The sequence below is a fragment of the Muscardinus avellanarius genome (genome assembly GCF_963383645.1).
Source record: "Muscardinus avellanarius genome assembly, chromosome: 17".
NCBI lineage: Eukaryota > Metazoa > Chordata > Mammalia > Rodentia > Gliridae > Muscardinus > Muscardinus avellanarius.
This window is the reverse complement of record NC_137803.1, coordinates 57,057,062-57,345,419: the sequence shown is the minus strand read 5'-3', so window position 1 is coordinate 57,345,419 and position 288,358 is coordinate 57,057,062. Positions and strand designations below refer to the sequence as shown.

At 48.1% G+C, this 288,358-nt stretch overlaps 2 protein-coding genes across 2 annotated transcripts; both read right to left on the bottom strand.

Annotated features, from left to right (window-relative positions):
• Positions 1–2,618: 2,618 nt before the first annotated feature.
• Positions 2,619–12,121, bottom strand: LOC308275912 (myosin regulatory light polypeptide 9). Its single transcript, XM_080714311.1, has 4 exons — positions 12,115–12,121; positions 4,858–5,056; positions 4,376–4,537; positions 2,619–2,846 (listed from the first exon to the last, which is right to left on the bottom strand). Exons 2-4 carry the CDS (start codon positions 5,039–5,041, stop codon positions 2,674–2,676), a joined length of 519 nt encoding a protein of 172 aa, XP_080570437.1. The 5' UTR covers positions 5,042–5,056; positions 12,115–12,121; the 3' UTR covers positions 2,619–2,673.
• Positions 12,122–60,843: 48,722 nt separating this feature from the next.
• Positions 60,844–260,096, bottom strand: COLEC12 (collectin subfamily member 12; the record flags this gene model as incomplete). The annotated part of the gene is made up of 14 exons (XM_080714723.1): positions 60,844–60,983; positions 61,054–61,167; positions 88,357–88,465; positions 91,345–91,402; positions 91,565–91,664; positions 94,244–94,389; positions 104,192–104,301; positions 105,754–105,890; positions 106,577–107,065; positions 117,571–118,617; positions 119,413–119,511; positions 128,136–128,258; positions 259,896–259,946; positions 260,069–260,096. 14 exons carry the CDS (start codon positions 260,094–260,096, stop codon positions 60,844–60,846), a joined length of 2,751 nt encoding a protein of 916 aa, XP_080570849.1.
• Between the last annotated feature and the right edge of the window lie 28,262 nt (positions 260,097–288,358).

Sequence of the window (288,358 nt, the reverse complement as noted above, 5' to 3'; positions counted from 1 at the left end):
AAACAGGGTCTCACTGAGTTGTAAAGGCCCTAAGTAGCCTAAGCTGGCTCCGAGCCACGATCCTCCAGTCTCAGCCTCCCGAATGCTGGGATTACGATTGTGTGCCACCACGCCCAGCTTCACTGTAACTTTAAAATGTGTGCAGATAAATACTGGAGAAAAAGAAGCCAGGCATGGTGGGCCACACTTGTAATCTCAGTACTTGGGAGGCTGAGATAGGAGGAGCTCAGGTTCGCAGCCAGCCTCAGCTACTTAGTGAGGGCCCCCACAATTTAGTGAGACCCTGTTTCAAAATAAAGACTAAAAATAGGACTGGGGGTACAGCTCGGAGGTAGAATGCTTCGGGGTGCTATCCCCAGTACCACAATAAATAAATAAATATTTTAAAAACCTGAAGAAAAGGCTTGGCTCCTGCTGTTTGAGCAGTCATGGAGCTATCTAGATTAAAATAGATCACTGGAAGCTGGAAGAGCTAGAAAAAAGAGCACTGGAAACACTGGGCATTTCGTCAATGTGGGATTAGCTCCACCAACCCCATACAGGATGGGTCATGGAAAAGCTAGGTTTTGGGAACATCGAGAACTTGTACAAGCCGCTGTACCTAACGCTACGCCCAAGGGCTTGGGCCACTCCACGCTCTCACCAGTGGTGGGAAGCTGTGTACCTGATTCTTACAGTCTAGGTGTGACACCTCTTGCTGGCCTTCCTCTCCTCATACTTTATGGAAAATGGTTCCCTTCTCAGAATTTGCTTCTACTTGTCCCCAGTCTGCCCTCCCTCCTTTATCCCAGTAGCATCCCATTCCTGCTCTCCCGTCTCAGGTTTCTTGATCGAGTCTTAATGGCAATACAATCGTAGGCTCATAGCTGGTGGGCTTTGCTGCTGTCCCTGCTGGGTTGGTTTCACCAGAACTTTTGCAATGGTTTGTTTCAAGATAATTTTCACCATGGAAACTTTAGTATTTAGAGTTCTGGCTTTGCAGTCAAACCCACTGTTAAGAGAAGGCACTTTCAACTTTTTATTTGCAATCATCGGTGCTTAAACAAAGCCCAGTTGCTAAGCGGAGAATGCTATTACTAAACTGGAAGGCATTTCATTTCATAGAGGGCAGCCGACCACTGTCCCACGAGGGGCGGGTCTGTCAGCAGCTCTCCAATGGGCATACCGTAAGGCACACTTTGAGTTGCATGCTTTTTTCTGTAGTGGAAACGTTACCCTTCACTGGAGACGTGTGAACAAAGCAGACGTGCTCATCTTTTCACGATTTCCACTACTGAGTGAAATTCAGGCAGTTCCAGGGTTCTAATCTTGAAGGGAGCAAAGCCTAGTTGTTACTAGACCTTGCCACGGTCTCTAGAGCTGGCCTTACCAGGGTAAAAGGTCGACCTGTCCTGCCCTGCTGAGAGGAAAGGCCGCTGCCCAAAGACACTGCGAATTGTTTATTTATGAGGTAATGGTTTTCTCCATGGATAGTTGGTTAGTAGCCACATAAAACTTGAAGTCATTAGAGTAATTGTCCACTGCTCATCCTGGGAGGCTAACTATCACTTTCCAGCCAACCATCCCTGCCCTCGCTTCACATCTTTTTAAGCGTGAATCTTTGAGAGTCAGATTTGTAAAGCTTAAAGAGAATGAGTTAAACTGTCTTCCAACTCCCTGATTAACTCTGAAACATGCTTGTATTTCTACAAAGAAAAGTTATTTTTAGGGCTGAAGTAATGACCTCACTTTCCCAGGCATTTAGCTTCAGCTGTTTTGATTGTGGGCAGGTCAGGAATGTCAAAAATCCACAAATGGACTCTTGATGACTCTCTGCATAAACAAACATGGTCTTTCAATAGGAGCTGCTGCTGTATTAAAGAAAACCACATACAATAAAAAATCCTGTACTGTATTTCTAACAGTTTGAAACACAACACAGAAACCTTATCTTTTTGGTAGAAGTATTCCAGAGAACCTTTGGAGTTCAAACAGTTTTAAAAATAGGACAAATGAAATTAATACTCAGTGGCCCAGTCTAATTGTAAGTTACATAAGATGGTGTACAAAAGAGCTTTAACAGATAAATGGGCAGAGAGAGAGCAGGGAAGTCAGACTTCAGGACTTAAAGCTACTCGAATGGTCACACAGACAAGCCATTAGAGGAAATTATTTTAAGAACTGGGAGACAAAGAGCAGGAAACCTAACTAAAAGCTAAAACTCTATTTCCTTGGGCGGCGGGAACGAATAGGCAGGATGGTTAGAAATGCCGCAGGGAGGTGGGAGAGGGCCGCCAAGCACCATTTTCTAGGGTTTCCCTCATCTGCCTTTACTTGAAAGGTGCCACTAAAACAAAGTCCATTTGGGGAAATAAGAAATTTAAACAGGTAAGTTTTATCATAAAGTTTAATTATGGTTCAGAAAAAATTGAGTGAATAACTTTCTCTGAAAAAATATATTGACTCTGTGTAGGCTGCGGTTATCTTGGGGTGAAGGAACGCTGGTAAGTTAAATTACCTTATTTTCTATTCTGAAAATGACAAAAAGTCCCATTTCCAGTCTGATTATAAAGATACACGTGCCCCAAAATGGCTGAGAATAAATACAAAACATGAAAGGCAAAGGCTGTAGCGGGAAGGCATGCAGGGAGTCTCAGGGCGACCAAAGTGCAGCGAGGCGGGGCGTGCGGAAGCTCAGTCGTCCTTGTCCTTGGCCCCGTGTTTGAGGATGCGCGTGAACTCGATGTAGTTGAAGTTGCCCTTCTTGTCGATGGGGGCTTCTCTGTACAGCTCGTCCACCTCCTCGTCGGTGAAGCGGTCGCCCATGGTGGTCAGCAGCTCTCGCAGGTACTCCTCCTGGATGGTGCCTGGAGGCGAGAACACGGATCCGAATGCAGAGCGCTCCAGAGTGAACCAGAGCCCTAACCGCACACGTCCATGCGCAGCACAGGTGTCCCCCTGGCAGGCCACCCTGGCAGGCAGGAGTCTAGAGCTCGCCCGCCCGCTGCTCAGCAGCGCCGCCTGACACTCGGCCTCCGTAGCCTCTTGATCTCGTGAGAAGAGGGCCTAAGCCTCCCTCCCGGTGCCTCAGAGAAGCCCGAGTGGCCACACCTATTCCCCAGACGAACAGCGAACAGCGGCTCCTGCCACATCAAAATCAACCCCAGGCCGTCGACACAGGGTGTGGCTCAGCTGGAAGAATGCTGGAGTCCAGGCCGGTTCTGACGAGGTCTGCTCCTCCAGGCACTTTACACCTCACTCTGGTTTTCTCATACATAAAATGCGATGTTTCATGCTTCTAAACCTAACTCGTATATGTAACAACAAACACGTCCAGGCCTACACAGGCAGAAAGGTGGGGCGGCTGAGTACCTGCTCAATCCCCCGTACCACAAAAATAAATTAAGAAAACAAAACAGAGGCTTAGAGGAATTAGGTAAGTTTCCCCAAATGACATAGTTATTTGTAGCAGAAAAGGAATCTGAACCAGGTAGTCTGAATCCTAAGCCTACACTTTGTTTGGATTATTTAAAAGGGAAATTAAGCTGGGCTTGGTGGCGCACGCTTGTAATACCAGTGCCTGGGAGGCTGAGACAGGAGGATCGCGCAGGTTCAAAGCCAGCCTCAGCTACTTAGTGAGGCTCTCAGCAACTTAGTGAGACCCTGTTTCCAAATAAAGTATAAAATAGGTCTGGAGTATAGCCCAGAGGTAGAAAGCCCCTGAGTCCCCCCCACCCCCCACCCAGGACCACAAAAAGTAAAAAAATAAAAATAAAAAAATTTAAAAAATTAAAAGGGAAATTAGATGGCTATTTGAAAAAATTCTGGAATTGAGAAATACCTGAGTAGCAAACAGAAAACTGCGTGGAGCCACAGGCTCGCGACCTGCACTTCCCCCACAGCCGCTCTGGCACACGCCACTCACCCAACACGTATTCACTGAGAACCTGACCCTGTGGAGTTAATCTTCTAGTAAAAATGTTAAAACCGTGTTAACACTTCCAAAGAGAGTTCAAATACAATCCATGAAAGTCTGTCAAGTGCTCGGGAGGGAGCTCTCAGGCATGTACTTTTGTGCTACACCTCCAGCCCTGTTTTTTAAAAAATTTAAAACAGTCTCAGTAATTGCTGAGGCTGGCCTCGAACCCAGGATTCTCCTGTCTCGGCCTCCTAGCACTAGGATTACAGGCGTGGGCCAGTGTGCCCAGCTTGTAAACTACCCATGCTTACGGGCCTCGGCAACGAAGCCAGTGCAGGGAAAACGCTGGCCAAAAAAAAACAGGTGCTGTTTAAAACTGAGGGTGCTACGTCATCGTATTTTAAGTTATTTTACCTTTTAGTTACCATAACTAAAATCTAAAAAGCACGTTGTCATTTAACGTTCCCTCCGACTCACCCGTCGCCTCCTCGTCAAAGCACGCGAAGGCGTTCCTGATGACGTCCTCGGGGTCCGTGCCATTCAGCTTCTCGCCGAACATGGTGAGGAACATGGTGAAGTTGATGGGCCCCGGCGCCTCATTCATCATGGCGTCCAGGTACTCGTCGGTTGGGTTTTTCCCTAAATAAAGAGAGGGTCGTAATTTCAATTACATTACAAAACAAATCAACTGGGAATCATAGTAGACACCTTTGCAGGAAAGACGATCACCTGTACAGTGTGACATTGGGGGCAAAAGTCTTTTCAATGAATACAGCCTATATTAAGAGTCCGGATGTTAAAAAGGAATAGCACTGCTTCCATAATCAAGAGCAGTGCGCATCCGTGGTGTGTGTGTGTGTGTGTGTCTCAGCTGGCTACACTGAGCTTTACAACTCATGAAATACATGAAAGGCATTATGGAGCCCTAGGCCACGTATCCCTACTAGAGCGGGCCTCACCGAGCGAGGCGAGCATGTCGTGCAGGTCCTCCTTGTCGATGAAGCCGTCCCTGTTCTGGTCAATCATGTTGAAGGCCTCTTTGAACTCCTGGATCTGCGACTGGTCAAACATGGCGAACACGTTGGACGTGGCGCGCTGAGGGCGCTTCTTGGTGGTCTTGGTCTTTGCCCTTTTGCTCGACATGGTGATGGTTAAATCCTAATTAAGAAAGGGAAACAAAATCAATCAGTTATTAACAAAAGTCAACTAAATCCACCTTCCTGACACACTAGAGCTACTCAAGAGAGCGATGTGTCCGCTGCAGGATCAGAACACTCCGTAAAAACCTCTGAACTAACAGAAACCATCACTCAGACAACCAAACAGAAAAGAACCCACCCACCCTGACAAGTGTGAATTTTTATAAAAGGCCTGTTGCTAGTTTCAAGTTTCAAACTACCACATTAATTCACAACTCACAGCCTCTCAACAAGATCATACCCTTAGTACTGCCGTGTAACTTAATAATAACCAAATCGAGTGGCTTAATAACAGTTAAAAATTAAACATCACAATAAACAAACAAGGAACAAAAAACGCAGGCCTGGGAAGCAGTGCCAGTTCCACACTTCAGTCTACGAAGTGTGCTGGGAGACACCGACGGCTCCTCAGGAGGTCCACCTGCCGCAGGCCTCAGCGGATGGATGCACACCAGCTGCAGGAAGGCGGGCGCAGGCGACCAACGCCTGGACGGCGGTCTCTCATCACCCGCTCGCGCTGGTCTCCACATTCAACCAGCGTTTCTGCTGCCCCCCACTCCTGGCTCTAAAGTACTTCAAGGAACATTCTGTCCGAAGAATAACGAAAAAGGACTAAAAACTGAAGTAAATTTGCCTAAAATAATTTTCATAGACACTGACTTCTATCCACACTAGTTTCTTGCAGTAGAACCACACGTGATCACGTGATGTAACTAAGACCTCTGAACAGAAACCAGAGGACAAATTTGTAAAGCTATTTAGTTTAAAAAGTTTTAGAGACCATCTTAAGAGTTATAAAACTACCTTTGGTCTCTAACAACCTAAATGTCTGTAAAATTTAAGCTAAAAAAAAAAAAATCAAAAGAATGTCTAATACCTAAAAAGTAAAGGCAATTTTCCTTCCAACACTCAATTTTTAAGACTCTAAAGTTCATCTGGAGTTAGAATCCCATAGTCATCAGATAATATTCTACCGTACCATCCTTCAGAGCTGAGATGGAGCTGGCGGTGGGAAACCTCCAACCAGCAAGAGCAACGCTGTATTGAGTTATATTCTTCCACGCAGGTCTAAAACAGGCACGGCTGACTTCACTCCCTGACCAGGTTAACAATTTTAAAGCTTACGGGAAAACAACATTTAGCTGTGATGTGGCAAAACACCATGCCCTTGCTCTAAAAATAGGTCTGTGGACTGCAGAGAGTGACTGCCACCTAGACCTCGGCACTCGGCGAGCTTACAGTATGACGTCTCCTATGCATCGAAACGTCGCTCCTTACATCCACCGTGGCAATTCCTCATCACCGGAACTAAGTTCAATCCCGGGAATCCGTCACACGATTTTTAACTAAATCTATTTCAGATTTTTAGAAGGAAATTCCAGAAAAGGCCATCATAAATTCCAGGCAATCCAATAGAGTTCTCCTTGGGGACACACTGGAATGTTTTTCTGGAAAGACAGGCCACACGCAGCGCAGGGATTATCCACGCCTCCCGAATCCCGCTTCCTTTATCCCACAGGAGGCAACTCTCGTGACCATCGAAGCCGTCCGTGAACACGGACTTTCATTCTATGAGACCTTTTCGGGGCTTTAAGTCTCATTAAACTACACAGAGCTGTATTTCTCGTCTCTGTTCTAAATGTCCCTTAAAAAACTCTGAGGAGGTAAGGAGATTGTTAAGGAGCACGCATCTTAATGTCAAGGACTTGGGGGACCCTACGAGTGGCACATTTTTTCCACTGCCTGTCTCTTTAATATATTAGGCATGTCATGCCCTTACAAGCCAAAGCACATTTTAAAAATAGTTTGTTTTGTATGACAACATCGTCTTCCCCTAAGGATGCAGAAATGCCGGTTATTTTAAGAACAAAGAAAGTGGTAAGAATTACAGATAAAATGGCTGACACAACTGATCTTTGAATCTACAAAATCTGTAAACTAGCCGGGCGTGGTGGGCACGCTTGTCATCCCCGCGCTTGGGAGGCGGAGACAGGAGGATCGCGCAGGTTCGAAGCCAGCCGCGCTGGCGTAAGAGACCCTGTTTCAAAAATATAAAATAGGTCTGGGAGTGGAGCCCAGAGGAAGAAGGGCTTCCAGGAACCCTAGTACCACCCAAAAAAAAAAAAAAAAAAAAAAAAAAAATCTGTAAACTAAATTTGTGGGTGGGGTCTGCTAGATACCTTTTAAAAATGCTTAGCTTGGGTTATAAGGTATTATTATTATTACTTTTTGTGGGTCTGGAGATGGAACCCCAGGGGCATTTGACCTCTGAGCTAAACCCCCTGCCCTATTTTTTATTCTTTATTTTGAAACAGGGTCCCACTGAGTTGCGGAGGGTCTCACGGAGTAGCTGAGGCTGTCCTTGAACTCTGATCCTCCAGTCTCAGCCTCCTGAAAGCTGGGATTACAATCGTGCACCACCACGCCCAGCTATAAAGTATTATTTTTAAAAATTTTTTGCGTATATGTGGAAATAGGAAATTGAACTTAGAGGCATTCTACCTCTAAGTTTGGCTTTTATCTAGAAATAAGACCTCACTAAATTGCTGAGGCTGGCCTCCCACTTATAATCCTCCTGTCTCAGCCTCCCAAGAACCAGAATTACCGGTATGTGCCATTTCACCCAACCAGTTTTTAAATTTTAGATATATTATTCTTTTAATCATGCTTTTTATCGTGTGTGTGGTACTGGGGATAGAACCCAGGGCATTCTACCTCCGAGTACACTCCCAGCCCTATTTTTCATTCTTTATTTTGAAACAGGGTCTCACTGAGCTACAAAGGGCCTCACTAAGTAGCTGAGGCTGGCTGCAAACCACAATCCTCCAGTCTCAGCCTCCCGGATGCTGGGATGACAAGCGTGCGCCACCACGACTGGCTGAAATCACACATTTTTATATTTGTAAGTGCATCATAAAACAGTTGACAATTTTTGGTTTAGTTTTCAGTCAGCACAGACAAGTCTCACATAGAACTTTAGATCATTCAACACTAAATTTTCTCAACATTATGATCACTTAATAATTAACACGCACCAAATATCGTCAGTGTTGCATACAGTGTTAAAAATTCAGAAACGTAAGGCATGTATTTTCCTACCTTCAAGGAGCTTAAAATGTAAGTGGGGAGGCAACTCTACAGAGACGCAGAGATTGGTTCAACCTGTCAAACGGGCCGCATAGCTCTCGTTCCAGTGGGATGACGCTCCAGTTAAAAGTGTGACAATGATAAAAAGTAACTCAAGGTGGCACAAGATCGTCAATACGGCAAGCTCCCAAGGATTCCGTGTATTTCTAAAATACTTAGCTCAGTCATAGAGAATAAGGTCTTAATGTGTGCATCGCTCAGAGCTACAAAGTATCCTCAAAAGGCGTTCAGCCTTTAGTCTTACTGTCAGCGATTACCCGAGTTCATTCTGCCCCAAAGTTACTACAGGGGCTTTTCCCAGGAGTCTGGCTTCTGATCTATGAGTTTATCTCCCACCATAAACCTGGAGCCCTGCGGCAACATGGAGCCCAGCTTCATTGTCCTTATTTCAAAACAAGGAAACTGTGGTTTATTTATTTATTTTGTTTTACCAAACTGAAAGCATCAGTGGAATAAACCTGGGTAGAGGGAATCAAATCAGGACCAGGGCTGCGAGCAAGGAGTCTGTCAAGTTTCCTCTTTGCTGTGATTCTACTTTGCAGTCCATTTTACTATCCCACAGATAAGCTCCCACTCTGCCCAGAACACGCCTTTTGCAAACGCACAACCCTCCTATCAGTTTAAAGAGTTAGAGGGTAAAGCTGTGCCTAGTGGCACACACCTGCAATCCCAGTACTTCGAAGGCCGAGACAGAGGATCACAAGTAAGCCGGGCGTGGTGGCGCACACAAAGGCTGACCAGAGGATCGTAGTTTGCGAACAGCCTCAGCTACTTAGTGAGGCCCTCTGCAACTTAGTGAGACCCTGTCTCAAAATAAAGAATAAGGCTGGGCGTGGTGGCGCACGCTTGTAATCCCCATGCTTGGGAGGCTGAGACTGGAGGATCACAGGAGTTCGAAGCCAGCCTCAGCTACTTAGTGAGACCCTGTTTCCAAATAAAATATTAAAAAAAAAAGGTCTGGGAGTATAGCCTGGAGGTAGAAAGCCTCTGGGTTCCACCCCCAGTACCACCAAAAATAAATAAATAAATAAAAATAAAAAATAGGGCAGGGGGTGTAGCTTGGAGGTTGAATGCCCCTGGGTTCCATCCCAGACTCACGGGGGGGGGGGGGGGGGAGATCACAGGATCACAGGCTTGAGGCCAGCCTCAGTGAGACCCTGTTTCCCAAAAAAAAAAAAAGGCCTGGGGGTGTAACTCAGAGGTATAATGTCCCTGGGTTCAATCCCCAGTGCGTGCTCACGCGCGTGCGCGCACACACACGCACACACATTAGGGTGAACTGAGATTTCCAGAATCTGAGGGTCCACACCTGTAAAGTGAAATCATTGCTGACACACCCAGGATGTGAAGGGGCTTTTGTTATGTGAAACTCGGAAAGCATTTGCAGAGCAGTCTTGTAAAAATCTATGAGGACTTCAGATGCACAAGGGTGAATGAAGGGCAGGCAAGAGCGGCCAAGAGCCCGCAGGGGACCCACGCCTGTCACCTCAGTGTTTGGAAGGCTGAGACAGGAGGGTCGCAGGTTCCAGGACAGCCTCAGCAAAGAAACGACACTCTCAGGAAGCAATCCAGCGAGACATTACTTTAAAACCAAGACCAAGACAATAAAAAGGGCCAGGGAGTAGCTCAGAGGCAGAATGCCCCTGGGTTCAACACACACACACACACACACACACACACGCACGCACGCACGCACGCACGCACGCACACACACACACACACACACACACACGGTCAAGATGATTCAGTCTACAGATAGGAGTATAACAGTCACTGACAAGAGGTTTGCAGGTCAGAGAATAGCCTCAGCAGAGGAGTACTCTACCAAGCAAGACAGTTTCAAAGCCAAAAATAAAAAGGGCTGGGGGTGTGTGGCTTGGAGGTAGAATGCTCCTGGGTTCAATCCCCAGCACCCCACACACAAACTAAAAAAAAAAAAAAAATATATATATATATATATATGGAGAGAGAGAGAGGGGGGGGGAGGGAGAGGACTTGTTTTAAGTCAGGGAGGGGCATGCTGGTGGCAATGAGTTTGTGACTGTGTTTTCTAATAGCTCTATGGGAAGGAGACTCATTTAGGGCTAAGACAAAAGGGGGGATACAAAAATACTTATGGAAGGGGGAGGGCTACATGAGTGATGGATGCTTCTACCATCTTGTACCCCTTTAAGATACATGATTACAACCCACCAATTAAAAAAAATACTTATAGCCAGGCGTGGTGGCGCACGCTTGTAATCCCCACGCTGTGCGCTTGGGAGGCTGAGACAGGAGGATCGCACAGGTTCGAAGCCAGCCTCAGCTACTTAGTGAGGCTCTCGGCAACTCAGTGAGACCCTGTTTCCAAATTAAATATAAAACAGGTTTGGGAGTATAGCCCAGAGGTAGAAAGCCTCTGGGTTCCACCCCCAGTACCACCAAAAAAACCCCAAAACACTCTTTATAAAAAATAACACTTGTGGGAGATCTTAGACTAGACTACGAAGTAGGAAACACAAGGCAGTGATCTCCAAAGAGGCTTTCCTCAACACAAAGGGCAGCCAGAAAATCTTTCAGAACTTCTAGAAACTATGGTATCTAGAGATTTTGGTAAAATCTATAAAGCGGGGCCAAATTATACTATTATGCATATTAGGGTGCTTTAGTTAAAACCCTCGAGTCCAGGATTTATAAAATGGTAATAAATATAAAATAATCTAGAAGCTTTTTGTACAGAACACTACTCGGAAATGATATATCCTTTAAAGAAAAACTCTCAGACAACATAAACAGCACAGTTATTTGGTCAGCTTTTCAAATCCCTATCAAATCTCGTCTGATTTAACAACTTTAACACTTTTCCAAATAAAAAATTATTTCTGGTGGTAACCCAATTTTTAAAAATTATACTTCCAAGTTGGTGCTTCCCTTCCGACTAAACCAAGTTTTCATTTCTTATGCAAACTTCCGGTAGTCAAATTCTTCTCCTAGACTACTGCCACACCCAAAAGTTCATACGACTTGACAATTGTCCGTGTTTACTTGCTAGGAAAGCCTCGCTTTTGAAAATAAAATGCTTTTCTGGTTAACTTCTATCAAAGGCCTCCCAGAACACAGAACAAACACCAACAAATTTAACCAAAATTTAATTTTTTCACCTTTACATATAAAACTCCGCACTTAAAAAACCTTAACTGAACCCACGTTTCTGTTCCACGGGCTTCTGATATACTTTGTCATACCTATTAAACGAAAAAGAAACTTTTCTTTGGCGAACTGACTTAGCCCAAAGTCTCCACCCAAAAAGAAAATTTGAAAAAAAAAATTTTTTTTGCAGTACTGGTGATGCAACCCAGGGGCATTCTACCTCCGGATAACACTCCCAGCCCTCTATTATTTTATTCTTTATTTTGAAACAGGGTCTCACTGAGTTGCAAAGGGCCTCACTAAATAGCTGAGGCTGTCTGGGAACAGCGATCCTCCTGTCTTAGCCCCCCGAATGCTGGGATTACAAGCGTGCGCCCCACGCCCGGCTCCAAGTTATCACTTTAAATAAAGTTCCAATGACAGAAGCGAACACGGAGCTCCAATCTGATTTGGTCATTACTACTAAACACAGCGGCACCGGCTGCAACAACAGCTGCCACAGGGGTGGGGTTCAGTTTTGGCTCAAACTCCCTCGAATCGGACAAGTTTACGTTAGACACTAAACACAGCCCCAGAGTCAGCTCGGGGGGCTCGGGACGCCCAAACTCGAGGCACACTTTCCGAGCTCCGCGTCTGAGCACCCAGGGCGAGTCCGGCGTCTGGGCCACCGACCGCAGGCGGCCCTGGACACCTGGCCGCCCCCCCGAGTCCCGGCCGCGCGCCGACCGCGAGCACACTCACCCCGCACAGCCCGAGAACCCAGGACCTCAGCGAGCCCGCAGAAGACGCGCCGCCGCCGCTCCCGAGCGCTGGAGACGAGCACTTCCGGTCTCCGCGGCGCACCGGAAGGAAGCGGACGCCCCGCCCCGAGAGCGGGCTGGCTTCCTGCAAGGGCGGGGGGGGTCGCCGGCGTGCTCAGGGGCGCGATGTGCGCCGCGGGCACGGACGGGAGTGTGAAGCGGGCACTGGGCAGATAATGGCGTACTGAGCGGTTCCGAGGTCGAGATTGTTGAGTTCCCGTCTCCTCTGTGCCTCTTTCTGCCCCGAAAGCCTTCCTCCCCCCCTTTCCGTCGCAGATGGTAGCGTCCGCCCTGCGGCTCTGCCCGCCGCACATTCCAGCGCACCGGAGGGGCGGGGCCGCCGAGCCCAAGTCCTTGTAAGGAAGCCGCGGAGAGGCCGCGCGAGCCACGTGACCGCTGGCCCCGCCCCCGAGGCCGGCGGCCCTAGTGCGCCTGCGCCCCGGGCTGGCGGCGGAGGGGCCTGGCCTGAGGTGCGCTGTGCAGGGTTATGAAGAGTCCCGCCCCTCTCGGGGGGAAGAAGCCTTGTGAAGTCCCAAGGACCCTCAGCCAGCCCCACTTTCTTTTTTTTTTTTCCCGTGGTAATGGGGATGGAACCAGGGGCTTTCTACCTCCCCCAGACCTATTTTTTTTTAATTTAATTTTTTTTTGTTTTTTGTTTTGTCTTTTTTTTTGGTGGTACTGGGGTTCCTGGAAGCCCGTCTATCTCCGGGCTACACTCCCAGACCTATTTTATTTTTTGGAAACAGGATCTCCTAAGCCAGCGCGGCTGGCTTCGAGCCTGCTTGATCCTCCTGTCTCCGCCTCCCAAGCGCGGGGATTACAAGCGTGCGCCACCACGCCCGGCCCCAAGACCTATTTTATATTTGATTTGGAAACAGGGTCTCACTGGGTTGCTGAGAGCCTCACTAAGTAGCTGACTGTTATGAGTCTTATTGACAGGGCGGCGAGAATGACGGGTCACACTTAATGTCTTTCACAAATACTCGGTTTATTTTACAATGCCCATAACACTTCCATCATTGTCTAACTAAGCCACTGGGCTCCACAGGTAATCTAGGTTCAGGATGGCAGTCACAGCCGTCGTCGATGGTCCAGGTGCAGATGCTCGAGGTCCGGGGAGTCAGACGGGGATGAGCCCGACTGTCATTTAGAGGAATTGTCCAGCAGCTACCAGAGGAATGTCTCCTTCTGGCCGGGCTAACTTTTAGCCCCTTAGACAGTTGGGTTGGAGCCGCCGATCTGGCCATTTGCTAGGTCCTATATACCTTAAACTGATGTCACTAATTGCGTAGGCTCGTTGCCTAGGTCATATTGCTTTCCCAGCTGTTTCATCCTATGGACGTATGTCCGGGGTGTGTGTCCGTTACTTCGTCCTTACCTTGTCTTCCAGTCGTCTCATCCTACAGATGTGTGCTGGGGACTGTGTCCACTCATTTGTCTTGGGCATGTCAGTTACCTCCTTCTTCTGCCCCATCTTCTTTGCATAGCTGGCCAGTCCACCTGTCCCTCTATTATACCTATATCCTGACATATATTTCATATGCTCACAACATTTTTGACATATATTTTGTATGCTCACAACACTGAGGCTGGCTGCAAACCTGTGATCCTCTTGTCTCAGCCTCCCAAGTTCTGGGATTACAAGCTTGTGCCACCACCTCCGTGTGAGCCCCACTATCTTTTTGGCTCAGACTTCCTAAGTGGTTGAGGACTTCCTCTTTGTGTGTGTGTGTGTGTGTGTGTGTGTGTGTGTGTGTGTGTGTGTGGCACTGGGAACCCAGAGACCTTTTACCTTCCAGCTACACCTAGCCCTATTTCATTTATATTTTGAAATAGGATCTCGTTAGGTAGATGAGACTAAGTATTTGCTAAAGTTGTCTTCAAACCTATTATCCTCCTATCTCAGCCTTCCAAGTGCTGGACTTACAGGTATGCACCACCACACCAGGCTTTTTTTTTTTTTTTTTTTTCCCTACCAGAGCCCTTTGGCCCTGATTAACAAGGGGAACCAACTTCATAAGTGCCGTGTGTGTGTGTGTGGGGGGGTACTGGGGGTGCAGCCTAGGGGATGTTCTACCTCCGGGCTACACTCCCAGACCTCTTTTTTTTTTAATACTTTATTTGGAAACAGGGTCTCAGTAAGTAGCTGAGGCTGGCTTTGAACTTGTGCGATCCTCCAGTCTCAGCCTCCCAAGTGCTGGGATTACAAGCATGCGCCACCACGCCCGGCTGACTTCCTCCTCCTTAAAAGTGTTTGCTGTAGTTTTCCATACAGAGCCCCTTGGACCCTGATTAACCAGGAGAGAAGACCCGTGACTCCTACCCCACCAGCTACTCCGATGGGGACTTAGGCTTGGCGAAAATAGGAATACAAAGTTAGTCTTATTTTCCCTCAGTCCTCCAAGCCTAGGATGGCTTCTAACAGTTGCTCTTATTAGAGGAAAAGAGGAATTCCTTCTCCATTCAATATCTTCTAGTCCAAAGCCTGGCGAGGAGTGCTGTCCAGGTCACCTCATCAGTGACCTCCTCCATGCACCCTGGGAGTTGGATCTGGTTACACTGAGACTGACAGTTCTTTTTTTGTGTGTGTGTATGGTACTGGGATGGAACTCAGAGGCTTTCTACCTCTGGGCTATACTCCCAGCCCTATTTTATATTTTATTTTGAAACAGGGTCACTAAGTTGCTGAGAGCCTCACTAAGTAGCTGAGGCTGGCTTCGAACCTGCGCGATCCTCCTGTCTCAGCCTCCTAAGCGTGGGGATTACAAGCATGCACCACCACGCCCGGCTGAGACCGACAGTTCTAATGAGCAGCACAGTTCTGAAGCTTGGGGTTGCACTGAGGTCTACATCTTTAAGCCAGCTCTCTTGTGAATCATCCACCTGAAAAGGGAGTTAGGATTCTAGTGCTGAGGAGTAACATAGTCTGTATATTCCTGCAATTAATCTGCTTTCTTCAATAAACTCAGGGGGTATTCAGTGTATTAACCAGTAATATAGTCCAAGGTTAACTCGGGTACAGTCACTGCAGGAGGGGGGAGGTATTGCCTCAACTTGATAGATCACTGAAACAAAGATGATTCGTTTCCCCAGACTTCAGGCTCGCGCGTCAGGGTGGTGGCCCCCACACACCTGTAATCCTCCACGTACTTGGGAGGCTGAGACAGAAGAATCCCAGGTTCAAGAGTAGTCTCAGCAACTTAGGGAGACCTTGTTTCAAAATAAATAAAATAGGGATGGGGATGTAGCTCAGAGATAGAACGCACCTGGGTGCAATCTCCAGTACCACATGCACAAAATCGTTGGGGGAACCAGTTTATAATAAAAATAAGTGAGTATTCCTCCATCCAAATTACTGGATCAGAATCTTTAAGAGCATATTCTGGGAAGGTACCGCTTTACCAGGGACCCAAGTAAAGGTGGAGACACACGACGTGGTGAGCAGGTGGGAGAGGGCGGCCTTGTTTTGGGGATTGGGCAGCTGCAGTACTTAACACTTCCACACGGCAGTGGCCTGCCACCACAGAGAGCAGGAGCTCACCGCGTGTGTGTCCTCTCCCTCAAAACACAACTTCCCTCTGCTCCCCCACCAAAAAAATAAAATAAAATAATAATAATAATAATAATAATAATAATAATAATAGTACCATAGTGGACTACCTCCAGGCTACACTCCCAGTACTTTTATACTTTTTTTTATGTGGAAACAAGGTCTCTTAAACCAGCGCGGCTGGCGTGATCCTCCTGTCTCCGCCTCCCAAGCTCGGGGATTACAAGCTTGCGCCACCATGCCCAGCTCAATCTAATGTTTTGATATTACATTTTGATAACTGGACTCAACCCCAAAGGCCTCTGACTCATCCTGATATCTCTTTTGGGACCCTGCAGGAGCTCTTTGCAAAAACTCAGGTGAGAAGCCGGGCGTGGTGGCGCATGCTTGTAAGCCCAGCATTCGGGAGGCTAAGACAGGAGGATCACGGTTTGCGGACAGCCTCAGCTACTCAGTGAGGCCCTCTGCAACTTAGTGAGACCCGGTTTCAAAATAAAGAATAAAAAAATAGGTCAGGGGGTATAGCTCGGAGGTAGAATGCCCCTGGGTTCCATCCCTAGACCCGCAAAAAACAAAAAACAAAAACAAAAAACTCAGGTGAGAATCTGCTTTCTACCTTTCACTAAAAATTTGGAAACAGGTTTTGTTTCAAAGACTTCCTTTAAGGCAAGTCACTCACTTGACCTGAGAACCAATTTTCTGTTGAAAAATGGAAATACCATCTCTCTAGCCTGCCTTACAAGGAGTTTTAATTAAATGAGATTGTTTATTTTTATAATTATAGAAGAATATCTTTCAAACTTTTGACTAAAACTTGCAAGGAATTTATATCACCAACTAATTTCTGACTGTGATGCTTTTCAAGATTTTCTGTTGTGTAGAAAGTATTTTCTAAGTCAGGCCTGGTGGCACATGCTTGTAATCCCAGCATTTGGGAGTCTGAGACAGGAGGATGGCGGTTTGTGGACAGCTTCAGCCATTACTTAATGAGGCCTCTTGCAACTCAGCGAGACCTTGTTTCAAAATAAAGAATAAAAAATAGGGTTGGGGTGTATCTCGGAAGTAAAATGGCCCTGGGTTCCTACCACGTGCGTAGGGGTACCCCAGGAAGAAAATGAGACTGCCTTTATCTATCCTTTATGTAATGCAGGTATATTGGAGGCTGAGACAGAAGGATCTTAAGATGGCGGCCAGCCACAGCTACTACTAAGTGAGGCTCTCTTAGCCGGGCGTGGTGGCGCACGCTTGTAATCCCCACGCTTGGGAGGCGGAGACAGGAGGAACGCGCAGGTTCAAAGCCAGCCGCACACGCTGGCTTAGGAGACCCTGTTTCCAAATAAAAATGTAAAAATAGGTCCGGGAGTGTAGCCCGGAGGTAGAAGGGCTTCCAGGAACCCCAGTACCACCCAAAAAAAAGAAAACTAAGTGAGACTCTTTGCATCTTAGTCAGATCCTTTTTTTTTTTAAATAATAAAGAACAGAAAATAAAGCTTGAGGTGGAGCCTAGATATAGAATGCCACAAGATTCTATCCCTAGTACCGCAAAAAAAAAAAAAAAAAAAAAAAAAGTATCAAGCTGACCTAGCCCAGGGTGGGGGGAATTGCCCAGTGTTCCCACCACTCGTTCAGGGGTACGGCAAGAAGAAGAATGAGAGTTTATTTGTTCCTTTTTTTTTTTCTTTTTTAGTACTGGGTTTGGATCCCAGGGGCATTCTAACTCCTTTCCTCGCTACACCCCCACACCTATTTTTTATTTTTTTATTTTGAAACAGTATCTCACTGATTTCTAAGGGCCTCTCTCACTAACAAAGGCTGGCCTTGAAATACTAGTGTTGCAGGGGATAAGTGGGGGGGGGGGAAGGTGTGTGGTGTGAAATAATCCCCCCCCACCACCAGACACACAGAGACAAACAGAAAAACCGTGGATTATTGTCCTAAGCTAAGAATAAGTATTCATCGCTTGGACAGCTGCTGCAGATTTAAAGAAGTTTATTAAAAGGATAGAAATATAGAGGTAGTTACAGCCCTGTGCCGGAGCAGACACAGGGGGGCAATTCGAACGAAAATGCCAAAGACCTCCAGTTTACTTGAGTTTTTATCCTGTCTAAGTCCGAGGAAGGTCCTTTGATCTGTAGATATGCTAGCCCTATCTCTAGTGTGAAATTGTTTCTCTGGTATCTGGGATTTCTTCAGATTTCCCTTAGGCCATTTGTTTCTCTTTCAGAAATGTAAAGGAGCCTCTCAGGCTTCCTTTCCTTCCCTTTAGAAATGTAAATTACAAGTCCCTCCTTTCTGCTAGCCCTGGCCTTCTTAGTATAAAGGATATATTTTTAAAATTGGAACTCTTTTCCCAATACTTATACCTTAATACATTTCAAACCCTCTTCCCAATACTAGTACACTAGCATTCGGGAGACTGAAACAGGAGGACCGCAGAGTCAAAGGCAGCCTCGACAAGTTAGCAAGGCCCTCCTCCCACGAAATTTATGGTGGTACAGGTCTGCAATTCCAGCGAGTAGAAAGGTTGAGACAAAAAGACAGCAGGTTCAAGGCCAGCCTGGGCAACCTAGTCTCAAAATAAAAAATTAAGAAGTTCTGGGGAATCTAGACATGGTGGAACATGTTTGTTATGCCAGTACTTGGGAAGCTGAGACAGGAGGATCTTAACCGAGTGGCCAGCCTCAGCTATGACTTAGTGAGGCCCTCTGCAACTTAGTGAGACACTGTTTCAAATTAAAGAACAAAAATACAGCTTGAAATGAAACTGGGATGTAGAATGCTTCTTGAAGCTCAAAGGGGGACTCCCTTCCCCAAGAGCTCTGGATGCCAGTGGGTGGACGGGGAGGAGAACCTTCTCAAAGGGCAAAATACAGGATTCCATGCAGGCAACAGCTAAGAGCCTCTCTTTAAGATCGGACTGGACTTCATTCTGGATGTAGAGAGATTACTAAGATGCATTTTAATTGATTAATTTGTTAATTTTGTTTGTGGTACTGGGGAATGCAATCCCGTGGCATTCTACCTCTGAGCTACACCCCCAATTCCAATTTATTTATTTATTAATTTATTTACTCATTTGTACCACCACAGCCTTTGTGTGAGGAGGGCCTTGCTGACTTGTTGAGGCTGCCTTTGAGTCTGCAGTCCTCCTGTTTCAGTAGGAGAATTTCGTTTCATGGCCAGTTTCAGCCTCCTTAGTGAGGCCCTTCTCAATTCAGTGAGGCCATGTTTTAAAATTAAAAAAATAAAAAATAGGGCTGGGGGTGAAGCTTGAAGGTAGAATGCCCCTGGGCTCCATTCCCAGGAGCACAAAAATAAATAAATAAATAAATAAATAGGATTGGGGATTTAGCTCAGAGGTAGACTGCCACTGGGTCCTATGCCTAGTACCATAAAAAATTAGCTAATTAATTAAAATGCACCTTAGCTGCCTCTCTATGTCCAGAATGAAGTCCAGTCCAGTATTAGAGAGAGGCTGCGAGAGCCGTTTCCTGTACCACATCCTGTATTTAGCCCTTGAGAAGGTTCTCGTTACTGCCACCCGCTGGCACTCCATTTTGCACCACTTTGCTGCCGTGACTTCGCCTGTGTACCCTGGAGCGGCCCCTCCCTCAGCGAGCGCTGCCAGTGGCCATGCGTCTCGACCTCTGTCTGCAGAGTGGCCTCCTCTTTTGCCAAAGCAGGGTGCCCCAGGCCAGGGCCTCCTGCTCTGCCCCGTGAGAGCCACAGTGGGCAGAGGTGGGGGACTCCAGAGCTCCCAGGTAAGGGAGTCCCCTCTCTGTGTTTCAGGGTGGGGAGAAGAGGGGCTCTTTATTTATTTATTTTTTTTCATATAACTGCTGACCCCAGAGAGCCTCCCAGAAGCGGGGTGCCCTGTTGAGTCCTTGGTTCTCTGGCCTTATAGGACTTGGGGGGGAAGGAAACTTTCATTGGGCAAATATGGACAGTTCAAAAGGACATGCAGAGCCGGGCGTGGTGGGCACGCTTGTAATCCCAGCATTCAGGAGGCTGAGACCAGAGGATCGCGGCTCATGGACAGCCTCAGCTACTTAGTGAGGCCCTCTGCAACTCAGTGAGACCCGGTTTCAAAATAAAGAATAAAAAAAAAAAATAGTGCAGGAGGTGTAGCTCGGAGGTCAAATCCCCTTGGGTTCCACCCTCAGACTTGCAAAAAAAAAAAAAAAAAAAAAAAAAGGACAAGCAGAAGCCGGGCATGGTAGCGCACACTTGTAATACCAGCATTTGGCAGGCGGAGACAGGAGGACTGGGTTCTTGGCCAGCCTCAGCTATTTAGTGAGGCTCTTCCCAACTTAGTGAGACCCTGTTTCAAAATAAAGAATAAAAAATCAGACTGGAGATATAGCTTGGAGGTAGAATGCCCTTGGGTTTCATTCCTAGCACCACAAAAAAGAAAAGAAAAAGAAAAAAAAAAAAAAAAAAGGACTTGCAGAGCTGGGTGTGCTGGTCCACGCCTGTGGTCCTAGTACTTGGGAGGCTGAGGTGGTTTGCAGCCGGGTGTGGTGGCGCACGCTTGTAATCCCAGTACTTGGGAGGCTGAGACGGGAGGATCCAGGTTCGCAGACAGCCTCAGCTACTCAGTGAGGCCCTTTGCAACTTAGTGAGACCCTGTTTCAAAATAAAGAATAAAAAATAGGGTTGGGCATAGCTTGGAGATAGAATGTCCCTGGGATCCAGCCCCAGTACAGAGAGAGAGAGAGAGAGAGAGAGAGAGAGAGAGAGAGAGAAAGAAGGGAAGTCTCATTCTTCTTCCTAGGTACCCCTACACAAGAATTGGGGGAATGTATTGCCAATGTTCTTCTCACCCTGGTCTCCTTGGTACTTTTTTTTTTTTGGTAATGGAACCCAGGGGCATTCTACCTCCAAAGCCCCACCTCAAGCCCTATTTTTTGTTCTTTATTTTGAAACAGGGTCTCACTTAGTAGTAGCTGAGGCTGGCCACACAGTTAAGATCCTCCTGTCTCGGCCTCCCAAGTGCTGGGATTACAAGCGCATGCCACCACACCTGGCTTCCCCAGACCTTTTTATTTTATTTTTTTTTATTTTGAGACAAAGTTTCCCAGGCTGCCCTTGAACCTGTCATCTTTCTGTCTCGACCTCTCTACTCGTTGGGAATGCCAGCAAGTGCCACCACAGCTTTTGTATGAGGAGGGCCTCACTAAGTTTTTGAGGCTGGCTTTGAATCTGCAAACCTCCCAGCATTTGGGAGGCTGAAACAGGAAGATTGCATTTCACAGCCAGCCTCAGCCTACTTAGTGAGTCCCTTCACAATTCAGGGAGACCCTTTTTTAAAATAAAGAATTAAAAAAGAGGTAGAATGCCCCTGGGTTTCATCCTCAGTAGTGTGAAAATAAATAAATAAGTAAGTAAATAAATAAATAAATAAATAAATAAATAAAAAGTGTTCCTGCTGGGCCTTCGGCAGTGTTGTTCCTTCCCCGCTGGTATTCAGCGGCAGGCTGGCCCTGCTTGGCTCCAGCTGACTTAGTTGCATGCTCCTAGCTGTGTCTCTCTAGATGCCCTGCAGGCTCCTCTTCTCCACAGAGGCTGTCACTCCCAAAGGCCTTGTGACCTCGAGCTAGAAAAGTCTTGTGTGCTAAGCTTTATTCCTCCCACCTGTATTGGTCAGTTCCTCATTGCTGTGTCTGAAATGCCTGACAAGACCAACTTAAAGGAGGAAAGGTTTATGTGGCTCATGGTTTCAGCAGTCAGTGCACAGCGGGCTGGTCCATTGCTCTGGCCCTGAGCGAGGCAGAATATCATGGCAGAAGGACATGGTGGGGAGAGATGCTCGGCTCGTGAGCCTTGAAAGCAGAGAGAGGGAGAGAAGGAGAGGGGCAGAGAGGGAGAGGGAGAGGGAGAGAGAGAGAGGGAGAGAGGAAGCGAGGGAGAGGGGGATGAGAGAGAGAGGCAGGGGAAAGATAAACTCTTTTAGGGCACCCCGCCAGTGACCTACTTGCTTTAGTGAGGTCCCACCTTCCAGTAGCCCGTCTGCTATCAGTGGATTATTCTACCAGATGGATGAGCCACTGATGAGGTCCCAGCCCTCACAATCTGCCATTTCCCCAAAGCCCCACCTCTAGACCTTGCTGCACTGGGGACTGTGCTTTCAACACATGAAATCTGGAGGGTGTACCCGATCTAAGCCGTAACACCACCTGAAGGTACGACTGGAGAAGGTCTTCACAAAACCGTCCTCTGCAGGCTGGCCGCGCGCCCACACAGAGCAGGCAAGACCTGCCCTCCAGGAGCCTTTAGCTGACATGTTGAGAGAAAGACAGTCACCAGGCAGGTGACCTATATGACTGTGGGAGATGCTGCAGGGTTTTCTGGGGTCTGGGCAGGGCGAGTGGGTCTCTCCAGGGGGAGAGGCAGGGACTGGTGGAGTCAGTTGAGCAGGGAGGAGCCCAGTGCAGTGGAGCACTGAGGGCTCCCCCTGCAGGTTGGGCAGCGATCTCAGCCAGCACTTGGCAAGCCCTGACCGGTGCTGGCCACTTCTTTTCCACTCACACAGGGAGGGAGAGAGGGTAAAATGACTTTTAAAGTTTTTCACCGGCCTGCAGGCTTCAGGACAGAGTCCTTCCTCTTCAGGGCCGTGCCCACAGCATCACTACCCCCACCAGGTGCGGCAACCTCTATACTGGCGGGTGTCTCCTGGTGACAGCACAGGGCCCCCATCTCAGGCGACTTCTGACCACCCATCCCAACCCCTCCTCCCGCTCTTCCTTTCAAACAGGGGTGACAAGCAATCTTGGGGTTGTGGAATCTGTCACATGTACTTGAAGACACCAAAGCATAGGGGTATCTTTGGAAAACCATCAAATCTGTGCCTTGCTTTCAGAGGCCAGATTGGGTTCCCTGCTCCCTTATGCTGCAGACATTCTCTGGAATAATTGACCCAACACCAATTAGGGTAGGAAAAGAGGCAGTTTGGATAGGCTGAAGTGAGGATAGCTCTTGGGAAACTCTGGCCCCAGGCTCCACATGAGATCTCATTTTATAGAACAAAGAGAGGAAGCAGGCAGGCAGGTTTACAGAAGTTCAAATGTGGCCATTAGTAATCGCAGGAAATTCCCGAGCCAGCTATGACACACGACCTCCACCTACGTGACTTACAGCCTATGTGGCTTAGGGCCTTTTCTTTGGGCAGTCGCCTGGATACATGGCCCTCCATTTGAGTAACTTTGCTACCACCTTATTTCTAGAGGACTCCGTGTTTCTTGCCTCCAACCTTCCTTCCACCTTACCCTGAACTCCTGGAGATCCTCGGGGATCCTCACCTGGCATCCCCTGGTGACCAGTCCAGACACCACTAAGCTTGCAGGGTCCCCACCTGCGGAATGGGATGACGCTCTTTACCTTATTGGCTCTAGAGGCTCAGAGGTCACCGCTCCTGGCCGGGGCCTGCAGCCGAACTGCTCCACCAACAGCCTCAGTCTGCAGCCCACCTGGGGTCAGATCTGCTTGGCTCTGTCTCGGCATGGTTCCTGTCGCTTCTTTGGGGCCTCACCGAGTCCCAGCTCCAGGTACTTGATTCCCACCCCACACCTACCTGCCAGCCCCATTTTCTCTCTTCCTGGATCTGGTGTACATCAAGCAGAAAGGGGGAAGAAAATGAACTCCCAACCCTGCAAAGACATCCTTTGCTCTTTGATGGTTTCAAAGCACAAGTCCTAGATTTCAATGAGCAAATGTGTGTGTGTGTGTGTGTGTGTGTGTGTGTGTGTGTGTGTTACTGGGGGGGAGCCCAGGGACATTTTATCTCTAAGCTACATTCTAAGCCCTATTATTAAAATTTATTTACTAAATTGCTGAGGGCCTAAGTTGCTGAGGCTGACCTTGAACCCGTAATCCTCCTGTCTCAGTCTCCCAAGTACTGTGATTACAGGTGTGCACCACCACACCCAGCTGAATTAGCAATCTTTAATTAAAAAAAAAGTTTGAAAGGACAGACTACAAAATGGATGAAATGGAAACCCAGAAGCTACAATTTTCAGATCCTCATTCCAAACACAGACCACATAAAATAAAATAGAGAGGAAGGATGTGTTTAAACAGTGAAATTTTTGAACCTCTGTTCCTGAGGGGTTTACCAGATTCGCTGCACCCCGCCCTTTCCATACAGGTGGTGTGTGGTCCTCTGCACCCCAAGCCCCTCTTACTCCATGAATAAGCCTCATGGAAACTCAGCTCCACTCTGCTTTACCAGCCCAAACCCACGAAGTCCCCTGGAGCCCCACTACCACAGTGCCAGGGAGCACTCCTGCCCCTCCTGCGCTCTGGTGGCGTGGTGAGATCTGCTCCAAAGAGAAAGGACAAGTCTATCCAACCGCTTAGACTAGCCACATCCAGCACTGGGTGCAGGGAAACAACCCCAGCAGAGCCGCCTCCACAGCACAAATCTGTGGTCCTCACTTCTTTCTGCAGAACAGGGATGCTCGAGTTTCCCTGGCTGAGATCATCAGAGGACCATATGAGCGACAAAGGGAAAGGGGTCAGCACCCTGCCTGGCAGCATGCCATGTTTGATTATGACGTGGCTGCTGATGAAACATGGGTGGCACCTGTTGCCGGAGGGTCTCAGTACAGCCGAGGGTGAGGCTGGGTCATTTGCGGCGACTTGGAGACATGTTGTGACTATGGGCCTTGTGTTTGGAAGGGTTCGTGTGTTCCCCAGGTGGAACAGCTGGAGCGATATCACTGGGGGGAAGCAGTGCCGCCTGCCAAAGGCGGGCGACCCAGGCACTACCCCTTGGTGGGCTGGCATGGACGGGGGTGACCAGAGGAACATCCATGGGAAAGTCTGGTGGAGTTGGGATCCGAGGAAGGTAGGATGGGACCAGAAGGGCAGGTCCCTCTCTCCACTCCATCATGCCTGTTTCTATCCCCTCCCTTCCTCCTTTCTACTCTTACAGCTTTTGTTGGCAACTATTCTTGTCAACTTTGCCTCTATGTTAGCTTTTTTGTTGCTAAGACCCAAACACCTGACAAAAACAACTTACAGGAAAAAAGGCTTGTTTGGGATTATGGGTCCAGAGGTACAGTCCATGGATGGCCGGCTCCAAGGTAGAAACATCACAGTAGCAGCAGCTGGGTGTGGCCGAGGACAGCTACTCGGCTTTTGGTGGTGTGAAACAGGGAGATCCAGAGGAGGGGAGCAGTCTCCAAGGCCACACCCCCAGTGACCCACCTCCAGCCCTGAGCACCTGCCGGAAGTTACCACCTAGCGAGCTCCGCAGTAGCACCATCCTGGCTTCACAGGGGAGCCTTTGTCGTTTGCCTAAATGGCGCCTGCCTCCCACATCCTTCTCCTCTGGCTCAGCTGAGGCATGTCCAGCCAGCCCTGCCCCTCCTTGTCCCACTGCCTGATTACCTGAGCGTTCCTCAGGAAGTGGCCCCCTGCCTGCCCTGGGGCAGAGGAGCAGTTCTGGGTGTGTGGGCTCAATGACTTAATCGCCACAGGGCTGTTGGTGGCCAGCCTGCCTTTTGTTTTTCCACAGCACTTAGAGTTGGGGCCATTCACTCGACAGCACTCCACCCTGTCCCCTCCTATTCTCCAGGGTTTGCAAAGTCCCTGGGAGAAAGGGCCACCTACGTTCAGAAGTTACCGTTTTGTGTCCTCGCCCTTCTCCCTTGGGGCTCTCTGTTTCTCCTATCAGCATGTTGGACTGACTGGAGATGCCAGGTTTTTACCTTTTCTACTGTACATGTTTTCAATTGAGTGACAGTATTTAATCGGTCAAATATCCATGGTGTCAGGTTCTGGACAGAAATAATTTTTTTTTATTTTGGTGGTACTGGGGTTCTTGGAAACCCTTCTACTTCGGGGCTACACTCCCAGACCTATTTTATACTTTTTATTTGGAAACAGGGTCTCTTAAGGCAGCATGGCTGGCTTCGAACCTACACTATCCTCCTGTCTCCGCCTCCCAAGCGCAGGGATTACAAGCGTGCGCCACCACGCCCAGCGAACAGAAATCATTTCTGATGTAATGATCATGTGTGTGTGTGTTATTTTAAAATTTTAAGGAGCCTTGCCTTAGCCACAAAGGCTCATCATGTGTATGTGTGGATGTATGCATACATTTACACACATATATACAAATATATATACTGGCTGGTGGTGTGTTGCAGATGGGTTGGATGCCTGGTTTCCATTTCAGTGGGCTAATAAATGGTAGATGGTCCAGAGTAAAAAGTTGTAAAAAGTTCATTATGACAAGCTATCTAGGTTATTGTACAATGTACTAACATGCCAGATTTTCATGTAGATACCAACTTCAACCGTGATACCACAGAGAAACAGAAGAATGACTGTGTTAGCCAGCAAACCAAGACACCCAGGCTTGTAGACAACCAGGCTTGTAGACAACCAGGCTCGTAGACATTGACCCTACAAATCTGACAACTTTAGCCCAATGAGCAACCGAAAGGGGATTTGTAGGAGAAAAAGCTGCCTACAGATCGTCATGTTCCTGGGTCTATGTCCTTCAGTGATGTTTACTTGTGACCTGACTGTAATGATAACTTATATTTAGTACTTGAAAGTGATGTTGCTATTAGCCATTGACAGTAAAATAAATGGCTTGCTTGTTTGATAGCTAAAACTCTTAATAACACTGCTTTAACTTTAGCTTTTACTAAGTACAAAATTAAGAAGTGCACACCATTAGGGCACAGAACTAGCCTAACAGCCGATTTACAGCAGCAGTATTCAGTATTCGCAAAATAGTTTTAGTAAAACGTGGTTTGCTTGACTTCAGTGGTTCTGGATCCCTTTGTTGCGATCTTGATCCTTCTTCTTTTGGGCCTTTTCTTCCTCAATCTTCTAATGAGATTTATTTCCTCTCAGCTCCAGGCTATCAAGTAACAGTTAGGAAAATGGAACCTCATATGAACAACTCCATCCTCCATGACCCTCTAGATTGTACCCCTTGATGGGACCCTGCCTGCAGTGACTCCAACAGTGACCCCCCCAGCTCAGAGAAGCCAGAGTGAACGCTGTCCCTTTCTCTAACAGCGGCTAGGGACGCCTCATCAGAGTGGCAACATGGACTTAGAAACTGTGAGACAGAGAGGGATTGAGGGCCCCAAACCACAGACAATGTGATGTCTTTCCAAACACATAGATTAGATTAGCAACTGCATATGCAGCGGGACCCTCAGACCCAGTGGACCGGCCCCTACAGGGCCCTCCTCACAACACCCACGGTGGCCAGATTAAGGGGCTTCCCTTCCTGGTTTCACTCCTCTGGATTCAAGTGGGCCTCTGGTCAGCCGATGGCACAGCTCCAGCTCTGACCTCGCTCGCCTCCTCAAAGAAGAGCAACAACGAACAGACCTGTAAGATCCTCCACCAGAGCGTAAATGGGCACTTTCTATTCAGGAGCCCCTTGGCCCGCAAAACAGGCCCACACTCTCTCTACGCTCTCATTTTCAATATGAGAAATGTGCTTCCTCCTCCAAAATTTCCTCCCACAAAAAACAGCTGCCATCATTCCTGTGGGGTGTATTTTTGTAGGGGATTTGGTTATCTATTCTGGAAGCCAATCAATTGCCTGTGATTGACCAGGAACCCCTGGCCTCCTCCTTATTCTGGATTCTTGTTAGGCTCTGGATCGTTTTCCTTGTGCTACATCAACGGGTGTGAACTTGTTTTATGTCTTCTGGTTGGAATTATTCTGGTGCCATTGGGGTTTTTATACCTTACCAAACTCCAAGATGATTGTCTTTCTAGTTTTTTCTTTTTAGCTTTATGACTCTGACCTGCAGGAAGTTGTTACAAAAGATATCAACACCCTCTATAACAAGGGGTAGGGGGAGAAGGCTGGAATGTTAGTATAGAATCCCATCACAATAACGGTCCACTTAATCTGTTTTGGGAAGTTGCCCTTGGCGGTTTCTCTGATAGGTCGCTGATTCTGTGCTGCCCTAGGATTACTCCTCCCCATCTGAGTCCTGAGAAGCCAGCTCCTTGCCATTTTGCTTCATGAATTGCTAAAAGACTATGGTCTCTTGTTTCACGATGTGCTGATGATAACTGCCTCCAGTTTTGGACTGGAGAAGCCAGAACCCTTCCATTTCTGACTGCTTAAAAAAAAAAGTCCACAAGCTTCCAGATGTCTGAGTGGCTTGCAGACCCCTCCCCTATACATATTCCATTTTCCCTGTATTTTGTTGCCAATGCCACTCTTGGTACCAGCCACTCTGCTTGCAGATGTTGAAATAAAACTGTCCCCTGCCCACTCCAATTCTTGTCGGCTGGTTCCTTTCAACTTTCAGCTAAGAGAGGTGTTTCCAGATGCCTTGGTGCCTCCATGCTGATGTAATCAGAGCCTTAGGCTGAGTAATCTTTTTACAAAGAGTGGTTCCTCATATTCCTGGAGGTTGGAGCCAGGAGCCAGTGTGTGGAGAGGGCTGCCTTCTCCATCCAGCATGGGGGCTTGCTGCTATATCTGCACGTGGTAGAAGGTGCTGAAGAGTTAAACTCACTATCTCAAGCCTTTTTTGGCTTTTAAAATTTTTATTTAATTTGCAATTTTATTTTTTGTGGTACTGGGAATTGAATTGAGATGCATTTTCTACCTTTGTTATCCTTTCAGTCCTATTTAAAAAATTCCAGCCAGGCATGGTGGTGCACATCATGTAAGTAAATAAATTAATAAACATAATCCAGGCAAGGTGGTACATGCTTGTAATCCCTGCACTTGGGAGGCTGAGACAGAGGATTGCACAAATTCGAAGCCAGCCTCAGCTACTTAGTGAGGCTCTCAGTGACTTAGTGAGACCCTGTTTCCAAATAAAGTATAAGATAGGTCTGGGAGTATAGCCCAGAGGTAGAGAAGCACCTGGGTTCCACCCCTAGTAACACACAGACACACACACACACACACACACACACACACACACACACAAGTTAAAATTCTAAACAGGGTCTCATTAGGTTATGGAGGCTGGCCTTGAGCCTGCGATCCTCCTGTCATCCTATATCTTTTTTATTGATTTCCTACATGATTGCTTTCTTTTCTATTTGGATGATTTTGAAGTGAAGCATTTTAATCCCCCACCCTTTGCCTGTGGGTATGATGTATAAACCATTTCTTTGTGGTTGCCATGTGAGTTCTCTTGCACATGTGAGAGTGATACCGCTCTGATGTGAATCTACAGTGATGTAACTTCAATTGCATGGCAAACGCTGCTCCATACAGCCCCAACCCCAGCCTCCCTCAGTTCCTGATGTCAGTTACAGGTGATGCGCTGTGCACTAAACAGACTCAAGAGTAATACAGAAAACCAAGGAGCACGAGCTGTTTTACTTGTCATGAATGTGCCATTCCTGGAGGTACCGTTCCTCCCTATGGCCAAGTCAGTCTTCCCTGTGACCAAAGACACTCCTCCCTATGATCAAAGACAGTCCTTCCCATTCAGGAATTACCCGAAAAGACACTGAACACACCCAGGAAGGCAGAGCATGGCAGAATGAACAGAGAAGGGGATCCCAGCTGCCTTCTAAAGCACTCACCTAGAAGAAGCACCAGCTGGCAGGGGCTGGGGAAGTATGCTCCAGCAGAAGGACCAGCAAGAACCAAGGCCAGTGAGCAAGAGGGAGGGAGCTGCCAGAATCCTGAGTGTGAGGAGCCCAGTGACGGAGCGGGCCAGTGAAAGCCAGAGGTCAGGTCTAGGACACACCGGGGAGCCCAGTGATGGGGCGGGCCAGTGAAAGCCAGAGGTCAGGTCAAGGACACCTGGCGTTCTTGTTTCCACTTTCCAGAGAAGGAAACTGAGGCTCAGGGAAGATGAGGCATTCTGCCAAGGTGCCTCTCTTACACCCTGCAAGTCCTTACTCCCCAGACCTTGTGCCTGGGTCAGACTTGCCAGTGTTGTAGTAACTATTTGAGACATGGTTGCAACAGTCATAGATATTCAGACAAGCTGATTCAGTGTATCTAGAGATTAGTCTAACCTCAAGAGGTACATCGATTGGCTCTCAGATCCCAAATGTCACAGCCCATCTTCAAAACAGTCCCCAGAAAACTTTTCTAATCCCTAATCAGGTGGGTGTCTTAACTTGTGTCGGAATCCTATAAAATCTCTCAATCCTGGGTGAGAAAAGGACCATCAGGGTTTTCAATACCAGCCTAAAAATATACAGAGCCCATCCAAAGCCGCCGAGGCCCCAGTGTGTGGGGCGCACGGCAGGAGGACATAGCAGAAACGATCCCTAGTGGACAGGAAGGCTGTGCTAAGGAAGTTGCTGAGGGTGCAGCACAGAGCAGCAAGAATATGGAAAAGAAAAAGAGAGGCTCTGAGAGTCACTCTCACCTCCTGGGCACAGACGCCGCTCCCTTCCCGCGCGTGGCTCCTGCAGCTGCAGGCCTGATCTCAGCAGCTTGTCCCCAAACCCTGCCCTACAACTGATCAGTGTGCCAGGCTCAGAGATCTTGATGTAGGGAGATGCCCAGCCTGAACAGCCGTAGTGGGAAAGGGCAGATGTTTCGTGGAGAATGTGGGATAACCCCGGGCCCCAGGCCCACTGAGCTCTGCCCACAGGACAGGCTCTCCCTGGATCCCCATGGGAAGTCCCTGGATAGACTCTGCTCATGCAGTGGGAGAGTGGGCTCCAGGGCCCTGTGGCTGACAGGCCAGGGCTCCCTGGGCCCAGATGGCGACGCGCTCTCTCTCTTCTTTTACCTACCTTGTCTGATCTGGGCAGGAAGGATCCACCAGGAACTCTAGAGTCCTCAGGTCCTCAACATGCATCACGCTGACTGGGCACCGAGTAATCATTCTAAGACTGTGTAGCCGTGTCTCCCGCGGAGAGCCACTGGGGTGGGCCAGCTGCCCGCTGACCCCACGCCCAAAGGACGTGCCTCGGCATGCATGTCTGCAGTCGGCAGCGTGACCCTTTTGTTACAGGTGTGGGGAAGACGGAAGCGCATCAGGCCCGCCTCCTGAGGAATTGAGGGTCGAGGCAGCTTTAAAAGAGAGGACTGGCGGGCCGCACACTCCCAGCAGCCTGGGGAGCCACATGCCTGCGGGGTGGACTGGCACGGAGGCCAGCTAGCAACCCTTCCTCAGCAGCCTGGCGATGTCGGCGCATCCCACAAGGGCCTGCTTCCCAGCAACCTCCTGCCTGCACCTGGACCAATGCAGCCACCTTCCTGTTGCTCCAGAAGAGATGCAGCTGGAATTCCTCAGGTCAATTCTGATTGAGAAATTAAGCACACCTGGCCTGCGCTGTGCACCCTGTGGTCAGCGCTCCTCACTCTCTGGTTAGCGCTCCTCTCTCTCTGGTTAGTGCTCCTCACCCTCTCCCCAGTGCTCCTCACTCTGGCCAGTGCTCCTCACTCTCTGGTTAGTGCTCCTCACCCTCTCCCCAGTGCTCCTCACTCTGGCCAGTGCTCCTCACTCTCTGGTTAGTGCTCCTCACCCTCTCCCCAGTGCTCCTCACTCTGGCCAGTGCTCCTCACTCTCTGGTTAGTGCTCCTCACCCTCTCCCCAGTGCTCCTCACTCTGGCCAGTGCTCCTCACTCTCTGGTTAGTGCTCCTCACCTTCTCCCCAGTGCTCCTCACTCTGGCCAGTGCTCCTCACTCTCTGGTTAGTGCTCCTCACCCTCTCCCCAGTACTCCTCACTCTGGCCAGTGCTCCTCACTCTCTGGTTAGTGCTCCTCACCCTCTCCCCAGTGCTCCTCACCCCTCAACCTCCAATCCTCCCCCAGCACTGTGGCCTCCTCTCCCAGTCCCCACAGTTCCTCTCTTATGGTTCCCGTGGTCATGTTGCCCTCCAGTCATGAGTTCTCCCCCCGGGAGGTTAAATAATTAATCACTGGAGGCTCCGTTCATTATACCCGATACTGAAGATGTCCGTGTGAAAACTGGAGTAATTTTGAAGGAAATGGTAAGTGAATTCTGGTAAAGGTAGCTCATGCAAAAGGCAAACATTGTGCTGGTGGCATGAAGTGACTGCAGCTGGGGAATCGCGAGGCCCAGTGAGGAGAAGAGGGAGCAAGGCCCCGACAGCAGCTGGCCCTCCTGCTGGGGCCCAGTGTGTTCCAAGGTGCCATATTCAATGTTTCTGCCCACACGAGGGTAGCCCAACCTCAGTGCTGACACTGGAAGGTTCCAGAAGCAAGCCAGCGCTGACCTGGGTGGGTGGGAGCCCTGGAGGAGCGGAGGCCAGCGTGATGCTAGGACCTGGTCCCTGCAGACTGGCCACCCCGGCTCCACACAGCAGCACATCTGTGCTATAAGGCGCCAGGGATGCAGGGCTCAGAGACACACAGGCATTAGCTGGGCGGAGGAGGCAGTCCCCGCGTACAGGGGGCTGGCTGAGGGGCCAGCACCGTCACCTGCCTCCCACAGAAGACAATCTGCCTCCTGCAGGGCTGGATGCATCTGGATAGGTGTCACATCCTGCCAGAGAAACGGAGCCTAAAACTTCTCTACCCAGAATCCTCCTTCCACTGCGCCTGTCCTCCTCAAATAAATTTACTTCCTTTAAAAAATGGCTCTGGTTTTTTTTTTTTTTCTTTTTTTTTCAAAATGGCGACCGAGGGACACAGCACTTCTCAGTAGCTGAAGCAAATAAAGTTTAAATACTTAGAAAGCAGTGTCTTAATCAACAAAATAAATACATACCAGGAACCAAAACACATCCAGGTACCTCGGCAGAACCCTGAACTTGAAGAAGAAGAGCAAAGATCGGACACGGGACCTGCTGCAGATACAATCGGAACGCTGATCGGAAGGCCGATCGGCGGGCTGCCTTTGCAGCTGCCCAAGGAACTGCCTGCCTGATATTACCGCGGCAAGATAATCCGGGACTAAAAACGGACTTAGGACTGCATCTTAAGCAGCAAGCAGCACCACATCAGAATTCTGTGTGCCCACCAGCGACCGGATCACAACTGCATAGAGACTCCCACGGACTCCTGCACCAAGTCAGGTACCTGAGGGCGCCCTGGTAAGTTGGGGTCCTAGCGTGTGCGCAGCCTCAACCCCCCAGCACGGGCACAAGCCTCAGAACCGAGCACTCTCCTCGCGCACCTTGCTTTCGCCACGGTCACCTGCTAGTAGTCAGTGCCGGTACCACTGCCACCCCTAAATTGGAGCCTGCTTGTGTGTCTAACCCCTGACACCTTGCCAGAGCCTGCCTTCCAGGCTGCGAAAGCCCTGTGTGACCCAGTAATCTCCTTGGGGCACCCCCAGCTTCTACGTCCCGCGGGAGGCAGAGACCATTGCTGGACACCGCGCACTGGACCCTTGAGCACCTACCCTGCACCCCTGGCCCACCGCTGGGTGTTCCCACCCTCCTGGTAGCCAGATGCTTAGTTCTAAGCGAGAACACAGCTAAATACACCTTGGAAGAGCATACCAGCAGCAATAGACAGCTGCATCCACTCTCACTTGGGTCCAGTATTAGCAGCGCATCCAGCCTGCACTCTCGGAATAGGCAGAGCTCTGGCAGTAAGTGTGGGCATCCAGGAACCAGTATCCATTTGCCCAGGGTACATCTTGGGACCATACCGGCTAGCACAGCTGGAATTTCCAGAGAAAATCCATCGGGCCACAATATCTGCACAGGACCTCAGGGGGAGGTTCCAATTATACTTTGGTCATTCTCCACCCCTGCTGTAGGGAAGCACAGGCTGGAGGCTAGGGTGGTGAGTGCAGTGGTGCTGACCACAGGTTAGAATTTCGCAGAACCTGTGAATTATACAGAATCAAATAACAGTGAAGCCAGACATCCGGACACATAAACCTAAAGCAGCTAAAGGAGAGAAAGTTGTCCAAACACCCAGAGTGACCTAAGAAGATAAAAATAGAGTACAAAGAAAACTAAGAGACATTGGAAGGTATTCTGAAAACTACCAAAGCAATCAGATACACACATATTATATGGACCTGACCCCATATGCGTAAATAAGGAGGACTGTTTTTTTACTTTTAATGTGGATGTTTTGTTTTATTTTGCTGTTACAGTGCTTTTGTTTTGGTATGGTTATTGCTGTTTTATTATTTTTTTTTCTTTTAACCCACACTTCTTTTACTCTAACTTGTTGGATATATATATATATATATATATATATATATATATATATATATATATATACACACACACACACACACACACACACACACACACACACACACACATTGGATAGTTTGCCTTATTTTTTTTATTTCACACAGCTGCTAGTTCCTTTTATTTTATTCTTGTTCTTTTTTCCTCTTTCTTCCTCTTTCCTTCCTTTTTTCATTCTCCTCCTTTGACTGATTTTCCTTCCTTTTTCTTGGATTACATAATAGTCTTGGTATCTTGTGTGGATTCTTTTTTTTTATGTCTGTCTGCTCCTTCCATCATCCTTATTTACAAACCTTCCCACACTAACCTACATACTTTTCTCCCCCAAAACTTTTCCCCATAATATACCTCCTGGTTTAATACTCAAAGTATTTCTTATATCCATAATTACTCTACTAACGACAAGAGTCCTAGTAGTTAACTCTCTCTCATTCCTAGCAAGTTATTACCTTATCATACTTAAAGTCTTTCGCAACCTAACATATCCTCTACCTAATCCGACTCCTTTACCAATCACCCCAGCTCCTCACACATCACCCGCCCTCAACACTGGAAAGGCTCTGCTGACTAGCCAATACCCCTAAACTCCTAATATTAAGATTTGACTAAGCACATTACTCACGAACGATGGGTAGAAATCAGAAAAACAGGACAGAGAACGCTATAAATATGAGAACCAGGAATTATGAAGAGACAGCAGAAATCACGAATACTGACCTACTAGAAATGCAAGAAGGGGAGTTCAGAATCTTGATGTTCAATATGATGAAAGGATTTAAAACAAGTATAGAGGAGGTTAAAGGTGAACTAGAAACACTAAAAAAGAATCAGAAAGAGGTCTGGAATGAAATGAAAGAGGCAATAAGTGAATTGAAGACAGCAATAGAAAGAAATTCTGGAAGATTAGATGAAATGGAAAACAGAATATCAATATTAGAAGACAGTACATCCCAAACCGAAAACACAGTCAGCGATATACAGAAATCTTAACAGCAACAAAACCTAAACATCCAGCAATTATGGGATAATATGAAGCGCCCTAATTTATGGATAATAGGCATTGAGGAAGGGATAGAGGTACAGACCAAGGGCATCTGTAATATCTTCAAGGAAATAATCTCAGAGAATTTTCCAAATATGGAAAGAGACTTGAATCTTCAAGTCCAGGAGGCATACAGAACTCCACTGAGACAGGACCAAAGAAAAACCACTCCACGCCACATAATAACCAAATTGACCAGCATAGAGGCCAAGGAAGGAATCTTAAGAGCAGTGAGAACAAAAGGACAGGTGACATATAGAGGCAAAACAATAAGAATCACCCCAGACTATACTACCCAGGTCAGGAATGCTAGGAGAGACTGGTACGACGTGATTCAGACCCTGGAAGAAAATAACTTCCAGCCAAGGCTCATCTATCCAGCAAAACTACTATTCAAGATCAATGGGGAAGTCAAAGTCTTCCAGGATAAACAGAATCTCAAAAAATTCATGAATTCAAAGCCAACACTAGAGAAAATTCTTAAAGAAATAAACCATAAGGAAGAAAAAAGAAGCAGACTCCAGAATCAGAGAAGAGAGGAAGTTAATAAGTGGGCCATTTAAGTAAAGAAGAAAGATCACACCACCCAAGAGTAGACAGAACACAAAATGGCAGAAAACAAAAATCATATTTCAATAATATCTCTTAATGGTAAAGGACTTAACTCACCAATCAAAAGACATAGACTGGCAATGTGGATTAGGAAACATAATCCAAATATATGCTGTCTGCAAGAAACTCACCTCACAGCCAAAGACATTCACAGGCTGAACGTGAAAGGATGGAAAAAGATATACCATGCCACCAGTGACCGAAAAAGAGCAGGGGTAGCAACCCTGATATCCAACAAAACAGACTTTAAACTAAAACACATCAAAAGAGACAAATCAGGGCACTTCCTTTTATTAAAAGGAACAATACACCAAGAAGATATAATGATAGTAAATATTTATGCCCCAAATATGGGTGCAACCACATTTGTAAAACAAACCCTTCTGGACATAAGATCCCAAGTAGACCCAAATACAATAATTCTGGGAGACTTTAATACGCCTCTCACACCACTGGATCGATCTTCAAGGCAAAAGATGAGTAAAGACGCTTTAGAACTAAAGGAAACCATAAACCAAATGGACCTAATAGACATTTTCAGAGTATTTCAACCAGGAACTACAGAATACACTTTCTTCTCAGCAGCCCATGGAACCTTCTCCAAAATAGATCACATCCTGGGACTCAAAGAAAATACCAGTAAATTAAAAAAATGCAATATAATTCCATGCATCTTTTCAGACCACAATGGAATAAAAGTAGAAATCAACAACAGGAAACTCGAAAGAAAGTATTCAAATTCATGGAGAATGAATGATACACTATTGAATGACGAATGGGTAAGAGCAGAAATTAGGGAAGAAATAAAGAAATTTATGGAAACAAACGAAAACAGAGACACAACCTACCAAAACCTATGGGACACCATGAAGGCAGTACTAAGAGGAAAGTTTATTGCATTGAGTGCCCACATAAAAAGGACGGAGAACCACCAAGTAAAGAACCTAATGACACAACTCAAGGATCTAGAAATTCTGCAACAGTCTATTCCCAAAGCCAGCAGAAGACAAGAAATCATCAAAATTAGAGCAGAAATAAATGAAATAGAGAACAAAAAAACAATTCAAAGAATCAATAAAACAAAAAGTTGGTTCTTTGAAAAGATTAATAGAATTGATAAACCCCTGGCTAACCTAACCAAAAGAAAAAGAGAATCAACTCAAATTATCAAAATTAGAAATGAAAAAGGAGATATCACCACAGATAGGGAAGAAATTCAAAAGATTATCAGAAACTACTTTAAAAATGTATACTCCAATAGATTTGAAAACCTGGATGAAATTGACAGATTTCTAAGCACAGTTAACCTTCCTACACTCAACCAAGAGGACATAGCAAGCCTAAACCAACCAATAACAACCAAAGAAATAGAAACGGCAATAAAAATTCTTCCATCAAAGAAAAGCCCAGGCCCAGATGGGTTCCCAGCTGAATTCTACAAAACCTTCAGTGAACAACTAATACCAATACTTCATAACATGTTCCGGGAAATTGAAAGAGATGGAACTCTTCCAAACTCCTTCTATGAGGCCAGTATCACATTAATCCCCAAACCAAATAAAGATACCTCAAGAAAGGAAAACTACAGACCAATATCCTTAATGAACATAGATGCAAAAATTCTAAACAAAATACTAGCTATACGCATTCAAAACTATATCAAGAGAATAATACATCATGACCAAGTCGGTTTCATCCCAGAAAAACAAGGCTGGTTCAACATATGCAAATCAATACATGTTATTCACCACATAAATAGAACCAAGAACAAAAACCACATCATCATAGCAATAGATGCTGAAAAAGCATTCGACAAAATCCAACACCCATTTATGTTAAAAACACTGCAAAAAATTGGGATAGAAGGAAAGTACTTCAACATCATCAAGGCAATATACTGCAAACCCAAAGCCAACATTATATTGAATGGGGAAAAACTGCAAGAATTTCCGCTACAGTCAGGAACAAGACAAGGATGCCCACTATCACCACTCCTTTTCAATATAGTCCTTGAGACTCTTGCTGCAGCAATCAGACAAGAGAAGGAAATCAAAGGAATCCACATAGGAAGAGAGGAAGTAAAATTATCCTTATTCGCAGATGACATGATCCTTTATCTGGAAGACCCAAAGAACTCAACCAAAAGACTTCTGGAGCTGACTGACAAATTCAGCAAAGTCGCAGGTTACAAAATCAACCTAAAGAAATCAGTGGCCTTTCTTTATGCCAACAACGAATCCACAATGAAAGAAACAAGAACAACAATTCCATTCACTATAACCTCAAAACCAATAAAATACCTAGGAATAAATCTACCCCAAGATGTAAAAGACCTCTACAACAAAAACTATAAAACATTAAAGAAAGAAATAGAAGAAGACCTTGGAAGATGGAAAGATCTCCCATGCTCATGGATAGGCAGAATAAATATCATCAAAATGGCCATTCTGCCCAAACTGATCTATAGGTTCAATGCAATTCCCATTAAAATACCAGTGGCATTCTTCAGAGACCTAGAAAAATCAATCATGAACTTCATATGGAGAAAGAAAAGACCTAGAATAGCCAAAGCAATTCTCAATAACAAGAAACACGCAGGAGGCATTACAATCCCAGACTTCAAACTATACTATAGAGCAATAGTAGTAAAAACAGCATGGTACTGGCACAAAAACAGATATACTGACCAGTGGATTAGAATAGAAGATACAGAAACAAACCCACACATCTTTAGTCAATTAATCTTTGACAAAGGGGCCAAACACATACGCTGGAGAAAAGACAGCCTTTTCAACAAGTGGTGCTGGGAGAACTGGCTAACCATTTGTAAAAAGATGAATCTAAACCCCTATATCTCACCTAACACAGGAATCAACTCAAGATGGATCAAAGATTTAGAAATTAGACCTGAGACTGTGAAGCTAGTAGAGAAAAGCATAGGTTCAACACTACAACATATTGGCACAGGCAGTAACTTTCTCAACAAAACCTCCAAAGCTCAGGAAATTAAAGCAAGAATAAACAAGTGGGATAGCATCAAACTAAAAAGTTTCTTGTCGAGAAAATTGACTGCGAACCGAGAAAAGCGGGGCTTAAGAGCCCCGCTAACAACAAACCTCCATTACCACAAAATCAGCGCCTTTCATAGCCAGAAAACACCATCACCAGTGAAACAAAAAATCACCAGGCTCCAGAGAGAAAGCGGACTGAGAACAGAGCTCAAGCCACAGAGGAGATAACCGGCCTATCGTCCGAGGACGCGGCAGACGCGGCGGCAGCAGCGCCATACTGCCGGCGAATTCACGGGACGGCTAGAGCAAGCCGAGGTGAGCCACTGCGGAACAGCCAGGCGGGATTTCTCCGCGCAGAGAGCATCTAAAGTTCCCAGTGGCCGAGCTCAGCACACGCTGCAGGGATTCAGAGTGGAAACCAAAACCAAGAAGAAAAACACCAGCCCCACAGCCGAGGGCGTAGCAGCGGCGCCATATTGCCACCGGCGGCAGCAGCACCGAATCCAGCGAGGCCAGTACAGCTACATCTGCGTACTCAAGAACAGTGAGTCAAATTGCGGGCCACAGAGGAGAAATCCCAGTACTGTACTCCCTGGGACTTGACCCAGTGGGGGAGGGGCGGTGGCAGAGATATCACACCATAGGAGAACGTGTAACCTGGCACCCCCCACAGTCTAAAGCAGCCTCTATCGACTCTGTGGGTCGGAGACTCTGTGATACAACCCAGTAAAGGAGTAGTGGGGTCTGAGATACTACTGACTCGAGATCCAGAACACCTTAAGTGAAGTTATAGTGACCCAAGGGAAGAACCCAGAGAAGGCACAAACATCCAAAATCATGGGAAAGAGGAATAATACTGGAGCAATAAATGCCCACAACCCCACAACATCAGAACCCGATAAAACAGAAAATCAGAGATTTCTAGAAGATCAAATCAGGAAAATAACTGTAGAAATAATAGAGGTGCTTCGAAAAGAACTCAGAGAGAGCCAAAAAGAGATAAAGGATGCAATTAATGAAGTAAAGGCCTCAATTCAAAGCACAAACAACCGATTAGAACACATGGAGAACAGAATCTCGCTCTTAGAAGATGAGCAATCCAAAAATGAACGCATAGTTTCTAATCTAGAAAAAAATATCCGACAGCAGGAATCTGATATTGAAGAAATATGGGCCCATTTTAAGAGAGCTAACCTAAGAATAATTGGAATAGAGGAGGGAAAAGAAAGTGAAACCAAAGGGATCAACAATCTCTTCAAGGAAGTAATAGCAGAAAATTTTCCAGACATAGAGCAAGAGGTCGATACACAGGTCCAGGAAACTTATAGAACTCCCTTTAGACAGGATCGGAGAAGAGGATCCCCACGCCACATAATTGTCAAAATGACCAATGTGGAAGCCAAGCAGAGAATCTTAAAGGCAACAAAAGCAAAGGGCCAAGTGACATTCAGAGGCAAACCAATTAGAATCACTCCAGACTTCCCAAACCAAGTTATGAGAGCCAGAAGGGCTTGGAGTAACATATTCCAAACTCTGAAAGAAAACAACTTCCAGCCAAAAATTTCCTACCCAGCAAAACTTTCTATCAAATTAGATAGAGAAATAAGAAGCTTCCATGACAAACAGAAACTGAAGGAATTTATGTCTTCAAAACCAGCACTAGAGAAAATACTCAAAGAGATTAACTACAAAGAAGAAATAGGTAACACACTCCAGAACTAGAGAAACAAGATTTTCCATCCAACAAACAACTAAGATTGGTTATCTGTGGAGATTCATTATTTATGTTAGTCTTTTACCTATCTGTAAAGGGTATTGTTTGCCTTTATTGTTGTTAATTTCTAGGATTCCTAGTTGGAATATTAATACACCTTCAGATATAGCATTTGGAAATATTTTATCCCATTCTATTAGTAACTGTTAACTCTGTTTACATTGTCTTTGGATATACAATTTTTTTTTTTAGGGAGTTTGTATACTCCTCTGTTGCCTGTGCCTTTGAAATCATAACCAAGAAATCACTGGCAATTTCAATGTTGTGAGGTTTTATGACCCAGATTTTCTCCTAAAAGTTTATAGTCTTAAGATTTATATTTAGGTCTATTATCTATTTTGAGTTAATATTTGTATATGGGATTAGGTAAGGGTCCAATTTTATTCTTTTCCATGTAATTATTATTTTTTAACAATATTTAGTTAAAAGATTAATATTTCCACCACCAAATGTTCGTGGAAACCTTGTCAAAAATAACTTGACAATATAGGGAAGAATTTAGCTCTAGGCTTTTATTTAACTCCAATGGTTTATATATCTGCCTTTAGAATAGTACTACACTGTTTCAATTATTGTAGCTTTATATGGTTTGAAATCAGAAAATATATATCTTCTAGCTTTGTTCTTTTTCAAGATCGTTTTGGGTACCTAGAGTCCATATTCCATATTAGGATAGATTTTTTTCTGAAAAATAAATATATAAATATATGATAGTTTCACCTAAAAATAGAAAAAAAAATATTCTCTGGTAAGAAAGAAAGCAAAAAGAAATATTGAAATGTTATCTTTAAGTCATCAAAAGCTTGGTATCAGACAAATGAAACTGTTATGTGAGATTATCATTTTTAATTTTAGATAAATTGCCATAATACTAGATGTCAACTACTAAGCCAAGCATGGGAGGGAGGGATAGGGAGAGAATGGGGTGGGGATTGGGTGGGGGCTGACTGGGAAAAGTGTGCATGTATGTCTACAAAAGTATGTATCCTACTATGATGTATGAATACAGTGCACCAATAAAAATAAATAAATTAAAAAAAATCAAAATAAAAAAAAAAAAAAGAAAAAAAAAAAAGTTTCTTGTCATCAAAGGAAACTATCAATAACCTAAAGAGGAAGCCTACAGAATGGGAAAGAATCTTTACCATCCGCCATTCTGATAGGGGGCTAATATCCAGAATATACAAAGAGCTCAAAAGACTCTACACTAGCAAAACAAACAACCCAATCAAGAAATGGGCAAATGAACTAAATAGACACTTCACAAAAGAAGAGATACAAAGGGCCAATAGATACATGAAAAGATGTTCTTCATCACTGGCCATCAGGGAGATGCAAATCAAAACTACACTGAGATTCCATCTAACCCCAGTCAGAGTAGCAAGCATAAAGAAATCAAATAACAACAAATGCTGGCGAGGATGTGGGGAAAGAGGAACTCTTTTACACTGTTGGTGGGAGTGCAAACTAATTCAGCCACTATGGAGATCTGTGTGGAGATTCCTGAGAAAGGTGGGAATAGATCCACCATACCATCCAGCTATACCACTCCTGGGTATCTTTCCAAAGGGGTTGAATTCAGAGAAATACAGCAACATATGCATACCTATGTTCATAGCAGCACAATTTGTAATAGCCAAAATATGGAACCAACCCAGATCACCATCAACAGATGAATGGATAGCAAAACTGTGGGAAATACACACAATGGAATTCTATTCAGCCATAAAGAAGAACAAAATTATATCATTTGCAAGAAGATGGAAAGCCCTGGAGAGCATCATGTTAAGTGAGATCAGCCAAGCACAGAAGGAGAAGATACACATGTTTCCTCTAATATGCCCAAACTAGAAAACACAAAGGATACCAGTGGGACTCCAGATATTAGAAGGGAAATACTAGCTAAGTTTTAATGGAAAGATAGGAGAGGAGAAAGGACGATCTTGATTAATGAGGGTCTACACCTGAACATGTGTAAAATTATGAATAAGACATGGTTAACCTGGACAACCATTGGTGGGAGGGGGGAAGAGAAAACGGGGGTGGGGGGGAGAGGGCACCAAATATAGTGTAAATGTATACTATCTATGTTCAATTAAAAAAATTGTTAAAAAAATAAAAATAAATAAAAAATAAATAAAAAATAAATAAATAAAAAATAAATAAAAAATAAATAAAAAATAAAAATGGCTCTGCCCTCTGAAATATCATGAAAAAAGGGGGGCCTCCCAGATGAGGGGCTGTGGCTATGCAGAGTTGGCCCCAGTTCTGAATATGTATGTGACTCTGTGTGTGTGTGTGTGTGTGTGAGAGAGAGAGAGATACAGGGGTTGAAACTAGAGGGATACTACTTCTAGGCTACTCCTCCAGCCCGATTTTATTATTTTAAAACATGGCCTCATTAATTTGCTGAGGCTTGCCTTGAACCTGTGATCTGTCAGTCTCAGTCCCCCCATGATTTGGACTGCAGACTTGTACCTGTGATGGGCCCCAGCCCCTGGCATCAGGAGCCTCCTCTTGGCTTACTCTTAACCCAGCTACATCACCTGAGCCTCTAGCAGCTTCTGGCCCAAGACAAGACTAAGGGCGCAGGTCACACCCATGGCAGGAGCCTGAGCCGTCTACATCCAGTGTGGCCGCTGCCTAGAGCCTTCCTCCTTCCCAGCTCTCCCTCCTCCCTGTCTGGCTTATACTGTACTCTCCACTCCACCTGCTTCTTCCTGGGACTTACCCCCCCACCCCCAACTTCATGGCACATGGCACCTTTGCAAGGACCTAGCCCATGCTTCCCACCCCAGCAGAGGCACGAGGCCAATGGGTCACCCATCAGGAAGGTGCAGAGTGGGAGCCAGCGTCCCCAGCCCCGCACCTCTGTGGGATGGATGCTGTGAGTCTGGGATGTCTATTAAGGGACCGTGTAATTATCATGGCTTCAAGAGCTTGCCTGGGGAGAAGAGGGCGGTGTAGCCAGCACTGCTGGAACCTGGGGGCTATTCCTGCAAACAGCTGTCGCCCTGTAAGGGGAGAGCATGATGGCCTTGGAGGAACTCAAGAGTGAGGGCCCAGCAGGAAGAGGAGGTTGTGCCAGGGCCTCCACACGTTCACAGCCTGACATGGAGACACCTGGATGTAGGAACCGGGACTTACCGTGGGAAATTGCCCCTTCCTGCCACATTCCAGCCCGGCAGGATCCTCCCCTCTGACCTCAGGGTCATCTGTTCCCCTGCTCAGCTCCCCAGGGACACTTGGAAGCTCTGCAGGGCCAGTACCTGTGTCCAGCCTGTCAGAGGGACTGCCCGTGCCATTTCTCTACAAAGCAGAAACTGACAACACGGTGAGAGACCTGAGCAGCAGCAGCATCCCCTGAGCCACGGTGGGGACTGCACCCCACCGCTTCCCAGACCCCAGACTTCCCTGCGCCCTTGTGGCTGTGCCTTATGACACTGGTATGGCTACAGTGGTAGCCGCTAACGCTGCCGTTGCAGCTTGTGAAATGGTAACCAGGGAGCAGCAGCGATGCTGTCACCGCAGGGTCTGCATCCTGCCCCACGGCAGCTCAGAGCCCTGTCCCTGCAGATGCACTCTGACTCATGTTTGCTATTCAGTGCCTCCATCCATCTTCAGGTCTCTGAAGCACAGTTTCCCTAAGGTTCATGGGTGAACTTCCAGAGCTCCAGTACTGCCCCCCACCGAAACAGAAATGTGCCCGGCTCCGCTTCTGTGCAAGGAGGATGCAAGACAGACACGGAGCCATGATTATCATTCGGCGGCAGCACCAATTTATCATGAGGTGGATGACAGCCGGGAAGGGGAAGCATCCCTGGAGAAACCATCACTGAGCTTTCTCCAGGTGAGAGCAGGGGGGGCCTCTCGTGCCCAGGCGACTCCAGGAGCCCTGGGGACAGGAGCCCCACACGGAGACCTCGGAGGCAGCTTGAGCACCCCCTGTCCACGTGCAGCTGTTCAGTCCAGGTCTGGCCGATGTCCACACTCTGAGGGCAGAACCCACCGAGCTGAGAGAGACGTGAATTAGCAAGATTTAAATAGCACATTGTGTCTAGATCGATCTACTCATCGCCCAGCACCTGTAAACGCACACAGGTGACTTAACAATTGGAGAGAACATAATAAAAGCCTATGGGAAAGAAAATGCCAGCCAGCCCCACCTACTTGGCATGGATGGCCTCAGCTGTCGGAAGAATTCTGGGCACCCCTGGGCTGTGTTTCCCAGGGACACTTTATTATGGAAGCCTGGGGTGTGTGAGCTGGGGGTGGCCACAGAGCGGCACCTGAGCAGCCAGGTCCCAAAGGCCTGGTGACCTTCCTCCAGCCCTGCCGTTGGCAGGTGCGCAGGCTGCTGTGCCGCACTTGGGTGGCCCTCCAGAGGGCGAGGTGTGTCCTGGGAGGACCTGCTGGTCTCTGGCTCACCCACATGGCTGCTGATGCAGGAGCTGGGTGTGGGGGCTCAGGGTCATGCTGGGGGGAATCACAGGGAGCAGTGGGGGGGCGTCCTTTTCATGCTGCACAGGGTGAAGGCAGACAGGCTGGCTCCTCTGACCCTTTTCTTCCCTGACCCCTGATCCTCCTCGGCCAGATTAGGGGCTAAGGGCAGGATAACTGGCTCTTGTCTTAGGTGGGGGACGTGTGGGGCACAGAAGAGGCCTAAGCTTCAGGTGAGCGGCCTGAGCCCTGGGTCAGCTGGTACTGCAGGAGGAGGCAGGTCTCCACGCCCTCATCAAACCTCCTTTGCCTTAGAGACACCCAGGGGTCACTGAGATTGAACCCCATCTCAAACATTGTCCCAAATATAGCAGGGCTCGGGAGGGTGGGAAGTGGCTGCCTGGGATGTCGGGGAGACTCCTCCTCCCCTTGGCTGCACCATGGCGCTCCGAGCAGGATGCAAAGGTAACAAGAGGTACAGGAGGCTTTGGGCTTCAGTGGACACATGGGCTGAGATTTCATACCTCAGGTCCAGAATCGGCTCCGCCAGCTCAGACATGGTTTTCCCATGAAATGAGAGACGCCCTGCGAGCATGAAGTAGAGAGTGACCCAGGCTCCAGGCGTCCACGGCTGGGCTGTCGAGCTCTTCCCCTCTTAGAGCTCTGGAGTGTGATACTCCGGGGCGTGGCAGGCCTTGCTCAGCTTCCGCCGAGCCTTGAACCTGTCCCCCAGCCCGAAGTCGCACACCTTGACGTTGCCAGCCGAGTCCAGAAGGATGTTCTACAGCTTCAGGTTCCTGTGCACGATGCCTCAGCCATGAAGTAATGCACGGCGCACACCACCTGCCTGAACACTCTGTGGGGCTCCACCTCTTGCGTGCCACGGTCCCTGGGGACGCGCCACAGGGTCCCTCCCCCGTGGCAGCCTCTATAAAAAGGGACGTGTGCAGCCTGGTCTCTATCACCGGAAGCAGCTGCGCCACGTTGGAGTGCTGCACGGACTTCATGAAGTCCACCTCGGACTCAATCAAATGCAAGGGCCCTGTGACCTGCCCCAAGACCTTCACGGCTGCCACGATGCCCACGAGGCGATGGAAGGCCAGCTTCACCTGCGCAAGGTGCCCGGGCCGGTGACCCCGGGACCTCGTACTGATCTGTGAATGTCTCCTCAGAGCAAGTGCTGGCCATGATGCCTCGCTGCCCTCGCCTGATCTCACTACACTCTCTGTCTGTACCAGACACCACAAGAACACCAACTAACAATGCTAGGTTAAAAAAAAAAACTAAAATAACAAATAAAACAAAAAACAAGAACAAAAAAGGAACTAACAAACAAAAACAAACAGGAAAACACCCAAACCAAGGAACCAAAATGAAATCCCCAAACTGCCAAACCACCAAAATGTGCTAACTAGTTGTGAGTCCCACGGGGCACCACTAAGAGCTTTCTGTGCTGTGGACAAGAAATCAGCGCGGTCAGGGCTTTCTATAGCTTTCACAATAGCTCCTGTGAGGTCACCGCTGGGCATCACCGCGGTGAGCAGCTTGCATGGGCCTTCAGGACCTTTTCAGCTTAAGAATAAGAATGAGAAAGGACTTCAGAAGCCTTTGGCTTCACTGGGTTTTCGAGGCAGATATTTCCTGGAATAGAAAACATATGAGATGTTTTATGGCCTTTTCATTTTGAACATAAAAAGTTGCAATCAATTTTAGTTTTAAACACATTTAACATGACGACATCAAGCTGTGCAACCCCCTTTCCATCCATTTGGAATTTTGATGTCACAGGGGTGGTAGCACTTCACTCGGGCCAAGATCCTATAACCTCAGGCCCTGTTTCCTCAGACACTGCGTCTCATGACTAACACCTACGGCCTGGAAAGGGAGCCTTCCCCCATGGCCCATAAGGTCCTTCTCAGATTGCTCTTCAGAAACCCCGGACCAAGGAGGCAGTGGGTAGAGATGTTAAAAATGATGATGGACAGAGCTGGTTTTGTTAGCCAGGAATCCGTATTTCTAAGTCTAGGTTTTCAAATCAGAAAAATGAAACTAATGCTTAACTTACCTTCATTACAAGGCTATGGTGAAACTAGTATGTGATGGTCTAAGGGTCTTGGGAGAAAGTATAAAGGTCTATACAAACATACGGAAATGCTCCTATTGAACCACACCAGAAAGTGTATTCATAGGAATTTATATCATCTTCTATTTTTTGTTGTGGTCACTGTTTTTTTTTTTTAAACCAGTGAATGAGATGTTCACATGGTCATTTAGGTTCTAATCCAAGAGGTGATTGGGTGATTGTTTTGCCTGCCTGATTATCTATGGCTACGTATAAGTTGGCCTTTTGTATTTCTCTCCAGAAATACAAAGTCATGTGGCATCCTGGCTTTTTCTCCGACCTCAGCCCCTGGACCTACCGGCAGCTATCTGCACAGGGTCCCGTCATCACCCTGTGCCTTCACTCCTGATGGGTCCTAGCCTGGCCAGCTCCTCTCACCTGCACCTTTCCACCTTTTCTTGTCTGGATGACTCTTGCGTTAGAAATCCGCTCAGTACAGACAGTGGGCATCCTTGACTTGTTCCTGCAGTTTCCCTCCATCCAATAGGATGTTGGCCTTGGGATTCTTGTATATTGCTTTTATGATTTTGACTTAAGTTCCTTGTACATGCTAGGCAAACCGCCGAGCCACCCACCCCCCACTGCAGAGGGTGTCACTCAATCGTCGCACCTCCAACTTGTGATTTTCTTGCTTTGTCTCTCATGGCACAACACCATGTATACATGCTCGAGTGCATTCCATAAGGTCCAGCGGTCACGACAGTCCCTTTACATCACAAGCACTCCGTGTCATGTGTGTACCTTGGAGTGTCATAGTAAACTGTCACTTCTCTCAGATCTTCTCTGCTGCTTAGTCCATGTATTAATTAGTTAATTAATTTTCAATTTGTGCGACTGAGCATTGAAACCTGGACATGTCATCTTTGAGCTACAACCCCCGCTCTATTTTATATTTTATTTTGAAACAGAGCCTCACTATGTTGTCGGAGGCTGATCAACAATTAGGGGTCATTCTGTCTCGTGTTCTCCAGCACTGGGATTACAGACATTGCCACAGCACCCAGCTCCTCTTCGATTTTAAAAATCTGCATTAAAAGTCATAGTTTACAAAGTTCAGTTAGCTGGTCGTGGTGGCGCACGCTTGTAATCCCAACATTCGGGAGGCTGAGACAGGAGGATCGCGGTTCGCGGTCAGTCTCATCTACTTAGTGAGGCCCTCTGCAACTCAGTGAGACCCGGTTTCAAAATAAAGAATAAAAAATAGGGCAGGGGGTGTAGCTCGGAGGTCAAGTGCCCCTGGGTTTCATCCCCAGACCCACCAAAAACAAACAAAGTTCAGTTCTCAAAGGATGGTGGCCAGGGTTCCAACTGCTTGGAGACTAGGGCGGGAGGCTCAGTTCAGTCTAGGAATTCAAAAGCAGCCTGGAGAACATAGTGTGACTCAGGCTCACAAGAATAAAAAAGCGAACAGGGTTAAAGTGAATAGGTTTCTGGTGGTCTGTGAGGTAGACAGGAAATAGCAGGTATGGGTTTTGGTGGGTCCTGTTCAGGTATGTAGAAGCACAGGTGTATGTATAACAGGTTAGTTCCAATCCTGCGTGCTGTTTAACCCCACAGTTCACTAGCCACGATTCTGCAGTGTGGGGCTGGGCGCTAAGTGCTCACAGGCAGACATCTTAGTCCTTTGGTTTGCGGGTACAGAGTTTTCTAGAGGGGACTTCTGAGCCGCAGACATGGTTCCCTCACAGCTGTGGGGCTGGAAGTCCAAGACCAGATTGTTACCTTGGGTGGACGAAGGGCGGAGGAGCTCTCTGTGGCTACTTGTCAGGGCACGGACTCAAATCAGGATGAGCACCCTAGTGGCCTGGTCTCTCCCAAGGCCCCAGTCCCCAAGCCATATCCTTGGTGATTGAGATGGAAGATTGGGGCAGGGGCAGGCACCCGGACCACATGGGCCTGGCCTCCCTGGGGCTGAAACTACATAGACAAACGCTTCCCATTCACTGGGGTCCCCATGGATGGAATCAGTCCCACAACAGGACACTGCTTTGAGGGGGGCTGAGTCCCCTAACGATCTTGCTAATAAAGTCTCTCCTCTTGGCACTTGGAGTGGTCAAACTGCACATTTTTCAACTTGTGGTTAAAAGGGATTCTCACCTCCTCTCTGGAGAAGGAGCTGGGGCTGGCATCCAGTCAAGCCCTGTGTAGCAGGAGACCCTCCTCCACAGGAAGGGCAGGACTCTAGGGCCTTTGAGGAAAGTGGAAAATCACCGAGACCAGCTGGCCCGGGACTCAGCAGCCAGCCAGGACCCACTCGGGACTGAGCAACACCCCTCCCCACAGCGCAGCCCATCTCCTGGGCTCTCCCCTCTCTGCTAGGACCCCTCCTCTGAGGGGAACCCCCTTCCCAAGCATCTATCCAGGGGCTGTGGTGGTTTAGGCTGGATTTCCTGTGACCTGCATGAGAATTCTTTTCAGTTAACTGGCTTCTTCCGTGGACATTCGGAGGCACCTTGGTTTGGGGTGAGAGGCTCAAGAGAGACACGGAGCCCAATAATTGTGTGTCCTTGGCTTTCAGTACCATCACGTACAAGACAGGGCAAGCCACCCACCTGCTTCCCCAGAAGAGTGTGGGACACTGAGCATAGAAAACAAGCACTTGGGGCTGAGGGCTCGGCTGTGGCTTGGCCGTAGAGTACTTACCTCATTTGTTCAAAGGCCTTGGCTTTCATCCCTAGCACTGCAAACATAAAAATACATATACATACATACATATATATATATATATATATATATGTGTGTGTGTGTGTGTGTGTGTGTGTGTGTGTGTGATATATATATATGTGTGTGTGTGTGTGATATATATATATGTGTGTGTGTGTGTGTGATATATATATATGTGTGTGTGTGTGTGTGTGTGTGTGTGTGTGTATACACAGAAGATATACTGTATATATGCAGTTTTACAGGTATTTATTTTATTTTTTTGGTGGTACTGGGGGTGGAACCCAGAGGCTTTCTACCTCCGGGCTATAGTCCCAGACCTATTTTATATTTTATTCGGAAACAGGGTCTCACTAAATTGCCGAGAGCCTCACTAAGTAGCTGAGGCTGGCTTCGAACCCGTGCGATCCTCCTGTCTCAGCCTCCCAAGCGCAGGGATTACAAGCGTGCGCCACCACGCCCGGCTTACAGGTATTTATATATTACTTTTTTCCATGGTATTACTAAGCTGCTTGTGGTTTTTCCAGTTGCAGAGGCTGTGGTTTTTTGTTTTTGTTTTGTTTTGTTTTGTTTTTTTACCAACCTGTAGTGCTACTGTCTCTGCCTCCCAAATATTGATGTTACAGGCATGCACAGGCAAACACACCTTTTATTTATTTATTTATTTATTTATTTATTTATTTATTTATTTATTTGCAGGTCTGGGGATGGAACCCAGGGGCATTTGACCTCCCAGCTACACCCCCAGCCCTATTTTTTATTCTTTATTTTGAAACAGGGTCTCACTAAGTTGCGGAGGGCCTCAGTAAGTAGCAGAGGCTGTCTGCAAACCGTGATCCTCCTGTCTCAGCCTCCTGAATGCTGGGATGACAAGCGTGCGCCACCACGCCTGGCTCAAACACACCTTTTATAAGACATTACTCCATTACACATAAACAGGCATCACACACATGGCCACATGTTTGTGAGAGAGATTCACACTCTTTAACATATATGAGTTATATACTTATAGTAAATTAAATGTATCAAAAGTAAAACAGCACAGTCTTGTATCTCAGTACTTGGAAGGTTAAGGAGAATCGCAAGTTTGCATCCAGCCTCAGAACTTAGTGAGTTCCTCTGCAACTAAGTGACACCCCGTTTCAAACTAAATAATAAAAAATAGGGCTGAGGGTGTTGCTCTGAGGTAGAATGCCCCTGGGTTCAATCACCAGTTCCCTTAAAAAATAAAAAGTATCAAAAGTAGACAAGATGGTGTGCCAACCCATATCATTTTAGACCTTGGGAGGCTTAGACAGAAGATTGAAGAATTAAAGCCAGCATTGGGAATTCAGTGAGTTTCGTTATAAAATAAAAATTAAATTATGTTTAGGAGTGTACCACAGAAGTAGTATATCCCTACGTTGATACCCAGTAACACACACACAGAAAATTAAGTATTACAGAAAATGTATTTTGTAGACTTTACCTCGCAGACACCATAGGTCAGCTTCACCTATCTTTAATTCTTCAGATCATTTTTACCAGCCGACAGTTGGGCCGAATCATCTCTACAAAGCCCAATGTTACTAAAAATGCTCGCCTCTTGTAATTATTGACTATTCTACTGAAAGGGAGAAGGCAAATGACTGCCAAGTGCGCTTTTGTACCATTGTAACCTAGAAAAACCCTAGTCAGTCTTGACCCAGGAAGCGTCTGCAGGTGAGGCAGATCTGAAAGCGAAACTGGAAGCAAGATAGCGCTGACCTGGCTGGGTGGGAGCCCTGGAGGAGCAGGGTCCTGCTCTGACCCCAGCTGGTGGGCACAATGTCTGTCTCACCTTCCCAATTCACAGCACCCCAAGGCACACAGGACAGACTTAGGAATGGCACACCTGGCAGTCCAGGGATCCTGGTACAGGGCAGGAACTGTCACCTGCGATGGTAACAATTCCTCCCCATTGCTCTCACCTGGTACCCACAGGAAGGTGGATTCCATGCAGAGGGGCGCCACTCACCCCCTGTGCGAGCTTGATTGAGTAACTTAATTGACGTCTCTGGTCCTCCTTTTCCTCATTCATACAGTGGAAGGAACAGAGTGTCTAACTGCAGAGGATGGAGGTGGATTCCATGAGACAGTAAACATAGAGCTCTGTCCAGGTGGCAGCATCATGAAAAAGAAGAGATTCCCCAGGTGAGAGGGCTGTGGCTCTGCAGAGTATGGCCAAATTCAAATTCTGAGCAAAGAGTGTGTGTGTGTGTGTGTGTGTGTGTGTGTGTGTGTGTGTTTCATACTAGGGGTTGGACCCAGGAGCATTATAATTTAGGCTACTGCCCCATCCCTACTGTATCTATTATCTTGAAATCGAGCCTCACTAAGTTTCTAAGTCATGCCTTTAAACCTCTGCTCCTTCAGCCCCTCAGCCTTCTACTCTTTAGTATCACAATCGACCCCTCTAAGTTCCCCAGCCTCTGGCATCAGGAGCCTCCTACTGGCCCCCTCAACCCAGCCCCATCGCCTGAGTCTCGAGCAGATTCTCACTGGTAGCACCAGTAACAGAAGACTGAGCCATCGCTGTCCTGCCCCCCCACCCCCACTTGGAGCCTCCTCCCTCCCAGTTCTCCTTCCTCCCTGCTTGGAGCCTCCTCCCTCCCAGCTCTCCATCCTCCCTGGCCAGCTCATCCTGTGCTCTCCACCCTACCTGCTCCTTCCTGGGCCTCACACCCTCACCTTCATGGCGCATGGCACCTGGCACCTCTTCAAGGACCTACCCCATGCTCCTCACCCACAGCTGATACAAAGCCAAGGGTCACCACTTAGAAAGGTGCAGAGTGGAAGCCAGCGTCCCCAGCCGTACCTCTGTGGGATGGATGCTGGGCCCCACCTGTTATGGGCTGGAGAGCGACAGTGGCAGCGTCTAGGATGTCTATTAAGGGACAGTGTAATTACCATGACATAAAGAGCTTGCCCGGGGACACAGGGACACGCTGGAGCCTGGGGCTCCTCCTGCAAACAGCTAGTGTCCTGTAGGGAAAAGCATGGTGGCCTTGGAAGAACTCAAGAATGAGAGCCAATGGGCAGGGGAGGTGGCGCCAGGGCCGCTGTCAGTGGCAGGGTGTGGGGAGGTTCTCAGGAACCAGGACAACATTCCCTGATGTGTTTCTCTGACCACACGTTCACAGCCTGACAGAGACACCTGGACCTGGGGACTGGAACTGCCTTTGGAGACTGCCCCTCCTGCCCCCTCCAGCCTGGCAGCCACCGCCTCCTGTCAGAATCCTCCCCTCTGACCATCTGCTCGCCGGCTCAGCTCGCCACGGGTCCAGAGCTGAGTCCAGCCTCTCAGAGGCCTGGCTGTTGCTCTAACAAGGAGGGATCATGACCGCAGAGAACCTGAGCACAGCAAAGTCCACCCCACCACGGCGCCCACCACCTCCCCGACCCCGCAACTCAGCTCCGCAGGTTTTCCCGTGCGATCGTGGGCGTCTCCGCAGGACGAAGATGCAGGGATTTCACTAATGTCCCCTTGGCTCCGTTGAAAGCGGTGACCGCGCAGCGGCAGTGTCACCTTCTCTCCTGCTCCACCGCAGCGCACAGCCCTGCCCTTGAGCCGCACTTTTCATTGTTTTTGCTCCTGGGTGATGACTTCAGGACGATGGGGTCCCCTCTCCCTTCAGGTCTAACAATGAGCAGGAGTGTGCGCAGCCCAGATTCTGTGCAAGCAGGACACAAAACCAGCAGACTTCTGTGAACGTCGTTCAGCACATCAATTTGACTGTAAGGTGGTCTCGTGCCCAGGCGACTCGAGGAGCCTGGGGACAGGAGCCCCAGGTGGAGACCCTGAGGCAGCTTGAGCACCCCCCGTCCACGTGCAGCTGTTTCAGCCCAGGTCTGGCCGATGTCCACACTCTGAAGGCAGAGCCCACCGAGCTGAGACGTGAATTAGTGAATTAGCAAGAGTTCGGCAGCACATTGTGTCTAGATTGATCTAGTCGTCGCCCAGCACCCATAAATGCATACAGTTGACTTCTGATTTGGAGATGGCCAACAGAAACCTATGAAAAAGAAAATTCTTTTCTTTTTCATGGGCATGGGCGGCCTCAGGTGTCCGGTGTCCTCATCAGCAAGCACGGCTCTCCTTCGGAAGAATCCCAGACATCTCTGGACTGTGTTTCCCTGGGACACTTTGTTATGGAAGGCCAGAGGCCCCGTGCTGGGGGCTGCCACACACAGCAGCACCTCAACATCAGTTCCCAAAGGCCCTGGAGACCTTCCTCCAGCCCCCTCGGTTGGCAGGTGCGCAGGCTGCAGTCCCGCAATGGGGTGGCCCCCCAGAGAACAAGTTGGCTTTGGCAGGTGTGTCCTGGCAGGACTTGTTGGTCTCTGGCTCACCCACGTGGCTGCTGATGCAGGGGCTGGGCGTGGGGAGCTCAGGGTCATGCTGGGGAGCATTGCAGAGAGCAGGGAGCATCCTCTTCCGGCTGCAAAGGGTAATGGTAGGCAGGCTGGCCCCTCTGACCCTCTTCTGCCCTGACCCCTGGTCCTCCTCGGCCAGCTGAGGCAGAGAGGGTGGGAAGGGGCAGGGACGAGGGCAGGAGGACATTGGCTCTTCCCTTAGGTGGGGGAGGTACAGGGCACAGGTGGGGTCTAAGCTCCAGATGAGCGGCCTGAGCCCTGGGTCAGCTGGTACTGCAAAAGGAGGTAGGTCCTCACGCTTTCATCAAACTTCCTTTGTCTTAGAGAAACCCGAGTGTTGCTGAGATCAAACCCCATCTCAACCATTGTCCTCAGTATAGTGGGATTCAGGAGAGTGGGAACTGTCTTCTGAGGATGTCCAGGAGAATCCTTCTCCCCTGGCTCAGCCAAGGATGACCCAAGATTCGCAGCACTGTGTCCCTCTGGGCGGGGTCCGAGGTTAACAATGGTGGGTGAGGCTTTGGGCTTCGGTTGACAATGAGCTGGCATTTCATACCTCAGGTCCAAGATCTGCTCAACCAGCTCAGACACAGTTTTTCCGTCAAATGGGAGGTGTCCTGCGAGCATATAGTAGAGAGTGGCCCCAGGCTCCAGGCGTCCACCGCAGGCGGGGCCGTCGTAACCTTCCCCCTCGTAGAGCTCCGGGGCTCAGTATTCCAGGCTGCCACAGGCTTTGCTCAGCTTCTGCCCCACCCTGAGCCTGCCCCTGCCCAGCCCCAAGTTGCACACCTTGACAATGCCAGCCGCCTCCAGCAGGATGTTCCCCGGCCGCAGGTCCCTGCGCACAACGCCTCGGCCATGACAGGAGCTCACGGCTCACAGCACCTGCCTGAACACTCTGCAGGCCTCCTCCTCCTGTATGCCGCAGTCCCGATGGCAGCCTCCATGACAAGGTACACGTGGTCTCGATTACCTGAAACAGCTGTACCACATTGCAATATTGCACGGACTTCAGGAAATCCACCTCGGAATCAATCAACTGTACAGTCCCTGCGACCTTGCACAGGACCTTCACCACCACCACAGTGCCCGTGAGGCGACGGAAGGCCAGCTTCACCTGGGCAGGTTGCCCTGGCCAGTGACCCCGTGACCTCATACTGGTCTGTGAATGTCTCCTCAGAGCAAGTGCTGACCATGAGGCCTCTCTGCCCTCGCCGGATCTCACTACACTCTCTGTCTGTACTAGACACGACAAAAATACGATGCTAACTAAAAATAACTATGCTAGCTAAAAAATAAGAAACAAACTATGACAACTAATAATATAAAAAGATTTTTAAAAAAGATAAAACAATGAAAACAAAACACCAAACCAAAGAACCAAATAGAAATCCCCAAATCACCAAACCACAAGAACGCGCTAACTAGCTGGAGTCCCACAGGTCGCCACTGAGAGCTTCCTGGGCTTATGCACAAGAAAGCAGAAGCCCCAGGGCTTATCGCGCCAGCCTCAGCGCTGCTTCCTTCACAATGGCTCCTGGGAGGTCACCGCTGGACGTCACCATAGCCAAGCAGCTCACCTCTGACCCCTCACGACACTTTTAGTTTAATCATCAGAATCAGAATGGACTCCGGGAGCTTTGGCTTCAGTGGGTTTTGGAGGCTGACATTTCCTTGTACAGAAATTAAAACACGTGGGATCCTTTCATGGCCTTTTTATTTTGAACCTTTAACGTTGCTGTCAAGTTTAGATCTGAACACCTTAACATGATGACATCAAGGCGTTAACCTTTTTCACCCACTGGGAGTGGTCAGAGTCACAGGGGTGCTAGCTCTTCGTTGTGTTGGGATTCTATGACCACAGGATCTGTTTCCGCAGACACAAGGCCTCATGACTAACACCTACGTTGCTGAGAGGACGGAGACTTTCCATCATGGCCTCTATGGTCCTCCTCAGATTGCTCTTCAGAATCCCTGGGCCCAGGAGACAGTGGTGCAGATGTTCAAATAATGAGGGACATGGCCATGTGGTTAGCCAGAATCCAGGGCCAAGAAAACTGTCCTTCTTTATAAAAGCAGAAGGTCAGGGTATTCTCAGATGCCCTTGTCCCTGCACGCTGCAATGACGGCAACCTTAGGCTGGGGAATTGTTATCAGCAGAAATGAATTTGCCATAGTCCTGGATCTGGATGTCCAGGTGGAGGCACCAGGAGATGCTCTGTGAGAAGGCTGCTTTCCTTTTTAACACGGTCCTGTGGTGCTGTGACCCCACCTGCCGGAAGGTGCTGACTACAGAGTGTTGCACACGCTGTGCAAGCCTGTTTGCCTGATTCTGATTTGATTAGATGTGACAGGTTTATTTTTGGTGCTGTGGATTAAACCGAGGACCATCCTACCTCTGAACAAGATCCCTAGACCTGATTTTGATTTCTTTTCTTTTCTTTTCCCTTTTCTTCTTTTTCTTTGTGTGGTACTGGGAGTTGAACCCAGGGGCTTCCTACCTCCAGCCACATTCCCAGCCCCTTTTTCAGTTTTTATTTTGAAACAGGGTCTCACTAGGTGGCCGAGTCTGGTCTTGAACTGGAACTGGTGATCCTTGTTGCGGGATAGGTTGGGGGGAAAATGTGCGTGGTATGTGTGTGTGTGTTGAGAAGTAATCCCCCACCACCACCACCACACAGACAGACAAACAGAAAAACCGTGGATTCTTGTCCTAAGCTAAGAATAAGTATTCATCGCTTGGACAGCTGCTGAGGATTTAAAGAAGTTTATTAAAAAGATAGAAATATAGAGATAGTTACAGCCCTGTGCCACAGAGGGGCACAGGGGGGCAATTCGAATGAAAATGCCAAAGAACTCCAGTTTACTGAGTTTTTATCCTGTCTAAGTCCAGCAGGTCCCTGTGATTTTGGAGGTAATGTTAACCCCTTATCTCCAGCCCCAGCTCTGCTTCTGTTATCTCTCCAGCCAAATTTATGGCCTAAAGGGGGAGGCATCTCTGTCTCCAGATACAGGCTCAGATTTATGGCCTGAGGGGGAGGCATCTCTGTCTCCAGATACAGGCTTTTACCTTTCGGCTTATCCCCCAAAATATGTGAAATTGTTCTCAGGAATGCAAGGAAACACATTTTTCCTGGCTCTAGCCTTCCTTTCTTTACAAATGAAATTACAAGTCTCTTCTTCTTGTTAGCTAACCCTGGCTTTCTTAGTAAAGAAGATATATTTTAAAATTGGAAATCTTTCCCAATACTGACACATCAATACATTTTAAACCCTCTTCCCAATATGACTACAATCCTCTTGTCTCAGTCTTCCAAGTGCTAGAATTATAGTCATGCAGCCAGCTCTTGAAGGCCTTCAATAGGCACAAGCTGGGGCAGGAGGGCTGAACAGCAAAGATGTTCCAAGTCGAGAAAATGGCAAGAGCAGAGATATAGAAGGACACGTTTGAAGCCGGGCGTGGTGGGCACGCTTGTAATCCCAGCATTCGGGAGGCTGAGACCGGAGGATCGCGGTTCGCGGACAGCCTCAGCTACTAAGTGAGGCCCTCTGCAACTCAGTGAGACCCGGTTTCAAAAAAAAAGAACAAAACCAAAAAAACAGGGCAGGGGGTGTAGCTCGGAGGTCGAATGCCCCTGGGTTCCATCCCCAGACCCGCAAAAAAAAAAAAAAAAGAAGGACACGTTTGACAGCCAGTTACTTTTTTTTCCCTTAGTGTTCTAAAAGAAATAGGGCTCAAAAAAGTCACATGAACAATATGTTACTATATAAAGAATGTTAGGGGTTTAAAAATGGTTTCTCATGCCGGGCGTGGTGGCGCACGCTTGTAATCCCCGCGCTTGGGAGGCGGAGACAGGAGGATCGCGCAGGTTCAAAGCCAGCCGCGCGCGCTGGCTTAGGAGACCCTGTTTCCAAAAATGAAAATGTAAAAATAGGTCTGGGAGTGTAGCCCGGAGGTAGAAGGGCTTCCAGGAACCCCAGTACCACCAAAAAAAAAAAAAAAAAAAAAAAAAAAATGGTTTCTCAGGTTCCAGTAAGCTAAAGCTAATGGTATATTTGGGGGGAAGAAAGGAAATGAGCTTTATTTTGCTGCTAAAGAGACTGGAGCCACGAAAGTTAGAGAAGAAACAGGAAAGACTATAATGGGTAGCAGAGAGTTAGTTTGAAGGGTGCAGAGTTTGAGTTAAGGGTCATGAAGGCGTTCTAGAGCTGGACGGGGTGATGGTTGCACTACACTGCAAACGTACCCAAGGCCATCGGATTGGATGCTTCACATGGTTAAAACGTTAACTTTTGTGTATATTTTACCACAGTCAAAAATAGTTATTTTTAAAAATACAATGGGGCTAGATAACTGAAAAAAAAAAAAGGGTAAATATAATCACAGACACAAGTATGATCTTGAGCCCTCAAGAATAGTTATATTCGCCAGGTGTGGTGGCCCACACTTGTAATCCCAGCATTTGAGAGGCTGAGACCGGAGGATCGTGGTTTGCGGACAGCCTCAGCTACTTAATGAGGCCCTCTACAACTTAGTGAGGCCCTGTCTCAAAATAAAGAATAAAAAATAGGGCTGGGGTTGTAGCTCGGAGGTCAAATATCCCTGGGTTCCATCCCCAGACCCGCAAAAAAAAAAAAAAAAAAAAAAAAATAGTTATATTAAATGAGGTAGAAAGATGGTAATGTATTTTTAAAAAGATGTCCATAAAAGTCGCTACAGTAAGCCAGGCATGGTGGCACACGCTGGTAATCCCAGCATTCGGGAGGCTGAGACCAGAGGATCGTGGTTCGCGGACAGCCTCAGCTACTTAGTGAGGCCCTCTGCAACTCAGTGAGACCCTGTTTCAAAATAAAGCATAAAAAATTGGGCAGGGGGTGTGGCTCGGAGGTTGAATGACTCTGGGTTCCATCCCCAGACCTGCAAAAAAAAAAAAAAAAAAGTCACTACAGTAAAATACATTAGTGTTTATTTTATTTTATTATTTTCAGGGTTCGGTGGGGGACTTAACTGTAGAGTTGTTTCTGTTGTAAAACAGGTAATATATATTGCTTTTCCCATAAGTGTGTGGTTCAGTGGCGCTAAGTAAATTCCATTGACAATGTTATGTCAGAATCACCACTATCTGTAACCCAAAACTTTTTTTTATCACTCTCAACAAGAACTCTGTACCCATTAAACAGCAGCCTCCGCTGTCATTCCCCTTGCAGCTGGTAACCTCCACTTTCTGTCTCTGAACGGAGAGGCTTTCACATTCCAGGGTTTTTGTCTGTTACTTGTTCGTTTTCCAAGGCGTGACACTGAGGCAAGTAGTGGCCATTTTCTTTTCACCTGGAATCTTCCAGGCGGGTGGCATCTCCCCACTCTGGGATGCAGCCGGGGCTCATTGAAATGCTTTATGTTTGCAGAGGGCTGCAGCCCCCAGCGGGAGCAGGAAGAGGTCAGTGGGTCTGGGTCTGCGTTACAAACTCAGGAATGACAGGAATTTTCTGACTTCAATAGTCTGAGGAAGAGGAACCGGAGGACGGAGCTGAGCTGAGCTGAGCGGTGACTGTGGTGGAGTCCGAAGCTACATGTGGCCTTGCTTAGGTGCAGAGTTTTACACCTGAGGTCAGGCAGGGCTCAGGGATAGGAATGCAGTAAGACCCCCCTCCCTGGCTCCTTTGGGCACCCTCAAATTCCAGGCTATGAAGTTTCTTATTGAAGAACACGGGCTAATAAAGAAGAACAAAATTAAGCCAGCTGTGATGGCACAGCCCTGCAATCCCAGTACTTAGGATTTTCCGGTTGAGGCCGGAAAATCGCCTGTTGGAGGATGGCCTCAGCATCTGGTGGGACCCTCAGGAACTCGGGATTGGCTGGGCCCTTGGCTTCTTTGGCTGAAAAGAATTTCAGCACGTCCCAGTCAGTCAGAGGCAAAGACAGAGGCTAATCAAAGAAAAGTGAGCTAAGCCGGGCGCGGTGGGCACGCTGGTCATCCCAGCATTCGGGAGCTGAGACCGGAGGATCGCGGTTCGCCGACAGCCTCAGTTACTTAGTGAGGCCTGCTGCAACTCAGTGAGACCCAGTTTCAAAATAAAGAATAAAAAATAGGGCAGGAGGTGTAGCTCAGAGGTTGAATGCCCCTGGGTTCCACCCCCAGACCTGCAAAAAAAAAAAAAAAAAAAAAGAAAAGTGAGCGAGAATACCATAACACCAGCCATCTCCAGAGGGAGAGAGTGCCTCGGGTCTTTACAGTTCTTTTCATAGGAGACCCCGTGAGAGGGTGGGTAGGGGTGCACGGCAGTGATGAGGGTCTGGGTCCCCTTTTTTAGATCCTCAAGTTCCTGCCATTTCATTAGTAGGTGCTGAGTGATGCCTGGGCTCGACTAGTGGATATATATATAATGTATATTTACTGAATCCAGGGGCATTCTACTTCCAAGCTACACCCCGAGCCCTATTTTTTACTCTTTATTTTGAAACAGGGTCTCACTAAATTGTGGAGGGCCTCACTAAGTAGCTGATGCTGGCTTTGAACCTGCAATCGTCCTGTCTTAGCCTCCAAAGTACGGGGATTTCAAGCCTGTGCCGCCAGCCTGGCTGATGGTCAGGCTTTTGGGGGATCCTTTGTTTACCAAGCATCTCAGGAGTTTCAGGTTGGAAGATAGACCATTATGATGAAAAAGTGGGGGCCTACTGAGGATCATTACCTAAGAAAGGACAGGCCGGACAGGCCATATAACTAAAAGTGTGGCCTGTTAAGGGCTTTTGCCTAAAAAAAAAAAAAAAAAAAAAAAAAAAAAAAAAAAAGCAGATCCTATAAAGTGAAGTTAAGGATTTTGAAGTTTCTAGATTTTAAAACTATATTTTCCCTTTCTTTCCCAGTTCATCTCCTTTATACCTAACATTTTATTTCTCCTATTTTACCTCACTTCCCACTACCCACCCCTCAGACTTCAATCCCTTAATCTTAGGCTTTATGAAGGACAAAAGCCCACCTTGTATACCTTCTTCGCTGCTGACAAAGGACAAAGGCCATGCGCGCTCAGGGGCTGGAAGTCTCTGCTAACTGACCCAAAGAGGAGACACTGGCCGCAGTTACTGAGCTGCTGCTTTGCTGTCAGGTCAGAAGCCGACATCACTGAAGGGCGCAGCCCCACAGCAGGAGCATCTGTAGGTGTCCCTACGCGTCCACTGTGCCACGCCTGCCATCAGCGCTTCTGAGTCGATATTCATGAGCCTGGTTATTTGGTCAAAGCCACTCATCTGCTTTTCAATGGTATTGCAATTATAGTGCACATCTGCATGAAAAATTGGCATGTTAGTGCACTGTATAAAAACCCAGCTCTACCTTTGTCCCGGACCATCCACTGGTTAGCATTTTAAGCTGGAAGTCAGGTAGCTGACCTATTTGGTTATATTGGCACAAAGCCTAAGACACGGCCTACAGTTTATCATATTGGCTCTTATGACCCTGTTCATTACTAATAATTTGCTTACTATAAAGATTATAAGCCACTGCTGTTTATCTTTTTACATATTTGGCAAAGTCATCTCTAAACCAAACATATTATCTTTAGGTTTAAGGGTGTAGTATCCTATTTTCCACTTTATGGGAGATCTCATTAGCTTTCAAGTTTTTTTTTTGTTTTTTTTTTTTTTTTTTTTTTTTTTTTGCGGGTCTGGGAATGGGACCCAGGGGTATTTGACCTCCGAGCTACATCTCCTGCCCTATTTTTTATTCTTTATTTTGAAACAGGGTCTCACTGAGTTGCAGAGAGCCTCACTAAGTAGCCGAGGCTGTCCGCGAACCATGATCCTCCAGGTCTCAGCCTCCCGAATGCTGGGATGACAAGCGTGCGCACCACATCCGGCCTCAAGTTTTTTTTTTTTTTTTTTAAGGTTCCTGGTTTAGCAGAGAAATTTTCATAATCAAAATGAAAAGGTTCCACAAAAGTATAAAGAAGCAAGATTCCTGATTTATAGTAAGCAGGGGAACTTGAACAGGTGTTAGTATTTTTAGCTATGAGCAGGACTCTTAGACTCTCCCGTACCTTACAGAAATAGCAATTTCTTTTATGGTGTCCAGTGATCCTGGATCCGCAAAACCTCAAGAGGGTCACATTCCGTTTCATTGCATTTTATAGAGACTTAGAAGCGTGGAGCATCATCGCCATATTATGTTTCTTTTGTGAGCCTAAAAGCAAAAAGAGCCATTAGAAATTATAATGTAAAATATAAGGAACAGCCAACGTCAGACAATAGCTGGTTAAATTACGTGGGTGGTCTTTTAAATGGCTCTATGAATATGACTCTATTTTTTCACTCCAGAATAGCACACTTGTTTCTGGTTATACTTTCCTTCTGGGTGTTCACAAGCAAGTAGAGAGCCCAATGTTGGGCAAACATAAATGATAAAATTTTTGCCGTTAAGGTCAGTCAAGGCTGCTCAGGGTCCCGCCTAGGATCTGCGAGGCCCTTTCTCTACCAGCCGTGCCATCTGCTGGAGGCTCCCTGTCCCTGGGACCTTTGTGATCTGGTTTGGGGAGGTCAGATGACTCATTAGAGTCGCAGGGGCCTTAGTGAAGTCTTCCTCTAGGTCCTATTTGACCTTGGAGGACTAGGACCAAAACATTGGCTGTTCTCTTCTTAGTAAACAGGGGAACTCTTTTATTTTCTGACTGTTCTCCAAGTTTCAGTTGTTGAGCCACCAGAAGGTCAGTTTCACCCATCCTTTTTAACAAATAGGAGCCAGTATTATAGCCTATTTTCCAGGTAATGGCTCTCAGAACATTGTTTAGAAGTCGGGAATAGTGACACACGCTTGTAATCCTAGTACCTGGAAGGCTGAGACAGGAGGGTCACAGGTTTGAGGCCAGCCTCAGCAACTTCTGAGGCTCTCCGTAACTTAGTGAGTCCCTGTGTCAAAATAAAAAATAAAAATTCAGACTGGGAATGGACCTCCGAGGTTGAATTCCCTGGATTCTATTCCTGGTACCACACACACACACACACACACACACACACACACACACACACAATCATTGTTTAGGTTAATCTGTTAAAATTGTACCTCTGTAATGTTAACAGACAACGATTACAAAGATATACAAGTAAAATACAAAACAAAATTACTAGAGACAAACAAATCTAGTTTGTATAATAGCTCTGATAATATTTATGACGTAAAATCCCCATTTAAGTTTGACTTTATTTTTTATTTTTTATTTTTTTATTTTTTGGTGGTACTGGGGTTCCTGGAAGCCCTTCTACCTCCGGGCTACACTCCCAGACCTATTTTATATTTTTATTTGGAAACAGGGCCTCCTAAGCCAGCGCGCGCAGCTGGCTTCGAACCTGCACGATCCTCCTGTCTCTGCCTCCCAAGCGCGGGGATTACAAGCGTGCGCCACCACGCCCGGCGTTTGACTTTATATATATATATTATTAATATTCAATTTTTAATCAGAGAGGCATGTTTTGAAATGTAATACAATTTAGAAATACATGCTCAGAGTCAGGCATGGTGATGCACACTTGTAATCCCAGCATTCGGGAGGCTGAGACCGGAGGATCGCAGTTCGGGGACAGCCTCAGCTACTTAGTGAGATCCCTCCCCCGGCAACTTAGTGAGACCCTGTTTCCAAATAAAGAATAAAAAATAGGGCAGGGGTGTAGCTTTGAGGTCCAATGCTCCTGAGTTCCATCCCCAGACCCAAAGAAAGAAAGAAAGAAAGAGAGAAAGAGAGAAAGAAAGAAAGAAAGAAAGAAAGAAAGAAAGAAAGGAAGGAAGGCTGAGGCTGTCCTCAAATCTGTGTTTATCCTATTTTAGCCTCTTAAATACTGGGGTTATAAACATATGCCACTATACTTGGCTATAATCCAAACATTTATTTTATTTTTATTCATTTATGTATTTATTTATTTATTTATTGAGATACTGAGGATGGAACTCGGGTGCATTCTACCCCCAAGCTACACCCCTAGCTCTATTTTATTTTTTATTTTGAAAAAAAGTCTCACTAAATTGCTGAGGCTGGCCTTGAATCTGTGATCCTCCTGTCTTAGCCTCTCAAGTACTGGGATTACAGGTGTGAGCCACCACGCCCAGCTATAATTATGCATTTAAAATATAGGAAGGAGTGTGTCCGGCAGTGAAAATGGAAGAATTAGATGAGTTTGTATCCTGAAGAAGAAAACCATTTTATTGTTGCAATGATCGCGTTTTGCTCTAATCATTTTCAACAGGAACAGAACCGATTGTTCTGGGGATTGGCAAGGAAAGGTCATTTGTGGCTGAAGATTGTTTTTTTTTCCTTGACGGGACGATCACAGGTTTGAGGCCAACTTGGGCAATTTAGTGAAGCCCCGTTGCAAAATACTAAATAAAATAGGGCTGGGGTATGGCTTGAAGGTAGAATTCCCCTGGGCCTAAGGTTCAATCCTTAGTACCAAATAAATAAATAAATAAATGATAAACAAATGCATTCTTGTCCCTTGCTTGGTCTCCCTGCACACTGTGACACATGCTACCTTCTATTGGAATATTTCTTTGAAGTGACTGATTCTGACCACAAGAGGGCAGCATTTTTCCACAGTAGTATAGTAAATGAACAGACCAAGCCCCAAGCCCCACAAACAAGACAAAAAAACCCTCACCTTCCTTGTATTTAGGTATATTCCTATCTGAAATGGATTCCAGTACTGACCTTTGCCTGCCTCTGTCAATGCAAATGTAAATGCAAATGTGAATGTAAATGCAAATGAAAATGCAAATTTTATGTAAATTATTATTATAGGAAAATGGCGTAGCGCTGTGCTAGAACGCTCTGTGTCTCTGGTTTTGAGCAGCTGAGCTGCCGGTAGCCGCCGGTCAAGAGGGCTTCTCTTGCCTCTAGTGCTGGGGCTTTTTTCAAGGTGTTCCTCTAATGGCTGTTAATGTCGATTTAGAAGTGATACATATCCACACTGCAGGAAATGCTAATTTTTTATTATTTCAAGAGATTTTCTGACCTTCACTCTAGCACTATTAATTTATTAGTACCTGTAAGGAAAACGAGGTACTTTGTCTTCAGGGCCAAAAGAGATCCCTGCTCTTGGTTCTGTTTCTACTTCACTATTTCATATTTTTCTCTCTCTCCCTCCCTCCCTCCCTCCCTCCCTCCCTTTCTTTCCTTCCTTCCTTCCATACTGGGAATTGAACCCAGGGACATTTTACCTCCAAACTTCACCCCAGTCATGCGCACATGTGTGTGTGTGTGTGTCAGTGTGTGTGTGTGTGTGTGTGTGTGTGTGTGTGTGTGTGTGTGTGTGTGTGTGTGTGTTACTGGGACCTCTGAGCTACACTCCCTACCCTATTTTATTTTTTATTTGGAAACGGTTTCTCACTAAGTTGCTGGGGCTGCCGAAAACCTGCGATCCTCCTATCTCAGCCTCTCAAGAACTGGAATTCCAAGTGTGCTCTGTGGTGCCAGAGATACATCACTGTTTCTTGAGTCAACTTCAGCTTTTATCTGCTTTGGAGGGAGGGAGTGGAAAGTCACAGAGTTTCCTGTTTTGCAGTTAGCATCAGACCTAGTTAGTATCTTAACTTATCAGCTTTGATGTCCACAAAGTAGACAAGGACAACCTAAGATCGCATTTTTTTTTTTTTCTGGTGGTACTGGGGTTCCTGGAAGCCCTTCTACCTCCGGGCTACACTCCCAGACCCATTTTTACATTTTTATTTGGAAACAGAGTCTCCTAAGCCAGCGCGCACTTCTGGCTTCGAACCTGCGCGATCCTCCTGTCTCTGCCTCCCAAGCGCGGGGATTACAAGCATGCGCCAGCCACCACGCCCGGCTCTAAGATCACATTTTGACACCGACATCTTCCCTACTCTAGATAGACCCCCTGCCCGGAACTTTAATGTCTTAATGAAGATTGAGCTGACCGATCAGTTCCCCAGCTAAAGCTTTTAGCCATGACAGAACAATGGGAAGGGTAGATTCTTTGGAGTCAAATATACTTTCTCTTTGGGTTCATATTTTCGGGAGGATAAGAGTGAGGAAGAAGCTATAAAAATGGAATGTGTTTACATCTTGTCCTTGTACAGGCAGACCTGTTTCAGACCCCTCTGTTCTTACCATTCTGGCCAGGGCTTCCCCAACCTCTCCCCAGTCATTTTCTCTGTTCTTAAGGCCCCCAGTCAGCCATGAGTGGCGTCTCCTAACAGTACTGACCCCTTCTGATACCCAGGCCATGTTTTGTGTGTCTTTCTGAATTGGCGTGACACACAGCCCTCCCGGACCTTCTGTTCCTATCCCAACTGGATAGCTGGTGGGTTGTGCTGTGAAGGACTGGTCTTCTGATAGTCCATAAGTAACATACCTTATTCATCAAAGGAATCTCATAGCACACAAGGCACGCAAGCTGTTTCTTTTAAAATAAAGCTAGTTGTTATTTTTGGAAAATGTTTTTAAATGCCAGGTTAACTGAGCATCGACTTCTTAAGACAAAATACCTTACTGTCAATCAGCCCACACCTCCACGAATTGTCAAGAACGATTAGGTTCCCATAACGTTTAATCCTCGTCCTGCAGCCCAAATTATGGGTTCTACCAAGACACTCATGCCAGGCACAAGTGCCCATTGAGCAAATCTGCATGTGCACCTAGACAGCCCCGTGCAGAGGAAGTGCCCACAAAGACTGGTTCTGAGGGTGCCACTCTAATTTGGAGGCCTGGCACGAGTCTGTTCCAGCACGGGCCCTGCTCCAGGCCGTCGGAGGCGGCCCTAAAGAGGAGTGTGTGTGTGTAGGACGGGGGTGCACATCGCTCCTTTCCCCCGGACACGGCTGGTCTGCAACCTTGGCACGAGAGGTGTAATAACAACTAAAAACAAATCATAGGCGCATGTTTACCCGGACCTGCCAACTGTCCTGGATTGACCATTCTCATCCAATAAGCAAGCCAGAGTCTCGAGAAAAATAAGCACTTGAGAAACATCTGGAAGCTTGCAGACACTTGCCTGTTCTCCTTCTCCCCCACCCCGACCAACTCCGAAGCCCCTAATACTTCTTAAGTTGCTATGTTGATAACATTTTCTATCAGGGCTTCATTTTCATTTTAGAAGAATGCTCCAATTCCGGAAAAAAAAAATTACTCTTCTGGCAAGTTTTCAGGAAATAAATGCTTACCATGTGGGACTTCAGAAAAAAAAAAAAAAAAAAAGAAGGGAAATTAGTCACTCGGTACTTTGAGGCATCTAGAAACTTCTAAATCCCTGGAAAAATCAACACGGGGCAGACCTCTTACAGATTTCTTAACGTTTTTATTCTCCTAGGAATGCCAGTCTCTCTCTCCGCTGGCTGCAGCTCATTTTGTAAGCCAGAATGGGCTCCAATCAAATTGTGATGTTATATTTTTCTGTAGTAAATAAGTGCTTTCAAATTGGCAATAACAGCTCTAGCCTAAAATGTGCCCAAACACTGGGCGGTCTGGCACCGCAGACCTTCCTCTGCTCTGGGGAGGTGTCGTGTTCTGGCTGAGGGCTGCTAGCCGAGCAGCAACCGCCACCGGACAAGGCACCTGCAGGAGGAACGCTGCGCTCCCTCTCGGGGTGGCTTGCCAGGGAAAGCACAGGCCTACGCACCAACTCACATCAGAAGTCTGCCCTGAACCCACCGTGGCAGGAAGTTCGTGATTCGCCTACCGTGCACAGTGGAGAAGATCCCAGCATCCTGGTGCTTGCTGACAGTGGACTCCCACTATATATAGCACCAGTGAGGGCGACCCTAAAGAAAAGCCACGAGGGGTAGTTTTGCCTGCCCGTGAGCAGACGCGCAAGCAGCACACTTGGTGGTTTGCTTGATAACAGGGGAGAAGCAGCCTGAAGTCAACTGGCAGGGGCTCTGGGCCATGGACAAGGGCTCGGCTGCTTGGTCAGGACCTGGAGGGAACCAGATTGGAAGGTTTGAGACAAGGGGAGAGGGATGAGGGGCACCTATGGCTGAGGGCAGAAAGCGTGTGAGGCCCTGAGGTTTGGATTACAATAATGCCCACCAGACAGCATCCAGGTGGGATGTGATGGCCGGGCGTGATGACGCACACTTGAAATCTCAGCACCTGAATGCTGAGATAGGAGGATCGCAGGTTCACAGCCCACCTATTACTTAGTGAGGCCCTCCACAACTTAGCGAGACCCTGTTTCAAAATAAAGAGTCAAAGATAGGGCTGGAGAGCCGGGCGTGGTGGCGCACACTTGTAATTTCAGCATTCGGGAGGCTGAGACAGGAGGATCACGATTTGCAGAGAGCCTCAGCTACTTAGTGAGGCCCTTTGCAGGTCAGTGAGACCCTGTTTCAAAATAAAAAATAAAAAATCGGGCTGGGGTGCAGCTTGGAGGTAGAATGCCCCTGGGTTCCATCCCCAGTACCACAAAAAAAAAAAAAAAAAAACAAAGCAAAACAAACAAACAAACAAAAAACAGTGAGGGCAACAGGGTGTCTCACTTTGCTAAATCAGACAACAAATAACTCAGTGTTTAATACAACACCATTCTTCGCAAAGACTAGGCCAACCATGGGTGGCAAATCGGTTTCAACTTAAATTTCGTCCTTACCAGGATTGACACCTGTCTACCATGTGTCTCTGCCATCCAAGGGCTCAGAATACCTGACCTCCTGTCACGGAGTCCTGGACCACTTTGTGGAAATGAGACCACAACCGTGAGGTTCCCTGGTCTTCGCTGTGCGATGAGTGGGAGGTAGCCCGTCTACTGTGGAGGGAGAAGGCTGGAAGGCTGAGCGAGGGCGCTAGCCTCGGAGCACTGACTTGTAGGGTTAGGGTGCTGCCCACCAATGTGCTAAGTCAGTGACGAGGGTGCTGAATTTCTGGTAACTAGAAGCTCCGGGAAGCCCAGAGTAGAGATAGACGTGGACGTTCTCGCAGTCCCCGTAAGCTCGCGACTTTGAGTTCCACCATAGGAGGAGTTCCGGTTGCCCCCGGGAAAACCAGGTAGTCACGGAACTTGAAGCTGTGAACCCCGTCAGGCCATTTGACTTTATGTGAGTGGGTGAACTCCCCAAGGAAAAAATTGCTCTCCTAATTGGCAAAATCGACCCTGCTAGCAAGCAGCGCTGGGGGTGCTGCCCCACGATGGAGTATGCGTGGGCATCCCGTGGGGTGCTGACGGGAGCATCCGTGCTCCCGGGGTCACAGCCAATGAGCAACAGCTAGGGCTGGGGGCGGGGAGGGGCAAGCTGGTGACAAACCTGGGCTGCAGTTCTTGTTCTTTCCATTAGGTGAGTGGACTGACGCACCCGAGGACCCACGGAGGACGAGGAACCACAGCCTTTGCCTTGGATGTGTTTTTGGGGGTATCCAAGAATGATTCCAGCAGCAACCACTGGACCTAGAACTCAAGAGGGAGGCCCTCTGTTGTCTACTGTGTACATTTTTTCCCTTCTCATACCAGCAATTGAACCCCGGGGTGCATGCATTCTAGGAAACGGCCCTACTCAGCCCTTTATATTTTTATTTTGGGGCAGGGTCTCTCTGAGTTGCCCAGGCTGGCCTCAAATTCGCAATCCTCCTGCCTCAACCTCCTGAGTCCCTGGGATTACAGATGTGCGCCACCATGCCCGGCTTTATATAAATCTTTGATGAAAATGTGAATGGATACTCAAGCACATGTTTTCAAAGACGTTTGGGGCATGCTTAGGGATCTCAGGGGAGTCTGTTCCCACGTGGCACTCCCGGCCCCTGTTTTGGAGAGGTTTCCCACGTGTCCCTCCTGCAGACCCAGCTCTTGTAGTGAAGGCTCGCATACAGCTTTGGAAAGGCACCAAACCCCCTCCTGCGGCCTCCGCAAGCCACTGGGCCACCAGCAGGAACTCATTATCCCGTCAAGTCGGAGCGTTGGAGCAAAACACGGTCCTCAAGGCTTAACCATTCCCCCACCCCCAAAAAAGCCAAGTCACACATGGCTGCAATTTGGACAGTGTCGCTTTCACACTTACTGCTCCACACAAGCCCAGTTGACTGTTTTCCTAAGTGACTTAGTGAGTTTCATTTTAAAATTATCCCATGTACCTTACTCCGATAAATTACCCAAACACCCAGCAAGCACAATACAATTGCAGTGTTGACAGTGGTCTAAGGTTCAGCTAGATGGAAATTGCTTTCCCTCCGCCTCGCCACTGCGCTCTGCTAAGATCAGCTGGTGGGAGATGAGTCCCCAACAGATGAGCTGTCTGCTCGAAATGGAGTCACGGGCCAGCACGGGCCCAGAAGTGTCCTGCCCAGGGCCGAGGTGTGAAATCCGAAGCTCTGTAGGATGGACAGAAAGCCCGGCGCTTCCTCTTCTCCTCCTGCCCTTCTCCACTTTCCATTCTCTCTCTCTCTCTCTCTCTCTCTCTCTCTCTCTCTCTCTCTCTCTCTCCCCTCTCTCTCTCTCTCTCTCTCTTGCTTCCTCTTAGTCTTGGCCATTTATTTATGAATGTATGTATGCATTGGCACTGGGGATTGAACCCAGGGGCATTATATCCCCAAGATATACTCCCAGCCCTATTTTTATTTTATTTTATTTATTTATTTTATTTATTTATTTTTTTTTTGCGGGTCTGGGGATGGAACCCAGGGGCATTCTACCTCCGAGCTACACCCCCTGCCCTATTTTTTATTCTTTATTTTGAAACTGGGTCTCACTGAGTTGCAGAGGGCCTCACTAAGTAGCTGAGGCTGTCCGCGAACCGTGATCCTCCAGGTCCCAAATGCTGGGATTACAAGTGTTCGCCACCACGCCCGGCCCAGCCCTATTTTTAATTCTCTCTCTCTCTCTTTTTTTTTTTTTTTGGTGGTACTGGGGTTCCTGGAAACCCTTCTACCTCTGAGCAACACTCCCAGACCTATTTTTTATATTTTTATTTGGAAACAGGGTCTCTTAAACCAGCGTGGCTACCTTCAAACCTGCGCGATCCTCCTGTCTCCACCTCCCAAGCACGTGGATTACAAGCGTGTGCCACCACGCCCAGCCCTTTAACTCTTTTGTGAAACAGGGTATCAACTAAGTTGCGTTGGGCCTCACTAAGTAGCTGAGGCTGGCCGCGAACCTGCGCTCCTCCTGTCTCAACTTCCCAAGTACTGGGATTGCAAGCGTGGCCACCATGCCCGGCTCCTTATCACTTGTCAAAACTTTCTTATCTCTGTTTCATCTTTCTGAGCACATCTGTAACAGTATTCCAGTTGTGCCAGAAAGAAAATTTACACCTGGATCCACAGTTGACTGCCTGATAGCGATGGGTTAGTGAGATGCAGCCCTGCTGTACATGACACCCAGTCCAGAATTTCCCTGGATCTAGATAGCGATTATTTTTTGGGGGAGAAGAAGTGTAAGGGTTATGAGTTATAATCAATAAAATGATTAAGCTGGACATGGTGGCACATGCTTGTAATACCAGCACTTGGGAGGCTGAGAGAGGCAGGAACGCAGGATGGCGTCGCCCTGTCCCAGCCTTGTGGAGCTCAAGATGGCGCCTCCAGTCCCAGCCATGCGGAGGCTAATACAGGAAATCAAGCTCAGGAAATGAAACCTGACCCAAGCCCCCATATTGGCATCCCTGTCTGTTATTGAGCCAATCAAAACTTGCCCCACTGGGCTATAGAACCTGCATAATAAGGCCATTGGGGGCTCAGACTTTGAGCTTTGTGTACTGAGCATCACTGGTGAATAAAGAGGCCTGCCACATCCTAATCCAGCCTCTGTCTCTTGTTCTCTGTGGACCAGAGCCTCCTGCAACAAGACAGGAGGGTCACAGGTTCAAGGCCAGCCTCAGCAACTTAGCAAGGCCCCGCTTTAAATTAAAAAATAAAATAAGGCTGGGCATATAGCTTGGAAGTAGAATGTCTTTGGGTTCAACCTCCAGTACTCTCCACCCAAATGATTCTAAATTTAGGTAATAGGATGACCATACATCCACGCCAACGTCATCCTGCAGTGTTGACCGGCAAGCCCACTTGAGGTCCACCAGAGCTCCCAGGTGAATGTCACTTTGACAACTATAGCTCAAACTCTGTAAGGTGAGGGGTTTTGTTTTGTTTTGTTTTTGTGGTACTGGGGATGGAACCCAGGGGCATTCTACCTCCGAGGCCCCCCCCCCCAGCCCTTTTTACCTGTTTTTTTTTTTTGGAAACGGGGTCTCACTAGGTTGCTGAGAGTGTTGCTCTGTTGGCTGAGGCTGTCCTCAAATCTGCGATTCTTTAGTCTCAGCCTCCCAAGTACTGGGATTACAGACACACGGCGCCATGTAAGGACCAGTAATAACGGTCTTACTGAGTAGCAAGGCCCTCAAACTCAGCCCTCAATCCGTCCCATTACCTTATCAAAATCTCTTTACAAGCCGGGCCAGTGTCAGCAATTTAGCAAGACCCTTAGCTTGGAGATTGAAAGCCCCTGGGTTTTAAGAAAAACCTTCCTTACAATAATAACACCTCTTTACAGTAATAATTGAGAGTCTTAATATGACCTGATAATTCTTCAGGGCGTGCAAAATCAACCTAAGAAGCTTTAAAAACAAAGTCGCCCTCTCAACACCACTCTTACAAGAGACCACAAATCAGCACCACTCATTGGAAATGTCGTCTGGCTCTCTCAGTTCTCCCCTAGCCTGGGGCCACACGCCTGTGGAAGCGAGGTCAAGAGCCAGGCGACACACCGCCAAAGGAGTATTCCATCATCCCAGAGGTATTTTATAAAAACAGCATGTCGACATGCGATAGCCAAAGGTTAAAAACATAATCTCACACAGTATGTAAGGGGCTCCTATCGCTAGTGAAGGAGCTAACCTCCTGGAAAACTGTTTCGAACTACACAGAACACAGATACCCATGTCTTACGAGCTCAGGATATATAGTTAAAAAAAAAAAAAGCTTTGCTGATATGAACATTTACAGAAGTAATGCCAAAAACCTGGAAGCAACCAAAATGTTCTTCAAGAAGAGAATGAGTAGTCAGGCATGGTGGTGCACAACTGTAATCCCAGTACTCAGGAGACAGAAGGATCGCAGGTTTGAAACCACCTTCAGCTACTTAGTGAGACCCTGTTTCAAAACAAAAAAAAAAAATAAAAAGGGCTGGGGGTGTAGGTCAAAGGTAGACCGCCCCTGGGTTCAACCCACAGTAAACAAACAAACAAACAAACAAACACAGCTATGTTCCAGTAAAGTTTTATTGATAAAAACAGAAGCTGAGTGTGGTGGCACACGCTTGCAATCCAGTACTTGGGAGGCTGAGACAAGAGGATCACTGGTTCTCTGCCAGCCTCTACTTAGTGAGACCCTGTTTCAAAATAAAGAATGGTGGTGCACACTTGTAATCCCAGGATTTGGGAGGCAGAGACAGAGGATCACAGTTTGCAGACAGCCTCAGCTACTTAGTAAGGCCCTCTGCAACTCAGTGACATACTGGTTCAAAATAAAGAATAAAATTTAGGGCAGGGGGGTGTAGCTTGGAGGTTGAATACCCCTGGGTTTCATCCCCAGACCTGCAAAAATAAAATAAAATAAATAAATAAAAAATAGGTCTGGGGATATAGCTTGGAGGTAGAATCCCCCTGGGTTCAATTCCCAATACCACAAAAAAAAAAAAAAGAAAGAAAGAAAGAAAAAGAAAAAAAGAAAAAACAGACTGTGAGCTCAGCATGGTGGCACAGGCTTATAAATCCCAGTACTCAGGAGGCTGAGACAGGAGGATCACAGGTTCACAGTAGCCTCAACTACTTAGTGAAGCTCTCTGCAACTTACTAAGATCCTGTTACAAAAAAAGATTAAATAAAAAAATAAGGTGTAGCTCAGAGGTAGAATGCCTCTGGGATTAATACCCAGTACCTAAAAAATAAAAAAGAGAGAAAAAAAAAAACCCAGACTGTGAACTGTAATTGCTGACTCTTGCTCTAGTATAGGCTGGGAAATCATTCCCCGTGTTCTGTCTCTTGAAAACTCTTCCAAATACAATACCTGTGAGGACATTTAGTAATTTACTCAGAGCATTCATTTACAAACTAAAAAGTCCCTAGCTGGGCTTCAAGATGCTCTTTACAGAACACAGCTGCCGTCTCGCTTTCTACGGGGGGTCCCGGCCCCTCTGGGGGCCCAGCTTGCTCCTTGGGGAACTGTCACCCCTGAGACTGGGCGCGCTCACCGGGCCATATTGTTAGGTGTCTGGGGTTACTAAAACACTGTTATTTCCTGAGCGGTACCTGGGACTTGAAAGATCAACAAAGAAGGAAAAGGAGTAAGATCACAGGCTGCGTCCTAGGAGCCAGACGCTGCTAGGAGTTTTCTCCAGATCAGCTCATTGAAGTTGCAAGAACTGGGTGAGCTGGGTATTGGGACACCCCGTATGCATTTGGCAAGTTCGGATTTTGTAGTGAGCGTATTCAGTTTTCACTCTATGTATATTTCTTCCTAAGACATGACATCCCAGTATTCACAGACAGCAGAAAATTTACTTTTGTTAACTCGGTGTAGTTTAAATAGAGTTGTATAGTTTTAAACATGACTAAGGGACAATTCCTTTTCTCCATTGCCCCCGGGGTGGACTCTTTCTGGGGTGGGGTCGTATGGATCTTGGAGGAAGAGGTGTTCGGCTCTTGGCTGAACCCTCTTCTGCTAAGAAGTCTTCCTCTCCTAGTCCTCCAGCCCTCTTGGTCTCCTGTCAAGCTGTGAGGGTCCTGTGCGCCCCCCCTCTCTCCTTGTCGGAAGCCCCAGGTCCTTTATGACTGCGACTCCTGCTCCATCTCCTGCCTCTCCCTCTAGGACTCATGGGAACCTTTTCTGGGCACTTGGGATTGAAGCCTAGGTATTCTACCTCCAAGCTATACCCCCAGCTCGCTTATTTATTTATTTATTTATTTGTTTGTTTGTTTGTTTGTCTGTTTGAAACAGGGTCTTGCTAGATCGCTGAGGGTTTCTCTAAATTGCTGAGGCTGGTCTTGAACCCATGATCCTCCTGTCTCAGCTTCCCAGGTATCATGGGAACCTTCTGCTTGTGGTTCTGTGAGGCCAACCTGAAGTTCTTCTGAGAAAGCTTAGCTACTTGTAGGTGTTTTAATCTGTTTGGGATGCCATAACAAGATACCATGACTTATTTAAAAAAGAGATCCATTTTTTTTTTTTACATTTTGGCAGGTAGGAATCTAAAATCAAGATTCTGGCAGATTTGTCTGGTTGGTGGCACATGCCTGCCGTCCCAGGACCCGAGAGGCAGGAACTTGACCAGGACCGACACTTGACAGGAGGATGGCGGGTTTGAGGCCAGCTTCTTAGTAACATAGGGAGATCCTGTTTCAAAATAAAAAATAAAATAAAATAAAAAATAGCTGGGGGTGTAGCTCGGAGATAGAATGCTCCTGGGTTCAATTCCCAGTTTTTAAAAAAAAAAAAAGATTCTGGCACATTCGATGTCTGTGAAGGCTCACTTGCTGGGCCACAGATGGCACCCACTAGCTGTGTCCTGAGAAGGGAGGTGAGGCGGAGTAGTGTGTGTGTGTGTGTGTGTGTGTGTGTGTGTGTGTGTGTGTGTGTGTGCGCGCGCCTTTCTGTGTCTCTATAAGGTCACTAATCTCACTCATGAGAGCCCATGATCAAGCCCTGTCCCAAAGCCCCTCCGCTCACACCAGCTTGGAGTCTTAATACAGTTTGCATCTGCGGCGCCCCCCAAAGCCCATATGTAGGTAGTGCAGCGATGTTGGGGGGCTGTAACCTTGTCAGGGGACTCACCCACTTGATGGGATGATTCTCTGAATGGGCTACAAGGTAGCCTTAAGCGGGTGGCTGTGGCTGGAGAGGGCAGTCCTCAGGGGTGTGGCCTGGAGCCGACACTGCGCGTCGACCCTCCTGCTCGCCTTCTGCTCCCCGGCTGCCGAGAGCTCAGTGACTTCCCTCCACGGCGCCCTTCGGCCATGAAGTTCCGTCTCATCTCAGGCCCAAAGAAATGGAGGCTGCTGGCCATGGACTCCGGCCTCTGAAACAGTGCCCCGAATAAACATTCCTCCTCTAAGCTCTTCTTGTCAGGCTTTCTGGTCATAGCTGGCTAACACAGGTCTACAGTTTCACCCTCTGAGTGGGGAGGAGGTCATAAACATTCAGTCCACAGCCCAGGGCTGCAGCCCCGCGGCCATGTTGGGTGTGACCCCTCAAGAGGGGCCAGGCCACGGCCCCTGGGCCCGGAGAGCCTGCAGGGTTATCTGGGCTCTTTTCTCTCCTTCTGCCCAAGGTTTTCGATCCATGGAGGGGGTCACTGTTCAGGGCACTCCTTAGCAACCTAACCGTTGGCTCTAGCCATGCCAACCCTCTACCACAGTCACTAAACTGAGGTATCCACCCCCCCAGTGAAGAAACAATGTTTTTATATCATTTTGCAACCCTCCTCAACCCCCCTCTGTGTATACAGAGTACTGGGGATTGAGTCCAGGGTTGTTCTACCTCTGAGCTGTACCCCCAGCCCTTTTTATTTTGAAAGAAGGTCTCATTAAGCTGCTAAAAGCCTCATTAAGTTCCTGAGGCTGGCCTCAAACCTGAGATCTTCCTGTCTTGGCCTCCCAAGTACTAGAATTACAGGTGTGCCCACCATGTACAACTCACCCAGTTTTTTAGTTCACCGTGTACACTATGCGGAGTCCTATAGAATCCTAGTCTCTTAGGACTTCAGTCCTTTCTCCAACATTTTTTTTTTCTTCAACCTCTTTCTGCTGCAGCAAAAAGGCTTTGTTCTCCAGATACTGTGTCCACTCCAGACTCTGAAGAATCTAATATGGAACTCTTAGGTGAACGGTGATTTCTTGCCTCTGAGAACAGCATGGATGGAAAACTGCCTTTGTTTTGCTTGTTCACTTTTTTTCTAAAAAACAACGTTATGCAAAGTTTAAGATCAGACTGCGTGCAGGTCAGTTTGGAATTCTATTTTTTTGTTTTTTGTTTTTCTAAGCGATGCGGGAAAGGGAGAGGGCCTGTGGAAGCAGCAGGAGCAGTCCTGGCCGCCCTCTCAGAACATTCTCCTGCTCCCCGTGTGGAGACCCAGGCCCCGCAGGCCCAGGACCATGCCGAGGAGCTCGGCGGACTCGGGCTCCCGCGGGCTCTGCCAGACCCCCGGGCAGACCCTGGCACCGGGTTGGGGAGTTTTGGGTTTCAGAAGTTCCAAGTGGAATAGAGAGATAAGAGTGAGACAGAGGTTTTTCTGGGCAGGGATCCTCCTCGCCTCTGCCAGGACTGTGTTTCCACTCCTGCCAGGACTGTGCAGGACTTCCTTCCACCAGCTCAAGTTTATAGGCTTAGGATCCTGACCCCGAAGCCAGATGCACCCCTGGGGTAATGCTGATGTGAGACCCCAACACAGGCTGCAGCCTCAGCTGATCTAATCTGGGGTGTCCGAGAAGAAGAGGAGGTTCTAGAGATCATAACTTCCACAGGATGTCTAGTACTTGAATTTTCTATTAGATCTGAGGGTAGGAGAGGTGCCAATTTGAAGGAAATACCGAGGGGGGGACTGAGAGATGAAGCAGACATGAGAGTGTTTTAAAAGTTATTTCTAGCCGGGCGTGGTGGCGCGCGCTTGTAATTTCTGTGTTTGGGAGGCTGAGACAGGAGGATTGCACAGTTTCGAAGCCAACCTCAGCTACTTAGCCTCTCAGCAACTCAGTGAGAACCTGTTTTCAAATAAAATATTAAAAAAATACGTCTGGGAGTATAGCCCAGAGGTAGAAAGCCCCTGGGTTCCACCCCCAGTACCACCAAAAAAAAAAAAAAAAAAAAAAGAAAAAAGAAAAAGAAAAAGTTTTTTCTAGTTGGTCATAGACTTTGTAGAGAAGATCAGATTTCATTGGGTGGAGGTGTGGAGAGGGCGGTCCACCCTGTGAAATTAGCAAAGCGTACAAACATTCTGCACTCCTTTTTTTTTTTTTTTTGTACTAGGACTGCATCCAGAGGCACTTTACCTCCATGATACACTCCCAGCCCTTTTTATTTTTATTTTGAAACAGGGTCTTGCTAAATTGCCGAGGGTGGTTCTGAACTTGCAATCCTCCTGTCTCATGCTTCCAAGTGCTGGGATTACAGGCACACACCACAGGTCACCCGACATTGAAAGTGGATTCCAGTTTGTTCCCGGTCATATGAGTATATATGTATGTATATATAAATATATATTTAACATAAAGATTGCCTGAGACTTCAGTTACTGTATGATGTTTCCAGGTTCCTTGAATTGGAGATAACCAAAAAATACTTTTCTAGGAAGACAAAGAAAAGTTGGCCTTGGAGAAAAAGGATAACAAATAGATCCTAGGGCCAGATGTGATGGCACATGCCTGTAATTCAGTGACTTGGAAGGCTGAGGAAGGAGGGTTGCAGGTTTAAGACCAGGCTGGACAACTTAGCCCTGTCTCAAAATAAAACAATTAAAAAGGGTTGGGGTAGCTGGGCGTGGTGGCACACTTCTGTAATCCTCCAGTCCTTTCAAAGTCATCTTGGGTGCCGAGACAGCAGGCTCACTAGTTGAGGCCAGCCTTAGCAATTTAGTGAGAACCTATTTGGGCGGGGGCGCGCCTCCACTTTTCTGTCATGCTATGAAGCAGATGCCAGCACCAGGCTCTTGGACATGTCAGCTTCCAGATCCAAGATAAATAAACATCTTTCCTTTGTAAATGGCCCAGTGTGTTAATGAGCTTTGTGTAACTGTAACAGATACCTAAAGTGGTCAACTTATAAAGAGAAAAGGCTTATTTTGGTTCACAGTTCTGGAGGTTTCAGTCTGTGATGAATTGGTCCCATTGCATTTGGGCAACACATCATGAGATTCATATAGGAAAGGCCATTTTGCACAAAACCACTCACATGACCAGGAAACGAGAGAGAAAGAGGAAGAGACGGCAGTCCCAGAATCCCCCTCCCTCCCCCCTCCCCCCCTCCCCCCTTCTCTCTCTCTCGTACTACTGGGGATGGAACCCAGGGGCATTCTACCTCCAAGCTACACCCCCAGTCCAGTTTTTTATTCTTTATTTTGAAACCGTCTCACCAAGTTGCAGAGCCTCACTAAGTAGCTGAGGCTGTCTGCGAACCACGATCCTCCTGTCTCAGCCTCCCGAATGCTGGGATGACAAGCCCAGCTGGCCTCAATGTTTTTAATAAAATGAGAGTGAGAGAAACATCGTTAACTGAGGTAAGGAGTGCTATGGGCTGAATTATCTCACTTCAGATTTGTACGTTGAAACCTGAACTCCCAAGCCCTCGGAGTGTGACTTTATTTGGACATATGGCCTCTGAAAAGGTAATTAAGTTCGAATGAGGTCATATAGGTGAGCCCTAACCAAACATGACACGCACCTGGGCATGGTGCTGCATGCCTGCTGTGATCCCAGAATTTGGGAGCCTGAGACAGGATTGCAGGTTCGAGGCTACCCTTGGTATCTTAGAAGGACTCTTAGCATCTTAGCACCTTGTTCAAAGTAAAATAGGGCTGGAGGTGTAGGTCAGAGGTAGAATGCCCCCTGGGTTCAATCTCCAGTACAAGCGAGAGAGGAAGAGAGAGAGAGAGTAGAGAAGAAAAGAGAAGAAAGAAGAGGGAAGGACAGGATATGGAAAAAGGCCATGAAAGGACATGGCGAGAAGGCGGCCGTCCACAAATCAAAGATGGATGCCCAGGTGGAACCAGCCTTGCGACGCCTGGACTTCAAGCTTCAATTCCTGGTTTTGAAGCAGCCTGCCCATGGCGCTAGGTTACGGCTCGGCTCCCCTAGGAAACCAGTACAGAGAGGACTAGAAGGCGTGAGAAGTTGAGGAGAATTTCCAACCTCAGGACTGCGGTGGGGAGCGACGGGAGGGGGCGGACTGCAGAAAGGCATTGTGGGCACTGATGGGTTGAGCCCGTGACAGTGCGGGGCCCACTCACTGTGGCTCCTGCTCACTTCAGTATGTGTGCATGGGTGTAACAGAAACACACCGGCATGAAGAGAGGCTTCAATCACTTGGAGAGATGGAACATGAGGTGTGTGACTGAAGAACTTGGGCGGGGTTAATGATGTGGTGGTGCACGGGTGTAATCCCAGGACTTGGGAGGCCAAGACAAAAGGATGCAAGATTGAAGCCAGACTCAGAAACCTAGCAGGACCCTCAGCAACTTAGCGAGACCCTGTTTCAAAATAAAATATGAAATAGGGCTGAGAGTGTGGCTCAGAGGCAGAATACACCTCGGTTCAATTTCTAGGACCACAAAAAAAAAAAAAAAGAAAGAAAAAGAAAAAAGAAAAGAAAAGGAAGAAATCTAAAGCCTCCCACCCCGTGTCACCTTCTCTAGGTGAGATGGGTGGGGCTGGATTTTACTGAGGTTTGATTATCCCCATGGAGGTCTCTAGAGGGAGCGGCTGGAAACTTGCCTGAAGGCTGAGCTCGGTTTTCCTGTTAATAACCCGAGACAGGTGCATTCTCAGAGTGGACACGTGAGTCTAAACAGGTAGGAAAGGGGCACTTCCGGGGTGCTCCTGGGTGCGGGCTTTTATCGGTGGCATCTGCAGACCATGCTGTGCTAGGAAGGGGGCGTCAGGTTCGGTCCCTTTCCCCAGCATCCTCAAAAGATGGGAAGTATCAGCTGTCTAGGAATTGGATGCTCTTTGTGTCTCTTCTCCTCTAACCGTGGGCAGAAAGCTTTAGATCCGCCATGCCTTAGACTGAAAGGAAGGGACTGATTTGGTCTGCACTTGGGTGTGTGGAAGGGACAGGCCTCTCCTTCTCACCCGGGATGACAGCAGCAGGACTCCACCAGCAAGAGCCCTGTGAGGTGGTGTCCTCATCCATGCCAGACTGGTATGGAGCTGTACCTATCCTCTGTATTTCTATCTTTTAATAAACTTCTTTAAATCTTAAAAAAAAAAAAAGAGCCCTGTGAGAATGAGCCTCTGAGGCTTAGATGACAGGTCAAATGGTGAGAACCAGCCTTTACTGTTTTTGTGAGACGTAGGACTTTCTTACTAAGGAATAGCACAGAGCCCCAAGCATGAGGTCACTTCTCAGATGCTTCAAAGGAGAAGACTCCTGGGCTCACTCCAGACTTCCATGGAGGTGGCAACAGCAGGTTGACCTTGCCCAAGTTCCACTGGGGACAAGCGCTTTCCATGGGTTCAGGTCATCAGCTCTCTCCCCTGCCCTCCTGATGAGTCCTTTACAACTGGTATTTGGATACCATGTTGGGTCCTGGCTTCCCTGGATCTGCTCCCACTAGGTACCTGCTGTTCTAGGGTGCGCACCAGTGAGCTGAATTATAGGGAGAGAAAAATTTTCCCCTCGGGAGGAGGAAAACAGGTCACACTTCTCGTTAGGTGCCAGGAAAAGACGTCTTTGTTGTTTGGGCTTCATTTCAGCAGCCAAGCCTGTAACTAACGCAAATTGATAGCAACCTCGACTCTGATACCTAAAGGAAAGGAAGTCAGAGAAATAGGGACGGCGTAATTTTTCTTCAGCATCTACCAGTCTAAGGGAGCTCATACACCTTAGGTGTTTTGTTTAGTTTTTTCATGTCTTCCCTCTTGAATATTTGAAAGGGAAATCCTCAGTGAGACCACCGTCAGAGCAAAGTCTCCTCATAATTGCAGGACAAACAAGGCTAGGGATTGTTTTTTAGATTTTTTTTTTTTTGTGGTACTGGGAATGGAACCCAGGGGCCTTCTACCTCCAGGCTGCACTTCCAGACCTATTTTATTTTTTATCTGGAAACAGGGTCTCTTAACCAGCTGAGGCTGGCTTTGAACATGCGTGATCCTCCTGTCTCGGCCTCCCAAGCGCGGGGATTACAAGCGTGCGCCACCACACCCGGCTCTTAACATTTTTTTTCATTATTTTTTATTGTAATAATGGGGATAGAACCTATGGACATTCTACCTCCAAGTTACATCTCCAGCCCTACTTCCTATTTCTTCTTCTTTGAAATGGGATCTTATTAGGTTGCCGAGAACCTTGCTACTTGCTGAGGCTGTCCTTGAGCCTGCAATCCTCCAGGGTCGGCCTCCTAGGTGCCAGGGTTACGGGGATGCACAACCATCCTGTCCAGATCTTATTCTTTATGTGAGTTAGGGCGCTTGAGAGGAAAGGAGAAAGGCGCTTGAGAGGAAAGGAAAGGAAAGGAGAGAGCTGCTTGTCACTTGTCTGAATCTATCCAACAGCAAGAAATAAGACAAGAGGATTCAAACGTGGGCCCGTTGGGCTCCAAAGCCCACGCTCTCTTTATTCAGCCAACACCACTTAGACTAGAGGACGCTGAGAGGTGTCTAAGGCAAGTTCTCTCTGGACATCCATGACCGTGGAAACCAAATTGACCTTTGCCTCTTTGCTCATTGACAGCAAAGGGATTTGGCTAGTATTTTTATTTACAGTCTGCAAATCAGGACTCCCACATCAGATCTTGGTTCTGTTACAAAGAAAGGGTACTTTGGGTGCCTCCGCTGATTTCTTTTCTTTTTCTTTTTTTTTTTTTTTTGGTGGTACTGGGGGTGGAACCCAGAGGCTTTCTACCTCCAGGCTATACTCCCAGACCTATTTTATATTTTATTTGGAAACAGGGTCTCACTAAGTTGCTGAGAGCCTCACTAAGTAGCTGAGGCTGGCTTCGAACCTGTGCGATCCTCCTGTCTCAGCCTCTCGAGCGTGGGGATTACAAGCGTGCGCCACCACGCCCAGCTCTCTGCTGCAAAACACAATGCAAAAAGCCCTGGTGGTCGGTAAGGTCACTGTCAAGGCATAAGAGATGGCATAACAGAATAGAGATTAGGTAGAGACCCTGGCTCTTGAGGTAATTAAATACTTAAGCCAGCTGGGCGTGGCGGAGCAAGCCTGTAATCCCAGCATTCAGGAGGCTGAGACCAGGGGATCGCGGTTCTCACACCGCCTTAGCTACTTAGTGAGGCCCTCCGCAATTAGTGAGACCCTGTTTCAAAATAAAGAGTAAGCCAGGCGTGGTGGCGCACACTTGTAATCCCAGCATTTGGGAGGCAGAGACCTGGAGGATCGTGGTTCGCGGACAGCCTCAGCTACTTAGTGAGGCCCTCTGCAACTCAGGGAGACCCAGTTTCAAAATAAAGAATAAAAAATAGGGCAGGGGGTGTAGCTCAGAGGTCGAATGCCCCTGGGTTTCACCCCCAGACCCACACACAAAAAAAAAAAGTGAAAAACAAGGGCAATGGGTGCAGCTCGGTGGTCGAATGCCCTTGGTCTCCATCTTCAGACTTGCAAAACAAAAACAAAAACAAAACAAAAAAAACTTAAGCCATCTGGTCCTTGGTTTCCTTGAGCAGAGGCTGGATAATATACCCATCAAATTTCTAACCCACAGTGGCTGCTGTCGTAGCTCCTCTAGAACCAGCACTTTATACCTTTTATGACATGTCTGATGAAGTTCCTTTACTCCATGGCAAAGGAATTGACTTTTAAGAATCTTGTCAGTCCCTGAAGCTTCCAGCAGTGATTTAGTGGGGCCCTGTGGATGATGATTAAAGAATATAGTGAGCGCTGGAGCACACTGCAGACAGCTGGCTAAAGACAGTCCTCCCTTCCTGGCCCAGGAGGTGCAATCAGGACCCTTTGGTGAAGCCCACTAAATGGCCGTCTGGATGAACTGTTGGAAGGAGCCCCAGCCCTGGCAGCTGGCTCTACCCAAATTGCACAGTGATTCCTGTTTTGCAACTCAAGGCTATTAAGTCCTTGGAGGAGGCTGAAGCCTGGGATACAATCCCAGCTATGGCGGGCAGGGCTGGCCTGGAAGAGCTCACATACTCATTGACTGAAAAATGCAAAGTCCAGGGGAACCTGTGAGGAATAAAAATGCACGTCCTTAAGCCTGCTTTCCTCTGGCCTTGGGCAGGCTGCATCCTCCTCCTCCTCCTCCTCCTCCTCCTCCTCCTCCTCCTCCTCCTCCGGATTGAACTCACAGGCATTCTACCTTGGAGCTATACTCCCAGTCCTGTTTTTTATTCTGATTTTTGAAACAGTGTCTCACTTGGTTGTGGAGGGCCTGGCTAAGTAGCTGAGGCTGTCTGCAAACCGCAATCCTCCTGTCTCAGCCTCCCAAGTACTGGGATTATAAGTGTGCGCCACCACTCCCGGCTCGGCATTCTTCTTTGAACAAGGGAATATAGTAAAGAGAAAGGAGGATGGATAGGTGGGGCAAAATGTCAACATCTGTTTTGTGATTCAGAAAATAAATATAAGCTGGGCATGGTGGTGCATACCTGCAGTCCAAGTACTTGGGAGGCTGAGAGAGGAGGACCGCAGGTTTGAGGACAGCTTCAGCAACTTAGGCCTTTAGCAACTTAGTGAGATCCTGTTTCAAAATAAAAAGTAAAATAGGGCTTGGGGTGCAACACAAAGGTAGAGTGTCCCTGGATTTCCATTCCCAGTAACGCGCGCACACACACAAAGAAGAAAGGAAGAAAGGAAAGAAAGAAAGAAAGGGGGGGGGAGAGAGAGAGAGAGAGAGAGGCAGGCATGCCATTAAGGGATTCTTCCAAGGAAAAATAGAATAATGTATGGAGAAACAGCTTCTTTTTTTTGTGTGTGAGGGTCTGGGGATGGAACCCAGGGGCATTCTACCTCCAAGCTACACCCCCTGCCTTATCTTTTATTCTTTATTTTGAAACAGGGTCTCACTAAGTTGCAGAGGGCCTCACTAAGTAGCTGAAGTTGTCCTCGAACCATAATCCTCCAGTCTCAGCCTTCTGAATGATGGGGATTACAAGCGTGCACCACCACGCCCAGCTCTTCTTCTTCTTCTTCTTCTTCTTCTTCTTCTTCTTCTTCTTCTTCTTCTTCTTCTTCTTCTTCTCCTCCTCCTCCTCCTCCTCCTCCTCCTCCTCCTCCTCCTCCTCCTCCTTCTCCTCCTCCTCCTCCTTGTGGTACTGAGAATTAAACCCAGGGGCATTCTACCTCCGAGCACATCCCCAACCCTATTTTTATTTTTTATTTTGAAAAACAGGGTCTCACTAAGTTGCAGAGGGCCTCACTAAGTAGCTGAGGATGGCTGTGAACCTGCAACCCTCCTGTCTCAGCCTCCAAGTACAGGGATTACAAGGGTGCACCACCATGCCTGGCTCAAGAGAAACAGCTTCGTAGAAAGACTGAAAATCTGCCTGAATTTGTAAGACTGTTGATATGACAGTAAGAAATGAGATACCCCATCACACTGCTGCTGCCAACATAATTATAGGGCTTATCTCTGACTTCAGGCTGTATTTAGGTTAAAAAAATAGAATCAGATTCATCACCTGAGTCTTTTCACTCAGTGTCCTATTCATTCTGCTATTGATGGTGAGTGTACCTTTGGCATCAGAGGGTCCATATCTGTGGATTCAACCAACTGACTGAATTGAAATATTCAATAGAAAAGTTGCATCTATACTGAACATGTACAGACATATTTCTTATCATTCCCTAAATAACACAGTATAACAACTATTTTCATTGTACGAGGTATTGAAATAATTTAAAGATAATGTGGGAGTACCAGGCATGGCAGTGCATGCTGATAACCCCAGCTAGTCTTTAAGGATTTTAATTAATTAGTCTTTTAGCTAAAGGATGCTAAAGAGAGGGGACGTGAGATGGACGTTAAAAGTGGAGATGAGTTTGGCCCTGTGCAGAGAAGGGGAACACCGTTTTTGGAAGGTGGAGATCAGAGATAAAAAGAGCAGACGCCCTGGGACCGTGATGGTGGGTACAAGTGGGGGAGGTGTTGGTCAAGGTTCAACCAGAACAAGATGGCATGTTCAGGCTGGGAGGTTCAAAGCCTCCTGGCTTTCATGGCTCGGTTTGGGAAGTCTGGAGTGATTCTAATTGGTTTGCCTCTGAATGTCACTTGGTCTTTTGTTTTTGTTGCCTTTAAGATTCTCTCCAGGAACAAGATCTGGATGATAAACATCTTGGAATGAATCCAAACTACACACCCCCAGCCCCTGGACAACTTTCTTATCACACAAGACCTGCCCTGACCGATCCTGAGATGATGGTGGAAGAGACCACACCTGATCGAGATCTCCTGTGTTGGCAGCTGTGCAAACCCCCAGCCTTGCTCCTGCTCCCCTTTCTATAAAGCCTCAAAGTCAGTGTCAGCCCCTCAAAGACAGGGCTGAGCATGTCCGTCCCCTTGTCTTCCCTGTGTAGCTACACTGATTAAAGTTCCTTTTCTGCTTTTCAAAAAAAAAAAAAAAGATTCTCTCCTTGGCTCCTTCATTGGTCAGTTTGACTATTAGGTGGTGCTGTGAACTTTTTCTCTGATCTTGTCTAAAGTGCAATCTAGAGGTTTCCTGTAACTGTGTACTGACTTCTTTTTCTATGTTTGAAAAATTTTGACATTACTTCTTTGAAAAGATTGTTGATTACTTTGGTTTCACTCTATATTCCCTTTTCTATGCCTATTATTCTTAGGTTAGCCCTTTTAAGATGGGTCCATATGTTTTCGATGTCCAGTTCATGCTGTCAAATTGTTTTTTCTAAATTTTTTTGGTGGTACTGGGGTTCCTGGAAACCCTTCTACCTCCGGACTATTTTATACTTTGTATTTGGAAACAGGGTCTCTTACGCCAGCGCGGCTGGCTTCGAACCTGCGCGATCCTCCTGTCTCCGCCTCCCAAGCACGGGGATTACAAGCATGTGCCACCACATCCGGCTCTGAGTTTTAAAATATATATATATATATATATATATATATATATATATATTTTTTTTTTTTTTTTTTTGGTACTGAGGATGGAACCCATGGGCATTCTACCTTCAAGGTACACCCCCAGCCCTATTTTTTATTTTTTATTTTGAAACAGGGTTTCACTGAGTTGCAAAGGGCCTCGCTTAGTAGCTGAGGCTGTCTGCAAACTGCAATCCTCCTGTCTCAGTCTCACAAATGCTATGATTACAAGCGTGCGCCACCACGCCTGGCTTATTATATACTCCAGGTGGTCTCATCTATTGTTTATAGTTTGTATTAATGCCTTCACTTCAGTGATTGTATCCATATTATTTATTTATTTATTTATTTATTTATTTATTTTTGCGGTACTGGGAATGGAACCCAGGGGCATTCTACCTCCAAGCTACATTACCAGCCCTATTTTTTATTCTTTACTTGGAAACAGAGTCTCACTGAGTTGCAAAGGGCCTCACTAAGTAGCCGAGACTGTCCGCAAACTGAGATTCTCCTGTCTCAGCCTCCCACATGCTGGGATTACAAGCGTGCACCACTACACCTGGCTTGCATTCTTTATTTCTTTCAGTGTCTCTCTAAATTCTTTTAGGAAATTCGGTATCATTTCCACCTGTTAAATTTCTGTGTTGTCAGGATTTGTAATTGTGGGGTTGTGGGAGCTCAATGCTTCCTTGTTATTCCTTTTTCTCATGATTTCAGAAGTTTCTATCTGTTGCTTTTGATAGATTTCTCTCAGTCTGTAGGCGTCAGCTGGTAGATACAAGGGCAGGGTGTGTTATTTTCAGTGGTGAGGGTTGAGTAAGGAGGAAAGTAATGCAAGAATATGGTAAAGTCACAAATAGGATTGGAAGAGAATGAGAGTATGAATTTGGTAAGGTGGTATATAGTAGAGATTAGAGGTAGTGGATATGTTGTAGGATTCTAGTAACCAATGTATTTAGTATAGCGATATGAAGTGCAGTTAACACAAGCTAAAAAAGAGAAAAAAGAAAAAGAAAACAGACAGAGTAGGTATATACAAGGAAAGAGGCTCGTGAAAGGGAGGGGGAAGAAAGCAAATAAACAAGCAAATGCACACACAAAAAAACAACAAAAAGCCGGGCGTGGTGGCGCATGCTTGTAATCCCTGCGCTCAGGAGGCTGAGACAGGAGGATCACGCAGGTTCGAAGCCAGCCTCAGCTACTTAGTGAGGCTCTCAGCAACTTAGTGAGACCCTGTTTCCAAATAAAATATAAAAATAGGTCTGGGAGTGTAGCCCGGAGGTAGAAGGCCCCTGGGTTCCATCCCCAGTACCACACAAAACATAAACACACACACGCAAAAAAAAAAACAACAAAATAATGCAACCCTACAAATATATGAATACCAAAAAGATGTGGCCTCTGCAGACTCTCTGTGCAGGTGCTGAGCGCTACCAGCACCTTTCCTGCTGCGACCTGGGTCTCTGAACTCTCAGAATGCACCTGACTCTGAGACTCAGTCTAGGCAGGCAGCCAGTATCAATGGGGCTGGACCTAGTGTTAAGGGCAAATCCCCCTCCATGATGCTGAGCCCGTCTCTCCCTGCCTGCGTAGGCAGCAAGTGCCACTGGGACCAGACCCAGTGTATACATGGGTGTACCTGTTTTCCAGAGCTTGGGCTGGGTTGGTCTGACTTCTCAGTCACCATGATTGGGTGGTCGGTGGTGATCTCCGAAGGTCCTTCCAGGGCTCTGAGCCCTGGGGACTGTTGGGCCGTTTTGCCTGATTGGCCCTGGGGGCCGTCTTCTAATCCGCACCTCTGCTATGTCCAACAGCAGACTCCATCTCCACCTTCGCCGGGCTGAACCGCAGTCTCAGAGCATGCAGTCTATGGCAAGAGTCCTTACGGCTGCGCTGGGTGACCTCCTGCGGGGACAGTGGTTCACTTACAGTGTTGTTAAGCGACACTCTGGATGTCTGGAGAGCGGTGAGCTTGGCCGCCACTGCTGCAAGTTATACCTTGGGTCTGCACAGGAGGAGCAGATAGCTTATAATTCCGACGAGCTGCAGCTGCTTACTTCGTTTCAAATCATTGGCTTTTTTTGTTGTTGTTTTTTTGGGCTGGGGATCCCTGGCAGTCCCAGCATGGTGAGGCAAGATGGCGCTGCTGGCCGCAGCTGTTGGAGGTGGATGGGGTATTTTTCTGCTCTCTGCTCTGCCTTCTAGTTTATTTTCTGCCGCCTTTCGCTTGTTGGTGCTTTGTTCACATTTATGCTGGTTTCTCTCTTTGGTCAGGACGCTGTTCTCACAACCGTAGAGATCGAGTATCAGCAGGACCGATGTGTGTTGCTTTCCTAGGTCGCCATCTTCCCGGAAGTCAACATTTTAGTTGACTTGAGTTTGGGGTGTACAGGGGCCTAAGGACCAGCCCTCCACAGATACTAAGGGATGACTGTGTATATATGCAAAGCCAATTATTAGCAACATGAATTTCTTTATTTTTCTCACTTGGCTTCTTTCACTCTTAAGATTTCATAACTGATCAGCTCTTTTTAGTTTAGTTTTTTTTTTTTTTTTTGGTACTAGAGATTGAACTCAGGGACATTCTACTCTGAGCTATACCTCCAGTCCTTTTTATTTTTAATTTTGCAACAGGGTCTCATTAAATTGCTGAGGGCCTTACTAAATTGCTGAGGCTAGCCTCCAATCTGCGATCCTTTCAGCGTCAACCTTCTAAGTACTGGGATCACAGACATGGGCCACCACACCTGGCTTCAATTTAGTTAACTTTTAAGGCTTCCAACTAGTCTGTAGGTCATGTACTGCAGTGGAGAAGTTTCCTTCTGTATCACCCAGAGCACTTGATGCAAGCCTTTGGAATGGAAGGAGGGAGAGAGGAATCAGCCCTACCTTCAGGGCAGGCCGGTAGGGAGAAGACTGTCACAGGAAGAGATGCCTGAACTGTTTTGCAGGTGATACTTTCCGTGGGTAAAAGGGCGAAGAAGGAGAAGCCAGGCAGAGTGCAGAGATAATACAGGGAGCGGGAGCCTTCAGTGTGTGGAGCGGGTGGGGGGCTGCAGCTGGAGCAGGCTGCCCATGGAGTTTGGTACCAGGCACCAGTGGCCTCTCTGTGTTCTGCAGGCAAATGAAGTCCCTGGGAAGATTTTAAGCCGGGGGCAAGGGGTAGGATGGACTTGCACTGGGGACATAAGAGTGGAGAACTAAGATGGGCACGGTGGTGCAAATGGCATGGCTCCCTGAAGTGTTACTACATGCCCTTGGGTCGTGAATGAGTTAATAAGCATATAGCCTCACATCTCCTAAAGCAAACTAGCATGCTTTAATCCCAGCGTTTGGGAGGCAGATACTGGAGGATCATGGTTCACAGCCTCAGCTACTTAGTGAGGCCCTTCACAACTCAGTGAGACCCTGTTTCAAAATAAAAAGACTAAATAATAGGGCCGGGGGTGGAGTTCGGAGGTAGCATGGCCCTGGGTTCCATCTCTGGTTCTGCAAAACAAAAACAAAAACAAAACAAAACAAAACCCCGCATGCTCGGTATCATTAGCTGATTTCTACGGCTGCTCACCCCTTAGCCTTCTGCCGCTTTTGTCATGGGAGCTGCTATTTCTATTTGCTTTAGCCTAATCTCTGGCTGCTGGTGGTGTGGACAGGAGAGAGCCGCCAACCGCCAACCACTGAAGAGGAAAAGGAAGTTGGGCATTTTCCTTTTATTTTGTTGTACATGCATTATCCGCCCCCCTTTTTGTGGTACTGGGGATTAAACCCAGGAGCATTCTACCTCTGAGCTGCACCCCTAGCCCTGTTTTAACCATGTACTTGTGTGTGTGTGTGTGTGTGTGTGTGTGTGGTACTAAGGATTGGACTCTGGGGCATTCTACTTCTGAGCTACACCCCCAGACCTTTAAAAAATATTTAAAAAAAATTTGAAAGAGTCCCACTAGGTTGCTGAGAGTCTAGTTAAGTTGCCAAGACTGTCCTTGAACCTGTGATCCCCCTTTCTCAGCCTCCCAAGTACTGGGATCACAGACATGCACCACCAGGCCTGGGTCTACTTTTTTATTTTGGAAGAGGGTCTTGATAAGTTACCGTGAGCTGACCTTAAGCACCACATCTGGCTTACATGCATTCTTCCAAAACCGCTCAGGAGAAAAACTTCTTCTACCTTCCCGACAGCAAGTCAGGTGCTTGAAAACCTCATTGTATTTTACTAAAACGCATTTGCAAAAGAGGCTCGTTGTAGTTTAGTGCACAAAGACTTGCTGTATATAACAGCAAGTCCAGAGAGATGGACAAGAGGCATCTGACGGTGGCATCCATCTAACTTTATTCAGAACGATCAAGACAGGCTCTGGTTCTCAAAGCGTGGGTCTGGACCCAGTCTTCACTTTGCTGGGATGGTGGGATCCAGGGAAGCGCATCCCCCGGGGCCCACTGCCTGCCATGTGGGGAAGGCCCCTTCACAGGGCTGTTAGGTTAGGTGAGACAGTCTGACAGACACTCTCAGCCCAGCAACTGACAAATAATAGGCCCTGAAATGTCATCGCGGGGCTGGGAGAGGGGCTGGCGACACAAGCCTACAGCGCTCTGTTCTGATGACGCCATCACAAAGCTAACTCCAGATTTCTTGTTTTCTTTTCATTCTTGTGGTTCTGGAGATCAAATCCACATGTTGGCAAGTGCTCTACCGCTGAGCGGTGTCCCCAGCCCCCTTCTGAAGACACATCTTAACTGACACTTGAGAAAAGGAAGAGCAGAAAAGAGGGGGCCAAGCTCAGACTCACGCCTGAGCCGGAAGCAGCCGGCCTGGTGTCGCAAGACTCTGCAATGGAGGAGCGGGTCCTGCCAGCCCGCCGAGGCCGCGAGGTGTAAAGGCCTTCCACACGGCTGGGGTGCGAGGGTCTGACTGTCTTGCTTCCTTTTCCATTTTACTTGGGTCAGTAGCAGCGCTGCAGGGAAGACCCTTGGAGGGGCCGGGGGCTGTTACCTCTGACCATCAGTCACCTCGGCGCCTTGTCTCGGCGATTTCGTGGTGGACTTCTCGAAGGCAAGTCAAAGAGTGAAGGAAGGGACTTTCCCTCGTACTTCGCCCAGTGGCCCGATACTGTAAAAGGTCAGTACAGGATCCAGGAGTTTTCGGGTGTCACTGTGCACGTGCCTTGGAGTTAAGCTTTGGGAACCCGACTCAAGAAAAACAAACTCTCCAGGAGTCTGTCACTGGCTGCCCATCTTCCCAGCGTCTCTGCCTCCGGCGGATGTGAGGCCATCGGCTCTAGACGGTGCGTGTCAGCTCTGGTGTGTACACATCAGGCACAGACAGGGCCAGCCAGCCCCCATCACCATGCCTGCTCCGCCGACAAAAGGCAAAATCCTGAACCAAGCGCTTCCCCGGGGCCCGCGGGGCACACGGCCAGGACAGGGGCAGGTGAGAGCCCTGTATGTGCTCAGGCTTGATTTGTACCAGCAAAGCCTGTCAGGGCGCTTCTAGACACCTGCAGTGATTCACTTCTTGGAGGAAACAATACATTAAAAACGCGCATGTGTGTGTGTGTGTGTGTGTGTGTGTGTGTGTGCGTGCATGTGTGTGTTTAATGATTTCTTAAACCACAACTCAAAACATTACTTGTCACTGGGTAGAATTAAATCTGACAAGAACCCTGTGCGATTTTATTAGTACCATTATTGTTTTCTTTGGCTCCATGTATTAAATTGGTAAAAATGACAAGAAAGGAAAATAATTGTAAAAGGCAAATATTTTGTACAAAAATACAAAGTTTAACAGCTCTTTAAGTGTATTTCATATTATTACTAAGAGTTGGCCTATATATCTGAATGTGTGCATATTTTTCTACATTTGGGACTTTGGAAATATAAGGCACTGTTTACACAGTATATATTTAAATTCTTCCTGTAGCTCCACAACCGATAGTCTTTCTCTGATTGGAGCATTCCATACTTTGGAAGAGATCATTTGCATAATTGTACGGTATCAGGTGGGAAAACTATAGGCGACCCAGTCCATCTGCACGCTGAGAACCAACATATCACACGGGGAAACGGTTCGGTTCCCGAGTTCTCGGGCGATGGCAGACACTGGCTGTCGATTTCTTCTGCGACCGGCTTTCAGTGCTTCCCCCATCTGCTGAGGAGGGGACGCAGTCAGGAGGAGGATCCTCTGCCTGTGAGAATCAGTCTGAAAATCTGCTCAAGTCCTTCCACCAAAGACCATTACAACACAGACGATAGTACTAGGGAGAGAATAAGGAGAGGCGTTAGCTTTCTTCAAAGAATAAAGTTTATGTGCAACTCAAAAAAGAGGAAATCTTTAGAAAAGGTATTCAAATACATCAACCAGTGTTTGCTTTTTAAACAAAATGTCTAGACGTTCTTATTCAGTAAAAGCTAAATTTCCCTCTCTCCCTTCTTCCTTCCTACCTACGTACCTGGGGCATTCTGCCTCTGAGCTATAATCCCAATGCTATTTTATTATTATTTTTAATTCTGAAATAGGGTCTTATTAAGTTGCAGAGGGCTTCATTAAGTTGCTGAGTCTGGCCTTGAACCTGTGATCCCTTTGTCTCAGGCTCCCAAAGTTCTGGGATTACAAGTATGTGCCACCACATCTGGTCTAAATTTCATTTTGAAATTGGGGAAGCCTAATCTCTGCTGACATCCCAAATGGCCAAAAAAGGCCCACAAATGACAAATCCGTGTTGTCAGCATCGACTGTAGTCTCTTATTTAGATATTCACGTTTATCTCTCTAACTAACCAGGCCATGGGTTCTTTATGTGTTTTGAGGTTTCTCACGCTTGAAATATCAAAAGAACTAATTGTCTTCTAAATGGTTATATAGCTATTTTGTGCCCCAGATACTTCCAAAATAATTCAAGCAAAATATACATAAGGGCTTTACTTGCCACTTAAAAATGACACCTTTATTTTGAAATATAATTCACAAGTCACCTGTTTAAAGTATTTAACTCAGTATTTTTTTTTAAAATGATATTCACAAAGTTGTGCCAGTTAGAACTAATCTAATCTTAGAAAAATGTCATCATCCCCAAAGAAATGTAAGGCTGTTTATACAACTTAAGATCTTTCATTTTCTCTCTCTCTCCCAAACTTTAAAATGTAGTTCTGACGAAAAAAACTAAGATACCCCATTCTGAAGAGTGTCATATATCAAATGGAATCTTAGATAAGTACCTTTTGAAGTCAAGATTTCCCAAAGCCTCTTTGGCTTATGAGCATATAAGAGAAGCAGACTGAACCCTGCACTATCTAGTATAACATTTGGCCTAAGGTAGATGCTCAATAAATCTGCGTGCTCCTGACTGCGCGGCCCCGGCGTGTGAATGGCTCCACGGACCAGACATGATGCTGGGGACATACCTTAAAGAACATTTAACTGACAACATTACAAGCTACAGACCTGAACCAGTTAATATGATATTATGAAGTAGTACCGATATATGTGGTATATTTATTCACTCAACAACCTCTCAAGAACCCTATGAGAAAAGACACAATTCTTATGCCCTTGAGGTCGATCACCTGCCATGTTAACAGCAAGACCAGGACGGGAGCCTAATCGCAGAGGCTGCACTAGGTTCCCTCCCCACGATTCCCTTCAACAGAACGGAGCTGCCCAGCACCCTCTGAAATCTCGTCCACTGCTTACCTGTCTCCCTGTCCTTTTCACAAATGAAGTTATTGACGTCTTCACACTGGAAATCGTTCCACTGTCCGGCATAAATCAACCCAGCACAATCTTCTCCCGGCCCGTGGCCATGGCCCCAGTTATCTGGCTGTCCGGCTTTCCAATTTCTTTTAATTGAACAGAAATTATTATTTGTACAGTGAAAGAGGTTTTCTTTACTCGTAAGCAGCAGAGGAATACAAACAAACAAATGAAAATGCATTGTTTACAGAGCTGTGCATTGCCTCGCGTGGCGGCGCAGGTCTATAAATCGAGTACTCTGGAGGCTGAGACAGAAGGATTGCAGGTTAGAGACCATTCTTAGCCACTTAGCAAGACCACCGGCAACCTAGTGAGATTCTGTTTCAAAACAAACCCCCCTGCACATACACAGCAGTGGACGCTCGCTTGCAGATCGGGAAGCTGGTTTTGCAGAGTAATGCATCCTGCAGCATCTCCCTGCAGGCTTATCTTTGTTATGATGAAAGCAACTCACTGGGCTTTCCCATCACTGTACTGAGAGAGCGAATACTTTTTCCGCGCGATTAGATGGATGCCATTCTAATGGTTGCTGGGAAGCTGACTTCTGCACCTGTGTGTACATAGATCTGTGTGAATACAACTGCACCACAAGGCTATCGCATACACCTCTGTGCAGACGCTTTTGACAGTAAGACCAGCAAAAACAGAGGGCAGTTGGCAAAGAAGATGAAGTTTACTGTCAAAAGGGCGTGGTGGTGCACACCTGTAGTCCTAGCACCTAGGAAACTAAGACAGGAGGATCGTAGGTTCAAAGCTAGCCTCGGTAACTTAGTGAGACCCTGTTGCAAAATAAAATGGAGCTGGGGGTGTAGCCTGGAGGTAGAATGGCCCTGGGTTTGATCCAACACCCCCCAAAAATAGAGGTGGGAAGCAAGGTAGAATTGACACCTCCAGCCGGGCGTGGTGGCGCACGCTTGTAATCCCGGCAATTGGGAGGCCGAGACTGGAGGATCACGGTTCACGGACAGCCTCAGCTACTTAGTGAGTCACTCCGTAACTTAATGAGACCCTGTTTCAAAATAAAGAAAAGAGGGTGGAGGGTGTAGCTCGGAGGTCGAATGCCCCTGAGTTTCATCCCCAGACGCATGCAAAAAAAAAAACAAAAAAAAAAAAACAAAAAAACAAAAAAACAAAAAAACGAATTGACACCCCTCCAGTTCCCAAGTATGTCTTGGGATTTGACCCTCAATTATGTAAATATAATTGAGAGGAAACCCATCACCTGCAGAGAGTAACAGTGAGATGCTACTTAGCAGGGAAAATGAGAAAACAGTCACTCTCTCACCCACTCACCAGCTACCCACAGAGCGCCCACCCGTGCGGGCAGTGTTGGCGCCGCAGACACGGGCACCAAGTCCCAGCCCTCAAGGAACTGGAATAACAGCTCAGAATCTCCGGTTGCCACCGTGATGCCAGGCAAAGGTGGAGTTAGAATGAAAAAGCAGGTTATTTTCATGTACACCTTTTTGTGTATTTCCGTCCACCCTACAGGACACAGATGCCCACGTGGATTCCGTTCATCTCCGCCAGTATTTCTGCCAGGAGGATTGATTCCAATTTTGTTTACAGAATCTGGGATCTGAGATGCCTGAATGTGTAATACACTGGTACATTTGATATTCTTGATCCCTGCACTAAATGGCAAACTGTATAAATATGCCTTGTTTGGCTTTAGCAGGCCTGTTTAATATCACTGCCTTGCCATTCCTTGCAAGTAATTGTATGCTCAGTAGATAAGAAGAACTTCCTGGCGACCCAGAAAGGTCACCAGTGATAAGGAGATTCTCACCTTCCTCCATCTGGCTTTCTTGGCTACAGAATTTCTTTGTGTAATGCTTACTTCAAAGCTTTCCTTGGGATGAAAATAGCAGAATATGGTCCTGCGGGGACACGGAATTCTGCTTTTCGTCCAAAGGTGCCCTCAGAGCTGGGCAGGCGCAGGTAGGAGCTGGGTGGCCTGAGGCCAGCTGCAGGGGCAGTCCCTCCTGCAGAGTGAACACCCAGCGTCTCAAAGCGTTTCTCTGGAGAAGCTAAAATTCCCTGAAGTGGGTGGTGGCAAAACTCTAGACTGTGCAAGCTTATATATATCTGGGGGGAGAGTGCCAGCTTACCGGGCCTTAACCTCATTTACAGGTAGATTCTGGAAAGAAGAAAGGCTATAGGCTGCGTTGAAAATCCCCAGGTCCCACATTATTGTATGTAACTGGGCGGTAACGCACGTATACCCAAGTACACCAAGTACCTTGGGAACACCTGTACCGACAAGCTCGGGTGAGCCGGAAAAGCACGAGCAGAGCAGCGGGTGCGCGTGGGACACCCGCACCCCGGGGACTGGGTCATTCTAATGGATTCCGCACATACTCTTGCCTTGGGAAGAGCTCCTTGCAACCTGTCAATTTAAGCAGTGTCTCAATCAACCATGAGATGGAGGTCTCATGGACAAGAAACTTCTGCTGCTAAGGGCCTGGCCTCAGAACCGGAAAAGAGTGGTAGGAAAGGTTTCTCTGCTGCAGGAGGTCTTGCAACACACGGTCTGTGTTGTGGAAGAGTTGTCTCTTGTGGCCCGAGTCAGTGCCACTCGGGGGGGAACAGGAAGTGTGGACCAGTGTGGATCATTACTGCATCAGAGGAAGCTATGGTTCTACATTGTAAAAACACGAGCAAGATGGTACAGGGCAGTCCTCACGGGCAGAGGGGCAAGCATGTGTTATCACTGTGATGACAGCAGGTACTTGAACTGTAATGGCACCTCCCCACCACTGGAATGTCCCCCGGAGAGCATGCAGGAGACGGAGGAAATCTGAGTGTGTTTTGGGACAGTCTTAGGAAGACTCTCCTATCCCCGGTGATTCACCACGGGCAACTACAAGCGGAGTGGGCAGAGAGAGCCCAGGTCCTCTGCATCTCCACGTGCCCGGTGCGGGCGGCTTCCGTGAACAGCGACAGTCTGCCGAATGAGACACCTTCACCCACAATCCCAGCACACGGGAGGCCGAGGCAGGGGGAGCACAGGCTCGAGGGCAGCCCTGGCAAGTAGCGAGACTTTCAGGAGTCTAGTGAAACCCCGCTTCCAAATAAAAAAATAAAGGGGCCTGGGGGTGTCGCTGGGAGGAGAAGGCCCCGGGCTCTATTTCACTGCTTTCTGGTCAGCACTATTGCTTTTCTTCTACTTATCTTGGGGAGGGGTGCTGAGGGCCTCGAGCTCCTTATCTAGGGATTAATTTGCTCTTTTTCTACCCTTTGGAAGGGGAAGCTTAGATCACTGTTTTTCAACCCTTAGAAATATGTCTAATTTATATATTTTGAAGCTATAAATGTCTCTCTATACCCTGCTTCAGTTCCATTCCACGAACTCTGATATATCATGTACTCATGTTTTTGGAAACATTTTTTGATTTCCTCTTTGATCTGTGGTTTACTTCGAAGTATTCCATTTAATTTCCAAACGTGGGATTTTATAGGTATCTTTCTGTTATTCGTTTATAATTTATTTTGGCCAGAAAACATACTGTGTCTAATTCCCGTTCTCTTAAATCTTCTGAGAGTTGTTTTATGGCCCTGCATATAGTTTATCTTGGCAAACGTACCACATGCATTTGAAAACAATGCATTTTCAGTTGTTGGGAGAAATGGCTCATAAACATTAGTAAATCGCATCTGCTACGTCCTATTGACTTTCCTATCTATTTGTTCTTTAGTTATTAAAGGAGATATTGAAATTTAGCTATAGTGACATTTAAGGTCACTGTGCCCCCTTCCTTGTGAGATAGTCCTGAAGCTGTCTCTCATGTTGAGAACAGGGGTAGCACCTGTCACTCAGACGCGGCCCCCACACTCCTGAGAAGACCCCTCGGGCCAGCTCACAGGCTGGTTCACAAGGTGCCGCCCTGCGCCTGTGAATGGGCCCCAGGCTCCCATTGGGAAGCTGGTGCTGACCAGAAATCAAGTTTCCACCGGTCTGTGGTAAGATGAAATGAGAGAGAGAGAGAGAGAGAGAGAGAGAGAGAGAGAGAGAGAGAGGGAGAGAGAGAGAGAGAGAGAGAGAGAGAGAGAGAGAGAGAGAGAAGAAGAAGAAGAAGAAGAAGAAGAAGAAGAAGAAGAAGAAGGAGGAGGAGGAGGAGGAGGAGGAGGAGGAGGAGGAGGAGAGGGAGGAGGAGGGGAAAGAGAGAGAAAGAAAGGGAGAGGGAGAGAGAGAGGGAGGGAGAGAAATAGAGAGAAGAAGAAGAAGAAGAAGAAGAAGAAGAAGAAGAAGAAGAAGAAGAGGAGGAGAAGAAGAGGGAGGAGGAGGAGAAAGAGAGAGAAAGAAAGGGAGAGGGAGGGAGAGAGAGACAGAGAGAGGGAAAGAGGGGGGGGGGAGAGAGATGTGGGTGTACATGTGTATGAATGTACGATGGCCAGCTATCTTTTTCTTGGAAAGGACCTTACTATTTATTCATTTTTATGCTATGATTTACTGATAGGTTAAAAAAAAAACATGCCCTTCATCGGCAAATAAAACCCTGTCGCTCTCCACTGCCCTGCAGCATTTGTTGACATTGCACTGACGTGCCTGGGAACCCGGCCTGGCACAGGCCCTAGCTATCGGAGCCCAACTCACGCAGGCTGCTCCCTGCTGGGCCTGCGCCAGCGCAGAGCGTGAGGTTCAGTGATGGCGGAGAGTAAGTCTGAGGCCCGTGAGCCGAAGCCACGAGCAGTATCGTGTCTGTTTACTGCAGCATAAAGAACAGTGAGGCCTCAGGCCAGAGAGAGCCACAGAAGCCCCGATTTCAGAAGGACCGCGGGTGCTGGAGAAAGGGCAAGAGGAAGGCTCTGGCACAATTCTCCTGTGGCTTGGGCAAGGCCCGGGCTGTCTGCTGCTGGGTTGTGGAGGAGCTGAACAGGGCTGGTGGTCCTCCTCCTCTGAATGCTTGGGAGGACCGAGCAGCGGCGCGCTCTGGTTCTGCATTCTTTGGGAGGTTGTGGTTACTACTTGAACCTCTGTTACTGACTTGTTCAGGATTTCCATTTCTTCTTGATTCGCTCTCGGAAGGTTGTGTGTGGGGATGCAGCCATCCCTCTGGGTTATCCAATAGTTGGCATGCTATTTCACAATAATTCTTCATAACTGTTTCGTCTGATCACTAAACCCACAGATCACTGGTGGTGGCAGGAGAGGGAGGTGGACGGGTCAGCGCTTGATCCCTCCAAACAAAGAGGGAGGTAAACGCGGTGCTGGGGCCTAGAGAGGGGCTGGGGGAGATTTGTACTGGTGGAGACCCAGAAGGCCGGTCTCTCCTCCTAGGGCATAACAGGGAAAGTTCTTGTCTTCTTTACAAATCTGCTGTGTGACTTGAGTGTGAAACGGTGCAGCATCTCAGTCAGGATACTGAACAACATATCAGTTCTAAAGCTGGGTGTGGTGGCGCTCCCTTGTCGTCCCAGCATTTGGGAGGCCGAGACAGGTGGATCACAGGTTCGCGGACAGCCTCAGCTACTTAGTGAGACCCTCTGCAACTCAGTGAGACCCTGTTTCAAGATAAAGAATAAAAAATAGGCTGGGGGTATAGTTCAGAGGTAGAATAACCGAGTTCCATCCCCCGTACTGAAAAAAGAAAACACGGAAAAGAAAAACAATATAACAATTCTAGGTGGTAGCATTCTGTGATTCAGTATTGTTCTACCATGATAATTATTTTTATTTTTTATTTTGAAACAGGGTCTTGCTAGACCTTGAGAATCTCAGTAAGTTGGCTGGGGTTGTCCTCAAACCTGTGATCTCCCTGTCTCAGCCTCTCAAGTGATGGGATTTACAGGTGCGTACCACTATGCCCAGCTGATAATTAATGATTATGACAATAATAGTAATAATACTGATACAAGCAATCTTGACCTAAAGCTCTCTCCACACTGTATTAAATTATGTATACACATAAAACTATATATATAAATAACCCCATGCATGTGTATCTATGTTCATAGCTGCACAATTCACAATAGCCAAACTATGGAACCAGCCAAGATGTCCATCAACAGATGAATGGATTACAAAATTGCGGGATGTGTATACAATGGAATTTTACTCGGCCATAAAGAAGAAAAAGATGCCATTTGCAGGGAAATGGATGGAAGTGGAGGACATTATGTTAAATGAGATTAGTCAGTCACAAAAATAAAAAAAAAGGATATTCGCTCTAATGGGCAGAATCTAGGGAGAAAATGGGTCATAGGAGGAACTCTAGACGAGGAAGGAGAAACCATAGATGAGCAAATAAGGCGACCTAACGGGGGCATGGGGGAGGGGAGAAGAAAATTCCCTACTGTACATGATGTACATTCATTCACAGCATATCAAAATCAGCCACTAAGCAAACATGAGAAGGATGGAGGGGTTGGGGATGGGGAAGGGCTAATTGGGTGACGTGTGCATGTGTGCCTCTACCATCTTGTATCCCACTAAGATGTATGACTACAATGCACCAGTAAAAGAATGAAAAAGACAAACGAGCCGTTCGTGGTGGCGCACGCTTGTAATCCCCGTGCTTGGGAGGCTGAGACAGGAGGATCGCGCAGGTTCGAAGCCAGCCTCAGCTACTGAGTGAGGCTCTCAGCAACTTAGGCCCTGTTTCCCAATAAAAGTATAAAATAAGTGTGGGAGTATAGCCCGGAGGTAGAAAATCTCCTTGAGTTCCACCTCCAGTACCACACACACACACACACACACACACACACACACACACACACACACAAATAACAAAACTCCAATCATACATATATAAATTGGGTGTTGGCAGCTAAAACAGGAGGCCATGGCCAGGCATAGTGCTGTATGCCTGTAATTCCAGGTACTTAGGAGGCTGAGACACGAGGATTGCAGGTTCAAGGGCCAGCCTTAGCAACTTAGCAAGATTCTGTTTCAAAATAAAAAATAACAAAGTCTGAAGTGTAGCTAAGAGGTAGAATTCTCCTGAGTTCAGTCCCCAGTTCAAACAAAAACAAAAACAAAACCCAGGAGTCATGGAGGTTTGCAAATGGGACTGGGAAGTACAGATTAAAGAAAAGGATAAATTTATGTCTTTGTAAGCCAAGGAAGTCATGATCCTTTTTAAAATAAATCGAAAGGAGCTAAGTTAAGAAAAAATACCATCTCCTCCACTTTTCTCCACTCCATAAATGCAATTTAAAGGTCCGGGTTAGACTCACTGAGAAATTCAATCTTAAGCCTTTCTCCAAAAAACCCCACCATATGACATATACAGTATATATAATCTCATTTACTTTTCAAAATGCTGGCACAGCTACTTTTGTCGAGCTCGTTTTGTGCACGGGGACGCTGAGATCTCGCCTGGTTGGGGAGCTCACAGGGGTCTCGTTGTTCCGACCACCGGGGACCCAGATCTCGCCTGGCTCCAGAGCACATGCGCCTGCACCCTCTTCTTGACTGCGCTGGCCCTCGCCCTGGTCTGCGCAGTGTTTATTATGAAATGTCAAATTAAATTAGCCTTCGGTTATTGAGACCTCATAGTATGTCTGCTTAATTCATTCTTGCTTTTAGAATTTGATCCCGGGGATTTATACATGCGTCTGTATTCCTTTGGGTGGAAACTGAGACCCTCGTCTGCACTGCGGCTGGGGCACAGGGCCTGAGCGCCGAGGCTGCAGGGTGGCCGTGGCTGGGGTGTGTGGAGACGGCAGTCCTCGGGGCCCGGGACCAACGCTGGTGCTCTCTCCCCACCTCACATCCTTCTTGCTGGGTCCCAGGGAAAGGAGGAAGTCTCACCTTGGGAGAGAGGGCCCGTTCCAGCTCAATCCATTCCATATGGGCCAATCCGCTTTTTTTTCCCCCTTAGAGGGAGGCTTAAGATTGAATTTCTTAGTGAGTCTAACCCAGACCTTTTTTGCATTTATGGAGTGGAGAATAGTGGAGGAGATGGCTTATTTCCTTTCCTTAGCTCCCTTCGGCTCCCTTAAAAAAAGGCCCTGGCTCTCTTGACTGTCAAAGAAATAGATCTGTCTTTTCCTTTAATGACCTCTGCCTCCCGTCCCTTCCTCCGCCCCCGGGGCTCCCGCTTCAGTGCCAACACCCCACCTGTTCGCTCCTGCAGCACCTCCCAGCGGGGCTGGATGCTGCGTTCAGTTCCAGGGTGGGTCCAGGAATTCCCCAATGCCAGTGCACCCAGGATGGCTGCCTCTCCCCAGGACAGGTGTGGAGGAGCAGGCAGGCAGCCGCTGGCCCCGCGGGCCGCCTGGGCTGGCCTTCGGGACGCTGAAGCTTTCCCAGTGATCCACCTCAATGCGAGGCCTCCCTCCCTCCCTGCCTTGCTCTGGCTTCTTTCTACGTCCTCTAGACATATTCGTCCACGTGGAGGATTTGAAACTACAAAGACGGCTGGGCTGGCGGTGTGCGCCCATGATCCCAGTATTTGGAGGCTGAGACGGTAGGTCATAGGTTCGTGGCCAGCCTCGACAACTTGGGGGACCCTCACCAACTCAGTGAGACCCTATTTCAAAGCAAATAAAATAAAAGAGGGCTGGGGATGTAGCTCAGAGGTAGTGAAAGGCTCCATTTAGAAAAAAAAAATCATAAGCCCCTGGCAGCCAGCTAATAGTTAAAAAGAAAAGTATATTTTACTGCAGCTTACAGCTTAGGAATGTAAAATGTGCGATAAGCCCGCCCCATCTTATCTATACTGTCTGGGCCAGAGCGCCTTGACCCGGGAGCTTACTGACTACACCTGGTATTTTATCTAACACTTGACTACAGAATGTACTTTTCAAATGATTCTGTAATTTTCTGTAAACGCATGCAATCTAGCCCAAACCCCCCCTAACTAGTGGTCTTCTCCCTATAAATACCCCCAGTTTCAGTGGCTCGGGGCCGAACTCCTATACGAGTCGGCCCCAGTGCACTGGCTCCTTAATAAACCTTTATCTTTTGCTATTGCATCAAGGACGTAGTCTCTCGTGCTACTTGACGTCGCTTATCCCGAGGTTGATTGAGGGTCTCCCCTCGGCGGGGGGTCTTACAGTAGGACACCTCTGGGTTCAATCCCTAGTACCACACATACACACAGATATAAAACTACCACGCGAACGCTCACCTGCATGCAAAGGCTTTCAGTACTAGAGATGGAACCCAGGGGCATCTACCTCCGAGCTACGCCGCCAGCCCTATTTCTTATTCTTTATTTATTTTTATTTTATTTTATTTTATTTTGGTGGTACTGGGGTTCCTGGAAACCCTTCTACCTCTGGGCTACACACCCAGACCTATTTTATATTTTATTTGGAAACAGGGTCTCTTAAGCCAGAGAGGCTGGCTTGGAACCTGCGCGATCCTCCTGTCTCCGCCTCCCAAGCGCGGGGATGACAAGCGTGCGCCACCACGCCTGGTCTCTTCAAAATTTTAGCAGATGGTTATTCTGTAATGCAGCTGCATGGTGCATGAACTTCCCACGGGTAGGGAGTCAAAGCCTTATAGTTTATCATCTCATTCTGGCCAGAAGCCTGATGAAGCCCAGGAGCCCCAAGAGTGTTATCCTTAAGGATCCCCAGACCTCAGAAACACACGTGGAGCAAGCAGTGACTGTGCCTGAGGCCGCCGGGCCTTCCTTATCCTTCCTTGTAGCATTTAAAGAAAATCCTTGGCCAGCAGGACCACACTGTGTGGTTTTATCGCGTTTGTGATCCTTTTTTCTTTGAAATGAAAAAAATTCAGTCCATTGCAAGAAAAGAGAAAAACCCTAAATGACACCGTAGCACGTGTCAATCACAGTTTCCCTAGTGAAAGTACGCGCCTGGTGCCACAGGCCTGTGTTGGGGAACAGGGTCTAGGGTTGGGGGCACTGAGGAGGGCGGCGTAGGAAGCGGGGCCAGGGGCCAAGGCCCCCGGCTGGGAGGGTGGGGACTCACGTGTAGTCCGCAGGCGTCCCGTCCAACCACCTCCATTCGTTCTCCTGTGCCGAGTCTGTGAGGCCGATCCAGTGGCTGTCTCTCCCTACTATCTGCCTTTTTATCCATTGCTGAAAAACAAATCAGCGTAGAGGCGTTACTATTTTCTGGAACAGAAACAGTCTGTCAATGATGTCTGGAGGACTTTTTAAAAACATTTGCCAGAAAAGACAGTTTAAAAAGGATGTTTGAGCTGGGTGTGGTGGTGCACGCTTGTAATCCCAGTACTTGGGAGGCCGAGACCGGAGGATCACAGATTCAAGGATGGCCCCAGCAAACTTAGTGAGACCCTTGGCAACATAGCAAGACCCTGTTTCAAAATAAAATGGGCTGGGTGGTGGGTAGCTCAGTGGCAGAACACCCCTGGGTTCAATCCCCAGTGCCACACACATAAGAAGTTCATCAGAATGGCTTTCACAGTTCTCCTGTTTATTGCACTGTTTGTGGGGCTTTGACTTTTTCCTCTTACAGGGTTACAAGTGATGTTAACCTGACGCTCTTCCTCCATATCGCCCAGAGAGCCCGAGTCGCCTGGGCCCGGTTCCCGCCTGTACGTATGTGGTAGGGATGGCGGGACAGCACTGGGAGGTCCTCCCCTGGCCTCCCCTGCTCTCTCTGCTGTGTTGCAGGCAGTGTCTGCAAGCTTGTACCATGGCCTACGTCCCAAAGGTGGCGCGTGGCTGGGCTGGGAATGGGCCCAGGCCTGCACACGCTAGCGCCCACACTCCTGGCTTCTCCTTGTCGACTTGTCAGTTACTACCAGACACCTTGACATAGGGTGATGCTGCTGCAGGTACTGAGGGAAAGAAGGAAGGTCCCTGGGACGGGTGGGGACCAAGAGCCTCGGCACGGCCGCTCACCGGACCGCAGGCTCGGCGCTGTATTTATGTGTTACCCTGTGAATAAATGCCTGTCCATTTACTTCTTTATTTATTCATCCATTCATTCTTCGTACCGGGGATTGAACCCAGGGGCATCCTACCTCCCAGGCTTTTTATTTTAAAACAGGATCTTGTACCTTCAATTTTCCTGTCTCAGCCTCCCAAGAACGAATCATTTAAACCTTTCTGGGCCTCGGTTTCCTTCTCCATCAAATGAGGACCGTAAGACCTGCGCTCAGGGTTGTAAAGGACTGAAAGAGGAAGCGACCTTCCTAGCGCCTGGTGCACACGCAGGCTTCCCTGCTCTTCCTGGGCTCCGGGCCACCCACCCCATCCCCACAGCTGCTGCAGCCCCTGGTTTCCAGGGCCCTCGGGTCTCTGCCCGGCTGTTCCCCTGGTGGCCACCGGGAGGCGCCCCACTCCTCCGTGACTGAGGAGTGCCATCTCCCAGGTGGGAGCGGGAGGACAGGCCGCCAGTGCCCTCGAAGCTCCAGCCAGACCAAGCGCACATTCCTGCACGGCAGCCTCCGTGTTTACGTGGCCACGAATTCCCGGTGCCTCGGTCTGGCCGGCAAGCATGCGATTTGCAGATGTAAGCCACCCCTCCATTATAGTTTCCCCACCAAGCAGCCACCGACGTACCTGCTCCTCTCTTGTGTTGATGAAAACGAGATGTGAAGACCTGTCTTCGCAGAAAAGCTTCGCGTCTTCAAAGATCTCTTTCTCCGCCGAAAAGTAGTAGCACTTGTCTGTGAAGTTCTTCCAGCGCGGCGGACAGCCTAGGAACGCACCGGGTTGAAGGACTGATGAGAAACGCAGAGACGCGGCCTTCTCTGAGCGATGCCCCGAGGCCGCAGCTACAGCCCGGGTGGGCAGGAGCGGCCCGCGGGGCCCTGCAGAGCCCGGGGCTGCCGCCCGTCCACAGCCACAGGAGCGAAAACCACGCAGGCTGGGACAGCCCAGAATGTTCCAGAGTCATCTGGAAGCCTTGGACAGGACCCGAGAACCCAGGACCCACCCTGGGCGCATGGAAAGGCAAAGGCTAATCGCTTGGGTGCCACGGAAGGAAATGAGGTGGGATCTGGGCTGGGCACAGCTTGCCTGCCACCCACTCAGAGTTTTGCCACAGGCTTCATTGTCAAGGAGCCTAAAGGACCCAAGACGACACTTTCTCAAAAAGAAATGGAATCCGGGCGTCACCACAGAGATACCATCTGCATGGCAGTGGGGTACACCCAGCGGGAAGAGAATACAACGGGGGTGCGGGCAGGGGTGGCAGCCCCGGCTGTCGGTCGTGAGGAAGTGCTCGGGGTCGAGGCCTGGTAGCGCTCGAGAGAAACATGGGGCCTGCCTGAGCTGCAGGGCCGAGTGCAGCCTCTGTGGATTAGGGGGTGCAGGCAGGGGCTCGTCCAGGTGGCACTTGCCCCTCACCCCAACCCCACTGGAAAGGCGCGCTCAGACTCACCGTTGGGCTCCGGTGCCAGGGTGGGCTCGCTCTGCAGAGCCATGGGTGCCACTGCTCCTGAGGGGCCGGGGGGCCCCGGGGGGCCCTTGGGTCCCGGCATGCCTGGCACCCCCGGCAAGCCTGGCAGCCCTCGCGGCCCAGGTACCCCAGGCTCCCCCACGGTGCCCTGCAGTCCCTGGAAGCCGGGGGGGCCCTGAGGGCCGGGGAGCCCGTCTTTGCCTGGTGGGCCCTGGGGGCCTGGGTCCCCACTGGGACCCTGGGGGCCAGGCTTCCCAGGGGACCCTCGCGAGCCTTTGGGGCCCTGCGAGCCCTTGGAGCCCTTGCTGCCGCGCTCTCCGGGGGGGCCGGCAGGGCCGACGGGGCCCCTCTCGCCGGCGGGCCCTGGGGGGCCAGGCTCCCCCTTCTCTCCTTTCTGTCCTTTGCTGCCAGTTGGACCAGGGGGCCCCTGAGATCCTCGGTCGCCTTTCGGACCCCTGGGGCCAGGAGGACCTAAAACAAAGCAAAAAACAATGAGTGAATGACATAAATATCAAGCCTGTCGTGATGGCGTGCAAAGAATTTACCTTCTTATAACATCTTCAGTTCTAAAATGTCCAGCATATAAAATGTACACACACACACACACACACACACACACAAGAATTCTTACTTATTTATCATACTACTGTTGGCTCTTGTTTTGAGCTGAATGGTTTCCCCCAAAATTTGTATGTACAAGTCCTAACCCCCAGGACTTAAGAATGTGACTGTATTTGGAGGTAAAAGTCTTTAAAATGGAAATTAAGTTAAAATTCGGACACACACCAGGAGGAGTGGGTGGAGACGGGGAAGATGGCCACCTGCAAGCCGAGACCTCCCAGGCCTGCAAGACGTCATCTTCAGACTTCTGGTCTCTAGAATTATGAGGACATAAGTTGATACCGTTTAAACCCACCTGGTCTGTGGCATTTGATTACAGCAACCTGAGCAAACAGATATAATTGAGTTGTCCTTCTGTGGTGCTGAGGGTCGAACTCAGGGTCTTCCTATCTCTGAGCTATACCCCCATCCCTTTCTATTTTTCACTTTGAAACAGGGTCTTCGTAGGTTGCGGAGAGTCTTGTTACGTTGCCGAGGCTGGCCTAGAACCCGTGACCCCCTGCTTCACCTCCCAAGGACTGGGATTACAGGCGTGCACTTCTTACTCAAGGCTAGCCCATGGGGCTGCTCAGATTTACTGGCAGGACTGGGGCTGTAAGAGCTTGTACTAGTGGCCAGGCCCAGGACTCTTGTAAACAGGCACCTTCTGGGATATCTGGGGGCTGTGGGAGACCGGGACGGCGTGCCTGTTCCCTGAACCCCTCTTCCTGACCTCGCCTGCTGTTTCTGCTGAGTCCTTCTATCTGCTAATCAGATGGTCCACTTTCTCTGGAATGTTCTCCCAGTGCCTCCAGCCTGATGTGCCCACAATTGACCTTCTCGTCTCTGTTGTTTACGTCTCTGTTGTTCTGTTTACGTTCTCCTCCCAGGACCCCTCCTCCCCCTCTCATCCTCACAGCCTTCCCTGGGACTCCAGTTGCAATTCCAGTGTGAGGTATTCTCTGTCTCTATGGTAGATTGTGTGTGTGTGTGTGTGTGTGTGTGTGTGTGTGTGTGTGTGTGGTCCTGGGGGTGGGACCCAGGAGCATTCTGCTCCAAGCTACACCCCAGCCCTATTATTTTACTCTTCATTTGGAAACAAGGTCTCACTAAGTTGCCGAGGGCCTCACTAATCCGTGATCCTCCTGTCCCAGACTCCCAAGTACTGGGATTACAAACGCGGGCCAACATGCCCAGCTTTATGGTAGATTTTTCCAGTAATCACATTTTTTCCTTTTTCAGTACTGGGGATTGAACCCAGGGGCACTCTACCACTGAGCTACACCCTCAGCTGGATGTATGTATGTATGTATGTAGGCAGTAGTGACAGTAGAACTCAGGGGAATTCTACCTCTAAGCTACATTCTCATCCCTTTTCATTTTTTGCTTTGAAAAAGGGTCTTTCTAGGTTGCCAAGACTCTGGCTAAGTTGCCAAGGCTAGTCTTGAACCTGTTATCTTCCTGTCTCAGTTTAACAAATACTGGGATTACAGGTGGGCACGACCATACACAGCCCTTTTTATATTTTTTTTTTGGTGCTAGGAATTGAACCCAGTGGCATTCTACCACTGAGCTACACCCCAAACCCTATTTTATTTTTTTATTTTGAAACAGGGTCTCACTAAATTCCTGAGTCTACTAGCATCAAATCTGTGCTGATCCTGTCTCAGCCTACCACACGCTGAAATTACAGACATATGACACCAAGCTAGACACCATTATTTCTATTATCAACTGATAACTCATTGAAGAGTTTTACATCCATAGAGATAACGATGTTGCTTTCTTGATTGGACACAAGTCACCAGTGGCTGCTATGTGGCAGGTTCCCGTGAGCGCGCCAGCGTGCCTGGCTACGGCAACCTCTCACTGATCCCGGCACCTGTGATTTCTCCCCTTCATTCCACTCTGCCTTCGTCCTCCGTAAGCTCAGTCCTGATCTCTACGTGCTCAGGAACACCGAGCCTGTGCGGGCGCCGTCTGACATCAAGCCTCTTCCTGACCAGGACTCCTGCACACCTCTGCACTTCTCTTGGCATTCCCCTGTTCTAGAGCCAGGCATGGTGCACACCCACCAGAAAGAGGGTACGCTACTTTCAGATACGGGTTACATGAAAATGTATTCTGTGTCCCATACAGAAAGCAATCCACATAATGTACTTTGGTCACTTATACAGGGTTGAAATTTGAAATTTTTTCTTTTAAACAGCTATTGAGTAGAAGAGCTAAAACTATTTTAAAAGTCAGCACAAGCTGAGCATGGTGGTGCACACCTGCTCTCCCAGTACTTGGGGGGCAGAGACAAGAGAACCATAGGTCCCAGGATAGCCTCGGCAAGAAGTGAGACTCTCGGCAACCTAGTGAGACATTGTTTCAAGAATAAAAAAAAATTTAAAAAGGGCTGAGAGCTGGGTATGGTGGCACATGCTTGAAATCCCAGTGCTTGGAAGGCTAAGATAAGAGGACTGCAGGTTTGCGGCCAGCCTCTGCTACTTGGTGAGGCCCTCTGCAACTTAATGAGACCCTGTTTCAAAATAAAGAAAAAAAAAAAATAGGGCTGGAGGTGTAGCTCAGAGGTAGAACGCCCCTGAGTTCCATCCCCAGGACTGCCAAAAATAAGGGGGGGGGTGAGCTGAGGGTGTAGCTCAGAGGCTCCTGAGTCAATCCCCAGTACTAAATAAATAAATAAATAAATAAATAAATAAATAAATGGTCGGCACTCCTCCTCATAAGAAGTTGCCTGTTCATGCTAGGAATCATTTTCCTCTAGGATCTGGGATGTGGGTACCACTTATTAGCATCTGGATGAGCTTGAGTGTTTAAAGGTCTGAACTTTTATTGGGCAGCAGTTAAAGTGAAAATCAGAGGAAGTGAAATAGAAGCCACTGTTAGCACCTGGTGCCCTGATATGGAATGACAGAGCGTTTATGACCTATATAGTAACGGGCTGAATGCAGAGTGGAGAAGAGCGAGGCCACACGGAGAGGCACTCGTGAGGACCCGCGCAGAAGCACATCTGGAATTTGCTCCCAAACTGGTTTAAATCTTAACTTCACGTCAAGGCCAGGCGGGCGGCTCCCTGGCTTGGGATTCTGAACTCCCAGGGTGCCCCTGTGGCTGGTAAAGCGGCTACAGAGCCAGAGGTTCCCCAGCAAGCGGCACCAGCCCTCCACGCAGCCTGTGGTTGCACCTAGCAAAACCTCGTGTCCACAGACACCAGGGCGCTGGGAGTGTGAATCCTCAGGCAGACAAACCGAGCTTTTCTCAGGCAGACAATTACTGAGGCTTTTCTGCTTTGGTGAGGAAATACCCAGCCCTGTATCCCACCCGTGCTTCCCAACAAAACCGTTGGTGCTTAGCGGAAAGTCGAGAAACCGCCTGAACTACTGATATCTCAAATCTTGGTGGCTTGATGCTAAGAACCTCTAGAGTTAAGGTTGGGGCACGCACAGGGCAGAAAAAGGTAATATATATATATATTTTTTGCAATACCTGGGATGGAACTCGGGGGCATTCTTCCACAGGTAACCCACACCCTCGCTCACGCTTCCCAAAGCACAGAGGCCGTCACAGGCATCGCAGCCAACTGCGCCCTTGGTGAGAAATGGTGGTTTAAGTATACCCTCCTGGGGCTGGGGGTGTAGCTCAGTGGTAGAGCTCTTGCCTAGCATGTGTGAGGCCCTGGGTTCGATCCACAGTGCTTAAAACAAAGAACGCAACACTGTCCTTTAAGATCAAAAAGTTCTTATGACCTTCCAGAAGCTGACTCTCTTCACCTCGGGGTCAAGAATCAAATTATTCTTCAGAGGGCTTGCCAAATAATATCTGAATTTTTTTTTAAGAAGTTGTGCATCCTTTTTTACTTCAGTGGAGCAGAATGACTTTTTATATTACAGGATGCTGTAGCTGGGATGTGAAGTCTCCCCAGAGGTTCCGCGTTGCTTCCCGGCCTTCAGCCTTCGCATGCATCTTTCAAAGTCTAGCTCCAGTGTCAAACTTACTGACGCCTTCACTGACTGCATCCCTGAAAGTAAGTTTTCTGAAGCTTTATTTAACATCCACAAACACGTTCTCTATTCTCTGCGGTCGGCACAGGGCACCGGGGTGACGTGGTGGACGTGTCGGTTTGGGAACCGGCAGCAGCCGCCACATCCCAGCTGTTTGACCTGGGATGAAGGACATGGGAGGTGCGGATCACCCCACCTCAGTGACGTCACAACGAGGCAGGCCACTGATGAAGCAGGTGACGGGCACATGGCAGACCTCCCTGAACATGGACAGAACAGAGACTGATTTATTAAGGGCACCCGAGTCTAATTTATTCCTAGCGCTGGGTACCAGAAGCCAGCAGAAGCTACTCTGAGACCCAGTGAACCTTAACCCCAAGCGTACGATTTTACTCTTAGTGTACTTTGCAAAGTGCTTCTTTTTGTTTGTTTTGTGGTACCGGGGATTGAGCCCAGGGGGCTTCTACCTCTGAGCTATATCCCCAGCCTACTTATTTTTCTATTTTGCTAGGGTCTTGCTAAGTTTGGGAGGCTGGCCCTGAACCTGGGATTGTCCTGTCGTAGCCTCCCAAGTGCGGGGGTTACAGGTGTGTGCCGCCGTGCCCAGGAGATTCTGCTCCTTAAGGAGGCAAGCTGTCTTGGGGACTGGCTTGGAGGAACAGGCCTCATTCAGTGTGAGCCAGTAAGAATGTTCTGGAAAGCATCAGGCTGCTCTGAGTATTGCAGATGGAAGGCCCATGAGCCAGCAGCAGTCTGCCCAGCTTTATCCCTCGCTTCCTCGCCCTCAGTGACCAGCTCTGCGGTGCAGGATGGGTGCGGTGCTGGGGCGGGGCATGCAGGGGCGCTTGTGCTCAGAGCAGGTCCCCCTCACTGCGCTCTCTGGGGAACCTGTGGTGGCGCTGGTAGCTGAAGGGACTGGACAAAAGGGCTGGCTGGACGAGTTCCTCAGGTCGACTCGCAGCGAGGGCCATGAACAATGAGAGCGGAGACAGATGGAATAGGAAAGCCCGGGTGAGGAGAACCCGCGCTCTGAGCACTGCAGAGACCCAGCTGTGTCCACTGGGCGCCTCCAAACGGCGCCCTCCTCCCAGGGCTCACACTAATCCTGCCGCTCATCTCCCTGCTCCCCGCAGCCCATCCACGGGGCCGGCTCAGCAGCCTCACCCAGCCTGCTGGTCGCCCCCACTGAGTCCCATCTCTGGACTTTCTAGTTCAAGGCCCACCTGAGCAATTTCACAAGACGCTGTGTCAAAGTAAAACAAAATATAAAAGGGCTGCCATGTGCCGGGGCGCTGGCTGGCCTCGCATCGTGAGGCTCTGGGTTTAATCTGCAGTAAGGAGTAGGGTAAGTTGTTGTTGGCTCTGGATGCCCACAGCACACTGAGCTGGTGGACCTCTCACCGTGGCGAGGCCGTGGCCGGCCAGGCCGGCCTAAAACAGAGCCTGAGAAGTCTTGTGGGTAAGGGCAGGGCCGCTCTCGACTCCCCTGCTAAACTCTAGAAAGAGCAGCCCCACTTCTCCCTGCCACTGCCCCCACTCCACGCCACGCCACCCCTCTGCTCCACAACCTGTCTGAATCCTGTCTCCGGGATAATCTGCTTCACCCCCAGCATGCAAAATCATCTCTGAAAAATATCAATCAGGTCGTGTCATCGCCTTGCTTGAATTCTCCCCCTACTTACAATAAAATCCACATCCTTACAGCCTCCTTCCTGTGTGGCGGGGGATAAGAAAGAGCCCCACACGCTTTCAGTGACTATCCTTGCAGGTAATAGCTCAGGCTTTGGCATCAGGCAGCTACGTTCAAATCCTGTTTAGCTGCCTATCATTTGTATACACTTGGATAATTATTGAAACTTCTGCAAGCCTTGGCTCCCTCTCCCATAAACGGGCAATACTATAAGTATTCACAGAATTGTAGTCAGGGCTCACTGGCATGGCTTGGGAGAAACCCTGCCACTCACACAAGATTAGCTGACAGAAAGAAACAGAAACAACAGAAACATTAGCCAACTTAAATACCCAGGGTCCCCTCTCCACCCACGAGCTCTCCATACACTTAGCTGACCAGCCACGAGGTCAATTAACTAGGTATGTCAGAAATTTCCTTGCAGAAGATGAGCTAGCAATTAAGTTAATGAAATCATAAAGCTATGAAATTAATGCTAGGAAACATCAAAAGTACTCTAGTATGCCAGTCTAAGATGTCACACGTCCAACAGGCACTTAGAACACGCTCATTTTATGAGCGTGCACATTGAATCTGCAATCCGCCCTCATTCTGAAGTTAGGGTGAGAAATTATTAACATAACAAGTATTGCTGGTCATGGGGGTGCCTGCTTGTAATTCCAGTACTTGGGAGGCTGAGACAGGAGAATCACAGGTTCAAGACCAGCCTGGGCAATGTAGTGAGCCTCTCAGCAACCCATCAAGACCTTCTTACAAAATAAAAAGCAAAAAGGGTTATGAGTGTAGTTCAGAGGAAGAATACCCCTCAGTTCAATCCCTAGTACACACACACACACACACACACACACACACACACACACGCACGCGCACGCGAACAAGCATCGAAGACGGAAGAACTTCCTCACCATCGGAAGGCCTGCCCTTTTACTCAACAGTATGACTTGCACCTATGATTTATGATTGTTGTTCTGGAGTTGGGGTACCCACGTTGCTGAAGAAAGAAAGCCATTATATTTTCAGGTAACAACACTTTTTTTTTTTGTGGTACTGGGGATGGAGCCCTTCTACCTCCAGGCTACACTCCCAGACCTATTTAATATTTTATTTGGAAACAGGGTCTCTTAAGCCAGCTGAGGCTGGCTTCGAACCTGCGTGATCCTCCTGTCTCAGCCTCCCAAGTGCGGGGATTGCAAGCATGCATCACCATGCCCGGCTAACAACACTTTTTTATAAAGAACATTCTATCTAACCAAAAATTGATCTTTTAACAACTACCCATTGGTCTTTGTTTCCCCCTCTGGACCTCTTCAGATACCCTTTAAATAGGTACAGATGGCTTCCCCGTCCCCACTAAGAAGGTTCTTTTAGGTTAAAGTTCCTAGGTCCTCGATCTCTCACAGAACATTATTTCCAGACCCCATTATCCTTATCCTATTTTTCTGAGCATGCTAGCTGGAGACAATCCCCTTGTCAGGGCCCCCAAGTAAAAACTATCCTCTAGGACTCCTAAAGAGAGTAACAGGTCATCTCCTTCATTTTTTATGTCCCATTTTTATTAATGCAATGATCACATTCATTTCTCTGCAAGACACCTTTAATTGCTTCCCGTCAAGCAACCCCCCCACGGCTCTTCATGCCCACTCCTCATCAGCGCTGGTCTGCACGCCCCACGGCTCTGCACGCGCGCTCCCTCTCATCAGCGCTGGTCAGCTTGTCTTACCTCTGAGCAAGCTTTTCCATGGGTTCCCTATCTATGGGTCCCTTCATTTTACCTGGTTACCATGTCAGCTTCCCAGATCATTGTGGATATAATTCTATCACACATTCACCGGCATCTATAGTTCTGTGTCACCTAAGCCTTGGGTTATCAGATCATCTACCTCCTCGTGCCGGCCACTGACCAGGCTGTCGAACAGGGTCCTGCCACTTGCCATCTGGACCTGCCTCTGGGCTCACGGGGGCTCTTTAACTGCCACTCCGTATGACAGGTCATTCAACCCATGTAGCAGATACTCCCGAGAGTGACTCTCAGTGCAATGCCCTGTGCAGTCCTTGAACTTAGGACCTGTGACTTGCTTTTGACCAGTAAAATACGGCAAAGGTGGTGGGGTGTCACTTCCCCGACGGGGCTACGTTATTGAAGGTGCCATCATAGCAGGAGTGAGGGATTCCCTTGCAGGCTCAGAAGACGATGTGATATGGTGAGATGGCCACGTGGCAAGAAACGGTTAGCCTTTAAGAGCTCAGGGCATCTCCAGATAAAATCAGAAAGAGGTTGAGAAGCTCACCGTGGGCTGTGACTTGTGCCAAGAACTCGTGGGATCATGGAAACAGATTTCTCCCCAGTCTAGCTTCTGACAGAGCCACCCTCGAGGGGCCTGCAGCCCGGTGAGACCTTAGCGGAGAACCCACCCATCCTGCGCCTGGGCTACTGACCCACAGCAACCGTGGGACTGTATCTGGGTGTTGTTATAAGCTGTATGCTTTGTTACGCAGCACAGAAAACTACTATAACCAATAAATCCACCCAATTGTGCGGTACCCTAGTACTTATTCTCTACCGTGTTCTTAAGAGTGCCACCACCAAAAGCCTCGGTCGAATCCAAACAGGCTGTTTTCCATTCTCCCAGTTGACCCATCTAAGAACTCAGTTAATGTAAGGAAATAAAATCAGGTTCACTTGCCTTGTTCTTAGTGAACTCATTCTAATGACTGAAGATTTGCTGAAAACTCACAAAATATCTCTTTGTATGTGTGTGGGGTACTGGAGATGGAGCCCAGGGGTATTCTACCTTTGAGCTACATCCCCAGCCCTATCTTTTTAATTTTCTTTTAATTTTGAAACAGAGTCTCGCTAGGTTAATGAAAATCTCATTACTTACTGAGGCTGTCCTCGAACCTGTGATCCTCTTGTTTCAGCCTCCTAAATACTAGGATTATAGGCATGTGCTACCATGCCCAACTCACAAATTATCTCTTTGTAATATCTTCTCCAAAAATTCTTGAGCTTGATGACAAATTCCCATTAAGTGTTATTAAATTTAGAATTAATTTCTATCTTGTTTTTGAAAATCAAGACTATATTCACTTGTAGCCCGTCTTTCTAATGCACTAAGATTCTCTTGATTTTAAGCTCCCTATGGATAAAGACCATATGGTTTTCTTTGTACACCCCAGATAGCTACTAACAGTATCTTTCATATTGGACCTCACCTTAAAACCTGTGAAAATATTTTTAACTGGAAAATATTCTTCAAATATGGTTACTACAAATATTCAAGTCGACTTAAGCTGAGTCGAGGACTTTCAGTTTGCCTGGGTAACAGTAAAACTCAGGTTTTATATGCAAGTCACACTGTTTCCACCCTCCAGGGCCTTGAGCTGCAATGGCCAACCATCCATCTGCTTGTGACATTGGAAATAGGAAACCTTTAATGTTAACTTTGTGACCTCCAAGAACTAATCTTGCTCTCCAAGATGCCCAATTCATACTGGCATTGAGAGAGCTCAAGTAGTGAGAAAACTCAAATTAACTAGTCTTTCATTCCACAAACAATTAATAGATATTATTATTATTATTATTATTATTATTATTTTGCAGTACTGGAGATGGAACTCAGGGGCATTGTGCCTCTGAGTTACACCCCAACCCTATTTTTTTTAGACTTTTTATTTTTGAAACAGGGTGTCACTGAGTTGCCAAGGGCCTCGTTAAGCAGCTGAGGCTGTCCGTGAACTGCGATCCTCCGGTCGGTCTCAGCCTCCCGAATGCTGGGATAACAAGCGTGCCCCACCACATCTGGCTTAATGGATCATCTTTAATGACCTCTTTTCAAGTTGTAGAATTTAATTTGCCTTCCTTTGAATGTGGGCTGAACTTGATGACATATCTTTTCTTTTTTTGTACTAGGGATTGAACCCAAAGACATTCTACTTTTGGGCTACACCCCAAGCCCTTTTCATTTTGAAACAGGTTTCACTGAGTTGCTGAGGCTGTCTGTGAATCTGCGATCCTTCTGTCTCAATCTCCCAAGTGCTGAAATTACAGGTATGCATCAATGCCCAGCTTACTAGTGACCTATTTCTAAGGAACAGAATATGATGGGCGTGATAGCGTGTGATTTCTGAGGCTTGGTCACAAAAGGCATCGTGGCTGGGTGTGGTGGCACACACCTGTAATCCCAGCACTTGGGAGGCTAAGACAGGGGAATCACAGGTCTGAGGACAGCCTCAGAAAGCAGTTAGACTCTCATCAACCTAGTAAAACCCTGTTTCAAAATTAAAGTTAAGAAAATAGGGCTGGGGGTCTAGCTTAGAGGTAGAATGCCCCTGGGTTCCATCCCCAGTAACACACACACACAGACACAGCATTGTGCTTCCATCTTACCCTCTCTTGCATCCCTTGTCCTGGAGGCAGGCAGCTGCTCTGTGATGGCAAGGAATGAGGTTCTCTGCAAGAGCCAAGCCATGCTGGAATCAGATGCTCCAGCTCCGGGCAAGCCCTTAGATGACTAGAGCCCTGGCTAATAGACAGCGAGTCAGGACCAGCCTGCTAGGCCATTCCTGAATTCCTGAACCATAGAAACGACGACATAATAAACACGGATGATCTTAGTTTTCCTGAGCTTTGGGGCCATTTGTTATGCAGCAGCTAGTAGCGAATACAAATGTGCTCTTACCTTGTAGTATTGTGAAATTCTTGATGAGCTGACCGTGCTTGGAGTCCACCAGCTTCATTTCTTCCATGATCACCGATAAGTTGGCCACTTCGGTGTCTAACCTCGACCTCATCATATCTTGTTGCATCCTGAGAGAAACAGAATCCAAACGAATATTGGCCAGTGTGTTATTCAAGGAGGTGAGGTCGTCTGTGTGTTTGGTTAGGGTATCTGTGCAAGTGGTCCTGACTTCATTCAGATTGCTGCTCAGCGTCCGCAGGTGGTGGGCCGTGTAGCTGATGTTGCTGATGATGTTCACAATATCTGTCTCAAAGAGCTGGAAGCGGTCCTCCAGTTGGCTGAACTTGATGGCCGTTCTGTTCTCTGCATCCTTGTGCAGGTCCTGGAGGTCTTTGAGACTCTGCTCGTTGGCTTGGGAGATAGTGGTGATGTTGTCCATCTGACCGGTGAAGGAGCTGAGCTGGCTGTTCATATCCTCCAGGGTGTCATTGTTGGCTTTGGCCAGGGCAGAGTTGTTGGCAGCGAGCGTCTGCAAGCTCTGCACCTTCTCCTTCAGCCAGTCAGTGTCCTTCTTGGCTTGGAGGAAGACCTGCTGGAGATTCTGGAAGTCGTTCTTAATTCGCTGGATAGCCTGGCTCGTGTCGTCCACAGATCGCTGCAGGTTAGTGAGGAGGTTCCTCTGCTGCACCTGGGTGAGGTTCAGGTTGTTGAGGTTCATGATGACCACGTTATGAGAATACATCTGGCTCTGCAGGTTGCCCTGCAGCGCGCTGGTGTCTTGCTGCAGGTTCGTGACGTAGCCATTATATGCCTGGAGGGTCTTGTTGACGGCGGTGATGAGGAAAGAATTATTCTCCAGAGTTTCTTTCAGCTGACTCTGCCTGTCCACCAGGGCATCCCCGTTTGCCTGAAGTTTCTCCAGCGTGTCTTTGTTCTTGCTGGTCTTTTCTGTAATCTCGTGAAGTTGCTGACGGAGATCCAGAATATCTGATCTGAAGGTGGAAAGTTCTGAGTTGGTGCTTAAAGCTTTCTTTCCAGTTTGGTCCCCTGCAACCAGAAAGGTGTGTTACTTGGATTGGTAGTATGGAGGAGAAGTGTCTGGGTAAGGCCCAAGATGCTAAAGACATTGAACTGGTCTGCGCGTTTCAGATGAAATTTATGGACTACGCAGACTGCTCTGCATTGGCAAAATCCACAAAGTATTAAAATTGGGTCCTGGGGAATAGGAATGGGTGCTTAGCACTAGGAGCAACCAACCAGGCTGAAAATGTTTCTCAAAGACAGAAGGGATGAGATTCTAGGGCAGGGCATTCTTAGGAGCGTGCTCCGGGGCAATCTGCAGAGCCAAATGCATTCTCATAACGTGTCCATAATCCTCTTTAAGCTCATCAAAAAGTTTTTAATGGAAACATAAATCAGGGAGAACAGTTTGGGATCTTTTATTTTATAATTTGCCTTCTAAATTTTTTCTATGCAGCATCAAATATTTCAAATAGAAACTTACCGAACGCTTTGCCAAACAGCAATCGATAAAGGGTGTTTATGGTTCTTTTTAGTCAGAATTGGTCTTATTTGGTTTTATTTGGCACTAGGAGTTTTTGGGAGGAGAATCTAATCCGAAAGTGGTCATTAACTTTAAAATTTAAAAATCTTTGAATTAAATCATGAAGACACAAAAATTTAATATCCTTCTGGGTGAGTAGGAACTTATAGCACCTTCATTAGAAAAAGCTGTCGTTATTTATATAAAGCAGCGTTTAGGAGATTCAACTAATGGAATTCTATCTTACTGCAAGACTCCCCGCTCTTGTTGCAGGATTCCCTGCTCTTGTTGCAGGTTACCTAATTTTTTCAGGTCGCTTTCCACTGCCGTGAGCTTGTCATCATAGGTTTGGCGAGATGTCTCCATGCCACCTGTGACATTGTCCATTTTCTCTACAACTGAGGTTTAGAAAACAAGGCACCATTAGTCCACACACCTGCTCACATTTTATTTTTCAATTTTAAGACAAGAGACGAAGAGATGCCTAAGCGGTGTTTCCAAATGATGTACCAAAGTTTCTGGATTTTTTTTTTTTTTTTTTTTTTGGTGGTACTGGGGGTGGAACCCAGAGGCTTTTCTACCTCCGAGCTACACTCCCAGACCTATTTTATACTTTATTTGGAAACAGGGTCTCACTAAGTTGCTGAGGGCCTCACTAAGTAGCTGAGGCTGGCTTCGAACCTGTGCGACCCTCCTGTCTCAGCCTCCCAAGCTCTGGGATTATAAGTGTGCACCGCTCTGGGATTATAAGTGTGCACCACCACGCCCGGCTCAAAGTTTCTGGTCTTGAGTTTGGCATTTTCTTGATTGTACAACAGGGACCGTGAGTGATACAGAGTTAAAAGCTTCGCTTCTTCTTTATTCTCAGAAGGCAATCACTTTTGATGTTAGGAATTCAAGTTTTTTCTACAACGTATAGAAGAGATTATTTCTTTAGAAGAAATCCCAGTGAGATCAAACTTTCAGCCGGGCGTGGTGGCGCACGCTTGTAATCCCCGCGCGTGGGAGGCGGAGACAGGAGGATCGCGCAGGTTCGAATCTAGCTGCGCTGGCTTAAGAGACCCTGTTTCCAAATAAAAATATAAAAATAGGTCTGAGAGTGTAGCCTGGAGGTAGAAGGGCTTCGAGGAACCCCAGTACCACCAAAAAACAAAACAAAACAAACAAACAAAAAAAGCTTTCAGCAGAATGGGGTCAGGTCAGCCTGTCTGTCAATCTTTCTGTCTTGATTGATTGAAGTGGGGTCTTGCCTCGTTGCTCAGGCTAGCCCTAACTCCCAGGGTACTGATCCTCTTGTCTCAGTCTCCAGATCATGTGATTACAGGTGTGCACCATTTCCTCCAGCCTGATTGGCCTTGGTATCAATAAGCTTCTGCTTAATAACTAATTTAAAAGAACTCCTCTTAGCACACATGCCTTTATACTAGTTGTGAGCTAACTGATCTGGTTTCCATCATTCACCAAGTGTTCCACCCCTGCGTGACCACATGGGGAGATGCTCTTGGCTCCTCTCAGGAAGAAACTCCTGGGAGTATGTGGGAGCCAGAGAAAGCGAGCTCTGAGGCCCCCGGGACTGTCCCTTCAGAGGCCCCCAGTCTCCCTGGTCTGCGATCAGCCCTAATGTGTGGACTGCTCCACGCTCTTTCTTGCACCGCCTTTCTCCACGCTCTCCTGTCCACCTAGAATGTTCTTTCCTGGCCTCTTTTGTGCGTTAAGTCCTACTTGCTTATCAGGACTCAGTTTGTCCCCGCCTGCGGGAAAACGTGCTGAGCTGTGTGTGCAGAAGTCTCCCGGCAAGAAGTAGCTCTTTCCCCACTGCGCGGCTCACGGTGTCCTAGTATCAGGGCTTGTTTTCTTTTTATTCTTTTTATTCATTTATTTATTTATTTATTTATTTATTTAATTTTTAGGGCTTGTTTTCTATGAGATCCTTTAGGGCAGGAAAAACTATATAGGTAATTCTCTACTTACAGTGGGGTAACGGGCAATGAACCCACTGTGAGGTGAAAGTACCGTGAGCTGAGATGTGTTGATGCCCCGACCCCAGCACACCTCGGCTCACCCAGCACACTGCCGAGTGCAGTCGTTTTCCTTTGTTATCATGAAACTGACCAGGAGCTGCCGTGCCCAGCACCACAAAAGAGAATCCTATTTCTAGCCCAGGAGAAGAGCAAAATTCACAATTCAAAGTACGTTTCGTATTGGTTGTGCACGTTTTCACACCATCACAAGTTGGAAAAAATCCCACACTGAGCCCTCCTAAGTTCGAGACTGTCTGTATTTAATTTTCTCTCCAGCTCTTAGCATGTAGCGCTTAGTAAGCGTTCAACAGATATTTATTTACCACGCCATTTCCTCCAGCGAGTGAGCTCCTGCCTGGGGGCCGCAGAGGGACTCGATGATCTACAGGTCCTGTAGACGCGCGCACACCCCAGCCAAGCCGGGGATCCTCGGTGTCGGCAGTGAGCACGACATTCCGTTGAATGATTATTGTTTTTTAACCCACCACATAAACACAGAGGCCCACTTACAATAATCTGTGCTTCAGAACTGTGTGATTGGCACGCATAACTCCTAAATCCCTGGAAATACCGAGGAACAAAATGGATCCCAAGCATTGCAGCAAAAAGAGAAATTGTTTACAAGTTTAGTTTTGATTCGTGAACCAAAACAGATGCCTCAGTCACCCTCAAACCGCAGGCAGGCTCTTCAGCCCTGCCTTTCTTTCCTGGAAGCCGGAGAAACCTCTAAATATGCTGACAGTCGGTCATTTTTCTACCCTCTCTAATTTTTCTCTTATTTTAGTGTACAAAAACCCAGAACTGACCTGGACAGATAATTCCAGGTTGCTTAGCGCCAAAGGAATAAATACTTTCATTTTAAAAAGAAGGCCGAAGAAATTGTTAACTGTGTCTTCGGTATAGCAAGGAAACTATTTGCCCGCCCACGGACGCTGAAGAAGCAGCCATACCCACTGGGGTGTGTGTCTGTGTTTAAAAATAGGATCTTGGTAGAAAGCTGTAAATTTTAGGGCTGCGACTCTGGCAACTGACTAGTGCATAAAGATACCAGACAGACGCGGATCCAGAACTCACGCTGGTTGTATTAGCACGCAGCATTTGTGTTGGTGTTTACACTTAATTTCTAGCACAGAATCTCAATCAGAAAGACAGAAGAGCCATCCTGTCCATCCTGGAGACTCCCAGCCTACAGGCTGAGACTGGCTTATAGGCAGTTCTCCTGTGAGGAGGAGGAGGCACCGAGGGGCACCAGCACGCTGGTTTCTCACCGTATTCCCCTTGGGGAAGAACTGCTTCTCGAAGTGGGGTTTCTCTTCAGGACACTGGTGCGTCAGATATTACAGCTGAAGAGGTGCCGATTCTGACCGATTTTTAAATTTTAATTTTACATCATACTGAGGTCTAGCGTGGTAGAAACACATGTGCACACAGCCTCTGCCTCTCTCCACTCGGTGTTCACAATGGGATCAGCACTGGGTCTTCATGGAGTCTCCTCCCCTCCTCCCCGAGGCCCCTCCCACATTTCAAGGCTGTCTCCTTCATTCCCACTGACTGTTCTGCAGATGGCGTCTCCCCTATTAAACTTTGACTATGATATGATTCCAGGGCACTCCAGCTGAACCGTTAGTTGAATGAAAATGCTAACAGTCTTTATGGACTCTGTAACTTAAATAACAGGAAGAGTTCTAACTCTTTGCCAGGTGCGCTGCGTGCTCCTTCTAGGTCATCCTCACCACTCCTATTTTGCAGACCAAGAACTGCCGGTCAGAGATGTGGAGCGACATTCTCAGAATCACATATCTTGTAGGTCACTAAGTGTGACACCAGGCTGGGAGGTCTAACGCCATCTAGCATTTCCTTTTCTTCAATCTGGTTCCCCCCCCCCCAAAAAAAAAATCCTTTAAGGAGAGAGATTGTGTCTTCTTTCTATTTTTTTTTTTTTATTAATGGCATTTTCACCAGATGCTTAGTCAGCACCAGCCAGGCATGTGGTGCAGCGCTGGCCACTGAAGACTTCAGAGACATCGGCCATGGCCTCGGCCCTTGATACGGGACAGGAACAGAACACAGAGCTCTCCCCTGGTGCTCTGAAGAGTTGGACCGGGCTGAGCCTGTGGCTGAGACACACATATGCCCACCCTCTCCCTGGGTCCTGGCGTTTCTCAGCAACAGTAGTTACAACACACCTGGAATCCAATAAAGGCATTTTGACCTTTTCTGTACTTCAGTTTTCACTACAGAAAACCTTTCTGCGGGGTATTATCCTGGGCTCTAAAGAGCTCTGAAGTGTGGTTTGATGTATATTTTGAACGCCTACTTACCCAGGTGTAATTGCTACTTTGGTAGAGCTTAGGATCAGGGTGGAAATTCTATGGCTTGGAATAATCAGTCAGAGAAGACTCTTACAAAGAGATATTCAGATTTCTTTCTTCTTTATCCTAAATGACCTTAAAAAGGCTGCAGAAGGACAATGAAGTAGAATGTTCCTACCCATAGAATGTTCTGCAAGAGACATAACCCACTGAAGTTAAGACGTGGTTCCCGGCTGGGTGTGGTGGTGCAGGACTATAATTCCAGTACTTTGGAGGCTGCGATAAGGGGATGGCAAGTTTGAGAACAGCCTCAGCAAGTAGTGACACTCTCAGCTACCAAGTGAGAGCCTGTTTCCAAACAAAAAAGTAATAAAAGGGCTAGGGGTATAGTTCAGAGGTAGAATGCCCCTGGGTTCAATCCCCAGTACCACAAAAAGAAAGAAAAGAAAGGGAGAAAGAAAGGAAGGAAGGAAAAAAGAAAGAGAAAGAGAAAGAAAGGAAGGAAGGAAGGAAGGAAGGAAGGGAAGAAGGAAGGAAGGAAGGATGGAAGAAAGAAAGAGAAAGGAAGGAGGAAGGAAGGAAGGAAGGAAGGAAGGAAGGACGGACGGGCTCCTGACGTGCGTAGTGTCTCATGGCCTGGGCCACTCCTCCTTCCTAGTCTCATTTCTGCCCTGGAAGCTCCAGGGACCAAGGATAAAAGCCCAGGGCAGAGGACGCCCCACTCTTCCATCCAAGGACGTCTTCTGTAGAGTGGCCGCCGTGTCCCATGGTCACAGGCACTGAACAGACCCTGTCTGGATGATCAGGAGAATCTCTGGCTTATTCTGAAAGTTGTCTAGAAGAAGCTGCATCACATCCCAACTCAGAGCTGTGGGACTGACATGAAAGAAGTTTTGCCGGACATGGTGGCCAACACCTGTAATCCCAGTACCTGGGAGACTGAGACAGGAGGGTCCTAGGTTTGACGACAGCCTCAGCAACTTAGCGAGACTTTTGGCAACCTAGAGAGACACTGTGTCAATCAATCAATCAATCAATCAATCAATCAATCGGGCTGGGGGCTTAGCAAAGAGGTAGATGATCCCTGGATTCAATCCCCAGTAACTAACACACATACACATTTTTGAGGAAAACTCTGAAAAGGAAGTTTCATTTTCTTTCAGCTTCATCTTCTGAGAAATACCTTCTTGTATTTCTTTGGCTGAATATATTTTATCTCTCCTCTCCTCTCTGTTTCTCTCTCTCTCTAGAGAGAGAGAGAGTTTTTCTAGCCATAAAAGGAAGACAGATTTGGGTCTTATCTGTCTGCTACTTACAGTGTTTTCTCACCAGGAAGTACATCTGGAAAATGTCAACCTGAGTCCATTCAGGCCACATTTGGAAATCCAGCGTGCAGGTAGGATTATCTTCTTTTTGCCAGCAGTGGCCTGGGGGCGGGGGCGTTGAGGGGAGGGATGGGGGCAAGACCTCATCTTGTCCCCCTCCCCCATTCCTGCTCCCTAATCTCTGCTTCCTTGGGCCTGGGGAGAGTACCTCCAAAAAGCACACCGAGTGGTGTGGGGGATGGCGGGTCTCAAGGCAAGCCTTGGTGTGTGCATGCTTGTGGTCCTGAGGATTGAGTCCAGGGGCTTTACACCTCTGAGCTATAGCCTAGCTCAGGCTTTAACTCCTATTTTCAAACATGGTCTTGCTAGGCTGAGAGTCTCACAAGGTTGCTGAGGCTGCCCTTAAACCTGTGATCTTCTTGTCTTAGCCTCCCAAATACCAGGGTGACAGGCATGCGTCACAATGCTGGGTAAGGAGCAGCAAGCCTCTGTGTGCAGACTGGCTTGGAGGTGCCTGGGTATCTGCTGTCTGCATTCATAGGAACAAGCCCTAATCCATCCATCTGCCCACCCACTCACCCACCCAAGGTATTCCACTTCCAAGCTACACCCCAGCCCTTTTTTATTTTGTATTTTTAAATTTTTTGGTACTAGAGGTTGAACCCAGAGGCATTCTACCTCTGAGCTATGCCTTCAGCTCTATTTCATTTATTTTGAAACAGGGTCTTGCTAAGTTGCCACGGCTGGCCTCAAACCTGCAATCCTCTTGTCACAGCCTCCCAAATACTAGGATTGCAGGTGTGTGCCACCGGGACCAGCTGTGCTGAGGACTTTCACGTGTCGCCATAGCTGTGTAAGTATGTTGAAAAAGGAGCAGAGGACAGAGGGATATTACAACTACCCTCTGCAGGCACCATCTGTAGCACAGGATGGTTCCTATTACGTCATCCATGTTGAAAGGGGCACTGTGCTACCATTTTGTGGTCGTGAAGAACCTCTAGAGGCGACAAGTCACCCCAGGGTTACGGAGCCACAGAGAGGACTCAGCGGGGTGCTGGAGCAGAGGATGCTCCCTGAACACCCACAGTCGTATTCAAACTGGTAGGTAAGGAGCTACCTGGGCTAAGGAGCAGGGAATTCAGCTCGGCTGACCCCTGACCCGGCAGCTCTGAGGGAAGCGGTCCAGGTGACCTCTGAGAGAAGGGCTTGCAGATCTGCAGACCCGATGTATGCCTCTGTGCCACAGCTGGACAGACACATCTGCCTCAACGTCTCGGACAGGAAGCCTCCCCTGGCTATTTCCTATGTAAGGGTGTATGTAGTCTGGGATTCGGGATCATGACTCCTTGTACCTGCGGTCTCTGGAATGGAGAAACGGTTGTGTCTGCACGTCCGGCGGATCCAGGCAAAAACATGGAGGCCTATTGCCTGTTACAAAGTAGAGTCCAGGCGAAGCCGCCTCTCTGTTTACTTTCTACAGGGCAATATTTTTCTGGAGCTGTATAAACAGCAGCGACCACAGTAAATGTGCTGAGAGCAAAAAGGGAGGTAGTTAGCCAACCCCGGGGTGAGTGAGTTGTATCTTTGGAGATCTTGTGTTTTGCTTACCCTCTGTCAATACAATTTTCCTGTGTGCTGACTCCGGGGTTTCTACAAAGCCTGTTAGAGATAAGATGAAAGAAAGAAAAAGAAAGGGGGGGGCACTGGAAATAGGTGGGAAAGGCAGTGAAAAGGGGAAAAATACTTATAACTCACAGACGGCCACTGTATGTTGAGCTGAATTAACTGGAATTATCATCCCCCTCCCTTTGTAGGTCCCAGAGCCGCAAGAAGCAAAGGAGCTCTCCAGGTCACAGAGTTTTTCACCTGAGCTGTAAAACCCTAATTCAGTTGGTCTTCCAAACGTGTGCTTTTTGGACTGTGGACTCAACCAACCTCGGATTAAAAATATATGGAATATGTCGGGCGTGGTGGCACATGCTTGGAATCCCAGCATCCAGGATTCTGAGACAGGAGGATGGCGGTTCGCGGACAGCCTCAGCTTCTGAGTGAGGCCCTCTGCAACCTAGTGAGACCCTGTTTCAAAATAAAGAATGATAGCTGGGCGTGGTGGAGCACACTTGTAATCCCCGCGCTTGGGAGGCGGAGACAGGAGGATGGCACAGGTTCGAAGCCAGCCGCACGGGTTTAAGAGACCCTGTTTCCAAATAAAAATTTAAAATAGGTAGCCCTGAGGTGGAAGGGCTTCCAGGAACCCCAGTACCAATAAATAAATAAATAAATAAATAAATAAATAAATAAATATATAATAAAAAATAGGGCAGGGAATGTAGCTTGTAGGTCGAATGCCCCTGGGTTCCATCCCCAGACCCGAAAATAAATAAATAAATAAATAAATAAATAAATAAATAAATAAATATGTATGTATGTATGTAATAAAACCCTTGCATCTATATTAAACATGTACAGAATTTTTCCTTGCTATTATTTCCCTAAACAATTCTGTATAGAAACTAGTTACATAGCATTTTATTGTACTAGGTATTATAAGTCATCTATAGTTGATTTAAAGTATATAGGAGGCTATGTGTAGGTTATATGCAAGTACTATGCCGTTTTTGCATAGGGACTTCTTTCTGAGCCCACAGATACTCTCAGGGGTTCTAGAACCAATTCTCTGTGGATGCTGTACTTCATACTGTTGTGCTTTATATTTTTAATTAAATATTTATGTTTTAGTTTAAATTAACAGTAGAGCTGTATTAAGATGTTTTGAATTAATAATTTGGGGTGTTTTTAGAGAGGGGACTTTAATAGAGTTTTAACTCAGCCCTGAATAATACTGACTCCATTTTAAAGCCTGTCTCCATCTTAAAGTTTTAAAAACTCAGGTACAGGGTGGGAATAGTTTGCAAGAAGGTTCCTGAGATAGAAAGAAAGCGGCAGCCGGTAACCCAACTCCACCCTTGAATCCGGGCGAACATACCCTAGATAAAAGACCCTCACTCATATGCCCCCGCTCTCTTCCGGAACATCTGTGTGCTTTGCGTAGCTGCTTTAAAAACACAGAAGTTGTAAGTGTTGAGAATGTTAAGGCTGACGTAACAAGAATGACTTGCAAAAGAGTAGCATATAAGGCACCCCTTCTGCTTGAGTCGGGGCCCTGGCCGACTCTGTGGAGACAGATGAGCTTGGGTCCAGGTTCGAACCTGTAATAAAGTGTGACCATTACGAACTCAATTGGTGTTGGACGATTTGTCTCGCGTGGGCACACCGCAACAATACCTGCAAAGATGAGTTTTTTCGTGCTTACATTAATGAAGAAAAACGTGCTATATAGAAGGAAAGAGAAAGGAGTACTGACCTTTATATCCCAAGATGGCTACGGTGATGGTGAGCAAGGCACACAAGATATACAGTAAGATGATGGAAAACTTCAGCGCCCAGTTGTTTTTACATTTGCTACATTGTGTCCCTTCCTGGATACCTGGAGGAGAAGATAAATTTTAATAGCAGACAAAACATAGGTTCAAACAGCAGCTTTGTTTCACTTTGATTCCCCTCAGGATTTTTCCATAGCCTTGCTATAACAGGAAAAGTGTTTTAATTAGTACTAATATTACTGTTATCATTTTGGTAGTCGAGATTGAACCCAAGGCATTCTATCTCCGAGCTACACTTCTAGCCCCTTTTAAAAAATATATTTTTAATTTGGTAACAGTCTCAGCAAGTTGCTAAGGGCCTTGCTAAGTTCCTGAGGCTGGCCTCAAACCTTCGATCTTCCCGTTTCAGCCTCCCAAGTGCTGGAATTGCAGGCATGTGCCACCATGCCCAGCTCTGGCAATATGCCTATAATCTCAGTACCTGGGAGGTTTAGACAGGAGGATTGCAGGTTTGAGGTCAGCCTCAGAAACTTAGTGATACCTCCAGCAGCTTAGAAATATCCTGGTTCAAAATAAAACAGAACTGGGGTATAGCCCCTGGGTTCAATCCCCAGTAACACAGACACACACACACACACACACACACACACACACACACACACACACACAGACTTTAATACACATCTCTATTTGACAGGAGATTTAAGACACCCAAATTATCTTGCGTCAGACATTTTAGTGGACCTATAGCTATTCAAACACAGTGAGGCCAAAAAATAAAAAAAAATAAAAAAAGAAAAAGAAAAACGCTCTGTTTACTTATTCAACTGGTGGAGATTTTGATTGCTAAAGCGATGGCAGCATATAATGAGTCCTCACGGAGTATTTACACCATGGAAATTGGCAAACACCACAAATTCATCCTCAGACCCTAAAACGCCAGCTTTGCCTGCGTGCTATCTGTTGTCATACGCAGAAGACAGATAATTTATGATTAAATGCTTACTATATAACCATTTCTGTGCATTAATTACATACAAAAACAGATGCTGAGCCTTATGTACTTTGTCACAGTGATGTGAAATATCAACTACAGAACAGAAATCCAGACCTTCCTGATGAGGCGGGTACGTTTTTACTACTCACTGTTCAACTTCTTAAGAACGGGTCTAGTGTACCTGGTAAGCCCGCACGACTGCGCCAAGTGGCTCCAGAAACTAACCTCGAAAAGAGGAACTTTCCGTCTGATTTGAAACACAGAAGACAAAGGCTATGGATGCTTTAGTGTGAAACTCACACCGCGTGGGCCGTCAGCGTGCCAGAGGATCCTTGTTTTCCTGCCAGTTTCCCTCTGTGCATCTTACTATTAGCATCTCCCAGGAGCGGAGGCACGTAAAGGCCGATCTCTTACAACCAAGCTCAGAACTTTTGATGGGTAGGTCATGAGGATTAAGGCACAGTCGGAATTCCCTGCTCTGGTTCATACTTTGACACAGAGTGCCTTCTTCTTTGAGAAGAGTTTTTCATCTGTGTTTAATGTAAAATGATCATCAAAACAGCCTAATAATAATTGAAATGCTGAAATTTAGTACTTAGGGGTCAAACGCTCCCTCTGGTGTCCTGGGCTATGGACACAAGGGGTGGGGGCTCGAGCTGTCTGTTTCATGGCTGAGAGCAATGCTCCTCAAACGCAGGGGTGGATCAGAATCACATTCAGGGCTTGGTGAAATAGAGCTTTTCTGCTGGGTATAATTGCAGTACTTGGAAGGCTCAGATAGGAGGATTGCAGGTTTGAGGAAAGACTCAATAACTTAAGTTAGACTCTCAACAACCTAGTAGGACCCTGTTTCTAAATTTAAAAACAAAAATGGCTGGGGATGTAGCTCAGAGGTAGAATGTCCCTGGGCTCAAGCTGCAGGACACCCTCTCCCCCACACACAACCTACACAAACAATAGCTTTTCTGATCCAGGTGGTGTGACAAGGGGCCTGAGGATGTGGATTCTCACAAGATCCCACAGGATGATGCTGCCCAGGGACCACCCTGGAGAACCTGCTTTTCACCTTGTTCAATAGATTCCAATTCAGTAGCCCAGAGGTAGGAGCTGGGGTTCTGCTTTCTAACAAGATCTAGGTGATGCCTGGTCTGAGGACCACACTTTGAGAAGCAAGGGTTTAGTTTAGAGGATGGACATCCTGGATCAACCATCAGTTAGCCAATTCCTTCTTTCCTTCTTTATTTTTATCTTTGTGGTGGTTGGGATCAAACCCAGGGCCTCACACATGCCAGGCAAGTCCTCTCCCACTGAGCCACATGCCCAGCCCTGGCCAATTTCTTGAAGGTGAAGCTATAAAATCAAACCCATTCATCAAACGGACCTAGAATAAATTGGCTTTTTGTGTTAGAATTTTCCCGTATTTTTACTGCTTTTTCTTTCCAACCTACTTTTTTAACAGCCGACTGTATGCCTGAGAACTGTATACCTGAGAACTGTCTACCTGAGGTCCAAAACTGACCTCAGTTCAAGCCTTGCCAAAAAAAAAGATCTCCAGCTTCCACCCAACTCAAACACTGTCTCACGCTGTCACCTGGTTAAACTCAAAGACTGTGAGTTCTTCTGTAGGTGTTGGCCAATGCAATCAGCTACTGTCAGACCCTGGTAACTTCTAGTTATTTTATCGTGATGTCTGCTGACTTCCTATACTGTGCCAGGCTCTGCGCTGGGCAGCTTACACACAGCATCTTGGATCCATCGGGCAACCGTGCAGGGGAGCAAGGTAGAGTGAGCCGACTCAGCAAGCGACGCAGGCCACGGTGGGGACGCCCACCTGGCCCACTCTGGGTCTCGTGACCTCTCCACGGTGCCCTGGTCCTGTCCCCGCCGGTCTTTTCCATTTCTACTGCCGGCATGGCGGCAGAGGCTCAGCCCCGGTGGGAGCCCCTCTTCCATTTCTGCTGGAATCTAGCCTCAGCCTGAACTAAAATACTGCTGTGCTCGTGACATTTACCAAAACAGAAAACACAAAAATAAACTTGCAATAGCTCGCCCTTAACCAGAAGACAAAAGATACACAAAAGATGAGCCAGCTCTTAAACTCTCCATAATAATCTGGTGATTTAAAATGAAACAGAGATCCCTTACAGGAAACACAGGCAGCACAATGACGTGCCGCTTTCCACATTGATAAAAAGCACATTTATTTCGTTGGCTTCTGTGAAACAAGATACAGGAATGCTGGACAGAGCTTTTAGAGAAAGACTGGATCAGCCGGGCAAGGTAGTACATGCCTTTCATCCCAGTACTTGGGAGGCTGAGAGAGGAGGGTCACAGGTTCGAGGCCAGCCTCGGGAACTCAGTGAAGCCCTCAGCAAATTAGCAAGATTCTCAGAGCTGGGGGTGTAGCTCAGAGGTGGAACGCCCCTGGTTCAATCCGAAGGCAGGCACTGTCATGGCTGATGGGCGCTCCCATCCTCTGGTCTTTGGGACACGATGCGTGAGCTCTGTGCACCTCTACAGGTGATCTCTTATGTCGGGGAAAGGTCAGAGTGGAGATGTGGGAAGATGGTGGGGTCTGGGGACTGGAAGACGGAGGTGTCGAGGTCGTCGGGTGAAGGTCACTGTGTCACCATGTTACTGCTGGGAAAAGCCCCAGAGAGGGGAGGCAGCATCAGAAGACAGGTCCCGATTTGAAGGCAGGCTCAGAGCGCGACAGGGCCCTCCCCGGGCGCCAGCCCGTCACACTGGGGCTTGCTGTCGGGCTGCTGTCCTGAGGGCAGCACATCCTTGCAGCCAGCCCTCCTCCCGCTGACCCTCTCAGCATTCATCAATATCAGATGGCACCGCCCGGCCTCGCTTTCCCCTGGACACGCTTTCTCTGGCTTGTTTTTTCTCCCTCCGGAGACTTATTTTAATAAGCACTCTGTTTTATCTTTCCTTCTCTGCCCTCCCCTGGGAGGACATCTGGCCAAACACAGGGACGCTTACTACAAAGAGACCCTGCTGGCTCCCGGAGCTGGGGCCTCCTCCTGCAACCTCAGTGGTTACAAGAAAAAAAACATGGGAGAGCGCTAGCCCTGTTACCAGCCTTTGTAGACGTTGTTTTCTTAGCATTACTTTGCAGAGACTGGGGACTTTGTTCCCATGGGGTGGGGGGAAGGAGAAGAAAGGGGGGCTGCCGATTAGAGACTCAGGTTCCAGAAGCACCAAGAGGCCCGGCTCCCAAAGGACCTGGCCTCGAGGCGCGTCTACGATGCCCAGGCTACGGGCAGAAAGCGCCTGAAGGGTGCGCGCCCTTTCCCTGGTCATCCCCTGGAACCTCGTCTCCTTCCGTTCCTGGCTTCTGCTTTGAATGTGCTTTCCAGCGTCCAAGTCTCTGTAATTCAAAGAAACGATGGGGGCCCAGGGAAGCCGGGATCGCTCTGGTTAACTCCCTGACTAGCCACGGAAGTTCAGAATCGGCTGACAATTTGGTCTCCGGTGTCCAAGCTCCAAGTTTCCCGTGTTACCCAGTTTCCAACAACACATGTTTCAAGTAAGAAGTGTGGGGTGGGGTGGGGCCGCCGACTGGGGGCGGTTGGCTGGATCCAGAGGCTGAAATGCTCCAGCGATGACCGTGCAAGGGGCCAGAAAAATTCACCAGCAAAGAGCATTCCTTTCTGCCGTGGTTCTCCATAAAGAGCCCTCCCAAGTGCTGCGGTCCAGGCTCGAATCCAGTCTGGTTTTCCAATCTTTTTGGAGAAAAGAGAGCCCCCGTTTGCTATCGTATTTTTCCACCGTGTCTATCACTGAAGTTGGCCCTCTCTGCGAAAATGGATACGTGCCGGTCAATCCCCTTCCGCAGGAGGTGGAGGCCAGCGCTGCGGGTCAGGGTGGACCACTCCTGGGCTGTCTTAATTATTCTAAGTGTCTGTAACGCAGCAGTGTTGCCATAAGGATCGTGTTTCCAAAGGGAAAGGCTGGTCAATTGCAAAATCCAGAAGGCCGCAAGTTTTGATCTGAGATTTGAAGTGACCTTTTCATGTGGTTTTTTTATACTTATTAATCTACTGCCTGGTGGTATATATTCCCATAAACCCAAGGGAATGCTTTGAGTCTAACAGTAAAAGTGATGATTCAAATAATTCCTATATGTAATTACAATGCCCGCCAAAGCAAAAAAAAAAAAAACAAAAAACCCATCAGAGTGAACATGCTGGGCCAGTTGTTTCAACACTGCACGACGTCACGAGAACAAAAAGTTAAAGGAAGAAAACCACTTTAGCCCACAAATAATTAGCTTTTCCTTGCTATAAAGGCCATTTACTGAATGATGGGATTTGGATTTAGTTACTATAAAACTTTTTTTTATTAATTAGTCATTTATTTTCCCAAACACAAGTCCCAGCCCTTGGACACCCCTGGATGCCAAGTTTCCTAAAGGAAGTTGGAGGGCCTACAAACACGGAAGTGGGAGCAGAATTGCCAGCAAAATCACTTTCTGTGCGGACACAGGGCAGCCCCACAGCGACGCCATGTTTGTAACTGTGTACTCAAACCAGAAAAAGGATTCCAGAGAGAGCCCGCGTGACTGAGCCCTTCGGCAACTCGTTCTCAACTTGTCGCAATACGCTGGGCATCTGCCAAGAGTATAATTTTTTTCATTAGAATTTTTTATGTGTATAAAAAGAAAAAGCAGTCGTTCTGGTTTGGTTTTAGTTTTATTAAAAGCCGAGCATGGTGGTGCCCATTTGTATCCCCAGTACTTAGGCAGCTGAGAGAGGAGGATGGCAGGTTCGAGGCCAGGCTCGGCTACTTAAGTGAGGCCCTCCGCAACTTAGTGAGACCCTGTTTCAAAACAAACAATAACAAACAAACAAACAAAAAATAGGGCTGGGGGTGTGACTCGAAGAGAGAATGCCCAGTACAGCAATCAATCCCCAGTACTGGAAAAAATAAATAAATAAAAATAAAAAGAACATGTAAGCTGGTGCTATGGTGCATGCTGGAAATGCCAGAGTATTTGGGAAGAAGAATTAAGGGGATCATAGGTTCGAGGCCAGCCTCAGCAACTTCGTGAAACCCGGTTTCAAAATAAAAAATAAAAATAGGGCTGAGGATGTAGCTCAGAGGTAGAGCGCCCGCCGTAGTTTCACACTCTAGCAGCCTCCCGCCAGAATATGTATTATCTGTTTACAATTTATGCCCTGCCTATTGACACAGAATTGTTGTAGGCATAAAACCAGATGTAATGGTACCACTCAGGATACAGAATGTGTACCAGTGTATGTGGAGACGCAAAAGAATGCCTCTCTGTGGTTTTTATAATAAGAACCCTTTATTACATGAGTTGCTCACAAACGCCTCAGCTGTGAACAGAGGAAGCCTGGCTGGCTGGGGAGGAAGCCTTTCTCCCATTTGTCCCTCCCGCCCCTCCTTCCTGGCTGTATTCCTGGTCATTCATTCTGTGGGCACAGACTGTGGTGTCAATAACCCCACCATGTCCTTCTGTGATTAAGAGCGTTGAGTCTTTTCATTAAGAAGACTCATGAAAGCCGGGCGTGGTGGCACATGCTTGTCATCCCAGCATTCGGGAGGCTGAGACAGGAGAATGGCAGTTTGCAGACAGCCTCAACTACTCAACGAGGCCCTTTGCAACTCTATGAGACCCTGTTTCAAAATAAAGAATAAAAAAGCCGGGCGTGGTGGCGCACGCTTGTAATCCCCGCGCTTGGGAGGCGGAGACGGGAGGATCGCGCAGGTTCGAAGCCAGCCGCGCTGGCTTAAGAGACCCTGTTTCCAAAAATAAAAAAGTATAAAATAGGTCTGGGAGTGTAGCCCGGAGGTAGAAAGGCTTCCAGGAAGCCCAGTACCACCAAATTAATAATAATAATAATAATAATAATAATAATAATAAATAAATAAATAAAAATAGTGCTGGGAGTGAGGCTCAGAGGTAGAATGCTCCTGGGTTCCATACCCAGTACCAAAAAATAAAAATAAAAATAAAAAGAAGACTCATGGAAGTTCACTGCCACAGATGAGCTGTGAGGGGATTGGAGGAAGGCCTCCGGACATTCCTTTATCGGGCAGTAATGGCTACTGCTATGAAGGCAGAGAGTAGCAGCTGAGGCTGACGGACATTACTGAGGACCGATCCGGGCCAGGCTCCCGCTCCTTGCCCCTGGTCATCCCCCAGGTCAGGCTGCAAAGCAGGGATTCCGAGCCTTGTTTTCCAGACGCTAGGAAGGCAGGAGGGAAAAGAGCCCAAGTCTCCAGGCCAGCGAGGGCAGAGCCGGGAGCTGAGTGCAGAGCTCCTACAAGCTGCTCGTCCAAGCTTATTGACACTCGCAAGTGAAAACCAGAAGCAGCAAGATGGGTGTCTAACTAGATAAACTGTAGAGGGCTGCTGGGCTAGACTTGTCCTAGAAAGACCTGTTAAACGAACAGGTACAGCAAGCCAGGATTGGTGGTGCACGCTCATAATCCCAGCATTCAGGAGGCTGAGACAGGAGGATCGCAGTTTGCAGACAGCCTCAGCTACTTAATGAGGCCCTTTGCAACTCAGTGAGACCCTGTTTCCAAATAAAGAATAAAAAATAGAGCTGAGGGTGCAGGTCAGAGGTAGAATGCCTGAGGGTTCCATCCCCAGTACTACAAAAAAATAAAAATAAAATAAATTAAAAAACTAAAAGGTACGGCAGGGCATGGTGGTGCAGGCCTCTAATACTAGGACCTGGGGGGTTGAGACAGGAGGATTACAGGTTTGAGGCCAGTCTCAAAAACTCAGTGGGACCATGTTTCAAAAGAAAAGATGAACTAAGACTAAGAAAATAGGGCTGGAGGCATAGCTCAGAGTAGAACAACACCTCTGGGTTCAACCCTCAGTAGCAAATAAATAAACAAGTGCAGAAACAAACTTTTTTGTGTTGAGAGATTGCCTTTCTCAGAACTGAGCGCTCAGATTTAGTCTGCAGTTCACCTATTGATAGGCCTGAGACTTCTGCAGGCTGTGGTCTCTCTTAGCACCTGTGATGATAAAACTCAAGCAGCAAAGTAATCCCCACATTAAATAAACGCCCATCGTTCCACAAGAGGTGAGGACTGGCTTGAAGGTTCGGCTGGTAAGTGAGGCTCGTAAGGGAATGATACCCAAAGATGATCGCACTTTTGGAAAGAGAGGTAGAATAATGTCAAGACAGAAGCCTTCATCAGCGTAAGCTGAAAACCACAGGAGGCTGGTTGTCCCTGCTGAATTTCCTTTTGAAGTTCTACTACACTGAAATTGGAACCTCAGAAGCCAGTCTCCGCGGGCTCGCTGTTCTGAGGACCCACACCACTGCTGGGGTCAAGCTTGCGGGCCCTGGGCCAGAGAAGTCAGCAGAAGTGAGAGGTCAGCTTAGCAAGTGGTGATAAAAAGTAATTCATTGCCGGGCGTGGTGGCGCACGCTTGTAATCCCCACGCTTGGGAGGCAGAGACAGGAGGATCGCGCGGGTTCGAAGCCAGCCGCGCGCGCTGCCGTAGGAGACCCTGTTTCCAAATAAAAATGTAAAAATAGGTCTGGGAGTGTAGCCTGGAGCTAGAAGGGCTTCCAGGAACCCCAGTACCACCAAAAAAAAAAAAAAAAGCAATTCATCTCCAGCTTCTCAAATTCCGTGTGTGTGTGTGTGTGTGTGTGTGTGTGTGTGTGTGTATGTGTGTAGTGGGTGGGTGTGTCTCTGAAATACATTGACAAAAATAAAAACTGTTTTTTCTACAAATGCCACTCTAATCCCCTGGTTCAGAAATCCACGATAATTCTTAGCTGCCATCTGAATAGTTCCTCTGTGCCTTCTAGAAGATGCCAGGATGTTCTAAAGTGTCTTGCGTCTGGCTGGCCAGCACAGGCTTTAGTTTTCCTAACCCCCCACCAGTCCCCCCCTAGACCCCCAAATGCTGCCCACCTCTTCATGTTCCTTCCTGACTACACCCCCATTTGTGATTTGAGAAATAAGAACGGGGCACCTAATAGGTGTCGGAAAGCGGGGATCACGGTGGGAAAGTGCCTGGGCCCCGGGTGTGCAATGCGGGGCTGCCCCTTTGCTGAGTCTTAAGACTTGTCCTTCTTTTGAAATACCTACTCCTCCACCAAATAACTGCCTTCCAGCTTTGCGACAGATCCCCTCCTCTGACCGGCCTGGCTCGCTGCTGGGCTGGGCGCTCAGGGTCACACTTCTCTGTGTGTTCCTCGGGTAACTCAGGGCCGTCCTCGGGCTGACTTCTCAGCGAGGTGTGGGATTTCGTTTGCTTTCCTAGTTCTCAGAGCCAACCAGTACCCTCCGGCAGCTGCACAGCACAGTTTAAAACCCCGATGTGAGAGCGTGGGTCCTGCAGTGAGACGACCCAGGTCCCTCGCACCAGCGGAGCCCACGCTCAGGGGCGGGGAGCTCACAGTCTTCTTTCTCTCCTCCTATTGTCCCCAGCTTTCTGGGTGACAGGTGACAGGCCAGATCTCACTGTACCGCAGACAGGGTGCAGCTTCCTGGGCCTGACAGTCAAAATGCAGATGCCCATGGGAGCACCCTCCCCCACCAGTCGGGGCTGGCCCACAGGAACCCCCGGGCTCTGCTGAAGCTGACAGATAGGAATGCAAACGTGCCATCAAGACCCCAGGGTCCCCAGACTCTCCAGTGCCCCAGCATCGCGACACCTGGTCCCAGAGTGTCTGATAGGGCAAAGCTGAGCCGGAAAGCCCACATTGCAACCCCGGCTGCTTCCAACGGCGTTCTGGGGAGGCTGAAGGACTAACACGGGACGACGGGGCTGCGCTGCGCAGCCTGGGCCTCCGCTGAGCACGGCGTGCCAGGGCGCGGCACTGGAAGAGCAGCGCTGGGACTTGTGGAGACCACGCCCCCGAGCAGGTGCTGGCCCCAGAGCCCGGATCCACGCTCGCAGGTACTGACTTAACTTCTTCCTAAACAACAAAACTAGTCATTTGACGGGGGAAGTGGGCTTCAAGGTAAATGAAAATATCAATCAGCTTGGAGGCACGCCTCATTCCTCAAGGAACGCTTGTCTTTTCAAGTGAAGACTCAGACACTGAATCTGCAGGGAAGTTGCCAAGGGCGCTCCCAGCGCGGGCGTGATGAGCAGCCACCTTAGTGAGAAATGGGTCGGCCAACTTGAGGTGAAAGAAACGCATGGATGTTAGCACGCAAATCATGAGGGAAATAAATAGAAGACTTCTCTGTCTTGGGGGGCTGAGGCTCGAACTCCAGGCTTCCTACCTCGGTGCTACACCCCAACCCCTTCTCCCTCCCTCCCTCCCTGTCCTGGGGATTGAACCCAGGGCATTCCACCTCTGTGCTACACCTCTGGCCCTTTTTATTTTGAAATGGTCTCACTAAGCTGCCGAGGCGGGTCTCAAACTTGCAATCCTCCTGCCTCGGCCTCCCAAGTACTGGGCTTACAGGCATGTGCCACCATGTCTGGCTGGGGGCCTTCTTTTACCGACTACTCCCCATGTTGGCTTCAAGAGAACGTGGCTGTGACGCAGGAAGGCCCGCCCCGTTCAGGGCTCACACATGCACTGGTTACTAACACTGGACACAGGGCATTGAGGGGATGAGATCTCTTCACGGGGCGGACTACTATGGCTTTCAAAGTCAAAGCAACTGAACTGAAAAATACACATGGAAAAACAGAACAAAAAGTCAGAGGCGTGGAACAAATTACAGCCGGATGTAAAGAAAATGGGGAAATGGATGCTCTCTTATTTTCCATGCCAAAGAGTTCATAAATGACAGTTAAATTCAGAGAGCTGTTTAAGACTCAAATAACTAGATAAAAATATATATTTGTATGCACAGGCATGCACACTCACAAAGCGACATTCTTCAGACAGAAGAGACATTTTAAGAAGGACTTTTTTGGTACTGGGAATTGAACCCAGGCACATTCTACCTCTGAGTTATACCCTCTGCCCTATTTTATTATTTTTTTTCGAAACAGGGTCTCACTAGGTTGTGAGGGCCTTGCTGAGTCGCTGAAGCTGGTCCTCCAACCTGTAACCCTCCTGACTCAGCCTCCCAAGTACTGAAATTACAGGCCTGTACCAGTATGTCCAGCTTAAAAAGGACTTATAAGGCAAAATTCCCATTCCACTTTTCCCATGGATTTATCAGGGGTGTGGCTGGAACTAGTTTACACTGACGGGTGAGAGGCAACTGTTTCTATTTTCCTCACAATTCTGGGTTCATGACTTCACACTCTTAGCTTGAGATTGGTCAAGGTGGAAATACTTATACCCAGGAACGAGCACAGGATGCCCAGTCAGGCCTTTTCCTTCTGGACAGCTCATTGTTAGCACACCACTCAGCCTCCTGCAACAGACCAATCACATTGGCCTATGCCCAACAACTAACACACTCAGACTGACACGGTCAGGCACTGACGTGGGCACGGCCCCAAGGTTATAACGATTTTACATGCATTCTTATTAGTAATATCCATGCACAGTGGATGTTCTGGTATCAAAACTTGCCTGGAAGCCGGGCGTGGTGGAGCACGCTTGTTAATCCTAGCACTTGGGAGGCTGAGACAGAAGGATCGCACAAAGCCAGCCTCAGCTACTGAGTGAGGCTCTCAGCAACTTAGTGAGGCCCTGTTTCTAAATAAGGTATAAAATAGGTGTGGGAGTGTAGCCCGGAGATAGAAAAGCCCCTGGGTTCCACCTCTAGTATCACACACACACACACACACACACACACACACACACACACACACACACACTTCCGTGGAAATGTAGGAAGTTTAAAATTTGTAATCACTGCAGAGTGAGATACTTTTAGGTTTTCAGTGATGCTGACCATGTTTAAGGTTTAATTCCCACATCTGTTAACTTTGATCCACAGATACAGGTTTCACTGAATCCTGACCAGCCACCCTGACAGCGCATTTCCTTCTCAGCACATGAAGGCAGCTAAAAGAAGGACTGGCCTGCGTTGTCCCCGCCCGCAGCTCGTGTGGCTGGAGAGAGGAGTTGGCCTAAGGAGCTGCAGTGGGGATGGGAGCCATCAGAGCAGAAGGGGTGAGAACGGGAACCTTCAGGCTGCAAGGTATTCTCTCTGCCTCCTAAAATCATGAGCAATTAAAAAAAATTTACTTAGGTAGGAAAACAAGCAAGAGTGGCCGCGCATGGTATGCACGCTTGTAATCCCAGTGCTTGGGAGGCTGAGGCAGGAGGATCACTCAGGAGGCCCTCCACAGCACTTAGTGAGATCCTGTTTCAAAATAAAGACTAAAAAATAGGGCTGCTCGGAGGTAGAATGCCCCCTGGGTTCCAACCCTAGCACCGCAGAGACAGACAGACAGACATGTCAGAGTCCATGGAGAGTGAAACTTTCCTTGCTTGCAATCAAGAGATGCAGAAATGTCTTCGAAGCCAACAATCAGACCCAGAAAGAGAAAGAAAGAAACCTTTGGAGTCACAGCGGCTGAGCGATTCACAGCAGGGGCAGGGTGCATTTTGAACTTTAGCCTTTACAGCACAGGCCAGGGGCTCATCATTCCAGAAAAGAGTAAATAACGGCGATCAGAGACGAAGAAGTTAGCATGCGGCTTCATACAATGAGGGTCTCTTAGGGTAAAACCACTTTATTGTATTTCATGCACAGGGAAATGATTTTCACCTCCCCAATGGACACACAGTTCCTAATTAGGGCTTAAAAGGGTTAAATGGGCTGCAAGAAGAGGCCCTGGGCTGGGTGTGGTGGCACACTCCTGGAATCCCAGGAGGCTAAGACGAGCCATCGAGCCATCGTGGGTTCTAGATCAGCCTCTGAGATGTAGTGGGACCCTCAGCAACCTGAGAGACCCTGTTTCAAAATAAAAATAATATGGACTCGGTGGTAGCTGGGAGGTCAAACACCCTGCGGTTCACTGTCCATGACCCCTTACCAAAAAGGGGCTTTGATGAGAACTTAACCACACTATCCGACCGAATGTCTGATTCTTGTCCTAGAAAGGTCTCGCCGTAACGAACCGGAAGTGGGAGGCGCAGTTACCGTCACCGCTGGAGACTCATCCACGTATCTCGCGCCCAGTTTCCTGTGCTTATTTGTTAACCTAAGTAAACTGCACGGAGTTTAGAACACACAGTTGCTTTCATTATATATCATCTTTTTTTTTTTTTTTTTTTTTTTTTTGTGGTACTGGGGATGGAACCCAGAGACTTTCTGCCTCTGGGCTACACTCCCAGACCTATTTTATATTTTATTTGGAAACAGGGTCTCACTAAGTTGCTGAGAGCCTCACTAAGTAGCTGAGGCTGGCTTCGAACCTGCGCGATCCTCCTGTCTCAGTCTCACAAGCGCGGGGATTACAAGCGTGCGCCACCACGCCCGGCACATATCATCTTCTAAAATCTCCTGTGGTTAAGAGAGGCCCTCTCAGTAAAAAAAAAAAAAAAAAAAAAAAGCACTTGGTTTTTGGGGGGTTGAGAGTACACAATGGGATGCCAGGATGAGCTTGGCTTGACCGACCAAGGAAGCACAATCCGTCTAGAGCCGTGCTCGGCCGGGGCCCCTCCCTGGGCGGCCTGGCCTCGCACCCCGACTGCTGGAAAAGCAGCTGGAAGCTCTTTTCTACCGATGACAGCCAGCAGCGTCCTCTTTGCAAACACAAGGACAGAACTATTCATCCCCTTCCCACTGCGCACGCCTGAAGAGGAACTGAAACAGAGGATTCAGAGATTCCTACCAGGTCTACTCCTAAACGCGGACGAACGCGCCCTAGCTCTGGCTACCACCACGAGAGCCTTCCTGCAGGAAGGAAGTTGCGTCACAGCAGCGAAGCTGGCCAGGACAGCCCGCCACCTGGACATGCTCGGCTGCACCTGTTCCCGTGTACAGGGCTTAGGAAAATGCCACTAACACAGCAACATGCGCGGCTGCCACGGAGAGTGACAGGGCATATAGTGAGACGCGCTGATGGGGCTGTGCGGACCCGCACCACTGCGCGATTGCACATTTACTAAGTTTTGTCCACAGGACTGTTGCACAGAAGGACATTTGCATGGCTTTGAGGTTGCTGGAAGATCCATCTGCTTCCACTCCTGCCTACAACCCAGGCACACACCGGGGCTGGGCACAAAGCATGTAAGAGAAATGTTTATCCAAGCAGAGCTGGGCAAGTCAGGGCTCCACGAGGCCCCAGGGCTCAGGGGAGCGCCTTTCCAATACTTCTCCTGCACAGACCCAGGGTAGGATGGACAAAATCACAGAACAGGGAAAGAAACAACTTCTTAAAAAGAAAAAGAAAAAGAAAAGGCTTGTGACCGTGTGGATAGGAGACAGGGAGAGATGTGACAACGGGAAACAGAAGCAGGTGTGCGTGTGCAGCACGGCGAGGACTGTGCCTGCCACAGGGTGGTTTGTATTCTAAGGAGCTGGTGAACCCTGAGGATCTGAGCTTTGCAAACTGGGACCTAGAGACCATACAGGTGGTTTTGTTAGTAACAAAGAACCTGCTGTTCCAGAGAATAAAAGGGAAATAAACATGGGCGCCACAGTCAGATGTAAGTACTTAGACATCTAAGACAAACTCAGTCAAGTGCGCCAGTTGGGGAAGCCAGGCTGCCCCATGGAGCCTGCTTCTGAAACGGCCAGCTGGCTTCCAACCAAGACTTTCTATCTGCACGCTTGGTTGACACAGAGGGACTGGACTCGCGCTCCTATCCCTCAGCCAGGCACCTTTGTGCTGCGCCCAGACTGTGAGTCAAACACAGCAGCCCTGGCCTCGGAGCAGGACCTTCCACTTGGGCGCCACGCCAGTGCTGGAGAGCTCTGGATATTGAAGCACTATGGATTTTCAGATCAGGACTGCTCAACCTCGATTTTTATTTATTTTTTGGGGGTGTGTGGGGGGGTACTGGGGGTGGGACGCAAGAGCCTTCTACCACGAGCTACATTCCCAGCTCTGTTTACTCTTTAATTTGAAACAGGGCTTCACTGAGTTGCGGAGGGCCTCACTAAGCAGCCGAGGCTGGCTGCGGACCCAGCGATCCTCCCGTCTCAGCCTCCCAAGCGCTGGGATCACAGGCCTGCAGCCTCAGCCTCTATTTCTACCCGCTGTGCTGCCCTGGAGTTGCCATCCCTTCCCCCCGATGAAGGGTTTTTACCAGTTCTTTAGTGAGGAGGGACTGGAACCTGATATCAAAACCCACGGCTATAACCCTATATGGTTACAGATATCAAGCCCCACCGATGGAAGCTTTTATAGTTTATTGTATATAATTATGTGCCATAAAATGCTCATGGTTTGCATTCCAGGGAATGGATCAGTCACTCTCAACAAAGCCTTTTGTCTTCTGTAAGTCCCAGTTAAGAACCCCCTGAGCACTTCTCTGAACAAAACAACTGACTATTTTAACAAAAACCCCAGAGAGCCGGGGAGCAGCAGCTCCCACAGAATTCTGATGGTCCGGAGCACAGGGGCCGGCAGAGAGACGGGGGGACACCGTCCAGAGCCCGATGCGACATGCGTCCACGGGGCGTGAGGACCGCGAGTACTGTGGGCATCGCTGACTGAAACCCTCGAGACGGTTCATTTCAGAGGTTTTTAGATGTTGAAACATTTGCATGTATATAACGAGGTATTTTAGGGATTGAACTGAAGTCTAAACAGTTCACTCCTATTTCATATACACCACACATGCGAGGCCGGGAGGCAACTTTCCACAGTATTTTGAGCGCGCCTGTACTTCTTTAACACGTATGTGGTCCTGGAGATGGAACCCAGGGGTGTTTGGTCTCCAAGTTACACCCCCAGCCCTTTATTTCATTTTTGTTTGTTTGTTTTCAAAGAGGGTCTCACTAGGTGGAGCCTCCCCACGTGTTGAGGCTGGCCTTGGAACCTGCGATCCTTCTGTACTGGGATCACAGGCGTGCGCCACCGCGCATGGCAGGTGCCTGCATTTTGACTCTGAGCTGTCGCATGAAGCCAGTTGGAGGACCTTGCACCTGGGGTGCCAGGCCAGTGCTCCGAGAGTTTCGGATTTTGGAGCACTGAGGGCTTCAGATGAGGGCTGCCCGACCTCTATTTCTACCCGCTGTGCTGTTGGGAAGTGGCTGAATTTCTGTTAGTCTGTGCCCTCTGTTCCGCTGATCTCGGACCTCCCCCTGCATCTGAGTCTTTAAGAGCAAGGGAGAGCGCGCGCGATCTGATACACAGGCGAATTCCCGGTGATGAAAGCCACCGAAGGAGGCGCAGCAAACCTTGAGCAGCAGTGCCCCTCGACAGGTTTACAAACGCAGCCCATAATCTCTACAAGACCATAATTTATCTTTGCATCTTGGGAATGCCATAAATAATATTTGCCAAAATTATACATATGTGTATGCATATACATACATTTATATACATATAGTGTGTGTATATATGCACACATATATACATATATGTGATTTGCAATGTTAAGAAACTAAAAGTTCCCTCTGAACTGCGATGGAGATTTTGCCCACTTTTTCACAGGTTTTCATAAGGTCAATGTGCTAACATAGCCAATGTTTCAGATGTGGCCTGCAACTGAGATAAAGCCTTTCAAGGAATAAGCCACATGGAAGTCAGGACCTCATCCCAGAAAAAAACCCCTTGACGTGTACTAGGCCCGATCCAGAAGCGCCGCGGACCTGCGGCTCAGAGCTCGTCGCTCCGGGCCTCCCACGAGTGTGAGGACACCGAGATCCTCTCCCACCAGGATTCCAGGTGCTAGTGAGGCTTCTGGTTGCCTGCTACACTGGTCTCTTACACACACCTGCCCCGCCCTGCTCCTTCTCCTGACTGCCAGGCCCACACGGCACAGACTTCGGTGTGAGTCCCTGCGGAGCACTGGGACGTGAGTCGGGTGCGTGTGCGCAGCCCGGTTGTCCACACAGAACGGCGGCAAAGGACGGAGCCCCAGAGAGGATGCCGGACGCAGATCCAGGGGAGGTTGGGGAGTTCATCTGCTGTTACAGTCAACAAGTACAACGTGCCCAGAGGAGGCCCAGATGTCCCATTGAGAGGTGTCCTACTCAACTGCATCAACAAGTCGGCAATCGCGTTGTGGGAACCAACAGCAGGAGGAGCAGCTTCAGCGAATGGGCCGAAGCGTCCTTCCTCACAGCTGGCTGCCTCTTGGTCATGCCCCTGCTCTGCTCTGCTCCACTGGGAGCCCCCTTTCCCATCTCCCTGAGGTCCACGCTGCCCCCCCCCACTGCCCGTCCCAACCCTGACATCGCCGACGTCACCCTCCCTCACTCCTATTCCAGCAGCACCAGCCTCTTCACTGCACCGTGAACACAGAAGACGCATAACCCCAGGGCCTTTGCACGTACGGTCTCCTCTGCTCAGGATTCTCCCACATACCCTCCCAGCTGCCTTCTTTTTTTTGTTGTTGTTTTTTAATCAAATCCCACCTCCTCAGAAAGGCCTCCCATAGTTATTCTTTTGAAAAATGTAACCCTGTTCTCCACATCCCAAGCCCATTTTATTCTTCTCTGTAGCACTTATCACCAGTTAACATACCATCTTACTTATATTTTGGTCTCCCTCACCGACGTAAGCTCCGTGCAGGCGCGGGCGAGGGGTACTGAGTGTACTCACCCACGTGCGCCCAGAGCAGTCGGCCCAGTCTCTCTCTCAAGGGTTGCTGAGATTAAATGAGTCAATACAGGCAAATCCCAAGTAACACAGGGTATATGCCGAGGACCACATACAGTTTGCTACTGCTTTAAGCGCTGTGGTAAGCCTAATGGGTGGTTGTCACTACACCTATTTTACAGATCAGGAAACTGAGGCTCAGACTAATTTCCCTGCGGTTCCACATCTGTGGTTGGCAGAGCCAGGATTCCAACCCAGATGTGATTCCGTGTCCAACACCCATTCCCCTTGCTCTGCTTTGGAAGCTGAGGGATGGAGGAAGGGCGGACATCTGATCCTCTGGAACGCGCTCAAAACCCCAGAAGGCTGGCCCGGCCCTGGGGGTGGGAGGTGGGGGGTCGCGCAGAGACTGTGCAGAGAGCCTTCGCTCAGGGCCGGCACGGATCTGCCGTGGCGGTGGCGGTCTGTGTACTTCCTAACGCCACCAAAAAAATGTAACCCAGGCTGCCAGTTAAAAAGTGTTTTCATGGCCCCAGAAGATCCATGGACTGGAGACATTTACTTTAAACGGTCGTTCCACCATAACAGGAAAGAGGCGGGACAGGGGAGTTTATTATAACAGCTGCTTTCATACCCCAAACAAGGCCAGGCTGTTTTTGGCAGGTTGGACCGTAGTAGAGCTGACAGCCTGCGTGAGTTTCCTTTCAAACGATCATTTTGCTTCCTTAAAAAACACAGCCGCGGCTGGACTATCTCGTGTGAGCGGCAGATGTTGGATCGCCCGCCCGCCCTACCATCCTGCTGGGGTGTCTCCTACCTGGGCCTCACTGGGGTATGAGTCTGCAAAGCAGAAAGGCCTTGGGGACTGCGAAGACCTGGGTTAGATCCTGGTGTTTGCATGAGCGGCGCTGAAGCCTCCAGAGCCCGGTCTCATCTGCAGGGCTGTCCTGGGGACCAGGGGAGCTAAGAGACCGCAGCGCCGCGCCCAGTTCTACAAGAAGCTCTTTCGGTGGCCAGAGGCTTGGGCCTGCCTACTGAGGGCTCTCCCAAGACATTTCATTTAGAAAATACAGAGAACGTAAGGGGCAACTGCTTTCCTGAAGGGCTTTGGAACGACTTATTGCCAGGCATGGCAGCGCACTCTTGTGATCCCAGGACTTGGAAGACTGAGACAGGAGGGTTACAGGTTCGAGGACAGTCTCAGCAACTTCGCACGACCCTGTTTCAAAATAAAAAATAGGCCGGGCGTGGTGGCGCACGCTTGTAATCTCTGTGCTTGGGAGGCAGAGACAGGAGGATCGCGCAGGTCGAAGCCAGGCCTCGCTGGCTTAAGAGATCCTCTTTCCAAATTAAAAAAAAAAAAAAAAAGTATAAAATAGGTCTGGGAGTGTAGCCTGGCGGTAGAAAGGTTTTCAGGAAGCCCAGTACCATCAAAAAAAAAAGGGGGGGGGCTGGGGATGTAGCTCAGAGGTAGAATATCCTGGGTTCAATCCCCAGCATTATGGGAGGTCGGAGGGGGCTTATTGGCAACCCCTCCTCTTCAAATTCACAAGGTAGGCAAGAAGTATAACAAGGGTAGATGCCGAGGTCCCTGCATGTGCCGCTGCTCCTTGGGTCCCAAGGAGAAAGAAGAGACAGCAAGAAAAGGACCAGAGGAACAGCGCAGCCTGCAGGGCACCATGCTTTAAGCTGGAAATCCCACAGGAAGCAAAGGCCTCTGGCTGCCAGGGTCTAGGCAGCGCTGGACTCTGCCTCCTGTAACCCAGGGCTGGGTCAGCGAGCGCCTGGAACCATTCTGGTGCTAACGGTTCCCAGGTGGCTGAATACCCAGCACCACACACGGGTGGGGTTGCACATGTGAGGCCCCATCAGCCAGGCTACGGACTGAGGTACATAAAGCACCCTCTGAATGAGGACGGGGACTCTGGCGAGCTTGGAGCCCTGGCCGGGCGCAGCAGCAGGTGCTGGGCGCGCCGGGCGCGGGCGTGTCCCCTCAGACACAGGCCTGAGGCCGGGACAGCACATCCTTGTGCGGGAGGCGAGGAGCCCCGGTGCATGGCTGGCACTGGGGGCTGCAGCAGAAGGAATCCCTGGCCGCTGCTGGCAGCTTTAAAGACATATTTTTTTTTTATGTCTTTAAAAAGCTTTTAATCCTCTGTCTATTCAGAGCCTGACTTTGGAACATTTGCTTTCCAAAGAGAGCAGGGAAGCTGGTGAGCAGCCTAAGAAAGGACGGGATCAAAAGCGCCACGGGCACCAGGGCAGAGGGCAGCAGCAGCGCCCACACTCAGCCCAGTGGGGTGCGCAGGGGCAAATGGGGGCGGAGGGAGGGTCCTACGATCCTCCCTCTCATGGAGAGGGCTGCTGTTTATTTCAGATGCTAAAATAAACCATATCCCAAACACACACTCAAGCAAAAGGAGAACACGGAATCGTTCGTTTCTTCAGCTCGAGGCTCATGTTTGGGGTGGTATTTCAAATAGTTAAAAATGTTCTAAAGCCGGGCGTTGGTGGCGCACGCTTGTAATCCCAGTACTTGGGAGGCGGAGACAGGCGGATCGCAGGTTCCAGGGCGGCCTCAGCTACTGATGGGGCCTTCTGCAACCTAGTGAGAGCCCGTTTCTAAATAAAGAGTCAAAAATAGGGCTGAGGGTGTTGCTCAGAGATAGAATGCCCTCTGGGTTCCATCCCCAGTACTGCCAAAAAAATAAAAAATAAAAATGTTCTAAATCTGGGCATGATGAACATACCTGAAAGATTAAAAGTAAAAACCGGGCTGGGGGTGGTGGGGTAGCTTGGAAGTAGCCCATCCTTGGGTACAACCCCTCATAGCTCCCTTGCATGAATTTCTGATAAATATTACTGATCAGTGAGAAGGGGTACCCCATGCTGCTCCCCAGCTGAATAGCAGCCCTGCCTATCCCCCAAAAGAGGCTTAAGCGAAGAGAGAGCTCACTACATGCTGAGTGCAGGGACATCCTTGTCACTCGGGACTGCTTTGTGCTGCGAGTCTATAATCCACTGATAAAAAAAAGATTTTTAAAAAATGCAGCGATTCACCGGGCGTGGTGGTGCACGCTTGTAATCCTCCCGCTTGGGAGGCGGAGACAGGAGGATCGCGCAGGTTCAAAGCCAGCCTCGCTGGCTTAAGAGACCCTGTTTCCAAATAAAAATATAAAAATAGGTCTGGAAGTGTAACCCGGGGGTAGAAGGGTTTCCAGGAACCCCAGTACCACACACACACACACACACACACACACACACACATTCCTTGCAGATGGACCATCCTGGAGCAGCTGTTTCTGGGGGGCACCCTGCCCCTCTCCCCCAAGATGCACGGAGCTGAAGGTCCACCAGAAGACACGCTCTGGGCCCAGGTTGTGAACTTAAAACAAGAAAAATGTTCTAGGTAAAAGCAGTCAGAGGAATGGCTGTTTTAAGTTGTTCCACTGTTTGGGGAAATAGCTGTGGGTCAGGTGCCAGGGCTTGGCGTTCCCTTCCATTCCCTCCCGCCCAGGCTTGGCACTCACTACTGGAAGCCGTCGGCCATGGCCCGCCCGCAATCCCAGCACTTGGGAGGCTGAGACAGGAGGATCGCAGGTTTGAAGCCAGCCTCAGCAACTTAGTGGGATCCCCAGCAACTTGGCGAGACCTTGTTGTGAAATGAAAACTGAAAGGACTTGAGGTGTGGCTGAGGTAGAATGCCCCTGACTTCAATCCCCAATAGGAAAATAATTAGAAAAGGCAGTTGTCCAGTACCTCGCTCCTTATACACTGTGTATTGGTCTCTCTGGGGCAAGTTTGAGCGCCACAAGGAACATCTATTTTGCCCTGACCTTCGGGGCTCTTCTTTTCAAAGTGACGTAGTGCTCTGATTTATCTTCCCCTTTCTTTTCACTCCGAGATTGCTACTCTCTGGATTCTCGTCTGTCTTTCCCTTCTCCCCACATATCTATTTCCCTGGGCCATCCCCCCATTTTAAGGAGTTCCATTCTTTTCACCTCGTTCTTCCTTTCCACTGGTGCACTCAAGAGCTTGTATCTGAGGCAGCAGACGTGATCCTGGAGGCACTTGGGGGAGGCTGCAGCGAGCCTCCTCTGGGCTACACTCCCAGAGGCCGGCAGGACGGTTTGCAAGGAGAATGTGTTCCCTGACACAGGGCCGCTCTGCTTGGCAGACCAGGGCTGCTCAACCCTCTATCATGACAATTGCCATTTTTTCTTCCCTCCCTGTACTGTAAAATTTGTGTGTGTGTGTGGCGTGGGGGTGGAACCCAGGGGCTTTCTACCTCCAGGCTACACCGCCAGACCTATTTTCTATTTTATTTGGAAACAGGGTCTCACTAAGTTGCTGAGAGCCTCACTAAGTAGCTGAGGCTGACTTTGAACCTGTGCGATCCTCCTGTCTCAGCCTCCCAAACGCTAGGATTACAAGCGTGCGCCACCATGCCCGGCTTCTCGGTGCTTCTAACAAGCGACTTAGAGTGGAGTGCCCGGTCACAGGGGGCCGTGACTCTCCACATGGTGCTCCCTTCCAGGGCTCGGAGAGGTGGCGCTGTGCGGAACGAGGCCATTCCTCGGGCCACGTGGGCAGCCCGGCAGGCGCCCCACAGGAGCCATCTGGCCTGCGAGACCAGATGAAGACCGCACCCGCACAAAACCACAAAGGAGAAGATGGAGCTGGGTTTCCGGAGGAAAAGGCAGAGATTGGGACCTAAAGCTGAGGTAAGAGCTTTATTCTGGAAAAAGAAAATTTTTTTTCCAAAGATGAAGAAAGAATCCTACTTCCCTCTGATTTAAATTATTTTTAGCATATATGCCTCAGCGTTCATGCCTAGCACGTCCGGCCATGTCTTTTCCCCAGCCTGAAAGTTTTCAATGGTTTTCCACTGCCTAAAACACAGAGGACAGCGCGTGGCGTGGTGGCCTTCCGGAGGGGCTGTGTCCCCTCTGCCTTCCCCTAGTCCCTGCATGCTGTGGCCCCCTGGCTGCCCAGGCAAGGCTCTGTGCGCTGCCTTTACGCCTCACCCTCTATAACCCACTTCAAACCCTACACTCGTCCGTGAAGCCTGGCTTCCAGGCCGCGCAGCTCTCGGTGCTAGAGACCAGAGCAGCATCTTTTTGTCATCAGTAATCAGTGCCTAACAGATTCGGGCATCAGGTAAGTGCAGGAGGGGACTTCGCAAAGCAGGACGGGAAAGAAGTGGAGATTTATGGAAGAGGGAACTTTTGAAACAATTAATTGTACTGAGACATAATCCTGCTCCCAAACCCCAGTTTTCAATCAGTCTGGCATGAAACTGGCAGGTGGAAAGAGAGATTTCAGAATCTCAAGTGTTCGGCGGTTTTGAACTGTGGTGGAGTATGTTCCATTAGAAGAGTTCACCCCTCATCAGGAAGGTAACTGCTGGATTCGTGAATACCGAGAAGTGATTATTAATCAGGCAGGTTAAACAAGGGACAGGTCAGTGACCTCCTAGAGAAAAAAGGCTCCTGTCGTGGGCTAGACAGAGCCTCCCTAGGAATTAAGGGTGCACTATTAATAATAACCCACACGACGCCAAGACGGAACTCAGAGGATTGTTTGTTTGTTTGTTTGTTTGTTTGTTTGTTTTTGGTCACATACGCACACACTGTATGTCAACAGCCATCACCAACTAAAAACATTGTTTCTAGGGGAAATATCTTTAAAGATGATAAAATCTATCTTACAAACCACCTCTTCTAAATTAGGGGCTACTCGTAGAATTCATTCAGATACACCGATGGAAAGCAAAGCCTTTTTCTGTCTGCCTTTCATGCAGAGTCAAGAAGACAGGATCAACTGGTCTCACACAGGTGTGGTCTGTCCTACCACCTTATATGCTGACCTGCTCCAGGCGGAGTCTTCTCGGTGTTCTGCGTCTCCTTACAATAGGGAAGGTTTTCCGGATCCAGCAAGCACAAGGGATGAAGAAACAGGATTTGAAAAGACAGAAAGGCTGGAACTCTAGAGCAAACCCACTGCAATAAAATCCAGTGGTGCAAAGCCCTCCTTCCCTAGCAGTCTGGGTGGGGAAAGAGCACGTCCGCGTTTCCATCCCAACACCCCGCTTATTGGCAATCAGCCCTTCGGAGCCCCTTTCTCCACCTGTAACCCGGGCATCGTTAAAACACGCCACAGGATTATTATGTGGATTAAATGGGTTCCGGCGTTTATAATGAGTATGGAGCACGTGGCAGGCTTGGGGCCAGGTACGGGGTCCCCTGTACAGAGGGACTGCCTGCAGACTCGGCACCATTCTGGCCCGCGTCTTACTGCTGTTCGGCGGGCGGGCCCTGTGCGGGGAGTCCGCAGACCGTGTGGGTCGAACGAATTCTGGGGTCGAGTTTACAATCAGGGAACTCATTGCTGCAGCAAACCTATGCCAGATCCTCTCACCCACCTCTTATCAACACTAAAGGTAAATTTTAAAGAAAAAACTGCCAAAAGACAAAATTAATAGGGGTATTCATGAAAAACGCGAAAGAGTTTGAGTGGCAGATTCACCGAGGTTCTGAGACGTGGCATCATTAATATCAGCGGGATGGAGCTAGGGATGGAGTGATGTCTCAGGAGAGAGAAGTAAATCCCTCTACCTCCCACCCATCCCAGAGTGTTATTGTAACATCCGAGAGGGAAAAATAAAATAATATCCACCAAGGTGAAATGTGTGGTGTGCACCGGTAGTCCCAGCACCCATAAAACTGAGGCAGGAGGACCTCTTGAGCCCAGGAAACCAAGACCAGCTGGGCAACATATCAAGATCCCATCCCAGAAAAAGTAACTTGCCAGAAACATGACTAGATATAAAAAATAAAAATATGAGCCCAAGTATACCAACTATGGAGCTTAAGTTGAATTATACTGTTTTTGTTTTGTAGTACTGGGGGTTGAACCCAAGTGCATTCTATCTCCAAGCTACACCCCCAGCTGTATGTATGTATGTATGTATGTATGTATGTATGTATTTATTTTGCAGGTCCAGGGATGGAACTAAAGGGCATTCAGCCCCCAAGCTACACCCCCTGCCCTATTTTTTATTCTTTATTTTGAAACAGGGTCTTACTAAGTTGCGGAGGGCCTCACTAAGTAGCTGAGGCTGTCTGCAAACCGTGATCCTCCGGTCTCGGCCTCCTGAATGCTGGGATGACAAGAGTGCACTAACACAGCCAGCTCCCCAGCACTATTTCTGATTATTTATTTTTGAAACAGGGTTTCACTAAGTTGCAGAAACCACGAACCTCCGATTCTTCTGTCTCAGCCTCCTAAGTACTGGAATTACATGTGTGGTTTTAAATCAATATATATAAAAGAAAATCAAGACAAAGACTAAACATCAAGAAAATGATACAGTTCTAGTCCCTGAAAAGACCTATCCACTCAACAACAAATCCATTCATCCAGTAATTGATCTATCCACCCGACAATAGAGCTATACATTCAACCACATATCTCTCCATCCAACAGATCTACCCACTCAGTACATCCACCCATGACACATATCTACCCATTCAATAACAAACCTGTCCATTCAACTACAGCTCTGTCCTTCCAACAACAGATCTCTCCCCTCGTCAGAGCTTCCCTGCACCTTCCACACTTGCAGCCACCTGTGGTCGCAAAGGATCCGAACAGTGATTCTCAACCTCGGCTGCATTTGATTTCCCAAGACGTTTCCATTCATCGTGAGACTTTGAGACCGAGATCGCCACATGCGGGGCCAGGCCACGTCTAGGAGATGCCAGTGCACTCTGGGGGCGCACGTGCCACCTCGGCGTGGGGTACCCATTCTGGGCCACAAATCTGAGGAAGGTCAGAGAGAGAGAGGAACCTGTCAAAGGCAGGGGCAGAGGGAGAGGAGTCTGATGTCAGCCACAGCGCACCTGCCGTGGTCCTGAGAAGGGGGGACGTAGGGGCGATGCTGTTACCTGCAAACATGGCGAGAACTGTCCCGTGTAGGGGAAGCTCTTCTGCGCTCCCTGCATTGCTGGCAAAGAGTGGGAACTAGAGGGAGGGAACTGGATTTCAGCTCAGAGAAAGTTTTTCCCCCCCTTGAGGATTGAATACTAATGGAGGACCAAGTTGTTTATTTTCAGTAGGTGAGGGGGATCACAAACACCTTTGTTTAAATAACCCAACTCCTTCCTTTGCCATCTCTTGTCAGCCAGCTGCTGAGAGCGTCCTGAGGATTTAGCTGGCCTCGATCTCATCAAATTCCCTACGCAGAGACTCAGAGTCCTTAGAACTTTCCCCCGCGTCTTCTCCAGGCTGCCAGGCAGCCCGCCCGGGGGGTGAAGCCTTCCAGCTCACCTGCCTTGGTCTGCAAAGAGCCTCAACCACCAACCCCAACTGAGAACTTTCTAGTAAGATCTTCAGAGAGACTAGGAGGTGCAGACAAGAGAACCCACTGCTGAATGCTGCAGCTATGGGCTAGAGGGAAGGCCCCCTGGGCAGAGACTCTGTAGGAGAGCTGGCCTGGACACGCGGAGTCAGGCTCAGCGACCTTTAGGGTCCTATAACTGTGCTGCCAGGTGTCTTTGATTCCAGGGGCTCAGTGGCGGAGTAATGGACTAATTGCCACATTTGCAGAATAATGGAAAAGATTTTGTTTAATTCAGGAGAACATATCTATCATAAACCTTACCAAATGGATAAACACGAGTGGGCTTGGACTTCGGAATGAGTCCAAGAAAACCGACATGCCTGAAAGTTCTTTTCCCCCATACCACACAGTTCATTAGAACAATTCAAAACACAGCAATAAAAAGCAATCACAGTAAATGGCCTGGCTGTGGCAGCTCCCTAGGAGGGCATGTGCTGATTTAAGAAGGCAGACTGTCTGCAGGGGGCTCCTGCTGTTTACACGGCTGTCTGAGTTAATTATCCCTATACTTTCAGATGAAGCGAATGGTATTCTGTTTATCTAGGTCAAATATTTGGAGCCGACTCTGTCCCTTGACGGTCATATGAAAATACATGGTGCTGTCCTTTTGGACATTACAAGAAAAGATCAGGTTAAAAAAATAGCATCCCTCTCTTTATGGGCACAGCAGAGTAAGCCTTTATTTCTATTCTAATTGGACTCAACTCTAAACAAATGTTTTTAAATGGAATTTAAATAAAAAGAAAGAAAGGAAATTTTAGTGACCAATTGTTTCTTTATGCACAGAATATTTCTGTCTTGAGTTTATGGAATATGTTTCCCCACAGAGATAGTGAACATCTGGTCTCTGCGACCATTCCTAAGAACAGTAACTATCCCACTGCACGCGGAGACCAGCTCTGAGTTACCATAGATTAGTAAAGCGCTGATATCGGTCACCAGAACGGAGGGGTCAGCAGACAGGAAGAAACTTTATATAGTGTATGGGGGGGGGGGCTTCATCTGGAGCACAAAGCCCTTTGGAAGAGTAAGGTGCTTCTGAGTGGCATTTGACAGACGTCCCTTCAAGCTGGACCCTTTGGGATCAAGTCAGGGCGAGCTGGGGTCAAGGGAGGGCGGATAAGCCCATGGTGGAGAAGGTGAGTATGACAAGGCGGCCAGCTGTGGGAGGCCGGGCCCTGGAGTGGCCCTCCAGGTCGGAGCTTCTAGAGCTGCACGCTGCCCATGGGGGCTCCGCATGGAACCCCACTGGGCACCGCCTGTGCAAGGCGCCTGGGCAGACGCGAGCGTCAGTGCTACCAGAAGATTAAAGTGTGTTGCTGCCAGCTTGGAATCTCAGAAAGACACTGCTGCCAGCCCTGCTCCCGAGGGCTGTCTACACCAGCGGCATCTGTGTCTCCCGGCAGCTTGTCAGATGCGGGTGCTCAGCCCCCCCCCACCCCCGCCTGCCCAATCAGAATCTCCACTTCAGCAAGACCCCCAAGGGATCCCTGTGCCCCTCAAAACTGGAGAGGTGAGCCGGGCATGGTGACACACACCTGCGATCCCAGTACTTGGGAGGCTGAGACAGGAGGACTGCAGGTTCAAGGCCAACCTCAGCAACTTAGCCAGACTCTCAGCAACCTAGAGAGACCTTGTTTCCAAAATAAATAAATAAAAATTTAAAAAAAAGGATAGGGGGTATAGATTGGAGGTAGACTGCTCCTGTGATAAGAGTTTTTTTTTTATAGTGGCACTGGGGATGGAACTAAGGAGGATTCTACCTCCAAGCTACACCCCCCCCAGCCCTATTTTTTATTTACTATTTTGAAACAGGGTCTCACTGAGTTGCAGAGGGCTTCACTAAGTAGCTGAGGCTGTCTGCGAACCACGATCCTTTTGTCTCAGCCTCCCAAATGCTGGGATTTCAAGCATGTGCCACCACACCCGACAAAATATGATGATTTAAAACCAAAATTTGATAATTTATTATTATTTAAAATCCAAAACTTAAAAATATGATAAAGAGCTGGGCATGATGGTACACAGCTGTAATCCCAGTACTTGTGAGGTTCTCTGCAACTTAATGAGACCCTGACCTCAAACCTGGGATCCTCCTGTCTCAGCCTCCCGCGTATGGGATTACAAGTGTGCACCACCATTCTAAGCTCAGTGGAAAGAGATCTTGACATCACCGTAACTCGCATTTTTCAAACCCAAAGCCAAGGCTCAGAGAAGCCAAGTGACTTGCTCAACATCACACCATGAACTGATAACAGCCGGGATATATATATATATATTTTTTTTGGTACTGGGGATTGGACCCAGGGGCATTCTATCTCCAAGCTATACCTCCAACCTTAATTTTTATTCTTTATTTTGAAACAGGGTCTCACTAAATTGCAGAGGGCCTCATTAAGTAGCTGAGGCTGGCCGAGAACTCAGATCCTCCTGTCTCAGCCTCCCAAATGCTGGGATTACAAGCGTGCGCCACCACGCCCGGCTACACATATACGAACAGACATGGTAGCTAGGGAGAGCTTCACTAGGAGCTCCGCCTCCATTTTCCCACCTGTGGAAAGCGGGACATTCCCCTAACTGTAATCGTGAAGATTCAACACAGTGACATGTGTAAAACGCCTGCAGCAATCAAGATACTTGTTTCCCACGTTTCTTCTGTCCCCACCAGCACCTCCCAGCAACGCCAGCCTCCAGGCGCTCCTGAGGTGCTGGGGTGTGGCTGGCAGAATGCTGGCCGGCCTTCCGGGGCGGGGCCGGGGTGTCCTCGCGTCTGTGCCTCCTCTAGACCCCGGTGCTCCAGCCCACTTCCTGCCGCGTGTGTGCTCTTGTAGGTTAACGGCAGCCCTGACACTACAGCTGGCTTTTATTGCCAATAAACTTGGGTCCCCAAGAGCTGGGGCCGTAACTACTTGTTATTTCTTTCTCCAAGGGGGCTAAAGTATGTCCTGCTTGTAGAAATGTGTCTCTCGCATCAGGACACAAAACTAAAGAATTCACAGAGGAATTTAGCGCCTCACAAGAAAAGTTAGCAGAGGCTGTGGCGCCCTTGGACCAGCCTTTTGCCTCCCTTCTCTTTATTCTCCCACCCTGCCTCCCCTGCCAACCCCACATACTCACACTGAAGGGCAAAAATTTCATTTTTCTTAAGGGTAGAGAATTATCTACTTTCAGTCTAAACCTTACAGTGAAACTTCCACCCATAAAACACTGATTTCCCAGCCGGGTGTGGTGGCGCACGCTTGTAATCCCTGTGCTTGGGAGGCTGAGACAGGAGGATCCTGCAGGTTCTAAGCCAGCCTCAGCTACTTAGTGAGGCTCTCAGCAACTTAGTGAGACCCTGTTTCCAAATAAAGTATAAAATAGGTCTGGGAGCATAGCCCAGAGGTAGAAAGCCTCTGGGTTCCATCTCCAGTACCACCAAAACAAAAACAAAACAAACAAACAAAAAAAAAAAAAAACCACTGATTTCCCCCTTCCACTAAAGAATTGATTAAAGGCTTCGATGTCGTGGTATGACTCTCCAGTGACTTGTACTGTGCAGACTGAGAACTGCTCAATCTCTGAAAGCACCGGAGATTCAGACACAAGCATATACAACTGCGTGTGTCTACGGCTCTTAAAAGCAGCATGCTGTAAGCCGATTCAGAATCTTTGTTTACAGGATTGAGAGTTGGGAAAAAAATCACACACACACACACACACACACACACACACACACACACACACTACTGGGGACTGAACCCAGGGATATTCTTCCTCTGAGCTACATCCCCATCCCTTTTCATTTTTAATTTGAAACAGGGTCTCCCTAAGTTGCTAAAGGTCTCACTAAGTTGCTGAGTCTGGTCTCAAACCCTCGATCGTTCTGTCTCAGCCTGCCATGTGCTGGGATCACAGGTGGGTGCCACCAGGCCCAGCTGCGAAAACCATACTGCTGAATGCCATCATTGTGTGACTCAGCGTGAAACTTTAAGAAGCTTCACTGTTTTGTGGGCTTTATCTGAAGGCTTTTCTTTATGGGTGGCAAAACTATTATCATAAAACCACTATCACATAAGACAGAACCCTGTCGGCTGTACATACCAAGGGACAATTCTCTCTCTCTCTCTCTCTCTCTCTCTCTCTCTCTCTCTCTCTCTCTCTCTCTCTCTTTCTCTCTCTCTCTCACACCAAGGAACAACTACCACGGGACAACTGTCTCTTACACACACGTGACTCACATACAGTGTTTAGTTTTAAAAACAAAGACAGCACTAGGCATACTAACTACACTATATGGACCAAAATGGAAACTCTCAGGACACTGCAACAGCAAGCCCCTTTTGGGCTTCTTAAATCCAACCAAGAGTGGCACACGAGGTCACCCGGTTCACCCTCCATGCTCAGAGTAACCCTTGCCCGGCCCTGCTCCCTGAGAGCCGGGCTCACTCCGTGCCCCCCAACGCGAGCCTGCAGAGCGGAGCGGGGCCCTCAGCACAGCACTCCCGGGAGCTGCTAGACCCCGATGTGAACGTGGGAATCTTGTTAGGGTCAAAAAGTCACACACCTGGGTCTCACCACAAACACCAATCCACAAACCACAAACTACACCGACAGCCTTCTAGCAACCGGCTTCTGTTCTAATTGTAGACCAAAAGATGAGATCCTGGTGGAACTTTTTTCGTTCATGTTAAAGGCCCAGACAGAAAGCACGAGGCCACCACTACGTGGCTGATTCTACAGGTCGGTGGCACCTCCGAAGGCGGCTCGTGGGCTGTGGTGCCCGCCTGGCAGGGGCGAGGCCACCCCGGCCCCAACCCGCTTCCCAGAGTGGCCTGCGCCTCTTCTCCCCTGAGCAATCTGACACCCAGGCACAGAGCTGCTCCCTGGGACGCAGGCTGTTTCTCGCTCTGATGTGTTAACTATGTTGTTGCTCTACAGACCATCCAACCAATGGTTCTGGAGTGATCTGGAGAGTAAGTCCACAGCGGGAAGATTCTTGGTTCCAGCAGCTTAATCCGGAGAGTGAAGAGGCGTGTCTCCCGAAAGTCCTGGTCAGGGGTTAGCAGCTGTTCACAGAAGGCTCTGCGGCACACCTGTGCAGCTGCAGTGCTCTGGGGCACACCTGTGCAGCTCAGTGCTCTGGGGCACACCTGTGCAGCTGCAGTGCTCTGGGGCACGCCTGTGCAGCTGCAGTGCTCTGGGGCACGCCTGTGCAGCTCAGTACTCTGGGGCACACCTGTGCAGCTGCAGTGCTCTGGGGCACGCCTGTGCAGCTCAGTGCTCTGGGGCACGCCTGTGCAGCTGCAGTGCTCTCGGTCACACCTGTGCAGCTGCAGTGCTCTGGGGCACACCTGTGCAGCTCAGTGCTCTGGGGCACGCCTGTGCAGCTGCAGTGCTCTCGGTCACACCTGTGCAGCTGCAGTGCTCTGGGGCACGCCTGTGCAGCTCAGTGCTCTGGGGCACGCCTGTGCAGCTGCAGTGCCAGGACCAAGTCCCTCAGGCAGCACACCAATGCCAGTCAGAAGCAACCCCTCTGGATACAGTGTGTGCCCAAGGGACATGGCTTTGTGTTTTGTTTTGGTTGTTATTTTGGTATCTTTTTTAAAAAAATTTCTACTTACTTTTAAAATGGGGACCCCCTCCATTGACCAGGCTGCCCCAGATCACCCTGCCTCAGCTCCTCCTGTACCTGGGACCAGAGGACCAGAGGATCACAGCCTTGTACCCAGTTCTTTTTCATTTCTTTTTAACCTGAATTTCTGGTTTTCTTACTAGAGCCATTTTTTTTTTCTTATCCCCCCCCCCCCCGCCGCGGGTCTGGGGATGGAACCCAGGGGCATTTGACCTCCGAGCTACACCTCCTGCCCTGTTTTTTATTCTTTATTTTGAAACAGCATCTCACTAAGTTGCGGAGGGCCTCACTAAGTAGCTGAGGCTGTCCATGAACCGCGATCCTCCTGTCTCAGCCTCCGGAATGCTGGGATTACAAGTGTGTACCACCACGCCCGGCTACTAGAGCCATTTCTAAAAAACTGGATTTTCCAAAAGAGAGTGTTAGGTTTCACTGTCAGGGGGCTCTTACTCCCACTGCTTGCCACATTGGGGGTGGGGAAGGAGGAAGGCCATTTGGTGTGCAGCCGTCTGCATCTAGTGCTCCAGTCTCTTTAAACACCCAAAGTTTCACCTCAAAGCAACTCAGGAGCTGACATATGCTCTTATTTTAGGAGTGCACACAGGAGCCAGCGGGAACTGTGTGTGCCACACAGAGAGGAGAACAGGAGAGAACATTCCGAAATGTTTCACCAATCAATGCGGGCTGGATTGGCTTTTGGAAGCTTTGGGCAAGTGCCTGCGCTGGCGGCTCAGGTCTCCAGTGATTACGCGGGCGGACTGCTACTGGGGCAATTACGGTACCGAGACCTGGGGTCCCTCTACTGGGGCAATTACGGTACGAGACCTGGGGTCCCTCCCCAGCCTACTGCGGTCTTTTGGTATCCTAGAGAATGTCGGTGGCTCTCTGGCTCTAAGTGCTCTTGACAGGAAGGAGAGGCCTGTCTCTGGAGACATTAAATTAAAACTTGCTGCACTGTGACAGCAAAAACATCCATGTCTGAAGGTGCCTCCTATTTCTTTGAATTTTCCGGGGATTCAGGGGGAAACAGTCAATATCTACTAATTCTCCAAAGTAATTAAATACATTAATTCTTTTCTTTTTTTTAAATTTTGGTGGTACTGGGGTTCCTGGAAACCCTGCTACCTCCGGGCTACACTCCCAGACCTAATATATATATATATATATATATATATATATATTTTTTTTTTTTTTTTTTTATAAACAAGGTCTCTTAAGCCAGCAAGGCTGGCTTCAAACCTGTGCGATCCTCCTGTCTCCACCTCTCAAGCACGGGGATTACAAGCATGCACCACCACGCCTGGCTAAAATACATTAGTTATTTAGATGTTTGGTGAAAATGTAAGCAAGAGGTGGCAAGTGTTATTTTTACTAAAATACAGTACACTACGTAGAAAAGCAATTGTGCCTTGGCGTGGTGGCACACACTTGTTATCTCAGTATTTGGGAGGCTGAGACAAGAGGATTGCAAGTTCAAGGACAACCTCAACAATTTGGTGAGCCTCTCAGCAACTTAGTGAAACTCTGTTTCCAAATAAGAAAAAAATCTCATCTTGGGTTGTAGCTCAGAAGCAGAATGCCCCTGGGTTTAATCCCTAGTATAGAAGAAGAAGAAGAAGAAGAAGAAGAAGAAGAAGAAGAAGAAGGAGGAGGAGGAGGGGGAGGACGAGGGGGAGGAAGAGGGGGAGGAGGAGGACGAGGACGAGGAGGAAAAGGAAGAAAATTTGTTGCAACATAAAGTTCAAGTTCAGCCAGGCGTGGTGGCGCACGCTTGTAATCCCTGCGCTTGGGAGGCGGAGACAGGAGGATGGCACAGGTTCGAAGCCAGCCGCGCTGCCTTAAAAGACCCTGTTTCCAAATAAAAATATAAAATACGTCTGGGAGTGTAGCCCGGAGATAGAAGGATTTTCAGGAACCCCCGTACCACCAAAATAATAATAATAATAATAATAATAATAATAATAGTAATAAATAAATGGGCTTTTTTTTTAATGGTACCAGGGATGGAACGCAGAGGCATTCTACCTCTGAGATACACCCCCAGCCCAATTTTTTATTCTTTATTTTGAAACAGGGTCTCACTGAGTTGCAAAGGGCCTCACTAAGTAGCTGAGGCTGGCTTCGAACCTGTGTGATCCTCCTGTGTCAGCCTCCTAAATGCTAGGGGTGTATCTTAGAGGCAGAACGCCCTTGGATTTAATCCCCGCTACCAAAATAACAACAACAAGAAGAAAAAGAAGAATCAAAATAAATATATAGATTGTTATTTGTGTTTAAAAAGCTCTCTGGCGAATGCCACAGCTTCTGAGTCAAAAGTCAAAACCCCACACACGTGCACACACAAGCTTTGGGGGCCGAGGTCTGTGCTTCTCCCAATTCACAATCACGTCAGCTACTAAGGAGAAGGAGCAAATCTCAAACAGATGCTGGGCTCACAGCTTTACTCCTGAAACCCGAGGTCTTTTACGTACCCACCTCCAGCCCAGACTTCCCGGCCATGTTCGCGCAGTTACAACAGGAATTTTTGGATAACAAGCCAGCCCCGGTGCCAGCCAGCCAGGGGAAGCACTACTAGCGCCGAATGACCCATTGCTTCCCTTCCATGACTAAACATCTTTGGGAAATATTTTTTCTTTGTTACATAACCCAGGGTTCAAACTTCTTCGTCTTGAGGTTTTTGCCAATGAATGGCCGTTCAAGTTCACTGCCTCTGTCAACGGCTTTTCAAGAGCCCTGTTGTAGGACTAATATTCATGGATGATTGCCCAAAGGCCATGAGGAACATCTCTCCCTCTCGATACCGTATACTGCATCCACACATCTAGCCGAACCGTCAAAACGCAGGCGTAGGCCGAGTTGCTCTGGCCCCGTGTGGAGCCGCTCTTACCGAATTACACGTTGGCTGCCTGCCTTTGGCACACACCGAGGGACATTACAAGAAACAGTCCTATGAAAATTGCAAGTGTGGGGATATTGTTGAAGATATTTTCCCTAGATCCCACACAGACCCTTTGATGGAAACCGATGGAGGAACTTCCCCTGCCTCTGAGATCCGGAAGAAGACGGCTTCTCTTGAGCGTTAGCAACTGGCTTTCTTCATATTTTGATTTTTTGCTTCATTGTCTAAGAAGCTCAGGGTCAAATTTTCTTTCTGCCTCTAACAGGACCTGAACTATATGCGAACAACTGCTCGTGGTTTTATATTCTTTTTCTTCTCTTATGCTATGTTTTGAATTCCTTTTTAAATTGTTATCATATGTATATTTTAGGTGTCCAACCTATCACTTCTCGGCCTTTTGGCTAAGATCAAGTGTGGGTGTCCAACCTATAAATATCTTCTGCGTAGACATGTTTCCATAAATTCCTCTGAATGTTTCTGAGAACTCAATGGCCCCGCAGAAGGCTGCTCGAGATCCCAGCCTGCCTTTGCAGCTGCGTCTTTTGCTAATCTCTCAGGAATCTGTGATCCACTCACACTGACCCTCCTGATGCCTCAGCTAGGTCATAGGATACACCTGTCCCCATGCTGTTCACATCTGCCAAAGCAGGCTCCTCTACCTACACTGCTCCTTGCCTGTCTTTTAGCCAAGGGGAATCCTGGCAGAATCCACAGCTCCTGTCTACATGGCTGACCATCCATACCACCAGTGCGCTGCTTATGGAATTCCATAGACTGTACACATCTGGGATCCTCAGCTGGACCCCAAATTCCTTCTAGCCAAGGCAATTCCTACTTATTCTTAACAAGTACTCAATAAATATCTGCATGCCAATTAACATGTCAGTGAACACTCCCGGACCAGCCACCACCGGGGCGTTATTTGCCAGCAAGCGCTCAGGTCAGGCTCAGCGAGGGGCTGCTGGAGGTGTGGCGGCAGATGCCGGCTGGGTGTTGGACACCAGGGACACATCCTTAGAGCAGGTCCCAAGCCCCACGCTTCCTTCTGGAGACGGGAGTACTCGGAAGGGCATTATTTTTCCTTGGTGCTCATTGGTGAGGCCATCACCAGGGCAACCATCAGATGACCAGAGGAGGAGAGGAGCTGTGCTGAATCTGTCTTGCGACCCCAGGTCAGAGGGGAGGAGCTCTGAAGGGGGCTGGACGAGGCTGCCTGGTGCAGGGGGCACGGAGAGCGCAAACACTCGGTTCTGAGGAAAGGCAGCCCCCGCAACCAGTCAGCCATTCCAGACCCCAGGGTGAAAATGGTGCCAATACCGTGTCCCCGGTGCCAGGCAGCATGACCTCCAGTTCACAACAGAGCGTTTCTCATTTGATTGAGAATCCAGAATCTCCTCTGGATGACACTGTACAACATGAAAATGGCCGCCACGGGGCTGGCAGCGCCATGTTGGACCAACACGTATCCAAAGGGCATCGCAGAGAACCCTCGGTCATTCCACCATGAAGGCTCCCGTCATCGGCACTATTATTATTACTACTATTAATGGTACTTGGGATTGAACCCAGGGTTGATCTACCTCTATCTGTACCCCAGCTGTATTTTATTTTAAAACAAGGTCTTTCTAAAATGCTGAGGCTGGCCTTGAACCTGCAATCTCCCTGTCTCAGCCTCCCAAGTACCAGGATTGCAGGTATGTGCCCCCACAGCTGGAGGAGGTTTCCGGGGACGGGGTGGCTGGCGGACAACTGGGGATTAAACCCAGGACTGTTCTACCTCTGAGCTATCCCCTGCCCTATTTTTTTTTTTTAATTTTGAAACAGAATCTAAGTTGCTGAGGGCCTCACTAAGTGCAAGTTGCTGAGGGTGGCCCCAAACCTGTGATCCTCCCCAAACCTGTGATCCTCCTGTCTCAGCCTCCCAAGGACTGGGATTACAGGCATGCACCGCCACACCTGGCTCCATATTTTTGCTTCTTGTGTTTGCTTTTTTGAAATGTCACAGTAAAACTAATGGGCTTATTGGTGTTCCAACAGAAAGGCCATAGAGTCCAGTGCCGTCCATTTACAGATGGCCCCTGACAGACGCACTGGCTTGCCAGAGGCTGCACAGCCAGTGGTGGTCTATGGATCCTGCAGTCCACGACTCAGACCTCGAGCTCTGCTGACATGTGATGCACGGGGCCTGGCGACTAGACAGCATCTTGAAGGCACTCAGAACATCTGCAGTGCAGCAGGGCCGGGGCACAGGGCCTCCCAACAGCTCACACCTCAACTGCACGTGCCACGAGAAAGGCAAGAGTGTGTGTATACCGGAGTTCTTTTTATTTTTACATTTATTTATTTATTCAATAATTTATTTGTACTGGGATTGCACTTAGAGGCATTCTACCTCTGAGCCACACACTCAGCCATTTTTTTACTTTTTATATTGAAAGAGGATGTCGCTCTTTCAGTAAAGTTGCTGAGGCTATCCTTGCACCTGTGATCCTCCTTTCTCAGCCTCCCAAATACAGGGATTACAGGAATGTGCACCACCGTACCCAGCTCGCAGTATTAATTTTCGCCCATCAGGTCCTCTCCTCCCAGTTTTGGGGGCCGGTGTGTCCACAGAACCCAGGAACACACAGCAGAAGGGAAGGTTCCAGAGACAGCGCACCAGCTCCGCCACAGAGAACACTCACGTCCTTGGGTTTCATTTTTCAACAATAAAAACACAGAAAATAATCCTTCCCAGAAAAACGCGAGGTTAAAAGTTTAAGCCGAGTTCACAGCACGTGCATTCCAGGAGGGCACTGTACTTGGGGAAATTACTCACCTAGAGTTTATGTAAGTTCCAAGGTGATTAGAGTCAGCCGACAAATTGGAGCCAGAACACGTTTACATTTAAGGCCTAAAACGTGTGGATTCCTCTTCAGGAGAGAAAGGGGGGGGGGACTCGCCCACCACCCACGTTCCTTGTTAAGGGAGGCGCCCGCCGAGCCTCAGGCGGGACTGGAGGGGCATGGGGGACCAACGCCCGGGTCCCCTCTGTCACTCTTGACCAGCACCTTACTCAAAGCATATGTCCATTCCCTGGGAGGAGCCAGCCATTACTGTGCATTTTACAGGCCGTGTGCGGCCGCAGCTTAAGCGTGTTGGGCGTGCCTGCCGAGGAGCCGGGCTGCGTTCCTGGGGCTCCCAGGTCTCATTACTTTGTTACCAGCTTTGATAGAGACGATGCCCTCTTTAGCTTCCACGGAGCTCTCCTGTCCCTTCCTGGCCCAAGCCACCACTGGCCCTCTCCTTCTGAGCCACAGTGAGTGTGTTCAGCAAACAGATGGTACTTTTTTTTTTTTTTTTTTTTTTGGTGGTACTGGGTGTAGAACCCAGAGGCTTTCTACCTCCAGGCTACACTCCCAGACCTATTTTTTATTTTATTTGGAAACAGGGTCTCACTAAGTTGCCAAGAGCCTCACTAAGTAGCTGAGGCTGGCTTCGAACCTGTGCGATCCTCCTGTCTCAGCCCCCCCAAGTGCAGGGATTACAGCGTGCGCCACCATGCCAGGGACAAACAGATGGTACTTAATGAGTAAGAAACTTGTGGTCTGTCATGGTGGCGCACACTTGAAATTGCAGCACTTGGGAGGCTGAGACAGGAGGATCTCAGGTTCACAGCCAGCCTCAGCAACTTAGTGAGGCCCTGTTTCCAAATAAAATATAAAATAGGTCTGGGGTGTAGCCTGGAGAAAGAAGGGCCCTGGGTTCCAACACTAGTCCCACAAAAAGGAAAAAAAGAAACTGGTGGTTCGGTAGTTTCTGAAAACAAATGGCATTTCTGTGACAACTTGAGAATTCCTAGTCAAGCCAGGCGTGGTGGCGCACGCTTGTAATCGCTGTGCTTGGGAGGCCGAGGCAGGAGGATCACACAGGTTCGAAGCCAGCCTCAGCTACTTAGTGAGACCCTGTTTCCAAATAAAATATAAAATAGGTTCGGGAGTGTAGCTCAGAGGTAGAAAGCCCCTGGGTTCCACGCCCAGTATCACACACACACAAGAAGGAGGAGGAGGAGGAGGAGGAGGAGGAGGAGGAGGAGGAGGAGGAGGCGGCTCCGTGGAAGAAATAAGTGTGATGGCACATGCTTGTAATCCCAGTAGTTGGGGCCTGAAAGAAGAGAATTGTGGTATCACAGTCAGCCTCAAGTACTTAGTGAGGCCCTCTGCAACTTAGTGAGTGAGACCCAGTTTCAATTAATGAATAAGTTGGGTGTGGTGGCCCACACTTGTAATCCCAGTACTTGGAAGGCTGAGACAGGAGGATCCCAGGTTCGCAGCCAGCCTCAGCTACTTAGTGAGGCCCTCCACAATTTAGAGAGACCCTGTTTCAAAATAAAGAATAAAAAATAGGGCTGGGGGTATAGCTTGGAGGTAGAATGCCCCTGAGTTCAATCTATAGGAAAGAAGAAGGAAGGAAGGAAGGAAGGAAGGAAGGAAGGAAGGAAGGAAGGAAGGAAACAAACTAAAGAAGTCCTGGTCACAAAATCAGTGTGTTCCTTCTCCAAATCTCTGCTGTCTTAGGATGGGTCTCAATCATCACAAGATTTTCTTCGTGTGTGTGTGTGTGTGTGTGTGTGTGTGTGTGTGTGTGTGTTACTGGAAACTGAACCCAGAGACATTTGACCTCTGGGTTAAACCCCCAGCCCATTTTCATTTTTATTTTGAAACAAGGTCTTGCTGAGGGCTCACTAAGTTCCTGAGGCTGGCCTTGAACCTATGGTCCTTCTATTTCAGCCTACCAAATACAGGATCACATTTAACACCGTGTCTGCTGTCACAGACCTTCCATCTGGCTTCTCTACCACCTGATGTAGCTTCTTATCAACACCGAACCCGCTAAGCTAGACCTACATGACCGACTTCCTAAGTGGCTTTTCCATTTTTATTTATTTATTTATTTATTTTATTATTATTATTATTATTTATTTTTGGTGGTGGTACTGGGGACTCTACCTCCGAGCTACACTGCCTAGCCCTATATTTCTTTTATTTTTATTTTTAAATAGCATCTCATTAGGTTGATGCATCTCATTACTTCCTGAGGCTGTCCTCACCTGCAATCCTCCTGTCTCCGTCTCCCAAATACTGGGATTACCCATGTGCACCACCATGCCCAGCTCCCTAAGCGGTTTTTCTAACCATGTGAACCTACTTTGGTAGGCCCGAACAATCCACATTCCAGGTGAACGGAGAGTGAAAATTCATACTATTTTGCCCGTCAAATCTTTTTCGTGGGTTTGGCTCTATTCTGGCCGGTCAACACAGGCGTCTTCGTGTGAGTTAGGGAAAGAAGCCCCCCTCGGACAAATCGGCCCCCCTGAGGCCCTTTCCACAGAGCAAAACTGCGCAGATGAATCCAGCCATCTTGGCAAGAGCCCGTAGACTTGTCTTTCCAGATGGCTTTAAAAGTGACAGGAACACTAAGGTTTGCCTTACTGGAGAAGGCCACACTTCGATGACTAAATCTAAGAGGGCAAAGGACTGGATCAATACCAAGTGACCCTTTTTCCTTTCCTAGGATATTGACCCTCTCAGAAGGCAGGTAGGAGAGGCTGGCGGGAGTGATCTATACCACGCGGACCTCACACGACACCTCTCGGGGCCATCCAGCCTAAGGCACTTGTATAATACAGGAGCTTCTCCCATTCCCCAAGGATTCCTTTTCTGCAGCTTGTTTCCTGCACTGAAAATATTACATGGAAAGTTGCAGAAATAAAATGTTTTAAACTATGAGTCATTCTGAGCAGTATAACAAAGTCATGCACTGCCCTCAGTCTTAGCTGCGACATCAATTATCCCTTTGTTCAGCGTATCCACACTGTATACATCATCCACTCGTGACTCACTGAGTGGGTATCGTGGTTCTCAGTTTCACTCTCATGATATGACACTGCTTGGGTTTAGGTATCTCTCATTTGACTTAATCGTGGCCCCAAAGTGAAAAGGAAGAGATGCTGGCAACTCAGATATGCCAAAGAGAAGCAGTAAAGTGCTTCCTTTAAGTGAAAAGGTGAAAGTTCATCTTAGGTATGTATGTCTAGGAAAACACAGTATATATAGGATTCAGTACTGTCCAGGGCTTCTGACATTCTGTGAGGGCCTTAGAAAGTGTCCCTGGCGGATGGAGAAGGATCTCTGTGCTTGGCTGGCTGCGAACAGCTCTTAGAGCTTGCTGCCCTGCTGAGTCTGTGTCCCCTTTCCCTGGGCCTGTCCTTAATTTTGCCGTCTCTGGAAAGCCAGGGAGCTTTGCTGTCCTTTGGGTTATTAGCTCACCACCCACCTTTGCCACCAGCCCCTGAACAGCTCCCCACCTGATGTGACTCTTAAAGCAGCAGGCTCCAAGCACGTGAAGGCGTGAGCTGTACATGTTTATTTTACTTACTCCTTATTTGCTAACTTATAAATTAACTGTAGCAGCTGTAATGGTTTGGATTTAGAGTGTCTCCCTAAACCCTCACAGGAACAAGGCAGTCATGTGGGGAGGGGCATGTGGGGCTAAGGAGGGGTCCTGAGGGTGTGGCCTCAGGACCTTACATCCTTCCCCTCCCGCCCCTTCTTGCTTCTGGCCTCCATGATGTGAGAGCACAGCCTCGTTCCCTCCCTCTCTCTGCTCTGGCCTCCATGATGCGAGGGCAGAGCCTGGATCCTCCCTCTCTCTGCTCAGCCTCCATGCTGTGAGAGCAGAGCCCTGGCTTTCTCACCTTTCTGCTCCCTGCCACCATGCCCTGAACGCTGCAGACCCGGCTTGGCATAGACTGAACTCTGGAATCACCAAGAAAACTGTGAGCCAATAAATCTTCCTTCTTCTACATTGTATGGTGAGTGGTCTTGGGTGTTGGCTGAGATACCAGCCATTGTTGTTATCTAAGAGTTCAAGGCACAACATATAGCCATCCCTTGTTACCCACAAGGGATCTGGTTCCAGGACCACCCTCCCGCAGATGTCAGAAGTGAAGGACGCACGCGTTGCGTATCGTAAAGTAGCACAGTATTTTCATATAACCAACACATACCCTCCTGCACGTTTGAAGTCATCCCTAGGTTACCTGTAGTTCTTAATATAATGTAAATGCTGGGCCAATAGCTGTCATACGATTTTATTTTTGAAATAAGGACAAGAAAAAACCCTGCATATATCTAGTACAGACACAATTGTTTTGTTTCTGAATGTTTGCAATCTGGTATTGGTTGAATCCACAGACACGGAACCTGTGGATAAGGGGCCCTGGTTCTCATTTATGTGTTAGCCTATATTTATCAACATAGGCCATTATCATTACTTAGCAGTTCAAGACACAAAATGCATTTTTAGTGACATACTAGAAATATCCACAATCTATTATAATTATAAATGGAAGACTCGTTCCTGTTTTCTAGTAGAATTCTTTCTCCTAATTCTGAAGGGCCTTGGTTTGGCACTGCAGTATCTGCCCGTGACAGCTGCTGGCGACCTGTGTGGGAAGGGAGAGCCTTGGAAAGGCCGCCTTCCCACCTTGTCTCTTGGGTGTCTGGGGTGTGCAGCGTCAGTGCTGTCATTAATCCATGGTTCGTGTGTAGGAATCTTTGCTAAGCTGTAGCGCCGGGCGTGGTGGCGCACGCTTGTAATCCCCGGGCTTGGGAGGCGGAGACAGGAGGGTCGCACAGGTTCGAAGCCAGCCGCGCTGGTTTAAGAGACCCTGTTTCCAAATAAAAATATAAAAAATAGGTCTGGGAGTGTAGCCCGGAGGTAGAAAGGCTTCCAGGAACCCCAGTACCACCAAAGAAAATAATATGTCTGTCCATTTTGCATAGGTTAAAGATGAACGCATCTGGCCAGTCCACTCGACCCAGCAGAAGTAACAGGCAAAATATACTCTCAGCCCTTTAGAAGTTGGACACAAAAGACTAACGCCTGGCTCATTAGGTTACGTTTAACACCATGTCACCTAGAAGATAACAAAGGCAGGGGGGTTGGCACTGCCAGAAACTGATAACTTCACAGTTGATTGACATATGTCTCTTCTCTCATTTAGATTCCTATTTAAAGGGAGAGGAGGCCGGGCGTGGTGGCACTTGCCTGTAATCCCAGTACTTAGCGGGCCGAGGCAGGAGGGTCTAGGTTTGAGGATATCCTCAGCAACATAATGAGACTCTTAGGAACCTGGCAAGACCTATCACCTCATTTTGTAGGCAACAAAGAAAAGCACACCCCATCCTCGAAAAGCACACCCCATCCTCGAAAAGCACACCCCATCCTCGAAAAGCACACCCCATCCTCACTCTACTCCACAGGCGTCTGAAGACGGAACCAGAACTTTTAAGGAATAAGGGAGGGGTGTGTGGTTTCTATCAGTTCTCTCCAGTAGTTCTACTGCCTCTTATTTAGCTGTGATAATATCTGCAATCAGTGCCTTCAGTGCCACCCCATTCTAGGTTTGCGCGCACGTGCGTGCGCGCGCGCGCACACACACACACACACACACACACGCACACGCACATGCACACACACCTTTCCCAAATCAAGGGTCACAAATTCTATTTTGGGGGGATTTAACACCTTAAGAGCAATCTCCATCACTGTGAAAAGAACGCAACCAGCAGCAGGCCCCCTCCACGGCTTCTGTGGTCAACACAAAACACAAGATCAGCACATTCCTCCACACTGCCAGTGAAGAATGTTCTGGAACTGGTTCTCCAGTACTTGAAAACAACCAGCCCTCCGACCCTAGTCTCTTCCCTGGCGTGAGCCCCTCAGGAGGAAAAGGGCGGCTCTGAACATTCCCTGGGCCCTGACGGAGGGCAGGGAGCCGGGGAAAGGTGGGCGACCGCAGTCACAGGACAGTCTCAGGGGCCAGGAAAGGAGACCTGACCTGGGAGGAGGCAGGAGAGTGGCCACGGAGCCGTGGACCTCTCCGCCTCGGTGATGTCTCCACACAGTGAGGTTGCAAGCAGCAAAAATTTATATCTAGGACAAGAAGAGAACTGATCCTGAGGCCATCAGAGGCACCGAGAGACACCTCGAACCCCAGGCTTGACCTCGTGTCCCGCACACTGCCTCTTTCTGCGCTCCTTAGAGATGTTAATACACTGACTTGAAGTGCACGTGATTTTCAGCACAAGAAGGAAAGTAGGAATCAAAAACCGGCCTATATGCCCTAATCCAGACCCAAGCCCTAACCTAAACACATCCGAATTCCTCTGATCCTGTTACCAAGGGAACAAGCGCGCATCTCCAAGCATGCCGGGGCCACCCAGGCGCGCCGGGCCACTGTCAGCCGTGCGCGGAGTTGTTGAACAAGCAAAATCAACACAAAACAACAAGTACCAAGAGAAACCAAGCTAACGGAATGCCCAGAGGACGCTCAGTGGTGTCTGAGGCTGAGAAGACCGCCCACCACGCCCGGCTCGCAGGACGCTCCCTCATTTACTCCCCGTTTAACAAATATTTGTTGACGTCCTTTTACAAGTGTCACGTGCTGGGGATATCCTGGGGAATGGAACACACACGCTCTACCCTCGTTTTTTCCCCTTTTGTGGTACTGGGATTGAACCCAGGGCGTTCTACCTCCAAGCCACACCCTCGTCCCCTTTTATTTTTTAATTTTTAAACGAAGTCTGGCTAGGTTGCTGCTGAGTCTTGCTGAGTTGCTGAGGCTGGTCTCAAGTGTGCGATCCTCCTGTCTCAGCCTCCCAAACACCAGGATTACAGGCCTGCACCACTGTGCCCAGCTTCTACCCTCATTTGAGACTGTCTCCTAGTCACCCGGCAGGTTTTTTTGCTGGAGTTTCAATCTGGGTTACAAGGCAGATGCGCCACAGGAGACCTGTCCTCTGAGCTGTTATCAGTTTAGCGGTTACAGTGTTCAATTAGGGGTGGGTACTTGGAGGAAGAGGCCTGCAACCCCTTCCCGAGCCCAAGGGAAGAGGCTGAAGACAGACTAGAGGAGAGGATCGTGGTGGTGCCATGCGAAAGTCATTTTTGTGGGCCTCACGGTGTGCTCAGGTCTAGCCCAACCTTCGGCAGGCCCCGGTCTTAGCTCAATCCGTGGGTGGCCCTTGTTTAAGGGAGGTTGTGGGAGTTGTGGGAGGAAGAGGCACTACTTCTTCAGCGTCTACAGAAAATCCCAGAGCGCTGTTTCAGCCAGGACTTTCCACCTTCTCCTAAGTGGTTAATTATTTCCTCTCTGTCTATCCCCAGCGCAGGTTTGCTTGTGTAGGAAGAAGCTTCAGGATGCCAGTACATATTTAGGAGATAGAAATGGTTCAGATACATTTCATATGAATAGCCTTTGAGTTCCAGTATGCTATAAAATATATATATATATATGAACCAAAGCCTTTGAGTTCTGGTATGCTATAAATAAATAAATATATATATACCAAAGCTGGGTGTGGCAGTGGTAAATGCCTGTAACCCCAGTCCTTGGGAGTCTGAGACAAGAGGACCACAGCTTTGAAGCCAGCTTCAGCAACTTAGGGAGACCCCCAGCCGACTAGCAAGATCCTCTTTCAAAATAAAAAATAAAGCCGAGTGTGGTGGTGCATGCTCGTAATCCCGGCAGCTAGACAGGAAGATTGCAGGTCCGTAGGCAGCCACAGCAACGTGAGGCCCTCTGCAACTTAGTGGGACCCTGTTTCAAAACAAAGAATAAAATCGAGCTGGGGGTATAGCTTGGAGGTAGAATGTTCCTGGGTTCTATCCCCAGTACCTCAAAAAAAAATTAATTAAATAAATAAAAATAAAAAAAGAGCCGGATGTAGTGGTGCATACTTGTAATCCCAGTACTTGGGAGGCTGAGACAGGAGGATTGTAGGTGTTCGGACAGCCTCAGCTACTTAGTGAGGCCCTCTGAAACTCAGTGAGACCCTGCTTCAAAGTAAAGAATAAAAAACAGGGCAGAGGGTGTAGCTTGGAGGTCAAATGCCTCTGGGTCCCATCCCCAAACCTGCAATAAACAAACAAACAAATAAATTAATTAAAAAAATTTTAAAGAGGTGGAGCTAGAGGCATAGCTCAGAGGTAGAATGCCCCTTGGTTCAATCCTCAGGACCAAAAGGCAACAACAACAACAAAAAAAAACCCAGCCAAGATTTAGTCTAACTCATGCCGATGGCATGCTCAATCATGTATAGGGTAAAGAGATCCTTTTGGGTTGTCAGGAGTTCATGCACTGGGAATGACCAACAATATATATTTAAATATGTAGTAAAAATGAAGGGAAAGGAGGGCCTGGGGCGCTGGGGGATGAGCTTACTCCTCTGGCAGGGACAGGCCCTTGGACTGCGCGTGCGACGTGGCCATGCCTCGGTGAGCAATCTCAGCCTTCCATGGCACATTTCCTTCCCTCTTTATGAGGCTTCCTGACGGGCTGTTTCACCCCAGGTACTTTCTTAATGCCAAATAGTTTTTGGCTCTCTCCCAGGAGCCCCAGAGAGCGTACAGAGACGCAGGAACACTGGGTACGCCGCACGGTCAACGACCAGCCACCTGGGCTCCCGGGTGCCGAGATGCAGGCTCGAATCCTCCATCGCTGGTTACGGCTGTCGGAACGTGGCTCCAACCATCACAGAAACGCTTGGGGGGACGCGACGTTAGGACGTGACTAAGCGTGTTTTTCGAGATGGGCATGTGTGCTATTATTTATTATTGTTCTGGTAACATTTACTATTTTGGAGGGTTGGTTGTTCTGTTTTAAAAAATAACAATTTGAGTGTATACTTTTTTTTTTAAAGAAGTGGTCTAAACCTTCTTTCCCTGAAGTTTGGAGCAAAACAGCCATCTGGAAACATATGGTCCAGCTTCCTGAGAAATAAACTTTCTTTCCTTATTTTGTTAAGATGCATTCTTTATCCCTAGTGAAAACAAGGCCAGATTAATTAATGGGCTTTTGTCCCTCCTGTGAATGATCTTTGTGAGAACAGCAATCCTTGCTGGTGCCATCCATTAGAGCTTCGGGTGCCAGACCGGAGGGGACTGGACTCTGCCTTCTGCTCGAACGGCTGGGCAAGACCCACCTGCTCTCCGCAAACGCATATGCCCCCTTCCGTTCTGTCTGTACACAGGGGGCTTGCTGCGGTCTTCCTGGGATTTAGGAATCTCAAATTAGTTACTTAGCTGGGCGCGGTGGCCCACGTTTGTAATCCCCGTGCTTGGGAGGCTGAGACAGGAGGATCACACGGGTTCGAAGCCAGCCTCAGCTACTTAGTGAGGCTCTCAGCAACTTAGTGAGACCCTGTTTCCAAATAAAATATAAAAAAAGGTCTGGGAGTATAGCCTGGAGGTAGAAAAGCCTCTGGGTTCCACCCCCAGGACCACACACACACACACACACACACACACACACACACACACAATTACTTAAGAGTGAAACCAAGTTGCATTATAGTTCTTGAGCTCTGTGACCACTCATACTGGCTGGTCTTTTAAGTAATTTCTCTGTAAAGTCTCAGCAACTCTGCCACACAATGCAATGCAGTAAGGCAAGAGGATCACAGGTTCGAGACCAACCTGAGCAACTTAGTGAGACCCTGTCTCAAAATAAGATGTAAAAAATGGCTGGGGGTGTGGCTCAGTGGTAGGGCATTTGCCCAGTATGCACAAAGTCCTGGGTTCAATCCTGGCAAGTAAACACACACACACACACACACACACACACACACACACACACACAGCAATACACAGGCATTCATTTGGCTGCCTTACAGGGATTCAACTTATCCCAAGGGCAACAAACTATATTTTCAAATGGCAAAGCAATCTTTGGCTTCTTAGTTGATCACGGAAATACAATTACTATGATCAGAAAAGACACTTTCTGCCAGGCATGGTGGCGCACACATGTAATTACAATACTTGGGAGACAGGAGGATGGCAGGTTCTCAGCCAGCCTCACTACTTAGTGAGGTCTTCCACAATTTAGTGAGACCTTGTTTCAAAATAAAAAATAAAAAGGGCTGGGCATATAGCTCAGAAGTAGACTGTTCCTGATTTTAATCCCCAGCACATCCCCAAAAGGAGACTCTGTCAGTTGTTCTTTTTTTTTTTTTTTTTTTTTTATTATTCAACCTCCGAGCTACACCCTCCTGCCCAATTTTTTATTCTTTATTTTGAAACTGGGTCTCACTGAGTTGCAGAGGGCCTCACTAAGTAGCTGAGGCTGTCAGTGAACCACGATCCTCGGGTCTCAGCCTCCTGAATGCTGGGATTACAAGTGTGCGCCACCGTGCCCGGCTTCTGTCAGTTGTTCTTGTTACGGTTTGGAAGAAGATGTTATGGTTTGGGAAACTGTCCCCAGGGACCTTTGCTAGACCCCTGGGAATAATCCCCCCCCCAAAAAAAACCCCACAAAAAGTGCAGGTTCTTGTACTGAGCTAAGGGTAGACATGCAATAGCCCGGACTCTCGCTAAAGATTTAAAGGAGTTATTAAAAAGATAGAAATACCGAAGACAGTTACAGCCCTGTGCCATTCAGGAGTGTGGGGGGGTGTTGAAGGAATTCACCAAAAATCCCTGGATGCAGATTATTCTTATAGGCAGCCCGACCAGGTCTGTGGCAGGTCCTTTGATATGTAGATATCCTGCCCTATCTCTAACCCAGGTATCCTGCTCTATCTCTGACCCAACCAGATCCATGGGGGGTGGGGGAGGGAACTCTGTCTCTGGCACAGACCCCCACACCTTTTGTTACACTCCAAAATGTGTTAAGGTGCTTCTCCAGAATCTGGGATTTCCCAGCATCCTTGAGGAAGTTTCCTCTCTTCAGAAATGTAAAAAGGCCTTTGTCCTGAAGCTCCTGATTTCTTTGCTACCAAAGATAATTTTAAAATTGGAAATCTTTCCCAATACTGGTACATCAATACATTTTGAAACCTCTTCCCAGTACTGGTACGGTTCTCAGTGCTCAGCGATAGCCGTGGACTACAGGGTTTGTCTCAAGGTGTACTGAGCAAGGGTCCCACCAGCACCAGCCCTGGGAGGCACTAGGGACCTCATTTCGTGAGGCTTCCTAGGAGGCCTTCAGCCCTCTTTTTCAGGGTGTAGGGACGGGGAGCTGAGAACCAGCTGGGCTATGGGAAGACCTCGGAGGACCTGCATGGGACACGTGGCTGGCAGAGGAGTTAACACTTGGCTCGACCAAGACCAGGGCCTCCACCCCAAGACAGATAGAAGGACACAGGACTAGTGGCCAGCCTGACTCGGGCGTCCCAGTCTATTTCCTTACCTGTGAAATGAGGGTGTGGGAACATTCAGTCCCCTCCAGAGCCCCATCCCCACCCCAACCCTAACTTGTGTGATCCTATAAGTCTATTCTGCTTAAAATCAAACTCTAAGAACCTGGGAGGCCAAAACTGAAAAAGGACAGTTCACGTAAGGTATTTTGACAGATGGGTATGGCTAGGGAATCCGGCAGGTATCCAAGGGGTGCGGAGACGAAGGCCTTCACATAACGAGGTCTTGGCGGCTCCAGCTCCGGCTTCCCTGGTCCCGCCCTGGCACACACCATCCTCCTCCCTCCTCTCCCCACACTCCTGGCCTTCAGGGAGGATCTGGAGCACCCTCGGGGAGGCGGAGGACTCTGCCCACACGCAAGTGTTTGACTAGCCGTTAGCTGTGGTCTGACCTCTTCAGGGAGAGTCACAGGAAGTCACGGACCTGACTCCCAATAATGAGCCAGGCGGTCACTTCTCCTCTGAGTGCTAAGTCACTCTGCCCTCAAAGGGCACCTGCAGCTTCCCTCTGCTCTTAGCCTGCAGGACAACGCTAATCCAACTGAGAGGGCTTATCCATACTTGGTTCTTTGGGACATTAAAAAACAAAGACAAGAGCTTTGAGCAACCAGCTTAGGAGAGACCCCGAAGTGAGGAAGGCAAAGGACCGGGGACCGCCTGGCGCCGGAGCTGCCTTGCCACAGAAGGGCTTTACTTATCACAGGGCTTTAGTCTCTCACAAGATACCCTTCTGCTGTCTTCGTAAAATCCCTGGGCTTAACATAAAAACCCTCTGGGTGTTATAAATAGATTTATGAGTCGGTGGATACCAGTTATCTCTAACAGACAAGATGCTGCTAGGGTGGGAAGGCCAGGTCAGGAGCACCCATGGGCCTGTTCACAGAACACGGACCGCCAACAGCGCGCGCCACTATTAGGCGCAGAAGTCCATCAAGCAGACTCATGGCTACAACGCACCAATAAAATATAAATAAATGAAATAGTTGATAGCTGGAGTGATCGATTACAAAGCATATACAGTGAAGATGCTGAGGACAGAACATAAGCAGTGTGTCTGTGCTGCTCGCTGTAAAGTTACTTCAAATTTGTTCCATGTCTGAAATTTTATGAAGAATATATAATTAAAATTATAATTATTTATAATAAACTCACTTTTTTTGTGGTACTGGGAGTAGAACCCAGGGACTTTTCTACCTTTGGGCTATACTCCCAGCCCTATTTTATATTTTATTTTGAAACAGGGTCTCACTAAGTTGCTGAGAGCCTCACTAAGTAGCTGAGGCTGGCTTCGAACCCGTTCCATCCTCCTGTCTCAGCCTCCCAAGCACGGGGATTACAAGTGTGCGCCACCATGCTGGGCTTATTTATTTCACTTCAATACCCATTACCGTCCAGCTTCCTGACACGACAGCTTTTGACTGAAAAAAACAAAAAATTCAATCTTTGGGAAATTTCTCTCCAAAACCTAAATGGAGTGAGTTAGTACTAAAGTTGTATTTTCATTAACTAAACAAGGTGGAGAGCTGAGGAAACGATTCAGTTTGAGCAAAAGTAAGAAAAAAGGAGCCAGGCATGGTCCACGCTTGTAATCCCAGTACTTGGGAGGCTGAGACAGAAGGGTTGCAGGTTCAAAGCCAGCCTCAGCTACTTAGAGAAGCTCTCAGCAACCCAGTGAGACTCTGTTTCCAAATAAGAAATATAACTGGAGCCAGGCATGGTGGTGCACGCTTGTAATCCTAGCATTTGGGAGGCTGAGACAGGAGGATCACAGTTCAAGGCCAGCCTCAGCTACTTAGTGAGGCCCCTTTGCAACTCAGTGAGACCCTGTTTCAAAAGACAGAATAAAAAATAGGGCTGGGGGTGTAGCTCAGAGGTAGAATGCCCCTGGGGTTCCATCTCCAGTACCGCAGAAGAGAGACAGAGAGAGAGAGAGAGAGAGAGAGAGAGAGAGAGAGAGACAGACAGACAGACAGACAGACACAGACACAGAGATAAATAAATAAATAGATAGATAGATAGATAGATAGATAGATAGATAGATAGATAAAATTGGGCTAGGGGTGTGACTTGGATGTAGAACTACTCCTGGTTCAATCCCCAGGACCAAAAAAAAAAAAAAAAAAAGGGAAAGAGAATTGACTCTTTGATATCTAAAATGTCCGCGCGCTGTCTCCACAGCCCCTCTCGCCTGTCACTAGGCAGCGTCCGGTTCTCCCGAGCCAAGTGGCCACGGATGTGGGTGTCTAAGTGTTCGCTCTCAGGCACCCAAAAGACTAGACAAAGGGTAAGAAGAGGTTTCCTTTTTTCAGATTCAGAACTAGAAAAACTCCAACGTCCAAACGAGGACATCTTCCTTTTTACTCAAATGTATTCCTGCTTTATTTATTTTATTTCTTAGGCAACATGAAGATCTCTAAAACCATCAGAAAATGAAGGATGAAACAGAAAGCCTGGTGCTTTTATCTTTGCACAAGACGCCACCAACACTCCGGCATGAAGCGCAAGGGAGGTATCCTCCCCGGACCTCTGCCACGGCTTTTGATCCTGTGAAGCCTGTTTATTTTCTTAAACTGAAGTAATTCCTGTGGTTCTGTTTGTTTAGTAGCCATTGTTTTTCAAAGATCAAGGAGATGCAGCCAACATAAATAAATAAATATGGCAAATGGTAAAACAAGAATATCATCCCTCTGCCTATGATAAGGCGCTAGAATGAGTTAAAATCTACTTTTGCAACATGGAGATGCCGACGTGCTATTTCAATATAACTGAAGGTATTACTGATGTGGTGGCGGTTTCTGGGGGACTGGCTTAGGGGGTTGTAAACCCGGGCGATTTTCTCAGTCATGGACACGAGTTACTGAATAAAAGAAACTTTCTAAAGACAAGATGGAGCCATACATGAATTTCGAATGAGATCATGGAGGGAGGGGTTGTGAATGATATAAAAAACCTGCCATAGGAAGCCGGGCGTAGTGGCCCACCCTTGCAATCCCAGTATTTGGGAGGCCGAGACAGGCGAATCGCGGTTCATGGACAGCCTCAGCTACTTAGTGAGGCCCTCCACACCTCCACAACTCTGTGAGACCCTGTTTCTAAATAAAGAATAAAAAATAGGGTTGGGGTGTAGCTTGGTGGTAGGATGCCCCTGGGTTCAGTCCCCAGTACCAAAAAAAAACAACAACAAGAACAAAACCTCAGCCACAGGCTTTGCACCAGGCCAGTCCACTGTTGGCCTGGGGCCAGTGGTAACCACGGTTGAGTCCAGGCCCCATCGCCCCCTCTATCCGCCCCCAACTGCTCACATCACTGGGGCTTGCGACCCTCCGACCCTCCGGCCTCTCCCCTTCTGTACCACGGCTCGCCCAGGCTAGGGCTGCCACGCCCGCACTCTTGCTGTTCAGGAGATCCTACAGCCCATCCACTAGGTTCCCCCTTCTCTCTTCTGTTTGAGGAGCCTCCTCCTTGCTCGGCTTTGGCCATCAGGCCAGCACCTTGGACAGACTGACCCAGGACACCATAAGGGGCGACTGGTCAGTGTAAGGGTGCAGAGGCCACCTGTCCTCCCTCGGTGTGCTTCCTAGACCGGATTGCTCCAGGAGGCCGGGACTCGGTAGCAAGGTAATACACCCGTGAGCACACACAGGTGACTGCGTCGGGCTGGGGGGCTCGGAGGGCTGAGGAAGCAGGGGCGGGAGCCCCTTGAGGCTGAGCCACATCTACCCGTGTCAGGGCTGAGGTGGAGCCTGAGAGAGATGTCCAGCCGAACCCCACCTCATTTAACATTTTTGGTACTAGGGATTGAACCCAGAGGCATTCTACCTCTGAGCTACAACCCCAGCTCTATTTATTTGTTTACAGATAGACTGCTTGATTGGTGCTAGGGACTGAATCCAGAGGCAGTCTACCTCCGAGCTACACCTCCAGATCTATTTTATTTTTTATTTTGAAACAGGGTCTCACTAAGTTGTAAAGGGCCTCATTATGTGGTTGAGGCTGGCTGCGAACCCGCAATCCTCCTGTCTCAGCATCCTAAGAACTGGGATCATAGGCCTATGCCGCCATGCCTGGCCTATTTTTTTTTTTAAACAGGGTCTCACTAAGTTGCTGAGGCTGGCCTTCAACCTGTGGTGCTCTATTCTCAACCTCCCAAGTACTAGAATCACAGATGTGCACCGCCACATCCAGCCTGAACCCCATTTAAACCTTCACAGACAGCAGAGGTGTCTGGAATCTCATGTAAAAAGGAAGTGTCTGGTCAGGGCTCCCCAAAGAAATAGACCCAGTAGGATGTGCATATAAATTGAAAATGAGATGCATCACAAATATCGGATCAGGGAGGTCGCCATGTCCAAGGATCTGCAGTTGGCAAGCTGAGAACCAAGAGGGCTTCCTCTCCGGAAGCCAACAGACCCAAGACCTAAGAAGAGCTAACGGTGGAACCCGAAAGCAAGAAAAAACTACGTCCCAGCTCAGAGGCAGCCAGGCAGGAGGTGACCTCTTACTCAAAGGGAGGTCAGTCTTTTCCTGCTATTGAATGAAGCCCTCAGCCACATTAGGGAAGGTGGTTGGCCTTACTCAGTTCACGCATTCAAATGTTACTCTCATCCAGAAACACCTTCACAGCCCAGTCTTGAATAACATTTGACCAAATATCTGGGTCCCGCATAGCCCAGTCAAGTGGATGTATAAAATTAATCATCAGCAGAGCGTGGTGGCAACTACTTGAAACCCCAGTACTTGGGAGGCTGTGACGGGAGGATCAAAGGTTCAAGGACAGCCTTAGCAATTTAATGAGACTCTCTGCAACCTAGTGAATAATCACCTGTTTCAAAACAAAAAAGAAAAGGGGCTGGGAGTATAGCTCAGAGGTAGAATGCCCCTAGCTTCAACCGGTTCAATCACCAGTTTAAAAAAAAAAGTTCACCATGAGAGGGAGTGAGGTCAGGCATTAGGTCATTAGGGGAAGCAACAGGACTGTACTGTGTGAAACCTGGCTACACACCAAAATCACTCGGGGAGTGTGTGTGTGTGTGTGTGTGTGTGTGTGTGTGTGTGTGTGTGTGAGAGAGAGAGACGAGGGATGGAACCCAGGGGCATTCTACCTCCGAGCTACATCCTCAGCTTTATTTTATTTATTTATTTATTTTTGGTGGTACTGGGGTTCCTGGAAACCCTTCTACCTCTGGGCTACACTCCCAGACCTATTTTATATATTTTTTTTATTTGGAAACAGGGTCTCTTAAACCAGAGAGGCTGGCTTCAAACCAGCATGATCCTCCTGTCTCCGCCTTCCAAGAGTGGGGATTACAAGCGTGCATCACAACTCCCGGCTTATTTTTTATTTGGAAACAGAGTCTAAATTACAGAGAGCTTCACTAATTTGCTGAGGCTGGCCTCAAACCTGCGACCCTCCTGTCTCAGCCTCCAAGTACTGGGATCACAGGCATGCGCCACCCCATCTGGCTCAAGGGGACTTTACAATTAGCTTCCTGGGCTCCACCTCAAGCCAATTATAAGACTCTCTGGGATCCCAGCATTTGGGAGGCTGAGACCAGAGGATCGTGGGTTTGTGGACAGCCTCAGCTACTTAGTAAAAGAATAAAAAATAGGGCAGGGGGTGTAGCTCAGAGGTCGAATGCCCCTGGGTTTCATCCCCAGACCCAAAGGGAAAAAAAAAAAAAAAAAGAATCTCTGGGGAGTCCAGCTTGACACATATACTCTTAAAAAGCTCCTTGAAGTTCTGATATGCAGTCAGAATGGCAAAACTGTGGATGAGGGAGTTGGAAATATGATTCCAGCTGGATGAATGGTGGTTGTGACTCCAGAACAGAAGGGGTCCAGCTGGCACTAACCTAGGAAACGAGTTTTCAGGAACTACTGTTCAGAATGCGAGAGGTAAGGTTAACACTTTTGGTTTCTGACACGATGTGGGGACAGCGTCCTAGGAACGGCACAGGTTTCATTCACGCTCAATCCCAGCTTCAGCACAATGGTTATTTAACCTCTATGACCTCCAGTTTCCTATTAAGGGAAATAGGTAGACTGACACCTGCCCCATCGGCGGCCTTCAACGTCACCTCCCTCCTGACTCTGCAGTGTGCGGCGGGCATTACGAAAATTTGAGGATCAGAAACATTCGCCACGTGTTTAGTAATCTTATCTATGTTTTCAATAAACAATACATCACATATTGCATCTGCTTTACCATTCTTTCCAATTACTATCTTGTAACAAAAATGCCTGTGGTTCACATGTAGAAGAAAAGATGTCCTATTCTGAACTTGAAAAGGAATAAAGGTAAGCTCAAGTTTGAATTATTCATAGTTGTCTAAGGTGGGATCTCTCTGGGGAATTCAAGTATTGCCAAATACTGAAGGAAAAATAGGGAGAAAGTGAAGGGAGGGAGAAAGGAAATTTAAGATTGTTTAAGTCAAATTTTAGTGGCAGAAAATGGGTCTAAGCTCATTAATGTGCACAGAGCTTCATTACAAAATCATTCTCTGCAACAACATATTTCACTGTAATAGCGGTTGAAATACGTGACTCAGAAGTAACTGAGCGTGCCACCATCATTATTATCAATTTATTTATTTTGAACAGTCAATGATTTTTTCAAAGAAAGAAAACTGATGATCTGAATATTCTGCATGACTTGTTTTAGGCTCTAAAAGAAATGTCATTACCCTTCCAAAAGTAAGCATGGTAGCTTGGTGGTGCATGCCTGCAATCCCAGTACTTGTGAAGCTGAGACAAGAGGATCACAGGTTCGAGGACAGCCTCAGCAAGTACCGAGACGCTCATCAACCTAGTGAGACCTTGTTTCAAAATAAAAATAAAATGGGCTGGGGGTGTAGCTCAGAGGTAGAATGCCCCGGGGCTCAACCCCCCAGTACCACACGTACACACACAAAGAAACAAGCATACTTATGAAGTGTGCACCAATGAGTTGTTTTATTTATGACATTGTAAGCATTTATTCACTTACAGGATCAGTGTAGCACCTCACGAGCACAGGTATATAGCGACACTAGAAAACGTTAGTGCTGTGGAATCTTTCACTAATTCGACCCCACCGGTATTTATTCATTGGCTACTTTTAGCAGTGGGCTCCTCTGTACCTTTGTATACACGACCACACGTGTGAATCCATCTCCCCCACCTCGAGGTTGCCTGGGTTTCCCAGGCACCGGCATGCACAATTAGCAGGAAAATCACTTCTGTCCTCCCGGAGCTAACAAGTTCACCGAGGCATGGGCGGGAGGAACGTGTGCGCCAAGTCCTCGCTCGGCCAACTGCTAGCTATGCGATATGGAACGAGTTACTTAATTTCTCTGAACTTCAGGTCCAACTTCCATAAAGCAGGGTTCATAATGCCCTCCCTGCAGCATTCTTCCGAGGATTAGATGAAATTACGCAGAAAGTGCCAAGCACAAGCAGACCTTTTCCCTCTTACATAAGTCCTGGAAACAAATGTTTCCTGCAGGTGGGCTGGTGTGCTCCTGGGTTCTTAAGTGGTGCAGCATGTTCAGAAAGTACTGAGATTGAGAAACCAACTCAACTAAGAAGGAAAGCTCAGGGACTTCTACCTCTGGGATATCGAGTAGAAAAACTTGCCCCGGTTTCTCCTGCTAAGGAAAGACAGTTCTGTTTTTACAGAACAAGACCCGAGAGCTGAAGAGAAGGCAGGACTCAGGACGACGCGCTGCTGAACTCTTATTTCTTGTTTGTTACGTCTTTGACCCCAGACTTGGAGCTGAAGGAGTCAGCAAGCTGGACACATGGAAGAGAACAGTCGGGGGGGGGGGGCAAAGAAAGAAAAGTCCCAACGAAAGTCGGTTCTGTTTAGGAAAGGGGCAGCAAGTGAGGTGTGGGGAGCCATTAAGGTCTTCCCCTTATCTTTACTAAAAGAGTACATCTGACTGTCCTTCCGCCCAGAGTCAACAAGCTTTGGGGTCACGGAGGTTTCAAATTAAGACTCTCTCAGAACTAAGGATGCTATTGTTCTAAGATTAGGTTTGTGTTGCTTGTGCTGCACCAGGGTATTGTGTGACCTGCCTGTAATGTATGTACTTTGGACTTGTCTTTCTTGCGTTCCTGTACAACCCAAAGCAAGAAACTATATAAATAACCACAGGAGAATAAACCCAGGGATCGGCCCAGTACAGACTGGCGGTCCTCCCATGCTTGAATTGAATTCTTTAATCCTCTCTCCTCTCTTTGGAACAGTACTTTTGCCGGCTGGCTCCGGCAGAGAGGAAACACTGTATGTAGTCCAACACCACAGAATAAACCTTGGCCCCACCATTACGCATGTCGGCGAAGCCCAGGTGAGCCCCAGTCTCCCACCCGCAGGAGGCTGCGGGGTGGACCACTGGGATGGGGCCAGAAAATACCCCATCCCAGGGGAAAGGCTAAATCTACACTTGTACTCCTGATAACAGGGCCACTCCAACCGCGCCAAAGAAACTTCCACTCCGCTGCCCAAACATACTGCTTGACACAGAATAAGAACAAGGTCCTGAGGTATCAGTAGAGGTTCAGAGGGGAACCTGGACTCCTAGCTCCACCTTGGCAGCCCGAGCTGAGCCTCATTCATCCTGCAATGAATGCAGGTCAAGGAAAGCTGAAAGCAGAGGGCTTTGATACAAGCCAGGGTCTTCTAACAATATGAAAAGATCCTGGTTACAATTAAAATAACTCATCATACAAAAAAAAAAAAGGAAAATCTCAAACTTGATGAGTGCTTCTCAGCTAAATCCAGATATTTCGAAAACAAGAAAAATGTGCCCTATCATTTTAAATATCCAATTCAGGGGCTTTAAGTACCGTCACATGAATGAAACAAGGCGATTGATAAATGTCAATACAGAGATGTGGGGATTACCTGCAAAGATTTGAAAGCAACCAAGATAAATCTCTTTGATGAGCAAGTATGAATAGATTTCAAACAAATGAAAAAAATAAAGAAGAAAGCTTCAGAACAGACTGTCTCAGAGAAAAAAATAGATGACCTAAAGAAGAATATCAAGTGGAAAATTTAGGACTATAAAGAAACAATAATTAACGGAAAGGGCTTCGTGGAAAGGCTCCACAGAATGGAGAATGGAGGGAACGTGGTAAGAATGAGTGAAGTGGAAAATAAAAAAGAGTAGAAATACCAACCTGACAACTGGGAGGAAACAGATAGGAAGAAAATGGACAGACCCTCATTGTCTGTAACACAGTCACAACAAAACCCAACATCACATCATTGCAGTCCTGGGAGAAGAGGAGGAAGGAGGAAGGGCTAGGAAAATACTCAAGCTAAAAAGAGCTGAAAACACCCCGGATTTGGCAAGAAACATAAACTTGAAGATTCACAAGAGTGAACGCCAAACAGGAGAGAGGCACCAAAGTCCACACTAAGACGCACATAATTAAACCACCAAATGAAGGACAATGCTGGGCGTGGTGGCGCACGCTTGTAATCCCCGCGCTTGGGAGGCTGAGACAGGAGGATCGCGTAGGTTCAAAGCCAGCCTCAGCTACTTGGTGAGGCTCTCAGCAACTTAGTGAGACCCTGTTTCCAAATAAAATACAAAATAGGTCTGGGTTCCACCACCAGTACCACCCCACCAAAAAAAAAGGACAAAGAAAACATTTTGAAACCAGCAAAAGAGAAACATTATATTCTCTATAGCAAAAGTAATAATAATGTCCTTCTCATCAGAAAATATGGAAACCATAAAGAAGTAGAAAAATATTTTTCAAGTGCTAAAAGACTTAGCCTAGAATCCTCTACCAAGCAGAAAGTATCCATCAGGAAAGAAAGGGAAAACTAAGACATTCTCGGAGAACAGAAAGTTAAAACATTGCTACCAACAGACCTACTCCAAAGGATTTGCTAAAGATCTCAAAATGTGAAAAAAAAAACCCACAATATCTTAAAAAATCAGGAAGGAAGAACACAGTAAGCAAAAATACAGGTAAATGCAAACGGCTTTTCCTCTCAAGTTTCCTAAATTATGCTTGATGCTGAAGCAAAAATTCTAAAACTGTTTTATCTGGCTCCAAGTATATGTAGATAAAATATTTATGACTAATATATTCTAAAAGGAGGGGAGAATAGAAAGTAGAGTTCTCTATGTCCTGTGAACTGGTAAAATGTGAACTGCCTATGGTAAGTTCTGTATGTCTATAGTGTGTGTGTGTGTGTGTGTGTGTGTGTGTGTGTGTGTGTGTGTGTATTCAACCTCTGAGCTACACCCCCTGCCCAATTCTTTATTCTTTATTTTGAAACAAGGTCTCACTGAGTTGTGGAGGGCCTCACTACGTAGCTGAGGCTGTCCTCGAACCACAATCCTCCTGTCTCAGCCTCCTAAATGCTAAGATTACAAGCGTGCGCCACCACGCCCGGCCGTAGATCTATAATTTAATACCTAAAGCAACCACTGAAAAGATTATGCAAAATGATACACTAAAACCAAGTATGCATCCATCAAAACAGAATTTTAAAATGTGTTCAGGTAAGAAAATGAAAACAAAAATCTAAAGAACAAAAAATAAAAACTTAGCCATGGCTGGTGGCAGAGCTCAGACGCAGAGTACTAGCAAAGTCCTGGGTTCAGCTTTTAGCCCCACAATCAACCAATCAGTTAATAAAGAGAGAAAGAAAGAGAACAAGGATAGAAAACAAGATGGAAGACTTAAACTTGAACACATCAACAATTACATTAAATGTCAATGGCCTAAATAAACCAGATCAGAAATGAAGAATGGCACTGGGCGTGGTTGCGCACGCTTGTAATCCCCATGCTTGGGAAGTGGAGACAGCCTCACTGGCTTAAGAGACCCTGTTTCCAAATAAAAAATATAAAAAAATAGGTCTGGGAGTGTAGCCCAGAGATAGAAGGGTTTCCAGGAACCCCAGTACCACAAAAAAAGAAAGGAAAAGAAAAGAAAAGAATGGCAAGCTGGATCAGAAGGACTGGTGCCAGGCCTGGTGACGCGTGCCAGGCCTGGTGACATGCGCCTGGAATCCCAGTACTTGGGAGGCTGAGACAGGAGGACCAGAGGTTCCAAAACAGTGGATGGCAACTTAGAAAGACCTTGTTCTAAAAGAAAAAAAAGAGAGAGACAGGGCTGGGGTATAGTTCCGAGGAAGAATGCCTCTGAGTGCAATCCCCAATGGAAGGAAGGGAAGGAGGGAGAGAGGGAGGGTGGGAGGGAAGGGAGGGGTGGGTTCAATTATATGCTGTCTGCCAGAAATTTGTTTCAAATTCAGCAATATAGTAAGCTTGGAAGTAAGACAATGGAAGACATATCATGAAGTCATTAATCAAAAGAAAGTAGAGTGGCTATGTTAATATCAGGTAAAGAATACAAATAAAAGAAACAGACGCACAGAGGTCGCTGCCTGTGGGCCTCGGCCTGGCCTGGCCCCCAAGGCCCCGTGTACCGGCTTGGTCTCTAAGGCAGCAGGTTCTCCATGGGGCTCCTGGAAGCGCTGGACGACGAGACGCCGCCCTCAGCTGTGGCCGGGTCACCGGGTTCCTCTCGCCCCTGACCTCGGCCTCCTGTTTTCCTGGCTTCTGCCTTGGGGTGGTGAGCAACTTCCACCAGGACGTTCTGCCTCGCCCAGAGCCGTGGAGCAGCCGACCCCGAGCAAAGCAGATCTCTCCTCCTCTAGATGGATTCTCTCAAGTGAAGAAAAACTAGCCAAACAGTAACGGGACCAGGCTTGGCCCACCACGAAGCCGTCGCATCCAAGACAGTAGAAGATGTGAGACCCGAATGCCAGAGCTCAAAATATGTGGAATAAAACCTGGCACCAGAGGAGAAACACACGGGAATTAAAGGTGGAGAATTCAACCCCCTTCTCTCAACAGCTGGTTGAAAAGACAGAGAAGAGCGTTGGACCAAGAGCATCTAATCACGACCTAGAGAATTCCGCCCGACAACTCCGGAACGCGTACCCTTCAAAGGGCCCACGAACGTAGAGCAGGACGGACCGTGCCCAAGGGAACCTCGCCAGAGTGAAGAGCTGGGAACCCACACGCCTGCTTCACAGACACACGGTTCCAACTAGACATCAGTAACACAGTCGACTCCCCGCACACCTGGCCCCGAGCAGCACGCTCCTCTGTAATCTATGGGTAGAAAGGAAGTCTCCAGGTACACTGAGGTGAAAAGGAAGACAGGGCACACCAGCCTGTGCAGGACACAGTAACCTGCAAGACTGACGAAGGAGAAGAGAGAGGAGACACACGTTACTCGTACCAGGAATGACAGAAGGTCTCCCTGCACCAAGGGGACAGTAACAAATACTAAGAACAACTCGACAGGAATAAGTTTGACCAACTACATGAACAAATTCCTCAAAAACTATATACCTGCCAGGTGTGGTGGCACATGCCTGTAATCCCAGTACTTGGGAGGCTGAGACAGGAGGATCGCAGGGTCTCAGCCAGCCTCAGCTATTTTACTGAAACCCTATTTCAAAATAATAAAATACGAGCCAAGCGTGGTGGTACACGCTTGTGATCCCAGTACTTGGGAGGCTGAGACAGACAGGAGGATTGCAGGTTTGTGAGGTCCCTTGCACATTAGTGAGACCCTGTTTCAAATAAAGAATAAAAAATAGGGATGGGGTTGTAGCTCAGAGTTGAAATACCCCTGCATTCAATCCTCAGTACTACTACTACTACTACTACTACTACTACTAATACTACTACTACTACTACTACTAATAATAATAAAAATATGGGCATGGTAGCACATGCTTATAATCCCAGCATTCGGGAGGCTGAGACAGGAGTAACGCGGTTCATGGACAGCCTCAGCTACTTAGTGAGGCCCTCTGCAACTCAGTGAGACCCTGTTTCAAAATAAAGAATACAAAAAATAGAGCTGGGAGCATTGTTGGGAGGCAGAATGCCCCTGGGTTCCATCCCCAGTACTGCAAAAATAAAATAAAATAAATTAAAAAAAGGGCTGGGGGTGTAACTCAGATGTATAATGCCCCTAGATTCAATCCCTAGTACCACAAAAAAAAGTAAAAAATAATAAAATCAGTCTGAGGTGTGGGGCTCATGGGGCTCAGAGGTAGAATGCCCCTGGGTTCAATTCCCAGTGACAAAAAAATAAAAACTGAAAAACGAGAGAGAGAGAGAGAGAGAGAGAGAGAGAGAGAGAGAGAGAGAGAGAGAGAGAATGGAAACACGCTCATGGACAGAGACCCAAGCCATCAGCCACTAGGGCTATGTGATTTAAAGCTAGGCTGATAGATGACTTCACACCTATCAGAATGACCAACACAAAAAGATGGTGAACCACCAAGTGCTGCTGAGGAGATGTGGAAAGAGACCCGACGCTACTGGCGGGATGCAGAAATGGCTCAGCCAATCCGGAAAAGCATTTGGCAGTCTCTTAAAACAACTAAACACGAACCACTGCCGGAGCCAGTAATTGCAATACTGGGCCGTTACTCCAAACAAAGGCAGACCTGTGTTTGCACAGAGATCTAGCCACAATTTCTTATACCAGTTTTGTCCATAATGATCCCGAACTAGAAACAATGCTAGATGGATGAATTGCTAAAAAAGAAACAAAAAATGACGTTTGCATCCTATGGAATACTACTCACCGATAAAGAGGATGAACCGCTGACCCACGTCACAACCGTCATGAATTTCTAGAGTAACACAGTCAGGAGGGAGCGGAGGGGGGCGGTCGAGAAAGGTTGCACGTTGTATAATGCCCATAATTCATATACATCTTTAAAATGCCAAGACCCTAGATGTGGAGAACAGAGTGGGAGCTGCTTGTGATGGGGAGGTAGGGGCGGTGAGTGTGGGCATCTACGAAGGAAACTCGGGGACCTTTGTGCTGAGGGGCTCTGGGTCAAATGCATGCCCTGTGTCCCACCCTGGTTGTGATACACTACAGTCTCCTAAAAGGTCAGGGGTAAGGGAGACACAGGAACTGTCTGAACATTTCTTTTTTGGGGGAAGGAAAAGGGTGTTGGGGATGGAACCCCAGGGCATTCTACCTCCGAGCGACACCCCCTGCCCTATTTTTTTATCCTTTATTTCAAAACAGGGTCTCACTAAGTTGCAAAGGGCCTCACTAAGTAGCTGAGGCTGTCCGCAAACCATGATCCTCCAGTCTCAGCCTCCCGAATGCTGGGATTACAAGTGTGCTCCACCATGCCCAGCTTGCAACATTCTTATAACTGAATCTACAATGATTTCAAAAATAATATTTAAAAAAGAGCCCTCCAGAGGTGATTTGCATACTAGTAAAGAAAGGAAAAGGGAAACTGAACATGGAAAAAAATCAAAAGCTCCTTAAGCGTGACCTCTGGGAAGAGGGGAGCCTGAGGGTCACCTGCCTGATCCCCATCTCAAGTGGGGAAAAGGAATGGTGTGGTCGGTAAAGTGACAGCTGAGCGTTCAACCCAACACCTTCCCCAGACGGCCTGCTGGCCACAGCAAGCAGGCAGGGCTTCTTTTTTCTTTTTAAAAATATTTTTTTAAGCCGGGCATGGTGGCATTCACTTGTAATCCCAGTACCTGGGAGTCTGAGACAGGATGATCTGGATTCATGGCCAGCCTCAGCTACTTAGTGAGGCCTGTGCAACTTAGGGAGACCCTGTTTTAAAATAAAGAATAAAAACGAGGGCTGGGGGTATAGCTTGGAGGTAGAATAGAATGCCCCTGGCTTCCATCCCCAGCACCGACCAAAAAAAAAAAAAAAAAAAAAAAAAAATTTTTTTTTATATTGGTGCTGGGGAATCAAGCCCAGGAGCATTCTACCTCTGAGCTATGCCCCCAGCCCTGTTAATTTTTTATTTTGAAACAGGGTCTCACTAACTTGTTGAGGCTGGCCTCAAACCTGTGATCCTTCTGTCTCAGTCTCCCAAGTACTGACAAGGATTATAGGTGTGCGCCACCTCGCCTGGCTTCAGGTTTGGCTACTTTATAGCTGCTGATTAAGAATCAGGGATACAAGTGGGAGGTAGCTAAGAAACTGAATACATCATCATTATTATTTAGGAGGTGGTACTAGGGATGGACCCCAGGGCTGCTCCACCACTGAGGTACACCCAGGCCTTTATATTTTTTATTTGGAGATAGGCTCTTGCTAAATTGCTGAAGCTGGTCTCAAACATGCAATCCTCCTGTCTCAGCCTCCCAAGTGCTGGGATTACAGGTGTGCGACACTGCACCTGGCTTGTACAAGTTACTTTTAATTGCCCAGTTACCAGAGTAGCTGAGACATATTTTAATGGCTAGTTCCTAACGTGAGCAGAGACTATTTCACTATTAATCTGTACCTCATAAAACCACCATTGCTGATAGTATGACTGGCCAGAGTAGCTTGATTTTCAGAAGTTGAATTCCCAGCTACATCTGTACTCACCTAAATGAAATTACTACTTATAATTTCACCAGAAATTATATGTGGAGCCAAGGCGATAACACATTCGGTGAAGACTTACAGCTGATTAACGTGGTTTCATCGAATGGAAGACATTGCAGGAAACCATGAGACATAAGAACTAAGGCCACCTGGCCGGGTGTGGTGGCTCCTTCCTATAACCTCAGTACCTGGGAGGCTGAGACAGGAGGATCACAGGGTCAAGACCAGCCTCAACATAAAAAAGAGCCTGCTTCAAAATAAAAAATAAAAAGGACTGGGGTTTATCTCTGAGGTAGAATACCCCTGGATCAATCTCTGGTATAAGGAAGGCAGGGAGAGAGGGAGGGATGTGTCTAGTGCCACCTGCATTGTATCGATGAGGGGAGAAGGCACAGTGAGGTTCTATGACCAACCCAAAATCACAGCACTAGCAACCTGCGGGCCTGGGATCCGGCCCGGCTTTCCTGTTCTCACTTGTTCCCGCCTTTTCGCTGTTCCCCAGGCCTGTGGGGAGCTAGCACCTAAATCCTTACAAAGTCCGTCTCAGAGGCGAGCCCAGTGACAAGGCCTTGCCAACCTGCTCCAGACCGCGGCAGCAACCAATCACGTGACACAGTGAGATGGATGCTCTTGTGTGTGTGGTTAATTGAATTATGATTGTTTCTTGTGTGTGGTTAATTGAATTACGACTGTTTCTTCGAGTCAGAACTAACCTTTGGGTCCCTATAACAGACACCTGCCTGAGGGAGTTTTTGCAGAAGGTGCCTTGCTTACTACCATTGAAACACACCGGGCGGTCTCATTCTGTAACTGTGGGCTGGAACCCCGGGTGCAACCTCCAAGCCACATTCCCACCCCTTTTAAAGAGTTGTGTTTTGCCGGGGCGTGGTGGCGCACGCTTGTAATCCCCGGCTTGGGAGGCGGAGACAGGAGGATCGCACAGGTTCAAAGCTAGCTGCACTGGCTTAAGAGACCCTGTTTCCAAATAAAAATATAAAAAATAGGTCTGGGAGTGTAGCCCGGAGGCAGAAGGGCTTCCAGGAGCCCCAGTACCACCAAAACAAAAAACAGACAAAAAAAAAGAGTTGTGTTATTTATTTATTTATTTATTTATTTATTTATTTATTTATTTTGCGGGTCTGGAGATGGAACTCAGGGATATTTGACCTCCAAGCTACGTCCCCTGCCCTATTTTTTATTCTTTATTTTGAAACAGCGTCTCACTAAGTTGCAGAGAGCCTCACTAAGTAGCTGAGGCTGTCCATGAACCTTGATCCTCCTGTCTCAGCCTCCGGAATGCTGGGATTGCAAGCGTGCGCCACCACGCCCGGCTTTGTTTTTTTAATTTCGAAATAGGGCTCTGCTAAATGGCTGAGGCTAGCCTCAAACTTGCCATGCTCCTGTCTCAGCTGCCCAAGTACTGGGATTACGGGTGTCGCCACTTCGCCTAGTGGTAGAGCGCGCCTGTAATCCCAGTACTGGAGAGGCTGAGACAGGAGGATTGCAGGCTCGAGGTCCTTTGCAACTTAGCAAAATCCTGTTTCGAAATAAAACATTAAAATTAAAAAATAGGACAGAGGATGTAGCTCAGAAGTGGAATTCTCCTGGGTTTAATCACCAGTGCTGCAAAATAAAATAAAATAAAAATAAGGCCGTGGGTATTGCTCAGGGGTAGAATTCCTTGGGCTCAATCCCCAGTACCACATAAAAAAGGAAGAGAGGAAGAGAGGAAGGGATGGACAGAGGGAGCGAAGGAGCAAGAAAGTCTTTGCACACAGAGGTCTAGAAGTTTCTTAAGCCGCTGGCCAGCAGGCTCCTTCACCAGAGAACAGGAACCCGCTCCCCTAGATCTTGCAGAAACAGGACAAGTAGCTCTCAAGCTTTGCTGGCAGAAGGCGCAGTAGCACAGAGGTTCGCTCCGTCGCCGTCACAGTGACATATGAACCCAATTACACCGTAATTCACATCTGTCTTTCTTCAACTACTTGATACTGCGGTGTTGACTAGGTTAGGCTTGAAATAAGCTGACAAGAAATAACAAGAAACGATGGTGGATAGTACTGGTTCCTGGATGGGCTACTGATTCCCACTGCCCGAGCCGAGCTATCATCGCGCTGGTAAATGTACAGGGAAGATCCGTGGGAAGGGGATTTTTTTTGTGTGTGTGTGTGGTACTGGGGTTCCTGGAAGCCCTTCTACCTCTGGGCTACACTCCCAGACCTATTTTTACATTTTTATTTGGAAACAGGGTCTCCTAAGCCAGCGTGCATGGCTGGCTTCGAACCTGCGCGATCCTCCTGTCTCTGCCTCCCAAGTGCGGGGATTACAAGCGTGCGCCACCACGCCCGGCCGGGAAGGGGATTTTAAACCTTCTTTTCTGTAAGCTCCAAAGGTGGGTGGGGAATGTAGCTCTGTGGCAGACTGCTTCCCGAGCCTGCGCGGTTCCCTGGTATTGACCCCCAGCACCACGAAAGATCAAGAACGAAAGCACAAAAGTAAATAAATAAGTAAAGAAAAAGAAGAAAGAAAAATAGAAAAAAATTAAGAAACCCAAAGATCTAACAGTAAAAAATATAAACCAGGACAGGCATGGTGGCGCACGCTAGTAATCCCAGTACTTGGGAGGCTGAGACAGGAGGATCGCGCAGGTTTGCAGCCAGCCTCGGCTACTTAGTGAGGCTCTTAGCAACTCAGTGAGACCCTGTTTCCAAATAAAATATAAAATAGGTCTGGAGGTATAGCTCAGAGATAGAAGCCTCCTGGGATCCATCCCCAGAACCACATACACATACACACACAAAGTAAACCAGGCTGCTTATGGTGGCACACACCTGTGCTCCTGGTACTAGGGAGGCTGAGAAAGGAGGGTTGCAGGTTTGGGGGTGTAGGTCCAAGGCAGAACACCCGCCGAATCCAATCCCCAGTGCCCCTCCCCACAAAAAGTAAACGAAGCATCTTACCTGAGTTCACCCCATAAAAAAAATTTAATCTGAGGATTCTTTGATTAAAAAGCAAAAGCAAACTGAATACAGTAAAAGACACGCAAGAGCCCCTCACGGTGCATCCACAGAGCCAGGGTCACAGTGGTGACCAATCAGACAAGGGCCCTGCCTCTGTGGTCCACGGCTCAGCCACGTCCCCAAGGCCACTGACAACATATCCACTTGGTGACTTCAGCAGAGACCTGTGCTCAGGTCGGGGAGAGCGGCGGCAGCGGACAGGCAGAGGAACCACCGCAGTGGAGCCGCCAGCTCAGAGGTGAGGAGCGGTTTCAGCCTGGAACCTGTTGCCGTCAGCGCTTTCCAAGAAGCACTGGTCACTGCTGTAGCAACTGATTCCACATGCATCAGGAGAAACCATAACAGCACTAGATCTCCCTGGAAACAGACAAAATTAAAATTGCCGACGATTAGCGTTCCCCATTTCCTCTGATGATGCCGGAACTCCCCGGCCCTCTAGCCTTTCCTGCCACTCGGGGCCGGGGCCGTTCAGCCCAGAAGCCTGCGCTCCTGGGGAGGAGGACCCTGCCCTTTTCGTGTGGGCGCTGTTCTCAGCCTTGAAGGCCATGCAGGGAGGCGGGCAGGGGTGGAGATGGGGGGATAAATGAGGGCTGCGGTGTAGCTCAGAGGTAGAACGCCTCAGGGTTCATGCCCCAGTACCAAGAAAGAAAAATTAAAAAGGCGGTGTTTCATGGGATCAGCTGTGTAACAAAGCTGGCACACAGTCTGAGATACTTCCTGAGTTCCAGAGCCAAGCACACACCAAGTACTTGCTGGATAGAAAGTCTTTTCTTAATTTTAGGAAAACAAATAGTCAAAATGATGATATTCCTAGAAATTCCTTACCATCGTCTTCAGTTTATTTCTACCTTGATTAAGGAATTCCAGGAGACTCCTTGAAAGTCCAAACTAACCTAATTCTGGTCCTGTCTCTGCCACCACTGGTCACGTGGTCAGGACAAGTCACTTGACTGTTCAAAACCTCAGCTTCCTCCTCTGCGAGATGATAAAACCAAGGCGTGTAGGAGTCACGTAGTATACATAAAATTCTCTGGAAAAGGTCCATGAAATATACTGATTGATTTTGGTTCATAATTTGAGTTTGGGATCAAAATGTCTCCACCAAAACCTTTGTTGTGCCAGGCGTGGTGGCACACGCTTGTAATCCCAGCATTCGGGAGGCTGAGACAGGAAGATCACAGGTTCGCGGCCAGCCTCAGCTACTTAGTGAGACTCTGTTTCAAAATAAAGAATAAAAAATAGGGCTGGGGGTGTAGCTTGGAGTTAGAATGCCCCTGGGTTCCATCCCCAGTATTGCAAAAAAAACAAAAAAAAACAAAAAACAAACAAACAAAAAAAACTGTTGCTGTGGCTAGTGGGTGCAGGGCTGCGTTCCTGTAATCCCAACTCCTTGGCAGGTGGAGGCAGGGGGATCACAAGTTCTAGGCTAGCGCATCTCAATATAAAAGCTAAAAGGGGACCAGGATGTAACTTGGTAGAAGAGTACTTGCCGGCAAGTGCAGAGGCCCTGGGTTCAGTCTCCATTGCTGAATGAAAAAAAGTTTGCTATCAACAATCTTTATGCAGAAAGAACTCTGGAAAGAGTTGCGCTTGAATATATCATGTTTGTAAGACAGGTGAAAGTAACACAAGAGCCATCTCCCTCCAGCCGCGCTCAATGCCAGGCACTGCTGACTCGCCATCTGTGATCAAGGAAAGAGGACCGTGGGCCTTTGCTCTCCTTCATTAGGAAGTGAAGTCTCTGTCCCCTCTCCTCAAATCTGTACAGTGGGGTGACGGGGTCTCTGTGAAAATTTCACCACCAGAATATGTCAGAGAAAAGATGTCATGCCCGTCCCCGGGCTAAGCCTTCAGAGAGTGGCAGCTTCCACTTGCTGGCTCTGATCAGGCTTGTCTTGGAGCCCTTGTTAAGATGCCTGACTCCTGAGGCCGACATTTTGTGAGGAAGCCCAAGCTGGTCATCTGGGGACGGCACATGGGGAAGACAGAGCTGTTGGCCATTGCAATGATCTCAGCCTTTCCTATCATGCGTATAGCAGAGGAGAGCTGGGCCCACCGAAATGACTGAACTCCTAACCTGCAGGGCCGGAGCTCTAATCATTTAAAATTGGTGTATGTGTGTGTGTGTGTGTGTGTGTGTGTGTGTGTGCGCGCGCGCGCTACTTACTGGGGATTGAACTTGGGGTGTTCTACCTCCATGCTATGCCCCTAGATTTTTTTATTTTTTTACTTTGGAACAGAGTTTACTAAGCTGCTGAGAATCTCACTAAGTTGCTGAGGCTGGCCTACAACCTGCGATCCCCGTCTCAGCCTCCCAAGTACTGAGATTAAAAACATGGACCACCATGCCTGCTAGGTTTTGTATCTTCTAAGCTTCCAAACGTGGTGTTTATACTTTCAGAAAAAAGTATAGTAAAATGGGTGAACTGAAAGATTCCTTTCTGTACAGATCCTCTGCTCTTCATCTCCTGCTTGTTGGTGGACAAAGCAAGGGCCAATGGCTGACAGAGCAAACGCCAATGGCTGACAGGAGTGTAGGCGGAGGATGAGTGTGTAAGAATTACAGGTCTGCCTTTCCACGCCTTCAGGAATTCAGTGGCTTCAATCACCTACTTCCCAGCATGCGCAACACACAGAAAGTCTGTGCCACAGTCACACACAGAAGGATTCTCTGCAAGCTGGGCATGGTGATGCATGGCTATAATCCCAGTATTTAGGGGGCTGAGACAGGAGGATTGCAAGTCTGAGGCTAGTTTCAGCAACTTCGTGGGACCCTGTTTCAAAATAAAAAGGACTAGGGGTATAGCTTGGAGGTAGACTGTCCCTGGGTTCAGTCTCCAGCACCAGAAGGGAAAAAAGAAAAAAGGACTCTGTCACGGAGACTGAGACTATTGACACTTTCTTCACTTGGTCATCAGTGCTTCTGGCCACTGACAGCCGTGGCACTCTTACCTGGCCATCCCTGCCGGGGGGATTTTTCTGCTATACTCTTCAAATCAACCCCAAGCTGCCACCTGAGCGTTTATAAGGGCTCTCACTTATTTCTAAGATGCTGAGCAAAGAAAGTTCCATGCATTTGGGTTACGCCTGGTGGACGAAGCCAAGAGTTCTCACGTGTGTTCCTATTTGGGGAGATCAATCTACAGGGCAGGCCTCGTGGCTGGCCCAGGCAACCTGTTAGTGCCTGAGCCGCTGGGTTCTTGTCCCCTCCCCAGGACAGCTGTGTTCTGTCTCCTAAGCCTTCAGGTCAGTTTCCGTATCATCAGCCCTCTCGTAACCCTGCTAAAGCCACTTGTTGGAGCCCAGTTTTATGCCGCTCCACGAATGGACTCTGCTATGTGTTTAACAGGGAATGATGTTTACTAAGAGCCAGACCATGAGTTAGGAACCGCAGATATACTCATCAAACAGTAAGAATTCAAACAAGGAGAAATATATAAAGTAAAAATGCAAAAGGTCTCTTCCTCTTTTTTGATACTGAAGATTGAACCCGGGAGCATTCTACCTCTAAGCTACAGTCCCGGCCCTTTTTATTTTTATTTTGAAACCAGATCTTGCTAAGTTACAGGGGCTGGTCTCGATCCTGTAATCCCCCTGGCTCAGCCTCCCAAGTCCTGAGACTACGGGCGTGCACCTTTTTACTCATTTCGAACTGAGAGTGGCTTAACAAGAATGTGCCTGTGAGGCTCGCGGTTGGGTGGGGAGAGTTCATCCAGAGTCGAGCTTTAACGCCACCCCTGTGGCCTTAGTGGGAGACATCCCTTGCTCCTTCTTCCAATTGGGAAGAAAAAGAAAACACCTTGAAAATGTGCTACACACGGGCATCCTTGGCTCACTAAACCGGGTTTTGGGAAGAGGAAATGTTAGACAATGGCCTTGATCATTTTTCAGTGTGGGATGAAAGTCTGGTTATAAATTACACCGAAGATGGAAGTCATGGTGTGACCTACGAGTGACCCTTCTGCCTCTCATGGTCCAGCTTTCCCTCGGCTCCTCCAGCCCATCACGGCAGACGCCGCGTCACCGAAGGTCTGAAGGCCCTGGTGGGATCCACGCAGCCGCAGGCCGCCGCCTCCAGCCCTCTGTCCGCTTCACACCAAGCAGCACAGAATTCAGAACAGGGGGGATGTGATGGGCTCCTGCCCCCACGCAGCTATGCCATTCCAGGCTTTCATGTGCAGGAAGCCCCGTGTTGATCTTGGCGTCCTCCTGGGTTAAAAATCTTGTTTCAATGCAGCAGCCTTCGAATCGTCTTTGAGGTTTTTCCTATGTTGTTTTATAAAAGGCTTCTGCCTGATTATTTACAGATGCTGGCTCTGAGAACGCTGAAAATAGTCTCACCACGGAACGCCGAGCTTCGGACTCGGGCCTCCCTTGCTGTCTCCTGGAGGCCGGTTGAGTGGCTCGGCCCCGTGCTGGCCCCGCGCTGGCTCTCCATTGCGTTTCCATTGGGTGTCTCAGGCCTGGGGGTTTTTGACTCATTCAAAAAAGTCAAAGAGTCGTTCCTCCATGTACACATCCAAGGACTATTTGTTGAGCCCTACTGTGTGCCGTAACTGTGTTAGGGGCTGGGGACACAGGGACAAGACTAAGGCCCCGCTTTTTTGTTATTGTGGCTCAGGGATTGAACCCAGGGACATCCTACCTCCAAGATATACCCCTAGCACTATATATTTTTTTTATTTTGAAATAGTATCTCGTTAAGCTGTTGAGGCTGGCCTTGAACCTGCGATCCTCCTGTCTCAGCATCCCAAGTACCAGGATTACAGGTTTTGGCCACATTGGGCCAAGGCTCTGGTTTTAAGGAGCTCAGTCCAGGGAGAGGCAGTGGGCTGGCCAACAGCAAGAAGGCAGCGTGGGAAATGCCACATGGCAGAGGAGCAGAGGTCTAGAGGCGGCCTCCTCTGGGGCTCAAGCTCCCCACTCAATAAACAAGGTAGTGCAATGGAAATGTGGCTCCTCGGCTGTTTTTTCCTTCTCCAGGTCTGGAGCAGGCCTCTGTCTCCAGGAAGGCACCATCTACAATCTCTCAGGTGTAGAGACCCCTGGGTATCCACCTTATACAACTCCCATCCCTGTTGCCAGGAGCGACCAGCCAAGCCCGCCCTCCCACCCAAGGATCTCGGGCTCCTTCGATACATTCACAGTCACATCCCGGACTTACTCCAAGCCCTCTTCATCCCCTCTCGGTGACAAAGCCCAGGGCTGGGTGGGGAAAGGAATGTGCTGGCCCAAGACTTTCCTTCCTAATTCCCACAAATTCCCCGGGATCTCAGCGGGCAAGTCCAATGAGCCTCTTTTTGTGTGATAACCAGTAGAGGTTCCGGGACGACACACGAGGGGAGAAGCTGAGGAGAGTAAAATACAGACCATGCAGGTTTAATTAGGGACACGTGGTCCCCGTGGTCGTCAACATGTCCGCTCCTGGCACCGTGCACCTCTCTGGAGCCACCAGAACATGGGGTGAACACTGAAGAAGTGATTTTGGACTAAGTACAACCATATATCACTGCTTTGGGCTTAAAGACTCTGTATGTGATTTATAACTTGCAGTAACAATGACCCCGTGAGTTAAAGAACTCACCACCCCGTTTCGTAGTCTATGGTCTTAAAGAAAAATGAACATAAACCTAAAGGGAAAGCCATAAAATAACCACGTGTCACAGGGTAGAGTACTTTCCACGCTCCTACAGATGACATCATTAACCCTCTCAACAGCCTGGTGCCGCCAGTGTTTAAGACTCAGACTCACAGCTAAGAAAAGAGGGCACAAAACCGTGACATGACGTGACGTGGCATGGCGTGGCCGGGGTCACACGGAAAGCCTAGAGGCAGGACCCAGACACCTCTGCCTCACCTCTCTCTCATTCTACCACAACTAGTGGAAAAATACACAGAGCTGCTCCCACGTTTTCCTACACAGATGGTCCCCAACCTGACAGCGATCTGACGTCGGATTCTCTCACTTCACAGTGGTGCAAAGAGTACTCATAAAACCATTCTGCGTTTCGCTTTTTGTCCAGTACACAAGAAATTATGTAAGATATTTAAGGCTCTATTATTAAATGGGCTTTGGGTTAGATGATTTTGTTCAGCTGCGGGCTAATGTCAGAGTCTCGCACAGATATAAGGTAGGCTAGGCTAAGGTAGGGTGTAGGGCAGGTTAGGTTATTAAATAAGCTTTTGGTTTACACTATTTTTAATCTACAATGGGTTTTCTGTTGTTGTTGTTGTTGTTGTTGTTGTTGTTGTTGTTGTTGTTTAGTGATACTGGAGATTGAACTCAGGAGCATTCTACTGCCAAGCTACACCCCAGCCCTATTTTTCATTCTTTATTTTGAAACAGGGTCTCACTGAGTGGCAGGGGGCCTAAGTAGCTGAGGCTGGCAGCGTACCTGCGATCCTTCTGTCTGAGCCTCCCAGGTACTGAGATTACAAGTGTGCGCACCACACCCGTTTATAACAGATTTATCAGGATGTAACCCCACTGTAAGTTGAAGAGCACATTTACATCATTTTATTGGCCCACAAACATTTCTACAATATAATTAAGGAATAGCAATAATAAAAACTATAGAGGAAATAACTGGAGATGACCAGAATGGTAATGGGTGTTGTCAATACTAGCCTGGCGTGGTGTCACACACCTGCAATCTCAGTGCTTGGGAGGCTCAGATGGAAGACCACTGGCCTGGAAGCCAGCCTCAGTGACTTAGTGAGGTCCTCGGCAATTTTGCAATATCCTGTTTGAAAATAAGAGGGCTAGGGGTGTAGTAAAGAGATGGAACATCCTGGGTTCAATCCTCAGTGCCAAAAAAGGAAAAAGCAAAGAAAAACAGCCATTGTTACCATGCCCTTCCGGTTACCCGAGTCTGCTACGTCTCTGCGAGTTTTGCGGCCTTGACTTTACGACTCTCTAAGTCCCAGGTAACGGAAAGCATAAGTGATTCCTGACCATAGACATGCATGTAAATTTGGTCCGACTGAAGTACAATTGATCTCCCTTTCCCCCGGTGGAAAAAGGCGTTTTGCATCTCCTAAGCAAGTTTGTTTCTACATTCTTTACTGCCTGTGTGAGCACCCCTTTGCCTTCTCCTCTGAGCTGGCTGTAATGTCTCACTGATTCCTCATTAACAAGTAACAGCAGCCATGATTTTTGCCTTTTAATCATAGCTAACATTTATTGACACCTAGCACATGTCCTTACGAAGGGCTTCGTAGGTATTTGACTCACAAAGGCAACACAAGGCAGGCCCGCTGTGGCTAACACCTGTAGATGTAGACAGAAGCCCAGAACTGAATGAATTGTTCAAGTTCCGCAGCCGGTGAGGGAGAGACGGCTCCTCTCTCCCTTCAGAGGACGTTGCTATTTATTTCTCACTGGACTCTGCCGTGTGGACTAGGCAACTCCTGGAGGAATCCCGTCTCGGCCTCCCAAGTAGTAGAATACTTGAGAGCCGTATGCCAGAGGTGGAGCCATTCACTCCCAGGAGGCCACTCTTCCACTGCGGGACACTCCACGCTGCCGTCCCAGCCCAGACAGCGGAGGGAGCTGGGCCGTGCAGGCAGCAGTGGCCTCTGGCTCAGAAGACCTGCCAGTCGGGCCTGTCGCAGCCCTGCCAAGTAGTGTGGCCCTGGGTGAGTTGTTTAACCTCTCTGGTTCTCTCCTGTGAAGTGGGGGAGATGCAGTGGACGGCGGGGCGAGCAGGAGGGCGCAGACAAACTGTCACGGAGCCTAGTGAGTTGTGCGGCGCGTCTGATACACACCTGGAACTCGGGGGAGGAAAAGTCCTCCTGTGGACAGTACTAAGGAGCCTGGAGTGCAGGCACGTGTCTGTAATCCCAGTATTGGAGACTGAGATGGGAGGTTAGCAGGTTTGAAGATGGCCTCAGCAATTTAGTGAGCCTCTCAGCAAACTAGTGAGACTCGATTTCTTTTTTTTTTTTTTTTAATAAAATGCTTTTTAAGACCAGGTGTGGCAGGTGTGGTGGCACATGCTTGTAATCCCAGTACTTGGGAGGCTGAGACAGGAGGATCGCAGGTTTGTGCCTAGTCTCGGCTACTTATTTAGTGAGGTACTCTGCAACATAGCAAGACCCTGTTTCAAAATAAAAAATAAAGCCGAGCATGGTGACGCACACTTGTAATCCCAGCATTTGGGAGGCTGAGTCGGGAGGATCACGGTTCAAGGGCAGCCTCAACTACTACTTAGTGATGCCCTCCGCAACTCAATGAGACCCTATTTCAAAATAAGGAATAAAAATAGGGCTGGAGTGTAGCTCAGAAGTAGAATGCCCCTGGGTCCCATCTTTAGTACCACAAAAAATAAGTAAATAAATAAATAAATGAATATGGTTGGGGATATAGCTTGGAGGTAGAATGCTCCTGGCTTCAATCCCCAGTACTGCAAATAATAATAATAATAATAATAATAATAATAACAACAACAACATCAACAATGACCAAAACAATAATAATAAAGAAAATACTTTTAGCTAGATGTGGTAGCACATGCTTGAAATCCCAGTACTTGGGAAGCCGAGACAGAAGGATCACGGGTTCAAAGCCAGCCTCAGCAGCTTAGCAAGGCCCTCTGCATCTTAGTAAAACCCTCTTTCCAAAAAGAAATGAAATCAGGCTGGGGGTATAATTTGGAGGTAGAATGCCTCTGGGTTCAATCCCAGTACCAAAAAATAAAATTTAAATAAATAAATAAAACACAATACTTGTATTTGTGCATTAGAGTCTCCCATCATACTGCGCTCACAGTGAGGGTGAGGTGCTGCACACAGCACTTGGGGGGCTTTCTTCCAGCTCCCCCCCCCCGTGTGCTCACAAGCCAATGGGAGTGTGTCCTCATGAATCCTCCCTTTCCCCTCCTCCCTCACCACCCCAGACCACCTCCCTAACTACACTGGGGTTTCTTCTCCATTAACATAAGTCGCTCAGCCAGGCACAGGGGCACACACATGCAACCCCATCACTTGGGAGGCTGAGACAGGAGGACCACAGTTTCAAGGCCAGTCTCACAACTTGGCAAGGCTTTCGGCAACCTAGCTGTTTCAAAATAAAATAGGACTGGGGGTGTGGCTTGAAGGTATAATGGCCCTGGGTTCAACCCTCAGTATCATAAATAAACAAATGAATGAATGAATGAATGAAGTCCCTCTTGTATCACTGTTTTGCACTATTAGGTTCAAACCCAGGGCCTCATCTCACACTTGCTAGGCAGGCATGCTACACTGAGCTACATCCCAGCTCCACCTCGAGTGTTTAACTATCATCTTTTAAAAACATGCAGGCCTGCACACGCTAAATTTATCTCCATAGAGGATCTACTCAAAAAGCCTTTTCCAAGCCAGGTGTGGTGGCACACACTTGTAATCCCAGCACTTGGATGGCCGAGACAGGAGGATTGTGTGTTCAATGCCAGCCTTAGCACCTTAGTGAAGACCTCGGCAACTTAGTGAGACCCTGTTTCAAAATAAAAAATAAGAAGGGTTGGGGGTAGAGTGTCCCTGGGTTCAATATCCAGTACCAACAACAAAACAGACCTTTGTCCACCCGGTATTGATCAACATTAATGCCAGCCATGCCTCGTTCTAGACCCTGGGAGCACAGCCATGAGTACAGAAGGGTCTCGGCTCCCACAGAGATTCTGTACATTTTGGGGTGAGGCAGAGCGGTGGGCGGAGATCATTAAAACTAAAACTATAAAATGTTACACCATGAAACTTTTAAAAAATTGTTAGAGCCGGGCGTGGTGGTGCACCCTTGTAATCCCAGCGCTTGGGAGGCTGAGACAGGAGGATCGCACAGGTTCAAAGCCAGCCTCAACTACTTAGTGAGGCTCTCAGCAACTTAGTGAGACCCTGTTTCCAAATAAAATATAAAATGGATCTGGGAGTATAGCCCGGAGGTAGAAAGCCTCTGGGTTCCACCCCCAGTACCACCAAAAAAAAAAAAAAAAAAAAAAAAAACTGTTAGAAATCTGGTCTTGCATTTCTTTTTCTAAAGTACTTTTATTGGTACGTCAGTCTCACAATGTAGTTCACAGTCCATGAAATAACCTAAGCAACAAAAAAATTTTTCTTAACACAGAACATTGCAAATTAAGTGAGAGCAAAATAGTTTGATTTCCATGACTCCATGGTATCTCCTAGTTTCAGAAAACAGAAAAATCAGATCTGTTAATAGAGCTCCACTGTGGGCGTGAGGGCACCCGCTTACAATCCTAAGACAAGAGGATCGCAGGTTTAAGGCCAGACTCAGAAACTGAGTGAGACCCTGCTTCAAAATAAAAAATGAAATAGGATTGGGGGTACATCTTGTAGGTAGAATGCCCTTGTCTTCAATCTCCAGTACCAAATGAAAAAACAGAACAAAATAGTGCTCCATGTTTGATTAATTCAAGTTACTAGTTGGTAACTGAATCAAACAGACCCGAATAAACCTCGTGAATTTCTCAGCAATCTGCTATTACGGCAGATAGTAACTGATTAGAAATGACATCCAGTTGATACGGAGAGGCATGAATCTGTGGGAGTTCACTGTAATAAAATTACTCTAAATAAAACATTATCCTCCAAGTGAAGGAGCAGTGCATTTGATTAGGTAAGAACTCTATTTTTGTGACTTAAAACTATGTCAATATGATTTGGGAAAATAATAGTTAAGACACCAAACTACACATAAATATAAGAGACGTGAGACCTTTCCAGAAGATTTCACTAACATAATGTTTTTCTGCCCTTGAATTAAATTACATCAGGCCAAAATGAACTCATTCTAGAGCAAATTAAAGGGGCTTTTTGAAAAGATATTTTTTAACCAGATGGAAGGCTTTACTTTAAAATATAAAAGGCTATAAAAGCCCTTCCTTTTGGGCTAAGAATAATTTTTCTAACAGGCATATTTTTTAACAGTGCATATTTCCAACACACAAGTGAGGCTTTTACATCTTTAGAATGCAGTGAGGGATAGTTTTTTTTTTTTTTCCTAAACAGGACGAAAGTCCCCCAGAGGCTGTGAAGTCACAAAACTTGAGACTAAAAATTTGCTCATGGTGGGACAGTGTCCATTAACCATCTGCTCTGTGAGTGCGTGCTACAGGGAAGTGCTCTGCCTCGGAGTGATGAGTATTCCAAGTATGTAAACTCGGGCCAGGACGATCTGTACAAGTCAACACACTTGGCTGATTGCACAGTAAACAACATCAACTATTGTTTTCCTGCTTTTTAGGGGGAGGTACTGGGGGTTGAATTCTTTGAGCTACACCCCCAGCCCTCTGGTTGTTCTGTTTTGTTTTTTAAAACAGAGTCTTGCTAAATTGCTGAGGCTGATCTCAAACCTACTATCCTCCTGTCTCAGCCTCGTAAGTACTGGGATTACAGGTGTGCCCTCACATGCCGGACCTGTTCATTTATTTCTCTCTCTCTCTCTCTCTCTCTCTCTCTCTCTCTCTCTCTCTCTCTCTCTTTTGGTGGTACTGGGGTTCCTGGAAGCCCTTCTACCTCCAGGCTACACTCCCAGACCTATTTTTACATTTTTATTTGGAAACAGCGTCTCCTAAGCCAGCACGTGCGGCTGGCTTCGAACCTGCACAATCCTCCTGTCTCTGCCTCCCAAGCGCGGGGATTACAAGCGTGTGCCACCACGCCCGGCATCACTTATTTTTAATATCTTCAGACAGAAGGTAAACTGCCTCAGGGCAGAGATGTGTCTTCCTTACTTCTTTATCCCCAGCTCCCAGGACAGATCCTGGCACACGCAAGTTGCTCAAAAAATATGTGTTGAAGCCGGGTGTGGTGGCGCACGCTTGTAATCCCCGCGCTTGGGAGGCAGAGACAGGAGGATCGCGCAGGTTCGAAGCCAGCCGCGCGCGCTGGTTTAGGAGGCCCTGTTTCCAAATAAAAATGTAAAAATAGGTCTGGAGTGTAGCCCGGAGGTAGAAGGGCTGCCAGGAACCCCAGTATCGCCAAAAAAAAAAAAAAAAATATATATATATATATATATATATATATATATATATATATGTTGAAAGAATAACTAACTCCCTTGAAGAGCGCAGACTCCATACCTAGATAACTGCAGGTGATTTCTTCCTGAGCTCTCTTTTAATGTAGTAATCATACATGTTGAAAAATAATTTGCTCTTTTACTTATACAGTCAATTTAAAAGGTCCAATAAATAAAAAATATCTAAAATATAATTTAGACAAAAGTGATACCAGTATGAATATGCATGAACTACGCTGAACTTATAAATCTAGCCTGTTGATCAAAGTAGTCATTCTTTTAACTAAAAAGTGAATTTTTGCCGGGTGTGGTGGTGCGTGCCTCTGGCGCATGGCTCTCAAGTATTCTACTACTTGGGAGGCTGAGACGGGAGCATCGCGTGTTCAAGACCCGCTTCAGAAATTTAGCAAGACCCTCAACAACTGAGAACACTGCTTCAATGGTACAGAAACACACACCTATACTCCCAGTACTCGGGAGGCTGAGTCAGTGCATGTTTATGGGCAGCCTCAGCAAGTAGTGAGACTTTCTGCAACCTAGCGAAAACACTGTTTCAAAATAAAAATAAGTCAGGTATGGGGAATGCTTGTGGTCCCAGTACTTGGGAGGCTTAGACAGGATGGTTATAGGTTTGCATACAGCCTCAGATACTTAGTGAGGCCCTCCGCAACTTAATGAGATCCTGATTCAAAATAAAGAATAAAAAATAAAGCTGGGGGTGTGTCTCAGAAGTTGAATGTCCCTGGGTTCAATCCCCAGTATAGCAAAATAAATAAATAAATAAAATATGGCTGGGGGTATAGCTTGAAGGTAGAATTCCCCTGGGTTTAACCCCATTACAAAAAAAAAATGGTTTTAACTCAGCAGATATATCAATGAACAATTTTAATCTATTAAAAGTGTGTGTGTGTGTGTGTGTGTGTGTGTGTGTGTGTGTGTGTGTGAGTACTGGGGGATTAAACCCAGAGGCATTCTATCTCCAAGCTACAATCCCAGCCCTATTTTATTTTTATTCTGAAACAGGGTCTTGCTAGGTTAATGAGAGTCTTACTACTTGCTGAAGCTGTCCTCGAACCTGCAACCCTCCTGTCCTAGCCTCCCACCAAACCCAGCCTATTCTATTTCTTTTGAAACTGAGTCTCACTAAGTTGCTGACATCTCGAACCTGTGACCCTCTTGTCTCAGCCCTTGGGTATTTCTTCACCAATGAATATGAATTAATCCCCGCTAACATTTTTAGAGAGGGTTTCACCTTCTCACAGTACAAGCCACTGATGAAGCCCCTGCGCGCTGCTTCGGGCCCTGGCTGGGGTCCCCCCACCCCCCTCGCCCCGAGCCTGCAGGTCCGTGACTGACCTTGCAGTGCAGAACCCTCAGGAAGCCAATGCGCCACGCTGTAGCAGGGCAACAGTGCCAAGGTCATTTTCAAATTCGAAATTCACTTCTGTGTCACCTTCCTATACTAGATTTAATGTTTCTTTTTGGTGGTCTTTCATATAAAACTTAAGGTGCTGAACCCCACCAACAGGATGCTGAAAATTACTAGCACTCACCGCAGTCTGAGTAAGCCGAGAGGGCGCTTGTATCAGTTTTGCTTATGGCAGCTGGGGCTCTTCTAAATACAGTTAATAGAGACGAGACACGAGAAAAGCGAAGAAGGGGCCGGAATCCTAGGAAGTCTGCCATGGAGGTCAAACTCAACGCTCCACATCCGAGTCACTACCCAGGTACAGGAGGTCATTCTTAGTGTTACTACGGAAGGACTGAAATGTTATCTATAAATCATTATGCCATTTGCATAGACTGCAACAAAGAAAAATAAATAGAATTTAAACTCTACTGAGAGTGAAGAAAAAGGAATAACAGACTCTATGCTTTCTGCTGTTAGAAAGAATATGGAGTGGTTGGAGGCCTTATTTGAAAATGCAGGAAACTAAAGATATGCGATGTTGAATATTACAGTGTTGGCGCGGCTAATTTTCATTCCAGTACTTGGGAGGCTGAGTCAGGAAGATCACAGGCTTGAGGACAGCCTCAGCAACTTAGTAAGACTCTGTTTCAAAAGTAAAAAATAAGCTGGGAGTGGTGGCGCACGCTTGAAATCCCCGTGTTTGGGAGGCGGAGACAGGAGGATCGTGCAGGTTCGAAGACAGCCGCGCTGGCTTAAGAGACCCTGTTTCCAAATAAAATATAAAAAATAGGTCTGGGAGTGTAGCCTGGAGGTAGAAGGGTTTCCAGGAACCCCAGTAACACCAAAATAATAATAATAATAATTAATAATAATAATAATTAATAATAATAATAAATAATAATAATAATAATAATAATAATAATAATAATAATAATAATAAATGCAAAATAAGCCGGGCGTGGTGGTGCACACTTGTAATACCAGCATTTGGGAGGCTGAGACAGGAGGATCACAGTTTGTAGACAGCCTGAGTTAGTTAGTGAGGCTGTCCACAACTTAGACCCTGTTTCAAAAAAAGGATAAAAAATAGGGCCAGGGGTGTAGCTCAGAGGTATAACGCCCCTGGGTTCCGTCCCCAGCACTGCTGGGCTAGAGGTGTAGCTCAGAGGCAGAAGAGGCGCTGAATTGTCCTGCCTGTGTAGCTCAGAGGCAGAGCCTGTGACTAATGGCATAGCCTGTCTGCCGCGTTAGGACTATGAACGGGTCACCTCGGGCCGGCCAGCAGATCGTCATCCTAACACTGCTTCTTGGTCAAGTTAAATAGATCCTGTGAGGAAATGGACTTAGTGATTGAAATCCTGCTCGGTTAAAGCCAGCTGTGTTGTGTACACCCATCAGCCCATATATATATGTGTGTGTGTGTTTGTATTGTAGTATTTTCAAAAAAGACACATCCAAAATGGCTGATCCTGATCCAGAGAGATAACTGTTGTTTACAGTATCTTCATGACAACTCTCCCTAGCTGAAGCCAAGGCTTGGCTTCTACGCAGCACCATGAACTGGCTTAGAGTCGGTGTTTCTAGCCCATACTGCAAGAACAGCCATGTCCGGCTCATTCTTCCTCTGCCAAGACTCCTCATTGCCTCTCTGGCTCAACACACGTCTCTGTCCGTGTCCTGGTCAGTGCAGACTGTCACTCTCCTGCCTAGTGTAATGCAACAAGTAGTCCAGCTCAAATCCCTGCCTAGATCCTCCTCTCTCTCTGATCGCTCCCTGGGTCACACTGCCATCAAAATGACCTTCCCAGGTGGGCGAGGCGCACACCTGTAATCCCAGTACTTGAGGCTGAGACAGGAGGATCAAAGGTTCAAAGCCAGCTTCAGCAACTTAGTGAGGCCCTCTGCAACCTAGTGAGACCCTGTCTCAAAATAAAAAATAAAAGTTAGGGCTGGGAGTATAGTTCAAAGGTAGAATGCCCCTGGGCTCCATCCCCAGCACACACACACACACACACACAGACACACACACACACACACACACACACACACACACACAAAAGACCGCACCATGAAGCTCACTCTCCCAGCTAAGATGGCACTGTGAGCTCACTCTCCCCAGTGAAGCGCACAGGAGCTACCTTTTCCCTGGATCCAAGAGACTTAAGGCGAGCATCATTCCCACCACAATTCAGCCTAAACCATTTCCTTCCTGCTTCATCGTCACCCTGACCACCCCCATGTCCTTCATCTGAGGCAACTCCTGCCCGGTCCAGAAGCCCGCGGCCGGCATGGTACCCAGCTGCTGGACCGGCATCGTCCTCGCACGAGGCTTCTTTCTGAACAACTTCCCTGATTTTGACTAGCAGAGTCCGAGGTGTTTACTAAGCACTTGCTCCTGATATTATAGCCCTCTTCATTCATACTTCCCGAGCTGGATTCTTAGTGCATTAGGATTTTTAGCACCCGATGGGCTCTCCTGCATACAGTGAATGCTCTTACAACGATCAACTACCATGTAAGTCACTTGAAAAGATGAGAAATTGCTCTGTGTGTGTGTGTGTGTGTGTGTGTGTGTGTGTGTGTGTGTGAGAGAGAGAGAGAGAGAGAGACAGACAGACAGACAGACAGACAGACAGAGACAGAGACAGAGGTGGTGAACATTCAAAGCCTATTTGTGTGTGTGTGTGTGTGTGTGTGTGTGTGTGTGTGTGAGAGAGAGAGAGAGAGAGAGAGAGAGAGAGAGACAGACAGACAGACAGACAGACAGACAGACAGAGACAGAGAGGGAGTGAACATTCAAAGCCTATTTGTGTGTGTGTGTGTGCGCGCGCGCGTGTGTGTGTGCGCATGTATGGTACTGGGGTAGAACCCAGGGCCTTTTCTACCTCTGGGGTATACTCTCAGACCTATTTTCTATTTTATTTGGAAACAAGGTCTCACTAAGTTGCCGAGAGCCTCACTAAGTAGCTGAGGCTGGCTTCGAACCTGAGCGATCCTCCTGTCTCCGCCTCCCAAGTGCGGGGAATACAAGCGTACACCACCATGCCCGGCTTCAAAGCCTATTTTTAAACATTAGCTTCAACAGTGACAGCCATCTGAAAGCCGGACTCCGGGCGACAGTGAAAAAGAGCCAAATTTAAATTTTCCAAGAAAAGCCAGGCTTGGCAGCACACACTTGTAATCCCAGCATTTGGGAGGCTGAGACAGGAGGATCGCGGTTCGCCGACAGCCTCAGCTACTTAGTGAGGCCCTCTGCAACTCAGTGAGACCCTGTTTCAAAATAAAGAATGAAAAACGGGGCTGGGGGTGTAGCTTCGAGATAGAATGCCCTGGGTTCCATCCCCAGTACCACAATAAATAAATAAATAAACAAAATTTCCAAGATAGACACAGTAGTTTCTGTTTTCATTGTTGAAGAACTATTCTGTGCTCAATATTAAAGTTTCTCAGAGAGTCATTTTGGTATCAAATATTTGAATATTACTGTATAATAAAAATCTTTTTAAAAAATTCCTGCTGAGCCAGGCGTGATGGCGCACGCCTGTAATCCCAGCGCTTGGGAGGCTGAGACAGGAGGATCGCACAGGTTCAAAGCCAGCCTCAGCTACTTAGTGAGGCTTTCAGCAACTTAGTGAGACCCTGTTTCCAAATAAAATAGAAAATAGATCTGGTCCCAGCCCAAAGGTAGAAGGCCTCTGGGTTCCATCTCCAGTGCCACACACAAAAATAAACAAACAAACAAACAAACATTCCTGCTGACATAGGTGATCCTCTCCAGGGGAACAGCTGAAGAAAGGAGTCTTTCTCGGCTGGAGGTCTGTTTATTTTGCAGGTAGTAGAGGAAAGGTGGAAGGATGGGCTTCTATACTGGAAATGGGGACTTGGTCTAGACGCCCTCGATCGCGATCTCCAAGTGGGATTTGCAGGCCGCACGTGTAGCCTGCCGGGAAGTCACCTGGACCAACAGTCACCCCTAAACACAGGTCACGAGGAGCCGTGGACTCCTCTCAAGAGACACGAGGGGTCTCGTATTGTTCTCTGATGAGCACTCAGGTGACAGGTGTCCCTGTGGGCCAACGCCCGCCACGTTTACTTGGCCTCTGTCTGCCTCACCTGGCTGATGGAGTCGCCAATCTTGACGTACTTAACACTCAATTAACCGGTTTTGTCATAAAAAGATAACTAGCACCATACTGGCAGTTTTCACAGATTTCTAGCTCCTCGGTAGGATAATTATGGGAGCCACATAATTATGGGAGCTGGGCACTTCTAGGGTAAGCAGCAATTCTCTGAAGGGATCTAGTCAGAGCTGGGTGTGATGGAGGTAGCGAGGGAGGGAGAGAAAAGCCACTGCAGAGAAATTACAGGGCGGAGCAGGCTGCCTTGGTCCCAACCTCTCTTTCCAGGACCCTATATTATTTTTGAGAACACCTCCATTAAATACTGATGGTGGCAGCCGGGTGTGGTGGTGCAAGCCTGTTCCAGGACTTGGGAAGCAGAGACAGGAGGATCACGCATGTTTGAAGCCAGCTACTTAGTGAGGCTCTCAGCAACTTAGTGAGACCCTGTTTCCAAATAAAATATAAAATAGATCTAGGGGTATAGCTTGGAGGTAGAAAGGCCCTCGGTTCTATCTCCAGTAACACACACACACACACACACACACACACACACACACACACACACACACAAAATGATGATGAAACTGTGACGCCTAGAATTAAATTCGAATTCTGTTTTCACTTAATGGGCTATGCAACATAAGCACCGAGGAACCGAGGAACATCTGGGCGCACTGGGCCACAGCGCACATGTTCACAGCTGGAAGAGATCACAGATGACCCGGGCTAAGGTAGCTTCAGGGTGGCCACCTGCACGGCGTTATCATTTCTCTAAAATTCTTTCTCCCGCCCGTTTTGACCTGTCTCGTGACTCTCCACTTAAACTGGGTTTTTCTCAAGTCGGCTTCCACGGGCTCTTCTGCGTCTCAAGTTGGTTTTCCCTGCGTGGGGGATGAGCGCGTGCCGGAGGTGGAGCACAGCTGCTTGCTCAGCTGACAGCTGGTTGGGTTATCGCTCTTCACGTTACTAAGTAAGATTAGAAAGGACAGGGAAGACTCCGGGGCTAAAATGTTTGGATGCCTGGCTTGAGTCAACCCAGATGGTCCAATTTCATGCTATAGTTTTTGAGTTTAAAGAGCAGTCTTTGGCAATAAAATAATATTGACGGGTTGTATCTATTGAGCCCTTACCAGATAACACTTTTCTAGGTTCTTTTGCATTTATTCTGTCTTTTGGTTGTTTTTGTTTTTGGTGCTGGAGATTGAACCCAGAAGTGTTTACAGCCCTAGCCCTATTTTGTTTGTTATTTTTAGGTAGGGTTCCGTTAAGTTGCCGAGGTGGTCTCACTAAGCTGCTGAGGCTGTCCTTGAATCTGCAATCTCCTGTCTCAAACTCCCAAATACTGGGGTTACAGGCATGTGCTTGGTTTATTAGTTGATTTAATAGACTATTTGATCTACAAGTTCAGGAGGAAAACCAATAAAATAGATTAAGGAAAGTACCATTTTAAACCCTCACCTGTCATATCATAGTGCACACATTTCTGAAAAAATAGTTTTTAAAAATTTACAATCTAAGCCAGGCGTGGTGGCGAATGCTTGTAATCCCAGCATTTGGGAGGCTGAGACAGGAGGATCTGGGTTCACAGACAGCCTCAGCTACTTAGTGAGGCCCTTTGCAACTCAGTGAGACCCTGCTTCAAAATAAAGAATTTTAAAAAATGGGGCTGGGGGTATAGCTTGGAGGTAGAATGCTCCTGGGTTCCATCCCCAGTACCGGAAAAAAAAAAAATTACAATCCACATACATATATCACATCATACAGTCAATTACAATTCAGCTCTGAACTTTAGGACATATTTTGAATTAAACTTTTTAAAACTTTATGAAAAGAATAAGATGATATGTGTACTAGTTTGTCATATAAAAGCCATATTCTAAACCGAATATGGTGGCACATGCCCATAATTCCAGTACTTGGAGGCTGAGGTTCAAGGCCAGCCTCCGCAACTCAGCGAGACCCTGTTTCCAAATCAAAAATAAAACAAGCTGGGAGAGTAACTCAGAGGTAGAATGGCCCTGGCTGCAATGCCCAGCAACACAAAGGAAAATAAAAGGGCATATTCTGAAATAAAAATGTAGAAATGAAAATACATTTGGTCATGGAGACACCGGTGGATATAAAAAGGCAGCCGTGAGTGATCTCAGATGTCAAGTCAGACGCTGGAATATATAGCTTTACGGCTCGGGCTGGGAGACGAAGAAATAAGTTACGTTTCCTAACTCTTGTCTTATAAGTCAACAGCTCAAATATAAAGTGGTACTGTATCATAGAGCTAAAATTCACTCCAAATCTTAATACCCTCTGTATTTCTGCCAACTATTTATTATTCTCAAACTTTAAAATCTTAAGTGAACATTTGCATTTTATGTTCAATACTTCAAAGATTTATACATCAACTTCAGTTGTATTTTATGAAAAAAAGACATAGGAGAGACACACTATGAGATCCCACATCCTCACCCCAGTTCCCCAGGGCGCCACATCTGAAGCTCTTCACTGGATCTCCTTAAACAGCCCCAGGGGAGACAGCCAGACCTGAACTCGGGGACAGGGCCATCGCGGTGGGGAGCTCAGGGGCGAGCGGAGGGCAGAAAATAAGCAAAGGAAGCAGGGATGAGAATCCTGGCTCGGAACTGGCTGGCAGGACATGCCAGGGTGGCTGGAAACCTTCCCCAAACCCTCGTGCGCCTCCTTCCGCGGACAGCGCCCTCGTTCCTAGGGATCCACTGTGCCCTGCCCTCCTCTGCGCGGACTCGCACCAGAGCTGGTTCCTCACTGTCTCACTCTATGTGTTTCGTGTCTGCTTCTTCTTAAAAACCATCAACTCCATAAGATCCTCTTTGTTTTATTCTGTCACTGCCGACAGGCCGATGCCAACCAAAATGACCTATCATCCCCGGTGCTCGTAAGTACTCGCTACGTGGGGAACGGGCAAAGCAATCAGCAAATGTTTAGCAGGAAGAGGCCAGCAAGGGAGAGAAGACCTGGAAAATCATCTTCGCACGCTTGTCATCCCAGCATTCGGGAGGCTGAGACCTAGAGGATGGCGGTTCGCGGACAGCCTCAGCTACTTAGTGAGACCCTTTGCAACTCAGTGAGACTCGGTTTCAAAATTAAAAGAATAAAAAATAGGGCAGGGGGTGTAGCTTGGAGGTCAAATGCCCCTGGGTTCCATCCCCAGACCCGCAAAAAAAAAAAAAAAAAAAAAATCTGCAACATAGCCCCTCGTGGTGCGCAGGCGAGTCACCTCAGAATGTGGGAGGCTGAGACAGGAGGAAAGCAGGTTCACGATCAGCCTTGGCTACTTAGTGAGGCCGTTTCAAAATACAGAATGAAAAATAGGACTGGGGGTGTAGCTTGGAAGTAGAATGCCCTTGGGTTCAATTTCCAATACTGAAAATAAAATAATAATAATTATAATAATAATAATAATTCATTCAACTACTGAACAATGTTTACTGAGATATAATTCACGTTATAAAATTCATCAAGCTGGGATCAAACCACAATAATACATTGCCTCATACCGGTTAGAATAGCTATTACTGAGAGAGAGAGAGAGACAGACAGACAGACAGACAGACAGACAAAAGGGGTCGGGGATGTGTAAAAAAGATAGCTCTTGTGTGCGTATTGGTACAGCCATGGAAAACAGCAAATTCCTCAAAAAATTACAAACAGGACTACTATACAATCCAACAATCCTGCTTCTGGGTCTGCGTCCAAAGAACAGTGAATCCGCATCTCAAAGACACACCATGTGCGCCGCCGAGTTACTCCCATTAGCCATGATGTGGACGCGGCCTCGCGTGTGTGGACGGGTGGGTGGAAGGCAAGGGAATATTATTCACCCATAACGATTTTATCAACTGTACCCACGAACATTTATTAGTCTGAACAGAGCCACAAATATATAAAGAACACGATTTTCACTTTGAGTTCCAAAGTCAATTTGTATTGGGAAATATTCAACAGCAAAAGAAAAATAAAAGCAGGAGATGGAGCGGCCGCCGGCCGGCCGGCGCAGGTGCACGCTCAGGTCCTCGGTGTCGGTGACTGCGAGCCCAGCGGGTCCCCGCACGGGGCGGCCGCGCCTCTGCGCTCTGAGCTCAGAGCCACGGCATGAGGGACACCTCCCCGCGAGCACGCGTGCTTTAGCACAGCGTTTCCCAAAGTTGCTGTTTGAAATCGGCTCCAAAGGGGCACAGTTTTCTATACAGACGGACACGTGGCTGCCGGCGTGGCCAGAGGTCAGCTGTGGATTTTCACTAGGGGCGTGTTTCCAACTTTGGAGCGTTTTGGATCGGGGATTCTCAACCTATGCCTTCTGCTAGGTGATGGTATCCAGACATTTTTTTTTTTTGGGGGGGGGATGCAGGGAATTAAGTTCAGGGGCCTTTTACCTCTGAGCTACACCTCCAGCCCTATTTTTTTTAAACAGAGTCTCTATTTTTATTCTTGTTTTTTAATCAGAGTCTCACTACGTTGCAGAGGGCCTCACTAAGTAGCCGAGACTGATTGCGAGCCTGTGATCCTCCTGTCTCAGCCTCCCAAGTACTGGGATTACAAGTGTGCGCCACCAAGTTCAGTTTATTCTTTATTTTGAAACAGGGTCGTGCTAGGTTGTGGAAGTTCTCACTAAGTAGCTGAGGCTGGACTTGAACCTGCGATCCTTCTGTCTCAGCCTCCCAAGTACTGGGATTATAAGCATGTACCACCATGCCCAGCAGTGTGTATGTCTGTGCACGTCTGTCTGTCTGTCTGTCTGTCTGTCTGTCTGTCTCTGTGTGTGTGTGTGTGTGTGTGTGTGTGTGTGTGTGTGTGTGTGTATGTGTATGTGTGTGTGTTAGTTACTGGGGACGGAATCCAGCAGTGTTCTACCTCTGAGCTTCACTCTGGCCCTTATTTCTTTATTTTGAAACAACTTAGCCTCGCTAAGTCGCTGAGGCTGTCTTCCAACCTGCGATCCTCCTATCTCAGCCTCCCAAGTGCTGGGATCACAAGCGTGCACCACCACGCCCAGCTACATGTTCTCTGTCCAACTACTTTATATAAGTTCTTGAAGAACAATAACTTTTCTCATTTGCCTATAGTACCTAAGACACAGTACACACTGGACGGATATTTAACTCACTTTCATTACCTTCAGGCTGGAGTTCAATTGTTCAAAATTTCCATATCTAAAAAATGTCCGTATCTATTGTCTCACAGCTCAAAGAAAGCAAAGGTTAAATCTGAAAGAAAACTAACTTGTATCTCCACTTTCACATCTTTTAGTTAGTAAAGTGAAACCACTCTTTTTGTTTAAGTTATCCTCCTGGGTCTTCTATTTAAATGGTGGTTAAAAATAATTGGCTCTCAAAGTGTGGCTGGGCTCAAGTTTTCAGGGGAACATGTGTTTGCTCGTGAACTCTAAAACACTCTTGGCTTCAGATGCCGGCAGCATTTCCTCCACAGGATGGTGGGGAGCAAGGAAGGAGAGCCGTGGACACCCATCAGGTGGGCTACAGAGGGCCACGCTACCACAGGAGAGACGGCGGAGAGCAAGGAAGGGTGTGCGCTACGTCTTCTCATCAAACATCCTCCTCCAGCCCTTGGGAGGCTGAGGCAGGGGGATCGCACAGGTTCAAAGCCAGCCTCAGCTACTTAGTGAGGCTCTCGGCAACTTAGTGAGACTGTTTCCAAATAAAAAATAGGTCTGGGAGTGTAGCCTGGAGGTAGAAAAGTCCCTGGGTTCCACCCTCAGTACAGAAAGAAAGAGAGAAAGAAAGAAAGAAAGAAAGAAAGAAAGAAAGAAAGAAAGAGAGAGAGAAAGAAGCCAAGTAGCAAGTAAGCCATGCATGGTGGCGCATGTGAACCTATACTCTTAGCATTTGCGAGGCTAAGATAGGAGGCTAGGAGGTTTGGGGCCAGCCTCAACAACTAGCAACTTTCTGTTTCAGCCGAAGATGGTGGCGCACACTTGTAATCCCGGTACTTGGGAGGCTGAGACAATAGAATCACAGGTTCGAGACCAGCCCCAACTACTTAGTGAGGCCCTCTGCAACTTAGTGAGACCCTGTTTCAAAGTAAAGAATAAAACAATAGGGCTGGGGATGTAGCTCGGAGGTAGAATGCCCCTGGGTTCCATCCCCAGTACCGCAAAAAGAAGGGAGGGGTGCGTTAAATCCGACTTGGTGCCGTGGTCCTCTGACATTCACAGCCCGTTACACCCCTGACACCTGGCTTTCCTCGCGCCACCTGGCACAGCCTAGCAGACATATAATAAAGCCATCGACCCTGAGCAGGGAACAGGTTTCAGATGGAGACCAGGATGACAGGAGGCCAGAGAGAGCAGGAGTTTGCACTTGTATTTTGAGAGCAGTGCAAAGTGAACCCGAGCACGGTCTCGGGCCTTGGAACAAGCGTCATCCAGCTACCATTCCTCCACCCGGCCGCCAGACCGCAGATCATGTCTGTATCGCTAAAGATTTGACTCAAGCCGAGCATGGTGGCGCACGCTTGTAATCCCAGGACTTGGGAGGACCAGACAAGAGGATCGCAGGTTCGTGGCCAGCCTCAGCAACGTGTGAGGCCCTCCGCAACTTAGTGAGACCCTGTTTCAAAATAAAGAATAAAAAAAAAAAAAATAGGGCTGAGGGTGCAGCTTGGAGGTAGAATGTCCCTGGGCTCAATCCCCAGTACCACAAAAAATAGTTTTCATACATCCGCACCCCAGTTTCCCAGAATTGTAAAATTCAGATGTGATAGACCTAACGTTTATCATTTTTGACCAAATAGTTGAAAACCAACTCACCTACTGTACAATCCAACTAGCTGAAGTGTATAACCCTCCGGTTTCTGGTACGCCCTCGGAGTTGTGCAACTATCACTGTCATCAACCTTAAAACACTCTCAAGATACTAGAAAGGAACTCTGTAGCCATGAGCGGCCCCATGCTCCGGCCATCACTCGTCTGCTCTCTGTCTCCATGAGTTTGTGTCCTGGACATTGTCATACAAATGGAGGCATGGGGCATGTGGCCCGTTGGGTCTGGCCATCCGCCAGGCATGGTGGCGCACACTTGTAATCCCAGTGCTTGGGAAGCTGAGACAGGAGGATCACGGGTTTGAGGACAGCAAGTAGTGAGAGTCTCATCAACCTAGCAAGACCCTGTTTCCAAATATATATATTGCTAGGGATATAGCTTGGAGGTGCAATGCCCCTGAGTTCAGTGCCAAAATAATAATAATAATAATAATAATAATAATAATAATAATATGTATCCATACTCCATCACTTCTATGACCAAGAACCATTTTCCTCTCTAGTCAGACCATAGCATAGTTACCATTCACGCATGTATTATCATTCATGAGCGTTGATTAATTATGCCCACTGTTTGGCTATTATGAGTAACATACAAGTTTTTATGAACTTTATGAACCTCTGTTTCATTTGTCTCTTTAACACCTAGGAGCAAAATTACTGGGTCATATCAAAATTATATACTGAATCTTGAGGGACATTTGGATTGATTATTCTGACATTTACCTTTTTATCATCTATGTAAACAATTGTTTTGTGTGTATGTGGTATTGGGGATGGAACCAGGGGCATCCTACCTCTGAGCTACACCCCAGCCCTATTTTTTATTCTTTCTTTCTTTCTTTCTTTCTTTCTTTCTTTCTTTCTTTCTTTTCTTTCTTTCTTATTTTTGGTGGTACTGGGGATGGAACCCAGAGGCTTTCTACCTCCAGGCTATACTCCCAGACCTATTTTATATTTTATTTGGAAACAGGGTCTCACTAAGTTGCTGAAAGCCTCACTAAGTAGCTGAGGCTGGCTTCGAACCTGTGCGATCCTCCTGTCTCAGCCTCCCAAGCGCGGGGATTACAAGGGTGCACTACCACGCCCGGCTTTATTCTTTATTTTGAAACAGGGTCTCACTAAGTTGCTGAGAGCCTCACTAAGTAGTTGAGGCTGGCTTCGAACCTGTGCGATCCTCCTGTCTCAGCCTCCCAAGTGCTGGGATTACAGGTATGCCCCACCATGCTCAGCTCAAACCTGACCAAATGTTTAGCGCTATTTGGATGAAATAATTACTTTGTAACTGCAAATTACTGTCTTATTTAACAAGTAAAAATAAAAAGTTCACTTGGTCTCAATGTATCCTACAATGTTTTGGGGAGATGCTGCTGGGGATTGAACCCAGGGGCATTCTACCTCTGAACTATACTTCCAGTCCTATTTTAGTTTGCTGAGGCTGGCCTCAAATATACAATCCTCTAGTCTCCGTCTTCCAAATACTGGAATTACAGGCACGTGCCACTAAGCTTGGGTCCCTGAAAATGTTTGTCAGCTGTTCGTTTGTTTTACTTAACACTCCTAAAGATAAATCAAAGGCATAGACTTCATCACATCATCTGCCTGACTTTTCCCTGGTCCTCCTACCAAATCTTCAGCATAGGTTCACCGAGGCTGGTGAACCTATCGGTAGGTTTTCCATGAGCTCTGGACATCTCCACTTGGCGACAGCGGGGTCCGGAGTGTCCCCCACAGCCCGCAGGGTAAAGCGGGTCCCCAGCCCCCGCCCTGCGCTGTGGGGAGGGGGGAGCCCCTGGGAGGAGGGCCTAGCAGCGGGAGTCACTGGGCGGCCCGTGGGCGAGCAGGCCCACCCAGGCCAGAGCAACAGTGCTGCCTGGTCCTGGGCTGCGGCCTCCGCACCTGAGAGCGAGGCGGACCGCTCCTCTTCCTACATTTATTTTCTCAGGTACTTCGTTACGGTCACAGAAAGCTGACCAGCACACCTCGAGCGTTGGGCACCCCTTAGAGGTGTGCGCTCCGTGTTGACGGTCTGGCTACTCATGGCTCACGTAAGTGGAGGGCGTGACGTCGCCTGGGAGCTTGTACGGCCTTTACATGTAGCTTCCTAGGCGAGGCAGCGGGCCATGCACGCAGGCTGCCCTTGCTCAGCCTTGCTTAACACACACAGTCCTTTTCCTTTTTCTTTTGGTACTGGAGACCACACTCGGGGGCCTTCTACCGCACGGCTATGCCCCAGGCCTTTTTGATTTAAAATCAGGGCTTAGTTGCTGAGACTGACCTCAAACCTGAGCTCCTCCTGTCTCGGCCTCCCGAGTACTGAAGAGTACCCCTACCCCCCTTTATCTATACATAATTCAGGGTCACATAATGTCATCAGAGAATTACATGTGCCCACAGAACCTTCCCTCAAGGGAAGAGACCTCGCGCCGCAGAACAGGATATGACTTTAACAGCCCCGATCGGACAGCCGTCCACAGCCCTCCGGGATGGTGCGGGCCTCATCTTTCTCAGGAGCAAAGGGAAAGTGAAATGGCCTGCCACTCCTGGAAACTCGCCCCCCCCCCGCCCCCCATGCCTGCGTGGTGGCGAGGAGAGGCCACCCACTCCTGCTTCTTGAGTAGAATCCAACGACTTTGCGCTGAGGATTTGTACACAGTTCTTTACAAGCCACTGTAAAGAACGGGCTGAAACTCACCCCTAAACACGTACTTGACGGCCACTCACAGCAGCAGTCGTGATGCACAGAGCCTGTGATCACGCAGACGAAACAAGAAGGCATGTCCGTTAAATGAAATGGCAGGGCTTGTCCTCTCTGGCCCTACTAATTATAAAGCTGCTGCTTTTTACCCCTGTAACCAAACATATCCAGAATGCAGCCAGACGTGTTATACACCCCATCATTCCAGTACTTAGGAGGCTTGATACAGGAGGATCACAAGTTCAAGGACAGCCTCAGCAACCTAGTGAGACACTGTTCAAAACAAGACCAAAAAAAGTTAAAAAGGCTGCCGGGCATGGCGGCGCACGCTTGTAATCCCCGCGCTTGGGAGGCAGAGACAGGAGGATCGCGCAGGTTCGAAGCCAGCCATGCGCGCTGGCTTAAAAGACCCTGTTTCCAAATAAAAATGTAAAAATAGGTCTGGGAGTGTAGCCGGAGGTAGAAGGGCTTCCAGGAACCCCAGTACCACCAAAAATAAATAAATAAATAAAATAAAATAAAAAGGCCTGGAGGTAAAGCTCAGAGGTAGAATTCTTCTGGCTTCACCATAGTACCAAAAAGAAAAAGAAAAAAAGAAAAAGAAAAAGAATACAGTGTAGTGGTGTGCACTTGAAATACCAGTACTTTGGGAGGCTGATACAGGAAGATCACAGGTTTGAGGACAGCCTCAGCAAGCAGTGAGACTCTCAACAACCTCGCAAGACCCTGTTTCAAAATAAAAAATAAAATAGGGCGAAGAGCCGGGCATGGTGGCGCACCCTTGTAATCCCAGCATTTGGTAAGCAGAGACTGGAGGATTGCAGTTTGTGGACAGCCTTAGCTACTCAGGGAGGCGGCCTCTCCCAACTCAGTGAGACTGTTTCAAAAAAATAAATAAAAAGAAAAAAAAATAGGACTGGAAGTATAGTTTGTAGGTGCAATGCCCCTGGATTCCATCCCCAGTACTGCAGAGTGGGGAATAGAGCTAAGAGTATTACTTGGAAAAGCCAGGCATGGTGACACACACTTGTAATCTCAGTACCTGGGAGGCTGAAACAAGAGGATTGCAGGTTTGTGGCCAGCCTCAGCTAATTAGTGAGGCGCTGTTTCAAAATTAAGAATAAATAATAGGGCTGGCTGGGGGTGTAGTTTGGAGGTAGGATGCCCTTGGGTTCAGTGCCCGGTACCACAAAAAAAGAAAGAAAGAAAGAAAGAAAGAAAGAAAGAAAGAAAGAAAGAAAGAAAGAAAGAAAGAAAGAAAGAAAGAAAGAAAGAGGGAGGGAGAGAGAAAGAGAGAGAGAGGAAGGAAGGAAGGAAGGGAGGGAGGGAGGGAGGGAGGAGAGTATAACTTGTAGGTGGACTGCCCTGGGTTCAATCCCCAGAAACACACACACACACACACACACACACACACACACACACACACACTATAATAACATAGGGAGGAAAAACTACAACTGTCACCTTGGGTAATGGTCAAACACATTGAGAACTCTTTTCCAAAATGGCCAGCAGTCAAGGTAAAATATTATAATTTGGGGATGGGAGGATCTGGCTTTGGGTAATAGTGGACATCAAAATATATACTGGAAAGTTCAATGGGAAACACAGCACTCCTGTCACTGAAAAAAAAAAGAATGTCTCTGCAGCTTTCCAGTGCCCCAGAGGGAGCCGCAAAGCTTGTCTTTCTCAAGTCTGTCTGCATCGGTCCCTTTGTGTCCGCCTTGAAAATATTGCTTTTGTAGCAAACTTTCTTGACCACTTTGTCATCATAGTGGGATAAACACAGCAGCGTTTCCCAAACTAACACCAGGGAGGTTGGGGTTGAACAGACGGCCCGGCCCGATGCTGTGATCTCTGTGTCGGCGGAACACCACAGTAGTATACCCTGGTTTGGCAAACCTTTGTGCAAAAATAGGACCCCTGACTCCAGACACGGTATAAACATGCTGCTTCCCGAGTCCGCGATGGGCATGTGTGGTGAAGAAAAGCCGGGGCGCGGTCTCGGCTGTGTAAACCCAAGTGAACTTGGAATGCCATTTTTCTGTCCTAAAAGCTTTTCACGATGTGTGAGCGGTTCTAATCCCAAGTCACCTCCCCCAGCCCCAGCTTCACAATTATAGTCTCGATTCCTGGGGAGCCCGACGGGGAGGTGGGGCTCAAAGAGCCAACTGCTGGGGGACTTTGATTAAATGAAATGTCTGTGGGGCCCATTAGGTCATCAGTGGACAAAACCCAGCATAAATTAGAGCGATTAAGGAAGTGGAAATGATCAGAAGGACTCTGCGGGGAGACAGATTTTTGAACAGATTCTTTTCCATTACCCAAGTACAAAGACCATTTTAATGAGTTCAAAAGACTTAAAATTACTATACTGTACCTAAACTTCAAGAGAATAAGACGCCTTTTGTTAGATGGTACACGGAGGAATTAATTTGATGGTTTTACTTTCTCTTTCTCTCTTCCCCCCCTCCAAGCCCTTTTAGTTTATTTTGAGACAAGGTTTTGCTAAGTTGCCCGGGCTAACCTCGAGCTTGCGATCCGCCTGCCTCACTTCCTGAGTCACTGGGAAGATGGCTCTTTTGAAAAGTTACGTTCAGCCAGGCCTGGTGGAACACTCCTGTAATTCCAACACTTGGAAGACTTGGAAGGATCACGGGTTCGAGGACGGCCTCGGCAAGTAGTGAAACTCTCCTCAACCTAGTGAGATCTTGTTTCAGAAATAAAATTAAGAGCCAGGTGTGGTGGCACGGACCTGTAATCCCAGTATTTAGGAGGCTGAGACAGGAAAATCACTGGCTCAAGAACAGCCCCAGCATGTAGTGAGATTCTCATTGGCCTAGTTAGACCCTGTTTCAAAATAAAAATAAAATAAGGCTGGGAGTGTAGCTCGGAGGTAAAATTCTTCCTGGGTTCCATCCCAGTACCAAAAATTAAATAAGTAAATAAAAATTATTAATTTTTTGCGGTACTGGGGATGGAACCCAGGGGCATTCTACCTCCAAGCTATACCCCAACCCTATTTTTTATTCTTTATTTTGAAACAGGTCTGAGTTGCAAAGGGCCTCACTAAGTAGCTGAGGCTGGCCACAAATTGTGATCCTCCTGTCTTAGCCTCCCGAATGCTGGGATTACAAGCAAAAAATTATTTTCATTGAAAAAATATTATGCATTTAATATGCTCACAAATGATAACAGAACTGGTGGGGCCAACGGTGCCTACCTCAGTGGCAGAACCCTGGCCTAGCATGTGCAAGGTCCAAGGGCCGATCCCCAGCAGAGAAGAAAATAATAATAATTAGTGGCCAGATGTGCAAAACAAGGCCAATTTCTGTTCCCAAAGAAACGGCATCTGGAAGAAGGAGGGAAATAAACACTGTGTCCGTGCATCATCTCTCCCATTGAAATCTATGTAACGAAACTCGGAATTTTCTCAAATGTCAAACAGGCATCTGCTCTGCTCCATGTGCTCCTGTCCCCTCCAAAATCCATGCTGGAATCCCATCCCCAGTGCAGCCGCCCAGAGGTGGGGCCGTCGGGAGGAGATCGGGCCACACCAGCTTTGCCAAGAGAAGATCAGAGTAGCACCTTACAGAACGCTGGACGGACCTAACGGGGACCTTCTGCCTTCCACCTTCCCCCGGCCAGACACTGAACACCAGCGCGCTGGCCTCGGACTCCCGACCTCAGAACGGGGAGGAACCCATTTGTTCCTTATGGTAGCACAGGCAGACTTAGATGAGAACTTCCGAAACACAGTATCAGTCAGGTATGGGGGCACACGCCTGTAATCCTAGTACTTGGGAGGCTGAGACAGAAGGATCACAGTTGGAGGCCAGCCTCAGCAACTTAGCAAGATATTCAGCAATTTAGACCCTATTTCAAAAAAAAAAAAAAATGGCTGGGAGGCAGGGCAGCTCAGAGGTAGAATAATCCTGAATTCAATCCCCAATACCAGGAAGAAAAAATTAAAAGAAAAAAGATTGTCTTCTCTCACATCTAAATTATAAGATACTTTAAAAAATAATAATGTCGCCGGGCGTGGTGGCGCACGCTTGTAATCCCAGCAATCGGGAGGCTGAGACCTGGAGGATCGCGGTTCGCGGACAGCCTCAGCTACTTAGTGAGGCCCTCTGCAACTCAGTGAGACCCGGTTTCAAAATAAAGAATAAAAAATAGGGCAGGGGGTATGGTGTAGCTCGGAGGTCGAATATCCCTGGGTTCCATCCCCAGACCCGCAAAAAAAATAATAATAAATAATAATAATAATAATAATAATAATGTCATATATCTTTGAATGAATGTCCCAACTACGTATGATCTAGTGTTTAAGCAAAGTAGATACTGTTGACCAAATAAATTTCATTGGCATCAATTATGCACACTATGTCAGAAAAAGTTGTATATTGTTGTGTCCAACGTATATGTGGGGCTAGGGATGGAACCCGGGGGTATTCCAACTCCCCAGCCCTTCTATAGTTTTTGTTTTGAACAGGTTCTCACTAGATTGCTGAGAATCTCACTACATCACTGAGGTTGTCCTTGAACCTGTGACCCTCCTGTCTCAGCCTCCCAAGTACTGGGGTTACAAGCACGTACACCACGCACTGTCATTTTTTTATTCCTGTAAAAGCTGCGTCTCCTGCTTCTGCAGCCCTCTTCAGCAGCAGCAACTCTGGCCTCCTCTCCCTCGCTATCATTCAAAAGGGCCCTGGAAAAAAAGAAGTCCTCTCGGCACTGGGGCTCTGGGTGCCGGCTCCGGCCCGATTCTGTGGGAGTTCACATCACCTCTCATCCCTGACCAAAGCGAGGAATCGCCAGTCAACGTCAGGGTGGACTTCAAGACTTTTTTAAATTAATTAATCAATTATTTTTTTGTGTGTGTGGTACTGAGGATGGAACCCACGGGCATTCTACCTTCAAGCTACACCCCCTGCCCTATTTTAATTCTTTATTTTGAAACAGGGTCCCACTGAGTTGCAGAGGGCCTCACTACGTAGCTGAGGCCGTCTGCGAACCGCGAGCCTCCTGTCTCAGCCTCGCGAATGCTGGGATTCCAAGCGTGTGGCCACCGCGCCGAGCTAGGATTTGTTTTTTAAGAGACTGCTTGCCGATGCTGCCCGTTATATTTCTCATCCGTCCTTCCTGTGACAGGTGCATCTAGGCGCCTCGGCCGCACCCTTCCCCCTGGAGTGCGGAACCTCGAGGGGGGCCGGGGGATGCCTTGACTCTGCCCCCATCAAATAGCCGCTCAGGCAGCAACCTAACCCAGGGGTCCTAACCCAGGGGGATGTGAAGTTAATACGTGCTAAAAAGCAGCAGGAAAGTACTGCCAAGTCCATCCTCGGTCACGGCTTCTGCAGAACGAAGCGGGGCCTCTGGGGCTTGCTGGTTCATTTGCTTCCGAGCTCCGCACCAGCCCAACTTGCCCCACTTAAAACTGACAGTGGATTAGGAGCAGATCTCTGAGGGACGGTCACGTGGCCAGCTTGCTCTGGACAGCGGCAGAGACGGAGAGCGTGCCGTGGACGGAGGACCAGACCCACACCCGGCTCTGGCGCGGGTCTCCAAATGTGAGAATGAATCAAGAAAGGAAAGGAGGAGAAGGAGGAAGAGAGAGGGAAGAAGGAGAACGAGGAAAGGACAAAGAAGAGAACAAATGTCGGCCTTCGCCTCCCCCGTCCTGACGTGCGCACAGGAAGGGTCAGGATGAGGTTCAGTGCCGAACTTTCCAGAACAGAAGAAGGCTGAATTCACCCTCTTCTTCAGCCTTTAACCAGCACCCCAGGCCTCGGCTCTCAGCCCTGCTCCCCTGCACCTACACTGCTCCCCACATGGCACCCACCGGAAGATGCCCCAGCTGCGTCCACAGCCGCCACTTCTCCACAGAGCTCCGGCCCAGGCAATCACAGGCCACCAGACATCTTTCTAAAACTTGTGTTACATGAAGTTCAAGTTGGTTCTTTCCCCCGCTCACCAAGCTGCCAGCTAGGTTCCAGCACCGCGCCACGCTCCACGCCCGCACTGCGCAGGGTACTCGCATCAGCACCGAGCGGGCCCTGCCTCCAGGGCACAGCGCGGTGCCTTCTCCCTCTCCAGGCCTCTTCCACAGACACCTTTGCCTCTCATCTGCACAAACTCCCACCGGCCCTGCCTCTCGCTCCCAGCTCCCCGCTCAGAATCCCTCCATGGGCCGCCAGAGTGGGTCACATCATGAGCCAGACCAGGTCTTCCCTCCCAGAGCCCCCACAAAGCTCTGCGTCCGCCCGGGGACCACCGGGTCCTGGCGGAGCCTAGCCCTCCTATTTCTTGACCTCATCTTTTCCCTCCCTCCCCCTGCTCTATTCTGGCAACATCTGGCTTAATTTTCTTCCTACAACACTCCCAGTCGTGTCCACATCTGGGATGTTATACTTACCATACCATGATGGCACACACCCCTTCTCCACTCCTTTCTCTGGCCCCACAGAAGAGGCCTCTCCTAACCACCCGTCTAACAGACTCCTCCACCTCTCCCTGGTTCCTAGTGCCGGGTTTTCTGAACAGCACTTAATACCACTTGTGAGGGGCGATGGTGGGGTGGAGGTTACTGGGGTGTTTTACCTCCGAGCTACATCTCCAATCCTATTTCATTTTTTGTTTTGAAACAGAGTCTCGCTAAGTTGCAGAGGGCCTCGCTAAGTTGCTGACACTAGCCACAAACCTGTGGTCCTCCTGTCTCAGCCTCCCAAGTACTAAGATTACAGATCTGTGCCACCATGCCGGGCTACTTAATACTATTTGATTATGGAGTTTTGTTTTGTTTTTGGACTGGGGATTGAACCCAGGGCCACTCTATCTGTGAACTATAATCTCCAGCCCTATTTTTTTTTTAACAGAGACTTGCTGGATTGTTGGGGTTCTTGCTAAGTTGCCGAGGCTGGCCTTGAACCTGCAATCTTCCTGTCTCAGCCTCCCAAGTACAGGGATTATAGGTATGCACTACCATGTCCAGCTTGAATTCCAGTGTATTAGTTGATTACCTGGCTCTCATCTGCCATGACAACAGATACTTTCTGTCCTCCACTGTATCCATAGAAGCTAAGACAAAGGTGAGGGTGTTTAACAGTTATTCAATAAATATCATAACGAATAACTATTTAGCCATTGGGATTATTCAGAAAGGACTTTCTGTAAATAGAATTTGAGGTATTTATTTATTTATTTATTTATTTATTGGCAGTACTGGGGATGGAACCCAGGAGCATTCTACCTCCAAGCTACACCTCCAGCCCTATTTTTTATTCTTTATTTTGAAACAAGATCTCACTGAGTTGCAAAGGGCCTCACTGAGTAGCTGAGGCTGTCCTCAAACGACGATCCTCCTGTCTCAGCCTACCCAGTACTGGGATTACAAGCCTGCACCCACCACGCCTGGCTTGAGTCTTATTTTCAGCAGCAGAAGACACAGGCTGCTGGGAGCACTGGGAGATCATTGCTGTCGAGCGTCCCCTCGCCTGGAGGATCACCTTTAACTAGCACAGAGCCCTGTCAGATGGGGCTTGTAAACCATCAGAAACGAAGCTAAAAATCGTCGCTGCCCGTCCCAGGCCTGTGGCGTGGCTAAATGGCAAAGTACACTGCAGGAGATATGGGAAGGGAAGCGCTGTGACGCTATGAAAACGGCGCGGCAGACTTTCAATGATGCGACACGTAAGTGCAGCGGGCATGGCAGGCAGCGCGTGGAATCAGGCCATGTCTGTCCTCCGGGGGCCTGAACAGCATGTGGCTGGAGGGCGGCTGGAGGACCTTAATTCACCCCAGGAGCTTCTTGGTCAAGTGCTCGGCCTTCCAGGCTCAGCCTTGGGCCTCACATACGTGCTCCTTGGCAGTGTTTTCCTGGACGTTTCTTTAAGATGGGGCTCGTTCCTGTTCCTGAGAGTTTTCTCTTGGCCAGGACTAGTGTGTCGAGGGACCTGCTCTTCCTCTTCATTAGTCCTACTTAGAGTATGTGTAAGTGCAGGGACGGCCAGGCCTGATGATCTGCGGCCACGAGCGGCTTAAACCCTGCAGGTTAACAGGCCCGACCGGGAGGGTGGGAGCCAGCCGTGTAAACCCTAAGCCAGCGGAGGTTGGCCTGCTGACACAGCTGCACGCAGGGGCATTCATTACAGAGCAGGAATCATAACAAAGACAGGAAACAGATCAGCACGCCGGCGCTCACGCCCTCCCTGGGGAGCGGTGCGGATTTCTAGGCTGCAGATGTTTTGAACCCAGCCTTCAAGAATGTCTGTGTCACATGCTTGGGCCCAGGAAGCCGAGGGCAGGATATAAGCAAAGCCTACATACTCCAAAAGGAGACCAAACTATGGTCATTAGAATCCCACTCTCATAAACAGTGGGCGAGGGGGGCTCTTAAAAACTCTAACAACTTTTGCCAGGTGTGGTGGTAGACAACAGGTAGTTCTTCCACACTGAGAACAATTCTGAGCCCAGCCTGGTGATTCACGTCTGTGATCTCAGGACAGGAGGATCCCGCAGGTCTGAGGCCAGCCTCAGCAACTTACTGAGGCTCTCTGCAACTTAGTGAGACCCTGTTTCAAAATAAAAATGAAATAGAGTTGGGGGTGTGTCTCAGAGGTGGAATGCCCCCGGGTTCACTCCCCAGCAGAGAAAAAAAAAAGGAAAGAAGAGGAGGAGAAAAGGAGGAAGAGAATATTTTTACTCCTATTCTGAGTTAGGCATGGTAGCACACACCAGTCATCCCGGTATTTGGGAGGCTCAGACAGGAGTACTATAGATTTGAGGCCAGCCTCAGCTACTTAGCAAGATCCCGTTTCAAAATTTTAAAATATATAAAATATCTAATAAAAAGGCTTGGGGGTGTGATTTGGTGGTAGAATGCCCCAGAGTTCAATCTCCAATAATAAAAATAAAAGGGCTAGAGGTAAAACACCCCTGGATTCAACACCTAGGATAAATAATAAATAAATAAATAAAAATAAAAAGGGCTAGAAGTAGAACACCCCTGGGTTCAATCCTCAGGATAAAGAAAGAAAGAATAAAAATCGAAAGGGCTGGAAGTAGAACACCCCTGGGACAATCCCCAGTACCAAAAACAAAACAAACAAACAAACAAAAAATTCAGTGACTTTTTTTTTAAGTGGTACTGGGGGTGGAACCCAGGGGCTTTTCTACCTTCGGGCTACACTCCCAGACAGGGTTTCACTAAGTAGCTGAGTGCCTCACTAAGTAGCTGAGGCTGTCTTCGAACCTGCGTGATCCTCCTGTCTGTCTCCGAAGCGCGGAGATTACAAGCGTGCGCCATCACACCCGGCCTGCAACAACTTTTGATGGAGTTTTCTGAACACTCAGGAAAACAGATGCCCTCAAAGCTAGCTGTTTGTCGACTGAAAACAAGGTGTAAATAGAGCTCTGGGCCTCCGGAGCATCCGCCTTCCCTGCGGCCAGGGGCCTCAGCTGTTTCCTCTCTTCTGCTGCTCGCAGCTCTGCGCTCTGCCCCAGCCAGCAGGATGCGCACAGCCCTGTTCATTCAGCGGTCTTCAGCATCGCTGCCAAAAAAAAACCCGGAGGCTTGGCTGCTTGGCGCTCACGGCTAAGGGGACGGGCATATCTTACTGGCAGGCTACAGGTAGTTTTTCGAAAGTTACAGTAAGTTTTCAGAACTGGAAATTGATCTTTTTAATTTCTTCTGAGTTACATAAATCTGTCTAGCTCGTCACGCAGCTGCGGTTCGCCAGAGGCACCGCGTCTGCTCGGAGGGATTGACGGTGCCCGCCAGGGAAGAGCGCAGGCAGGGGAGGGAGAGCAGGCCTGGCTCTGAAGCCGGGGCTGGGGGAAAAAAAGCCGCGCTCGCTTGTGACCTGTTTTAGTTCTGTTTGCAGTTGTTTTATTTACTAAGTTTCTCTGAGTCACTGTTAAGAATGTTCTTGGAGTAGCCGGGCATGGTGGCTCACACTTGTAATCCCAGCATCCGGGAGGCTGAGACTGGAGGACCACGGTTCGCGGACAGCTTCAGCTACTTAGCGAGGCTCTTTGAGACTCGCTGTGACCCTGTTTCAAGATAAAAAGACTATGCCGGGCGTGGTGGCGCACGCTTGTAATCCCCGCGCTTGGGAGGCTGAGACAGGAGGATCGCGCAGGTTCGAAGCCAGCCTCGGCTACTTAGTGAGGCTCTCAGCAACTTAGTGAGACCCTGTTTCCAAATAAAATATAAAATAGGCCTGGGAGTATAGCACGGAGGTAGAAAGCTTCTGGATTTCACCCCCAGTAACACAAAATAAATAAATAAATAAACAAGCAAATAAATAAACTAACTAAAATATAGAGCTGGGGTGTAGCTCAGAGGTACAATGTCCCTGGGTTCCATTTTCAGTACTACAAAGAGAGAGAGAGAGAGAGAGAGAGAGAGTGTGTGTGTGTGTGTGTGTGTGTGTGTGTGTGTGTGTGTGTGTGTTCTGGGAGGAACCACCAGCACGCAAACTCTGTCACTAATGGCGGAACTTGCTCTGGGGACAGCTTGCTGAGGACGAGTTTGTGTTTCTCATGAGCGATGACCATTTTACCTGCTCCCAAATTAAGCCTCGTGTTTGAGCAGACAGCAACTCCTGGTCCTCGCTAGGGCTCTCCTTTGACCCCCACCTGAGCGGGCTGCCTTCTCCAAACCACAGGAAGGCTGGGGGGCTGGGGCTTCCGTCGAGCGCCGCCTTCCCAAGGCAAGCCTCGAGCCTGGGCCCAGGACCGACGGCGCGGTCAGGGGCGGCCAGCACCGCTGCTGGACACGTCCACCTGCTTCAAGCCCCCTGACCCCTCTGTGTCAATCCCCGCCTGAGCACAGAGCCTCCCGCTGCCGCTGGCTCCCCTGGCTTCCTCCCGTTTCCCACAATGGGCTTCTCAGAACTTTCCCTTGTGGTCTAACCAACCAGTGGGGAGAGCTAGGTCACCCGGACCCCAGGGAGAGGTTTGGAGTGATTTGGGACAGGATGGCTTTTAGCCACGGGCAGAGAAGCTCTCCTTAACAGATGAAGGATGTTGATGGGTGTGGGGGTGGCGCACACCTGTAACCCCAATACTTGGGAGGCTGAGACAGGAAGATCACGGGTTTGAGGACAGCTTCTGCCGCTTGGTGAGGTCCTCTGCAACTTAGTGAGGCTCTGTTTCCAAATAAAAATTAAAATAGGGTTGGGGTGTTGTTTGGAGGTAGAATGCCCTGGGTTCAATATCCAAGACAAAAGAAAATAAAGATCTGAAGGATGTCCAACGAGAGCTTCTTTGGCTAGTCACGGTGCTGGAAGTCTGACGGTCACCTGCTCGGGCTCTTTGGGGTTCAGCAGCACCGGCGCACAGAGCTGCTTTGGGATAAATGACCACTTTGGAGAGATTCAGCATGCACACAGCCTGACGTGCTCGCGTGGAATGAGCCTTAAGTAATGCTGTAAATCAGATTTCCTCACTGACAGAGCTGGAGAAGGGGCTAAATGTCTGGAAAAGACAGTTGGGGGTAACAGTGTGTAAAACCAGGTAGGCTCTGGGCACGGGGTGGGGTGTGTACACTCCTATAATCCCAGTACTTGGAAGGCTGAGACAGGGGGACCAGAGGTTCAAAGCTGGACCCTGTTTCCAAATAAAAAATAAAGTAGAGCTGGTGTATAGCTGGGAGGTAGAATGCCCCTGGGTTTAATACCCAGCACCAGATTAAAAAAAATAAATAAACAAAAGAAGTAGGGTTCTGAGAGGTGCTATGCTTATATGTGGTTTGAGTGAGCCCCAAGGATGGATTCATGGATTAAAATTTATTCCGGCTGGGTGTGGTGGTGCACGCTTGTAATTCCAGTACTTGGGAGGCTGAGGCAGGAGGATTGCGGTTCTCAGCCAACCTCAGCTACTTGTAGTTAGGTCTTCCACAACTTAGTGAGACCGTGTTTCAAAATAAAGAATTAAAAAATCGAGCTGGGGGTGTAACTCAGAGGTAAAATGCCCCTGGGTTCAATCCCCAGCACCAATATATATATATATACATATATATATATATATACATATATATATATATATATATATATATATATATATATATTCCCTGTGGTGAGATACTAAGATGTTGGAAACTGCTGAGCATGGTGACACACACCTCTAATCCCAGTACTTGGAAGGCTTTGAGAAAAGGAGGACTGCAGATTCAAGGCCAGCCTCAGCAACTTAGCAAGGTCCCCAACAACTCAGTACAACCCAGATTCAAAATAAAAAATAGGGCTGGGGGTGTAGCTCAGTAGTAGAATGCCCTTGGTTTCAATATCCGGTACCACATGCACACACACACACACACACACACACACACACACACACAGATGAAAACTTAATCTGACTCTGGTGTTCTGAGGCGGGGCCCCTGGGAGATGAGCAAGGTTAGAGACGTCATCAGGCGGTGCCTCCACGACTGGATCCTCGTGGCTCAGAAGATGTGGACACATACACGCTCCTGTCTCTGCCACAGGATGCCTGGCCCTGCCTCTGGACTCTGCCAGCAAGAAAGCCCTTACCAGATGCAGGCCCATGGGCCTGGACTTCCAGAGCCACGAGCCAAATTAAACTTCTTTCTCTATAAAGTTATCCTGCACCGGATATTGCATTATAGCAACAGAAAACATACTACTACAAGGATTTTTGTTTTGTTTTGTTTGGTGGTACCGGGGATTGAACCCAGGGGCATTCTACCTCTGAGATGTACCCCCAGCCCTCTTTTACGCTTTATTTCAGAACAGGCTCTTACAAAGCTGCTGAGGCTGGCCTGGAACTGCACAATCCTCCTGTCTCAGCCTCCCAAGTACTGGGATTACAGGTAAGCGCCACGACGCCCGGCTGACGTTTAGGACTATTTTAGCAGACTCCACTGAGGCCCAGGCTGTATCAGAAAGCCCCAGAGCACTTTCTCTGCGTATCTCGGGCAGCAGAGTCGTGTGCACGCTGGAATGCCCTTGTCTAACCCCTTCCCACCTTCCAGATGCTCTGGCGGTAGAAGCTGAATGAGGGCTGACTCTCCCTTGACTCAGCTTTATGGTAGCAGAGTAGAGAAGGAAAACCTTCTCCCAAGCTTGGCCGCGAAATCATATTAGTTTACCAGATTGCGGTTGTCTTAATGACCGTGTTTTTTAGTAAACCATGGTGACCTCTCAGAAGCTCCCTGGGGGCTGCCCCGAGGTCCCTCCTTTCAAATGGGCCCGGGATGAGTGGTGATTGATTAGCCTGCCAAATGCCACTCAAGAACTCGGGCAGACAGGTTGGCCATGCTGACTGGCCTGGGGGCTCCAGGGAGCAGACGCTCAAACAGGACTTGCCCCACACGGGGTCACCAGATGCGCTGCGGAGCCCCTCTGCCGTCACCCAGGAGTAACACCCTGGCCAGCTGGACCTCTCTCGACTTCTCTCACGGTCACTCGGGATGGGCCTCAAGAGAGAGCAGGAGTCTTCGTTTACTATGTGCCTCGGCTTTGCAGACTCGACTGTACCTCCTGCACCCACCCACATCCTGCCCGGAGTTTCGCTTTACACGTCACTGAAGGCCCAACCCGGGAAGAAGTTTTTCTTCCCAAAGGAATAGAACTCAGGAATGTATCTGTCTTGAGGTCTTGAGTCAAGCTGAATTATGTTACCTGGGGAGGTTGCCAAAATACAGGTCTGTTCCCTGTTTCGAATCAAGAAACCACCGGTGGTAACCTCACGTTCAGCTAGCTGAGATGAAAAACACCAGCTCAAGATGTGAATTTTATGAAAGCCTGTTGCCAAGTACATTACGCTTTCGACAGAGTTCTCCTAACAACCTGAATACTGACCATCAACAAAGGCAGGCAAGCAGCCCGGCCGACCTCTCTTTGGTTGAAGGAGGCCCCCAAAACCAACTCCCCTCTGGGTCTTCAAAGTCCACCTGTCACCTCCTGGTTCAGGCCCCGACTAACAATTAAATACACAAGTTGCTATCAATCAACCATCAATCAATCAATAAAATGTGCTTATTACCTATAAATTGCTGGCAATGACCAACCAAATCAAATTACCTACATCGATTAAAATCAAGAAAGTATCCAGATATAATGGTACATGCCTGTAATCCCAATACGTGGGAGACTGAAACAGAAGGATCACAGGTTCAAGGCCAGCCTCACAATTTAGAGACTCTGTTTCAAAATAAAAAATAAAGCCTGGTATGGTGGCACACACTTGCAATCCCCGTACTTGGGAGGCTGAGACAGGAGGATCTCAGGTTTATGGCCAGCCCCAGCTAATTAGTGAGACCCTGTTTCAAAATAAAGACTAAAAGAGTTGAGGGGTGTGGCTCAGAGGTAGAATGCCCCTGGGCTCAACCCTAGCACCAAAAAAAAAAAAAAAAAAAAAAAAGTTGGGGGTATATAATGCTTTGGGGTTTTATACCCAGTAGCAAAAAAAAAAAAAAAAAAAAAAAAAAAATTATTTTAAGCCGGGCGTGGTGGCACACGCTTGTAATCCCAGCATTTGGGAGGCTGAGACAGGAGGATCGCGGTTCGTGGACAGCCTCAGCTACTTAGTGAGGCCCTCCGCAACTCAGTGAGACCCTGTTTCAAAATAAAGAATAAAAAAATTGGGCAGGGGGTGTAGCTCCAAGATCAAATGCCTCTGGGTTCCATCCAGAGGATGGAATTTAATATTAAAAAATATTTAAAAAAATTCAAAGTGGGGCGTGGTAGCACACACTAATCCCAGCACTTGGGAGACGGAGACAGGAGGATCGCGGTTTGCAGACAGCCTCAGCTACTTAGTGAGGTCGCTTGCAACTCAGTGAGATCCTGTTTCAAAATAAAAAAAATAAAAAATAGGGCTAGGGGTGTAGCTCAGAGGTAGACTATCCCTGGGACCCATCCCCAGAACCGCAAAAGAAAAAAAGTAGTAAGCCACACGCAGGAAAGTAACCATCCACCATCCCACTGACTCCGTGAGGGACCCATCTTGAGGGGTGGCGACACCTGCGTGGCTGCCATTCCTCCAGGACGCCGGCTCCTTCGGGGAGCTGTGCGGGGCGGGGCTCGGGCCCGGCTGACCTGGGACTCGCAGATGTTCTCAGTTACCCAGCCAGAGCTGGAGTGGCGGATTAAAGTGTCGGCCTTTGGCGTCTTTCTTCCCTCTCGCCTCATCCCTCCTGTCACGCGTCCATCATCACGTCCCACGGGTGCAGCCACGGTTCTCCTCCCCGACCCCAACCCCGACTGCTTCTCTCTGCACAGAAGCTCCCAACATTTCTGCCACAGACCTGGCTCCCTTAAAACACTCTCAGAGACCAGTGTGTAATGGAATCAAATCGAAATTCCCCCGTTCCCAACTCCCCCAGGCTGAGGCCCTTCCACCAGCCCAGCGCCCCAGGCCTCCCTGCTGGGCCTTCCTTCCCAAGGCCACAGGTAACTGCTGCTCCTGCCTGTGCCCAGCCGGAGGCCCCCAGAGCCCCAGCTCCCCGTTCCCTACCCGACTCCCTCTCTTCTGGATTCATCTTCACCCCATAGCCAGGCGTGGTGGCGCATGCTTGTAATCCCATTATTTGGGAGGCTGAGACGGAAGGACTGTGGTTCGCGGGCAGCCTCAGCTACTTAGTGAGGCCCTTTGCAACTCAATGAGACCCTGTTTCAAAATAAAGAATGAAAAAAGAGGGATGGGGGTGTATCTCGGAGATAATAATGCCTCTGGGTTCTATCCCAGTAACACAAAAATTAATTAATTAAAAAATAAAAAATTAGGGCTGGAGATGTGGCTTGAAGGTAGAATGCCCCTCTGGGTTCAATCCCCAGTACTGAAAAAAAAAATATATAGGTATAAAGAATGAGAGGGACTGCCCACTTCCTTCTTTCTAAGACTCTGGACCTTAAATAAGGCTCACTTCTAGCCAGGCATGGTGGCACACACCTGTAATCCCGGTAGGGGAGGCTGAGATAGGAGGATCCAGGTCTGCAGCCAGCCTCAGCTAACCTAGTGAGGCTCTCCACAATTTAGTGAGATCCTGTTTCCAAATAAGAATCAAACAGGCCGGGGATGTAGCTTGAAGGTAGAATGCCCCCGGGGTTAAAATCCTAGGACCACCAAAAAACAAAAAATTCCCTCTGCTCAAATCTCGAACCCTGCAGAACTTTCCATCCCTCGGAGCCTTCTCCTTTTCTCCTCTCCTGTCTCTTTTCCCTCCACTCCCTCCCTTCAGTATCTCAGGATCTAAATCACCAGCGCTTTTGCTGCAGGTATACCAGACTCCACTCAGGAGCACAGCAAGGAAAAAAGCCGACTTGCGGGTCTGGGGATGAAACCCAGGGGCATTCGACCTCTAAGCTACACCCCCTGCCCTATTTTTAATTCTTTATTTTGAAACAGGGTCTCACTGAGTTGCAAAGAGTCTCACTAAGTAGCTGAGGCTGTCCGCGAACCGCAATCCTCCGGTCTCAGCCTCCAGAATGCTGGGATGACAGGCGTGCACCACCACGTCCGGCTCTTGTGTGTGTGTGTGTGTGTGTGTGTGTGTGTGTGTGTGTGTGTATGTGTGTGTGTGTGTGTGTGTGTGTGTTACTGGGGATGGAACCCAGGGGCTTTCTATCTCCGGGTTATACCCGCAGTCCTATTTTTTATATTTTATTTGGAAACAGGGTCTCATTAACTTGCTGAGAGCCTCACTAAGTAGCTGAGGCTGGCTGCGAACCTATGTGAGCCTCCTGACTCAGCCTCCCAAGCGCGGGGAGTACAAGCGTGCGCCACCACGCCCAGCCCACCCTTTCTGTTTGTAATCAGAAATAGAAAAATATCTAACAGATTCTCTTCTTTTCTTCCTCTCTCTCCTCCTTCATTTCATTTTTTAAATTCTAACACTAACTCACAAAGTGAGGGTAACTACTTACAAAAATGCAGAGAGGAAAAGAAACGACCTAATAATTTCCCAGCCAGGAAGAGGACTCGCTCATGAGATTTTGAAGGATTTATTTCCTGCTTTACAGAACCACAATTTTTTTGTGTATGTGCTTTTATTGGTGCATGATAGTCTCACATCAGAATATAAATTGTGTTGACACTGACACACGTGCACAGGCTCTTGGTGCCCCCCGCCCCTCCCTTCTAATACAGAATACACAGATTGGCACAGTATATGCCCACATGTACACACATAGTCGATGGTAGTATTTCTGTTAATGAACCTCAGTCTTCCTCCACCCCTACCCTGAGATCTCCTCCCTGGGCCCCTGAGGTTTCTCCTCACCGCCTGGAGTCTCTCCTGTATCCCGATTCCTCCCCATCCTGCACATATTAGAGAAAACACATGACCCTTCGCTCTCTGTGCCTGGCTAATCTCACTTAACACGATGTTCTCCAGGTCCTTCGATTTTCTCACAAATGATGTCATTTTGTTCTTTACCGCCGAGTAGAATTCCACTGGGTGTATTTCCCCTAATTTTGTAATCCCCTAGTCTGTAGATGGACACCTAGGATGGCTCCATACTCTGGCCATTGTGAATTGAGCTGCCATGAACATGACTATGCTTCTATCAATGTAGTTCTCTGGTTTCAAGCCCTTTGGAAAGATATTCAGTAGTCAAAACCACAACTTTTGAGGAAGGAAAAGAGCCCCATGACAGAGAGGACCACTGGTGCCGCCTCCTCCTCCCCGTTTGCTTGCGGGGTGTTCTAATACTCTGCCACTGACTAGAAAATGTGAGCGGGTCACAGTTCCCTACGGGCTTTCTTCTGAAGATGGGGCACGGCTGAAGGGAGCTCCCTTCGCCGATCACTCGTGGATGGACATTTTCATTCAGTCTGTTTCTCATTGACATGAGAAGCGCAAAGAAGCATTTTATAATATGATGGATTAAACAGACTACTCAGTCGAGTAAAACTGACAGATCTTCTTGAGATTATTAATGGAACCGCTTAATAGTAAGTTTAAGGACACTTGGATCTGAGCAGTTGCCTGTTGATTTTATGGAGATTACAATCTTCCACGTGAATCTAGACATCCAGAATAAAGTAGGTTCACAGCACTCTTTGTGTGTGTGGTGATAGGGATTAGATCCAGGGGAATTTTACCTCTTTGCACTACTTCATTTATTTATATAGTTTTTATTTTTTTATTTTTTTGGTGGTACTGAGGATGGAATCCTTCTACCTCCGGGCTACACTCCCAGACCTATTTTATATTTTATTTGGAAACAGGGTCTCTTAAGCCAGCGTGGCTGGCTCCGAACCACCGCGATCCTCCCGTCTCTGCCTCCCAAGCGTGGGGATTACAAGCGTGTGCCACCACGCCCGGCTATTTTATTTATTTTTTAAATAGGGTATCATTAAGTTGGTGAAGGCCTTGCTAAGTTCTGGGGCTGGCCTCGAACCTGTGATCCTCTTGTCTCAGCCTCCCAAGTACTTGGATTACAGGCAAGCATTGCTCCACCTGGTTTGGTTCAAAACACTGGAGCCTAGAAAATGCTCCGATACTTACAAAGTTACGTGAAAGGAACCCACAACCTAATGGAAAACACCAATCATGAGATCACCACATTCTGAGAAAAACTAATAAGAGGAACCTTTTCCATCTGCCAATTCCTGCCAAGTAAATTTAATAGCAGATACTTGAGAAAACATCTAAAATGAATGTACAAAATATTTATTTTGAATTGGAGTAAGTAAAAGAAGAATAGAAAGTAATAAATTCAAATGTAGATGACTGAGCTTTGAGTCACAGGACAGATGCGAATCCCTAACATTCAATGGCCTAAAGAAAGCTTTAAAATCATCAACCCGGCCCTTTTACTTTGCAGAAACTTAATTTGAGACCAAGGGAGTTTATGTGACTTAGGAAAATTCACAAAGATAGTTGATGTGTAGCAAAAAATATATATATATTATAATTCTACTCTCTAAGCTTCCAATTCAGAATTCTTCAAATTCCCAATGATACTCACACTCTATACATGAGAGAGGGACTGTGCATATGCACAAATGAAATACTGAGCTCCCCTTGCGCCCCTTGGAAAACCTACTTCTCTTTCTTTTTAATAATGAGCATTTTACAAGAGCCGAATCATGGAACCAGCATAGGTATCCATCAACAGACGGCTGCATTACAAAACTGTGGCGCGCACACACGCGCGCGCACACACACACACACGGTGGAAGTTTGTGCAACCATAAAGAAAAAATTATGGCCGGGCGTGGTGGGCACGCTTGTAATCCCAGCATTCGGGAGGCTGAGACAGGAGGATCATGGTTCTCAGACGGTCTCAGCTACTTAGTGAGGCCCTCTGCAACTCAGTGAGACCCTGCTTCAAAATAAAGAATAAAAAACAAGGCAGGGGGTGTCGCTTGGAGGTCGAATGCCCCCTGGATGCCATCCCCAGATGCGGAAAAAAAAAAAAAAGATGTCATTTGAAGGGAAATGGATGGAGCGAGCACACGGTGCTACGTGTAGACTAGCCCGTCTCGGTTGTTCTTTCTCTCATAGGTGGAAGCTGCAGAACAACTGAGGTACAGAGGTGACTTGGTACAAAGGAGCAAGGGATGCAATGATGGAGGGGCCTGGGGGACTCGGGAGGAGAACCATTCACCTAACGCTGTGTCCAGGCACGAAATTCTCAATGCCAATCTCAATGCCAAGTCAGGGAAGGGGAGGGACCCACGGGACCCACACCAAGCGCTGTGCGCATGTATGGTCCACTCGGGAGCTCATTATGATGCATAATTATAATGTACCAATAAAAGTATATAAAAAATAAGCCAGGCGCAATAGCGCACGTTTGCAATCCCAGTTCTTGGGAGGCTGAGAGGGAGGATCGCAGGTTCGTGGCCAGCCTCAGCTACTTAGTGAGGCCCTCTGTAACTTAGTGAGACCCTGTTCCAAAATAAATAATAAAAAAGAGGGCTAAGGGTGTAGCTTGAAAGTAGAATGCCCCTGAGTTTGATTCTTAGGACCACTAAATTAATAATAATAATAATAATAATAATAATAATAATATGCCAGGCGTGGTGGCACACACTTGTAATCTCAGCACTTGGGAGGCTGAGACAAGGAGAATCGCACAGGTTTGAAACCAGCCTCAGCTACTTAGTGAGGCTCTCAGCAACTTAGTGAGACCCTGTTTCCAAATAAAATAGAAAATAGGTCTGGGAGAAGCCGGGCGTGGTGGCGCACGCTTGTAATCCCCACACTTGGAAGGCTGAGACAGGAGGATTGCACAGGTTCGAAGCCAGCCTCAGCTACTGAGTGAGGCTCTCAGCAACTTAGTGAGACCCTGTTTCCAAATAAAATAGAAAATAGGTCTGGGAGCATAGCGCGGAGGTAGAAAGCCTCTGGGTTCCGCCCCCAGTACCACCAAAAAAAAACCAAAAAAGGTCTGGGACTATAGCCTGGAGATAGAAAGCCCCTGGATTCCACCTCCAGAACCAGTACTACTACTACTACTACTACTACGAAGAAGAAGAAGAAGAAGAAGAAGAAGAAGAAGAAGAAGAAGAAGAAGAAGAAGCAGCACATATGCTACTTTTTAAGTACAGCACTGTGCTAAGACCTTCACTCATACTAATTAATCCCCATAGCGCCCCTGTGACACAGTCTCGGCATCCTTCACCCAGCATGAGAAAACTAAAACTAAGTAGTATAAATTTCCCTCTTCAAGGACACCGAGCCCCTCTGAACTACCTACTAGTGGGCTTTGGGGCCATAGGAGGGACCTCTCCGCCCCTCAGAGGCGGAGCCTGCAGCCAGGCCAAGGCCTCTGGGCTCAATCCTTCCACCAGACATTTTGACTGCTGCTGGCTGGCGTGGACACACGACAGCAGCTTCGTGACAGTTGGGGCCACCGTGTGTGCGGCACATGGAGACAGAGATACCTTCCAAACTCCTCTGAGCAGCTTCTGTCAAGCAGATCCTCACACCATATCCCAGCCTTTTCCATGGAGAGAAGAGACCTAGACCTCTTCACCTGCACCGGGAGAGGAGGGTCCAAAGAGGGCTCAATGGAAAAGCTGCCAATACTAAACTGCGTGGGGGGTGCTGAGGCTTGAACCCCAGGGCATTCTACCTCAGAGCTACACCCCAGCCTGACCTTTATGTTTTTAAATAGTGTAGCCTCACAGCTGGGCGTGGTGGCACACACTTGTAATCCCAGCATTTGGGAGGCTGAGACAGGAGGATCACGGTTCACAGAAAGCCTCAACTACTTAGTGAGGCCCTTTGCAACTCCGTGAGACCCTGTTTCAAAATAAAGAATAAAAAAGCCGGGCGTGGTAGCACACGCTTGTAATCCTGGCACTTGGGAGGCTGAGACAGGAGGATCACGCAGGTTCGAAGCCAGCCTCAGCTACTTAGTGAGGCTCTCAGCAACTTAGTGAGACCCTGTTTCCAAATAAAATATAAAAATAAGGTCTGGGAGTATAGCCCTGAGGTACAAAGCCTCTGGGTTCCACCTCCAGTATCACAGAAAGAAAGAAAGAAAGAAAGAAAGAAAGAAAGAAAGAAAGAAAGAAAGAAGGGAGGGAGGGAGGGAGGGAGGGAGGGAGGGAGGGAGGGAGGGAGGGAGGAAGGAAGAAAAATAGTAGGGTTGGAGATGTTGCTCAGAGGTAGAATGCCCCTGGGTTCCATCCCCAGTACCAGAAAAAAATAAAATAATAATAATAATAATAGGACTTCCAGGAAGATGGCGACCGAGAAAAGCGGGGCTTAAGAGCCCCGATAACAACAAATCTCCATTACCACAAAATCAGCGCCTTTCATAGCCAGAAAACACCATCACCAGAGAAACAAAAAAAATCACCAAGCTCCAGAGAGAAAGTGGACTGAGAACAGAGCTCAGAGCCACAGAGGAGATACACCGGCCTCAGCCTGAGGACGCGGCAGCAGCGCCATACTGCCGGCGGCAGCGGCGAGTTCACCGGACAGCTACAGCAAGCCGAGGTGAGCCGCTGTGGAACAGCCAGGCGGGATTTCTCGGCGCAGAGAGCATCTAAAGCTCCCAGTGGCTGAGCTCAGCACACGCTGCAGGGATTCAGAGTGGAAATCAAAACCAAGAAGAAAAACGCCAGCCCCACAGCCGAGGGCGTAGCAGCGGCGGCATATTGCCACCGGCGGCAGCAGCACCGAATTCAGCGAGGCCAGTACAGCTACATCTGCATACTCAAGAACAGTGAGTCAAATTGCGGGCCACAGAGGAGAAATCCCAGTACTGTACTCCCTGGGACTTGACCCAGTGGGAGAGGGGCGGCGGCAGAGATATCACACCATAGGAGAACGTGCAACCAGGCACCCCCCACAGCAGCCTCTATCGACTCTCTGGGTCAGAGACTCTGTGATACAACCCAGTAAAGGAGTAGTCGGGTCTGAGATACTACTGACTCGAGATCCAGAACACCTTAAGTGAAGTCATAGTGACCCAAGGGAAGAACCCAGAGAAGGCACAAACTTCCGAAATCATGGGAAAGAGGAATAATACTGGAGCAATGAATGCCCACAACCCCACAACATCAGAACCCGATAAAACAGAAAACCAGAGATTTCTAGAAGATCAAATCAGGAAAATAACTGTAGAAATAATAGAGGTGCTTCGAAAAGAACTCAGAGAGAGCCAAAAAGAGATAAAGGATGCAATTAATGAAGTAAAGGCCTCAATTCAAAGCACAAACAACCGATTAGAACACATGGAGAACAGAATCTCGCTCTTAGAAGATGATCATTCCAAAAATGAACGCATAGTTTCTAATCTAGAAAAAAATATCTGACAGCAGGAATCTGACATTGAAGAAATATGGGCCCATTTCAAGAGAGCTAACCTAAGAATAATTGGAATAGAGGAGGGAAAAGAAAGTGAAACCAAAGGGATAAACAATCTCTTCAAGGAAGTAATAGCAGAAAATTTTCCAAACATAGAGCAAGAGGTTGATACACAGGTCCAGGAAACTTATAGAACTCCCTTTAGACAGGATCGGAGAAGAGGATCCCCACGCCACATAATTGTCAAAATGACCAATGTGGAAGCCAAGCAGAGAATCTTAAAGGCAACAAAAGCAAAGGGCCAAGTGACATTCAGAGGCAAACCAATTAGAATCACTCCAGACTTCCCAAACCAAGTTATGAGAGCCAGAAGGGCTTGGAGTAACATATTCCCAATTTTGAAAGAAAACAACTTCCAGCCAAAATTTTCCTACCCAGCAAAACTTTCTATCAAATTAGAGGGAGAAATAAGAAGCTTCCATGACAAACAGAAACTGAAGGTATTTATGTCTTCAAAACCAGCACTAGAGAAAATACTCAAAGAGATTAACTGCAAAGAAGAAATAGGTAACACACACCAGAACCAGAGAAACAAAAGTTTCCATCCAACAGTCAACTAAGATTGGTTATCTGTGGAGATTCATTATTTATGTTAGTCTTTTACCTATCTCTAAAGGGTATTGTTTGCCTTTATTGTTGTTAATTTTTAGGATTTCTAGTTGGAATATTAATATACCTTCAGATATAGCATTTGGAAATATTTTATCCCATTCTATTAGTAACTGTTAACTCTGTTTACATTGTCTTTGGATATACAATATTTTTTTTATTTTTTAGGGAGTTTGTATACTCTTCTGTTGCCTGTGCCATTGAAATCATAACCAAGAAATCACTGCCAATTTCAGTGTTGTGAGGTTTTATGACCCAGATTTTCTCCTAAAAGTTTATAGTCTTAAGATTTATATTTAGGTCTTTTATCTATTTTGAGTTAATATTTGTATATGGGATTAGGTAAGGGTCCAATTTTATTCTTTTCCATGTAATTATTATTTTTCAACAATATTTAGTTAAAAGATTATTATTTCCACCACCAAATATTCGTGGAAACCTTGTCAAAAATAACTTGACAATATAGGGAAGAATTTAGCTCTAGGCTTTTATTTAACTCCAATGGTTTATATATCTGCCTTTAGAATAGTACTACACTGTTTCAATTATTGTAGCTTTATATGGTTTGAAATCAGAAAATATATATCTTCTAGCTTTGTTCTTTTTCAAGATCGTTTTGGGTACCTAGAGTCCATATTCCATATTAGGATAGATTTTTTTCTGAAAAATAAATATATAAATATATGATAGTTTCACCTAAAAAAATAGAAAAAAAATATTCTCTGGTAAGAAAGAAAGCAAAAAGAAATATTGAAATGTTATCTTTAAGTCATCAAAAGCTTGGTATCAGACAAATGAAACTGTTATGTGAGATTATCATTTTTAATTTTGGATAAATTGCTATAATACTAGATGTCAACCACTAAGCCAAGCATGGGAGGGAGGGATGGGGAGAGAGTGGGGTGGGGATCGGGTGGGGGCTGACTGGGCGATGTGTGTATGTATGTCTACAAAAGTATGTATCCCACTATGATGTATTAATACAGTGCGCCAATAAAATAATAATAATAATAATAATAATAATAATAATAATAATAAATAGTGTTTCACAGTAAGTTGCTGAAAGTCTCGCTAAACTGGTGAGGCTGTGATCCTTCTGTCTTAGCCTCCAAAGAACTGGGATTACAGGTGTGCATCACTACCCCCGGCCAATAAATACTAAACTTGTAAGGACACTACTCAGAAAAAAAAGAAGCAATTCGGTCTGGCAAGAGAGGCCCCTCATCATGTCTTCTGGCACTCCTCCTGGGAGGGGAAGCAGCTGGGAGGGCTGGGAGGGGAGCAGCTGGGGGGGCTGGGAGGGGAGCAGCTGGGAGGGCTGGGAGGGGAGCAGCTGGGGGGGCTGGGAGGGGAGCAGCTGGGGGGGCTGGCTAATTTTCTTTCACGCAAATGCCTCACTGTTTAAAATGTGTCTGAGCAGGGCGTGTTGGCGCACACTTGTCATCCCCGTGCTTGGGAGGCGGAGACAGGAGGATAGTGCAGGTTCGAAGTCAGCTGTGCGCGCTGGCTTAGGAGACCCTGTTTCCAAATAAAAAAAATGTAAAAAATAGATCTGGGAGTGTCGCCCGGAGGTAGAAGGGCTTCCAGGAACCCCAGTACCACCAAAAAATAAAAAATAAAAAAATAAAAAATAAAAATAAAAATAAAAAAGTATAAAATAGGTCTGGGAGTGTAGCCCGGAGGTAGATGGGCTTCCAGAAACCCCAGTACCACCAAAAAAAAAAAAAAAATCTGTCTGCTTGCCATTAAATTCGAAATTCTCAGAAGCAAAAGGCCACGCCTTTCTTTGCTGTGCATGCCGCTCAACATGGTAGAGATGGCTAATGAAGTCACATCGTTTTCATACTGCATTGACTAAGAATAACATTGTCCCCGGGAGTCTTGGGTGCTACCATTTTGGGCAAGCTTTGCGCATGCTGGGGCCTCCTTGCGGGCTCTTCCCCAGGCTCCCAGCGCTGAGCCAATGGACTTTTCCCATCCCCCTCTCTCACACTCTGCTTTCGGTCCCACCTGCAGAATGTGTAGGTGAATTTGGAACATCCTGTCACATCCAGCATAAAATGGCAGCTCCCGATTGTTACACTGACTTGCGACTCTTTGGGGACAGTTTCTGCTCATGCAGCCTCACTACTAGAGCATATATTTTTAGAAGATTTTGGGGTGGGTAGGTGGGTGTGTCACTGGGGATTGAACTCAGGGCATTCTACCACTGAGCTACACCCCAGCCCTATTTTATTCTTTCATTTTTTAACAAGCTCTCACTAATTGCAGAGGCCGACCATGAACCTGGGATCTTCCTGTCTCAGCCTTCCAAGTGTACTAGGATTACAAACATGCACCACCACCACACCAGCTAAAATTTTAGTTTTTAAAGCGATTTTTTAGCTGGGCATGGTGGCACATACTTGGAATTCCAGTACTTGAGAGGCTGAGACAGGAGGATCGCAGATTTGCAGCCAACCTCAGCAACTTAGTGAAGCCCTCCACAACGCAGTGAGAGAGACCCTATTTTGAAATAAAAAATAAAATACAGCTGGGCGTGGTGGCGCACGCTTGTAATCCCCGCGCTTGGGAGGCGGAGACAGGAGGATCGCACAAGTTCGAAGCCAGCCGCACTGGTGTAAGAGACCCTGTTTCAAAAATATAAAATAGGTCTGGGAGTGTAGCCCGGAGGTAGAAGGACTTCCAGGAACCCCAGTACCACCAAAAATAAATAAATAAATAAATAAAATAAATAAATAATAAAATAAAATAAAATACAGCTAGGGGTGAGGCTCAGGGTAGAACACTCCTGGATACAATTCCCAATACACCACAGAAGGATATTCGTTTGCTTGCTTGTTTTTGTTTGTTTGTTTTTGAAAAGGTTATTTCTTTTCTTTTCCTTTTTGGTGGTACTGGGGTTCCTGGAAGCCCTTCTACCTCCGGGCTACACTCCCGGACCTATTTTATACTTTTTGTTTGGAAACAGGATCTCTTAAGCCAGCGTGGCTGGCTTCGAACCTGCGCGATCCTCCTGTCTCCGCCTCCCAAGCACGGGGATCACAAGCGTGCCCATGACGCCCGACATGGAAAGGTTATTTCAAACATTAGGAAAGGAATGGGGATATTGGATCAGAGGTAGACTGCTTGCCTAGCAGGTGCGAGGCCCTGGGTTCAATCCCAGAACCACCAAATAGTGCGTGCACACACCTGTAATGCCACCGACTTGGAGAATGAAGCAAGAGGGTCACAAGTTCAAGGCCAACCTGAGCAACTTAGGAAGAGCCTATCTCATAATAAAAATACTAAACAGGGCTGGGATGGTTAGTGGCGCAGCATCCCTGGGCTCCTGCCCAGTATAGAATCATACACACACACACACACACACACACACACACACACACCCCAAAAATATTCGTGATTGCCGGCACTGGGCTAGGAATAAGAATGCGGTGCGGCCAGGACTTTTGTAGACTTCTGAAGTCTCTGTTTTCCTGACATCTCTGTCTTTTGCAAACAGCGAAATAAACTGCCCCCTAACATTTCCACTCAATTATCTTTTTTCCCCCAAAACTACACAAGGGTATAAAAAGAGAAGATTGTATCGATCGGGGCCAAATGGCAGTGTCGAAAAGCCTACAGAAAGGAAATATGAACTATCCCAAGTAGCCCAACGCGTAGATGACTCAGAAGGAAAGACGGGTTTCACAATATTCCATGCGGCAATGCGCTGAGATTTGAGGCTTTTTCTCTTTTTAGTTCCTCTTCCAAAAATAAGAGTTCCTTCAAAAATCTGCTTAATGTACAGCGGCTATTCAGTTCCAGGAAACCAAATAACTTTCATTCATTCATTCACTCCTCAGACATGCTGATTTCTCGTTTCTGAAAGTTTTTTCTTTTTATAGACTAAGCGTCCATGTCCTAAGAGCTTGGCACTTTATAATTCCATTCACGACAAAATTACAATTTAAAAGTAAACTAGCACAACAAGCATTTGAGGGGTTTTTTTTTAGGTTTTTTTTTTGGGGGGGGGGTTGGGGTTGAACCCAGGGGCATTCTACCTTCCAGCTACATCCCAGTCTGATTTTTTTTTTATTATTTTTGAAACAGGGTCTCACTAAGTTGCAGAGGGCTTCAGTAAGTAGCTGAGCCCTCTCAGCCTCCCAAGTACTGGAATAACAAGCGTGCACCACCATACCTGGCTCTCTTTTTTTTTTTTTTTTTTTTCGGTACTGGGGATGGAACCCAGGGGCATCGTACCTCCAAGCTAAACCCCCAGCCCTATTTTTTATTCTTTATTTTGAAACAGGGTCTCAATGATTTGCAAAGGGCCTAAGTAGCTGAGGCTGTCCGCGAACTGCAATCCTCCTGTCTCAGTTTCCCAGATGCTGGGATTACAAGTGTGGACCACCACGCCCAGCTTTGATTTTTATATTTTTACTTTTACTTATTTGTTTTGTGGTCCTAGGGACAGATCCCAGGGACATTCTACCTTCAAGCTACACCTCCAGCCCTTTTTTATTTTTAAACAGGATCTCACTGAGTTGCTGCAGGTTTTGCTAGGCTGCTGAGACTGGCCGCAATTCTGCAATCCTCCTGTCTTGGCCTCCCAAGTACTGGGATTACAGGCATACACCAGGGCTAATGACAAACCTTTTAAGGAAAGTTCCAACATTCGTCTGTTTTAACTTGCTTCAAGTTGCCACCAAAAGGAACAGCTCTTTCCCACCCTGCCCCCACACCAGACCCTGGAAACACCCTAATGTCTTCATGTTGTCTTCACAAATGGCTGAGGGGATTTTATTTCTTTAACTTTTCCAAAAATAAAAAATAACACATTGAGTTTTCAACCCAATTGTTGGAAAAACAAATGATTCCCTCTCTTGTCCCTCCCACACTCTCGCCAGCATTCGTAAGTGAAGGAAAACCAGAGAGGGGCCGGGAGCGCTGGGGAGAGGCTGGAAACCTCGGGCGGGGCTGTGGGCAGCCCTGCGCTGGTCCACACGTGTCTCGGAACCTCGGGGTGCTCCGGGGCTGGCCCAATCTGTGTGCTCCTCAGTTCTGGGGACACTGGGAAAACATGGCCGTCTGAAACCAGGTTTCTCTTTCATATTTTTGGTGCCAAGACCTCAAGCATGCTAAGCACATGCTCTGCCATTAGCCACCCCCCACCCCCGAAATCAAGACTCTGTGTGTGTGTGTGTGTGTGTGTGTGTGTGTGTGTGTGTGTCTGAGAATTGAGGCCAGGGGTCTTCTGCCTCTACGCTACACCCTCAGCGCATTTATTTAGCATTTATTATTTATTTATTTATTTATTTATTTATTTATTTATTTTTGGAAATAGAGTCTTGTCAAGTTGCTGAGGCTGGTTTTGAACCTGTGATCCTCCTGTTTCAGCCTCCCAAGTAGTGAGATTACATACGGATGCGGGCCACCATATCCAGCTGTTTCGGGGATATTATTTATTTATTTATTTTTGTGGGCATTAGGGATTGAACCCAGGGGGGTTGTACCTCTGAGCTGGACCCCGGCCATTTTGATTGTGAAATTGGGTCTAAGTTATTGCACACCAGCCTCTAACCTGCTGTAGCGGGTGGGATATGTGCCGTCCCACCGTATCTGGCTTGAAATCGGTATAATTCAAATATTGGCTACGCTACTCAGGCTCCTGAGCTCCAGCCTCTTCACCTGTAAATCGCAGAATTCCCTCCTCAGAAGATTTCAGAAGCCAGGCGTGGGGTGCACGCCTGGCATCCCAGCACACGGGAGGCTGAGACAGGAGGACTCCAGGTTCAAGATCAGTCTCGGCAACTTAGCACAGCTTTCGGCAAACTAGTGAGGCCCTGTTCCCAATAAAATTTTAGAAAAAAATAAAGCTGGGAGTGTAACTCAAAGGTAACATGCCCCTGGGTTTAATCCTTAAGAAGAGAGAAAAAAAAAACAAATTTTTTTTTTGAGTGAATGAGATGATTGAATGTGTGGGACTCGCCTAGCACACGGGAGACAGTCGAGAAAGACGGGAACACAATTAATAAACGTAAGATTTCCATTTTTCGATTCTTTGTTATTTAGGTTTGGGGGTTTTATTAGGTTTTTTTTTTTGAGGTGCTGGGGATTGAACCCCAGGGTGCTCTACCACTGAGCTCCACCCCAAACCCATTTTATTCTGAATCTTGACACAGGGTCTTACCAAATTGCTCAGACTGGCCTCCAACTTGTTATCCTCCTGCCTCCAGAGTCACTGGGATTAGAGGCAGGCACTACCAAGTCTGCCTCAATAGTTCCTTTCATGTGAAAACAGCAAAAGAAAAAACTACAACCACTTGGAAACGTGGGAATGATGACTCTTTACTGGCCAGTGAAGGGAACGAGGGGGCCTGCGGGAGGAGGCGGCAAAGGGAAACCTGGGTGGGCGCTGCGGGCTGTGAGGCTGGCGCCGTTGACGTAGACGATAAAAACACCAAACCTCCCCAGGCTGACTTATTTTGTAGCACTAGAGATTGAACAAGGGTTGTTCTACCTCTGAGCTACGCCCCGGCCCTCTTTACTTTTTATTTTGAAACAGGGCCTTGCTAAGTTGCCGAGGCTGGTCTTGATCCTGCGATCCTACTTTCTCAGCCTCTCAAGTACTAGTATTACTCCTGAGTACTGTGTGCCACCGCGCCTGGCCTCCTCAATTTATTTAAAAACAGTGACAAGCTGGGCGTGGTGGCGCACGCTTGTCATCCCAGCATTCGGGAGGCTGAGCCAGGAGGATCGCGGTTCGCGGACAGCCTCAGCTACTCAGTGAGGCCCTCTGCAACTCAGTGAGACCCAGTTTCAAAATAAATTTTAAAAAGCTGGGCGTGGTGACGCATGCAATCCCCGCGTTTGGGAAGCTGAGACAGGAGGATCGCACAGGTTCCAAGCCAGCCTCAGCTACTTAGTGAGGCTCTTAGCAACTTAGTGAAACCCTGTTTCCAAAAAAAGTATAAAATAGGTCTGGGAGTGTAGCCTGGAGGTAGAAAAGCCCCTGAGTTCCACCCCCAGTACCGCAAATAAATAAATAAATACATACATACATACATAAATACATAAATAAACAAACTAACTAACTAACAAACAAACCAGTGACCTCCAGGACTCTGGCTGTAGGATCCCAGCCAGGCTCATGGAAGCGAGCGCAGAAGGGACACGAGGAGCTTCTCTTTGGAGCCCTCTCAGGCTGACTCTGACCCAGAATCTCTCTGGTGTAGACTCTCCGCATGTTCTCTGACACCTCAGGAAGACAGCTCAACGGCTCAACTGAGCTGTTGAAGTTTTGAATGTTTATCTCCTTGAATGTTATAAAATCAGAAATATCAACTCCTAAGATCGGCAAAACCTCATATATAAGACCCTCCCGCTGCCAGGCGTGGAGGCGCACGCTTGTCATCCCAGCACTCGGGAGGCTGAGACAGGAGGACTGTGGTTCGCAGACAGTCTCAGCTACGTAGTGAGGCCCTCTGCAACTCAGGGAGACCCTGTTTCAAAATAAAAATAAGCCAGGTGTGGTGGCGCACTCTTGTAATCCCTGCGCTCGGGAGGAGGAGACAGGAGGATCGTGCAGGTTTCAAAAAAAAAGTATAAAATAGGTCTGGGAGTGTAGCCCAGAGGTAGAAGGGTTTCCAGGAACCCCAGTACCACCAAATAAATAAATAAATAATAGCGTGGGGGTGGAGCTCGGAGGTAGAAGGCCCCTGGGTTCCATCCCCAGGACTATAATAAAATAAAATAAAATAAAAAATACAATTCTTCTGCTAAAGTAATGAACAGGGCTTTGAACATTTCACAGAAACTCAGCACAGGGCTCCAAGTCAGCTCTGCTCCTGGCTCTCGACTTGTCTCCCAAGGTCGCCCCCTTTCCACTTGGAGATGTTTGTGGTAGAAAGGGGTGCTGAACAGGTGCACTGGTCTGAAAGGACGGCACGCTGGCACTCCCGGCGTGGAAGGGTAAACTCGCCGTGTCTGTCAGCCAAAGGCCTCAGGGGAAGGTTTCTTGGTGGCACCTTCTCCAAATCCAAAGATGAACACAGGCTTCTGGGCAGACAGTCCCAGGAGAGAAAAAACAGGCAGCCCAGTGGGCTGAGGAGCCAGAGGTCGGGGCACCCAAGTGTTCCCGCGGAGCAGGTGCCAAAGACAGCGGCGTTCTCCCTCCGGGGACTGCCTTGGTCCTCGGCACCAGGCCCGATGGGCTCAGTCACCCAACACCGCTCAACCCCCAACACCACAATAAAACCAAACGCCAATCTCACCCAGAAAGCAGACCCTTACCCTGGGGCTCCAGGGAACCTTTCTTCCCTGCTACACTGCCGAGCACAATGTGTTGCGATTTTCCAGAACCCCCAAAGGCCCTGTATGCTTTGGGGTAATCCGTTTACTCTGGGTGAGAAGCAGCTCAAGGGTTTAATAACTGAGGTTCTGTATGTTAATCTCCTTGCAGGCTGGGTTTGGGAGGAGGGGACCGGGACAGGAATGGCGGGGACGGAGGTGAGGCGGGAAGGCAGGGCACGCCATCCAGGCGGCTCCAGTGTGCCCTGCCTGTGTGCGGTAAACTGTTCAAAATATTCTTTGTCGGGTGTGGTGGCACACACCGGCAATCCCAGTAATTGTGGGAGGCTGAGACAGAAGGACCACAGGTTCAAAGCCAGCCTCAGCAACTTAGCAAAGCCCTCCGCAACTTAGCAAGACCCTGTTTCCAAACAAAAAAATAAAATAAAAATAAGTCTGGGGGTGAATTCCAGAGGTAGAGGCCCCTGGGTTCCATCACCAGTATCACAAAACATAAAAAGTAAAATAAAAAAGGCTGGGGCTGTAGCTCAGAAGTAGAATGCCTTGTCTCTACTTACAGTACCACAAAAAGAAAGAAGGAGAGGGGAGAAAGAAAAAGAAAAAAGAGAGTGTGCCCACCAGGCTGGGGACACCGCAGCTCTAAGAGGCCTATGAAGCTACAGGTCAATAAAATATTCAACAGCCAGGCATGGTGGCGCACGCTTGTAATCCCAGCATTCGGTAGGCTGAGACGGGAAGATCCAGGTTCAAGGACAGCCTCAGCTACTTAGTGAGGCCCTTTGCAATAAGATGAGACCATGTTTCAAAACAAAGAATAAAAAATAGGGCAGGGGTTGTAGCTCGGAGGTCAAATGCCCCTGGGTTCCATCCCCAGACCCGCAAAAAAAAAAAAAAAAAAAAATAGGGCGGGCTGGGGGTGCAGCTCAGGGTAGAAGGCCCCTGGGTTCCATCTCCAGTACTGGAATAAATAAATAAATAAATAAATAAATAAATAAATAAATAAATAAATAAAACCATTCCAGGGTGTACTTCAAGGAGCACACTGACCGACCTGAAAGGGAATGGCGTCTGATTACACCCCTCTTTGGACTGTAACCCTAAAAACACTTGTCAGAAGTTCCTTTGGAACTTTCCTGCTCATTTTCCCCAAACCCTCGCGCTCTGCACGGAGGACACACACTCTTACTCCAGGTACCGCTTCGCCGCTCGCAAGGTTTCTGGTTTCCTTTTCTCTCAGAGCCTTCAGTGATCCCTGCCCTTGACCCCCAAGGAAGTAAATCTGGTCCATGTTCTGTCAAACACAAACGGCAAATGTTTCCAGCCGCCCACGCGTGCTCACTGGCAACCCTTACGTCCACCGTGTTTTTTTCCAGGCTGAAACATGTATCTCTCACCCCGCCATCATTCCGACTTGGGTAACCACTACTAAGCCAGGTCACAATCCAAAAACAACACAGGAGAACCCAATGCGACGAGTGCTTGACCACTGAGCCTAAGCGGTCCAGTCGCCGCCAGCACCAACAGGCGGTGGACGTGCTCGGGCCCGGGACGTCCAGGGGGTGTCAGCGCCCCCCGCGTATCTTCTAAGTATGATAATGCGGGAGTCCAGAGTCGTGTGTGCTACTTTGGAAGAAGGCAGAAACAGTGAAATAAGAATGGTGCCATCCTCGTCTATATCATACTCTATGGAGAGAAAATAGAAATTAACAGACTGGTACCTCATGTCCCTGAAAAAGGACTCTGCCAAGTTGTAACCATGGTTACGCCTCAATTAGGTCTGCAGACCGAGGCCAAGAAAGGCCGGCCCGCAAAGCCTGATTAAACCTCGAAAACACTCGCTTAATTAACTCTCCAAGGTTTCCCCCTGGTTGAAGCTTTTGTCCTAGGAGCAAATTAGTGGCAAAACCATCAGACTTAACTCTGTCTCTTTTTCAGACACCTGCCCAGAACTTTGAGCACGGCGCTAACAACTTTACCATATGGAGAGACCCAAGAAAAAGAGAAAACCTGGCGGAGACTGAATCACAGTCGGCGTCCCTGGATAAGCAAGGTGCAACCGCCCTAAAAATAACGCACCACCCTACTAGACCACTGCGGAAGGTCACCCGCTTGCTCTTTATTGGCAAACGTGCTGAGTTTGAAAAAGCACAATATATGATGTAAACAGCCTTGACTTTTATCCCAACTGCTTCTGAATAGCTGTGTATGAATAACTTTGGAAAGAAGCCCACCCAGTAAAGATTTGCCGACACAATGGCCCCTCTGTCCTGAGAATAATTAACCCCTGGCTCCTGTGTGGGCTGCATTCAAGCTGTATTTACTGTATTTGCATAAACAAGACTTACCTTAAATTAGACAATAGCAAAACTCTCCATGTTACCCTGTCTACTTCGGCAAAAATAAAAAAATCTACAGTTTGACCGTATGCAGAGAAAAACGGAACTTCCGCACCTCTTTGGGAAGGAGGCTACAGTCCTGTCTGCTGATAATTCCGCAGTCGCTGCACCGAAATGTCCCCCAGATCCCAGGAGAGCGGTAACACGGCCTCGTGTGTTGAGAGGGCAGCATCTCCAAGCCTCTCGTCCGTCTGGTATCTCTTAGCCTCTCCCAAGCCCTGAGCGGCCAACTCATCTACCTGGGCGGGTGTCACTTTGCTTTTTGGACACAGGTTGCATCCAAGGCTCACAGAGTTTAAGTAGCTGGTTCCCAGTCACAAGAGCAATTAGGGCCGGGGACCAGAGGGCTCCCATCTCTGGATGCCTCTTCTTAACCCCTTCCCATGAGCCTGCTATGTGAAAAGGACTTGGTCTCCTTTTCATGGTAAAAGTTTAGCCAGACCTGAAGGAATGGATCTTGAGTCCTGGGGACTCAACGACCAGATGGGCCTCTTCTTAGGAACTGAACCCTATCTGCTTTCAAAGAACCAGGGTCAGACTCCTAGATGCAATAAAGCAGCCCATACTCCCCAGCAGGGGCAGATCAGGTATCTGGCACACTTTAGGGTCCCTGAGCTGCAGGACACAGAAGGAGGGAGGTCGCCCGCCCTCAGTGTGTGAGACCCTTTTCCCCCAAACAATACTAACTCGCTGGAATCAGGGTCCATCCGTCCTCTCCTCCCAGCTTGTGCAATTAAAGGCTAGCTGAAATAACCTCAAAGATTCTTCCGTTGGCCAAGTTCTCCTCTAGACCTATGCTGGATGCCCACTGCTCTGCCAGGAAGCTGAAGCCAAGAATCCCTGACATCAGGAACACGCGTTCACCGCCTCCTCCGAGGCTTCCCATTACGCGTCTGTTTCTACCACTCGGTCTTGTTCCCACCACACCTCTCTGCCCACACGCTCCAGAATTTATAAGCTGCTACCGTGTCATGGTGGCGCACGCTTGTCATCCCCGCGCTTAGAAGGTGGAGACAGGAGGATCGCGCAGGTTCAAAGCCAGCCGCGCTGGCTTAAGAGACCCTGTTTCCAAATAAAAATATTTTTAAAAAATAAAATAAGTCTGGGAGTGTAGCCTGGAGGTAGAAGGGTTCCCAGGAACCCCAGTACCACCCCCCCAAAAAAAAAAATCACATGCAAAATTTAATCCTATAAATTAACATTTTCTCTCAAGGTCACCTTTATTTGAGGGAAGGGAAGACTAAGGATTGAACCCAGGTGCGTTCTACCTTCGAGCTACACACCCATCCCTACTTATTTATTTACTTATTTATTCATTCATTTATTCATTCTATTTTGAAACGGGGTCTTGCTAAGTTGCTGACATTCTTGCTATATTGCTGAGGCTGGCCTTGAACCCGAAATCCTCCTGTCTCAGTCTGGGATTACAGGCATGGGCCGCCACACCTGGCTCGGTCACCCTACTTACAGAAACTTTTTCTTTTCGTTCTTCATATTCCTGCTATTTTCCAAAAGACACAAGCAGTTCAAGGTTTGTTTTGTTATTTTGACAAGGCTGATCTTTCTCTCTGTGTGTCCTCTGTGTGTCCTCTGGAGTGTCCTCTGTGTGTCCTCTGGAGCGCGGGCTGTCCTCTGCACTCCACCTGCCACCTTCCGTGAGTGCCCCGCCCCGGGATGTCCACGGGAGCCAGCAATGGCTGTGTGAGGACCAGGAGGGGAGGGGATCACGGGCGGCCACAGGCCAGGGCGAATGGAGGCCCCGTGGGTCAGGCACCCCCCAGGCCACTCCCATCTTAAAGCCCATTTCTTTTTCCCCAGAAAGAAATGCACAAAAGTGTGCTTCCAGAAGGGAAATGCTAAAACAACGGGGGGCACCGGAGCAGCTGGGGGTTAACTTTAATCAAAGTCCAGCCAGGGTTTTTTTTCGAGCAACAGGAAATAGATTCATTCTCTCCCATCGTCAGTCTCTCTAACACACACGAACTTTCTCCTCTGTCCTTCTCCATTTCCCCTGGCCAGGGCACAGAAATAAGCTGGACAGGGAGAACTTTGGTTTCTTGGGACTGTCTTTATAACTGCAGCGTTTACTGGTGTTTCAAAGCCAGATCATAGCGCCTGGGAAGCTTGGTCAGAGTGAAGACGTGGGCACATACGGCAGCCCAGAGGCGGAGGAGCAGGTATGAGCTCCCTATGGCTGCTATAACATATCACCACAGCCATTAAACCTCACAAGCTTCCAGGGGAGTCGGGAACCAGCTCCTGTGGGCTGGCACTCAGGCGTGGGCAGCTGCTCTCTTGCTGAATCCATGTTCTTGCTTTTTGGGGTGGGAAAGGGGCCGTACTGGGGGGTTGAACCCAGAGGTATTCTAGATTCAAGCTACAGCCCCAGCCCTTTTTCTTTTTCCTTTTTATTTATTTTATTTATTTATTATAGTACTAGAGATGGAACCCAGGGGCATTCTACCTCTGAGCTACACCCCAGCCCTCTTTTTTGTCCCTTATTTTGAAACAGGGTCTCACTGAGTTGCGGAGGGCCTCTCTAAGTAGCTGAAGCCGGGCGCGAACCCGGATCCTCCTGTCTCAGCCTCCAGAATGCTGGGATTACAAGCGTGCGCCACCACGCCCGGCTCCATTCTGTTTTTTTTTTTTAACAGAGTCTTGCTAAGTTTTTGTTTTCGTCGGTTTCTAGTGGTCACCTGTGCTCCTTGGCTCCAGGGCCTCCCTCCGCCTTCAGGGCACGACAGTCAGTCCTGCTTCTAACATCACACGGCCCTGCGCCTCCCTCTTCCTGATGGCGGGTAGGCCTGCTGGGGTTGCCCAGGGTTATCTCCCCATCCCAAGCTCTCAACTTAATCAGGACTGCAGAGTCCTCTTTCCCATATAAGGTAGCGTTTGGTCAGGTTCAGGAATGGGGACACCGGGCCGTGACTCAGCCCACCCAGCCACTTGGGCGTAGCTGGATTCTGGGAAGACCTGCCCCGCAGCCCTCAGTGGAGAGCACCAGTGGAGAGCTCAGTGGAGAGCACCAGGCCCGAGCACTGAGAGGGACACAGGAAAAGATGGTTCCCAGATGCTGACGGAGAGGAACCCCGGGCATTTCACTCCCGTCTTGTCGCACATGGCCTTTCCTCGCCCACTTGGCTTGTGAGGCCCCTGGTCAGTATTCAGCAGAGACATCACTTCCCACCCTTGGGTGCGCTCCTGGCCCACTGCCCTCAGGGCTGTGAGCCGTCACCCTTCTGTTACAAAGAAACTCAGCTTGCCGACCCAAGTGGGACCTCAGAGCCGCAAATGTTCACGGCTCAGAGGTCCGCCACTGGCCCGTTGCTTGCTACAGACCGTGAGGGTGGGTTGCTGTGTCCCCGGCCGAGCAAGGAGAAGGGACAGGGCTTTGTCAGAACTCACCAAACCTCTTGTAGCCGAAGGACTGCACCTCCTCCTCCTCTGTGAAGTCGTCTGTAGGAGAAGAGACAGGTGTTACTGGGCAAGGGCCCGCTCCCAGCCCCCGCTGTCCCTCGTGTTCTGAAATGGGAGGCTAATCCAGGCGTCAGCTAAAGCATGGCTCCTTCACGATGCACCTGGACCAGCCGCTCCCATCTCCCTCATCTCCGTACTCCTCTCTGCTTGCTCCACGTGGGTTTGCGAGCACGTGCGTGTGAGTTTATTACCGTCATGAGGAATCCTGTGAGCGCACCTTTTTGTATCTGGAGTCACATAACTAAATTCCCAGGGTCTAGGAGGGGGGCTGGCAGGTGTCAGGAGGCCAGGGCTTCGTAAGTGTCGCTGAATGGCTAGTCAACTGTCTAGGGGAGGCCTTATCTATGAAGCAAGGAGGTCAGTTGAATGAGCGAGCTTGTCTCTGAAGCTCCCCCTTGGAGATGCCTGGGCTCTGGAGTGCATCTCAGAAGCCAGTGACTCCCTCTGACACCGCGCCCTTCCCCGCTCTCGTCTTGGATAACAGGACCAACAGATGGTTCCCAGCAAAAGCGTTTCAACACACAGCCCTGCTGTGAGATTCCCCAAATGGAGAGCCACCGTGGACGGAAGAGATGCGCGGTCAGCCAAGCTTCTACCGAAAGGCCCGAGGTCTCCCTCCCGATGTGGCCTTTCCCTGACTCCTCACAGCACTGACAACTTCTCACTTTTCACTTCTGTGGGTCTGGAAAGTATTGTGCAGACAATTCTTATTAATTGTGCAATTAAAATTTTCTTTGGAGCCGGGCGTGGTGGCGCACGCTTGTAATCCCCGCGCTTGGGAGGCTGAGACAGGAGGATCGCACGGGTTCGAAGCCAGCCTCAGCTACTTAGTGAGGCTCTCAGCAACTTAGCGAGACCCTGTTTCCAAATAAAGTATAAAATAGGTCTGGGAGTATAGCCCGGAGGTAGAAAGCCCCTGGGTTCCGCCCCTAGTACCACCAAAATAAAAAATAAAAAATAATTGGGGGGCTACTGGAGGTTGAACCTCAGCCCTAATTTATTTTTTTTCCCTTACTTTGAAACAGGCTATCACTAAGTTACTGAGGGTCTCACTAAATTACTGAGGCTGACATTGAATCTGTAGTCCTCCTGTTTCAGCCTCCTGAGAACTGGGATTACAGGCATGGGCCGCCACACTCAGCTAGAGAATATTTTGATGACAAGAAAAGTCAAGGCCAGGCCTTTCCAGGGGCCCTGATGAAATGTTAGTGCTCCTCCTGTACCTACGAGGGGGTTATTTCCTAATATGCCCCTATAAGCTTAAAATATTCTAAGTCAAAAATGCATTCAAAATAATGAGGCCAAGCTGGGCATGGTGGCGCACACTTGTAATCCCAGCATTCGGGAGGCTGAGACAGGAGGATCACAGTTCTCAGACAGCCTCAGCTACTACTTAGTGAGGCCCTTTACAACTCAATGAGACCCTATTTCAAATTAAGAATAAAAAATAGGGCTGGTAGCTCGAAGATAGAATGTCCCTAGTTTAATCTCCAGTTCTGGGGGGAAAAAAATAAAAAAGCCAAGCATGGCTGGGCGTGGTGGCACACACGTGTAATGCCAGCATTCGGGAGGCTGAGACAGGAGGATCGCGGTTCACAGCCTCAGCTACTTAGTGAGGCCCTCTGCAACTCAGGGAGACCGGTTCAAAATAAAGAATAAATCCGGGCGTGGTGGCGCACACTTGTAATCCCAGCATTTGGGAGGCTGAGACCTGGAGGATCGCGGTTCGCGGACAGCCTCAACTACTTAGTGAGGCCCTCTGCAACTCAGTGAGACCCTGTTCCAAAATAAAGAATAAAAAATAGGGCTGGGGGTATAGCTCAGAGGAAGAATGACCCTGGGTTCCACCCCCAGTATCACACACAAAAAAAGTGTAGGTTTATTCAGTATAGACACAATTTTTTTCAAATACTTCAAGTCGGTTGAATCCAAGGATACAGAACCTGAGGGCAGGCGCGCAGGAGAGTGAGAGGCGTGGGCGTCACTCACAGAACACCCATGCACCCACAGACCCTGGGCCAAGAAAACCTCCCGGCAGGTTCCCGATGAGCGCCAGGCCGCAGGCGGACGCCACACCCCAGGGCCCGACAGCTAAGCTTTCCCGTTGGACATTTTGCATCCCCAAAGCTTCTTTTAAGCAGGGCAAGCACTCGTTTGTTTGTCTGTTGATTTTCTTTCCCTTCTCTGGTCTTTTTCCCATGCAGTATTTAGCTCGATGACTCCTCTCTCCTTCCTGAAACTTCCCTGGGAACTTAATTTCTCATATTTTTATTATTAAAGTGCCTCTGCTTCTCATTCCAAATTAGCTCAAACGCATCCAGGCTGGAGAACACCAGGGCCTCCCCGCGGCCGCCCATGAGGGCTCCCGGGAGACGCCCGCTTCTTGCGGTGACTCTCACGCCAAAAGGACCTGCCGCGCTTTGAAGAAGCCGGGCGTGGTGGAGCATGGCTGTAATCCCAGCACTTGGGAGGCTGGAGGATCACAGGTTCAAAGCCAACCTCAGCAACTTAAGTAGGGCTGAGGATGTAACGTGGAGGTTGAATCTGCGCTTAGGTTCAAGCCCCAGTACCACACACAATTTTTTTTTTTGCCTCTGTCTTACCCAACTCTAAAAGTAAACAGAAAATCATGAGACATGAAGTGTATAAAGTACTACAAATCACTTTTTTTTTTTTTTTTGGCAGTACTGGGGATTAAACCCAGGGGCATTCTACAGCCCTATTTTTTATTCTTTCTTTTGAAACAGGGTCTCTCACTAAGTAGTTGAGGTTGGCCACGAACCCGTGATCCTCCTGTTTCAGCCTCCCAAGTATGGGAAATTGCAAGTGTGCGCCACCACGCTTACAGGTCACTCCTAACTGGCATTATCAGGAAAGGTTGTAGAAGTGTGTCAGCTGCAGCAGTGGTGCACAGCCGACATTCCAGTAGTTAAGAAGTCAAGATAGGAAGATGGCAGGTTTTAGGTCAGCCTCAGCAACTTAGCAAGACCCTGTTTCAAAATAAAAAATTAAGAGCTGAGAAGGCGTGGTGGTGCACGCTTGTAATCCCAGCATTTGGGAGGCTGAGACAGGAGGATCACGGTTCGCGGACAGCCTCAGCTACTTAGTGAGGCCCTCTGCAACTCAGTGAGACCCTGTTTCAAAATAAAGAATAAAAAATAGGGCTGAGGGTGTAGATCAGAGATAGAATGCCCCTGGGTTCCATCCCTAGACCCTTAAATAAATAAATAAATAAATAAATAAATAAGAGCTGGGCATGGTGGTCCACACTTGTAATCCTTGTACTTGGGAGGCTGAGACAGGAGGATCACAGGGTCACAGGCAACCTCAGCAAGTAGCGAGGCCCTCTACAATTTAGGAGACCCTGTTTCAAAACCAAGAATATAATAGGGTTGGGGGTATAGCTTGGAGGCAGAATGCCCCGGGTTTCCCAGTACCACAATAAGTAAGTAAGTAAATAAATAATAAAAAGGATCGGAAGTATAGCGAGGAGGTAGAATAGCACCAGGTTCATCCCCAGTACTCCCCCACCCAAAAAAATAAATTCACATAGAGAAAGCCAGTGGTCACTAGACACCTGACAGCCTCTAACACACACACAAAAATAAAGATAATAAAAGCCAGCCAGCCACGGTGGAGCACACCTGAATCTCAGCCCACCCATGCAGAGTTTATAAAATAAACTGTAGACAGGGTCAAAATATTCCAAAAGGCAGAATTAAGGCAAAAAAAAGAACAGCTGGGCGTGGTGGCCCATACCTGTAATCCCAGTACGTGAGAGGCTGAGACAGGAGGATCGCAGGTTCAAGGACAGCCTCAGCAAGTAGTGAGACTCTATTTCAAAATAAAATAAAATAGGGCTGGAGGTATCCCTTTGGAGATAGAAGGCCCCCGGGGTTCAGTCCCTAGTACTACAAAGTCAAAGCAAGGGGAAAATAGACTCAAACGAGGGTAAACTGTTCAAAAGGTGTTACAGGGAAGTCAGCAGAGGACTCTCCACCGTGTGTCCAGGGCTATCTGGGTCCTAAGATAGACGAAACCTCGAGCAAGGACTCGGGAGCGGTGCAGAGGCGCGGCAGCCTGCGGCTGGCTCTGGCACGGAGCGCGGCGGAAATGGCCAGGGAGCATCTGGAGGCCTTTCAGCATCTGCCTTCACTCCTGGCAGCCAGCAGCCATGGGAAGAGGCCGCCTGGAAGGAGAGGCCCCGGGAGGGAGACGCCACAGGAGGGACGGCCCGGGCCAGCCCTGAGCACGTGAACAGCTGCTGCCCGAAGCTACAGGACTTGGAAGGGTTTCTTTGCCCTGGAGTAACTGAAAGGAGTGGACGCCAATAGAAAACGCGACAACCTTGCAGAGGTTGCCTCTGGGGAACGGAAAGGGGTGAGCTGAAGGGGGCTCGGTGGGAACCCAGCGTTCCATAACAAACCGTGGTATGATTTGCCTCTGGGCATCTCGAACTTCAAAAGTAAAAAACGAAAGAAAAGCAACACACGGCAATAGAGTGGAAGACAGGGTCAGGCGGACAGAGCTGTGTCTGCAGCACCTGCCGGGTGGGTGCCCAGGGCCAGCCTGGGCAACGTCTGAGATCTCCACCTAATAAAATACATAAATAAGCCGGGCGTGGTGGCACACGGTATAATCCCAGTAGTTGGGAGGCTGAGACGGGAGGCTCGCAGGTGCGAGACCAGCCTCAGCAACTGTAATCCCAGTACCTGGGAGGCTGAGACAGGAGGCTCACAGGTGCAAGACCAGCCTCAGCAACATAAGATTCTCAGAAACTAAGTGAAATTTTGTTTCCAAATAAAAAGTAAAATAGGACTTGGAGTATGGCTCAGAGGTCGAACGCCCCTGGGTTCAGCCCCCCAGGACACAACACACACACACACGTGTGCACACACACACACACCAGGTAGAAAGAAGGTCCAACAGATGCTGATGGCTAGAAAATGTACCCAAAGAGCCAAAGAGCATTTATACTAAAACAACAGACTGAACAGCTTGCGCTTAGAACCTTAAACACCCAGCACAGAACCGTTTTCCGGCAAATGCCACATTGAACGGCAAGTTGAGAATTATGTTATTTTCACTTTATTTCGCACTGCTGGTTATCATGGCGCTGGAGAGCAAACCCATTCTCTCACATGCTCGGCAAGCACTTTACCACCGCGCTGTACTTCCAGACCCCAAAACTCAGACGTTCTCAGGAGCCAGGCTGAAGGACCATGGACAGGGCCTTCTCTTCCAGTGGGGCTCAGTGGGGGGTCTGCCCAGCAGGGTCCACCAACTGCTCCGCCCCTTCACCCTCACGCAGTCCTCCCTCTTAATTACTTATTGTTACCATGGGAACGAAGCAGTCCCCGAGCCAAGTGCAGTGGTGCACACCTGTAATCCCAGTACTTGAGAGGCTGAGACTGGAGGTTCACAGGGTTGAGGCTGGCCTCAGCAACATAGTGAGACTCTCAACAATCTACTGGGCCCCTGTTTCAAAATAAAAATCTTAGCCAGACATTGTGTCTGTAGTCCAGTACTTGGGAGGATGAGACAGAAGGATCTCAGGTTTGCAGCAACGCAGTGAAATCCTGTTTCAAAATAAAAAAGAAAATTGGGCATTGAGAGGTAGAACGTCCCTGGGAGGGAGGGAGGGAGGGAGGGAGGGAGGGAGGGAGGGAGGAATCACAGGTTCCTGTCCTCAGACCTGCAATCCTCCTGTCTCAGCCTCCCAAGTACTGGGATTATAGGCGTGCACCTCTGAACCTATCTCCTATTTATTTTTAAAAGGTCTGGGCACTTATAATCCCAGTACTTGGGAGGCTGAGACAGGAGGATCCAGGTTTGTGGCCAGCCTCAGCTACTTAGGCCCTCCACAATTTAGTGAGACCCTGTTTCAAAATAAAGAATAAAAAATAGGGCTGAAGGTGCAACTTGGAAGTAAAATGCCCCTGGGTTCAATCCCCAGTACCCAAAGAACTAAACAGTTTGGCCAAATTATTTTACTGCTTCCAAACCAGCCGGCGAGCAGCCCCTGCTCTGAGCGGCACCCTTCACCAGCACTGCTGCAGCAGGCCCATCCTGCAGCCCTGAGGCCTAAGGGCCCTGGTACCGCCACCCTGTCCTGGACGCTGCCCTGGGGATGCTTCTGGAGTGCCGCCTGGGTGAGTAGTATTTGGGCTAGACCTCGATGTTGCTGTAACATTCTAGAAGAGTCCTGTCCAATGATCAGAGCTGATGTAGTCAAGATCAAAGTCTCTGGGTTATGGAATTAAAAGGCCTCGAAGATTCGCTCAACTTTGAACTAAGGAGTTTGTGTTTCCTCTGGGATGGAACCAGCAATTCTTCTCTCTCATTATTTGTGTGTGTGTGTGTGTGTGTGTGTGTGTGTGTGTGTGTGTGTTACTGGGGTTGAAACCCAGGGGTATTCTGCCTCCGAGCTACACCCCCTGCCCTATTTTTTATTCTTTATTTTGAAACCGGGTCTCACTGAGTTGCAGAGGGCCTCACTAAGTAGCTGAGGCTGTCCTCGAACCATGATCCTCCTGTCTCAGCCTCCCGAATGCATGCTGGGATTACAAGCATGCCCACCACTTCCGGCTCACTCATTAATTCTGAAAGAAAAAAGGAAACCGATTATCTGGAAGACACAGGTCATGCCAGTACTAGATAAACACCCAGAACCTGAGTGTTAGTGCCCTACAGGATAGCTTTAGGTTTGGGTAAGTGGTACTCTCCTCTTGTGGTTTCAAAAAACACTAATCTCCTGGCTATAATGAGAGTCTTGGGGAGGGGGCAACAGGAAGGCTAGTGTAACCAAAGGGGAGAGTAGGGTGAGCTCAGTTTGGGCGTCAGCAAATTGGCACTAAAGAATCTGATACTGAAGATTTATCTTGCCGGGCTGGTGGCGCACGCTTGTAATCCCAGCGCTCAGGAGGCGGAGACAGGAGGATCCACACGTTCAAAGCCAGCCTCAGCCGGCTTAAGAGAACCTGTTTCCGGCTTAAGAGAACCTGTTTCTGAGCCGGGCGTGGTGGTGCTTGCTGGTAATCCCAGCATTCTGGAGGCTGAGACCTGGAGGATCGCGGTTCGCGGACAGCCTCAGCTACTTAGTGAGGCCCTCTGCAACTCAGTGAGACCAGGTTTCAAAATAAAGAATAAAAAATAGGGCAGGGGGTGTAGCTCGGAGGTCAAATGCCCCTGGGTTCCATCCCCAGACCCGCAAAAAAAAAAAAAAAAGAGAGAGAGAGAGAGAGAACCTGTTTCCATATGTTACATATATATATATATATATATATATATATATATATATATATATATATATATAATAGGTCTGGGAGTGTAGCCCAGAGGTAGAAGGCCCCTGGGTTCCATCCCCAGTACCACCAAATAAATAAATAAATAAATAATAAAAGTAGGACTGGGGGTGTAGCTCAGAGGTAGAATGCCCCTGGGTTCAATCCCAGTACCTCAAAAAAAAAAAAAAAAAAAAAAAGGCATATCTTCAAAGCCAAGCCTTTTGTAACACTTGTAATCCCAGAATTTAGAAGGCTGAGACTGGATGGTCAGAGGTTTGAGGCCAGCCTCAGCAACTCAGTGAGGCCTATGAAACTTAGTGAAACCTTGTTTCAAAATCAAAAGAATAAAGTAGGGCCGGGCGTGGTGGCGCACGCTTGTAATCCCAGCATTCGGGAGGCTGAGACCTGGAGGATCGCGGTTCGCGGACAGCCTCAGCTACTTAGTGAGGCCCTCTGCAACTCAGTGAGACCCGGTTTCAAAAATAAAGAATAAAAATAGGGCAGGGGGTGTAACCCGGAGGTCAAATGCCCCTGGGTTCCATCCCCAGACCCGCAAAAAAAAAAAAAGAATAAAGTAGGGCTAGGGGTATGGAGATAGGATGCTTCTCCATTGCATCTCCAGTGCCACACACACAAAGAAAAGTATACTGCCAAAAGCCAGCACAGTGGCACACGTCTGTACTCCCTAGTATTGGGGAATACTGAAACAGCAGGTATGCGGCCAGCCTAAATAACTTAACAAGCCCCTGAGCAACTCTGTAAGCCCCTCAGTGACTTTGCAAGACCCTGCTACAAATAAAATAATAAAAGATCAGATGTAATGGTGCATGGCTATCATCCCAGCAGGTGGGAGGCTGAGACAGGAGGATCGCAGGTTCAAGGCCAGCCTCAGCAACCAAGCAAGGCCCTCAGCAACTTAGTGAGACTGTTTAAAACGAAAAATAAAATAGGGCCAGGGGTGTAGCTCAGAGGTAGAACACCCTTGGGTTCAATCCTAGTACAAAAAAAATAATAATAATAAGTATTCTAGCTAAACAGTATCTTAGAAACGTTTATATGCAAAATTATAAAAATAAGCAGCTGAACACTATGTCTTGATGGCACGGACCCCGTGGTTGGGACCTCTGTGGTCCCGGGAGGTGCCGGCTGTTTTCTGGTCTCCTAGGCAACTGCTGCTGCGCTGAATCTCCCCAGCATCCTTCCTGCTCAGGACCGGGAACGTGATTTAGTAAGGGACACCTAACTCCAGGAGTTCGCTTCTGTAAAGAACGTGAACACTTACCCCACACCCAGGAGATTTATGGTGTAATGAGCTAATTGGAAATAAATTAAAACAAACTTCATGTTTTAATCATCTTGGAAGACTTCGAGCATTGCAGCATCGAGGCAAGAGATTTTCTTCTGGAAAATATACGATGATGTCATTATTTTGATACTTGGGACTCCAGGGATACAGAACAGATGGCTGCTGAGGGTGGCCAACAGGTGGCGCTGTGGCTCACGGGCCTTTGGGATCTTAACGGAAAATGGGTTTTTCTTGCAATACTAGCTATGGAACCCAGGGGTGCTCTACCACAGAGCCACACACACCCTCAGTCCTTTTCTCTTGTGGGTGGGCGAGTGTGTGTTTGTGGAGGCATGGGCAGGTGTGTGCACTTATGCCAATGTATTACTGGGGACTGAAACCAAGGGCATTCTACCTCCAAGTCACACCCCCAGACCTGTTTTTTATTTGTATTTTGAAACAGGACCTCACTAGGTGGACAAGTCTCACTACTTTCTGAGGCGGTCCTCCAAACTGATTTTGCGGTCTCAGCCTCCCAAGTACCAGGATTACAGGTATGCGCCACCACGCCCAACCTTTTCAAAATGGTTATTTTGAGACAGGATCTCTCCAAGTTGCCCAGGCCGGCCTCAAATTTGAGATCCTCCTGTCTCAGCGTCTTGAGTAGTTGTGATTACAGGCCTGTGCCACCATTCCTGGCCCAAAACTGGGCACCTCCCCAAATTGCTTTGACAATATAACTCCTATAGCGCCCACTGATTTTCTGCTTGGCTAACAAAGAATGCTTAATATAGTTGTCCGTTTGCATCCACACACCCCCCCCCAAACAATCCCCAAGAGTAGGGTATTCAAATCCGTTATAGAAAATGGCTCAGGAGCACCCGCCCCTGAGGCTGGGTCTGATCTCCAGCTCCCTACATGACAAATAAAATGTAGCCATATTCCAGTAGAGCCTACCCACATTGTTTCTATGCAGTAAACCAGCTCTAGACCTGCAGTAATCCCAGCAGGTTTGTAGTACCTGGGAGGCTGAGACAGGAGGATCTCAGGTTCAGGTTCACGGCCAGCCTCAGCTACTTAGTGAGGCCCTCTGCAACTTTTTAAGACCCTGTTTCAAAATAAATAAAAAATTGGGCTGGAGTTGTAGCTCTGAGATAGAATACTCCTGGAATCAATCCCTAGTACCACAGAAATAAATAAATAAAATAGGGCTGAAGGTAGAATGGGGGTAAAAAATTTAAAAAAAAAAAACAAAAAACTCAGTGGTAGAATGCCCTACATTCAATCGCCAGTGAGAGACCGGGGACCAACTGGAGGTGTAGCGTGGAGGTAGAATGCTTTGGGCCACAAAAAAATAAATGAATAAGTAAATCAGCTCTAAAGGACCTGTAACAGCTGATACAAGGTAAGTGCTTCCTACATAGGTGCTACACTGGGTTGTTTAGGGATGACAAGAGTCTGTACAGACAGCTTTCCTCCTGCATTTTGAAGTCTGTGCCTTCTGCAGTGCTGAATCCAGGTTTACTGAGTCTCGGGCACGGTACCTGTGAGTAGATGAAGAACCAACTCACTTTTGATTTTAAGCATTTGCCAGGCTTGTCACTGTCGGCTATTTTTAGGAAAATCAAATTCTAATGGCTTTGCGGGTTTGCGGGGACCCAGGGGAATCACCTTGGGTTTATTATCTATGCCAAAGTGTCAGAATAATCCTACTTGGTAAAGATAGGTGAGCTGCGGCAGCAAACCCCTTTAATCCCAGTATTTGGGAAGCTGACACAGGAGGACTGAGGCTCAGAAAACTAGTGAGTGTCATCCCAGCACCGGGGACGCTGAGCCCGGAGGATCGCGGTTCGCGGACAGCCTCAGCTACTTAGTGAGGCCCTCTGCAACTCAGTGAGACCCTGTTTCAAAATAAAGAATAAAAAATAGGGCTGGGGGTGTAGCTTGGAGGTGGAATGCCCCTGGGTTCCATCCCCAGGACTGCAATAATAATAATAATAATAGTAATAATAATAATAATAAATAAATAAAATAAAAAGTAAAAAAAAAAAAGATTGTTGGAGTAGCTCAGAGTTAGAATGCCCCTGAGTACAATCCTCAGCACAGCCAATAGTAGTAAGTAAATCATTTTTTGTGTGAGTGTGGAGGGTGGTACTTGGGATTCAACCCTACTCCTCTGAGCTATGACCCAGCCCTGTTTGTAGCTGAGGCTGGCTGCAAACCATGATCCTCCAGTCTCAGCCTCCCGAATGCTGAGATTACGAGCATGCTGAGATTACAAGCAAGCGTGCGCCACCACACCCAGATTTTTACTTCTTATTTTGAAAGAGTCTCACTAAGTTGCAGGGCCTAAGTTCTGGAGACTGGCCTTGAACCTGCCACCCTCCTATCTCAGCTTCCCAAATACTCACAGGCTTGGGCCACCATGCCTGGCTTTAAGCAAAGCTCTTACAAAACATGTTTGTGGAGAGGCATTACTGGGGTTGAACCTAAAGGCATTCCACCTTTGAGGCACACCCTTTTAACTTTTCTTGGGTTTTTGTTTGTTTGGTTGTTTGGTTTTTCTTGCAGTACTGGGATGGAACCAGGGGGAATTTTACCCCCAAGCTACACCCTCAGCCCTATTTTTTTTTTAATTCTTTATTTTGAAAGTCTCACTGAGTTGCAGAGGGCCTCACTAAGTAGCTGAGGCTGGCCAAGAACCGCAATCATCTGGGTCTCAGCCTCCTGAATACTGGGATTATAAGTGTGCACCACCATGCCTGGCTCCTATTTTATATTTTATTTGAAAACAGGGTCTCACTAAGTTGCGGAAAGCCTCACTGAGTAGCTGAGGCTGTCCGCGAACCGCGATCCTCCTGTCTCAGCTTCCCGAATGCTGGGATGACAAGCGTGCATCGCGGCACCCAAAGCTTCTTGTTCATTTTGAAACAGGGCCCTGCTAAACCGCCGAGGACCCTGCTACTCTGCCGCCGCTGGCTTCAACCTGCCATCCTCGGTCTCCTCAGATCTAGGATCACAGGTGTGCGCCATCTCCGGCCGGCTATTTCAGCTTTTAGGTTTTCAAAATGACGGGCGTGCAGAGAGATTCACGGGTGTCTGGACCAGCCTGTCCAGCTGCAGCCACAAAAACGTGGCCCGAGACACCCAGGCCCCCGCAGGCGAGCCGCCAGACCTCTCTGGCCAACTCAGCTTTCCATCGCACCAAAACCGTTGACATCTTTTAGGTGTGTTCTGCACTGCAGGTTTCAATTTATGTGGAGAAGTACCCAAGCTGCGATTATAGTCATTTACCCAGTAAAAAGTTTAGCAGAACTATTTTAGAGTTTAGATAGGCACGATGGCGCAAGCCTATGATCCCAGTCAGTACCTGGGAAATGAGACGGTTCGAAGCCGGTCTCTGCAGCTTAGCAAGGCTCTCAGCAATTTAGTGTGACCCTGTATCCAAAGAAAAAATAAAATAAGACTAGGGGTGTATCTCTGAGGTAAAATCCCCTTGGGTTTGATCCCTGGTGTCACACACACAAAAAAATAATTCATGTGGGAGGTGATGGAGCGGGTGGCTTACCTTCCCCAAGAGCCAAAGAACTACTGGCCTGAATGAGGGAAAGAAAGACTCTTCTGAGACCACTGGGCTAAGGGAACAGTTCAAATAACTTTAGGAAGCCGGGTGTGGTGGCATGCGCTTGGACTCTCAGTACTTAGGAGGCTGAGACAGGAGGATCGCAGGTTCAGTGCCAGTCTCAGCTACTTAGTGAGGCCGTCCATAATTCAGACTCTGTTTCCAAAGAAGAAATAAAATCAGGCTGAGAGTGTAGCTCAGAGGTAGAATGTCCCTGGGTTCAATCCCCAGTGCCATAAAATAAAATAAAATAAAATAAAATAAAATAAAATAAAATAAAATAACTGGGCTTGGTGGCGGATGTTTTGTAGTCCCAGCATTTGAGAGGCTAAGACAGGAGGATTGTGGTTTAAGGACAGCCTCAGCTATTGAGTGAGGCCCTTTGCAACTCGGTGAAACCCTGTTTCCAAATAAAGAATAAAAAAATAGGTCTGGGGGTGTAGCTTGGAGGTAGAATGCCCCTGAGTTCCATCCACAGTACTGCAAAAAAAATAAAATAAAATAATGTCCATGCACATGAAGGCATCATTACCAATCTAACAGTCATGGGGAGGGATGGGGGAGTGAGGGAAAACACGAGTGTTGTGTGCGTGTATGGGTGTGTCACGATGACTCTCACTAGGCTGTATAATTACAAACCAAAGACAAAAGCATATTAAAAAAAAAAAAAACAGGCCAGGCGTGGTGGCGCACGCTTGTAATCCCTGCACTTGGGAGGTGGAGACAGCAGGATTGTGCAGGTTCAAAGCCAGCCTCGCGGGCTTAAGAGATCCGGTTTCCAAATTTAAAAAATATAAAATATAGGTGTCTGGGAGTGTAGCCCGGAGGTAGAAGGGTTTCCAGAAACCCCAGTACCACCAAAGAGAAAAACAAACAATGGAATAAAAGTAGGGCAGAGGGTGTGGCTCAGAGGTCAAATGCCCCTGGGTTCCATCCTTAGACCCACATTAAAAAAAAAAAAAAAAAAAAAAACAGGTGTGCAGTGCATGCCTATAATCCTTGTACTTGGGCGGCTGAGAATGGAGGATCACAGGTCAGCCTGGGTAATTTAGTGAGACTGTGTTTCCAAATAAAAAATAAAACTGCAGCCCTGCCCAGGCTTGTAATCCCAGCATTTGGGAGGCTGAGACAGGAGAATCAGGGTTCACAGACAGCCTCAGCTACTCAGGCCCTTTGCAACTCAGTGAGACCCTGTTGCAAAATAAAGACTAAAAAATAGGGCTGGAGGTAGAGCTGGAAGGTAGAATGCCCCTGGGTTCCATCCCCAGTACTGCAAAAATAAAAAAAATAATAAATAAATTAATAAATATTGGTCTGGGGGTGTAGCTCAGAGGTAGAATGCCCCTGAGTTCAATCTCCAGTACCACACACAAAAATAAAAATAAAAATAAGGCCGGGCGTGGTGGCGCACGCTTGTAATCCCCGCGCTTGGGAGGCAGAGACAGGAGGATCGCGCAGGTTCGAAGCCAGCCGCGCGCGCTGGCTTAGGAGACCCTGTTTCCAAATAAAAATGTAAAAATAGGTCTGGGAGTGTAGCCCGGAGGTAGAAGGGCTTCCAGGAACCCCAGTACCAACAAAAAATAAATAAATAAAAATAAAAACAAAACGCTAGGTTCTAATCTAGCAGTACAAAAATTAAAAATTGTTAAAAGAGTCTCTTGTAGTATGAGGTTCTGACACACACCTGGAATCCCAGCAACTCAAGAGTCTGAGCCAGGATGGCAAGTTCAAGACCGGACTGGACAATTTATGGAGAGCTTGTCCCAAAAATAAATAGGTCTGGAGATACAGCGCCATGGCAGAGCGTTCCCTCCCCCAGGGGCTCCCCAGAACCCCCCTCCAAAAAAAGAAACCTCATTTTTGGCAAAATTGATGGTAACTTAACCCCAGTGTACCTTTGGACCGTGTGAAACTCCATGGGAAAGATCCTGTAATCAAGCTAGCTAAGGAATGTGCCCGTTCCCCAAAATGCAATATGAGAGGACGCACAGGAGGACACCAAGATGCTCCGGGCGGGAAGGTGCACCCTGTCCTTCATTTTGCTTCATTTTGCTTTCCCTGGGAAAGCTGCGCTATTCTTTTCCCTCTCCTCTCCTCTCCTCTCCTCTCCTCTCCTCTCCTCTCCTCTCCTCTCCTCTCCTCTCCTCTCCTCTCCTCTCCTCTCCTCTTCTCTCTCTCTCTCTCTCTCTCTCTCTCTCTCTCTCTCTCTCGGAACCCAGGCGCATTTTACCTCCGAACTACACCTCCAGCCCTATTTTTTATCCTTTATTTTGAAACGGCGTCTCACTGAGTCACCAAAGGCCTAAGTAGCCGTGGCTGTCCGCAAACCAGGATCCCCAGGTCTCAGCCTCCCAAATGCTGGGATCCCCAAGCGTGCGCCACCACGCCCGGCTTCTTCTTTTCTTTATGTGATACTGAGGATTGGGCCCAGGGGCATTCATCTTTTTTTGCATCTTATTATCCAAACTTTTTTGTATCATATTTTGAAACGGAGTTTCACTGAGTTGCTGAAGGGCTTGCTAAATTGCTGAGGCTGGCCGCGAACCTGAGATCCTGGGTCTCAAGTCCCGGGATCCCGGGCGTGCGCCACCACGCCCGATCACTTTTCAGTCCCCTCCCTTCCCCAGGGCCCGGGGCTGGAGTGGATGGAGGGGCATCATCTGGGGATAGATCAGTGCCACCGCCTTCCAGAGAAAACTTCCGGAGCCAAATGATACTTTCCCAGTAGGTGGGGCTCCCCGGGGCCCTGGACGGCACCAGTGTCCAGGGCCCGGAGCGGCGGGCTGGCATCGCGCCCCGGGGACGGGCAGGGACGGGGACTCTGCGCAAACACCGGGCCGCCCACCCCAGCGGTACTTATCTATTTCTCTCTCTCTCTCGTATAACCGGGACGCAGAGCGGAGGGTCTGCGCTGCCCCCAGCCCTCCCGGGGGCCGTCCGGGTGCCCCGCGCACGCCCCGCGCCCCGGGCCGGCGCCTCCCGGCCGCTCCGCGCGCTCCCGGCGCCTAATGGTTGCCAGATGTCTCCAGATGTGGGCGGCGCTGAGAACATCCCGAGCGCCGAGGAGCCCGGCCGGAGCGGCGCCCGGGGATGGGGCCGGCCAGCGCGGGGCGCGGGGGCCGAGGGTGCCCCGGCCCCCAGGGCTTTCCCACTTAGAGGGTCGGGAACGGAACGGGGCTCCGTAAACACCGAGCCCGGGCTGCGCCGCGCCCCCCGCGCAGGAGGGTCCCCGCGCCCCCCGCGCCCCCGCGCCCCCCGCGCCCCTACCTTTCATGGTGACCGCGGGGACGCGCCGCCAGCCGGAGCCCAGCGATCGCCGCGCCGCCTGCAGTCCCGAGGGCGGCTCACTGCGCGCCCATGGCCGCCCCGCGCCGGCCCCTCCCCCGGCCGCGCCCCCGCCCGCCCGCCCGCCCGGACCTGGGCAGCCCCTCCCGGCCGCTCCCCGCCGCGGGCCACCCACGGGGTGTGGCCGAGGGTGGGGGCCGCCGCGAGGCTCGTCTCCCCCCCCCCCCCGGACTCCGGGAGCCCAGACTTCGGAGGGCGATCTGGGGGCGCGGAGCTGCCGGGGCGTGCGCCCGGGATGGACAGAGGCGAGGGCCGGAGGCGCTGTCACCCCGAGTCCGCGCCGCCGGGACCGCGGTCACCCACAGATGCTCCCCTGGTGCGCCCCGCGCGGGACTGCAGCTCTGGCGCCTGCAGGACCCCCGCCCGCCCTGGGTTTCCAAAGTCACCGTCCTGCCCGCCGCCCTGCGCCCTGGGGTTGGCGCGGGGCTTATCAGGAAAGGGGGCTTGGCTGTCAGAGGCTGCAGAAGTCCCCCCAAGAGTCGCCCTACTGGGCACCTAAGAAAGCCCGCGTTTATCTGGCCTCGGAAAAGCCCCCTCCGCCGGCCCAGGCTTCATTGCTTTAAAGCGTAAACTACCGGGCGAGCGAGATGCGGGGAAGGAGGGCAGGGGGACCTTCCATTGCAATGACCCTCCTGCTCCCTTACCGAGGCCAGGGGACCCTGGCTGGCCCTCAGCCCGCGCGCTCCCGAGAACCAACTCATTAAGACGTTCTAAATAGCAACGTCCACTTCAACGTCTTCTATTAAAAGCCAGCGCCCAGAATATAGATTGTCAGCCCGGAGTTTACTGACCAGTGCGTGGATGCAGTAAGCACATCCATTTCTTTGTTCAACAGTTTCTCTGGCTGTGAAACGGAGACGATCTTGGCTCTGATTTCTGCCAAAGTGGAAAAAAAAATCTTTTAAAATGTAAATTACAATAAGTACAGCAAAAGCACAAGCAACATAAGAGAAAAATAAATTGTACCTCAAAGTTAAGAATTTTACACATCAAAGGCAGGGCGTCCTGGCACACAGGCTTGTAATCCCAGCACTGGGGAGGCTGAGACCTGAGAATAGCAGGTTCTCTGCCAGCATCAGCTACTTAGTGAGGCCCTCCCCAACTTAATGAGGCCCTGTTTCCAAAAACCAAACAGGGCTGGGGTTGTACCTCAGAATACCCAGGTTCAATCCCCAGCACAACACACACACACACAGCTGAATACTGACTTAAAACCCCAAATCCTGCGCTTAAAAAGGTTAAGCTGATGTGGTCAGTATGGACCAATCGCCTTGCGCCAGACCAACCTTGCTCAGATGTAGCTAGTTCCCCCACCCCTACCCTAACCACCATAAAAGCTTCGTCTCTACTGCTGAAGGGGCTCTCAGTAAGGATCCACTGTGTAGGTAAAGTCTGAGAGTCCAGCTTAAGCCCGAATAAAGGCTCTTTGCTTTTGCATACAGTGTCAGTCTCCTGGTGGTCTTTGGGGACTCCTCATAGTACACACTTGTATTCTCAGTACCTTGGAGACTGAGACAGGAGGATCACATGTTTGAAGTCAGCCTCAGCAACTCAACTGTGCCTCCAAATAAAAAATGAAATAGGGCTGTGGGTATAGCTCAGAGTTGGAATGCCTCTGGGTTCAATCCCCAGCACCACAAAAACAAAACTAAATAAATAAATAAGGCTGGTGGTGTCGCTCGGAGGTAGAATGCTCCTGGGTTAAATCTCCAGTACTGCGGGGAAAAAAAAAAAAAAAAAAAAAAAGGAAGGAAGGAAGGAACCCATTTGTTGAACAATCATGATTTACATACTTACAATAACCATGATACAGCTGGGCATGGTGGCACATGCCTGTAATCCCAATACTTAGGAGGCTGAGAGAGGGGGGTCACAAGTTTGAGGTCAGCCTCAGCAACTTAGCAAGACCCTGTTTAAAAATAAAAAATAAGCCGGGCGTGGTGGCGCACGCTTGTAATCCCCGCGCTTGGGAGGCAGAGACAGGAGGATCGCGCAGGTTCGAAGCCAGCCGCGCGCGCTGGCTTAGGAGACCCTGTTTCCATATAAAAATGTAAAAATAGGTCTGGGAGTGTAGCCCGGAGGTAGAAGGGCTTCCAGGAACCCCAGTACCACCAAAAAATAAATAAATAAATAAATAAATAAATAAATAAATAAAATAAATAAAATAAAATATTCCTGGAGGCTCTAGCTCAGAGATAGAAAGCCCCTGAGTTCAGTCACCAATACCAATAAATAAATAAGATAACCAAGACTCTGTGCTGCGAAGAACCGGAGCTGGGTCCGATGTGGTTCCCTAAGCCCCATCCACAAGTCTAGAAGTTAGGACGTTCTCGAAGGCTCTATGTACTTACAGGATAGAAAGCAGTAAGACTCGCCGGGCGTGGTGGGCACGCTTGTAATCCCTGCGCTTGGGAGGCCGAGACAGGAGGATCACAGGTTCGAAGCCAGCCTCAGCTACTTAGTGAGGCTCTCAGCAACTTAGTGAGACCCTGTTTCCAAATAAAATATAAAATAGGTCAAATAGGTCTGGGAGTATAGCCCAGAGGTAGAAAGCCCTGGGTTCCACCCCAGTACCACCAAAAAATAAAATAAAATCAAAGCAGGAGGCAAGTGACCAGCAAAGGGCTGGTCAAGGAAGGAGAGCAGGGGATAACTTAGGACGAAGGCCCCGTGGTCAGCTCCCCAGAGACCCAGCCAAGCAGGAAAGTCACACACACACACACACACACACACACACACACACACACACACGAAAAGCTTCCCCTCCCTCCAGACCAGTGGGTGCGGGAGCCAGCCTGGAAAGCCCCCTGTCTGAGAATGCTTTTAGAGAGTGCAGATGCCTGGGCTTCCCTGCAGGCCTGGGAGGCTGATCTTCCAGAGAGGAGCAGCTCCCCAGGCGCCCCCTCCCCTGGGAGGACCTCATGGCGCACCTGGAGGTCCTAATAGGACCCCTGCTTCATCTTCCTAACAGCTTCTAGCAGTTAGCAATCAATGGAGGCGGAGTAGAGGGGAGAGGGGTCAGGAGGGAGCGGGGAGCTGAGTGTTTAGAGCGCCCCGGGGAACCCCACCAGCCGGGCACTGCGGCTGGTACAGGACAGGCCGCTGGTACAGGACAGGCCGGGCTGGAACCCAGAGGCATTCTCTCTCCAAGCTACACCCCCAGCCCAATTTTATTCTTTATTCTCAAATAAGGTCTCACAAACTTGTGGAGGGCCCCAGGAAATTAGGTTGTTGAAGCTGGCCTCGAACCAGTAATCTTCCTGTCTCAGCCTCCCAGTGCTGGGACTACAGTGTGTGCCGCCGCACCAGGCTTGCTTTGGGGAAAGCATATTGTTTCTACGTTCTAGTCATCTGAGTCATTTCATAGTCTCCTCCATACCTGACGAATAATAACCCTTGTGTGGTAGAACAGCCACCATGTTTTGTTTTGTTTTGTTTTCAGTACTGGGGATGGAACCCAGGGCCATTCTACCTCTGAGCTACACCCCCAGCCCTATTTTTTATTCTTTTTTTTTATTTATTTTTATTTGGTGGTACTGCGGTTCCTGGAAGCCCTTCTACCTCCGGGCTACACTCCCAGACCTATTTTTACATTTTTATTTGGAAACAGGGTCTCCTAAACCAGCGTGCGCAGCTGGCTTCGAACCTGCGCGATCCTCCTGTCTCTGCCTCCCAAGCGCGGGGATTACAAGCGTGCGCCACCACGCCCAGCTTATCCTTTATTTTGAAACAGGGTCTCACTGAGTTGCAGAGGGCCTCACTAAGTAGCAATCCTCCTGTCTGAGCCTCCCAAATGCCAGGACTACCAGTGTGTGTCACCATGCTCGGCTTAACTTTTAGGTTTTTGTGAAAACTTATGGTATTTTTTTGGTCAGTGTTTCTATGTCCTTGTTTTTTATACAATTTTTAGGTCTTTGAAACAGAGCCCTGATTAAAAGCCAGTGTCCTAAAAGCCAATTGATTCAGTCCTTGATGTCTGTGGGAAGATGGATCCAGGACTCTTCGTGGGCGCTGAGATCCGCGGGCGTCCAGGTTCTTGTGTAAGTGGGCCTGTGGCCTCTACCGGTGGGCAGGCGTTCTTTAAAACATATATAGATCACTTACCATACCTGGTACCCATAAATCACTTCATTTCTGCAGATGCCATGTGTTACTTTGCATGGAAAAATCCAAATTTTGCTTTCTGGAACTTTCTAGAAATTTCTTTCTGAATATTTTCAATCTGTGATTGGTTTCGCCCTGAAAGTGAAACCTGTAGATAAAAGACATGCCTGGATTGAACCAGTGGCATTCTACTTATGTTCTCTACCTCCAGACATGTTTATTTTATTTTACATATATATATATATATATATATATATATATATATATATATATGTACTTTATTGAACCCAGGGAACATTCTACCTCCAAGCAACACCCCCAGCCTTATTTTATTTTTATTGTGAAACAGGATCTCTCTAGGTTGACAAGAGTCTATTTGCTGAGGCTGTCCTCAAAGTGCAATCCTCCTGTCTCAGCCTCCCAAGTACTGGGATTACAAACCTGGGCCACCATGCCCAGTTTTAGAGAAAAAAAAAATTTTTTTTTATAGTACTGGGAATGGAACCCAAGGACATTCTACCTTCGAGCTACACTCCCAGCCCTATTTTTATTCTTTATTTGGAAACAGGCTCTCACTGAGTTGCAGAGGGCCTCACTAAGTAGTAGCTGAGGCTGTCCGCGAACCGCGATCCCCTTGTCTCAGCCTCCCGAATGCTGGGATTACAAGTGTGCGCCACCACGCCCGGCTTAGAGAAAATATTTAAATTGCCTTCACACATCGCTCACCCCTTAGTACAGAAGCTCCATAAATTATAACTATTTTTACAATGATTTATCATCTCTGTTTCGGAAAGCAGAAGACCAATTACAGAAAGTAATTTTGTCCACTATTTTATATAAAATAATTTGATTGTGTAAGAAAAAACTTAGTGAAATTCATTTACTTTCTGAATGATGGAATATCTTTAAGTAAGCGGTTTTATTTTAAAGCCAAGCTAGTACAAAAATAGTAGAAATCCTAAAGAGAACAACTTTAAGGGATAGATTAAAATGTTTATAATTCACATATAAATTGTTACTAAGTATGGGGTGCTTAACACGCTTGAACAGAGTTGTTCTATAAAGAAATTTAAACATTAGCTTCATGAATATGGTTTATACTATCATGTGATTAATAACGGTGAAGAGGTAAACTTTTGCTAAGCTTTGGTTATAATTATCTCAAACTCCAAATAAGTCTGTCAAGGCTTGATAGGTTTCCCAGGATAGTTTTATTCCTATGTGGAATTATCTGTTGATGTTAAAGTCTTGGAAGACTGGCAGGTTTTCCTTTACTTCTTGTAAATAACTAGAAATGTTTACTGGCATTTGGGTACCTATAAGTAACTTACACTGCATTTTTCATTCACGGTCGAGACCCAACAATTCTTTCTACTTTAGTTATTTATATCTTTCATTGAGACAATACATTATACTTTTTTTTTTTTTTTTTTTTTTTGGTGGTACTGGGGGTGGAACCCAGAGGCTTTCTACCTCCAGGCTACACTCCCAGACCTTTTTTATATTTTATTTGGAAACAGGGTCTCACTAGGTTGCTGAGAGCCTCACTAAGTAGCTGAGTCTGGCTTCGAACCCGTGCGATCCTCCTGTCTCAGCCTCCCAAGCGCGGGGATTACAAGCGTGCACCACCACGCTCCTGTTTAAGATTAAATTTTTAAAAGGTTCACTTAGGTACATAAAGAGAACTATAGCAATGCAGATAACTTTTTTTTTGTTCAGGGTACTGGGATGCAACCAGGGACATTCTTCCTCTGAGCTACATCCTTAACACCCTTAGCCTTTTTCCTTTTTCTCTTTCTTTTTTTTTTTTTTTCTCTTTTTTTCTTTTTCTTTTTGTAATGCTGAGGATTGAACCCAGGGACATTCTACCTCTGAGCTATAGCTCAAGCCCTACTTTATTTATTTATTTATATATTTATTTATTTATTTTTGCAGTACTGGGGACAGAACCCAGGGGTATTCTACCTCTGAGCTATACCCCCTACCCTAAATTTTATTCTTTATTTTGAAACAGGGTCTCACTAAATTGTAGAGGACCTCACAAGTTGCTGAGGCTAGCTGCATACCTACGATCCTCCTGTCTTAGCCTCCCAAGTATTGGAATTCCAAGCTTGTGCCACCACGCCTGGCTCTGAGCCCTAATATTTAATTTTTATTTGGAAACAGGGTCTCATTAGGTGGGTGAGAGTTTCATTACTTGCTGAGGCTGTCCTCAAAGCTTCGATCCTGTGCCAGAGTGGTAGCGCACCCTTGTAATCCCAGCGCTTGGGAGGCTGAGACAGGAGGATCTCACAGGTTCGAAGCCAGCCTCGGCTACTTAGTGAGGCTCTCAGCAACTTAGTGAGACCCTGTTTCCAAATAAAGTATAAAATAGGTCTGGGAGTGTAGCCTAGAGATAGAAAAGCCCTTGGGTTTGCCGGGCGCGGTGGTGCACACTTGTAATCCCCGTGCTTGGGAGGTGGAGACAGGAGGATCGCATGGGTTCAAAGCCAGCCTCAGCTACTTAGTGAGACCCTGTTTCTGAATAAAATATAAAAAAGGTCTGGAAGTGTAGCCTGGAGGTAGAAAGCCTCTGGGTTCCACCCCCAGTACCACAAAAAGACAAAACAAAACAAAACTTCCATCCTCCTGTCTCAGCCTTCCAAGTACTGGAATTACAAGTTTGCACCACCACACCCAGTTCACCCTTAGCCTTTTTGTTGTTTTTTATCTTGAAACAGGTTCTAATTAAACTGCTGAGGCTGGCCTTGAACCTGCAATCCTCTCATCTCAGCCTTCCAAGTACTGGGATTATAGGCATATGCCATTACAAACAGCTTTTTTTGTCTTATTTTTAGTACTAGTGATTATTTTTTATTTATTTACTTTTCCATATATGTGGTGCTGTGGCTTGAACCCAGGGCTATTCTACCTCTGAGCTACACCCCCAGCTGATTTTTTTTTTTAAAGAGGGTCTCACTAAATTGCTGAGGCTGGCGGTGAACCTGTGTTCCTCCTGTCTCAACCTCCCAAACTGGGATTACAGTCATCCACCACCACACCCAGCTATAACTCGAAATTAAACCCAGAGCGATTGTACCTCTCTGCTACACTCCCAGCACCCCCTATTTTGTGTGGTGCTAGGGATTGAACTCAGGGGCATTCTACATCCGAGCTACTCCCCCAGCCCAATTATTTAATTCTTTATTTTGAAACAGGGTCTCACTAGGTTGCAGAGGGACTCACTAAAGTAGCTGAGGCTGGCTGCGAACCACGATCCTCCTGTCTCAGCCTCTCAAATACTGGGATTACAAGCGTGCACCACCGTGCCCGGCTTCTCTCAGCCCTTTTTATTTTCATTTTTTTAATTTTAATTTTAATTTTTTTTTTTTTTTTGCAGGTCTGGGGATGGAACCCAGAGGCATTTGACCTCCAAGCTACAACCCCTGCCCAATTTTTTATTCTTTATTTTGAAACAGGGTCTCACTGAGTTGCGGAGGGCCTCACTAAGTAGCTGAGGCTGTCCACGAACCGCGATCCTCCTGTTGCAACCTCCCAAATTCCAGGATTATAGGCATGGGTCACACTGACCGGATCCTTTTCTGTGTGTATACAGTGCTGGGGATTATGTCCAGGGGCATTCTACCTCTGAGCCACCTTCAGCCCTGTTACGGTGAAATATGTTGTGGTGTGGGGAAACTGTTCCCGGGGACCCCTGTTAGAGTCCCAGACACAATTTCCCTCAAACCACAACAAAACTCAAAACAACCAAAAACAGAAAACCGCGGGTTCTTGTCCTGAGCTAAGGAAAAGTATACATAGCTTGGACACTTGCTGAAGATTTAAAGTTTATTAAAAAGATAGAAGTAGGGGAATAGTAAGTTGGCCTGGGCCACCCTCCCCCCTCATGCTATTTTGGCATGGGGCTGTAACTATTTTCTGTATTTCTATTTTCTGTATTTCTATCTTTTTAATAAACTTCTTTAAATCTTAAAAAAAAAAAGATAGAAACACAGAAGATAGTTACAGCCCCATGCCAGAATGGCATTGGGGGTGGGGGGGCCCGAGACAATTCACCCCCCCAAGATATAGCACGTGCACTGGACTTTTTATACCCATGACCTCCATCTTGTTTACATAATAGTAACGGTCCCTGTAAGTTTCCTCCCCCAGCAAGGTGTGGCAAGGAGCCTCCTTTCGGCCCGAAGCCCTGAGCTCTGCACCGCCCGCCGCCCGCCTTCCCCGCATCTCTCGGCACCTGCACCCGGCATCCTGTCTGTCTTCCAGCGCACAGCGCTCTGGCGCCCCGTCTCCCTCTCTCATTTCCCTCCTCCTCTCTGGGCAGATTCTTGCTTTCCTTCCTACACTCTTCTGTTTGTCAGAGCAAAGCTCCCACAGTGGGTATCGCTCCCAGACCTCCTGTCTGCCTTCAACCCGCCCCGATTCTGCTGCCACGCCCTGCCGCTGACCCGCTCAAACAAAGGTCACTCACCACAAAGGGCCACATCCAGGGTGCTTAGCGTTCCTTCCTTAGAGATTGAACCCAAGGGCATTCTACCTCTGCCACACCAACAACTCTTTTTTATTTTATTTATTTATTTATTTATTTATTTATTTATTTTTGCGATTCTGGGGATGGAACCCAGGGGCATTCGACTTCTGAGCTACACCCCCAGCCCCATTTTTTTATTTTTTATTTTGAACAGGTCTCACTAAACTGCAAAGGGCCTCACTAAGTAGCTGAGGCTGTCGGCGGACCGCCAGTAATCCTCAGGTCTCAGCCTCCCGAATGCTGGGATTACAAGCGTGAGCCACCACGCCCGGCTTTATTTATTTATTTATTTTTTTAATTTGGAAAAAGGGTCTCACTAAGTTGCTGAGAGCTTCACTAAGTGGCTGAGGCCGGCCTCGATCCTCCTGTCGCAGCCTCCCGTGTAATGGAATTACAAGCATGCACCACCACGGCCGTCGAGGGGCCCACTTTCAACATAAAAACAGGAGACACCTTCAGTGTAAGTTCCGTTTCTCTTCTGAAAAACTCTCCACGTTTTCCTGTTTGGACATCGCCTTCTCACAAATTCCAGGCTCTTTTTTTCAAACGTCTTCTTCTGATGCATCTGAGATGCCTCCCCAATCTCTAAGTGGTGGCTGAGCTGCTTCCCTTTGTAGATATCTGCACTGATTCTGTGAATTCCTCACTTTGATTTACAGTTTACCTCCTCCACTGACTTTTGGGATTTTTTTTTTTTTTTTTTTTTTTTTTTTTGTGGTACTGGGGGTGGAACCCAGAGGCTTTCTACCTTCAGGCTATACTCCCAGACCTATTTTCTATTTTATTTGGAAACAGGGTCTCACTAAGTTGCTGAGAGCCTCACTCAGTAGCTAAGGCTGGCTTCGAACCTGCGCGATCCTCCTGTCTCAGCCTCCCGAGCCCGCGGATTACAAGCGTGCGCCACCACGCCTGGCTTTTATTCTTTATTTTGAAACAGGGTCTCATGGAGTTGCAAAGGGCCTCACTCAGCAGCTGAGGCTGTCCATGAACCGGGATCCTCCGGTCTCAGCCTCCCGAGTGCTGGGATTACAAGCCTGCCTCCACGTTGCAGATTTTGAAAGGTGACTCTTTTTATTTAATTTCCCCTGGCATGGTTCTTGCTCTGAAGGTGCCTGTCTTGTCTTCTGCAGTCAGGCTCCCTGAGCTGAACAGCTTCTGCCTCTCCGCTCTGCCACATTGCTTGCCTGACCCTTGTCACACTGTAAAACACAGATCTGGTCTTCATCTGTTTCCTGACATAGAACTACTAAAGCCCCTAGGAATCTCAGGAGTGATAAGAGTGTTTGTTGTATGCTAAAGCGATGGCTGGTGGCTTTAGATAGATTCTGGGTGGTCAGCAGAAGGGGCTGGGATCTTTACTCCTCCACCCCGCAAAATCTAGGAAGAAAGGTGCTGAAGGTTAAGTCAATCACCAATACAGTGACTCAGCCAACCATGACGTGTATTGATTCCACCCTCAATGTGAGTGTGTGTGTGTGTGTGTGTGTGTTTTGCTGGGAATTGAACCCAAGGCCATTATACCTCACACCCCAAGCCCTATTTTATTTTATTTATTTATTTATTTATTTATTTATTTATTTATTTATTTATTTTGGTGGTACTGGGGTTCCTGGAAGCCCTTCTACCTCCGGGCTACACTCCCAGACCTATTTTATATTTTTGAAACAGGGTCTCTTAAGCCAGCGAGGCTGTCTTTGAACCTGCGCGATCCTCCTGTCTCCGCCTCCCAAGCGCGGGGATTACAAGCGTGCGCCACCACGCCCGGCAAGCCCTATTTTATTTTTTATTTAGAAACAGGTTCTTTCTAAGTTACTGACAGTCTTATGTAGCTGAGGCTGGCTTTCAACCTGCGATCCTCTTGTCTCAGCCTCCCAAATGCTAGAATTGCAGGCGTGCACCACCATACCTGGCTATCCTCAGCCCATTTTATTGTCTTATTTTGAAACTGGGTATCACTAAGTTGCTGAGGCTGGCCTGCAATCGTCCTGTCTCAGCCTTCCAAGTACTGGGATTACAGGCGTGCGCCCCCATGCCCGGCTTTTATCTCATCTTCCATGTGCATGTGTGTGCAGCCTGCCCCCTGCACCCTCGGGAGTCAGTCCCTGCAGGGCACCTCCCGCCAACTGTGGCCTGGCCTGGTTGGGCACTGGCTCCGCTGGGCCTGGGCTCTGGGCCCGGGACCTTGGCTCCCCCGCCTCTCCACCTGTTTCTGGCCACAGGCCTCCTTCACGCCCTTTGCCTGAACTGAAATTCCTTTCCGTCCACCACCCCAGCCCACAGGGTCCTTACTCCCCACCCCTCCTCTGCCCACAGTGCATCTGGCAGATCTTCAAGACTCCAGAACCCCTGGTCTGCCGGGTGTGCGCTCCGGTGATCCAGGACTGGGGGCACTGAGGCAGGACTTAATGAGGCTGTCAGAGACTTAGCAGAAAATAAAAAGGGCTGGGGGTGTGGTTGGAGGATGAATGCCCCTGAGTGCCATCCTCAGTAAAAAACAACAACAACAAAAAACCCCTTATTCAAAGTTGGGCACGTGGCTTATGTCTGTAATTCTAGCTACTTGTAGTCTAATGATACAGGATTGCAAGTTCAAGGTCACCCCAAGCACAGTGTGTGTGTGTGTGTGTGTGTGTGTGTGTGTGTGTGTGTGTGCAGTACTAGGGATTGAGCAAAGGGGCATTCTACCTCTGAACTAAACCCCCTAGCCATACTTTATTTTATTTATTTATTGTGTGTGTATGTATGTGTGTGTGGTACTGGGGATGGAACCCAGGGACATTCTACCTCTGAGCTACACCCCCAGCCCCATTTTTCATTCTTTATTTTGAAACAGGGTCTCACTGAGTTGCAGAGGGCACCACTAAGAAGCTGATTGTCCGCAAACCCGAATCCTCCGTTCTCAGCCTCCCAAATGCTGGGATTACAAGCGTGCCCACCACGCCCAGCTTTTATTTTTATTTTTGAAACTGTGTCTCATTAGATTGATGAGAGCATCACTACTTGCTAAGGCTGTCCTTGAACCTGTGATTCTTGGGTTTCAGCCTCCCAAGTACTGGGATTACAGGAGTGTGCTCAGCATCCAGGGCAATTTAGTAAGGCCCTATCTCAAAGTAAAATTGAAAAAGGACCAGGGATGGTAGAAATGTTGTGCTTGTCTAGCCTGTGCAAGGGCCTGGGTTCAGTGTCCAGGACCAAAAAAAAAAAAAAAATTCTGAAAATCACTTCCATGAATGACCCTCCCCCCAACTCCTCCATGGCCAACAGTTCATGTAACCTGACATCATACCTCTAGTATAGAACCTAGGGCACTAGCCGGGCATGGTGGCACAGACCTATCCCCCCCCCCCCCGTGCTTGGGAAGTTGAGACAGAAAGAGCACAGGTTTGAGGACAGCCTCAGCAACTAGGGAGACTCAGCATTCTAGCAAGATCTGGTTTCAAAGTAAAAAGAAAATAGGGCTGGAGATAGAGGTAGAATGCCCCTTTGTAATCCCCAGTAGAAAGAAAGAAAGAAAGAAAGAAAGAAAGAAAGAAAGAAAGAAAGAAAGAAAGAAAGGAAGGAAGAAAGAAAGAAAGAAAGGAAGAAAGAGAAAATTGGGCTGTGGGGTGAAGCTCAGAAGTAGAATGCTCCTGGATTAGCTGGGCATGGTGGTGCACGCTTGTAATCCCAGGACTTGGGAGGCTGAGACAGGAGGATAGAAAGTTTGTGGCCAGCCTCAGCTACTTAGTGAGGCCCTCTGTAACTTGGTGAGACCCTGTTTCAAAATAAAGAATAAAAAATAGGGCAGAGGGTGTAGCTCAGATGTCAAATGCTCCTGGGTTCCATCCCCAGTACCACGCAGACAGATGCACGGATGCTAACTAGAATGTGCTTACATACCTTTGTTTTTATTTTTGCACCAGGATACAGTCTCCTCTGGAGCTGATTTTCTATTACTTTTTAATATCTGACACGTGGCGCGTACGCAGCGTGCAGTGCGTGTCGCCAGGCTGGATAAGGCCTGCTGAGCCGTTTCTCACGGTAATGAAGGATCCTAAAAGACCTTCAAGGGTTTTTCAGACTCTCATTCTGCGATCCTGAAGCTTCCGATGTATGATGAACTATATGTTATACAAATTATTATTTATAGACACATCAATAAATCTTTGTTGTTTCAGGACTCAAAATATCATGGCAGTAAATTGAGGGTTGAGGGTTGGTTTAATAGATGGTTCTAGT

What these genes read in the sequence shown, in the direction of transcription:
- LOC308275912 (XM_080714311.1), bottom strand. Translation starts at nt 5,041, where the DNA reads ATGTCGAGCAAAAGGGCAAAGACCAAGACCACCAAGAAGCGCCCTCAG. An exon ending in CGACATGCTCGCCTCGCTCG is followed by an intron (nt 4,538 to 4,857) that starts GTGAGGCCCGCT and finishes CTCTTTATTTAG; the next exon opens with GGAAAAACCCAACCGACGAG. An exon ending in CTTTGACGAGGAGGCGACGG is followed by an intron (nt 2,847 to 4,375) that starts GTGAGTCGGAGG and finishes TCTCGCCTCCAG; the next exon opens with GCACCATCCAGGAGGAGTAC.